The following is a 284,309-nucleotide window of genomic DNA, read 5'->3' as shown; positions in this document are numbered from 1 at the left end:
CAATGTTCAAGATGAAAGAAAGTGATGAACCTACCTGGAAACATACTCTCCTTTCCCATCACAGTTACAGACGAATGCCTCAGGAACTCTAGAAAATTCCTTTCCCCCTCCAGAATACAGACTCCTCTACAATTTCTTGACAGTTCACAGGGTACACTGGGGAGACTGAATTATTTTACTGTAAATGTGTAGAAACATATAGTTCTCAGAAAACTGTCCTGAAATCCATCCATGTGTCAGCTTGTGTGATCACTTAGGGCTGTCCCAGCTGTGCAGCGAATGTTGGTTTATCCTTCTGGACGTCACAGGGTTGTTAAATCCACCCCAAAGTTGTGAGTTTATCTGAACAACATTCTTACAGCTACAGAAAAATGAATGTCCACGGTGGATTGATGTATAGGAAATTGCTAGATGTTAAGGGGAAGGATGGGGGATGATTGAGAGAAAAGTTTTTCTTTTTTTTTTTTTTAAACAAACAGGGAGGTTATCTCAGAGAATTAGGAAATCCAGATCTTTTCTTTTCTAAGCCTCAGATCTTTCAAGGATTCCATCTGGCTTTCATTTCTAACTCCTTGTCTTCTCACAAGGAGAATAAAGATGGTTTTAAAACTAAATGTGAGCCCTTGCAGGAAACAAGAGCTCCTCTCTTCCTCTCTTTAGCCTGGTAGCAGAATTTTCTTTTGCACTATTAAAATGGCGTGGGCCACCTTTTCTGCAAAAACACACGAAGCTGCTACATAACTCTTTTCCAAATAATTAATCTTTCCAGTGGAATCTTTCAAAGCCCCACATTTCCTGTTATTTTATACAGCTGCAATTTGTAACTGGAGCTCCTGCCCAGTGTTCCATGGGCAAAATGCCAAATCCACTACATTTCACCTACCAAGGTGCCCCGCACAAATAATCCTTAACCACAAGTTAAACAGTTAGGTCCTGTTCTAGCCGAAAAGAAAAGCCTAAGGAACAAAAGACTTTTAACATACTTCAGTATTAAAATTTTAGTGGATGCTCACAATATTTTATTTTCCAGGGTAAACCTTTGGAAGTATTGCCATGATGCCACAACAAAAGAAGAGTTTACAGAAATAGATTGGTTCTTGTGGAAAGCTAATATTTTTGAGTCATAAAAATGACACCCTCTTAGTTATCTGGAAGTCAGCAACTGTGAGCTGCTGTCTCAGACATGCCTTATTTGCTTCCTTGTCTATGAGCTGGGAGACCAGAGCTAAGATTGGCTGAAGGGTAGGCAGGGAGGCAGAAGTTGGGGGGTTGTCTGTGACCACCTTTCTTCTTCCTTTTGCATTTCCCTTCTTCCCTTCACCCAGTAACCTTTCCTCCAAACTGCCCCTGAAGGAATTTTTTTGAGATCACTAAGTTGGGAATTTCTTCTGTTTCAAACCCTCTCCACTCTCCTCTTACTCTTTCTAACACATATTCCTGCATATGACCTGCATCCGACTTTTTTTTTTTAATTGAAGCCACTGAACCAGACCCTCAACTTCCTGCTGCAGCCCCACCTTCCCTGGCGCCATCCTCCTTCCTTTCCTCCCATCCCTCAGTGGATGCTTTCTGCCCCGAGGTCAGGCCCTGCATCCGGATCCCCCCCACTCCTGCTCTTTCTGGAGCCTCATGCGAGAACATGCCTCCTCTCCCCTCTGTGCTCAGCCATTCCCCAACACTGAATCCTTCCCATGCTTAAGTCTCTCTCCAGATAGAAAAACAAAACAAAACAAAACCCACCTATCTCAAACCCACACCCCCTTCCCAATATTTTCCTTACTTCTCTACGTTCCAAAGAAACCTCTCGAATGTGTTCACACTCCTCTTCCTATTTCTCAGCTCCCCTCGCTCCTCAGCTCCATCACTTTGGCTACAATGTCGAAGCCATGCTGTGTTGCTAAAGCAGAGGACTCAGTCCTCAGGTCCCCTGGCCTCTCTGGGGCTCTTCCCTCCAGAATCTTTCTTTCTTGAGGTTCCAGGACTTGCAGCTCTTTTGGTTTCCTCCTAACTCTTTGCCTGCTCTCTTTCCAAGCCCATTTTTCTCCACAGAGGCATTAAATGTTTAAGTTTTTAAGCTTCCCTTTCTCATTTTGATTCAATCCCTACCATCCACTTCTAGAGTTCCAATAATCAGACTCATATACTCAGTTGCCTGCTCCGAATCTCCAGTGGGGCTTCTCATAGGCACAAGTCCAAACTCCAAGTCAGGCCCTTTTCTCCCAAATTTGGTTCTCCTCTGCAGATTCCTATCTCAGCAAATGATGCCACCATCCACCAGGTTGCTCTGGTCAGAAACCTGACATCCTCGATGCCTTTCCCTATTTCTCAAATCCAACCATTCCCTTGGCCCTGGAAATTTTACCTTCTAAAATTTCTCATAGCCATTTACTTTTCTCCATTTTCACATTCATCACCCCAACTTTAGACACCATCTGCTCTCTTCTGGATCATTGCAATAGCTTCCCAGGTGGTCTTTGTGTATCCATTCTCAACCCTCTCTAAGCTGTTCTCTACAATGTTGCCAGACCATGTCACACTCTTGCATAGAATCCTTTACTAGCATGTCAGACACAAACTCTAAGTACTTCTCAGATTTCTTGACTATGTCCTTCTTTTCCTCGTGGTTGGTGTACTGCCCACACCTCAGCTTCCAAGGTTGGATAAAATGCCATACCTGGGCATGACCATTGAGGGGCTGCATGAAGCAATCTGGGAAGCACAGGAGAGTGTGCTTTCTGTAGAGTAAAGCACAAACAATGGGCAATAGAAGATGGGAGAACACTATGCAGATAAATTACCCTCTCCTTTCTTCCTGCTAAGAATTGCTCTGAAATACGGTGTTCCTTGTAAGCTCCCTGGAGAAATTCTGTGTATGAAATGAACACACCTGGTAACTGATCACCTGTGTTTCTTTGCAGCTGCAGCTCCTGTGACTCGGTGATCAGGGCGATAAGTACAACATTGCATTGCCTCACCTCTTTGCTTGTCTCACTTCTCTTTTCCCTCAGTTGCACTGTCCTGGGCTTTCACATCCCAGTAAGGGGTCACTACTTAAGTCTTTAACACCAACTTTACTTCCTAGAGGTCCAGGTGAGACAAATGCTTAGGATGAAGACCAAAATATCTATCCAGAACTCATCAGGGATTGATTCCTGTTTTCTTCTTTAGCTTCTCATGTCTTACCACTTTCTCATCATTTTTCTCTCTCCATTTACAGCAGAGGGTTTGTCACTCATGCCAACTCCTCACATGCGAGAAAATTTATCTGGAAAACTCTTCCTCTCCACTATGCCCCGGCTTCACCAGGTTAACCTCTTTCCTACCAGATCTCAGTTTCCAAGTCACTTTTTTCTGCCAAAGGAAGTCTCTATGACATTCTCCCTGTTCCCTCATGTTTCATATCAAGTTCCCTTTGCTAGGCACTATCAATGACCTACGTTGGGGTCTGAAGAGTGTCGCCCCCTCTCCACAGTGACTGTAAATTCCTTGAGAGCAAAGAAGACATCTGTTCTGGCTCTCCTTGGCATCCTCGCCCAGATCTAACACTTAGCCAGCATGCACTTAGCAAGTGAACTTGTCAAACCCAGCTCTCTTGCTTTACAGTGGAGAAACTAAAATTAAAGAGATCAAGGGGTTCATTGAAGCTAGCTAGTCAGTGGTAGAGCTCAGTTGTACTTTCTACCTTCTTCTTAAATTAAGAGTCATCTGCCCTAACTGGTGCGGCTCAGCTGGTTGAGTGTTGTTCCAGAAAGTGAAAGGTCCCCAGTTCAATTCCTGGTCAGGGCATATGCCGGGGTTTCGCATTTGGTTCCCAGTTGAGGCATGTATGAGAAAGGCAATGAATAGATGCTTCTCTCGTGTTGATGTTTCTCTTCCTCTCCTTCTCCCCCACTTGCCCTCTCTCCAAAACTAATAAATAAAACCTTTAAAAATAAATAAGTAAACAAAAAAAATTAGGAGTCATCCTTCTTAATTCTGAAAGACAGATAATAAATCAATGAAACAGAATAGAGAATCCAGAAATAGACCTAAATACTTGCTTCAACATGTGAACAGTACTTGCCCTCATTTATACAAAACTACAAATTTAAAATATGAGGTAACTTTTTAAATCTTCCTAATTGGAAAAATTCACAAAATTTGGTCATATTTTCTGTTCATGAGGGCACTCTACAATGAAGTGCCAAATACACGAGAGCAACTGTATGAATGTTGATAGAGTGTGTAAATTGTCTTCCTTAAAGAAGGGCAACTTGCAATAGTTATTTGATTGCCAATAGATATCGAAGTTATAAGAGCTTTTCTTTGCAATTCAACCCAGTATTTTAGGTCAACTTTTAGATATTTATTCCAGAGATAGATTTGCCCAGGTGGGAAATAGAGAATGCATAGTTACTTATTATAGCATAATTTATAATAGCAAAAGATTTAATGTGTATCATTTAGGAACTGGTGAGGTAAATTATAATATTTTCATATAGTAGAATACCATGTAGCTGTTAAAAAGTAGGTAGAATTGAAAAGTAGTTTTCAGTTCTTTCAAATTCATATTCTAATATGTAAACTATTTCAGATTCCTATTGTAGGAATATTCCAAAAGGTTCCTCACCTGGAACCCTTTCCACAATACATAAGTAAAAAACCAAAGCACATAGTAGTTAATATGGTATACCGCCACCTGGGTTAAAAATGAACAAAAACTACAAATAAAACCAACTTAATTGTAAACTAACATCAGTGGCACAGTGCTTTCATATAACTTATCTTTCTTACATTATGCACAGATACTCAATTAATATTTTTTATTAAGTTCAATAAGAAGAAATGTCCTTAGTGATAAAGAAAAGGGGGACAAAGGAAAAATAGATAAGTAGTCATCATTTACACTGTCTGCCAATTGGGTGAAATTTCATCAAAGGAGAAAATGAAATGATAGTCAATATGATGGTTTTAATTCATCTGTGATTTTTTTGTTATCCTCAATGAATTAGTTAGCTCTGCCCATGAGAATTGAAGAGCTGTGCATTTCTATTATATTAACTCCTTTCTACCTCAAACTAGAAAAAAAAGATACGCAGTAAAGCTTTGTCTGCCCAAAGCCTGTTCAGGGCAGGTCTCTGTTATTTGCACGTCTTCACTGCTGGATTCCCTGATTTCTCACTCACATACCACATCGGGAAAATCACATGAAAAGATGCTTATGAACTGGCCAAGAGTTTTTTTTTTGCTCATGCTAAAGAAACATAGTTTTTTTATACTTTACTGACTAAGTATAGTTTGATTAAATCCAGGGTTCCTTATTTTCTTATTGCTGCCTGCATGTTCTTTTGGAAGATGTTTGCTATATAGCTTAGTCCTGGTAAGTAATAACTGTGAAATATGGCTGTTGCCAAAGTAAATATCTGCATGTTTTCCTGTCAAAATGCTCAGTGTGTATGCTTACTGTGCCTCAGTGGGGACATTATTGCTACAGAGACACTTATGTTATTTTTCCTTTGATTTGAAGGCTTTTTTCCTAAATAGCATTCAAGTCCGTCAATACAAAAGATGTTTTCCAGTGTGACAAAGACCCAATGATATTTATAACATCAGGAAGCTGTTGTTTTCTTATCCCGAAATAACTATATTAGTGGTAAGGAGGGTCTGTTCCACTCACCGGAGAGCAGGCAGTGGGCTCTTGGCAGAACTAGCCTTGACCCTTAGGCTTAATCTCAGGCATGCAGGTAGATAAATAGACAGATACACACACACACACACACACACACACACACACACACACACAGACACACACACATTAGATATAGACATAGATAGATAGAGCATTGCCTTAACTAAAGAGAGGCATGGAATGAAGACAACATTTCCCAGCCTCTCTTGCAGCTAGATGTGACTAAACTATGATTTGCTAATGATATTGTTGTGTGCATCTTTGAAGAACCTAAAGGAAGCTAGAACCTATATGTATGACCCATGGACATGAACTAAAGGGGGGAATGCATGTGGGAGGGGGTGTGCAGGGTGGAGGGGAATAAGTGGGGGGGATGGGACAATTGTAATAGCATAATCGATAAAATATATCTTAAAAAAAGAACTTAAAGGAAGCTGAATTTGCTGGGATGAACTTCTTTCTCATACTTGTGAGTTTGGTGGCCTGTAGTAGAATGCTGATGATACAACATGGAAATGAATGAGATGTGGTCCTTATGTTTGAGGCATTTATAATCAAACATACATTAGAGGTCTAAACTTCCAGAATGCAGAAGAGAATAGAATTAATTCTGAGTGAAGGAAATCTTTAGGAATTCACAAAGCAAAAACAACCCAAGCTGGCCTTTGAAGAATGAATTACAACAATAATAACTCAGATTTATTGAGAACTTATCAGATTCCAGGCAGTTTACAAAATGCTTTTAAAGCATTATCTCATTTATTCTATATGACAATCCTGGCATAGGTTTTATAATTATGCCCATTTCACAGATGAAGTAACTAAAGGGCAAAGAGGGTAAATGACCTGCCAGAGATCAGAGAGCTGGTAAGTGGCTGAGCCAAGGTCTGAACAATAGCCCTTTCAACATTCCAAAAGCTCAGCCCCAGCGCTCGGCTGCCCAGGACTGAAATGGAGAGAAGGGAAGAAAAGCATAAGCCACTCACTTTGATCATGAAGTCCAACAATGGTCAAGGCAGGGAATTCAATCTCAACTGGTTGTTAGATAGAATTTAGGCCAGTATTTCCTAAAGTCTGTTAGCATATTTGGCAGAACATCAGTCTTTTGAGATGCTCTATGAGGAAAAAATGAAATAAAAGACATATATACACTAATATTTAAAGGTCCTGAGAAAGTCTATGGTAAACAATTCCTTAATTTAATTTTGTTAAAGTTAGAATTTCTCAAACTTATTTGACCACAGAATGTTTTTTTTACTTTGAATTATAAAAATTGTTGAATGTAACTAAAAGTAGAGACTATAAGAACATTTATATACTCATCACCCAGCTTCACCAACCATCACTACTCTGTTCTACTTGTTCCCTCTGTGCTCACTTTTCTTTTCTCTCTTTTTTGCTGCAGTATTTTAGAAGAAATTCCAGACAGTATGCTATTCTATTCTTAAATACTTTAGTGTGTACCTCTAAAAAAGGTGGTGGTGGGGGGATTTTCTTACATAAAGTGTCATTATCATGCCTGTCAAGATTAAAATATTTTCTTAATACAATTTAATACTCAGTTCATATTAAATGTCCCTGATTACCTAAAAAAAATCAGAGCCCTCCCCCCTTTTTAGTAAAAAACCATTGGAAGTCTCTGCTTATTATTTTGATTCATTTTTACAATCAAGTACCAAGCAGTCATATGTTAAAAAAATGTACAATAGTTGATAGTTCTTTTTTAGGGCACTGTTAAAGAGTTAAAACTCTCTTAATTCAGCCAAAAAAACACAGGACAGCGTATGTTCAGTCCTCCCCCCTGCCAATATGTTTCTTGGCCAGCGAAGGGCCTAATAAGTAGATTGTACTGCTCCTTTCCCCCCTCACTTGACTTTCCAAATAGAAACAAAGTAGAATCCTTTCAGCATTCCAAGAATATGTATTCTGAGGAACACATGTTGGAAAACCTTGATTTAGACAAAACAACCAGCTGAAAGAGGCTTTATTTTACTTGACTGTTTTGGTATTTAATAGTTATAGTTTTTGACTCTGATTCTGTTGTAAAGTCATTACAATTACAAAGTCATTACAATTCTTTTGTAAAGTCATTACATTTTAAAAGGAAGAGCTTAGTAGTCAGCCTTGATTGTGACTCCTAGAATATCTGTGATATTAACACACACACACACACCTGCAAATCTTAAAACAGATAGAGAAGCATGATTATAAAGTTTAAGTCAAAACTATCTGAAGCAAGTGACTAGGTTATTCAAGACCTATGTGAAGGAGATGAATATAATAATAGATTCTGGCAGTAGAGATATGCCAAGTGACAAAGTAATAAACCATACAGCACAAGGCAATTTAGTTCCCCGATCTGTGATAGCAACTAAAACAAACAACTCACACCAGCACACTGCCAGCGGTATCTTCTAAATTGAAGAACAGAAGAAATGATTTAATTAATTGATGCTTCGATGTCTAGCTAAACATTTACACACCCTACAAGCACTGTACTCAAAATTTACAGTAGCAAAGCAGCCTGCAGCAACCAAAATATTGATTGAGCCGTAAAAACTCAAGGTCATTAACCCAAATATCTTCTTGCTTTGTATAAAACTAATTGCTAAGTCAGGGAATGCAATTTCTGAGACAATTACCAGGAATTGGGGCTTTAATGACTTTGTCTTAATGTTTTACATAAATAAATACTAGCTGCCTAATCCAGGACACTGGACGAGTTTCCTTCTGCACCTCCAAGTTAATCAAATGCATCTCTCACCAGGAGCCCAGGTGATTCTTTACCTAAGGTGAGATCGGTGCACACTACAAATTTGAAATTTGTGCACACCTGAAGCAGTGCACACCCTTAGGCCAACATCCGTATCTGATGATATATGATTAGCTCTGAATTTGTACAAAGGAAAATGAAGATGTATCAGCCAATAAGCAAGGAAATGCATCTTTGTACCAAAGCCCAATGTATGACCTTTGCTGCTTTGACATTACAAGCAGATGTGGCACTTATAAGGTCTGTTTCCTGCTGGGAGCCAGATAACCCTTTCCCCACATACCTCAGGACACAGTCAGATGTGGCCTAGTCCAGGGCAGGATGGACAAAGAAAAGTCAGGACCCAGAAGCACATTTCCCTCCCAGAGTGGACAGACTCCAAGGACACAGCGTCAGCTGAAAGGGCAGTGAACCAAGAGCTGGGAAGGCATGGTGGCAGGCAAACTTTGGTAGTGCCAGCAAGGAGTTCCCATTAGGCAGCGCCAGGCAGTCTGACCCTTTCTGACTTTACCTGCCACTACCTGGACCTCAATCTTTGCTAGCATCTTTCAATATTACCTTTCTGCCATAGATATCCTTGTAAGACATGCATGTAGCTCTTCCATTGGGAACCTCTCAGTGGTTATACCAGATAAGCTTAACTTTTGCGTTACCACCCCTTGGACTTCTCTGAAAACTGAAGTGGTCTCCCTGGTTACTGGCCTGCTGGCTGTCTCATAAAGTTCATGGCTCCAGCTGCCCTGCTTGGCTTATGCTGGGAAGGAGCCTCAATTCCATCCCTGCAGTTGCATCTGGTCCCAACCCCTTGGCTTGCCTCTCTGCCTCCAAATTCATTCTCTTAAGCCATAGTGGGTTTGGCTCAGCAGTCCACCACCTCTGTTCAGATAAATTGGCTTTATGGCCTTGTGTGGCACCTTTTACCTGAAAATCTATAGTCATAAATGGTGGGTTTTGACTCTTCACTGGGGATTTGTCTACATGGGCACTGCTCTCCTGTGCTGCTATAGCACAGAAAATCTTTATAATCATCAGAGCCAGCATCAACCTTTTCTCCTGGGTCTCCCGGTTGGCCTGGAGCAGGCAGTACAGGCCTGGTACCAGTGGGGCCTCTGCTCCCTTTCTGAGCCGTAACCATGGAGACAGATGCCACAGTGGGGCTGAGTTCCTCCCTTCCTGTCTGTTCCCATTTCCCAAGTGCTCACCTTCAGGGGGCTATGTCTCTGTCATTTTCCCTTTGCCCATCTTCCTACTATTAAAACCTTCTCTTGTGCACATGAAGGTTAAAGTGGCTGATATGGTGAGCCCTGAATCCCTTGTCTTCGGTCTTCTTCAAGGAGAACAGGACTCCAACGTGAGAGTGGGTGGCCCCCATTAATCATCCCAGACACAGGTACTGGTTGTTCCTAGTGGGGTAGAGGGACAGTCCCTTCAAAGGATTCAAGGCTGGTGCCTTCAATCCTGGACTTCTGGAAGCTAAAGGGTCTGTGCTGGGCAGAATGAGTCACTCAGAGGTGCAGGATAAAAGGCTCTGTCTGCCTCACCCCTCGCCTGGTGCAGAAATTCGGGTGTGCCCTGCTCGTGGTCACACCCTCGCTGAAGCTGGCCTCCCAGGTATGTCAGGTTGCAGCCTCCATTCCTTGACCTATTTGCCTTAAGTTCCACCAACTGGAAAGCAGATAAAGCAAAAAAAAAAAAAAAAAAAAAAAAAAGCAAGGGCGTTCAGTGAACAGTTTTGTGCCGCCCATGCTGAAGTCAGACTTCCACTAGCCATAATCTTCTAGAACTCAAGACAGAGCTCTAGTGGGAGCCTGGGGCTAGATCATGAAGGGTCTTGAAAACCATTTGCAAAAGTTGGTCTTTATCCTGAAATGATGGAGGGACCATGAAAGGCTCTTGGGTACAGGGTGACAGGCTCAGACTTAAAGGTGGAAGACAGCTTTGGCTTCCGGGCAAAGAATTGACTGGAGTGGGGTCGTAAAGGGTGAATGCTCAGAAACCAGATAGGGACACAGGTGACAGAGAATGGCAGCTTGAATAGGGCATTGGCTGTAGCAATGGAGAGAAGTGGATGTACTCCTGAGATGTTAAATATGGAGGGGAGAAGGACAAAACACACATAGCACTTACTTTGTGTTACGTACTGTCCTATGCACTTGACATTAAAAGCTTACAGTGACAATCTTCTGAGGTCTGTCCTATTATAATCCTCATTTTTTCAGATGAGGAAACAGGCACTGAGAAACTAACAGACCCAAATAGTTTCTGATTGGATGAAGGGGTGGGAAAGAGGGAGGGAGGAAGGAGTAAACGATGGCACTGGTTTCTGACATGAGTACTGGGTGGATATTGGAGCCATTTCTTGAGATGAGGAAAAGCAGGTTTTGGGGGGAGGGAGATAATGAATTCTCCCTTTGACCTGGGTTCAAGAGATGGAGCTCTCCAGCCATATCTCTTTAACATTCCCTTTAAAAAAAGCCACTATGATGCCATTGAAGCATGTCTACCAGCAAGGGTTATGATGAAAAAATATTCAGGTTAAAAAAAAAATTCAAGTGTGAGAAACCATGAGTTTCAGTGATGTAGAATTACTGGTGTGGCCTATTTTTAGGTCTGTTGGGTTCGGCCTATCCTTTAAGATTATTATCCTCAAATCATGAAAGGTAAACCTTTGTCTCTTCACTAGTAGCCACCACCTCAGAGCTTTTAATTCCCTTGCTTTTCATGTAAAGTCACTTCTTTGAAAAGGATTCTTCACTCTAGAGACCAGAATGAATCAAGTAAATATGTCTTTAGACGATTCCTAAAAATCTGTAGTTTAACCCAAGAGACCAGAATGGTTCCTGTCTCCTAGATAAACAGCAATTAAATGGTGTATTAAAACATATATTATGTGCCCGATTGGTCCACGGGGTAATTATGTATTTTAGGAATATTTTTAAACATGTGTTCTGCCTCCCTCAGCACTGTTTCAATCCATCAAGTAACTGTATACTTAGAACATGTGTTCTGCATAGTGAGAGTCGTTTTAGAAAGCTCTCGTTAAAGGGAACCAAACTAACAGGCATCAGCTGCAGCCCATTTTTCAGAAGTGTTTATGCCAACCAAACGTAGACAAAGGAAAACAAAACCGTAGAGGCAAGTTGTCCACCACGGACCCTCCCTAACTGACTGCAGAGCCTCCAGGGTGATTCCGGACCATGAAGAGCAGATGTTGGGGCTCACTCCTACGCCTTCTGGACTTAGGCTAGAAGATGTCGAAAAAGAAAGCAGGAAGAAGGGTTATAACACAGGTTATCACCCCAAGGGAAAAATTCACACTTCCCCTGAAGAGAATGAAAAGCAGGTGTTCTCTTGACTGGTTGGTAATTGAGAAGCAGTAGGCCAAGGTCCAGCTCTGTCGGGTATGTGGTGTTCACTAAGGGTTGGAGCGGATGCCAGGTGAGTTGGGCACTCGGGGGAGGTGGGGGAGGCGGCGGAGGGAGGATACAACAGGAGAAGGAATGGCAGGGCCCCCTATCAAGCCTGTGGCTTGGGGCCACTGGGTTGTCTATACCAGCCAAGGCTTCTGAGCTCTCTTGGCCCCACCACTGTTCTCCAGGAGACAGTGGCAAGCAGTGTACTTTCTTTTTCTGGCTCTCCTTAGTACTTACAATGTGCTGTTTGCATGGTAACTCTTTCAGCCTCAGAGTCTAAACCCATAGCCATTAAATAGAAGGAAACAAGTCTTCTTCACACACATTGGTGGGAAAGGGAATTAGGAACTTTCTGAGCCAAGGTGGCATCAATGGTATCTTAAAGGCCAAACCTATTATGCAGGAGGGGAAAGGAGCTCAGGAACGTTCCCTCTGGTAGGGACTTCGGTTGAGGCAGGTGACAAAGCAACTCCCTGGAGGCTAATACACCAAGCAAGGTAGAGAGAAAAGCAATAGAAAAGAATAGGAGAGAAAAGAAAAGAGAAGAGTAGGCATAATAGAGGGGTGCCAAACAGAAGTAATAATTGGAGGGTAATGTGGAAATGCAAAAGGGAGGAAAGGAGAAGTCAAAACTTTCAGAGGAAAAGCCAGGTAGTGTTGGAACATGGGCTTTCATGGTGTCAATCAACAACTTGGTTCACCAGAGGGAGAGACAAGTTTTTCTCCATGTGAAAGAGAAGAATTCACTCTGCCGGAAAAGACGGCTGGCTGCACCTCCTTGTTTTAACTGCAGTATCATAACAGCTCATAGCAGTGGCTATTATCTGGAAACTGGGGAATTCTTCTGACGTTATTTTTGGACCCGTTCCTAATCAGTTCTAAAGCATGACACAGATTCATTCTTCTAATGTTTAATGTCTAAAGTCATTGATGCTGCTGGATGAGGAAGGAAATGAGCTATGTGAAATGCCTGAGTAGGCCTTCCTTGGCAAAGTCTCGATGCCATAGAAATAACAGTGTCCTCAGAACCTGTGGCCAGGTAAAGTGGCCAAGTGAACTTGGCCTTAAAAATCAGTCACATATGTATTGTCATCAACATTGTTGCTGCACTGGCTGGGGTGGGAGGAGTATTAACCCCACCTTGTCATCTAATAATCCTCATTTATTGGGCATATACTATGCATAGGCATTACTACAAATGGGTCATGTTCATCATGCCTGATTCCTACAACAACTTTGCAAAGTAGACTTCATTTGCTTTGGTTTTACACGAACGGGGGAATCCAGCATGATCCTGGCCCCATAAGTGACTTTACTCTTCAGTCCTGACTGCATAGCTACCTGGGAGTGGTGTCCTTACTGAACTGAGTTATAGGTGCTCCTTCTGTACAGGACACCAACTTGTCATCTACCCAGACTGTATTCCTGTTAAGGTGTAAGCAGGCCAGCAAGTTGTGGGCAAATAAGAGATAAAAGCAGCCCTGTGGCGGACAAGGAGTGTCGGGTTCAGTAAACTGGAAAGATACCCCACTCATGAGAGTCTACTTGGTCATCTGTCAGGTGCTGCATGGGACGTCACGGGATCCTTACGTCCAAAGAATTTATGGCCTATTCAGGAGACAAGTCATAAAATGGTTAGGTTGATCAACCACAGTTTATTGAGCATTTCTTCCACTATGTGCTGGTTAAGGCCTGTTCTAGGCCCTGGGATAGAACAGCAAACAAAACATAAAAGCCTGCCCTCATGGAGCTTATAGTCGATGGAAAGACAGGAAAATAACTAAAATATATACCATGTTAGACAGCACGAGGGAAAAGAGCAGTTTAAAGAGGGGAAGGGGCAGAGGAATTGGCAGACGTTTTTGCACTTTTAAGTAGTGTGGCCTGCAAAGACCTCATGAAAAGGAGACAACTGAGTAAGGACCTGAAGGAAGTGAGAGCACTGGCTAGAGGAAGAGACTCCAGGCTGAGAGAATGGCAAGCGCCAAGGATCTGGGACAGGAGGGGGCCATGTGCAGCTGTGGCAGAGGAAGCCGAGGAGAGCGTGGTAGGAACTGAGTGCAGAGAGGACAGGAGGCAAGGGTTAGGGCCAGAGCGAGGAGGACCTTCCAGATCTTTGTAAGAACTGTGGTTTTACCAGGGCAGAAATGAGAAGTCATTGTCAGGTTTTGAGTGGAAGAGAAAAAGGATTCTATTTTTTTAATTATCTGATTGGCCCGTATGTTGAGAACAGTTTGTATATAGTTGACCCCTGAACAACATAACAGTGAGGAGCACCAACTCTCTGCACAGTCGAAAATCTGCGTATGACTTTTGACTCCTCCAAAACTTAACTACTAATAGCCAACTGTTGACTGAAAGCCTTACCCATAACATAAGCAATCAATTAACATGTATTTTGTATGTCATATGTATTGTATACTATAGTTCTACAGTAAAGTAAGCTAAAGAAAAGAAAATGTTATTGAGAAAATCATAAGGAAGAAAACTGCATTTGTGATACTGCGTGTATTTAATGAAAAATGCATATATGTGTACCTGCACAGTTCAAACCCGTGTTGTTCAAGGGTCAGCTGTAGTTCTTAGACAAGCAAGGACTGAGGCAAAAAAACAGTTAGGAGGCTCTAGAAGTTTCCAGAGTTTCAGTCCTCCTTCCCCACCATCTAATCCATCACCAAAGTTTAATGATTCTAGCTACATTCCCTCCTTGCTGTTCCTTCTGCTACTGACTTCCTGCAGAACCTCATCTTCTTTCAGTGGGAGCATTGCCAAGCTCCTTGGAGGAGTCTCCCTGCCCCTCATCTCTCACTCCCAAGCCTTCCTGCACATCACTACTGATGTAATTGCTTTAAAACACCAGTCAGATATTGTCACTTCTCTAGACAGCATTGATGTACCAGATGCTGGGTAGATCAAAACATGATAAAGTGATGACCCCTGCCCTTGAGAAACTCATAGTCCAGTGAGAGACACACAGGAGCGATGACCCCGTGACACCTGGTGAAGTGTGCCACCCAAGAGTGGGGACCCAACATCTGCTCATTGTGAGGGGAGTGCAGAACGAGCCCTTTAGCAAGGCCAGTGAAGGAGACAGGAGGGTGTTACATTATGCCTGGTCTTAATGGACTATAAACAATTCTTCAGCGGTAAAGAAGAGCTTCTGAAGCAGGGAGAACAACCTGGGTCCACTTATTTCAACTCAGGAAGACGGGCTGACCTCTTGGCCCTCCAGAGAGGGCTCTGTCTCTCCGCAGTAGACCCACATAAGCCCAACTCATAATGTTTATATCAGTTTGAAATTAAAAAAAAATAGACTATTTTTTAGAGAAATTTCAGATTCGCAGTAAAATTGACCAGAAGTTAGAGAGTTCCCGCACACCCTGTCCCCCACCCCACACAACCCCTGACTGTCACAATTCTAAACTAGAGTAGTACATTTGTCACAATCTGTGAACCTGTACTGACCCAGCGTAATCACTCAAAGTCCGTAGTTTACGTTAGCGTTCGCTCTTGGTGTTGTATATTCTGTGGGTTTTTTAAAGTTGATTGTGCTATTACAGTACAGTTATACCAATTTTTCCCCCTTGGCCCCCCTTCACCCAGCAGCCCCACTCCCTCCAGCAAATCCCTGCCTCCTTTGTTCCTATACATGGGTCATACATATAAGTTTTTTGGCAACTCCATTTTCTATTCTTGCTTTTAACACCCCCCTGCCTATTCTGTAACTACAGATTTGTAGTTCTTAATCCCTTCACCTTTCTCCCATTCCCCTAGAAACCCCTCCCCACTGGCCACCATCCCAATGTTTTCCATATCTATGATTTTTAAAAAATAAGATTGGTCATTTTTATTTTTTAAAGATTTTATTTATTCATCTTTAGAGAGAAGGAAAGAGAGGGAGAAAGAGAGAGAAACATCAGTGCATGGTTTCCTCTCATGCATCCCCCACTGCGGATCTGGCCTGCAACCCAGGCATGTGCCCTGACTGGGAATCGAACCAGTGACCCTTTGGTTCACAGGCCTATGCTGAATCCACTGAGCTACACCAGCCAGGGCCATATCTAGGATTCTGTTTGTGTTCTGCTTGTTTGCTTAGTTTGTTTTTTAGATTCAATCATTGATAGATAATGTATTTTTGCCATTTTATTGTTCATAGTTTTGATCTAAAGTCCCTTCAACATTTCATATATTAATAGCTCAGTGATGATGAACTCCTTTAGATTTATCTTGTCTGGGAAGCATTTTATCTGCCCTTTAATTCTAAATGATATCTTTGCTGAATAGAGTAATATAGTAAGTTGTAGGTCCTTGCGTTTCATCATTTTGAATACTTTTTGCCAATCCCTTCTAGCCTGCAAAGTTTCTTTTGAGAAGTCAGCTGATAGTCTTATGGGAACTCCCCCTGTAACTTCTTTTCTTTTGCTGCTTTTAAGATTCTCTTTACCTTTAACCTTTGGCATTTTAATTATGATGTATCTTGGAGTGAGCCTCTTTGCCTCCATCTTTTTTGGGCTCTCTGTGCTTCCTGGACTTCCATGTCTATTTCCTTCATCAAATTAGGCACGTTTTCTTTCATATTTTTTTCAAATAGATTTTCAGTTCCCTGCTCTTTCTCTTCTCCTTCTGGCATCCCTATGATGCGAGTATTGAAATGCTTGAAGTTGTCCCAGTGGCTACTTACACTATCCTTGTGGTTATGGATTCTTTTTTCTTTGTGTTGTTCTGATTGGTTATTTTTTGCTTCCTTACATTCCAAATTATTGATTTGATTCTCGGCTTCATCCACTTGACTGTTGTTTCTCTATAAATTGTCCTTTCATTAGTGAATCCTTTGTTTCTGACTAGGTCTTTGTTATGCTGCTTAGGTCCTCGCTATGTTCCTTGAGCATCCTTATAACCAGTGATTTGAACTCTGTATCTGATAGATTATTTATCTCCATTTAATTTAGTTCTTTTTCTGGAGTTTTGATCTGTTCTTTCATTTGGACCATGTTTTTTTGTCTCCTCATTTAGGCAGTCTCTCTGTGTTTGTTTCTATGTATTAGGTAGAGCTGCTATGAGTCCTTGTCTTGGTAGCATGGCCTAATATAGTAGTGTCCTGTAGGGTCCAGTGGCACAGCCTTCTCTATCACCAAAGCTGAGTACTTGAGGTGTGCCCTCCATGTGAACTGAGTTCACCTTCTTTTTGTAGTTGAGCTTTAATTGTTGCTGGCAGGTCAATGAGAGGGATTTACCTAGGCCAGTCAGCTGCAAGACTGGCAGTGATCACTGACCACCAATGTCTGCCCTCCATTGATGATCAGCTGTGCAGGGGCAGGGTGGTGGTGCTCCCATGTGGGCTACAGCTGTCCACTGGGTGTAGCAGGCCCTGAGGTTTCCTGGGTGGTACAGGCTAAAATCAGCCCCACCTGTATTTTACCCAGGGCCACCCTGCCTGGGCTATAAAGCAACCTGAGATGGTTGCTACTTCTTTTGGGCTTGGAGATTCTCAGGCAAAGCCAAGCTATGAATCTAGGTTGGCTGCTGCTAGTGCCAGGCCTGGGACCACTTAGCAAGAGGTATGGGGGCTGGGCACTCACTGAGGCAGCTGTGGCTTTTTTGAGAGGATTTAGGATGCGGTGAAGTATGAGCCAAGACCAGCCATTCATATGGACAAATCATGGTTAACAGTTTGGGTGGGCCTGTAGGTTGAATGGGGTGGAGTGTCAGGGGGTCTCCAGGGTGGGGCATACAGTGTTAGTTAGCCAGGATGCTGGAGTCTCAGATATGGCACCTGCCTGATGTCTCTGTGGCTCTGTGGCTCTGTGGGAGGAGGCTTCAGCAAAAGGACAATGGCCTCTGCCCACCTTTCTGTCTGGAAAAAAGCTGTCCCCCAGCTCTTGCCTTGATGCCAGACAATTCAGTTCCTCCATGTATGTCACTAGTGCCTTTCAATCTGCTACCCTAGTGCTGGAGCTCAGAGGGAGTGAGTGTGAATAAGTCCATGTGTGGGTTCTTTAAAATGAACTGCTTGGGAGTCCAGAAGTTTCTTCCACTGACTGAATTCCTGCTGGTTTTTGCAGCTGGAAGTTATGGGGACTTACACTCCTGCCACTGGAACCCTGAGTTGGGGGGCCTGCTTTGGGACTGGGACTCCTTACCTGAAATACTCCCCTTCTGACTTTTTATCCATCACATGTGGGTGTAGGACCAGCCCATTTCAATGTCTTCACCCCTTCTACCAGTTTGTATGCATGTGGTTTCCTCAATTCTGTAGTTGTCAGACTTCCATTCAACTCAATTTCTGACATTTCTGAGTGATGGTTGTTTTATATTTTAGTTGTAATTTTGCTGTGGTAGTGCGAGGAGGCAAGCTGTGCTTACCTATGCTGCCATCTTCCTATGGGTTTTGACAAATGTATAATGACATGTATCTATCATTGTGGTATCGAACAAATAGTTTTACTGCCCTAAAAATCCTTTGTGTCTTGCCTATTCCTCCCTCTGTCAATTTTCACAATTTCTGGCAACCACTGGTCCTGTTATTGTCTCCATAGTTTTAGTTTTTCAGAATGCCACATAATTGGAAGCATACAGTCTGCAGCCCTTTCAGTTTGACTTCTTTCATTTAGTAATGTGCATTTCAGGCTCTTTCACGTCTTTTCATGTCTTGAGAGCTCATTTCTTTTTACAACCAGATAATATCCCATTGTTTAGATGCACCACCATTTTATCTATTCACCAACTCAAGGATATCTGGGTTGCTTCCAAGTATGGGCAACTATAAATAAAGCTGCTATAAACATTCATGTGCAGGTTTTTGTGTGGACATAGGTTTTTAACTCGTTCGGATAAATACCGAAGAGCAAGATTGCTGGATCATATGGTAAGAAAATGTTTAATTTTATAAGAAACTGCCAAATGCCTTCCAAAGTGGCCATTCCACTTTGCATTCCCACCAGCAATAAATAAGAGTTCCTATTGCTCCACATCCTCACCAGCATTTGTTGTTGTTCAATTTGAGTTTGAAATAAGAAATCTGAATCCCTCAGAAGGTGACCATAGACTCACATTTACTGATTGGATTTCTCTCACCATAGGCAAACCTGCATTGGGCAGCCATATGAAAACCAGCAGGTTGTTTGGCAAACAGGAAGCTTGAACAAAGGGAATTACCTGTATACTCTTAATAGCTGGCATCAGAGTTGGTGGCCTCTGTCTTCAAGTCAACTCCATGGTTTTGTGAGCTGAAAAAGTGATGTTCTCTCCTTTCTTAACTTCCCATTGCTTCAACTTTCCCACTGATTGCTACTTTCTATACAATATGTGATCAGATCTGAGGCCATTCCTGCTCTTTGAAGTAAACATGTTTAATTTAACCGTTTTTGTGCCATGGGCCTCTTTGGTTATCTACCAGAAGCTATAAACTCCTTTTTTAAAATTTCTTTTTGGAACAGTATTTTTAAAAAATATATTTTATTGATTATGCCATTACAGTTGTTCTATTTCCCCCTTCATTCCCCTCCACCCTGCACACCCCTCCCCCACCATTCCCCCCTTTAGTTTATGACCACATGTCTCAAGTTCTTTACATTCTGTATTTCCCCTACTATTCTTGCCCTCCCCCTATCTATTTTCTACCTACCATCTATGCTACTTATTTTCTGTACCTTCTCCCCTCTTCTCCTTCTCCCACTCCCCTGTCGCTAACCCTCCATGTGATCTTCATTTCTATGGTTCTGCTCCTGATCTAGTCATCCTCTTAGTTTGCTTTTGTTGTAGGTGTGGTTGTTAATAACTGTGAGTTTGCTGTCCTTTCACTGTTCATCTTTTTTATCTTCTTTTTCTTAGGTAAGTCCCTTTAACATTTCCTATAGTAAGGGCTTGGTGATGATGAACTCCTTGAATTTGATCTTATCTGAGAAGCACTTTATCTGCCCTTCCATTCTAAATGAAAGCTTTGCTGGATAGAGCAATCTTGGTTGTAGGTCTTTGGATTTCATGACTTGGAATACTTCTTTCCAGCCCCTTCTTGCCTGTAAGGTCTCTTTTGAGAAATCTGCTGACAGTCTGATGGGAACTCCTCTGTAGGTGACTGTCCCCTTAGCTCTTGCTGCTTCTAGGATTCTCTCCTTCATTTTAATCTTGGCTAATGTAATGATGATGTGCCTTGGTGTGTTCCTTCTTGGGTCCACCTTCTTTGGGACTCTCTGAGCTTCCTGGACTTGCTGGAAGTCTATTGCGTTTGCCAGAATGGGGAAGTTCTCCTTTATTATTTGTTCAAATAAGTTTTCCACTGGTGGCTGTTCCTCTTCCCCTTCTGGTACCCCTATAATTCGGATGTTGGAGTATTTAAAGATGTCCTGGAGGATCCTAAGCCTCTCCTCATTTTTTTGAATTCTTGTTTCTTCATCCTTTTCTGTTTGGTCATTTTTTTCTTCCTTCTGGTCCACTCCTTTGATTTGAGTCCCAGTTTCCTTTCCATTACTATTGGTTTCCTGTGCATTTCCATCCATTTCAGTTAGTTTAGCCTTCATATGTTCCTCTAATTTGTGACTAAAATCAACCAGTTCTTTGAGCATCTTGATCACCAGTGTTTTGAACTGTGCATCTGAAAGTTTGGCTATTTCTTCATCACTTAGAGTTATGGACTCTGGGGCTCTGAGTTGTTCCTGAGCCATGTTTTGATCTGTTTGTGCCTGTTAAGTATGAGGGGCGGAGCCTTAGGTGTGTACCAGGGCTGGGCCACCCAGGTGGCTGGTTTGTGATGCTGTATGTGGGGGTGGGGTCAGAGAGGGACAATGGCGGTTCCCTCTGCTGCTTTCTGCTGCTTCCTGCCGCTGGGGGCCTGCTCAGTCTATCTCACTGCTCGTTCCTTCACCAGTTTATCTGTGTGCGAATGTGTGACTGTGGTCAGCCCTCAGTGGCTCCACTGCCTTGCGCCCTCAGTGGGTCTACCCGCTACTCCACACCTGGGATCCACCCACTGCTGCTGGTGCGCCTGGGTTGCGTGCCTGGGATGATCCGGTGGATCTTTCCTGCCTGACTATGCTCTGCTGCTGGCTCTGCCCCTCTTACCACTTTGGCTGAAGGGTTCGTTGTTGTCAGACTTCCATATAGTTCAATTTTCTGTGGTTTGGCTGCATTTTTGTTGCTAAAACTTTGTTGTTTTTAAGCTTGGTTGTGCAAGAAGGCACAGTGCTTCCACCTACACCTCCATCTTGGTGGAAGTCTCTGGAACAGTATTTTTAAATGCATAAAATAAAATGCATGGAATTACAAAGGAAACCAAATACAGATATCAACAAATAAGCTGTAATATAATAATATATGTACTTCTTTATTAAAACATTCATTAACATGAGCTAAGGGTGAGTCTAATAACCACTGTAATTTTGAAAAGATATGAATATTAAAGGTATTTCCAGACATATGCAACAATTATAATGTGATTTGAAGATATCAGATTTCATTGTTGATGAAGTCACAGGTACTGCTGATGCTATTTGTTGTTCACATTCAAAATGGAATGGAATGCTAAATTTCAATTACAGGTTAAGGAAAAGAAGTATGTCTCTTTTCTCATTTATGTTCATTGAGCCCCTGAATTTCACCCATGGGCCTCCAGAGTAAACACCTCTGCTTTAAGTTGACGGCTGTGCATATCTTCACTTGCATGTATTGTATGTGGTTTTGTCACTTAGCTCTCTCCTACTTTCCTCCAGGAAGCTTTCTCAAGACTTCTCTGAGCAGGTCCCTTCCTGTGATTCATTCCCAAGCACAATGAACCTCTTGTTCATAACTGTCCTCACAGTTGGAGCATTTATTTATGTTTTCCTTTTTTATTTTAAAAAAGTATTAAACATAACTATTTCCCCCTAATTATATAAATAATTCACGTCCATTGCAACAATTTGGAGCATTGTATACAAGGTCAAGGGAAGCAACAACAATCACCTAAACCCCAGCTCCCTGTGATACCAGTGTTCACATCAGGTCAGAAAAAAAAAACGTGCCTTTCTCTCTCTGTGTGAGGTGCTGATACCTGCTGGTCTCCCCTGCTGGACTATAAGCCCCATGAGAACAAGAAACTTGCTAATGTTAAAGGAAAAATGAATGCTAAGAGCACAGAAATTGAGCACAGAATAGATTTTTTTTCTTTTCTAAGAGAACCTAATTCATCACAATATCTGGGCAATGGGAGAGGAGGTTGGGGGAGAAAAAACAAGGTAAATCATGTGAAAGCAAAACCCCTGCTCATTATCTCTGTCCCACATTAATTAGCAAGTGAATTAGTGCTGGGTGTGCCAGTTGGAAAAGCACTGGTCTGTTCGGGTGCCCACCAGGGGCTTTAGGTGTCCAGCTGCCTTCTATGGCACTCAGGTCTGATCCCCGCTAAGCAGGCTGGGGACTAATTCATGCTTCATCATTGGTATCTGATCTCCAGCAGTGCCTGGCACAAAGTAGAGGCGCAGTAAATATGTGCTGGGCTTTATCTCCCTTTATTCCCTACAAGGTGTTCTACTTGGTGATAGTCTTTGAAATACCCCCCTTTCCATCTTTGACACTGCTCACTCTGGGTTCTCTTAATAATAAACTTTCCTTCTTCCATCTCTGAGAGACTTTGAGTTCTGCTCATTAAGCTATTCTGTACTTCAGTGGTGATTCCATACCATGCTTCATTCACTTGAAAACTAGAAAGAGCTTACTTCATATAGAGCAACACATTGAGTTTCTCTCCCTGAAGTCTCCACGTAACTTCAGAGGCTGAGTTTGCTGAGTGCTAAGTGCTGATGAGGGAAATGAAAATTAGAAAGTCTTCCTGTCCTCAGAGAGGCCTTCCCAGTTCACTCTGTAGAGAGACTCCTCCCAAAATCATGCTCTATTTCAGCCCCTTGTTGGCTTTCTTCATAACATATCAGCACTCGTCATCGCTTTCTCTGTTTACTTCATTTTTGTCCTTTCTGACTAAAACAGCAACTCAATGAGGGCACAGACAGTGTATTTGTATCTGTGTCTCCCAGGACACATTACATGGCATTTTCTAGGTGCCCAGTAAATATTTACTGATTGAATTTTTAAAATGAATGCATGAGTAATTTCTCAGACATAGTCTTCACTCTCGTGATAGGTTAGGAAGCCTTCTGTCCTGGGCCTGGGACTTTGTCTGCGTATCTGTTCTCACTGCAGAAAATGGGTCTGCAGTGGTACGCCCCCACCACCTGCCACAGTCTCCACTTCCCCTGCTCGTTTTCATCAACCTCAATGCCACTTCTCTTGGCTGTCCATGTTTTTAGTTCATACCATACAATCAATCACAGTTGTTCTAGTAATTCACTGTCTTTGCACTCATGACACATCCTCAGATTCCTGAAATTTGGTTGTGCCCTTGAAGAGATTAAAAAATTCGAAGAAGTGGACAGTGATTACAAAGCAATGTCTTCCAGTAACTATACTATACAATTACCTCTAGTTTCCATGATGGTACCATCAGTTAATTGATCTGAATATATATATATCCATATTCTACCATTAGATGTAACTTCATTAGTATTTAATATATTCCCAGGAAGTTGTTCAGAGGTCCATACCAAGTTGTAATACTCATTGACTAAGGTTGTAATAACATATTTCACTGTAGAAAAAGACATTTACACACTATTCTAAATTCATACACCTGTGCAGGGTTTGCAGCTCATCAGCACATTACTGTGTTAGTCTTACTGACTGCCAGCCTTCTGATGATTGGTTCGGACCGAATGCAATAGAGCCACTACTGATACAAATTCTTCTGTTAAATATGGGTCTATAAAGTGAAGGTATGTAACTCTGTAGATGTGTACAGTGGTTTTAGATTCTCTACCGAGAATATTTCTGTCAGGTGGAGCTGGATATTTCTCTCCAGCTCTGTGAGGATCAAAGAGTGGATAAAGGGAACTGAGAGTCAGCCAAATTGGCCCTGGCCAAATTAGGAACTGTACCAAGAACAGGTATGACTGATCGGCACCGGTGACCACACACAGTAATCAGAGTGAAAGAAGATTAAAAGCCAAGGTCAGCCACGTGTCCAGAAGAGCTCCCTGCAGGTATTCCACCCACCCTCTGTCTCCTGGGAAACCACCCTCAGTAGCTCTCCAAAACAGAAGAAAAAAAATAGTCAACTGAGGCATGATATTTTGTAGCTAAGACATTGTGGACAGAAGGGCAGAGCAAGGAGGTGCCTGAGCAGGAGTTTAAAGTGGGAAAGGGCAAGGAGCAAAGCAGGGGATGACAGGGCCGTAGTGCACAGGGACTAGACCCCACACTTCATCACTGAATTCAGTGGGCTGACGGTTTGGAGTTCCCTGACAGGAAAAGTTATTAAGTGGGAATAAAGTGAAAGTCATTCCAGATACATGGCTCAGACCTTTCACTAGGGGTGATATTGATGGCCGGGTTCCCGCTGGGCTCCAGGTGATGATCGCAGGTGTCTGGGCCAGTTATTAGGCACCACTAATATTCTGGGTCGATAACCAAAGTTTTGTTATTCAAATATATTATGCTCAGGAGTGGTTTATACAAGCTCCAGCTTCCCCTACTTCTTCTTGCTTACCTATAATTTACATCTTGTAAGGCTTCAATGTAAAAAAAGAAAAAAAGAGCAAAGAGAGTCTGTAAAACACAAATTTGTTTTACTACCATACATGTAAAACTCTGGTTTAAGGTTTGTTTTTTTTTTTTCTGGAGAGGAGATTAAACTGACAATATTAGCAAAAAATGAGATCTCATAATTTTCTACTGATTTCAATTAACACTGAAAGCACCATCTATCATACCACTAATTATCGAGAATTAACTACAGTAGAATGAGAAGACCGAAGCACAGTTACAGATATAAATATAGACACATATGCGTACATTCCAAATTTCATATTGAGAAGTCATTATAAATAGAAAGATTTATTGTTAACAGACATTCTTGAGTTATTTCACCATGGGAAAAATTACAAAGTTTAATATATTAAAATATTACTGCTCAAGAAGCCAAAATAAAAAGTATTTTATTTGTTGAAAACTAAAACATAAGTCACAGTGGTACCTCGGTCCTCGTTGTTAATTTGTTCTGGAACTTCTGAGGAGTGCTGACACTGAGGAGCACCGAGCAAGCAGTGAGCAATGAAGCATTTTCTCTTGCAGGCGGCATTCTGACTCACGAGTTCTAGCAATGCGATGAGTCCTGAGCAAGTGCCGAGTGCTGAAACATCGTTTTCTTGTCAAAAATGTGACAAGTACAGGGTTTGACAAGTTCTGAAGCCAACAAGTATTGAAGTATGACTGTATTTTATTGTATTTTTCATGTACATAGAGCTCTACAAAAAGCATTTTTTACTGTATTTTAAACACAGACAGATGGGTGGGTTACAGTAGAAATCAGGAGTGGGAGAGACTTAGATATCTATTTACATGATCTATTTAAACCAGATGAAAGATTTCACTCACTCAACGCTAACCGGGTAGTATAGACAAACTAAGAAATTAGGCTAAAATAGCCACACTGTGACCAAGTTTTTCTAAATTCTTGGTCTTCAGCAAGCCAAAATTACTAATCTCCCTCCTGTGTTATGCTGGGCACAGGAAAATAATGGATTCAATTTCAAAACCAGGTCACCAAGTCAACAGTTTTAAAATCAGTTTTTATAACTTAATGACTGATTTCTTCCCAGTTCACCAAAACACCAGCTCTTGGCCTATTTATTTCTTTCATTTACATATAATAAAAGGCTATAAAGAGTCTTGAACCTATTCTATACTTTTAAGTGAGTAAAATGAGGGTTTTCTTTTAATTTAAGAGGGGGAAGAAAAAGCTTTGATTATTCCATACAGCTCTTTGAGGTTCAGAGACATAGCATTACCTGAACACCATTCATTTATTTTCTGAATGAAAGCATAGTCATTTAGAGTTGAAGGGGAGAATCTTATAAATAAGCTAATCTGTATCAGTCAGGGATTTGGAGGTTACAAGTGATTCAAGAAAAACTTGAACTAGTGTAGGCAAAAAGGGCAATCAACTGGCATCCATTTGAGGGTCTCATTTAACTGCAGGCAAGGCAGGGGTACCCATGGGTCTCAGAGACACCTGATCCAAATGCCACCAGAATGATTGGTTTCTTACCTCTGCTTTTTACTACATGTGAACTTCTTACACGTCACCTGTTAGAAACAGGATTGCTAAGTGGTCCTGAGCCCTATTCTACTTATCCTACCCAGAGTTGCTGACTATCTTTTCCCAGTTCCAGTTCAACAACAAAAATAGATATCTCAAGGAAGTGCTCTGATTGGCTCAGTTAGGGTCACATGTCAACTCCTGGACCAATCAACTATGGCCAGGCATGTAAGAAAATGGAGGTCCCAATAGTGGGTGTATGGGAGAAAAACAGTTCCCAGAAGAAAGGGGAGATGATGGGAACACCCTCCCTATTATACACACAAAAATCCACTCCTACTCATTATACAGATGTGGAAATTTAGGCTAAGAGAAAGTAAGTAACTTACTCAAGGTTACAACTTAAAGTCAACTCATCTAGCACCTAGTCAAATGCTTGGCTCACTCCCCAACACTGCTGCTCATTCTGTGGAATCATTTCCCGCTCTTTCAGTAGAAAAGGCAGGAGGATAGAGGGGGTATTGAATGGAACTGAGTCTTATGCTATGCTTAAACTTCTTTCTGGTCTTTTGCTGAAGATCTAACTCCACCGGTCTGTTCGTTGTCTGGTTTTGCTTTATTTTCTTGTTGGGGAATGTACATCTGAAGTGGGAATCCCCCTCTTGCCTTCTGCCCCTGTCAGTCCCAGGAGATCACCCTGTGTCAAGATGGATGATAGCATAACAACTCACACTGTGAAAGGCCTTACACCATGCCAGGGATTGTTCTAAGTGCCTTGTATACATTCTTTCATTTAACCCTTGCAACAGCCATATGGGGGAATCATTAGCATTTTTATCTTCAGATAATAGTCTTTAGAAAAGAAAATAGAGGCACAGAAAAATTCATTGACATGCCCAAGGTCATGGTGTTGGGAAGGAATGGGAACAGGCTTTGAACCCAGCAAGTCTGGCTCTGGAGGCTTTGCTCTTCAACACGGCGAAGCACTCCCTCCTAGACAAACACCTCCAGCCTGTGGCTGCTCACAAGAAGCCCTGTTGTTGTCTAGGACTCTTCTGATGCCAGCTGACCTGGAGTTGACTCTTCTCTGTTGCCATCCCGTCTCTGATCAAGGCCCCTCTCACTGCAGCCTTCCTGCCTTAGACCCTTGTCTCTCACTGCTGCGCCTGTGCTGTTTTGCCCTTCCTGCCCCAGGCCTGCCTCATCATGGCTGACAGAGGCTGCTCCTATGGCTGTTGCTGGTAATGCATCTGCCCTCTTGCTGTTGCAGAGCCAATTCTTCTGTCCCCAATGGATGGGGGTTTGTTCCCCAACCTTGGCAGCAAGGTTTAAGGTGGAGTGTTTTTGTCCTCTCAAGGAAGCCTTGCTCTTTCAGGACACTTCTTACTTAGAAGAGCTAGAATCAATTTCTTAAGGGACAAAGGTGACTGTCATAGTGACCTTGTGCAGACACCCATGACAACACACTGTGGCTGGCCCCTATGTGGCACACAAGGAAAGACACTCCAAATCTCCCCTGACCTCAGGATGAGTTCTCAGGTCCTCATAGCTGAGGACAGCCTTTATCTCCTCCCCTTGTTGATAAACGATGCTTTGAAGCTAGACTAGGCCTTGAATCCTGGACTACCACTCACTAGCCTGTGACCTTGAGAAAATAAGCTCTTAGTCATTGCTCTGTGTCTTGGTTTTCTTATGTGTTGAAATGAGGGTAGTAATATCTGCCTCAAAGTCTTGTTGTGAAGATTAAATGAGATACAATGTTAATGCTAATAATGCTAGCATAAGATAAATTGCAGCAAATGATGATATTATTTTTGAGTCTTAACCCCAGTGGCTAGACTTGACTTTTGGGCACCCAAATCCTTAATACTTTTTTGAAGGGTGTAAGGGTGGCTTATGCAAATACGATTGCTCATGACCTACAGCTTGCTCTTGATCCACCTTCAGCCTGGGCCCTGGCTGGAGGAGGGTGGGTTTGGTAACTCAGACAGGCGGGCGGAAGTGGTGGCAGGATGGAGTGAGGCCCCTCAGTCCACAGCTGCTGCTGAAAAAGGCAAACCTGCCGGTTACCCTCTACTTCCCTCTCCTCAGTCATGTGCCTCTTCCTGTCCTCTGGATGTGGGCTGTTTTTTTTCTCTGTCATGGCTGCACCAAGTTTATTTCTGATGTCACCTGCATAGAAATGTGATTCGTGCTATGTTCAGGCCCCACCCAAACTGAGGATTAGCCCTGGCAAAGCAAAGGCCTCCTTGAAATGTGCAATAATTACCACCCCCCGCCCCGCCCACCTCACTTCCAGCCATTCAGTGTCACATCCAAATATTTCAGCCACCAAAGGTGCTTTTTGTTAGGATTTTATCCATTCTTTTGCCTAGTTTTTTCCCCCCCTTTGGCCTGGCTTTTTTTTTAGGTCCCAAGCCTAGGAGTTATTTCTGATTTGTGTGGATGATAAAGGGTTCTACTTTGTACCCCAGAGCAGATTCAGAGGAAAGAGCTGAGTGGTTAGATTCATTCCACAGAGGGGGACAAGTGCCAAACAATGATCAAAGAGAAGACACTTCATGGATAAATGACAGATGCCCATGTCCTGACTTTCAAGTACTGTATGACTAAAATTTGGCTTTAAAATAAGTGTGTATGTGTGTAAAATCCATATTCAGAGAACTAATTGAAATACTCCCCCTCCCCTTCTTTTCCTACATGCCTTTTTATTGTAAGCAAACAGCCCAGAACCCAAGACATTAGAGCTTTGTGATTTCTTCAGCTTCAATGGCCTGACCTACATATAAATATAAAACTTCCCACTAGCCCAGACTCTCTGAATGTGGAACTGTATGACAGTTCTCCGAGATAAAATGCAATGAAGTCCTCTTGGTTTTTTCCAGGAACCCTTGAGTCTTTAATGTGACAATGTGAAGGAAAAAAATCACGCAAAAGTAGTTGCTGAGAAAGAAACACAAAGGAAAGAAGAAATTAGAGGAAGCAATCTGAGAGACTGAAATAAAGTCAACACATAGGAAAGGACAGGGGAACCCAGTGCAGGTGCCAATCCGAAGGGAGAAAGAACTGGAGGATATGCATGTACACACTTGTGGGTGTACACGCACACAAATAGAGAAAGGGTGCAAAGGGAGCAAAATTGTATGTGTGGAAGAGACAACGAAAGGGAAGAAGAGGAGAAGAAGAGGAAGAAACGGAAGAGGAAGAAGAAGAAGAAGAGAGATTTTCGATCCGGACTAGACAGAGTTGAACTGGAAGAACAGGCAGAGTAAGACTGGAGACTGACTGGGTGGGGAATCCCAGAACAATCTGTTTACAAAAAGGCTGGCCTGTGGAAATTCCACAAGTGATTTAGAGATTCAGATCCGAAATAGAGAAGAACCCCAATACACACGCTGTCTGTGTGCATTTTAACCAACCGCTGATGTTCTATACAGACTAGAAAAAAATTCTCCTGGCCTTGAATGGACACCGCAATTTTAGGTTTCGACAGACCTAAATCACTTTCCACGTGGCCTCCTGTTGGGCGCATGGGGCCGGCTGGCGGGAACGCGCTGACTACGGGGGCAGCCCCTTCGGAACTCCCCTCGCATTGTCTGTTGGGCCGGGCTTGCACGGTTTATTGTTCTCTCTTTGCCCGCAGGGAGGCGGGGTGGGATGGAGTCGGGGAAACGGCCTGGAACACGGTAGTGGCACCAGTGGCGCTAGGCCACCACCCGAGCATGGGGGCCTCAGTCCAGGGCGCCCCACCTCTCCGCCGGTGACCAAGTGCCCGGGAAGGGTCTAATCCAACTTGGGGCGGGGCTGATGTGGTGACTGGGGGAAGCCTCCGCCCACCCCATTCTCTGTCCTTCCCGAAAGTCTCCAGCTCTTGGGAGGGAGCAGGGCACGGCCGGGCAGGGTGCGGACACCCGGGTAACTTGCTGTGGCTCCGGCGGCTGCCAGCGATTTCATATTGGGGGAGGGACACTGTGACGCACCCTCCCGGTATTAGAACACTTCACTTTCTATTTATAGACACTGCTCAAACCACAGACCTAGCTTGCCCTCCCTCTCCTAGAGCGAAAAATCCTACCTAGAATAGGAGAGCCTAAACACAAAGATAAGGAAGAATTCTATTTTGTGCCTTCCTTTATAATTCCGATTACTGTATACATTGCAGCTCTGGTGAGCTCTCTCTGGCGCAAGGAGTGCGCCAGTTTTCTAAGGTTTAAAAACCTACACGACTTTATTTTACATCTCCTAAACACAGCCAGCAAATTTGTCTCTTGTGAGTTCGTGAAATATTCGCCAAGAATTTGCTCGAGTTGGGTAAGACGCTGACCCACTGAATTCAGGGAAACGATGTTTCTAGCCGGCTTTCTGTATTTTGCTAAAAACCAGCCATTCTAACTGTACAGTTTATTCGGGAGAGGGAGCATATAAAAGGAAAATATAGCACATTTCAAACAAAAGCAAAGTTTGCCTTGAGGCTTTTTTTAAAATTGTGGCTTTTGGATACTGACTTTGTGTTTTTAGGTGTACAGTAGCCATGTAATTATAGGTAATTAAAAATAATTCTTACCTAGTGACATTAACATTTGCAGTAATTAAAACAGGGAATTTTTTTTAAACTGTAATTTATTTCTCATAATTTGGTCGCTCGCGCTGCAGTCAACGCTAAAGAGGAAGGCTTGATGACTATTTTTCGTCTTGGTTTCCATTCGGTTTCACTTTCTGAACTCCAGAGTCAATCAAAGAAGTTCTGCCCTTTAGATTTATTAAGAAAAGAGGATATGCATTTGTAGCTATGGGCCTTTTAAAAAAGACTTTGTTTGTTAGAGCAATTTTAAGTTTAGAACAAATTTGAGAGGGGGGTACAGAGATTTCCCATATATATTCTGTCCCAACACACACATAGCCTCCCCCATTATCAACACCATTCACCAAAAGGCTTCTTTAAAGAAAAAACAACAACAGAGGATGCGCCTACACTGATACATCATAATCACCTAAAGTCTAGGGTTTACCTGAAGGTTCACTCTCAGTGTTCTATAGATTTGGATAAATGTTTAATAATATATGTTAACCCTTATAATATCATCTAAAGTATTTTCAGTACCCTGAAAATCCTCTGAATTTTGTATAGGCTTGTTTTTGAAAGTCTGGCTAAACTGCAGATGGGTCACCAGGCAGGTAAGTAAGTCTAAGACCACAAGAGGCAGGCAGAGTAATATCCGAGGTGCCGTTCTTGCTAACACCTAGTCTATAAAGTGAGGGGTGTCTTGGAATAGCAGCAGTATAACATGATTTTGTTGTGGAGAGTGCTGTGGCCTAGTACTGCATAAGTACTTAATAAAGTTACAGAACAATCACAATACCAATTATTATAGTGCATTATAAAATACCCATTTGATGCTAGGACCCCCATGAAAGACAATTTGGCAATAGCCATCCCATCTTTAAAGGTATAAGCCCTGGGACTCAGTGTTTTCTCCCTTGGGAGTTTATCAGATGCAACATACACAGTGTTTGTACTAACAAAAGCTTCAAAACAGATAAATGCCCTGCAGTTTGGTACATGTATAGGATAAATGGTTGTATTACATAGCCTTGAAGCAATTAAAGCAGCCCCTCTTTGTACTGATAGCACAGTATCTGGATGATATGGATACTTCTTTTATCAGTGAAAAAAGAAAGGTGCACAAACAATATAAAACATTAATTATCAAAATATAATATAATGGAAATATTTTTGAAACTGGTAACAATGTTTGCCTCCTGGGAGGTATCTAGGAGGCTAGGGTAGGAAAAGAACTTATTTTCTATTATCTATCCTTTTGTATCTTTTTTTTTAATTTAATAATTTTATTTAGTTATTTTTCAAGTACAGTTTTTTTGTCTATTTTTCCCATCTCAGCCTCCCCTGCCCCTTGCTCCCCACCTCCCTCCCATTTCCACCCCCCTTACTTCTCGTCCCTGTGTCCTTCCTATTTGTTCCTCCAAATCCCTCCCCCTTTTTCCCCTTAACTTCCCTTCCTTCTCCCCTCTGGTCACTATCCCTTGTTCTCTATTTCAGTGTCTTTGTTTTTTGGGTTTTTTTTTTCTGCTTGTTTGTTTGTTTTGTTGTTTAGCTTCCTGTTAAAGGTGAGATCATATGGTATTTGTCTTTCAACCCCTGGCTTATTTCACTCAGCATAATGCTTTACAGTTCCATCCATGTTGTTGCAAAGGGTAGTAGCTCCTTCTTTCTCTCTGCAGCATAGAATTCCATTGTGTATATGTACCACAATTTTTGGATCCATTCATTTACTGATGGGCACCTAGGTTGCTTCCAACTCTTGGCTATTGTAAATTGTGCTGCTATGAACATTGTGGTGCATAGGTTCTTTGATATTGATGTTTTAGGATTCTTAGGATATAATCCCAGCAGTGGAATTGCTGGGTCAAAAGGCAGGTCGATTTTTATTTTTCTGAGAAAATTCCATACTGTTTTCCATAATGGTTGTACCAGCCTGCACTCCCACCAACAGTGAACTAAGGACCCCTTTTCCCCACAACCCCTCCAACATTTGTTGTTTGTTGCTTTGTTTATGATAGCCATCCTGACTGGTGTAAAGTGGTATCTCATTGTGGTTTTAATTTGCATCTCTCTGATAGCTAATGATATTGAGCATCTCTTCATGTGTCTCTGAATGTTCTGTATGTCCTCCTTGGAGAAGTGTTTGCTCAAGTCCTTTTCCCATTTTCTAATTGGGTTGGGTGTCTTCTTAGAGTGGAGTCGTGTAAGTTCTTTGTATATTTTAGAGATTAAACCTTTGTCTGAGGTATCATTGGCAAATATGTTTTCCCGTACAGTTGGTTGTCCTTTTGTATCTTTTTAAAAAATATATATTTTATTGATTATGCCATTACAGTTGTTCTATTTCCCCCCTTCATTTCCCTCCATCCTGCACACCCCCTTCCCCACCATTCCCCCCCTTTAGTTTATGACCACGTGTCTCAAGTTCTTTAGATTCTATATTTCCCCCACTATTCTTGCCCTCCCCCCTATCTATTTTCTACCTACTATCTATGCTACTTATTTTCTGTACCTTCTCCTCCCTTCTCCTCCTCCTCCCCTGTTGCTAACCCTCCATGTGATCTTCATTTCTATGGTTCTGCTCCTGATCTAGTTGTCCTCTTAGTTTGCTTTTGTTGTAGGTGTGGTTGTTGATAACTGAGTTTGCTGTCCTTTCACTGTTCATCTTTTTTATCTTCTTTTTCTTAGGCAAGTCCCTTTAACATTTCCTATAATAAGGGCTTGGTGATGATGAACTCCTTGAATTTGATCTTATCTGAGAAGCACTTTATCTGCCCTTCCATTCTAAATGAAAGCTTTGCTGGATAGAGCAATCTTGGATGTAGGTCTTTGGATTTCATGATTTGGAATACTTCTTTCCAGCCCCTTCTTGCCTGTAAGGTCTCTTTTGAGAAATCTGCTGACAGTCTAATGGGAACTCCTCTGTAGGTGACTGTCCCCTTATCTCTTGCTGCTTCTAGGATTCTCTCCTTCATTTTAATCTTGGCTAATGTAATGATGATGTGCCTTGGTGTGTTCCTTCTTGGGTCCACCTTCTTTGGGACTCTCCGAGCTTCCTGGACTTGCTGGAAGTCTATTGCCTTTGCCAGATTGGGGAAGTTCTCCTTTATTATTTGTTCAAATAAGTTTTCCACTGGTGGCTGTTCCTCTTCCCCTTCTGGTACCCCTATAATTCGGATGTTGGAGCATTTAAAGATGTCCTGGAGATTCCTAAGCCTCTCCTCGTTTTTTTGAATTCGTATTTCTTCATCCTTTTCTGTTTGGTCATTGTTTTCCTCCTTCTGGTCCACTCCTTTGATTTGAGTCCCAGTTTCCTTTCCATTACTATTGGTTTCCTGTGCATTTCCCTTCATTTCAATTAGTTTAGCCTTCATATGTTCCTCTAATTTGTGACTAAAATCAACCAGTTCTTTGAGCATCTTGATCACCAGTGTTTTGAACTGTGCATCTGAAAGTTTAGCTATTATTTCATCACTTAGAGTTATGGGCTCTGAGGCTCTGAGTTGTTCTTGAGCCATGTTTTGATCTGTTCGAGCCTGTTACATACGAGGAGGTGTTCACCTGGGCTGGGCCACCCAGGTGGCTGGTTTGTGATGCTGTATGTGGGGGTGGGGTCAGAGAGGGACAATGGCGGTTCCCTCTGCCACTTTCCGCCACTGGGGCCTGCACGGTCTGTCTCACTGCTCGATCCTTCACCAGTTTATCTGTGTGCAAATGTGTGACTGTGGTCAGCCCTCAGTGAGTCCACCACCTTGCACCCTCAGTGGGTCCACCTGCTATTCCACACCTGGGATCCACCCACTGCTGCTGGTGCACCTGGGATGCGTGCCTGGGTTGGTCCAATGGATCTTTCCTACCTGACCCTGCTCCGTTGCTGGTTCGGCCCTCTTACTGGTTTGGCTGAAGGGTTTATTGCTGTCGACTTCCATATAGTTCAATTTTCTGTGGTTTGGCTGCGTTTTTGTTGCTAAAATTTTGTTGTTTTTAAAGTTGGTTGTGCAAGAAGGCACAGTACTTCTACTTACACCTCCATCTTGGCGGAAGTCCCCTTTTGTATCTTTGAATTTTGTTCCATGAGTGGGCATCATCTGTTAACATTTTTTTAAATTAAAAATACCTTTAATTTTTTTCTTAATTTATCCATATACAGTTTCTATCCATATCCATTTTTCTTAGTTTATCCATATATTTATCTCTCTCTATTTTCTGGAAATTCTATATTGGGGATTATTGCCATTTTAGAAAAGTTTACTGCAATGGAACAAAACTGTGCTAAGCTTTTATCCTCAGCCTTCTTTTCATCTCTCTCTACCTGATCTGTGAAACATAGTAGAAATGCTTTGTCCAGGAGTTGCCAGAACTTTATTACCAGGAATATTAAAGAAGGCACTCTGTCGCTGAATTTCTTCCTCTGTGCTTGTGGCGTGTTATGAATGGAAGTAGTAGAAGAGTTAAAGGTCTACTGAGTACCTATTATAAAATAATTATGCAAAGAGACATAATTCATCCACTTTATTTTGCACCATTTTATCACCTAAAACAAAGTCTTAGATTTCAAAATGTTCTAGTGTGCACAGAGTACTTCTATGTCCATGACAAAGTGAAAAAAAACCACCAACAAAACCAGAGGCATTGGGGCAGATGAGGGGTGTGCACTATGGGGGTTATACGAGAAGGGAGCCAATTTTTTTATATTTTTATTTGCAATGTAGGTATTTTTTTCTTTTCAGCTTTATTGAGATGTAATTGACATATACCATTATGTAAGTTTTAGGTGTGCACTTACTGTAAAGTGATGTTGTAGGTATTTCTTTCATAAGTTCATGTAAGTTTATGTTGTTACTCTCCAGTATAACAACAGGAATGGGTGTGGGATTACTGTTGCCAGGGTGGTTTCCTTTGAGGACCCACCAACTAATGCCTCATGATGAAGGAGATAATGAAGACGAGGAGGAGGGGTATCTTTGAACAAACAGAAATGTTGCGTTTGCATCTATATGGGCTCATGTATGGAGAGCACTTCGCCAGAGTCTGGCAGATAAAAAGGGATCAAAATAGAATTATTATTACAATGGGAGGTTTACAGTAGTCTCCTGAGTCACAAGTTGTGTTTGGGGTTGTAGGATAGGACTGCCCACAGCCCATGTTCTAATTTCTTAAGAACCAAAAAGTCTCTGTGCAACCACTTTCATAAACCATTGCCATGAGAAGTGAACCACTTTTCATAATAATATAGCACAGCTGTACTATTATTCATACAGTTTAAAAAAAACATTAAGCTAACTTTGCTCTCTAGCTTAGCTTTGCTCTGAACAATAATCATGGCTTTTAGGTGTTGTGATACGTAATAGTGTGCATACAATATTAAAATAAAAAACATTGTCTGTGAACCTGCCAAAAGTACCTTCGACAGCATGTGGACTAACTGGAATGCAGGAGAGATCACCATGTCATTGTTTGTCCTTGACAATCTTGCCCTAACAGGAAGAGGACCTTGTGAGACATTTGCCAGCTACTTCTCCCCTTCAACATCTTAGATTTGGTTTGGGATGGCTGCCCCGGAAGCTGGAAAAGCATGATATGCTCCTGCTGCAAAGGCAGACAGGCACTTTCAGAGCAGAAAGCTCTTCCAGCTTGTGGCCGTGTATGATGAGATCTGCATATATATATTCACGTGTCTGCGTATTTGTAGTCTCATGTATGCTTGCATTGCTGCTGGTCTCAGCTCAGAACTGACATTTTCAGATAAATATACTCTAGTCACCTATTTAAGAACAACAAGATTAAATTCTGTGAGTAGGGAAGAAGTCGGAAGGTTGGGGATGTTCATGGGGGTGGGGAGGAAGAGCCCCGGTTTGTATAACCTGTCTGGCAAAGCCTCAAGATACAGAACAGTGAGACTGGGGAAAATATTATCTTTTGGAATTGGCCTAAGATATAGCCTATATTATATCATACAAAAGAATAAAAAAAAATCAAAGTCTAACATGTTAAAAAATAATACATTGAACACATGAGTGTCTACAATCCAGCTTAAGAAACAGAACATCACCAGTCCCTTAGAAGCCCCTGTGTGTCCATTTCTCAACACTTTCCCTCCCTGGCCTCTCCTCAGGAACCACCTTCCTGAATTGTATATCACTTTATAGTTGTAATAGTTATGGGTGTGTTCCAGAACAACATAGTGTTTAGTTTTCTGCACCATTTGAACTATAAATAGATGGGATCTTTCATGACTTGCTTTTTCTACTCAACATTCTATTTTGAGCCTCATCCAGTCGCCTCCTCACTTTCCCACTGCAGACCTCCAGCCCAGATCCCCTCTTGAATTCTTGCATTTATTTCCTGCCCAGGCTCCCTGCTGACAGATTCTTCCCTCCAGAATTCGTCATACAAAACACCACCACATATTCACCTTAAAATGTGAAGTTATATTTAAAACTATTTTCTAGAAGAATATTAGGTGGCATGAGAAATGTTTATCACACATTGTTATACATTTATATATTTTGTACACATATAAACCAAAATTTTAATAGTGGCTATAGTGGCTCTCTCTGGATGTCAAGGTTATATAGTTTCATTTTTTTCTTTGTGATTTTCTACATTTTCCAAGGTCTCAACAGATGCCATGAAGCCTTGGAAGTGAAGTTCAGGTCTTTACTGGTTTTATTTGCTCACCTCCCAGTGATTTCTGGGGTGTCACCTGGTGGGGAGATGGAGGAGTGGGCAGAAGAGCAGGACACAGCCCCTTTTCTCGGAGATCCATTCGTATGCAGAGTTCTGGCTCTCTCCCCACCCTCAGTTTGGAGCATCATGAACTCATCTGCAGCAGGGCATCCTGGCCCTTCACCCGTATTTCAAACAGCACCATTGGTGCAGTTGCACAGCCCCCGCAGTTGGAAGGGCGCTCTGCTGCTATGATCCCTGGGATCTTGATTTTATTCTTGAATCTATGTTTTATATGTAAAATCCAATGGGACAATAGAGCATGAGCAGAGGGATAGGCACGCACTGTGTCTCTGCTGGTGTTGCTGCCCCACAAGCACAGAATCCTTGTTGTCTCACAGTCTGGGGAGTTCAGCAAGATGTAAGCGTGTTTCATCTTTGATTGTGTAATTGGCAGTGTTGACAGCCCTGAGGGGTTATGCTTTCCTTCAAACCAAGACTTGTTTGAACGCAGGAAAAGGGCAATAGAATTCCATAGCAAACATGAACAGCCAAGGAGTCTTATCATATTCTTTCTTACTTTTGGTACTTCCCTGTATTAGCTAAACACATGCTGAAAATGAAGACGTAGTCCGGAAGGGAAATACAGGGCACCCGTAGTTCCTTTCTCTTTCAGTCCTTCCTTATTCCTCAGTGAGGCGAAAGTAGAGTGTTGATAGAATGTGTGAGGGGCTACACAAAACAACCCCAGCATTTACTTATCAAAAATGTGTATTGAGTCTTACATGTTTAAACTTCAGTCACCTTCAAAGTACTCTCCATCTGATGCAATACACCTATCGGGACATTTTTTTCCAATGCTCAAAACAGTTTTTGATCTCATTGGTTTTGATGCTTTCGCTGCTTCTGCAGTTTTTTTGTCTCACTTCTTCCACATTGGCAAAACATTTCCATTTGAGGACTTTCTTCATCCTGGGAAACCAACAAAAGTTGCTCTGGGTGAGATGGGGTAAATAGGGAGAGTGGGGCATGGGGGGGGTCATGCTATTTTTGGTCAAAAACTGCTGAACACGCAGCATGACATGGGCAGGTGGGCATTGAAAGAGTCTTCAAAAAAATTCACTGAAGCCAAATGCAGCCTCTCACAACAATGCCAGCTGGTACGCTGATACAGATGGGTTCCTAGAACACTTACCTACCAGGCAAAGTCTGTACTACAAGTGGCCCACTCTCCAGAAAATAATTCTGGAGTTTTGGGGGGTACCCCTTCATACAAATATCAAGAGGTGAAAAAGAAAAACCATTGAGTTAGTTTGTGTAGCATTTCCACTGTTCTGCTGGCGTAAGAATAAAATGCAATGCATGTCCAAGCTACAAAATCTGAATTAAATAATTTCATTAAATAATTCTGCTTAGAAGTCATACGCTCTTATATTTGCACTTAAAAGTGGTATTGCACAATATAAAAATGAACAAAAATATTCAGGCTAATAATTTGAATTTTTGACTACTCAAAATAATACTAACAAATTTAAAAAACCAACACAAGTTCAGAGAAAGACTGTAAAAAACAGAAGGCATCTACATTCTAGTATCTTTAAGAGCACTTTTTTCTGGATCGTACAAATTATGCTGCAAAATCTATGGTTTAATGGTGCCTTGTAGCTTACGAAAACTCGGGTCTTTTCTCTAGAACTAGTGTCTCTACTTTCAGTCCTTTTGAGACCTGTAAGTCAAGAGTTGTCCTTTCTTCCTGAATCTCTGCTGTGCATATACACACCCTGAGGGAATGGACTGGGGCATAAGAAATACAGGGAAACTACATTGGCTAGCATCTGTAAATACTACCCTCTATATTAAAAACAGACACAGAACAATACCTAGCAACTACAAATTCTTTGGAGGCAGAGAATTTCCTTGTGCTTATCATACAGGCTTTGCTATAATAGGACTTAATAGCTTTGTCCTTTCCCCCAATAAGTGTTTGCTCAATTAAATTTAAAACATTTTTTTCATCATGCCATTGCAGTTCTCAAACACCTTCAAAGGCTCCCTATTGCCTTATCCTATAAATTGAAAGTCTTAACTAGGCATTTAAGGTTCTGTAATCTGGGCTCAATCTACTTTTCCAATTACATCTCCCAAGACTGCCTAGAACTCACTAGTAATTGTTCAACAGATGGGATCACACAGCTCCTAGGAGTTACAAAAACTACAGATGGATAAATCATTAGCGCTTTTAGGGTTAGGGTTATGTTATAGATGAAAACTAACATTAATACTCCAGTTTTGGGAGTTAGCAATGAACATTACAGACCCTAAATGGAAATTGTAAGATAAGCTATCCTGAGAACAGTCATTTCTGCAGGCTCACATTCTGGCTTTTGCAGAAATCAAGGGCCCAAAGCTTTTTGGAGAGAAGCCTGCAGCTGTTGCTCAGTCCCCCAGGAAGGGGTCTGTGCAGCTGGGCCTCATTTGCTACCCTGCAGAGCTCCTACCTGGGCTCAGGCAAGCTCCTGCATATGGGAGTTTGAGGGCCATGAAATCATAGCCATTATGAAGGGTCAGAATTTCATATGCTAGTAATGAGCCATTAAGGAAAGTGTTGGATAGAGACAGGCTTTTAAGGCAGTATAACCCAAGCAGGGGCTATTTTCAGTGTCCATTTGTGGGAAACAATTGCGTTTCTAACATGCCTACTCTGGGAGATTCACAGCGTGACAGGGCTGGGAGAAATTTCAAGAGCCATCACGTTCATTCCTGTGTTTAGGTTAGAAAAACTCTAACTCCTCTATCTATCCCAAATCTTCTGGTAACTCCTTTACTTGTTTACCAACCTTGATTTTAGGGATCTATTTCTGATATCTAACCTAAATCTCTACAACTCATTATTTTTTTCATCTCATCCCTCTCAGTCAACTTTAAAAGGCCTCAGTGTCTACTGCTTATTGACACAAAGCTAATATTACAATTACTGTCATCTCATCCTTATGGTTATTATTAGCACTGACAGCACCGTGGGAGGAATATAAAGATATAATACATAAGCAAACACATTTTTAGGTCAGTCCTGAAGTAAAGCTTTCTAAAATCCAGAGTTGTTTGGGTGTTTCTCATTTGAAAATGGGGACATAGGCAGGTGTGAGTAGCAAAATTGTATTTCACATCTCTGACTGTAGCCCACTCCTCAAGAGCCATCGTTCATCTCCCACCCAGGCTGAATAGTAGACTTATAACCAGATAAATGTGTACTAAACATGTATGGGGAGCAGGGAGGTGACGGGGATGCCATGGTGGTGGAAGCTTTGGGCCTGTAGAAGGAATCAGTGTGGGATGTGGGGGGAGGGCCTACATGAAAACCTGCCAAAACTTCATGTGAAAACTGTAGGGCGATATCTGAGAGAGGAGTGAGTGGTAACAGCACCTTCCTTATCTGGCCTTCTACGTGCCATGGCGAAGTGCAGAAATGAAAAACACATTGACGCACCCTATAATGAGAGACATCCCGAGGCCTGGGGCTTATGCGATCTCGTTCTGTTTCTTACCTTTTTCCACTTATAAAACCTTTACAAGATTTATCTGTGTTGCAAGATGCACATTTAGTGCATTACTTCCAACAGCTGCATGTTATTCCAGAGCATTTACTGCTTTACTTACCATTTTAGAGGTGGTGTGTACTAAGTTCTCCTACAATATACTGCTACCTCAAATACTGCTATGATGAATATCCTCATTTGTGTCCTTTTCTGGACTTGTGCAAGATTTTCTTAGTGGTGTACCTTCCCAGTAGTGGAACTGCTGGGCCACCAGGAAAACACATGCTATGTTTCATTAAGTATTACACAGTAACTCCAAAATGACCATAACAGGACTTAAGTTCTAGCAACAATGGCTTCCTCCCAGCCTAGCCAACACTGGGTGTTATCCACCTTTCACAGCTTTGCCTATTTAATGAAGTAAAAAAAGTATCTTGTTGTTTTATTATGTATTTAGCTGATTATAAGTGATGTTGTATATCTCTTTATCTACTTGTTAGTCTCTCAAAGTTCCCTTCCATAAATTTGAACTGTTCATCCTTTGACTATTTTTCTATTGTTTCCTATTTTTTTCTCAGTGATTTGCAGGAATTCTTACAATACTGTAGATATTAATCTCCTGTTGGTTTAAACCTTTAGAAATACCTCCAACCTATCAATTTTCTCTTAACTTGCCTATGATGTTCTCTGTTGAACAGAAAACTTCAGTTTTAATGTAGACAAGTTTATCATTCTTTCAGTTTTATAGTTTATGTTTTCAGCATCTTATTTAAGAAGAATTTCCCTAGCCTAAGGTTCCAAAGCTATTCTACTTTTAATATCTATTGCCTTTGTAGTTTTCCCTTTCACTTTTTAGGTTTTTAAAAATTCATTGAGAGCTCACTTTTGCATATGGTATGAACTATGGATACAACTTTATTTTTCTCCACAGTGAAGCAATTTTTCCAACACTATCTATGAAACAAAACCTCTGCTAGATTGGATTATCATTCCCAATGCTTCATATTCTCCTTGCTATAGGATTATATCCTTGGCCCTTTGCTATGTGATTTTGCAACACCTTCCACTATTGAAGTTGGACTTGGCCATGTAACTTATTTAGCCAATGGAATGTTAGAAGAGCAGTGGACTTACATGTGTTTGAGTAATTTGGCTTTACCTCTTCAGCTTCCTTCATTGCCAGAATGAAACATGTGATGAAGACCTGAAATTAACCTGGGTCTTGAAGACTTCGAACTTGGCTAAACCCAACTAAGTCTTGATGAGCCCAGGTGAGATCAGCAGAATCTCAGTTCACGCACAGAACCACAAAGGAGAAAAAACAATGGTTGCTATAAGGCACTGATATTTGGGGATTTTTTTTATTAGTTAGTTTATTATTGCAGCCAAAGGTGACTATCTCAGCATGAGTTTGTTATAGATTTGTATGTGATGTTACCATTATCACATACCAAGTTCTCATAGGTAAATGGGTTGTATCTGGGTTCCCTATTCTGTTCTATTGTTCCGCATGTCTGTTACTATAATTTATAATATGACTTACTTCTCTGGGAGGGTAAATTTTCCTTCCCTCTGATATTATTTAAAAAAAATGGCCAGATTATAATGCAATTTAGTCTTCTGTATGCATTTCAGAATGTTTAAATTCCTCAAAGCCTGCTACAAGTTTGAAAGGTTTACACTGAGTTTATTAATAAATTTGAGATCACTGAGAGCTTAATAATTTTATATTACCCTATCTACAAGTATTATACATATCCCTACTTAGGTCTTCTTTGGAGTCTTTTAATAGAATTCACATTTTCTTAAAGGTTTTATGCATTCTTTCTTAGGTTAATTCTTAACTTTATAGTTTTGTTGTATTTTCTAATTTGTTAGTACTAGTGTGTAGGAACAGTTTTGGTTTTCATGAGTTGATTTTGTGTTTAGGTTTCTTATAGCAGTCAAGATTAGGTTTGGCTATAAGTAAGAACAAAGGCACACAGAGAGACACAAACTAAAATAACAGCAGTGTAAGTGAGACAGAAGTTTATCCAAGAAGTTTGAGAAGATTGAAGATAGATAGACACTTTAGGGTTGGAGCTGCTACAAAAGGTACCTTCTGTCTTACTACTCTGCCATGTGTGGCTTCCATACCCAAAGTCAGCTCATGGTCTAAGTCTAGATGACTGCTGAAGCTCCAGCCATGTCTTCATGTCAGGTGGCAGGAACGAGGAGGAGGCACACATTCGTTTAAGGATGTATGTATCAATTGTGCTTTTAACCCATTGCCTGCAACATGGCAATACTTGGCTATAAGGGATACTGTCAGATGTTGTCTTTTGATAGGTGGCTAGATTTGGTTGGCTAGGTGTCCTGTTTTTTTTTTAAATCCTGGTACTGTGCTATGAAAGAACAGAAGAACAGTATCTTCAGTTACCTTGCTGAATTCTCTTATTATTGCTCATAGCGTATTATTTTTACTGGGTGTATTATGACCCAGAGTGGATTCATGGACACAGACAATGGGGGCGTTTACTGTGGGAGTGGGGAGGGGCAGGGTGGCAGTGAGCAGTGGGTAAAGAGGTGGGACAACTGTAACTCAACAACAACAAAAACAGAAGAGTAAAAGCATTTGAGAAAGTATATCACTTATTAATAATAAAAACTTTTATAAAATTAGGAATAGGAAGACATTTTCTTAACTTTATATAGGACCAAAATATACAGCAAAAATATTTAATGGATTGACAATGTTCTTTTTTCTTTATTTCTAAGTCTCTGGTTCTATTTTGCTTATTTGTTTTGTTGATTAGGTTCCACTTATAGGTGAAATCATATGTTATTTGTCTTTCATTGCCTGCCTTATTTCAATCAGCGTAATGCTCTCCAGTTCCATCCATGCTGTTGCAAAGGGTAGGAATTTCTTCTTCTTTCTTTGTGCTGCATAGTATTCCATTGTGTAAATGTAGCAGTTTTTTGATCTACTCATTTACTGATGGGCACTTAGGCTATTTCCAGCTCTTGGCTATTGGAAATAATGCTGCTATGAACATTGGGGTTCATAGGTTCTTTTGAATTGGTGACTCAGGATTCTTCAGGTAGTCCTAGCAGTGGGATCGCTAGATTGAAAGGCAGTTCCATCTTTAGTTTTCTGAGGAAATTCCATACTGTTTTCCACAGTGGCTGTACCAGGTGCACTCCCACCAACAGTGCACTGGGGTTTCTTTTCTCCACATCCTCGCCAGCACTTGTTGTTTGTTGATTTATTAATGATGGCCATACTGACTGGTGTGTAGTGGTATCTCACTGTGGTTTGCATCTCTCTAATGGCTAGTGATGTTGAGTATCTCCTAATTTTTGATATGAATTATATTGATAGGCTTTCTGATGTTAAGTTAGACTTGAACTTCTGGAATAAACACTATTTGATTTATCGTGTTTACATGAGAGGTGGCTAGATAGGTAGCTAAATAGATGTATGCTAAAGACAGGGACATGAGTCCTAAAATTTCTCCCAGTTCACCAGATGGAGTAAACATGTTGGATTCAGTTATCTAATATTTTATTTAGAATTTTTATATTTATGTTCATAAGTGAAATGAACCTATTCCTTTTTTTTGAACTGTCCTTTTTTATTTTTTTAAAGATTATATTTATTTATTTTTAGAAAGGGGAAGGGAAGGAGAAAAAGGGAAAGAAATATCAATGTGTGGGTTTCTCTCACATGCCCCCTACTGGGGACTTGGCCTGCAACCCAGGTATGTGCCCTGAGTGGGAATTGAACTGGCAATTTTTTGGTTTGCAGGTCAGCACTCACTCCACTGAGCCACACCAGCCAGGATTGAACTGTCCTTTTTTAGATTTAGAATCTAATTCTGCTGTTTTTCTTTCTTCTGTCTCTGCTTCCTCTTGCATATGATGGCTTTTTCTTCATTTGTTTTATAATTTGAACAGTGAACTCACGTTTGTCCAGTATCTGTGGGAATTCTAATGAGGCTTGGTTTGAATCTTCTATCCTCAACAAAAAATTTGCTGTAGCTCCCTGGTCCATGTGTGCAGTGTATATTCAAGTTCTTTTATAAAAAGCTTATAATTTAATTGAGATTAACTACAACCATGTAAATATCTAAATAACAGTAAAAAGGGAAGTTTTATTATCATCTCTTTAAATTCTTTTAATTTAGATTTTTAAAAAGTTATACACATAACTCATATCACAACAGATTAGAAAGTACAGATAAGCAAAAGGAAAGTTGATAATAAACTAAATCCTTCTTATCTCTAACAAACACACTTAAAGTCTTCCTAGACTTTTCCTCAGGTTCCTATTTACACATTGCATTTGTGTACTTTTGAGCCTCTCAATTAGACTGTAAGTTCTTTGAGACAACAAAAATATCATGCAGTACTTTTTTTTTTAATCATAATAGTTCTTAGGACTTTATCAGTCTCAGTACACTGGAAGAAAAATGACAGTAACAATTTGAATGTATTATTTGTATATGGAAATTTGCATTTTGAAGTGTGGCTCCTATATGAAGAATTCCATTTCCGTGTGCTTTGAAATCATAAACTAGAAAGCTTCCTACATATTGTAGATTCATATACCACATCAACTACAATGACATTATTAAGTTTATAAAATTAATTGATTTTCCTATACTTCTAAGTATTATATGTTATGCTGATGGTATTTATAAAAGACAATTTTCCAGTTTCATTCTCTTTTTTAGGGATCACCCTGCCAGTGTGTAACACAGCTCTGTGTATAAGGAAGGTAGAAAGGGAAGTGATCACAAATAATGAGAAATCAAAAATATTTAGGAGAAAGGAAACACATGAAAAAGGAAAAGAAGGGAAGGAGTAAACAGGGGTTCTCAAATCCAACAATTTACTTTAATATACTTATTTAAGTCACCTAGGGTATTTGTTTAAAAAGCAGATGTCCAGGTCCAGCCTACAGAAATAATGATTCTAAGAGCAGATCCAGAAATCTGAGTAGGCCTTGGACGACCATTAAAAAATACTAGAAGAGGGAGAATTAGAAAGTGACACATAGGTGGGACTGGAGGTGTGCCCAAAACAAATGACAAATGGGCAACATCTACCCCAGGATGCTAACCCTGAGTATCTGGAGAGCCTTTAGAAAGATTTTAGGGTATGTCTAGACTCAAAATATTTTGTTTCAAGCACTCTCTATAGTAAGATAACATTCTCACCAGTTATATTCACCTGAGCCACAAAATGACCTCACAGTGAAAGAAACAAGAGAAAGGCTTTCTCTAAAATGCATCATTAGTACATTCTTAAAAGTAGTACAATAGTTCATATTAGAAAGAAAGGTGATTTTTCCCATATGAGGGATTTAGTTAGTCTGGATTATCATGCGGTGACCTGGCAAAGGGAGCACCATTCACCTTCTGTGGATCACTATATCCTGGGGTGAGGACACTGGCCTCCTTGCACTGCTGAAATCCAAAGGAATTTCAACACTCAGAAGGGCAACACATACACAGACTAGGTACTACAAAAAGTTTCCAGCACAGCTCATTTTCTCAGGTGGACTCAGGATTACAAACTGAAATCATGGAGTAGGACTAAAATCTGAAAGGTAAGAGGCAAAAGGTGTCAGGTGAAGTGTCACAACTACAGCTCAGGGGAAGAACCATACCCTAAAATGACAACAATCAAGAAAAGATTCAATATGACCAGAGTACACCTTCATGTCTCTGAATTCCAGACCAGTGTAGGTTTTGATCTTACAATTTTGAAAAAATATCATTATCTTGTTCAAGACCCTAAACAGAGTCTAGTTCTCTCTAGTTGACTTGTCTGTGGCAAATGGACAATGGGTATTCTAAGGAGTTTTGAAGATCTTTTTGTAGAGATGTGGTGTGAATTGCCTAGCCTTGCTTTCTTGATAGGTAGCAATTGTAAATTTCAAGTACAGAAATGCACTTTGTGGGAAAGAAGGTGGATTTTCTGCCTTGTAACTGCTTTTGTGCGCATTTCTATTCAAGCCTATTGGTAATTACTTCCACGTACACATGCGTACGCGGAAAGGGTTAAGGTCTGTAAAATGATTACTGGACCATAGGCAAGAAATTGAGAAAAGCCATAGTTCTTGGGAATGAACAAAGATCTAAGAGTGAGTGCTCCTCAGCATTGCCACCAGCTGAGGAGGGTGGGCAGAGAATTGGAGAGAGTGGCGCGGAAGGGAGCAAGGTACATACATACATTTAAAAAGCAAAGCCCATACAGCTTCGCTTATGCCTGGTTAAGAAGTGCCTTTTCCAGAAACTCAATCAAGAAATGGTATGTACTAAGGAGCTGTTCCAACCTGTCCGCGCCCTACACTGACTTCCCCAGAAAACAGGCAATCAAAGACACAAATGCCATTGCCAAGCCTCCTGTCTCTGGCTTCCAGCTTCCTCAGATCCCAGGGCACAGCTCCACAGGATGTCACACGGAGCTGTCTCTAAGAGTGGGCACAGTTTGGTGGGCAAAGTTTTGATCTGATTCACTCGAAATTGGTTGCTCCTCGGCTGTGGAGTTTGGGCGCAGGGGCTCTCCGGCAGCTCAAGGCAGAGGCTGAGCAGCCGCAGGAGCAGCAACACAGCAGCCTGCAAGCTAAGGAGCCAGCCTCCGCCGCTGCCGCCACCGCCGCCTCCTCCTGCCAGCATGGTGTCGGCAACACAGCAAGTTCCTATCGCTGTCACACCGCCAGCAGCGCGCCGCCCGCCCCCCCCCCCCCCCCCCAATCCCCCGCCCGCACGGTCCTGGCCCTGGCCCTGGCCCTCGCACTGTTATTTGCGTGACTGACCCGAACCCAGCTGGATGGAGGATCTGGACGCAGAAGGGAGGGGAGGGCATTGGCCCGCCTACTTCTTCCCCTCTGTCTCGCTGGGGGGATCTTCTTTTCCTAATTGGTCACACACTTGCGTCCATCACCCCCATGCGGCCCTAGGATTGGCGGAAGGTGCACTTGTGAAGCAAGGGGAAGAGAGTGACTCCACGGGTCTCCGGCGCCTCATCTTTCCCTCCACCCCTACTTCAACGTCCACCCACCTCTCCCCACCCCACCCCCCACTCCACTGCCCCCGCCTCGTTCGCAGCAGTGTCCTTAGTAGACTCATTGGGATAGGGGCGAAGCCAGCCGCCTATTGAACCGCGCTATTATTGGCCAGTGCTCACGCCCTTCGAAGTGGCGGGCTTCACCATTGGGTAAATCCTCTTCGTTGCCCACCCCCAACGCCTCGCCCTCTCAGTCACCTCCTCCCCTCCCGGCTCTTCCACGGACCTCTTTCCCCGCCCGTCCCTGCTGCATCTCCCCTGTCCAGATGGGCGGGGACTGCTGTACGACTCTGTAAAGTCTGTGAGTCACTGCACAACCCATCAATCCAATTAAATGTCGTGAGCGAGCTGAGCTGGCGGTGCTACCGCCACCACCGCTCACCCCGCCACGGCCGCCCCTGCTCGCAGCGTCCCTCTGATCCATGGCTGTCTGTCTGTACTTGTTACGGTGTAACCTCCTCCGCCTCCTCCTCCTCAAGAGCCGCTGCAACTTCCCCTCAGCCAGCCTCCTCCTCGGGTTGGGGACTGCAAAGGCATGGGATAGACCCAGAGCCACTTCTCTCTATCTCCCCTCCAGCCCTTGCTCAGTTTCCCCCGTTTAAATTAAAGTCTGTTCCTCGCTTCTCATCGTTTTAGAGGTTTATTTACTAGTCTGTTATTTCCCTTGATTTTATTTCCTCTCCCTGGGCCAGAGGGTCTCAGGAGCTGGGGAGTTTATTTTAGGGAGGGGGCTCTCCACCCCCACCCCATTTCTCTTCCTCTTTCGGCCCTGACTTGATTTCCCTGCTCCTCTCGGCTTCCACCCCTTGAACTCACGGTCCTACACTGGAGTGACGCACAGACACCCCCCACCCACAGCCCAGACGTCCCCTCCCTTGCTGCCACCCTGACCCGTCTCGGAGCTGGACCCGCTGGCGACTTCTTGGCGGAAGGGTGAGTACTGTGTGGGATCTTGCAGGGGTATGGAAAGATGTAGTCGTCCACTTTGGGGAGGGCAAGGATCACATTGTGGGAAGAAGGCTCCTGGTCCCGCGTGGATTTGAGGTGGCGACTGCCTCCCTCCGTAGCTCTCTCTTCCTCCGCCCCTCGACTCCTTATTCACCAGCCCTGCTGTATTTCTAGGTATTGCCAGACTTCCACCATCGGAGCATAATAACGCTTATAAAATGAGCGGTAATGGCATGCTTTCTGTCTTTAGGATGCTTGGTGAACTGTAATAATCAGCAATGTGATCTGATAGACTCTATGACCTGCAAAAAGTGTAAAATGGCTAATGGGTACATTTTCCTCCAAATCAAAGTTAAACTTTAATTTAATAAAGGCAAGACAAAAGGTATTTCTAGTTTGAGTGTGTGGTAATAGAGCAAGGGAAGACAGATTGCCTAGTGGTGTGGCTTGCTATTTTTATTTTAAAATAGTTTTATAGATTCCTTTTTGAAAAGAATATGAATTCAGTATTAAAGTAAAGGTTATGAAGTCTTTGAACCTGTTGGAGGAAAGCAAGGTAAATGAAAATCCAGCTTCACACTTCATCTCCAGTTCACTTTTTCCTAGCAAGTGATTACAACACAGAATTTTTTATTTCTCAGTCACTGGGCCCAGTGTAGTGTGTTAGGGATAAAAATAGGTATTTTTTTTCTTTTGATATCCCTCTTTTGTATTCTCGATTGCTCTTAAACAGTGTCAGGCTACAGAATTTGTAAAATTTTAGTTTGGTTTCTTGATTGTTGGTAGCTCAGAAGTATACACGCTTGCCCACAGATGCTTCCTGAGAATCTTGCCTTATGCATCTTTAGTAATTGGAGATAAAAGTAAAAATTATGAGTAGTTACTCTGAATTGGCTTCTGAGGTCACTTTTGAGAATTCAGCCTATTTAAAATGGTATTACTCTTTGAATCAAGTTCTGGTCTAGCTGTCCACAAGATTCAAATTAGGCTAAACCAAACAGGTTTTGAAATATTAAAGTACAGGCAAGGCCTGTTAGTAGTTCATTCTCTCCTTCTCTTTCAGACTAATCAGAATAAGTTGTTACTAAATTTAATTTTAAAGAATAGACTGTTCCTCTACTGAAATCTGCCATTTTTCTACAGAAAGATTTCTTTTTAAAGAGCAGAAATGTGTTTATGATCAGCCCAAGTAGTAAAGTTGACTCAAATGCAAATGCTATCATAAGGAAATGCTTGTCATAAGCCCCCAAACCTTGCAAAGTATTTCAGGAAGAGTTATATAAAGCTTTTTTGAATTGTTCAATAAATTTGATCATGTGGCCTTTTTCAGGAGGTCAAGACTGAATCACTCAGAAGCCTCAGCACTGGAACCAGGCTGCCTGAGTTTGACTTTTTCTGCCATCCTTAGATGGCTGTTTCACCTTGGGCAAGTTTCAAACCTGGCCAGTACTAGTTTTCTCCTGTAAATGGGAAGATGACTTTTCCTCAGGGGGCTGCTGTAAGGATAAATAAGAATGCATGTCACAGAGCACTTGTTATTAGCTGTTCCATCATCATCACCACCCTTAGAGAGGATGTCTAATATAGTGGTTAAGAGAGGGGACTCTAGAACTAGATTCAGTAGGTTCAAGTCCCAGCATTTTGTTTTGCTGTCTGTGAGACCATGGTCAGGTTAACCTCAGACTCCCCATCTGTAAAATGGGGATAATGGAAGCAATTACTTCATAGGGTTATTGTGAGGTTAGAATGAGTTAATATATGCAAAGATCTTGACTAATGTTTGGTACATCTTTACAAAGATCTTGATTAGCATTTGGTACTTTTTAACTTTAATTCTTTGTTATGTTCCTTGTATATCTTGAAATATGAGTGAGGGTTTTTTTTTGTAAAGGTAAAGAATTATTGCTGTCAAGCATGGATGGATCTGGAGAGCACTATGCTAAGTGAAATAAGCAAGTCAAAGGGAGAGAATACCGCATGATTTCACTCATATGTAGACTCTAATGAACAAAATGAAATGTCAAGAAAAATAAGAGACAGACCTATAGACTGAGAGCAGGCTGACAGCTGTTGGGCAGGGGTGGTGTTAGAGGGGCTGGGGGGTAGAGAGATTGAGAAAAAAAAGAAAAAAAGAAAAACTCATGGACATGGACAATAGTGTGGGGATTACCAGAAAGATGGGATATGGGGGAGGTGGAGAAAAGCATAGAGGGGGATAAATGGTGATGGAAGGAGACTTGGGTGGGTGAACACATACTACAGTGTACAGATGTGGAATTGTTCACCTGAAACCTGTATAATTTTGTTAACCAGTGTCACCCTAATAAATTCAATAAAAAGGAAAAAAGAATTATTGCTCTCAAAATAAGTAGAGTTCTTATCAATATGCATGATGTTGTACGGGAGTTATACTTTTAAACTAGTGTTTATATGAGTCTATGAATTTTAGTTATTTGATTAGTTGAGCTGATCACTCTTTCATTTAAACTTGCATAAGAGGATATACCTACCTCTGTTATTATAATAACACACCTATCACTCACTTGCTGTTATCTATGATTTTCTCCTCTACTAAACAGAAAGCTCTTTGAGGGTAAGAATAGTGTTTCATTCATAATTTAATCTCCAGTGTCTAGCAGAATGCCTGGTACATAAAGAAGTTTAATGAATGCTATGGAATGAATTAAATAATGTTATCTTGAAGTTGTTTAATGAGTAGGTGTATGACATTATAAGCAGTATTATGCTATTATTTGTATTGTTGAGTTGAATTTTTTCTCTCTCAATTATTACTTTTGTAAATAGAGGACAAATGAAGGTAATTACAATTAACATTTTATTAAGAAGATATTTTTCATTTTGAAGATTAAACTTAAAATAGTCTGAAAAGTACATTTGATACCTGACGTCTATTTTTTAATGAAGGTTTTCTGACTCCCAAGCTTGTCACTGAGGTTGATGTTATTATTAGTATGAATTATCCAGATTAGATTTTTGAATGTCCCAAATGATACGATACTATGATATTATTTTCAGCTTCAGAATTAATAATAATAAAGAGAATTTGTTAAATTAACACTGTGAAAATAAAATGACATAATTTCCTTAAGGACCAAAGCTTTATTTCTCTTTTCATTCAAGAATGAAACTCTTTCTCTTGAGTAATCTTAATGAATAATCAGCTTTTGAAATGGCTGTAGTAAATAATGTAATAGGAATCATAAAGGAGGAGTATGTAATTAGTAAGTAAAACACTTTAAACTTCACCACACACTTAATAGGCATTACACAATTAGGGAATATATATTTTTTAAATAAACAAAATTGATGAGGCCTACTACCTGCTTCATTTATAGAATCACTCTATTTTACTTGTCAATAAAATCTAGTTTAGCCCTGGCTGGCGTAGCTCAGTGAATTGAGCGTGGGCCTGAGAACCAAAGGATTGCAGTTCAATACCCAGTCAGGGCACATGCCTGGGTTACAGGCCAGTTCCCAGCAGGGGATGCATGAGAGGCAACCATACATTGATATTTCTCTCCCTCTCTCCTTCCCTTCCCCTCTAAAGATAAATAAATAAAATCTTTAAAAAAAAAAGAAAAAATAGAAGAAAAAATCTAGTTTAATTATCATATCCCCTGATATTATAAAATGCAAGAATATCTTTTATGAAAGAGGTATCTTCAGTAACAAAATCTGAATATTAATAGGCTCAGAAGTGTTACATAACAGTGTTAAAACTTTTCAAATACATATACAAGGTACCACATTGTGGATAATTTTATATACATAATGCTTTGTTTAACCTAATTATCAGTTACCCAATTTAGCTATATATAATGAGTTTTCATTGGCTAAAAACAGTTAATTTAGAAAACTTGTCCTTTTTTTGTTCATATACTTTTAAAGTAGCCAATTTAAAATGAAACCTAAAAAAATTAACTTGTAGCCACTCAGAAACTACACTTAAGTGTCTGGTGTTCACATTGGAAGGTCACTTGTGTTTTGCTTCACACGTTTTAGCATGACTTTGTTTCTGTAGCTCACATCTTTTATCTCTTCCTTGAATTTAGCATTTTTGGGCATACTTTTGAGTATTAGTATTTTACAGACATTTATAATGTTTCCAACTTTTTTCTATACTCTATTTTTATTGTTTATTCTAGTATAGTTGTTCTGATTTCTTTTCCCTTTCCCCCCTATACCCAGCCCACTCCCCTCGACCACAGTCAAAGTTCATGAGTCATTCATACATGTTCATTGACTAATCCCTTCCCCTTCCTTCCACCATTCCCCTCTTCTTCTTCCCCTCCTACAGCTCTCAATCTGTTCTATTTCTTCAGGTCCCTGGTTCTGTTTTTCTCATTAGTTTATTTTGTTCATTAGATTCCAGTTATAGGTGAGGTCATATGGTATTTGTCTTTTACTAACTATCTTATTTCACTTAGCACAATAGTCTCCAGTTCCACCCATGCTGCCGCAAAAGGTAGGAATTCCTTCTTCCTTTCTGCTGCATAGTATTCCATCATGTAAATGGACCACAGTTTTTTAATCCACTCATCAACCGATGGGCACTTGGGCTGTTTCCAATAGTTGGCTATTGTAAATAACTGCTGCTATGAACATAGGGATGCACATGTTCTTTTGAATTGGTGTTTCAGGATTCTTAGGGTATATTCCTGGAGTAGGCTCTCTGGGTCATAAGGCAGTTCTATTTTTAATTTTTTGAGGCAATTTCATATTGTTTTTCATAGTGGCTACACCAGTTTGCATTCCTACCAACAGTGTACTTGGGTTCCCTTTTCTCTGTATCATTGCCAGCATTTGTCATTTGTTGATTTATTAATAATTGCCATTCTGACAGGTGTGAGATGGCTTTGATTTACTATTCTCTGATGGCTAGTGATATTGAGGATTTTTTGATAAGTTTATGGGCCATCTGTATGTCCTCCTTGGAGAATTGTTTGTTCAGGTTTCTTGCCCATTTTTTAATTGGGTTGTTTGTCTTCCTGGCAGTGGGTTGTATGAGTTCTTTATATATTTTGAAGAGTAAACCCTTTTCCAATGTATCATTGGCAAATATGTTCTCCCATATAGTTGGTTTCCTTTTCATTTCAATGATGGTTTCTTTAGCCATGTGGAAACTTTTTAATTGGATGTAGTCCCATTTGTTTATTTTTTTCTTTATTTCCCTTAATGTCTCCAACTTTTTAAAAAGCAGTGTTTTTGATGAAGAATTGTTTGGAAAGAAGAGAAGGAGGTAGATAAAACCTTTAAGGCTTGTAATTTCTGTTCTATCTTCTAACATTAGGAAAATGAATAACTATATGCTAAGACTTTACTTAACATCATCTATTGCATCTGTGACTTTAAGTGAAACAATGTAAAACAAAACCAGTTTTACCATAGCCTAATTGGTATAAACAAGAGTTAATTTTCTACATTATAATTAAGCAATGATGAACTAAGCTACATCGTTGGAGGACCTGCTATACTGTTAGTGATCAAAAATAGAGGAAAATAATGTATGCATTATCTATCGACATCAACTTAGAATTAAAGTCCATGGAGTTCTAGACTGAACAGCATTTACTGGCATATGATCTTGAGCTTTAAACTTAACCTCCACAAGGGCTGTTACCCTACCCTCATTCACAGGGGATGTTGTAGGGGAAAGTTGTAAGTGGTTTTTGAAAGCATTGGAGAAAGACAAAATGCAAGCAAATACAAAGTAAACATCAGCATTTAGAAATGGATATGTTTTTATCCTTATTTAAAAATGGTGACCTTTTAGCCCTGGATGGATGGTTCACATGGTTGGAGCATTGTTCTGTACACCAAAATGTGGTGGGTTTGATTCCTGGTCAGGGGACATACCTAGGTTTTAGGTTTAATCCCCCATCTGGGCACATACCGGAGACAACTAATGGATCAATGTTTTTCTTGCACATTGGTGTATCTCTCTCCCCCTCTCACTCCCTCTTTCTCTCTCTCTAAAGTGAATTTAATAAAAATAACCCATATCCTCTGGTGAGGATTATGACATTTTAGATCTTTTGTCTGAAGGGCACTTTTCCTTTTAACTTTGTATTTGAAGAGAATTCTTACTGACGTGTTCACAAGAATATATGTTACCTTTTTAGAGCCAAGGAACTTTGGTTTAATTGAATAGGATTTTAAATATTAACACTGAGTTTTGGTATATCCTGGGTTATATCAGAGGTTGATGTAAGAACAAACTTTAGGTGCTGGTATCTAAGACATAATGCATTTTATTAGTTATAACTTGTAGAACTTGCTTACGCAAGGAAAGCAAGAAAACACGTTCAGATATATCAGACACCATTAGAAGCATATTCAAAGAAAAATTAGTTACTTATTTACTTTTAAATTTCAAAATGATTATTTAGTTTTTGGACCCCCTTATTTATTTTGTACCTTGAATACAGTGAAATGTGCACACTTCAGAATGTAGTGGTTTGGAGGATTTCATTTATTCCAGCTAAACTTTTATGTAGAAGGTGAATGAAGACAGATGTGGAAAGGCTATATATTAAGAAACTAGTCTTTTCCTGTCCCTAAGAGTGAGTTAGGGGATCTTCAGCAGTCAGAAACCCAGAGTTAGCACATTATATAAGTTTGTTTTAATTCAGCTTTACCTCTTGCTGGTTGTTAGTAGAAGAGTTGGCACAGCCTCATGATACTACTTTTTTAAGTGGAAGTTAAATTCTAGTGTACTCAGAGTAAGAGCTATCAAAACAAATGGATGTACAAAGAAATATTATTTATTTAAACTAATATTGAGTACAGTGAATGAATATCCTCTAATATGAAGTTGCTAATCAGAAAGCGACTTTTAAAACTAGGGTGTCCTTTTGTCCTTATTGTTCAGCCTCCAACTGATGAAAACTTAGAATGTTAGGTAGGTTTCTTCTCCACTTTGAATTTAAAGTCCACGTTGATGGTCATTATCTTTTGTGTGGTGGCACATATAACTCTTTACTATATATTGAATGTTTACTTTTACCATAGTAAGTAAAATGACCCAAATGATTCACTTTTAATTTATTTTTTTCACAATCCTCTTTCCTTTGTTCTACCATTGTTTCTCAGTTTTCTTAATATTTCCACATAAGTTTGTCTTTTCTTTTTACACAGCATCTTAATTTGCTCTATCTTTTCACATCGGTAATCTTTTTCCTGATCACAGCATGCTTTTTCTTTAGCTATCTTTTGCCTTTGCCTCTGTATCGGGTATGAAGTTACTAGTTTTCATTTATTTCAGTCGGCTTTTATGGGACTGAGGCAAAGTCCTTCTATATGAAAGTTCGTTTTGCCTTGTCTCAAAAGATGAACTCTCTGATCATCTAATCTACACAGAATTTAAGGGACTGTTTTGTAAACCTAAAACCAAGTTTTAGCTTCAGTGAGGTGGGGAAAGGGAAAACTGTAACATGTTTTATTACTTACCACTTTTCTATTAAACTCTTTTATGCTGGGATACCCACAGAATTTTTTCTGTCCACATTACCTTGAAATATCTCAAACATCCAAGCTTTGTTTTGCTCCATGGGCAGTGCCCTGGTGAGCTCTGGAGGGTGTTTCAGCAACGACCATCTCCACCTGAGTATGTGGGAGGTTGCTGGCCTGAGAACATCACATTAGACATGAAGAGCAGCTCCTTTGTTTTGTTTTGAACTCCTTCAAACCAGACTGAACATCAGACCAAGTCCACTGTGAGGTTTTCCAGAGTTCACCATTGTTAAATGATTAATGGTTCCTGGTGAAGCAACGATCAACTTCATTGTCTTTCAGGGCTTCAGCTGAAATGAAATGTGGCCCTTTGAGTTAACTTTTGTTTTATTTTAAGGGTTCTTTTCACCCAGGAAATCAAAGGGTAGGAAAACGCATATGTATTATTAAACAAAAAAGAGGTTTACATAAAAATCCTTTGGATAAAAAGTTTTCCTAAATACCAAAATCCATTGATTTGGAGAGAATGTTTTATAATTTTAAAAATATCTGACATTATCAGACATCAGTAGTAGAAAACCTTTCAGTTTTATTAAACAAAGTGAATCCTCCTTTTGATTTAGAAAACAAAAAACCCATTGTTATTTTTATTTAAACAATTAAACTATAAGATTAGATAAACTGGGTTTTGGAGTTAATTAAGAGATTTTCTAGAAATTATACTTTATAAAATCTGTGCCTCATGTAAGAAGCTTGGCATTTTTTTTTCTTTGTACCCATGTATCATTCCCAATTCTTTCTTTCTCTCTTTCCCTCCATCTCTTCCTTCCTTCTTTTCATCCTCCCTCTCTCCTTCCCTCCCTCCCTTCCTTTCTTCCAATTCAGTCAGTGGATATTAATTGAGCACTTACTATGTGTCAGCTTCTCTTCCTAGGCACATACATTATAGCAGTGAAGAAAAGACAAATATTCCTTTTCTTGTACAAATTACATTCAAACAATTTGCTGTTACAGAGCTTATTATCTTACTGTTTGGATTAGTCATACTAAACATTGTGTAATAATGGTCTGGAAAAGAGTAAGATTTCTTTATATGGATTTTATGCCCTTTGACTTGGTATAAAAGGAATCCTAATCTTGAGACAAAACTCATTTGTATGGACAATTATCATTTGAGTTTGAGTTGAAATATTAAAAACATAATGTAACTGGGTGTTTCCACCAGAAATTTGAAATCATCCTCATTTGTGAACCCTAGAAACCTGACAGTGGATATAGGCTGAAATTTTTTCTAGGTTTTCTTTATATGTTTTAAGTTTTTTCTCCATTTGCTTTGTTTTCTTTGTAACAGATCCTGAAAAAAAAAAGTGTAACATTGCAAACTGAACAATGGAAATGTACCATCTCAGCTATATTGCACAATTAACAATAAAATCTTAAATTTGCTTTGTCTAGTGTACAGAAAGAACTAATCTTTTATTTCTTGATTGTAAAACTATGTAATTTCCTAAACAAACAAAACTCTTAGTGTAAATTCTACCTGAAATATCAAAGTAAATAAATCTAAGTATTTTTTAGTAAAATAGCATTAATGAGATTTAATTTAATATAAAAATTTTCATCAATTTTATTTTTATTCATAAGCATTTAATAGCTGTGACAGCTGCTCGAGGGAATCACCGACTAATAAGACATGGTGCCTGTTCGTAGTGGTGTTCACGGTCCAGTTGAGACCAGAGGTCTCCATGTGAAAATGAAACCTCTTGTATTAAGGGTTATAGGATTTAGTTTGATGGAGAGTCTGGTGTCGGCCACCATAGTAAACTTAGGTCTGGATCAAATGGGCTTGCCCTCTGGAGATCCTGGGTGGCCTTCATGTGAATCTGTCCTTTCTTTTAAGTCAGGGCAAAGATGGTTAACAGGTATTCCTTATGCCTTAGGCTCCTCGGGATTGAACAGCCCCCCTTTTTAGCTACTGCAATTGTTCAGCAGGGAAGGGAAGGGGAAAGGAATGGAGTATGTGTCCTAGCAGTTTATTACATTCCTTTGCTAGCTACCCCATGGGAAAAAGAAACTCTACACCTGAGAATACAGTATATGGACATACCATGGGTATGGATTAGGTTCTTGAGGACAAAAGTTGCTCCATAGGTTTGGGAAGCCTGGTGCATCCGTGAGGGTCCCATAGGCAAAGGAGTTCACTGAAAAATGGAAGGAACCCTGAAAGGGGGAGGAGAGAAGTGGAGGTGGAGGCTTCGAGTTACTGGAACACACTTTTTTTCCCTTCAGTTTTGCCTGGAGTAGCCTGCCTGTGAAATGGAAGTGCCGTAGGCCTAATAGTCCAAATTTAGGACGTCTGTATACATTGCTATGATATATAGGGATAATCTTTCTAAATTGTTATGCTTTGGAATAATCAAATTCCTGATGTGTGTGTTTAAGTTTTCAAACATAATGCTGTGTGACTATGGCTTTTGTTTTTATTTTCCTGGATGTTTGAAAATATTAAGAATCCCTTTGTTTTTAGAGTGCCTTTGTTTACTTGGACCTAAACCTAAGATAAAATAACACAGTATAAGCTTATCTCTTAAATTTCAATTAGGGGAGAAAAATAATCAAAGCCTGAGTATTTCTTTTATCTGTTGATGAAAGTATTTGGACACTTCTGTGGAGACTTTTTTTTACTTAAAACAAATTACAATTTCTATCACAAATTTTTTTTTCTGGAAAGTGATACCTATGTTATAACACATCTATTTGATTCAAAGGCCACCTAGGATAGTCATGTTTATTATCGTGATTGCTGTAATGGTTTTAAGGTTATGTATGTATGTTAAAACTTACAAATTATACATTTTAAATAAACACACTTATTGCATATCAATAAAACTTTTTTAAAGCCACATAGGATATAACTGAAACTCTATTATAAGAATTATATTTTTTAAATTTGTCATTTATTTTTTATTTCTCTATTTTATTTCCTCTACCACTTATTCACCTCTATCCTATACCCCAGACACACATATATTAAGAAATACAAATAGAACTGAGGAGACCTGTGTGTGAGCTGAAATTTAGATATAGGACCTTAGAGAGCTTTTTTCCATATGTAAGTCTCACTGGAGTGTTTTAGGTGATTTGCACAAATTTGGATTTGGAGAATTGGAGTTGTGTATTTTTCAAGGAATCCTCCTTTCCTTATAGTTTAACAGATTATGAGTCATCTTTGGCATGGAGTAAAGAACAATGATTTAGTAAGCCTTTTTTTTTTTAAAAAAAAGAGGTTAATGGCTTAATACTTCTCCTTAAATATTGTCCCCTTCTTTTGACATTTTTATCATTTAAATTTTGGCATGTTGGACCATAGACTCTATGAATAGATTTATTTAGGAAAAATCTAAGTCTCTCCATCTTTTTGTCCTCATGGTCTTGAGCACAGCACAGGAAAGTTAACACAGATTTGTTAAAGTGATGGTTAATATTAATTGAATATTTCTTACATCACCCAATGTATGTTTCAGGGAAGTTTCTTTATTTGTTGGAATTAATTTTTATGTTAAGTTTAAAGCCCTGGCAATTTATTTGTGGGAAAAAAAAAAGAGCCTACAGAAATTTTCAGGTTTGTCTTTATGGAGCTGGGACTTGAATGAATTGTAACTTTAAAATTCAAGCTCTTCTACCATGCCCATGGGGTAAATTAGAATTGCCCATGCCCAGGCCACAGGTCCGGGTTAAGGCCCTGGCTTCAAGATTTTTCAAAGCCCCCAGGTCATTCTCACGTAGAGCCACACTGTGCGCAGCAGTGCTGTGTCTTACACCATATTCCTCCGCACCCATACTTCCTATTGTAAAACTTTGCAAACATGCAGCAAACTTGAGAGCGTAATTCCATGACCACCTATATTCCTTTGTACTTAGATTCAGTAATTGTTAACCTTTTACTGTATTTGCTTTATGACTCTCTCCCTTTCTCTCATACATACATTTGTATCATGGGAAAGTATGTTTCATATATCATAACTGTTACCATTAAATACTTCACTATGCATCTCCTGAGAGTAAGGGTATTCTCCTACATAACCACAACACCATTATCCTACATAAAAAAATTAATAATAACTTGGACTGCTTTTCAAGAGCTCAGTTCCATTTACTAAAGGCATGTAAATTCATATTCTACAAGAAATTAAATGCATATGAAGTGAGGAGTTCTACAGAATATAAAATTCTAAGAACTTTTGCTAAAGATACGTAGATAAGGCCACTACATTTTTCTGAGGTACAAATGCATTTTGTTTTCATGGTGAGGTAAGATCCTTTCTAGCTCTAACATTGCATGATGGTATCATGAGAAAAACATTCATCAACGTTCATGCCACAGTGTGGTTTAGTAGAAAAATTCAACGGTGTTGGTTCATATACTTGCTCTGCCACTTACTGTAAGTGACCTTGGAGAAATTATTCTTTATCAGTTAGGGTATTTTCAGAAACCACCCTCAAGCTTGCTGGAATCATCAGGAAATTTATTATTTTACGAGATCAGGGGTAGAGCAGGCTTCAGAGTTCGTCACATCTGAACTCAGGGTCTTGGCATCTCTGCTAAGACTCCTCGCTGGCGTCCAATTTCTCTTTAAGCTCCTCCCTCAAGCTGGGTCACGTTCCTATACTACAGCGTTCAGAGAAAGTCAGGTGTCTCTTCACAGGCACGGACTGTCACTCTTTCTGCCTGATTCTGCAGCTCTGCCCCTATCTGAACAATAACCAGGGAATGAGATTCTCTTAGGGAGAAGAAATAGGAGTGGACATTAGTACCATCAGTGTTTATTATTCCTCTCTAAGCCTCAGTTTTCTTTGCTCTAAAATGGGAACAGTGATATCAACCTCTGTGTTTATTAAGTAATACACAATAGGTAAAGCAATAAACACAAAGCTTATATTTAATAAATGTTAATTTCTATTTTTCTCCTTTCCATCTTATAGAAACTTTTGTCTTCCTTTGACACTGCCACACTCCATACTAGTAAGCAGATAGTAAGTGACTCTCCTCAACTGGTCTTTCATCTGTCCTGTCACCTCAGTATCCAGGACATAGGATTTGGTGTATACTTTGCAATTGGTCAGATACCCTCCATTAATCTGTCTTGGGCTAGCTTATTTTTTCCTTATGTATTTCAACTTCACTTATGTTATTCCAAAGCCACTGAAGAAAAATTGTGAATAGCATGTACATACTTATCAAACTCCAGATCAAACGTGAACAAAAATCTCTTTAACTATCTGTAAAAACATGAGTCAAAATAGATTTTCTTCTTTTATTAAAAAAATTGCACCATGACTTTTGAAAAAGTCAGCAAAATAAAATGTTCTGTTTGAAATATAGTATCTTAGTTGTTCAAGATATACCAGATTTTTGATACTTTGGGGAAATCTGAGCTTATCGTGGTAGTTTAGCTGCTTTGGTTTCTCCAGAACTTAACTTTCTAAAAAGAATTGTGTCTAATTTACCAGCAAGTCTTTTTTGGATTGTTTGGTCCTGAACCCTGTCTCACCCACCATGAGATAGTCATCTTCAAAAGACATGTTTTCCAATATATGTGCACACTCCAGGGGCTTTGTTCAGGCATGCCATTTTCAAAATACGTAGAGAAGGATTGTCATTTTTCCCCCCCTGTGGGATTTCTAAAGCCTTCCTGAAACACCTGCAAAATTATCAGTCACATGGGAAGATCTTCACATTAAAAATAAACAATTCTACCTAAACAACAGGGTTACTCTTGAAGGAGAACAATTGATCCTTTCTGACCCTTAAAGTAAAATATTTAATTCCTGCCAACCTCTGTGGCAAGGGAGCAAAAGGGTGAAAATGAAAAGTCTGGTATCTTGGTTGAATTGGAAGATGCTGAACCTTGACTTGTCTCTTTTCAGTTACCGTTTTTTTTGTACTTTGTCTTTAATTTTATTTATTTTTAAAATTTTATTTAGTTACTTTTCAAGTACATTTGTTTTAATCTATTTCTCCCATCCCACCCCCCGCCCCGTCCTCATCTCTGTGTCTTTCATACTTGTTCCTCAAAATCCCTCCCTGCCTTTAATTTTTATATTTAGTGTTGACAAGGTATCTGTTGATTTCAGCACTGAATACTGAAAATACTTAGATTTTGTATGGTTCCATCCATAATTCACGCTTCTGCTGGCATGAATCGTTTTGGCCAGAGGGATACTTTCTAAAGGAACTACTTAAGTGTGTGTTGATGTGTTGTGTACATCTCAAATGAGATTCTGCAAATGTTAAATTATAGAGCAGCACAGTGAAAACAGAACTCTGAAATAAATAGTAATTTTATTAAAGAAGCCAGAGAAGGGGACACTGTGGCTATAATTTCAGTTAAAAATGCTAGGGTTTAAAAAAATGTTTGAAATTTGTGTCGTATTTTCTTGAAGTGCCATTGGTTACTTTAAAAAATAGTGACAGATGATTTGGGCAAATTTTCAATTTGGGCAAATTTTAGAATCGTGTAGAAAAGTTTTGCAGACAAGCTTCCCTTTGCTTTGTAACAAATGCTTTTACTGTTTAGGTAAGGTTTGCTACCAGTGGCTCTGAGGCCGAAATGAAAAGTGAAATGGCTGTTGTTTCCCATCTAATACCAGAATGTATTTTTATTTCTACTATCCAATGTTAAAAAAAGAAATGAAAAGAAAACGAAGATCAGGACCCAAAAGCTCAAACTGAAATTTAATTCCCTAACTAGAATAAGGCTGGCTTTGCCATGATGTGAAAAGTCATGCATCGGAAACATTTGTTCGTGGGTGCACAGTTGGTCTTACTGATTGCTTGGATTAGCACTTGAATCGGAAATGCATTTCTGTCTTCAGACACTCAGGCAGGTAAGAAACCAACCAAAGCTAAGCAGTTGAAACTGACTCAATTTCTTTTTTTACCTTTCTACTGAGAAATGTTTCTTCTGTGCTTCTTGCCCCTACTTTTTAGTCTTCTTTAGAGAGTGGAACAAAAGTCCAAATGAATAAGTTGGAGAGTAGTGTATTATTTGCTTGTCATTGCCTAGGACTTAATACTCTAATGATACAGTAATTGCCAGAGTTTTGTCTTCCTTCTTGATTCTGTCATTTCTGTGTTCTCTTTTGGAGCTTCTCATGGGTGGGATCTGAAGTTGTGTGGAATGGATTCTAAGAGTAAACTGTTTTTGTCCCAGGTCATTCGTTGTTTTCATTTTTCCTAAGGAGATCTTTTTTTGACCGAATATTGTAGTTTGACCAATGAGCAACTATTAGCCACCTAAGAAAATATATTTACGGTAGCTTTTTAAAGTAATCAAAAATGTGTTTATTAATTATAGAGGGAGGAAGAGAGAGAGGCAGGGGTGGAGGTGGGGATTGATTGGTTGTCTCCCTTACATGCCCTGACCAGGGATTGAACCAATAACCTAGGGATATTCCCTGATGGGGAATCAACCCCCCAGCTTCTTGGTGTTTAAGATGACACTCCACCCAACCAAGGTGTACCTGTTAGGGCTATTTATAGTAGCTTTAAAAAAATTATTTGGAGCCCTGGCTGGTGTAGCTCAGTGGATTGAGTGCGGGCCTGTGAACTGAAGGATCATGGTTCGATTCCTAGTCATGGTACATGCCTGGGTTGCAGGCCAGTTCCCAACAGGGGATGCATGAGAGGCAACCATACATTGATATTTCTCTCCCTCTCTCCTTCCCTTCCCCTCTAAAGATAAATAAATAAAATATTTAAAAAAATTTTATTTGGAAAAGTGATTATACTTGGAGAATAATTTTTGTTATTTCTGAAAGACCCAAATACCGTGGAGAAGTTTTAGGGCCATGAGTCCAATTTTGCCATATTAAGCGTTGTGCCATTCACTTTGTGCATCTTTAACTATGCTCCGTGACTGAGTTGAAGCATTTGGGGACACTTCCTGGTCAACTTGAGTTTTGAGAAGTAATTAAAAAAATTGCAATTGGACAAAAACAAAGGGTAGTTTGAGAGTATTATTAGAATTGTACTGTGGTGGAAAAATTTGATTGTCGGAAAAATTTATCTGTAATTAGCCATAAATTTAGTTTTATTGTTGACAAATTCATGAACTCTGCTAGTGATGCAGTTGATTTTCCCAATTTAGCGACAAAATCTTGTGGTACAGATGCTCCTGTCATCTCAGCACTCTTGTCAAGTTCTGCAACTCATTCTGCACGTTACTGCTAATAACATGGTGACTACTGAGTAACGAGGTTGACAGGGGTCATGAATTTTAGGTTTTGTTTATTGCAGTACTTACACATTATAAGAACAATATGGTGAAAATGGACTGGTGTCATCCCAATGAATTTACTTTAAAAAACAAAATGGAGATATTTTCTATTTGGGCTAATTCAGGATCTCTGAATAGAGACATAAAAGCATTTGACCAGTATTTGTTTTCATGCTTTGCTTTCACGCGATGCCTGGGCACAGAGATGGGTAAAGAATCCACATTGTGGTGGTGGGTGACTCAGAACAGGTGCCTGTGGCCACCACTTCATTTGTTTGTGTAATCTACTCAGCATTTCACGTGTTCTCTGGTGAGTGTTCTGGGGACTTGGGTTTCACTTCTTTTGGACTCTTCTGTGACTCTTATTTTTGAATAATTTTATGAATAAGAAAGGGTTTTTTAATGGATTTTTTATTTCTTAAAATAAAATGAAAGCTTTTTTTCTTTGGCTCTTTTGCTTCATCTTATATTAGCCATTTGCACACTTAAAGGCATTGTTGGTACGACAATTACTCTTTTGAAAATTATCAAGTTGTTTTTTTGGTCCAACTTGTTAACATTCCAGCTAATAGTATCCCTACTTCTTAGCCTGGGGATACAAAACAAGATGCACTTTGGAATGTGAGTCCTTTAACTTTGGAATACTGGATGCGGGTGCTGGTGCAAACTCAGCACACCATTATGTGATGAGAAAACAAAGAAATGTTTATGAGGAGGAAAAAGTGCTTGGCAAAAAGTTCTGCCCTGTTCAGTCAGTTACTGAAATGGAACTGAGTTTTCTTTTATTAAGTATGTCTTTGAAGTTGAAATGATTTAGTAGTCACCTGTGAGCATTCGTGTAGTGACGAAGCCCTTTGTGCTCCCGAGGAGTTGGTTTGCGAAGCACAGTGTAGCACACCACAGAGCGGACCACGTGCGGTGTGCTGGGGGGCAGCGGCGGAGCCCCAGTGTGTTCAGTGGAAACGCAGGCACTTGGTCAATCCAGTTACAAACTTCCACTCTTCATTTACCCTCGTTTTCTTGGTATGCATTTATCATCATTTTGTAGTACTCCTGTCGATTTGACAAATAGGAAGAAACAAAAGTAAAGCCCAAATCATTGATTTTAGAATTTTAAGTAAGGTGGGTAGGGGAGCATATTAAGTATAAGGATTATTGTCAATTCGTTTTTTCTTACTATTCCTCTTGCTGATTGCTCTGACTGACAAGTTGACTGCTTTATGTAAATTTTTATTTCTTTTAAGTTAAAATTAAAGTTCATGAACCTGTACTGACTCAAGATATGTGTGATTTTACTCTAATCATTGTTCTTTTCAGTCAGTAAAATTCCTGCACTTTTAAAATATCCCGACTGCCAGATTATTAACGTTCCTACACGCCTCCACTTTGTTATCATTACTTTGCATCATCACTGACCTCTGTATTCAGGTGTCCTTCGCTACATGAAGGAATGAAGTTAGTAACAGCCATTTTCAAATATAATCTAAAATTACTTCCATATTTTCTACAAAGTTTTCTGTTGTTCATTTTTAGTATTCACGTGAAGGAGGAGCCCAGGTATGGCCCTTCAGGTTTCTTGATGTGTTTAAGAAGATGTGGCCAATGTTACATGCTGGAACTGGCCCTGGAAAAGTTGAACCGGTGCCATATTTTTCATGCTACTGTTATGTCTCACTATAAAACGAAGGAAGTGTTAATAACACTTCCTACTTGTTTAGCTCGTTTTCCTCCCCAGCTCTCAGAGGAGTTGGCCAATATCGGGCTGGATTCCCAGCCCATGTTTCTGTTATTTTCTAATTCCTGTAATATAATGTTACATAAACATTTTCTACTTATTATATTTTATCTTATGCTGTCCTAAACATTGAAAAATAATATTTGCTACTAACACCCTCATTTTTCAGATGCTAAGAAATTGACCTAGGATTATACTGTAGTCAACCACAAAGCCAAAAAAAGAACTCAGGATTTGTCCTCAACTTCGTTTTATTACTGAGCCATAGTGTCTCCCTTTTCAGATATACTTAACAACAGGACCAAAGAAAATACATTTCCAGGTACCAAAAATATTTTCCATGTCTCTTCTTCAGTGTTCCAGTGCTGGATTTACACTGGATTTATTGTCTGAAGTAAAGTTTCAGTGCCAGTTATAAACATGATCTGTTCCCATATTATTCCTGATTTGACTGTGATCCCAGAAGGTGATGGATAGTTGAAGAAAGAGTATAATGAATGCAGCCCCTATTTTCTTTTTTCCCTTCTAAATTTGATTTAATATAAGGTTGCTTTCTGCCAGGAAATTTCATGAATGGGCATATGTTAATAAGCCAGATTTTTTTTCCTTTATAGTCATAAACTTAACAAAACATCTCCCCAAAGTGGATTCAGTTCGAGTATGTTAATACTTGAGTGAGTACTTCCTGAACTTATAGGAGGAAGCAACTCCAACCACTCTGAAAATGAAGTCGTTCCTGTAAAACTTGGCTCCTGCAGTCTGAATATATTTTGTGCTTTGAAACACATCTTCCATAATTCTTTTTGTTAGTAGATTTCTGTAAAACTAAAGGAGTCTGTAAAAACTAGAATTGACTGCTCTGCTTTAAAAATGTTTTCAAAAACTTACACTGAGGAGGAAGTTTCTAAGTGACAGTTTTTTACTTTTTCCTTCAGAGTAACAAAGTGAAAGTCACATTTTGATCGATTTTCATTAGTCTTCTTAGTGAAAACATAAGCCCCAAAGCGTGGGCTGGTGCGTGCACACAAAGCAGTTTTCTTGTTTTGGTGCCCTCGCACGTGAACCATTGCATGTACACACATGCCACACATAAAGAGCCCATTCTTGCTCACACTCCGCCAAAGGAGGCTGGCCACTGCGGTCTTCTGCTCAGTGGAAATTGGCAGCCTTTTTTCTTCTGTAAACAGCAGCCCGACGTCACTTCATGCAGCAGTGATAGCAGACCCACTTTAGAGATTCTCGCAGAACTGCTGAAGTCCTTTCATTGGTTTTAATCATGTCCAGTCACACTTGAATAATGCAACGCAGAGAAATTCATTCCTGTCAGGCATACTGACATGAATGGGGTAGCTCTTTTAAAACTGGTTATAAAGTGCCTAGCCTTGAATTTCCACTTATAATCCTAGCAAGACACCTGTGTAATGAGCAGGAGAACCATAGTTATTCCTATTAGAAATGAGCTAACTCAAGTCCAGAGAATTAAAAAGTTAGCAAGTGGTAGAATGACTGAAATTTAAGCTTTCAAAACACTGTTTTGTCTCTCTTTGCATTATCTTAAGTAACTTCTCCAGTAATTGTTAATTGTTCTATTCTGTTACTTCCTCTCCCACCTAAAATGTGTGGGATGATGATTTATGAATTTTTTCCCCGTCAAGACATCTGTGAATTAAAATCACTTACAATCTTGTGCATTTGGGAACTCCTAGACAATAAGGTCACTCACTCCCTTGCCTCAGAGAGAGCCTTTTGGAAAATCTAGCATAAGTCTACACTCACAAGCTTAATGGGAAAGATCTATTAACAAGATAATCCTGTTCTTCATTTAGCCTCTGAAAGCTACATAAAATTGAGTGGATGAATGATAGTAATTCTTTTGTCTTGTCAGCTGGAAGAGACAAAACCAACATGAAAGAACTGTTCTGTTAGTAAGAAATCAGACTTTTATTGGGAATTGAGAGGGAGAGTTGAGCCACTGGTTAAAATATAACTTGTTATATAAAATAGTTGTCTTTCTCACTTGCCCACCCCTAGCTTATTTTCAGGTAGTTATACAAAGTGGAAAATAACGATTATCTTCTGTGATTTATAGTTGCTTATATGGTTTGGGAATACTTCGGATTGTAGATAATGTGGTTTTCTGTTTGTGACTCTGAGCCTGTTTTTCAGTGTGACATTACAAATAAGTGGGAAGCGTGTTTAGATATGTGTGGCCTGTCCACAGAAAATTTCTCACACCTTAACTTTCTACTCAATGCCCCACTTGAGCTAGCCCCCTGATTTTGAGGGATGTGTATGTTTAAGGAATGCAAATTAATGTTGATTTTAGCTTACCTCAGCAGAAAATGTGTTAAAACTGTAAACATTAGAAAGGGCAAATATAATTTTAAAAAATTAACTGCTTTTTTAAACTGGACTTTGGTATATAATGGGCATTCAAAAATAAACGAAGCTGTGATAATCAGAAGTTAACTGTATTAGCAACCTCAGCAAGCAAGCGCCATACTTACTGTAAGTTGGCTAAATTATACCCAAGGCAAAAAGTGCATTTGGGGTAAAAGAAACATATTCTATTGCATAACTTCAAACGAACCAAAAGAGCGGTTTCTTCTGTATTTTATTAATTGGAAAAAAAATGTTTTGCCTTTAAAAGATGATACTGCTGGTTTTAAAAATTACAATGGGAATAGAGGTGAAGTACATAAAATCTGCTTTGACAAAGAAAACGAGTCAACGTCCGTCTCACCATCTTTACTTCTTTCTGTGAGTGACAAAGAAAAAGGAGCAAGTAACAGCTGCCAGTCCGAGCCTCTCACTTCTGTTCTGCAGGGAAGTTTCAAAGTCAAGGTCTGCTGCAGGAGCCGAGCAGCCTTTGCAGTGAGTGGCCCATGCAGTGTGCACACCAGTGGTGGGCTTCCCCAGCACTGCCCTTGGGGGAAGCCCACACCCACATCTTACAGGAATGGCTGCCGGGGTCTGCCCCGCCCCACTGTAAGTTTAAAAAACTAAAGCCCAAAGTGTCCCAGTTTATAATTTAACAGCAGTTTCTGATCACTGCAGAGGCTGTTTGTAACTGTAAACAAATAGTAGTGAGGGCAGAGGACAGATGTGAGAGAACCGAAGTCATTGGTAGAGCAGTGAGAGAGCCAAGTTGGACTTAGATTTTGACTCAGGTAATTATTATGTTGCCTCTTTCATGGTGGACATAATATGAGCAGAAAAGAAAGTAGAATTTTAATTTTTACCCTTCATTCTAGCATTAGCTTTTTATTTTAGCTCTTCAGAGTTTGTCGAATACTATTTTGGCAGATGTGTGACAAGTAGCCATGCCTTCTGGATTTGTATGGTTGGTGCCTTGCAGTGCACAGCATTCTCAGGAGCATTATTTTCTTTAGCACCTGCAGCTGCAGCCACCTTATGTGAGGTATTGCCCTTCCCTTTTGTAAAAGAGGAAACAGAATTCTGAGAGTTTATGAGTTATCGAAGGGCACATAGCTAGTAAGCAGTAGAGCTACAGCTGGAATCCTTGTCGTTTGACTTTTGTTCAACCATTCCCCTCACCAAGCTAGAAACAAGCACATTGATAACATCCAACTTTATGATCTTCCATACCTCTCACTTTCCCATCTGCACACAAAACCATAGTCAGCAAATCCGGTTTAGTGACCAGTCATGTTGCTCACAGTAAGAATATATATATCATCAAAGCCCAACTTCTTGATTGACTTTGACATTAATAATCCAATAAAAAATAGGAGCCTTGTTATTTCTTGCTTAGGATCAGAATGGCAGCACTGAATAAACCTTAGGAATCATTCAGCTTTGATATATAGTTTTTAAAAAAAAATTAGAGTAAAGCTCTTCATAAGGAAAGTGAAACTGCAGCCAATGCGGAGACTAGGGACCATTTCCCCAGACTTAGACCCAGTGTTCTCTTTCTTTTAAAGAGGACACCTCCTTAGCCCTGGCTGGTGTGACTCAGTTGGTTGGAGCGTCGTCCCGAACACTGAAGGTTGCAGGTTCCATTCCCGGTTAGGGCACATGCCAGGGTTGCAGGTTCTGTCCTTTCCCATCAGTGTTTCTCTCTCTGGAATCAATGGATATATCCTTGAGTAAGGATTAAAAAGAAAGAAAGAGCCCTGGCTGGTGTAGCTCAGTGGATTGAGCGTGGGCCTGCGAACCAAAGGATCGCGGTTCGATTCCCAGTCATGGCACATGCCTGGGTTGCAGGCCAGTTCCCAGCAGGGGATGCACGAAAGGCAACCATACATTGATGTTTCTCTCCCTCCCTTCTCCTCTAAAGATAAATAAATAAAATCTTAGGGAAAAAAAAGAAAGGAAGGACACTTCTTTAAACAGAATTTATAGTTCTCATCCCAGGAGCTTCCTGAGCATCTATGCCTTGCAAAGCCCTGTGCTGGACCCAGCCCGGAAGGAGTTGGGGATCTGGTACTGGAGGCCTGATCCAGGGTGAAAAGTGCCCAGTGCCAAGTGTTCAGCCACATGAAAGACTAAGAACGTCACAAATAGATTCATGGGTAACCGAGATTTGGGCTCAGTCTTCTGGAAACATTTATGATGAATCCCTTTTTATATGAGCGTGTCTTTGTATGAAAAATGACAACTGTAGCCACTTTGGGACCTTTCAGAATAACGCCTGTCCCTGAGAAGCTAAAGTATTAAGATCAAAAGCACGTCAAACTGATTGTTAGCACCAGATTTCTCTTTAGGCATTGTCCCTAGAAGTTTTGAGTGCGAAAATCATATATTACTTATGCCTTGTTATAAAGTTCTGCTAATAACTTTTAACCCCTCAGCATATATTTTCAGAGAGTTGATGGTGAGCAAGTCACATGCTTGCGAGCCTTCTGTAGGAGCTGTTCAGCTGAGAGCCTGGAGAGCCTTTTTGAAACTGCTAAGTTGGGCAGTTTCCAAGTCAAGCCGAATTGATAGGGAATGCAGAATTGATCAGAATAATTAAAAGTTTCATTGTATAAAAGAGATCACTATGCCAGGGGGAAAAAACCTCACAGAATGCCTTCATAGACCTAACCTGCACCAGAATTAAGTGTGTCTTTCTCAGTAGTTACTTCTATAGCTGAACAAACTATATTGTGTAAATGGGTCAGTTTCCGCAGTGTTCTGCATGAAATATTCAGATATACACAAAGGCAGTTGCATTATAAATTTCAAGGGCAAACTGGCCTCCAGTAAAGCACATATAGGATGAAGCTGTATTTATATTCTTAGAAGAAAAGCTTCTCTTAAACTTAAAAGCTGCATTCAGTTTTCCTAGTCTCTTGGATTGGATTATACTCACCTCAGTCAGCTACAAGGTTTGCTATTCAGCCAACCCCTCTTAATTCTCTCATGTTTCTGCATTTAAGTCCTTGAATCATACTCAGCATATACTTGGCTGTAATCAGGTGAACTTCCCCTCACTGCATTCTCCAGACCGTAACACTTGATGAAATGATTCTGGGTTAGCTTTAAAAAAAATAAACAGACACCCTATCGACTTAAAGTCTGTGTAGTATCTTCTCCCATAATGTGTCTCACTGGTTGCATTTCAGGTCAAAGACAGAGGCCACATTTTATAAATGGTACATATGTGACCTTTGATGAAGAGGCTTTGAGGGTCCTGCTTCTACTTACTGTGTTTACCCCAAAGTGTCCTTCATTTCATTTTGGTAGTGAAGACCAAAGTTGAATTTCAATAACAATCTTTTTTCGATTCGGAGCTTTTTATGAGTTGTACCAAATTTCCCTCTTAGGTGATGAATGGTGGAGGGGGAGTTTAGGGCAAGAACCTAATTCATTATTCATTGCAATTTAAAATTTCAACGTATCACTACAGCCCCCAAGACTTCAGGAGAAATGCAAGCATTGTGTGTATATCTATTTGACTGAAAGTGTCAGAAACCTACGAATCTAAGAAAGGCCTGGGCCACCAATCTGTGGGAAGAGCAGTATTGCAGTTGGCCCCGATGTGGCCCGAACTCTCTCCATCTTTCACCTCTGCCTCTTTCTGAATGTTTGCTTTATTTCTTCTGGGGTAGACCATATTCCCACATGGCTGGAAACATGACCGCCACCATTGTATGTTATAACTTGTCACTGAAAAGTCCTCTGGGTGTCAGATTTTAAGAAGTCATAGGCAGTGAACTCATCAGAACAATATTGGTCATGTGTCGCTGGGTAGGGGTCTGGAAGGTGGGGTCACGTAGAAACATGGCAACACGTGCGTTTACCCAGATGACTGGGAGTGGGTAGGTGTTTTCTAGGATAAGAGACAGTTGTTGGGAAGAAAATTCCCCGGCATGTATTGCTCACTACAGCACATCAGACTAGTACCTTTTAAATGCTTTGGCAGAAGCCCATAGTAAAAAATACGCTTTACATTAACACACATACTTAATTGAAAAAAAATTCATGGAACAATACCCTCATTATGTAAGGACATTCTGACCTTTTCTATTCTATTCTATTGTAGTTCATTTAAAAAAAAATACTGATTATTGCCCTGGTGTGACTCAGTGGATTGAGTGCCAGCCTGTGGACCAAAAGGTTGCTGGTTCGATTCCTGGTCAGCACACATGCCTGGGTGAGAGGCAACTGATAGCTGTTTCTGTCTCACATCATGTTTCTCTTCCGCTTTTTCTCCCTCCTTTCCCCTCTAAAAATAAATAAAATATTGATTACAATTCACCTTATTGATTTTATTCATTAATGGCTAATGATCTATAGTTGGAAAAATACTATGCTAGACATTAAAAGTAGCAGGTAGGTAAGTTCATGTTTAAACAGATATCGAAGCACGGATATTTATTTATTTAGTCCTGTTGAAGAAATAACTTACATTGCAGAAAGATGCTGGTGTCTCAGAGGGCAACAAGTATGTGACAGGAATGCCCTTTCTAGTTCCCGTGGTGAATATGACAGTGCTTTTCCTACTGAGGAATGTTCTGGAGCTACTCCCCAGTTCTCTTTAAAGTAAGGAAAACAAATGCATTCAGCCGCACTCCACTGTTTTGGACTTACCTTTTGCTGAGAAGAACTGAAGTCCTGTAGACCTCGAAAATTTCCCAGAGTGCTTTCAGTTCTGTGTTAAAACAAAACATCAGCACAGCCTTCTTGAAAACTTTGTTGTGGCCACATGAAGGGAAGCTTTCTTGTTCATCGTCACATTATAAAGGGGTGGGTGATGGCTTTACTTAACCAAGTGTCAGTTGAAAAACTAAGGTCTCTTATTTGTGATCTTCTATTAAAGCATTTGAATCCCCAGCCTTCTATCTCTTAAGCTAAATTGAGAGATAACTGGCGGAAATTTGACAGCGATACAGAACGACTTCTGAATGAGGCATGAAGACACAGAGAAGAGTAGTTGAGTTTCTTACTACAAACAGAAGCCCACAGAGATGCTAAATAACGGATAAGCCTGTAGTACCATGGATGTCACTGTGAAAAGCAAAACAATAGAATGCGTAGAAGAACTGGAGAATATGGAGTTAAGAGAGATTTCATAAACAAGACGTGAAGTACTGACCATAAAGGAAATGATTGATAAATTTGAGTAGTCTTGATGAATTTCTGTTCACTAAAAATATTGGGAAAATAGATTGGGCAAAGTATTTAGAACACATATAACAGACAAAGGACTTATATTCAGAATATGTAAAGAACTATTGGTAGGAGTATAAATCGGTACAGCCATGGTAGGAAAAAGTTTGACAGTATCTAGTGAAGCCGAAGACCAGATATTCTGTGACCCAGTAGTTTCACTCCCAGATTTGTACCGTGGAGCAGCAGTTCCTCAGATCTTTTGATCTCACTGTACCTTTTTAGAAATTGTTGAGAAACTCAAAGAGCTTTTGTTTATGTGGGTCATATCTATTGATATTTACCATATTAAAAATAAATTTAAAAATATTTGTTCATTAAAAACCCCTTGCATGTTAATGTAACTTAGCTTTTATGAAAAATTACTTAAAAGTTAGTGGGAAGAGTGACATTGTTTTACAGTTTTGCAAGTCTATTTTCGGCCTATCTTTAGAGAAGACAGTGGAGTCTCCTGTCTACTCTGGCACCCGTCTGTTGCGGTATGTTGTTTTGGTTAAAGTTTACAAAGAAAAGGTGACCTCATACAGATATATAGTTGGAAAAAGAAGGAGTATTTTAATAACCTTTCAAACAATTGTAAATATTCTTCTTTGATATTCAACTAAAATTACAAAAGGTAGTTTCTTAAAGGTTGGTGGCAATGTGAAATCTGAAACCATACCAATAAACGTGTAATTATTTTGCTACATGAAAATCTTTTAGTTTACCTTGCACGTTTAATAGATTTTTACTCGTGCAGGATTTTGTAACATCATACAGTGATAATTTGGAATATACTGGTTTACTTGGTTATGTAGATCTTTTCCTTGTTGACACATTTCATTATATAATGTTAAAATGTCACATTCTTTAACTTCACTACTGATTCCATCAGAAAAGTGTTTCTGATGTGAGTATTGGGAAGTTGTCAAGCATGTTGTGGCAGATACAAGTTTTCTGAAATTGTAATTTTCACTCGAAAGCCCAAATTTTATCATTGGCACCCACATTGTCAGTTGTTTTCTCAGAGATAGGCTGACTTGTCTGCCAGATACTCAAGTCTGAATAACCACAGTTTGCCCGACTGTCAGTCCTTTAGTAAAAACGGTGTCCCGTAAAAAAGCAGCTGTGCTCACCCAGCTCCAAGGCAAACAATTGCCCAAGTGCCTTTCTCCAGGCAACCTTTGTACCTTGGTATGTGGCCAAAGTGCTTGATGTGGACTCTCCCACTTTGTCACACAGAATATTAAAAAGACATGTGCCGAAGGGTAGAGATTTAAATTTTTTTAACTTTTCTATTACAGTTGACATACCATATTATGTTTCTTAGGTGCTCAACATAGTGATTAGACATATATGTAACTTACAAAGTGATCACCGCAGTAAGTCTAGTACCCACCTGACACCATACCTAGTTATTGCGATAGTGTTGACTATATCCCCTTTGCTGTATTTTACATCCCCGTGACTGTTTTTACAACTGGCAGTGTGTACATCCTAAAGAAGAAATTTGATAAAATTTATTTTTACTGTTCATGAGGAACATTTTAATGTGAACCTGGCACATTTAGAGTGTGGAGGTGAGGAATATGACTGCTGTTCGATGTGATGCCACTGTCCTCGTCATGTCATCTTGAACCCACCCACATTTTTCACTTTTTTCCAAAAGTGTAAAAGGCAAATAATGTCTTAGAACTATTATGAAAATGGTTTTGACTTTTTGGACTCTCTGAAGGGATCTAGAGATCCCCAGGGCTCCTCCAAGAGTTAGACCGCACTTGAGAACTGCTGTCCTAGAGAACACATAGCTCTTGTGCACCAGGACACATCAAGGACACATGTATGTGAGCGGGGGTGGGAAGAGGGCCTGTGATCAAGGAGGACAGCGTGGTGGAGAGGGTGCCTCTGGGATGCTGACAGTGTTCAGTTTCTTAATCTGGGTGGGGACGTCTGTTCTATAGTATGTGAATCTGTTCATTTATATTTATGCCCTTTTCTATACCTGACTTATTTAAAAGTGCAATTAATTCTCTTCTATTAGCATTTTTAGTTTCTGGTTTAGAGATATAAGGGGTGTTCAGAAGTGAGGACCTCCCCCTCCAGTGCATCCCTCTTTGTATTTTCTGTGGGATATAATTTGTCCAACCTTCTCTTCTTTTTGCTCCATTGGTTATGTTATAATGGAGGTGGGAATTCAAGTGCCTCTTACTGTGTTTTCCCCCTCATGGTTAGTGACATGGCTAAGGCATTGAAAATTATGAGGAGAAAACTTTTTAAAATTTAAAACCTTATGTAGTACTTAGTTATTTGAGACTTAGGAACCTTACCATAGAAGCTGTTTCCCATATCTTTATTTTCTGGTAGGAGAACAACATGAGAAGTGACTTAAGTAAGAACACAAGTGAAAAATAAAACCATTTGTAACTTCTTTTGCTGTTATTAAATCATAAGAGTATGGTGATTGCAAATGAAATAAGAAGTAGTAAGATTTTAGCATTACTGGGTTATCTTCTGGTCATGCTCTTAGAACACTTTTCACTTTAGTTGTCTAATTTTTATCTCCGTAACACTGAATTAGGCACAACAGCTACTAATAACTTCCATTTCATAGATTTAAAAAAATCCTGAGGCACAGAAAAGATAAGTAATTAATTCAGCAGCAAAGCCAGGACTCCTAGAATTTCCTTTTCCTACCAAACTAGTTTAATTGTAAGGGATTCAAGATAGTTATCACAACCCAGACACTTTTGCCTTCGTCTCGTGGGTTCTCTTGCTGTAAGCTGAGCTCTTTTCTAGTTTGGGTCAGGAACCCCTGTCACCATTCTGTGTGAACATCAGCACCATCTACTGTGCTTCCTGATGTTCTGAGACTTGGAATGAGAACATTTAGAAAACCACAAAGACTCAGTTCCATTTCAATTTTGTCTGTTACAAACCAAGTCCATTGAGGTATACATCTGATGCTGCAAATCATAGCCTTCAGCTTGAACTCAGATGCCATAAACTAGAGGAATGTTCATTCTCCACTTATGAGCTGTTAGGATGACTGGAAAGTGGTGGAGATGGACTGCAGGTAAAGCTGATTAACTTTCAGATGTACCTGATCTTCCATCAGGACTATCTTGTTCCTTGGCAGAGGTTCAGACACTTGGGATTTGTGTGTGCGTAAGAGTGCACGCATTCAGAGAAAAGAATTATTCCAGCTTGGTTGCAACAAATCAGGGAAAGATCGCCCGGACTCTGGAGGATGTGTGGAATGGCATGCCCATAGAATGAGCTCTGATTTAAATGGACATGTGAAGGGTTTACGAAAGTAGTTAACAATCTCTGGCAACAGAGTGACATATTTAGCATAGGTACTTTTTTTTTTTAAAGCCTCACCCAAGGATATGCTTGTTGACTTTAGACAGAGAGGAAGGGGGAGAGAGAGATTGAGAGAGAGAAGAAACATCGATATCTGTTGCCTCCCATATATGCCCTGACTGAGGAGTGAACCCACAACCTTGGTATGTGTCCTGACCGGGGATCAAGCCTGCACCTTTTGGTGTACGGGACAATGTACCAACCAACTAAGCCACCCAGCCGGGGCCTTTTTTCTTTCTTTCTTTCTTTTTTTTTTTGTAATGTAATAGTTACCTTTGTTAAATGTTAGTGTCCCTGAATAAATACAAATATTTTTAGATATTATAATCCCTGTATTTCACAACCAGGATCCAATTCTGTAAATATTTTTCTCAGTAGTTCCTACCAGGAACTACTGAGATTTATTGTTTCTAAGATTTAGTTCCTAATCTAAGTCTTTTCACAAGTAAAATATAACAGAAATCTAAGAAATGAGTCTACTAATTATACTTTTCCTGATGCATTTCAAGTAGGGCAGTCTAATTATAAGCAGCTCCTAAGAACAAATGGCTGCTGCTCTTGCCCCAGTTTTCCCCTTTAACCAGGCCCAGATGCTGCCGCCGTGGAAGGCTTTGTCAGTGCTCACAGAAAACCTGAGGGTCGGAGTCAAGGAAGGACCAGGCAAGTGGACCCCAGGAATAGAGTCCATCTGGTCACACCAGCGGTGTCCTGTCTTCTTGCCCACTACCAGAGTTATTTATCCTTGTCAGGTGCCATTGAACAGGTTGACATATGTGGGAGAGCAAGGAGTCTTCTTTAACGTACGGCAGGGAGAATAAGAGCACGAGCTTGGAGTCAGGCACTTCAGTCTTGGTATTGGGTGTTGCCACCTTCTAGCTGTATGATCTTTGGGCCGGTTGCTTTACCTTACCTGTTAAATCCATTTCACCTTCTGTGAATGAGGATGATTGTACCTACCTTCCAGGGTTACTCTAGGATTAAACTAAGACCTGTATACATACAGTGTACATGACCCTATGCCTGAGATGGAGTAAGTTCTCAGTAGACAGTCGTTCTTACTGCATATACAGACACCTAAAAGGTTCATTCATGATTCCTACAGCATAAATTATTTTTTAGGACAGTGCTTGGTATCCCAAATATCTATAGTAACTATAGAACTCGAGAGGGTTAGGACTCTAGGGAACTTTTATCAGGGAGATACTAGGGAAATGGGCAGGTCAGGGTGAGAAACTCAGGAGATTTAGAACATCATTAAGATCCCGAGGAAATGAGGAGAAAAAGACTAGAAAGTAGGACTGGGCATATTCTTTCCCCAGAAAAGGGAGAGAATTCTTCTTCCTCTTCCTTTTTCCTGTTGAACTTTATAGATGTTGTTGCTAGAACCCCAAACTCAGGCCAGCATTGTTAATACTATATCTGCACATTCAGTCAGCTGCAGAACTTAAAAAAAAAGTACCCATGCCTTGGGTGGGAGACCCAATTATTTAGGGTGTTGTCCTGTACTCCTAAAGGTTGTGGGTTTGATTCCTGGCTGGGGTACCTACCTAACATTGGAGGTTTGATCTCAGCTGGGGTGTGTGTGGGAGGCAACGAATCCATGTTTTTCTCTCACATCAGTGTTTCTCTCTTTCGCTTCCCCTCTCTCTCTAAATCAATAATAAAAACTATCCTTGAATGAAGATTAAAAAAAATTAAAGGTACCCATGCTTGGGCTCTGCCCCAGCCTCTCAAATATGAATTTCTTAGGGGGCGAGTCCCATCTACTTGCAGGTTGAGTGTACTTGGGAAGGCTAGCCTGGAAATCTGCCCATTCAGAGTTCTAAACAAGTGGGCACTTTTTATAGGCACGTGCCCACACACAGCATGTGCATATGCAGTCTTAAGTTTGCCAAAACTTGATCCTTCATTGATTCAGTAGTCATGAGGATACAGAAGAGATGTTTTTGTCAGTTCTTTTAAGGTGGGGAAGTCAACTTATTCACAAATAATTACAGAATTTCCAAGACATCAGGAATGCTATCACAGAGGCATAAATTCAGATGACAGTTCAGAGGAAGGACAAAGTACCTCATTCATGCCAGCAGACAAGGCTATTGGGAGGAAGTGCATTTGGACTGAATCATAAAGGACGGGTAGAGCTTTGGACAGTGAGGATGAAAGGCATTTCAGAAAGACGGAATTTGTGAGCAAAGACCTGGAGATGGAAAGCCCAAGGCATGAAACAATAGGTCAACCAACTGGAGAGAGAGCTGGAGTTTATCCTAGGGACTTTGGCAAGCCAATACAGGTTTTGAGAGGATGACGTGGATAGAGCTGTCTGTTAGGAAACTGAATCTGATAGTACACTGACAAAAATGTACACATACGTTCTTATAGACGTACGTCTTCTGAAAAAAAGAGGCCAAGTGAAGGAATGAGGGAGTAGTACATGTTGAACAGTGAACGATGGTGGTAGGGCGGCCTGGAGAGAATGCGAAATGGGAGGGGAAGCAGCTCGGGGAGAGGAAACCCATTCTTTCACTTGACCCATGCCTACATGTTATTTCCCAGTGTCTGCATATTATTCTGCAAGATCTGTGTTGGCCCATTTCAACACCATTTGGATTATTCCTAGAGGAAAAAAGCTGAAAATTTTTTTTGAAAATTACCTTTTTTTCCCTGGATTTTCTTTTCCAAAAATTGAGTATAGAATACTGGAAAAATTAAGATAAGGTATTTGTGTTACGACCTACTCATAGCTACTGATTCCTCTAAAATGATTTCTAGAAACCTGGCAGTAGAAAGACTGCTCTGGTGGAAAATCATCCGCAGCTCTCACTTCCATGAATCTTTGTCTTCCTCCGTCAGTCATTCTTTCTCTAATGGCCCAGATAAAATGAAGTCTTTGGGAGAATCCGAGGGTACTTTCACACATGAGCACAGAGAAATCTTTCTTTAGATGTAAGGAGGGTTTTGTCATAAGTCAATCCATGTGGCCACAGAACCCTCCTCTCCAAAAGCCGAGAAAGGGGTGTGAGTGTGAGAAACACACTTCTCTTGGATTTGCCTGAGTTCGCCCTGGACTCAGAATGTTTTTAGAAGGGATAGTGATTTATGTTATTTTTAGTGGATGTAAGTATTAACGGTGAGAAGAAATAGTATGAATTATGCCTAGAAATGAGACTAATTGAGCAAAATCATATACAGGAGAAACTATATGTAATCTGTGGGATTAGAAATGAAAGGTGGTTTCCCTTAGGAAGTTTCCTTTAGTATATATATTTTTAAAGATTTTATTTATTTATCTTTAGAGGGTAAGGGAAGGAGAGAGGGAGAGAAATATCAATGTATGGTTGCATCTCATGTGTCCCCTGCTGGGAACTGGCCAGCAATCCAGGCATGTGCCCTGACTGGGGATCGAACCTCGATCCTTTGATTCACATGCTCGCGTTCAATCCACTGAGGTACACCAGCCAAGGCTAGAAAGTTTCCTTTACTTTAAAGACATTAAAAAAATAAATATGGATAGGAAAATGACAAAAAGACAGTAGAACAATATTTACAGTTTTTATTTTAACTACAACCCTCAAACTACTGTTTTTACTTTTGATATTTACTTAATCCATTAATGTTTTTATATCCATACAATAACGTATTCTGGAATATGAACTTAAAATATAACAATCATCTTCTTGTATTTCTATATTATTTTTATAATTGAAATTTATCTAGTAGTATAAATATTCTATTTATAAATCATAATTATCAAGCAATTCTGTAATTCTCAGGTACTAGAGAAACTACATTGTGTATCTTCTACAGATGCCTTTTCACTTTCATTCACTTATTTCCCTAGAATAGATTCCTAGGAATAGGGCTCTGTAGTCAAAGGGTATAATATCTTATGGTTCTTATCTCAGTTCCTTTCAGGAAATGACTGCTTTCTGTGTCTGCGCAACACTCTAATGATAAAAAACCTAGAAACTGTAAAATTTCCTTATTTTACCACAATTTTTATTTTAGTTTTTTAAATCTAAAATTGACAAAAACTGTTATATCCTTAAGTTCAGCATGTCATAAGTACATTTACCTCTGTCATAAATTAAAAATAAATTTGGTTCCTGAATTTATAATGATTTCAATAAAGTATATCCTTTATTGTATAAAATAAACCCCACATATTATCTTTTCTTTTCTTTACTGTTTCTAGAAAGTTTATATCACTAGTTTTTAAATCCCTGTAAAATCCTAATATTTTTCTTCATGTGTGCTAGGTTAATTTAATCATATTTACATTTCTTGTATGTCTCATAGTTTACTTTAAAAATTGATGTTTGTGCATGTTATATGTATATCTGTTGTTAATTTTAAAAAGGAAAAACCCAATTTTTATTTGAGTTATTATAGTATATAGATCTGGAATATTAAAATGAAATTTTCTGCAAGCTACACTTTGTGTTCAGGTGGGTGTTTTTCCAAGCAGCTTACTTTCTGTGTCTGACATACAGCTGCGTCGAGACTAAAATAAGCTTTGTGGCTTAGAGCAGTCTCCTTGCCAGTCAGCCTCTGCCACACTTTCCTTTCCCCTCCAGCCCATCCTATTCATTACTCCCAGATTAATTTTCCTAAAATACTACTTAGTGAAAAACCTCACTAAGCTGACTGAAAAACCTTAGCTGACTCCCCATTTCTAGATGAACCGAATATAAACTTTTCACCTTAGCCTTAAAGATCTACACCAAAACCTCTCTGCATGCTCCTGAGAACCACTGGTGGCGAGGAAGTTAGCATGCTACCATGGTTCCCTACCTCAGATTTAGTCAGGAACCTCTTGGTGGGGGAGAACCCTGTGAAATCTCTTGCTCTCTTTCTAAAGCTCTCCAGTTGAAGCACCCACTCGGCAGGGGGATGAGTTTTGGTCCTAGAGAGGGCAGACACAGGTTGACATCCTGGTTTTGCCATTTACCAGCTCAGTAATTTCCAGTCAGATAGTATCTTGTGAGAATAATTGCAACTATGCATGCAATAATTGGTATAGGCTAAGTACTAAACAAATATTGGCTGCTGCTATTGGTAGTCATAAATGTCACAAGCTTTGCATTCAGGCAGATATGGGCTCAAATCATAACTGTGTTTCTCCTCTGCCTAGATCTTTTCCAGATTACCTAATTCTCTGACCCTCAGATTCCTCATCTACAAGCAGGGCTAATTATGCCTCCCCTATTTAATATAAGATATAAGATATTAGCACATTTCTACATAGTCATCACAAAATTATAACAAATGTTTTGTCATGTGCCAGGTACCGTTCTAAACTCTTTGTGTTATAACAACTCTTCCCATGAACTCTATGAGATGATACCACTACTATCACTATTTTACAGATAAAGAAACTAGGACATAAAGAAGTTAAGTGACTTGCTCAAGGTCACACAGCTAGAAAGCCAGGAATTTGCACTCCTCTGACTTCAGAACCCACCCTCACACACTATGCAGTTTTCATTCTCATTATTGTATTGCATTGTTCTTCACTTACTTTATTTGCATATAACCACTTGTATCAACATTAGCTCCTTTATTAGAAGGCAATTTTTCTTTATATCCCCTACAACACCTAGCAGGTACCTCACCTGTAGAAGATACTTAACAAATGTGTGTTCGATTGAGCATAATAAACATAGCCGTTTCTCACATTTGGTCACAAGGAAGCTACTCTTGGCTGTAGGCAGCTATCTTCTGGCATCTAGACCCTCAAATCAGAGGACTTTAAATTGTTCATTTAGCTGCTTTCCCAGCCTGTTCCCTCTGAGCTTTAAAAGCCTGTGTATTGAGGATGGAAGCATGGGTCATAAGCCTTGGTAGGGGCTCTCCGGAAGGATCAGGCACCTGGAAGGCAGCCTGGTCAGGGGTGCTGGAAGGTAAGAGGCCAGATCAGGAAACAGCTGTCTCAGAGAAGGCAGATTTAGCTGCCACCATGTTGCCCTTCCCCCATGACTGCACTGGTAAGAAGCTTCCGCCTATAGTTAACCCTGTACACCCCATGGGTTTCAGAGATGTTGAATTCATTTCCCAAATGAATTCCCAAAGTATGATTCTGTTTGACTCGCTGTTTTAAAGGGGTCATTTCTGAGGCGACTGCCTTGTCTTCTCTAACCTTTCTCTCATGCTACAAGCACATTGTGAAGATCCTTCCCTTTCATGCTGCTACACTTTCCTGGATTTCACACTTATTCCTTAAAAGATCCCTTTTTCTTAACTTTCTCCAAAGGAGAAATTTAGGTGTATATCTTCCTTGTTTTTGGTCACTTAATATTCTAAAATTTGGAGATTCAGTCAAAATTCCTATTTTTCTGAGTGATCTGAAATTTTGTATTACAGTTGTGATTATTTTTCTTTGATATTAAAAGTTTATCAGTATCTTTAATTTCTTCTTTTATAATGTCTGTTGTATTTCTTCTTATTATAAAATCAGTTCATTGTAGCCCTGGGTGGTGTGGTTCAGTGGATGGAGCACCAACCTATGAACCAAAACATCACAGGTTGAATTTCTAGTCAGGGCACATGCCTGGGTTGCGGACCAGATCCCCAGTTGGGGGATTGCGAGAGGCAACACAATGATGTATCTCTTACATACATTGATACATTAGCGTTTCTCTCCCTCTCTTTCTCCCTACCTTCCCTGCTCTCTAAAAATAAATAAGTAAAATCTTTTAAAAAAATCAGTTCATTGTATAAAACTGTAAAAATGCAGAAGAGAATAAGTGAAATAAAAACTAAGCTACATTTTTATGTTTAGTGATAGTTGCTTTTAACAATTTGACAATAATAGACATACACAATATGAACATACATATATCATGTATATACACAAATACCTTTTATAAAATTAGGATTTGGATGTATGCATTATATCTTGATTTTATTTTGTTGTATGATTTACAAGTATCATTCTTTGTCTTGTTTAAAAAATAATGGAAATGAATGAAAAGGGGACTTTGTGTATATTCCAGATAATCAACATTAAACATTAATTACTGACACATGTCTTACGACCTAGGCAGCCTCTTGCCCGAGCTCCATTTAGAAGTCTGTCTTAGTAGTAAAAGTTGCTAAAAGAAAACGAACTTGACAGGGACTTCTGAGGCGGTTCCCTCTGTGGATCACAGACACTGGCTTTCACCCTGCCATTTGAGTCCCATTACTGAAAACAAAGCTGGCTTTGGACTGCACACTAGTGTATGTGGTACTTGATTCTATATACCTTGGTTTTCCACATGCCTTGCCAAATTGGTTTCCTGACCGTGACCTTGTAGTTCAGCATTTCCCCTCCCCTCCACCCGTTTCCTGCCTTTACTTTTGATCATCAGGATTTCTTTTCACATGAATCCCATGGTAGTGATGTAGCAGTCAGACCTAAAGTCAGGAGACCCACCCTTGCTTGGTTTCCCAAAATTCTTTTGGAAAAGTACATTGTACAGGAGTAAAAATTTACTCAATAATTGTAATATGAAACCACAACACATTTTTAAAAATGTATTTTAAATAGCAAATTTTGGAATAAGCAAACATTTTTTTCATTATTGCTGACACTGACATTACCATCAGGGCGTGTTTTCAAATCTTACCTGTATGTATGTGACTCCTACATTTTATTCAGCCCTCACCTCTCCCCTCTGCTCCAGTTCTGTATTTCTGTATACTTTTAGGACATCTCCAGCTCGGTATAGCATTGTCACTGTCAACTTAACCTGCCTTCTTCGGACCTCATTATCTTGCATACAACCTGCTTCAACTACCTGTCTTTTTTCCTTCCTGTGGAACCTAATACTCTCATTCTTCCACAGAACTATTAGAACTAGCAAGAGAAAACAGTGAGGTGGCTGTATGCAAAGTAGTTATGCAGAATTTAGCAGCTTTCCTACACATCTTCAGTGATCACTTTGAAAATATAATGAAATAAAGGCCCAATCACCATAGTAATTAAAACTATAAGGTAAGTAGGAAAAATTTAATAGTAATTCTATAAGATGTATAATATATATATATATATATATATTTTTTTTTTTTGCTGAAGGGCTAAAAATGTAGAGAAACATATTCCTAGATGAAAAAATACCACTTCTTTCCAAAGTGATCTATAGATTCAATGCAATTACAACCAAAAGTCCTAATGGAGGTTTTAATAGAATTTGATAAGCTGGTTCCAGTGTTTCTTAATATTTGAATTAAGAAAAATGAAAAGAGTCATCCTAGCAGGTATAAACATCTACCTAAAATCTAAGATAATTGGCACAGGAGAAGACTAACAAATCAATGGAACAGAATAGAATCCAGGAAAAAAGACATAGAGCCAAATTTAATATATAATAAATACAGCCTTTAAAGTCAGAGGGAAGCGGATGAATTGTTCAGTAAATTAGGGAAAGAAGACAAAAAGAACATTGTAAAGGCCCTCAGGTGAGGGAGTGTACACGGAGCATGTCTTGGAGCAAGACCTTCCCATGACTGGAGGAAAGGCGTAGGGACAATAGGGAGAGATGATGTTAAGGAGGTAACCAGGGGTCTTTCTTTTTATGTCCTTCTGAGGAGTTTGGACCTTTTATTCATCCTTACATTGGTAACAAAATTATCATGTATTTTCTTCTGTATTTTTCTATGGTTTCTTTTATTACATTTAGATCTTTAATTTATCCAGAATTTATACCCATTCATTCATTATATGCAGTAAGAATACATCTTTCATTTTTCCTAACTGAATAGCCAATTATCTCAACTTTATTAGTTGAATCATCTTCCACTGATTTTAAATGTTGCTTTAAATGTTCATATGTAAAATTACTTTTCTGGGTTTGTTTCTGAACTCTGTTCCATCCCATAAATCTGTCTGACTATTCCTGTGCCTATATAAAATGCACCACCTTGAATAATCTTAAGCAGCAGAGCGACATGATCATATTCGCACTTGTAGAAAGATCACACTGACCGCCTAGGATTCTGCTGCAGTAAAATTCAAGCAAGAGATAGACTCAGCCTCAGCCTGAATTGAAATGAAGCAGTTGGGACAGAATGGGCAGAACTTGGTGCTTGCTGAAGTGTGGTGGGCTTAGAAACAAGAGATGAAGATGACGCCCAAGTTTCTGGCTTGAGAAACTGGGTGGATGATGGTGATGCCTTCAGCTGAGAAAAAAGGGAGAGCAGCAGGTTTGAGGAGGGGCATGAAAAGAGGATAGTTCAGTTTTGGACATGTTGAGTTTAAAATACCTATAGATGAGAGTTTTCAGGGAAAGATATAAGGGAGCAGATGAGGACTGCATCCTCAGGAATACCTTGAAGGAGAAGATCCTCCAAAAGAGACTGAGGCTGAGTGGCCAGAGAAGTAGGGGGAACTTGACTGTAAAGTATTTTGGAAGCCAGGGGGAGAAGAGAGCATTTTAAATGGATGGAATGATTAGTAGTATACAGTACTGCAAAGAATTTAGGAAAAGCTAAGTTCTGAAAGGTTTCCAAGGACTTAGTAACAAAGAGGCCCTTGCTGACTATGACAAGAACCAGCTGGATGGAGTGGTGGCATAGAAACTTGTAGTGAGTTAAGCAGTGAATGGGAAGACAATTTGTTAAGAACTTTGACTGCAAAGGAAGAAAGATGGTGGTACCCAAGAAACTGTGTAGAGTTGAACAATTTTCTGAGTTTCTTTATTGAAAATGGGAAAGGCCTCAATATACTAAGATGTTGATGGGAAGGATCCAGAAGAGGGAAAGGAGATCATTAATAGGTCTTAGTCTGCAGGGTGCAAGAGCCTCAGCAGGGTTGGGGTGCACAGAAAGAGTGCATGTGTAGGTGATTTTGTCAAGTTGGGGTCAAGTGAAGGTTGAGTGTAAAGGCTTGTATTTTCTCTGTGAAATAAGAGCAAGATGTTCTATGAACGTGAAGAGATATGGTAGAACAAAGAATTTGAGAAAAATGCAGAAAGTTTGAAATAGCTACTATGTAGAAAGGATTGAGAGGCAGCTAGCACAGTATGATGATTTTGGGCATGTGGAGTTTGAATTCAGAGGGAGGTGAGAGTCTGTGAGGTGAGAGTCTAGAGCTGAGGCTTGAGTTCAGGATTAGATATGGAGGTTTGGGATTGTTAGAAACCTTAAATTAAGGGTTGAGAGGAAAATGAGCAATTGGCAGAGCAAATGGAATCAGGAGGAGATACCAGACAAGGATATCGAAGAGGAACAGAAAGAGAAACAGAAATAGTAAGCATGACATCATGGTGACCAAGAATTTCAAGTAGAAAAGTTGAACTAGGGAGTGAAGTCCTTGTTGTAGAGCTGTGGTTCTTGACCCTGGCTACACATTCAGGAGCACCTGGGGAGCTTTATGCGAGTACCCAGCCCTCTGCCAACTCAAGACCAATTAAAGTGGCCCCAGGGTGGGCCCCTGGCATCAGTGTTTTCCTTGTACTTGTAGTTTGTAGCCAGGGTGGAGAATCACTGCTAGAGGAAGGTTATGAAGACTGAGACATAATTGGACTTGGCAACCCAAGTCATGAATGGCTCTTGAGAGAGCAGTTTCAGTAAAGCGGTGAGACTAGATTTCAATTTGTAGTAGGAGGGGCTGGATAAAGATATAGTTTTGTGGTGAAAGTAGGATAAGGGGAGAGAATTGATATGGCAGGGTCCCCATCCTCTTACAAAGTTAGTGTTGATAGCTACTAACTAAATGGGTGTGGATTCCTCTGAGACTTTGCGGAGAGTGGGGAAAAAAACTGAACAGACACTATGAGGAATGTAGGAGACTGCAAAGCCACGGTAATGGCCTAGATGAGCATGCGTTGCATTCTCTAATTATCTGGCCTCTATTACTGTTGTGAAGTAATGCATACACAGCTGTGATATATGTAGTGGAGCTGCATCTAAGGCAGGAGATAAGTTTTGAAGTTGCGAAGATTGCATTTGGTCAGAATTGCTCTTGTTAATCCCTTAGGAAGGTGCAGAGTGGAGACTGACATTCCATCTCCCTAGAAAGCCAGTTTTCCCCAGCAGCAATTTCTTCAATCGAGCACCAGATGAAATAGTTGACTTGCATATAACTAATGTTACATAAAAAATGTCTCTTTACATTAAAGCCACATTCAACTTAATTAAATACTCTCATTAAGGAGAAGTACTTGGGTCATTAAGGATGGGTACTTAAATACCGAAATGGAGTAAGGGTACAAAAGAATTAGTTTCCTGTCTCTGTCCTTCTGAGCATACAATGAGTAAAACAGGCAATTATCTATACTACTGAAATTGTTATTTTCTAGTGTTTTTTTTCAATTGAGTAGATATAGTTAAATTTGAGTAAATTAAATGCATGATGATGCAGTCATGCCACTGTATTTTTATTTCTTTCTTGCCCAAAATTATCTTTGAGAATGTGGTTAAGAGCCTGAGTCCTGACCCAGACCACCTGGGTTCAAATTATGTCAGTGTCACTCACAATAGTGTGACTTTGGTCATGTTACTTAATCTCTCTTTCTCATGTTTTTTATCTATAAAGCCAGCATGAAAATAATATCTAACTCATGGGTTTATTGTGAGGACTAAGTAAGTTGATACACAGAAAACACTCAATACTGTTAGACATTATTACTGTTAGTTGTTGTAACAATGGCATATACTGATTCATAAGTGTGGTCTCATTATAACTTACTTGACAAGGTCAGACATTTACGAGAGCTTAAGCTGTGGCCCAGTAGACCATCTTCTTTTCAAATCAAGGACCAGGGGTAAGAGCTGCTGGCAAGGTTCAGATGCTTACGACCAGAAAGGGGCTGTATTTGTGACTTTTAAATAATTGAAACTGCCACAAAGGGGTCTCTCTCAAGTCTCAGAACAAAACAGATGCATCAGTCAGACACAGAATCATGGTCTTTCCACTAAGATCAATGGTAAATACATCAGGGTGTTTCTGGTAATACAAGTTTTATAGATTGTCTATCAAAAGCAGGGGTGCTATGTGTTAAAGGTTAGAGTCTTTTGAGGTGAAATGATGTGATGAGTTGCCAGTATTTAGGCCTTGTGATTTTTTACAGAAATGGAGGGACATTTATTTTAACAGACCATTTCTATTGAAAAGGGACAATGAGATGAAGTCTAATGATATGTTAATGAAATTAAGGGATGGTTGCAAAATGGAATGATAAAGAAGTAAAAAGATAGAAGCTTTATTTTCTAGAATGGGGAAGGGAAAGTACATCTAGGATTAGAGTATTTTCTAGTGCTAGGCTTTTCGTGTAGTTGGATTTTGCAATGGTCCCTTTCAGATTTATGGTAATTACTGCCATAAACTCCTCATTACCACTTCTTTGAAGTATATGTGTCATGTTTGGAAATTTTTTTTTTCAGAATAAAACCTGCATGCAACCAATAAGCATATTCACTTTTAGAAATGATCTATTTGGAACAAAAATTATCACATTTTGGCTCAGAAAATAAATAATTAGATTAAGCCTTTGAGCTCTTTGAAACAATTGTACTATATAATCTTGTGAATAACATTTAGTTAAGGAAGAGCTTTAAAGCACCTCAAAGAATTAAAATTAATTATTTACTACTTTTTAAAAAGCCAGAACCATAATGAGTTGAATTATATAATTCCTTAAAACTTACATTTAGCTTGGTTAGTTCCAGGGCTACCCCACAGCATAGAGTACTAGAATCATCTTTGTGTCCTGTAATCCTATAATAGCTAATGTTTGGGGAACATTCTCTGTGTCAGGAACTATTCTAAGTGCTTTGTATGTATTAACTCAATTAGTCATTACAGACCTGAAGCAGGTCTTAGTTTGCCCAGGACTTGCTGGCTAGTATGTGGCAGAGTCAAGACTTGTACGCAGATCATTCACCTCCAAGGCCTTAACCAGTATACTAGACTGCCCATATTTGAATATGTAAATTCTGGGGTGGAGTTTAACATGCTTGAATTTCTAATATCTTAATTTTTAAAGAAGTGGAGAGCATTCACAATATTAATGTAGGTTTATTGCACACATTATGGTACCCTGCTGAGAGGCTTCTGTTTCAAAGGTAGAATTCTTGAGAATTCGAGTGCTTTAGAATATTACAGGCCATTGAAAAAGACTTTCAGATGCACTGGTTGTGCTATTTACTGTACAGGCTTGACAGCTTCTGTTTTGGTACCTTTTCCTGGTATCAGTCTTGCCTTCCATACTACATGCCAAGCGTTTTACCTACTACTTTTAAAACTGATTATATGTCTCAGGATTTGGGGATAAGTAGTAGGTGAGTCTGTATGAGTTTACAGCAAAGTAAGAGACATTCTGGCAGTGTTGGACAAAAGAATTCCATTGCATTTTGGATGTTTTCAAATGTAGTTTTCTGACTGGTCAGAACTGATTCAATGCGTATCTGAATAAGTGATGGCCTTGGTTTGTTTCCTCATAGTTCCTCAGATTCCTTGCTTTTTTGTGTTAATTCAGAAGAGCATCATTTATAAGATTTAATTAAATTTCTTTTCTTAGGATGCTTTACCTGGTCTTTCCTCCATCTTTCCTTTGTCTTTCCCTTAGGACTTACACTTCTAGAATGAAAAGGGGGAATTTTATTCCCTATTAGGCCACTTTGGTAAATTTTTAGGCTTACATTGCCATAATGAAAAGATTAAGACTCTCTCATGTCTCATCTGACTACACATTGTATGTAATTCCTTTGGAAATTGCACTAATTCTGTGCATGTGAGTGTATGTGTCATTTTTATTAATATTTGGTACATTTATAAAGATAAAATGTTTGTTCAACAGATTCAAACCATAAAAGTATAATGTCCCCTAAGCCCTGCACTCAGAATCCACTGGCATCATTGCAGTGAATAAGCTTTTAAACCATCCCCCAGGGGATATATAAGAAATAAGTAACTTTATTAAATAAAGTAATACTATAGATGCTGTTTTGCTTTCTGTTATTTTCAGCCATGGAACTCTTTCCATGTCAATATAGATTATCTTTTTAGATAGCAGCATATTATTCCAATGTGAATGAATGTAAAATAATTTATTCAATAAACTAGTATTGCCAGACAATTGTGTTGTTTTTCATTTGTCCTCCTAGAAGCAATCTACTGTGGAGAACATCACTTATACTTAGATCTTGCACACTTTTTCATTTTTCTCAGTAAGATGAGTTTGTACGGATGGGCCTGCTGAGTCTAGCAGAATGTACATTAAAACGTTTTCTAATATTGCTGACTTGCTCTCCAGTGCCCGTGCTGGCATGTGCTCCTACTAACAGCACATGAGAAGGTCTGTTTAATATACCAAATTGCTTCTTTCCTAAACTGCTTCATTCATTTATTTAATATCTGAGTGTGTATTATATGCCAGGGTATTTTGGGGTTTCAATAATAAACAACACAGAAGAAGTTTCTGCTTTCCCAAGACTTGTTGTTTTGGGATTTCAGTATTTTTTTAATCTTTATTTTTTCTTCTCATTAATTTGAATATTTTAAATGTATGTATTGACTAATATGCTTTTTCGAATTGCATATTCACATACTTATTTTTCTTTACTTTATTTTTCCTTATTACAATTATTAGATCGTTATGTACTCAGATCTGTCTTTCCAGGCAGGATCTGTCTTTCCAGGCAGGCTGTTTCCCCCCGAAGGTCATAAAATTGATTGCCCATTGGGCTAGCAGCATTCTTGGTTGCAAAAAAAGAGATTGACTCTGTTCTAATTAAGCCAAAAATGGTATCAGGTGCTCACAGAATTGCCAGGAAGGATGGAAACAAGGAACCAAGAGGAGCTGGGTGGCCTGCAGCAGAGTGAGACACGTGACAGGGATTGGCTGGTAAGATCAACTGTTACATCCTGAACCTGCTACTGTCCAGATAATAGCATCAGGAATCTGTAATCTTACTTTTCACTATTGTTCTCCCCTGTGATATCTTCATTCTTAGCTGTATTGTCCCCACGTGGTAGTAAAGACAGCCAGAAGCAATAGTCTCTTTAGTATCCTTAGCAGAAAGAGAGCACTTCTTTCTCAATAGTTTGTGAAGAGCCTTGGCACTGAATCTCATTGGCCTGTCTTGGGGCATGTGTGTATCTGTGAACAAATCACTGTGGCAAAAGGGGATGAAATGCTTTGATTGGCCAGGTGTAGGTCATGTGTCCATATCTGGTAAAGAGAGTAGAATGAGCTGGATGATTGAGAAAATGGGGGGGTTATCAAAAGTGGGGTGCTATTATGGGAGAAGAGAAATGGTCGCAACAGAAGTGGCAGCTGTCCCCTGTAATCATGGTATTTGCCATTTTTAATAATACCAGATTCTGCATTCTTTCAACAGAGCAAAATGCTACTTTGCAATTCATTGTTTCAGAAAATTAAACTGTCTTTTTACTAAATCAGTTCTTTCTCACTATACATCAGTCACTAGGTAGAGGAAATATTAAAATCCTAATGAGGAAAGTAAGTTTCATCCTTCATTTTTGAATTAATTATATTGAATGCAAGATAGCTGTATAGAGGAGTAAAGAATTGCTTCTTTTCCAGTGTATACGCAGAACATGGGTTCTTAAAGATGCAAGATTTATACATGGTAGAGATGTACTTTTTACTAAAAATCCGTATACTGCTGACACCTGATAGAGTGTTATAAACATGTTTAGAGGTCCAGATAGTAGCATATACTAAGAAGGCCCAAAATAAAACCTGAAAAGAAAAAATACATATATGCTCAATCTTGTGGCATGAAAACTCACTGCAGTGTGTCACAACACACGTCTGCAGTCACTCAAAACTGTTTCCTCATTTGAGTCAGTACTTGCTCAATGTATTTTCTCCCATAAGTATGGGTGGCAAGCAGAAAAATATCAAGAAACAGTGAAGTGTAGTGAAACAAACACAGGTTTTAGACTCAGCCAAATTTGGGTTTCAATCTGACCTTAATGATGTGACCTTGAGCCTGCGTCCTTATCTGAAAAATGACATAATGCTTATCTCATGAGTTAAAGCATTAAGTGATGTTGTTTATATAATAATGGTAACCATTGTTATTACAATTTGGAATTATTTGGGGGAAATGTAACATTCTTTTGGAAAGGCAGTTGTATCTATTCAGAGACAATTGTGTATATGAAAGAAATAGAATGCATTTCTAAGTGTGTACTGGGATCTTCTTTTGATTTCTGCAGTTTGGTTACAGGTGTGGTAAGCCTCTGGGGTGAAAAGGTTGATTTACCAAAGGTAGGCTATGATGTGCTGACTTGAATTATTCTAGGGTTTGAGGATCTGTGAGAAACTTTCCATACATTTTTAGGTGCAGGAAAGAACGGCAGTGGCGCCGAGTGCCTGGTAACTGTGCTGTAGTCCGGCACTCTAGAATTGAATGAATTGTCTATGGAGTTAGCCTCGTCTGGCTCAGCTGATTTGGAATCTGGGCCACACTTTAATTTGATTAACACTTTCACTTATTGATGGTCTTACTGTTTTGGCACTTTGTCCTTTGGGCAGAGCATGTATTTGTTGTCTAACTACAGAGTTTAGCATCAAATACTTTTTATGACAGACCACATTTGGCATGCCTAGTTATTCAGGGAATTTTCAAAGAACTGTAGTGGGACTTTTTAGTCACACATCCTCTCTGTTCTTAGTCATCTGTTCCTTTTATGGTAGTCATTAGCAAATATCTTTCAATCTCTTCTATAATGGTTAACAGTGTAAGCTCTCTGTAGTGTTGGCTGTTTTGAGCTCTGTGTACTTAATTATGATAGTCAGCATATACTTGTGAAAACATAAGCTAAACGTTGCTATATTCTCCACATGGTTTCTTTTTACAGAACTACAGTTGTTAGTGCACACATTAAACTCTTTCAAAATCACTAATTAAAAGATTTTTCTCTTATATACTTTTTTGGGGTATTTTCTCTCTTCTGCTTGTACCACTTATCTAAGTGTGATTGATTCTTTACAGAATTAAGCGGGGCGGTGGGGGGGGAGGAACTGAAAGTCAGGGTGATTAGAAGTTTTGTTTTAATGCCTAGGAAAATAGACATTTTTATATTCTAGGTAATCAGAAGCACCTTTTACATTTAATTACTTGACCCTGATGTTCTGGTTGAATTCCATTGTTGTACGATTACATTCTATCTTCTCTAATGCCTAGTAAATCCAACTGTTTGGCTACCACCTATTCCCTTAAGTTTAAAATATGTTTGTGGGGTACTCCAGAAGCTGTACTTGTCATCTTTTCTAAAAATTCGATAATTTTTACTCCAACTCCTTCTAACTCTTCTACTGTCTTCCCAAACTCATAGACATATTTCTTCAAACGAATTCAATGTCCTTTTCATACATCCTTAGTGTCCTTTTTCATACATCCAAAAGATATTGAACATATGGTTAAAAAACAACACTAAGCGTAATAATTAATTAAGGTAAGAAAAGGAGATAATGGGTAGGAACTTCCTCCTGATCTCCAGGAAGATGTTACAAAGGGCTCTTCTAAGTGTCTTGCAGGTCCCTGACTTGTTATATTCTGAGTTAACGTGTTTGTCTCCCCAGCCTCTAGCTTACCTTTCGGAATGCTCTATCTCCTGGTGTGGCGTTGATCTCCATCTTTTTATCATCTTAGCTGGAACCTCAGCTCTGTTCCTCACAATCCATATTTAATCCTCTCCACCCTTGGTAGGGGGCGGGGGATAGGGGTGGCCCTGGGCAGCCTCAGTTCCCAGTAGGCCCATCTACCAACTGGCAGGTCTGGCCCTTCACTGCCGCATGCTGTACGAATGTCATTTTCTTTGTGTGTCATGGTGTGAAAATGGTTAGGAAGTCTTGCTCTACAGGACAAAATGCGTATTCCCATAAAGACTGTGCCAAAAATGACCCCAACAAGCTTCAGCTTCTCCCATCCCCCAGCCCCAGCCAAGTGCATTTGATGTTACAATCTCATCAGATGAGTCTCTGCCTAAACACACTTTGCCATTTCATTCCCCTGTCTAGTTAGCTAATTTTGTGGTTGCCTCTCCCTGTTTCTGTCAGGTGAAATTTTATTTATCTTTTAAGCACAACCCAAATGTTGCCTCCTCTTGGGAACCACGAGGCAGAATTAGTGGTGTTTTTGTTGCGACTCCAGACCTTATTATGCTTTTAACCACTATGGTATGGTGAGCCAATGAATCTCTATTGTTCTGGAGTTAGACTACAGCTGGGTTCAAATCCCAGCTGTATAGTAGCTTTATAATCTTGGGCAATGATATAAACCTTCAAGGACTTAGTTTCCTTTTTTGTAAAATGGACATAATAATTTAGTCCCTAACTCATGGGGTTGCTGTGAGGATTAAGTGACAGATAAAGCTGTTTAGTACGCAGTAAATATTATCTTATAGCTCCTTAACTATTACTGCATTGCTTCTTGTTGTGTGTGCCCTTTGCTGAGTTGTAAACTCTTTGGAGGAAAGGCACTGTGTCAGTTACTTTTGTTCAACATCCACAATAATACTTCACACTATTATTGTTATTATTGGTAGTAGAAATAAATACTCTATAGCTCTTCCTGTGTGCAGGTACTGCTCTAAAAGCTTTATGAACAGTTTCTCCCTCACAGGGTTGTTGAGAAAGTCAGATACCCTCATAACAACTCTATGAAGGAGATACTATTGTATCTGTTTAACTTATGGGGAAACTGAGATACATAAGGTTCATCGCATGTTCAAAGCTACACAGCTAGTAAGAGGAAGAAACAGAATTTGAACCCAGGCTGCCTGGTTACAAATTCTGTGCTCTTAACCACTATGCTAGGCTCCTTTATGGTAGGCGCTTAATAAATATCTACTGAGACAAAAAGATTCAGATAAATAGGAATGTGGGACACAGTGCTAGGAGATGGTCTTAGTCAATGAGATGTAGGTAAGAAGCAAAAAATATCTTAAAGTGATAGACTGAATAACTGAAGGAAATATTGATAAATAGTGGTAATGTAGGAGATTAGTCAGCATTAGTAACCATGGTGGCTAGTCCTTTGCAGATGCATAATTGTTCAGCAGGCAGTATAGGACTGTGATCTCTGAGAAAGGGAAGTGGGGTAAACCCTGAGATCATCACAGGTATTGGCCTATAGGTACTGTTTGTTCGCATTGTAGCTGAGCTGAAGAGAGAGAAATTAGAGTTTAGTGAGGCTGAAGAGACTGGAATTTGTGAGTCTGGGTACCAGAGAGGGGGGAGCTATGCAGACATCTATACAGGGATTGCTTGAGTCTGTTGCTCAATGCTGAGCTATGCATGTCTGTGGTTAAAATCCACGAGGCTGGGTGTGTTGGTGGTGCCCAGATCATCATCAGTTTGATGATTCTCCAGGAGGACTCACAGGAATTGGCATATAGTCACATTCCTGTGAAAGGATACAAAGCAAAAGTCAGCAAAGGGAGAAGGTGCATGGGGGGTGGTCTGGAAGAAACCAGGTGTGAGCTTCCAAGAGTCATCTCCCAGTGGAGTCCCACAGGACACAATTTCTGCTGTAGTGGGTTGTGGCATCACATGTAGAATGTGGTCTACCAGGGATGCTCATCAGAGACTTAGTACCAGGGTTTTAATTAGGGGCTAGTCATATAGGCACATTCTGCCCAACAAATACCAAAATTCCAGACTTTCACAAAGAAAACTGTTTGTACTAACAGTTTAGGTACAGAGAGTCAGTCATTCTTACTAGTTAGGGTGTTCAGAGAACTGTTAATTGGAAATCCAAGTTCCTAGATGCCAGCCCAGGACTAACCTTTAAGTAGGCCTTTCAAAAGATAGCAATCAAGCCTGCTATGTTAACTCTTTTCTGTATACCAGGCAAAGAACTGGGAGAACATATAAGCTAATGATTCCCAGGCCTCCTCATTGAGTTCTCAGTAACCAGTGGGTCCATTCAGAAGAGGTAGCAGAAAGATATCTCTATTTAGAAATAGGATTAAACCAGCCCTAGAGTAAAAGCTACCCTAGACCAGCAGCTCTCCACCAAGGATAATGTCTCCCAGAACACATTTGCCAATAACTGGAGATGGTCTTTGTTGTCACAACTGTGAAGTGCTGCTGGTGTCGTATGCATAGAGGCCAGGAATTCTGCTAAATAGCCTGCAATCCACAAAACAGCCCCCCTACAGCTAAAAATTATATGGCCCCAAATGTCAGTAGTGCTGTGGTTGAGAAACCTTGCTCTAAACCCATCCTGACAGAATTTTAAAGAAGCCTAGAAAGGATTGAGTTGGTCTGCAAGTAACTTAAATGCTAGTCAAAACAAAATCACCACTTCTTAATGAAGACAATGAAATCCAGACATTTAACAATACAACATTTGTAGTGACCAGAAACTAATAAAAGATTACTAGACATGTGAAGAAGTAGAGAATATGACTTATCATCATGAGAAAAAATCAGCTACTGTAAGGAGAACTCAAAATGACTAAGATGATGAATTAGCAGACAGTTATTATAAATAAAACTAAGGATTTAAAATGAAACATAAGTTGCCTTGTTAGTGCAGTAGGTAGTGTGTCAGTCTCATAAAATAAAACATAAACATAATTAAGGACAGAAAGGGAAGATATTTAAAAATAGGACTTCTAGAGTTGAAACATACAGTGTCTAAAATCAAGAATTCACTGGATGAGATTTATGACAGATTAGAAATTGAGGAATAGAAAGGTTGGTGAACCAAAATATGGCTTATTGGGGGTTCACTACTATCCACACTTTCGGGCAACCACTGGGGGTCTTGGAACATATCTCTCATGGATAAGGGGGAACTACTGTAATGTTATTCGAAGGTATATGTGTTAAGTTTAAAATCACATTAGTAACTATTCAATATGAATAGGGGAAAATGACTGCAAAAAAAAATGAACAGAGTCTCATTGACTTACGGAACATTATAAGTGGTCTAATGTGCGTGTAATTAAAGTTCTACGGGTGGAGGTAGAAGAAAATTAACCAAAATAAAGGACAAAAATACCCAAGTTTAATGAAGACTAAACCTACAGAATCAAGAAGCTAAAGGATTCTGAAGCAGAATAAATACAGAGAAAACCACACCAAGGTACATCCTAATCAAATTATTGAAAACCAATGACAATGATAAAAATTTTAAAGAAGATGGTAGAAAGCATCTTTAAGATACTGAAGAAAACACAGTAGTCCCTCTTTATCCATGGTTTGGTTTTCTGTGGTTTTAGTTACCTACTCAACTACAGTCTGAAAATATTAAATAAAAAATTCCAAAAAGAAACAATATAAGTTTTAAATTGTGTACCATTCCGAGTAGCTTAATGAAATCTCCTGCTCTCCTGCTCTGTCCTGCCCATCACATAAATCATGCCCGTTTTCAGTGTATTTTTGCTATGTATGCTATCTGCCCACTGGTCACTTAGTAGCCATCTTGGTTGTCGGAGCAACTGTCATGGTATCACTGTGCTGTTCAAGTAACCCTTATTTTATTCTACAGTGGCTCCAAAACACAAGACTAGTGATGCTGGCAATCTGGATATGCCAAAAAGAAGCTGAAATGTACTGTCTTTAAGTGAAAAGGTATAAATGTATAGGAAAAATATGGCGTATTGGGGGTTCACTACTATCCACACTTTCGGGCAACCACTGGGGGTCTTGGAACATATCTCTCATGGATAAGGGGGAACTACTGTAATGTTATTCGAAGGTATATGTGTTAAGTTTAAAATCACATTGCAGTTACTCATAAAGAAATTAAGTGAAGAGGAATAGCTAATACACTAATGGAAGAGATCAGATGAAACAGTAAAACATACCGAGTCCAAAAGAGGGAGGAAAAGAGAAAAATAGGACAAAACCAACATATGAGGTAACTAGGAAATAAATGAGGTGGTGGACATAGAACCAACCTATTTCAATAATTGCATTAGGTTTATATTACTTCAACAATTAAAAAGAGGCCGGCTGGGTTAAAAAAAAGTACAACCCAAGAATATATGCTGTCTACAAGCATAGGCCAGCTATGTCCCATCTACAATATATACTTAAAATGTAAAGACACAGATAAGTTAAAAGTAAAATAATAGAAAAAAGTAAACTACACAAATCAAAAGAAACTGGTAGTGGCTGTGTCATTGTCAGACAAAGTAGACTTTAGAGTAAGAAATACTACCAGGAATAAAGAAAGACATTTAATAATGACCGTGATAGTTGTAAAATATGTCCTCACACTGTTTAATGTGCCATTCTTTAAGAAGTAAAGCATAATTCTTCTGCCTTTGAGTGGAAGTTTGACTTTGTAACTCATGAACAGAATATAGTGGAAGAGATAAAAGATATTGATAAAAGATCAAGTAGAGGAACCAAGTTGCTCTCCATTGGATTATTTGCTGTGGAGGAAGCCAGCTGCCACTTCATGAAGATAGGTTCCTATGATGAGGAACTGAGGCCTCCAACCAAGAGCTAAGTGAGAACCCATCTTGGGAGCAGATCCTACAGATGGCTGATCCTAGCCAACATTCTAACTGCCACCTCATGAGACTCCATGAGTTAGAACCACCAGGCTAAGCTGCCCCTGAATTTCTGAGCTTCAGAGCCTGTATGAGATAACGTTTATTGTAAGCTGCTAAATTTTGTGGTAATTTATCACATGTAGTAGATCTAAGACAATGACTTAAAAAAAGGTTGACTTATCAAGAAGTCATCCAAATATGTATGCTGTTATATTTGTATGCCCTCAATAACAGAGCTTCAAAATATGTAATGTAAAACCTGACAGAATTAAAAGCAGAAATCCATAAATCCATAATTACATTGGAGATTTCAATACTCCCCACTGAGTGACTGATAGAATAAATAGACAAAAAATTAGAAAGGAATTAGAATACTTGAAAAATACTATTGATCTAAATTGATTTTTATAGAATACTCCATCTAGTAGAAGAATGCACATTCTTTTCAAGTGCATACAGAACATTCACCAAGATAGACCATACTCTTCATTATAGAAAAAGTCTCAATACATTTTAATGGATCGAAATTATGGAGAATATGATTGTTGACCACAATGGAATCAAACTAGAAATCAATAATAGAAATATATCTGGAAAATTTCCAAATATTTCGAAGTTAAACTTCTACATATTTTTAAAGTAATAAAGTTTAAAGAAGAAATCACAAGGGAAAATGGAAAATATTTTGAACTGAATGGAAGTGAAATCTCAACATATCAAAACTTGTGAAATGCAGTTAAAGCAGTACTTAAGGGAAATGTATTATACTAGAAAGAAAAAGATGTAGAATCAATGACATAAAGTTTTAACCCGGATATACCAGAAAAAGAAGAGCAAATGAAACCCAACGTGAAGAAAAGGAAGGAAATAATAAAGAGTAATCAATAAAAGAGAAAAAGGGCAAAAAATGTTTTTGAAAAACCTATGACACAAAAATTGGTTCTTTGCAAAGAACAGTAAAATTGATTACTTGTATTGTGAGTCTGACTAATTTTTGCATGCTTAAAACAATATAATGCACAGTTAAAAGGAATTTTTGGAAACTGAAAAGCAAACTCCTTAATTGTCCTTTCTTTGAGGTAATTGGCCTTGTTTTGAGATCTAGGTATTGAATTAAAATAAATTTTATTTAAACATGTGTCAGTTGCAAGTTTAGTCATGATCAATTGTATTTATTTCAAAGGATTTCTTTGAAAGATAATTAGTTATACTTACAAGCAATAGGATTTGGGGAAAAAAACATCCACAGTTTCTCTGTTAATTTCTGTATTTTGTTTTCAGCTTTGGACAAAACAGATATGGTGGTGATGGAAATTTTTAGATCAAGAGAAATAGTATAAAGTTCCAGGAAAATTCAGTTAGAGAAAAATACACACTGGACATTTTTAGACATCATTTGCAAGAAACATGTTTTCATAGAACTTATTTACTGCAGGTTGTCTTATTCAGTGCCATAGATATTAAACAAATACCTGCCACAACAAGCAAAACTGTACAGAGACCAAACCACCAACCTACAAAATGTTGATGTACAATCTTAATAATCTGTGCCACTATTTATAGTGTTATTCAATGACAGAACTTTGATGGAAATGATAAAGCAAGGTAAAATGTATAAGGAATAATTTTGTCCTTAGAGAAAGCGATCTTAAATATTTGATTTTATCCAAATTCTAAGAGAATAAATTACTTAATTATACTTTTCACCAATACTGAATACAAGCTAAAGGAAAAGCTAAAATCAAGTAAAATTTTCTTAGTCACTAGGATATTTGGTACATTTATATCCTTTCTTGATTATTCTTTATCAGATTATTTTGTTCATGGATTATATAGGTTTTCTCTTTTGCTTATAAAATCGTAGAATCAAATGACACAATCCAGCCCCCTCATTCAGTTTTCTTTTGCTCTTCATCTTTTGAAACACCTCACTATGAGCCTTTTAGATAGAGGAAGAAATACTTAAAACCAAACCAGTCAATTCTACTATAGTCTAATAATGTTTTTAAAAGGTTTCTTAATGTAGGAGGTGACAGTGAAGGAAAGATATACAGGGGTTGGCAATAGTAGGTTTATGGTTGTTTGCATGGACAAATAATGTAATAATTAATAAAAATGCAAGAATAAACTATGTTTTGTATACTCACAACTATAAACCTACTTTTTAGTTTTTTTCCTTTTTGTTGATTCTAAAGAGAGGGGAAGGTGGGTAGAAACAGAGGGAAAAAACACTAATGCAAGAGAGAAACATCTATCAGTTGCCTCTTGCACACACCCTGACTGGGGGACCGATCCTCAACCCAGGAATGTGCCCTGACCAGGAATCGAACTGGTCACCTTTCTGGTTTATAGGGTAACACACAACGAACTGAACCACACTGGCCAGGGCACTGTAAACCAACTTTTGCTCACTCTTGTGCAATGATATAACAACCAAAATTAGGATTTCAGGATTGTAGGTGGAATTCAATTTCAAGTTCTAATTTCTAGCTGCATTTAGTCATCTCATAGTTTGTAATATGCTCATCCACTTGGTTCTCAAGAGAAGTTTCTTTTTATTTTTGGTAATCTGCCTTCTAAAGTATGAATTTTTATCCAGGCCAAAAACAAACAAACAAACAAACAAACAAACATTAACCTGGGAGTTAATGAACTAATAAAGCAGACACAAGGACAATTTTATAAGGATTTCTTTTCTGAGGGAATTTTGATGATTTAATTAGATAGAGTAGCGTGCTCAGAATTAGTAGGAGACTTTGGACTGGCCCAGAGAAGAGCCAGTTAGTTCTAAAGACAGGAGTATCATTCTTCCTGCCTGTTATACAGTTTAAGCTTCCAGGAATTCCTTCAGTGCTGTGAATCCCAGAGATTAAGTGTGACAGGGCAATAGTTATGCTCATTATGGTTGAGAATTGTTTGCACTCTTGTTTCCTGTATGCATATCCTTCTACATTTTTTGAGTTTGCTCTGTGTATTTGTCAGCTGTGCATCAGTGGTATTTTTATAGTTCAAAATACTGTAAATAGAATATGCTACCACTGTAACTTTGTAATTTTCTGAGTCTCTAGTAGGAGGGTTTGTTTTTGTTTGTGGCTGTATTTATAAAATAGTGGCAAAAAACACCGAACAAATTTGAATTCTAAGATTTATTGTTGCAGAGGATGAAACTGGAAGCCATTATGTATTACCAGAGAGATGTAAAATGAATAAATGTTACATGTAAACAGTAGAGTACACTCAGCCATAAGAGAAGAAGAAATACTGCCATTTGCAACAACATAGATGGATCTTGAGAAGATCATGCTAAGTGAAATAAGTCAATCAGAAAAAGCTAAGAACCATATGATTTCACTCATATGTAAACTCATAGAGTTTAAAACTGGGATATAAAACTGAAACTCATAGACACAGACAGACAACAGCACAGTGGTTACCAGAGGGTAGGGGATGAGAGAGGGTAGTGAAGGGTAAAGGGGGCCAAATATATGGTGATGGAAGATTTGACTTTGGGCGGTGGGCACACAGTGCAATATACAGATCATGTATCATAGAAATGTATACCTGAAACGTATATGACCATATGAACCAATTTCACCCCAATACATTTAATTTAAAAAATGAATGAATGTGACCATCCACACTCAGTTTGCTTTTTTAAAATAGACTTGTTATGATGAATATTTCCCTGTTCTGAGTTCAAGTTCTCTACTTATGCTTTCCTTTTTTTCTTATTCCTAGATGTCTCCTCCTAGGCAAGGCAGTTCTTGATTATTTCTCTTCAAGACTTCTCTCTCTCTATATATATTTTAAAAAGTCATGACTTTTGTAGAATCAAGCTTTCTTAAAAGGTTTATTTGGCAGATCATGTTTTTAAATAAAATGATAATTGTTAAATCTATAAATTTTCAAGTAAAATGGTTTTCTATAATAGTGGACAATCATTAATGGTTTAATTAGACAAATTCTTATGCTTACATTAAATACAGTGTTGAGAAATATTAGATCATAGGAGTCCCCAGAAAAGGATCAGTTCCTCCCAGAGACTAAAGAACAATCACTTGTTCCAATGGTTTTGTAATTCTGCAGAGTCTGACAAAAGTGAACCTTTCATTATTCAGTCAGATTGCATAAGAAGAGGAGAGTGAACTCCATTCGGCCAAGTTGTTTACTACCTGGAATAAGCCAGGCACTTTGCTGGTGTCGGGATATCACTGATAAAGAAGATAAAGAAGGTGGTACTTCCTTTCCAATTCCGCTGAAAAGCATTTCCTTAGATAGAGGCAGTGTTTCTCATCTGCCTTCCCTTTTCTCCTCTTTTGGTTCTCAAACTCCATCTAGGAGCTTTCTCTTATAATTTGTTACGTAGTTACCTTCGAGCTCATATCACAGTATATTGTAATTACAGGTACACCTGGGAGATACTGTAGGTTCAGTTCCAGACCATAGCACTAAAGCAATTACCACGATAAAGCAAGTCATACAAACATTTTGGTTTCCCAGCGCATGTAAAACTTATGTTTACACTATACTGTAGTCTGTTAAGTATGTGATAGCATTATGTTTTAAAAAACAATGTATATATTTTAATTTAAACATATTTTATTGCTAAAAAATGCTAACCATGATCTGAGCTTAGAGTGAGTCATAATCTTTTTGCTGACAGAGAGTTTTTCCTCATTGTTAATGGCTACTGGCTGATCAGGATGGTGATTGCTGAAGGCTGGGGGTGGTGGTGGCAAATTCTTAAAATAAGACAACAATGAAGTTTGTCATATTAATTTACTTCATCCAGAAAGATTTCTCTGTAGCATGCAATGCTGTTTGATAGCATTTTACCCACAGTAGAAACTTTTTCAAAACTGAAGTCAGCCCTCTCAATTCTACTGCTGTTTTATCAACTAAATTGATGTAATATTCTAAGTTGTTTGTTGTCATTTCAATCATCTTCACATCACCTTCACCAAGTGTACTTTTGATCTCAAGAAACAACTATTTTCTCACTCCATCTAGGAGCTTTCATAAGAAGCAACTTCTCATCTGTTCAAATTTTATCATGAGATACAGTGATTCATTCATACCTTCAGATTCCACTTCTAATCTAGTTTTTTTGCTATTTCTACCACATCTGCAGTTACTCCTCCCCCTGAAATCTTGAACCCCTCAAAGTCATCCATAAGGGCTAAAATCAACTTATTCTAAGCTTTTATTAATACTGGTATTTTGACTTCTTCCCTTGAATGACAAATGTTCTTAATGGCATCTAGAATGGTTAATCCTTCCTAGAAGGATTTTAATTTACCTTGCCCAGATCTATCAGAGGAATTAGTATTATGACAGCTATAGTCTTTTGAAATGTATTTCTTAAATAATAAGACCTGAAAGTCAAAATTACTCCATGATCCATGGCTGAAGAATGAATGTTGTGTTATCAGACATAAAAACAACAGTCATCTCATTGTACATCTTCATCAGAGCTCTTGGGTGACCAGGTGCAGTAATATATTAAAAGAAATCTGTGTTTTTCTTTTCTGAGCAATAGGACTCAACTATGGGCTTAAAATATTCAGTAAACCATGTAAATGAATGTGCTGTCACCCAGGCTTTGTTACTCCGTTTATGGAGCACAGACAGGGTAGATTTAGCATAATTCTTAAAAGCACTAAGATTTTTAGAATGGTAGATGAACATTGGCTTCAACTTAAAGTTACCAGCTACATGAGCCCCTAACAAGAGAGTCAAGTGAAGTTTGTGAAGTTCGAAGCCAAGCATTGAGATCTCCTCTGTAGCTATGGAAGTCCTAGATGGCATCTTCTAATAAAGGCTGTTTCATCTGCACTGAAAACCTGTTGTTTAGTGTGGCCACTTTCACACGTGTCGTAGCTTGATCTTCTGGATAATGTTCAGTTTACACAACCGCACTTACTGCTTCACCTTGTACTTTTATGTTAAAAAGACAGCTTATTTCCCTAAACCTCATGAACCCACCTCTGCTAGTTTCCAGCTTTCTTCTGATCCTTTCTCGCCTCTCTCAACCTTTATAGAAATGAAGATCATTAGGGCCTTGCTCTGGATTAGGTTTTGGCTTAAGAGAATATTGTGGCTGGTTTGATCTTCTATCCAGGCTACTAAAACTTTCTCTGTATCAGCAATAAAGTTGTTTCATTTTCTTATTATTTTTGTGTTTACTGGAGTAGCACTTTTCAACTTCCTTCAAGAACTTTTTGCATTCACATCTTGTCTAACTGTTTGGTGCAAGAGGCCCAGCTTTCAGCCTATTCAGCTTTCAACATGCCTTCCTCACTAAGCTTAATTATTTCTAATTTTTGATTTAAAGAGAGAGACTTGTAACTCTTCCTTTAATTTGAATGCTTAGATGCCATTATAGAACTATTAATTGGCTTGATTTCAGTGTTGTGTCTCAGGCAATAGGAAGACCCATGGCGAGGAAGAGAGAATGGAGAAGAGCCAGTTGGTGGAGCAATCAGAACGCACACAATATTTGTCAATTAATTTCACTTTTTTTATATGGGAGTGGCTTAGGGTGCCCTAAAACAATGACAAAAGGAGCATCAAAAATCACTGATCACAAATCACCATAACAAATATAATAGTGAAATGTTGCGAGAATTACTAAAATATGATACAGACATGAAGTGAACAAATGCTATTGGAAAAGTGTCACTGATAGACTTGCTTGACACAAGGTTGCCACAAACCTTCAATTTGTGAAAACAAAACCAAACAAATAAACCCTGCAATATCTGTAAAGCACAATAAAGCATATGCGTGTGCTTATATGCATCTTTTTCTATACTATAAGATGCTGTCTTTTTTTAAATTAATGTTTGAATACAGTTGTCTCTATTTTTCCACCACCACTTTCCCCAGCCCTGCCCACCCCCACCTCCCACCCTCAGTCCTACTCACCTTTGTCCATGGGTCCTTTATACGTGTTCCTTTACAACCCTTTCCTTTCTTTCCCACATTATTCCCCTCACCCCTCCTCTGTCAGTTCTTAATTTCAATGTCTCTGGTTATATTTTATTTGCCTGTTTGTTTTGATAGTTAGGTTCCACTTATAGGTGAGATCATAGGGTATTTGTCTTTCATTGCCTGGATTACTTCACTTAGCATAGTGCTTTCTTGTTCCATCCATGCTGTTGTGAAGGGTAGGAGCTCCTTCTTTCTCTCTGCTGCATAGTATTCCATTGTGTAAATGTACCATAGTTTTTGATCCACTCCTTTACTGATGGGCACCTAGGCTGCTTCTAGCACTTGGCTTTTGTAAATTGTTCTGCTGTGAACATGGGGGTGCATAGGTTCTTTTGAATTAGTGTTTCAGGATTCTTAGGGTATAATCTCAGCAGCAGAATTGCCAGGTCAAAAGGTAATTCCATTTTTAGTTTTTTGAGGAAATTCCACACTGGCCGTACCAGTTTGCATTCCCACCAACAGTGCACTAGGATTCCCTTTTCTCCACATCCTCTCCAACACTTGTTGTTTGTTGATTTATTTATGATGGACATTTTGACCAGTGTGAAGTGGTATCTCATTGTGGTTTTAATTTACGTTTCTCTGATGGCTAGTGATGCTGAGCATCCTTTCATATGTCTCTGGGTCCTCTGTTTGTCCTTCTTGGAGAAGTGCCTGTTCAGGTCCTTTGCCCATTTTTTAATTGGATTGTGTGTCTTCCTGGTGTGGAGTTGTGTGAATTCTTTATATATTTTGGAGATCAAACCCTTGTCTCAGATATCATTGGCAAATATATTTTCCCACATGGTTCATTCCCTTTTGTTAATGTTTTCTTTAGCAGTGCAGAAGCTTTTAATTTTGATGAAGTTCCATTTGTTTATTCTTTCCTTTATGTCCCTTGTTCTAGGGGACATATCAGTGAAAATAATTGCTGCATGAAATATCTGAGATTTTCCTGCCTGTGTTCTCCTCTAGGATTTTTATGGTATCATAACTTATATTTATAAGCCTTTTATACATCTTGAGTTTATTTTTGTGTATGGTGTAAGTTGGTGGTCCGGTTTCATTTTTTTGCATGTAGCTGTCCAGATGTCCCAACAACATTTGTTGAAGAGGCTATTTTTACTTCATTATATCCTCATGTTCCCTTTGTCAAATATTAATTGACCATAGAGATGTGGGTTTATTTTGGGGCTCTCTACTCTGTTCTATTGATCTATGTGTCTGTTCATATGCCAGTACCAGACTATTTTTATTACCCTGGCCTTGTAATATAGTTTAATGTCAGGTATGGTGATCCCACCTACTTTGTTCTTCTTTCTCAAAATTGCCGTGGATATTCAGGGTCATTTATGGGTCCACATAAATATTTGAAGTGTTTGTTCTCTATCTGTGAAATATGTTATTGATACTTTAATAGGGATTGCATTGAATCTATAAATTGCTTTGGGTATTATGGACATTTTGATGATGTTAATTCTTCCAATCCATGAACATGGTATTTGCTCCTATTTATTTGTGTCTTCCCTAATTTTCTTTCTTCACTGTTGTGTAGTTTTCTGAGTACATGTCTTTTACATCCTTGCTTAGGTTTCTTCCTAGGTACTTTATTTTTATTGTTGCTATAGCAAATGGGGCTTTTTTTCCTGATTTCTGTTTCTGATATTTCATTGTTGGTACAGAAAAATACCTTTGATTTCTGAATATTGACTTTGTATTCTGCTGTTTTGCCAAATTCACTTACTAGGTCGAGTAGTTTTTTGGTGGAGTCTATAGGATTTTCAATGTACACTATCATGTAATCTGCAAACGTCAGTTTTACTTTTTCCTTTCCAATTTGAAGGCCTTTTATTTCTTCTTGTGTAATTGCTGTGGCTAGAACTTCCGATACTAAGTTGAAGAGAAGTGGTGAAAATGGATGTCCTTGTCTTGATCCTAACGTTAGTGGGAAAACTTTTAGTTTTTGTCTGTTCGGTATGATGTTGGCTGTAGGTTTTTCATATATGGCCTTTATTATGTTGATGAATGCTCCCTTTACTCCCACTTTGCGGAGTGTTTTTATCATAAATGGGTGCTATGTCTTATCAAATGCTTTTCCTGCACTTATTGATATGATCATGTGATATTTATCTTTTGTTTATGTGATATATTTCATTTATTGATTTGTGAATATTGTATCATCCTTGCATCCCTGTGATGAATCCCTCTTCATCATGGTGTATGATTTTTTTAAATGTATTTCTGAATGCAGTTTTCCAGTACTTTGTTGAGGATTTTAGCATCTATGTTCATCAGTGATACTGGCCTGTATTTTTCTTTCTTTCTAGTATCTTTGTTTGGTTTGAGGATTAGGATGATGATGGCTTCATAAATGGAGTTTGGGAGTCTTCCATCTTCTTGGATTTTTTGGAATAGTCTGAGGAGTATAGGGGTTAACTGTTCCTTAAGTGTTTTGTAAAATTCTCCTGTGAAACTGTCTGGTTCAGGGCTTTTGTGTGACAAGAATTTTTTGATAACTGCTTCAATTTCGTCAGCTGTTATAAGTGTGTTCAGGCTTTCTGCCGCTTGTTCATTCAGTTTTGGAAGATCATATTTTTCTAGAAATTTGGCCATTTCACCTAGGTTTTCAAATTTCTTGGCATATAGTTCTTCAAACTAATTTCTTACAATCCTTTGTATTTCTGTGGTATCAGTTGTAATCCTTCCCCTTTCATTTCTGATTTTATTTATTTGGGTCCTCTCTCTTTTTTTCTTGATGGGTCTGCTTAAATGCTTGTCAATTTTGGTTATCTTTTCAAAAAACCAGCTCCTGGATTTATTGATCCTTAGAATTGTTATTTTAGTTTCTCTGTGTTGTTTGATTCTGCTCTGATCTTGGCTATTTCATTCCTTCTACTTGCTCTGGGTTTTGTTGTTGTTCCTCCAGTTCTTGTAGCTGTAGTGTTAGTTTGTTTATTTGAAATGTTTCTATCTTTTTTAGGTAGGCCTGTATCACTATGAACTTCCTTCTCAGAACTGCTTTCACTGTGTCCCATAAGTTTTGGGTTGTTGTGAGTTCATTTTCATTTGTCTCCAGAAGCATTCTGATTTCCTCCTTGATCTCATTCTTGACCTATTCAATGTTTGAGTGTTTTTGAGTTTTTTCCTTGAGGTTGGTTTCCAGTTTCAGGCCCCTGTGGTCTGAGAAGATGCTTGATATGATTTCAATTTTCTTAAATTTGTTGAGGCTTGTTTTGTGTCCTATTCATGTGGTCTATCTTTGAAACTGTTCCATGTGCATTTGAAAAGAATGTGTATTTTGTTTCTTTGGGATTAAAGGTTCTATCTATATCAGTTAAGTCCATTTGATATAGGACATTGTTCAATGCCATAATATCCTTGTTGATATTTTGTTTGGAAAATTGATCCATTTTTGACAGCAGGGTGTTAAAATCCCCTAGTATGTGTTGCTGTCTATATCTTTCTTGAAGTCCTCCAAAATTTTTCTTATATATTTGGGTGCTCCTATGTTGGGTGCATATATGTTTATAATGTTTATGTCTTCTTGATGGATTCTTCTCTTGAGTATTATGAAGTATCCTTCTGGGTCTCTTTTTATGGCCTTTGTTTTGATGTCTATTTTGTCAGATATAAATATTGCTACTCCAGCTTTTTTTCCTGTCCATTTGCTTGGAATATTGTTTTCTAGCCCTTCACTTTTAGTCTGTGATGGTCTTTTGTCCTGAGGTGGGTCTCTTGTAGGCAGCATATGTGTTGGTAATGTTTTCTTATCCATTCAGCTACCCTATGATAATAATGGGGTACTAGTGGATATTATTCCATTTCATGTTGTTCTGCTTTTCCCTTAACCCCATTTTGGTTTTATTTTTCAGTCTTTTTTCCTTTTCTTGCTCTTTTTGGGATTTTTTTCCTACTTCATCCTCCAGGTCGCTGATTCAATTCTCTGCTTCATCAAGCCTGCTTTTGATTCCTTCTTTTGTGTTCTTTAATTCGGAAATTGTACTCTTCATTTCCTTTTGTCCCTTGTTGATTGCTTCTATGTCCTTTTGTATGCTGATATAGTTTGCAGTAAGTTCCTCGTAGTTGCCCTGTAGTTTTTGGTAATTCACACTGAGCTCATTGAGCTTCCTTATAACCATTGTTTTGAACTCGGTATCTGATAGTTGACTTGCCTCCATTTCATTTAGCATTCTTTCTGAGGATTCCTTCTTTCCTTTTATTTAATATTTTATTTATTTATTTTTAGAGAGAGGAGAAGGGAAGGAGAAAGAGAGGGAGAGAAACATCAATGTGTGGTTGCAGTTCATTTTGGGGACCTTGGCTGTAACCCAGGCATGTGCCCTGACTTGGAATCGAACTGGCAATGCTTTGGTTGGCAGGCCCGGGTTCAATCCACTGAGCTACACCAGCCAGGGCTCCTTCTTTCCTTTTGACTGGGGGTTGTTTCTTTGTCTGTCCTTTATTTGTGTAACTCTTCTTGTTTGCTTCTTCTTAAATGGATGTGTTTTGACTTTCTGACTTTGTGGTGTGAACTTCTATGATAGGAGGCCTGTGATATTCAGTGGTGCAGTCTCCTTGATCACCTAAACTTGATGCTCTTGGAATGTCCTTTATGCCTATTATTCTGGTTCTTTGGATGTAATTGAGTTTTGATTGTTGTTGAGTCTTTTTTTGGTGGGTCCTTCTCTCCAGCTGGTTGACTGAGGGTCACTCTGCCCACCATGTCTTGTACGTTGTTGTGAGGTGCTCCCAGAACAAAACCACAAAGCCCAGGAAACAAACCCACACCCACAAATATACTCCACCCAATCCTACTATCAAGAGCAAATGAGCCGGTATTAATAAGGGTGTAACAAGATTAAGACTGTTATAAGAAGGGAGAGTGGATATGAGATGACTTACTGAAAGAAAAGTGATTTTCAGAGGGTAGAGGGAGGAACACTAATCAGAGTTGGGAGTTGGAGCAATGGAAAGACAGAAGGTAAAATTTACCTCATGAATAAAAAAGGCAACGAAGAAGGCAGAATGTAGTATGAGAAGTGAAGCATATAATATTAGGTTTAAACAGAAATTAAAATAATATAAGATTTAGAAAATGAGAGAGAGAAGAAAAAGGGAAAATAGTAAATAATAAAAATATAGGAGCAAAATTGAAGAGAAAGATCCACCACAGTACTATCAACCACAAATGAGCTAAAATTAATACAGGTGGTCTAGGAATAAGAGGGGAAAATGAAACAAAGTCTAGGAGATGTTTAGAGGAATGGGAAGTGGTTTTGAAATGATAGAGGGAGAGGGAATACTAAGAGTGAGGAACAAAAGCAAGGCTAAAGGAGGGAAAAATAAAATTTGTGATATAAGGGAAAAGGGAAAAAAGGAGCACAAAGAAAAATAAAAGGGCAGAATGAAAGATAAATAGAAGACAAAAAGGAGAAAGAAAAAAACAGGCTAAGATGGTAAGATTAAAATTTGAGACAAAAAAAAGAGTAGGAGAGGGGACCAGTAAAATCTGATATTTGAAATATAGAATTAGTGAAGCTGTAGAGATAAAATTGGAAAAACAATGTAATAACAACTACCCTACCCACAACCAGCTAGGAAAGATTGTTAAATGTGGAAAGAGAATGCAGGTATTTTAAGAGCAGGGCAAAAGGATGTGAAATGACCCTTCAAAAGAAAATCTGTTTTGTGTGTCTGGATGAGGGAGGAACAGTAAGATTGTGGAATGGAAACAAGTTGTAGCTAGAGAGAAAATAAAATTTGAAATGAAAATAATGCAAGGCAAGAGGAAGGTAAAATGGGCTAAGAGGAGGGAGGGGCAAAATGTGTGAATTGAAATACACTATAGTATAAAATCAAGTGACTTAATATCTACAAACTGACTGGACAAGAAATGAATGTTAAAAAGCTATGCAGGAAGGAAAACATCAGAAATCATGAAGAAGACCACAGTGGCTTTTGTCTCAGTAGCTTCTTGTATTTACCACTGTTTTTCTTTCTGGATCTGCCTCTGGTGATGTCAGATGTTGACCCTGTCTGACCTTAGGCAACCTGTTCTTCCAGTGATATTTCTCTGGCTATCTCCTTCAATTGTTAATCTGGTCACTCTGCACTCAGCAGTCAGGTTGAAGCACGGTAGGGCGGGGCTGAATCCCTCCTGGGGTAGAGGTTATTGTTTCCTCTTAGGCTGCTGCTGCTTAGAGGGGAGTGGTCTGAGCAGGATGGTGGTTGTGTCCGGGGGATGACTCAGCGCTGGAATCCTGAGGCTACTCTCTCAGTTCTCTCCCCAAGGCCTCTGTCCCCACTCTGTCCTCAAGTCTCTCTAGTCTACTCTGCCCTGCCCCTTTGCCAGAGATCTACTGTCTCTGGCTGTCTCCAAAGAACTTATATGCATACCCATGGACATGAACAATGGTGGGGGGATTGCCTGAGGGTGTGGAGAGTGCTTGATGGAGGGGAGCAAAGGGTGAAAAATCAGGACAACTGTAATAGCTTAATCAATAAGATATAATTAAAAAATAATAGAAAAATTAAAGTAAAAAAAAAAAGAAAAGGAATCTGGAATTTTAGCCAGTTGTCTGAAGGAGAATAAGCTTTGAAAAAAATTCCTGCAGGTTAGCTTTAGAAGTTGGGACTTCAGCCTTTGAAAAGGGTGGTAGTTTTTGTAAAAGTCCCTTTCTTTCTACTTTCTTTCCATTCTGGCCTCTTAAAACACCATGTGCAAAAAGCGGTTGTGTAACTGTGAATATACTAAATGCCACTGAATTAAATACTTTGTATAGATGAGTTGTATAGTATGTGAATTCTATCTCAATAAAGCTGTTAAATTTTTTTCTCTGCCTATTTGACTTTTTAAAAAATGAATCTGGATATTAAAGTACCAATTGCATATTTCACAGATCTAGGACAAACATTTCAAAAATTTATATGGAACCAAAAAGAACCCTGAATATCCACAGCAATCTTGAGAGAGAACAGAGTTGAAAGAATCACAATACCTGATATTAAACTATACTCCAAGGCCAGGGTAATCAAAACAGTCTGGTACTAGCATAGGAACAGACACATAGATGAATGAAACAGAGTGGAAAGCCCAGAAATAAACCCACATCTCTATGGTCAATTAATATTTGACAAAGGGAACATGAGCATATTATGGAGTAGAAATGGCCTCTTCAATAAATGGTATTAGGAGAACTGGACTGGTGCATGCAAAAAAAAAAAAAAATTAAGCTGGACCACCAGCTTACACAATAAACCAGAATAAACTCAAAATGGATAAAAGACTGAAATATAAGTTGTGATTCCATAAAAATCCTAGAGGAAGATAGGCAGTAAAATTCCAGATATCCCATGTAGCAATTTTTTTTACCATTATATCTCCTATGGCAGGGGAAATAAAAGAAAAAATAAACAAATGGGACTATATCAAACTAAAAAGCTCCTGCACAGCTAAAGAAACCATCATCAAAATGAAAAGGGAAACTGATTGTATGGGAAAACATATTTGCCAACAATACAGCAGACAAGGGTTTACTTTCCAAAATATATAAAGAACTTGTATGACTCAGTGCCCAGAAGACGGACAATCCAGTTAAAAAAAGGGAGGACCCGAATATACACTTCTCCAAGGAGGACACACAGATGGCCCAGAGACATATGAAAGGATGCTCAGCATCACTAGCCTTCAGAGAGATACAAACTAAAATTATAATGAGATATTGCCTCACAACTGTCAGAATGGCAATTATTGAGTCAACAAACGACAAGTGCTGGCGAGAATGTAGAGATAGAGAACCCTACTGCACTATTGGTGGGAGTGCAGAATGGTGCAGTCATTGTGGAAAACAGTATGGAATTTCTCAAAAATTTAAAAACAGAACTGCCTTTTGACCCAGTGATTCCACTGCTGGGAATATACCCTAAGAATCCTGAAACATCAATTCAAAAGAACTTATACACCCCTATGTCAATAGCAGCAGTATTTACAATAGCCAACTGTTGGAAACAGCTTCAGTGCCTGTCAGTAGATGTGTGGATGAAAAAACTGTGATCCATTTACACAATGGAATACTACCCAGCAGGAAGAAAGAAGGAAACTACCTTTTGCTGCGACAGCATGGGTGGAACTGGAAACTTGTGCTAAGTGAAATAAGCCAGTCAGTGAAAGACAAATACCATATGATCTCACTTACATCTGGAATCTAATGAACGAAACAGAAACAGAGACATGGAAACATGGAACAGACTGACAGCAGCCAGAGAGGATGGGGGAGAGAGATAATGGTGGAAAGAAGGAAAGGGACTAGTCGAAGAGCATGTATGAATGACTCATGGGCATGGACAATGGTGTGGGGATGGACTGGGAGTGGGTGTGGGCTGGGCAGAGGTGGGCTAAAAGGGAAAAATGGAGATAACTGTAATCAAATAACAATTAAAAAAAGGAATCTGGAGAATAAAAAAGTTTGGTTACTCTGTGTGCAAGAGAATGTCTCGTTAGGTTGGAATATTGATACCAACCTAACTAGGTATGTATCTAAATATTCACACCAAGGTATGAATATTTAGGTTATCAGTATTTAAATATTTTCTAATCTAAACACCTAGAAATATTGATATCTCTTGTGATTTTATAACATTTTATAAATGCCAGTTAGTATACAATTCTAAACTATAATCAAGATACTATTTAATGAAGATATTATTTTGGTGGGTAAGAGTAAGAAATTTCTATGGTTATGTAATGTAGAGCATCGCTTTGATATGAAAGTATTAATCCTAAAAGATTTAATAAAAGTATTTGGTCACTTTTAAAGACTGATTTGCTGTTGTAGTGTAGATATAGCAAAGTTACTTTTATATTCTGGGCAATACCTTCCTTTTATTTTCACTTAAATACTACTTACAAATTCCTAGTGTGTATAAAAGCAGCAAAACAATGAAATGAAATTTATGTATGATTTTTTGACATCATGATGTCTTACATTGATATCTATATTGTGGAACAGCTGTATTAGTTATTTGTTGCTGCAAAACAAATTACCCTAAAACCAAACAACTCAAACCAACAAACACACCTCAGTTTCTGTGAGTGAAGCATCGAGGTGCAGCCAGTCTGCCTTAGGGGCTCAGGATCAGCCAAGTCTGCCATCTCATCCGAAAGCTTGACTGAGGAAAGTGCTATACACAAGCTCACTCACACAGTTGCGGGCAGCGTTCAGTTTCATACAGACTATTGGAATGAAGGCTTCAGTCCCTCAGGGCTGCTGGAGGGACTCTCTTGATTTATGGGCCTCTGACTTATGGGCCTCTTGACTTATGTTGTCGAGAGTACTCACAACATGGCATCTGACTGCCATCAGCGCAATCGAGCAAGAGAGGGTGAGCCCGATGTAAGCCACAGACTTTTTGAAACCTAATTCTGAAAGCAACACCGCATGTTTGCCGCATCTATATGTTGGAAGTGAGTCGCTAGGTCAGCCTATGCTGAAGGGAAGGGAATTCCACAAGGACATGAATACAGGGAGGCAGGAATAAATGTGACCATGTTGGAGGCTATTTAACACAACATTCCTCTCAGAAAGTTCATATATGTATTTTAATTTAGAATTTGTTTTTAATTAAGAGTATTGTGCGCCAGCCTCACTCTGTCTGCCATTTTCAATTTTTAGAGTCTGCTGACTAATCTTGTTGCATATATGTACCTGTGCTTATATCCGATCTTTACCTCTGTCCGGTCTCCTGGACAGAGAGAAAATGATTGCTGGGTGTGTTTTGGAAGTGCGCCTGCACTGGCGACTGGAAGAGTCCTTATGTTGTACTGTGTGGAATGGTGATGGCCTACAGCATCCTCTTCATATAGTAGCTTGGAGAAATACCTGAATTTAATTGCCATTAGATTTCAATATAAAAAGGGGACTTATCTGCAGAAAATAATGGAAAGAATGGTTAATTTTATCTCTGAACATTAAATGAGATACATTTCCAGGTGCTGTTCTCTATTTTGTTATTGGACCAGTGTTCTATATAATAACGATATAACCGTGTATTACTCAAAGAGTTTGTAACAGTCAATCTCAGTACTGTCACCACAGCATTACATTATACAAATGTCATTTTGTTGTGTCCAGTACCAGTTTTTAGTGAGGTATCTCTAAGGCATATATATTTGGAAGAAAAGGTAAATTATTCAAGTTCCTTTCACTGTGATTTGAAGTTATATATCTTTATAAAGTGAGACAGTATATTGGACTAGCTATGTTATTGAAAAAAAGGTTGAATTTGTGTTGATAAAGATTGCTTTTATATTTAATAATACTTGTTTTACCTCTGGCCCACTATTTTGAGCATTAACTAGAGTACTCTTAACAAACTTTGTAGTTTACTGTAGGTTTTGAAACTATTTAAAACAAGCCTATGTAGTTCTAAGGAGGAAGATAAATGAGATGTGACTTAAGAGTAGTTTGGGGAAAATGTTCATCTTAACATAAAAAAGTTTAGAACAGCCAACTGGTGTAGTAGCCTCTGTGACCTTTCTGGTTAAGCCTAAATTTGACCAGTGAACTATCATTCTCTAAGTAAAACTACATTCTTGGAATGAAAAGAGCAAAATAGAACAATTTCAAAATGATAATCTTAAAAAAAGAATATTGTTGTATCTCTTGAAAATAACAGTGGTCCTTAAAGATATAGTAGATGAAGTCTGGGGAACAATGTGCTAGAACTCTTATTATGTCCCTTTCTATCTATCTTACTGCTCCACTATCCCGGGAGCATTACTTTTGTCCAGGATGGCTCAACACCCACTAAAGCAGCCATTGGAAAGGCGAAACAGTGGGGGTGGGGAGTGGCAGGGTGGATGGGCACAACCCAGAAGTTATAACCGCCATTTCAGCTCATATCCCATTTGCTGGAACATAGTCACATGGCTATGTTCAAAATTCATACACTCAGCTACAAAAGAGGCTAGGAAATTTAGCTTTTGGTTGGGTACTCATGGGCTTAGCTAAAAATTATTTCTGAAGAAAGGGGGAAAATATATTTGGGGAAAGCCAGAAACCTCTTCCCAAAGTTTTCAACAGCATTAAAATAAACTATCACATGGCCATACACTAACGTATTTTACTCAGAGGTGAGTAGATAGAATCATGTCTTCCTTTAGAGTCTATTACTCTTAATGTAGACAGAATTCTTATTGATTTAGTTACAAGGCTTCTCAAACCACTACAGATTAGAAGGTAGTGAGAAGCAGGCATCTTGACAGTTGCAAAAATTGAGAGCAGAATGTCCAGTAACAAATACGGACACACAAAAGCCGAGGCAAAAACTAAGCAGGCAGTTCAGAGGAATTTGATATAGTGGCAGCCAGTCCTGTGAACTTTAGTAGCTCTGAGGCATTGTTCATTTAACAACATTACCACAAAGTAAAATACTTAGATTTAGTAACAATAATCCACAGACTTCCATAGTGATTAAAACTCTGAAAGAGGTAAGCTTCATCAGTTATCTGGAAAATTCATTTCACTAGAACAGCCTATAAAGTGATCATGTCAAATAAAGGAGAGGCCCCTGTCCTCACAATACTCTTCACCTTAGATAATTACCACCACAGTATTTGTATAGGAAAATTCTTCCCGAGTTCCATTTCTGGTGTCTAGAATTATATGTTGTCTCAGAGTGGATGGCGTTAGTAGTTTCTCTGTTTTTTAAAAAAGTGTCTGTATTAACCAATCCCCAAATATTTCAAATGGTAAACATAGGGCAACTACCCTTCATCCCCTCCATCCTGTAAAAGGTACAGGAGTATTGTTGTAAGTATGGAATTGCCACAATTGCTCTCATATTTTTAAGCCAACTGATGTCATAGCTAGTGTTGCCATTATGATTCTTTAGCCTTGAATGTTCTTTCCCATTTCTCAACCTGGGCAAACTCTTACTCATTTAAGACTCAGTTCTCTTACAAAATAAGTTGTATTACATATGAAAAGCATGATCCATAAAAGGAAGAATTGAACAATTAGATCGTCAAAGTTAAGTTTGTTCTTTGAAAGATTATATTGAGAGGATGAAAAGACAAGCTCCAGACTTGGAGAAAATATCTGCAAATCATATACTGACAAAGAGCTAGCATCTAGAACAGTGATTTTCACCTGGTGTGCTGCAAAAATTTTTTTTAAATATGCAATACCTATATAGTGAGGGGTGCTTACCTCTTTTCCTTTATTGTCAAATTTTTAAAAAATGACAACAACCAACCATCAACAGCCATTTGGTGTGAATGAATCAAAATTGTGCCTATTTTTTTTTCAGATCAGCAAAAAGTATTTTCTGGTGTGCTGAAGAATTTTAGTAATTAGTTTATGTGATATGAGACGGAAAAGGTTAAAAGCTGATGATCTAAAATATATAAAGAACTCTCAAAACTAAACAATAAAAAATCCAATTAAAAATGGGCAAAAGACATGAAAAAGACATTTCACCAAAGAGGATATACAGATGGCAAAAACCTGTTTGACATCATTAGATTAGGGAAATGCAAATTAAAGGCACAATGAGATACACACGTACCTCTCAGAATGGCTAAATAAGAAAATAATGATGATACCAAATGCTGATGAGGATGCTGAGAAACTGGGTCATAGATACATTGCTGGTATGAATGTAAAATGTTGCAGACACTTTGCAAAACAACTTGGCAGATTCTTTAAAAACTAAACATGGCCTGCCTGGTGTAGCTCAGTGGATTGAGCGTGGGCCTGTGAACCAAAGGATCACAGTTCAATTCCCAATCAGGGCACATGCCTGGGTTGCAGGCCAGTTCCCTGCAGGGGATGCCCGAGAGGCAACCATACATTGATATTTCTCTTCCTCTCTCCCTCCCTTCCCCTCTAAAGATAAATAATTAAAAAAAACACAAAAACTAAACATGGCACTACCACACAACTCAGCAATTGCATGTCTGAACGTTTACCCCAGAAAAACAAAAGCTTAAGTTCACACAAAAACCTATATACAAGTGTTTATAGCAGCTTTATTCATAGTATCCCCAAACTGGAAACAACTCAGATCCTTCAATGAGTGAATGATAAAACTATGGAATGTTCAGCACTAGTAAGCATCAAAAAGGAACTGAATAGCGATACATGCCATAACCTGGATGAATTATGCTGAGTGAAAAAAACCAGTCCCCAAAGGTTGCATACTATATTATTCCAAGTACATAACATTCTTGAAGTGACAAAATTATAGAAATTGAGAAGAGAATAATGGCTTCTAGGGGTTAATGGAAGGGGAGGGCACTAGGAGGGAAGTGGGTATGGCTGTAAAAAGGCAACACAAGGGATCTGTGTGGTGACAGGAAAGTTTTGTATCTCAACTATATCGATGTCAATAACTTGTGCTATACCGTAGTTTTGTAAAATGTTACCCTTGGAGGGAACTGAGAAAGGGTGCATAATATCTCTCAGTATTGTTTTTGACAACTGCATGTAAAAAACAATTATCTGAAAATGAAAAGTTTTAAAAATTGTGAACTCCTTAGAACTCTGTTGAACTGTGAACTTTGTGAGGGAAGGGGTATCTGTGTTTCCCCTGCAGCTAGTACAGTGCCTGACTCGTAGAAGATGCTTTAAAAATGTTTAAAAATTTTGTGAGTTGCCATAATAGAGATGTTGCACATATGAATGTAACCCCATTAGGCACTTGTAACTGAAAATATACCCCAAAATGAAGGGTATTTTTCTGCTGACCAATTCATTTAAAAACTATCTATTGAGCATCTACCTTATTATACACATTCTTCTAAGTGCTGGAAATAAAACAGCAAACAAAATCAGAGGGGAAAATCCCCTGCTTTTCATGGCACTTACAGTTTAACTGATGCAGAAGACAATAAATGTAATGCATAAATTATACAATTAATGTTAGGAGGTAAGTTCTGTGGAAAAAATTTTTAAGCAGTGTTTAGGGGCTGAGGATATGGAAAAGGCTGCAGGAGCGAGTGGGTTGTAATTTGCAATTTTAAACAGGGTTTAAAAACTGTTTTTAAAGTCTTGAAGGAAGTAGGAGAAAACCCATGTAGGTATATGGAAGAAGAGAGCTCCAGGCAGAAGGAGTACCCAGTGGGCTTTGAAGTATTCCTCAAAGCTTTGAGGTAGAAAAGTCTCTAGCATGTTCAAGGACTAGCAAGGATGTGAAGACAGTATTGGGGAAGAGTAGTTTGGTGAAGAAGTTAGAAAGTCAACAAGAGTCCAGCACTTGTAGAGCCTTCTAGAGTGTTATGAAGTCTTTGGGTCCTGCTTTGACTGAAATGGAGAGGCGTTAGAGGGTTGTGAGTGGAGGGGAGACATGACCTGACTTATTTTCAAAAGGGTTACTCTGGCTGCTGTATTAAGAACAGACAGTAGAAGAATGGGGTAAAAGCAAGGAAGCTTTTACTTCAGAAGCTATTTCAGTACTCCAGGCAAGCAGTGATGGTGATTCAGACTGGTGTGGTAGCAGGAGAGTCATGAGAAGTGATTGTTTGTATTTAATTTTTAAAGACAGAAACAACAGGATTGTCTGCCAGATTGGATGTTGGGTATGAAGGAAAGAGGAATATTGATGACTCTAAGGCTTCAGAGCAAGGACTCGAACAAACAAATGGTGTTGCCATCAACTGAGATGGAAAAAGAAACTGCAGGGGCAAGTTGAGAAGCGTATGTTGACTTGGAAACATCTGAGTGGAGATGTTGAGTAGGCAGTTGGATGTCCCAGTGTGGAGTTCAAAGGAGAGGCATACAGATTGGAGATATAAATTTGCAAGTTGTCGACATTTATATTATATTTAAAGCCAGGAAACTAAGATGATATCTCCAAGGGAGGAGCACATATGGTGAAGAAGTCCAAAGATTGAGCCCCAGAGACCCTTTAGAAATCAGGAAGAGGGTGAGGAGCCAGTGAGAGAGGCTGAGAAGGTATGGCCAGTGAGAGGAGAAGAAAACCAAGAGTGTAGCATCATGGAAGCAAAGTGAACAGTGTGTGTTGGAGGAAGAGGGAGGATCAGCTGATCAACTTTGTAGATCAGGTAAGATAAGGACTGAGATTGACCATTGAATTTAGCAATGTGGCGGGAACTGATGACTTCCATACAGCACAGAGGAAGAATTTTAATTATTGAACTATTGTATTTTTAGGACTATAAGACACATCGGACCATAAGACACACCTAGGTTTTAGAGGAGGAAAATAGGAAAAAAATTTTTGAAGCAAAAAATGTGGTAAAATATTTAATAACCTGTGACCCCGCTCCACTCCCACTCCCTCCCCCCCACAGTCAGCCAGGTAAGCTACATTCGGACTATAAGACACACTGCTTTTCTCCCAAATTTGGGGGGAGTGCATCTTATAGTCTGAAAAATACGGTAATCTATGACTCATTACAAGGACAAAATTAAGCTTTAGAAGATTTATTTTAAAAAGCTACTCTTCAGTTCCTCAAAAAGTTCTAGATATGATCTAGCAATTCCACTTCTAGGTCTGTACCCAAAATAATTGAAAGCAGGAACTCAGACAGATGCTTGTTTGCCAGTGTTTGCAGCAGCATTACTCACAGTAGCTAAAAGGCAGAAGCAATCTGAACGTCCATCAACAGATGAATGGATAAAGAAGGTGTAGTGTGTGTGTGTGTGTGTGTGTGTGTGTATAAAATAGGGTATTACTTATTTTTAGAGATGTAATTTTACTACGTGCTACAACATGGGTGAACCTGGAAAACATACTGAATGAAATCAGACACAAAAGATAAACATTGTATTATGACTCTACCTGTATAAAGCACCTAAAAATCGAATTTGTACACACAGAATGTACAATAGAGATTATCAGAGGCTAGGAGCAGGACAGAATGGAGATTTATTGTTTAATGGACACAGAGTTTCTGTTTGGGATGATGAAAAAGTTCTGGGAATGCATAGTGGTGATGGTTGTACAACAATATAAAGGTACTTAATGCCATGAATTGTGTACTCTAAAAAGGTTGGAATAGTGAATGTAAATTCCACAATAAAAAACATATAGGATGCAGGTAAAACACTGCCTAAAGTGAAATTGATGATATATGTATGTGAATATATAGATTATATATATATATATATATATATATATGCAACAAATGAGCAAAAAAACCCTTTTTTTCACTTATTTCTGATCTAACAACTAAGTTTGCTTTAGGCATCATCTATGGCTTGGCTTTATTTTGTAGATTCTTTAGAACAAATTTGTTACACTCCTTTCTTAATGGTTCAAACCTTAGTCATTACAGTGAAAAATCCTCTTATGAAGGTCATTATCATCAGAAGGGCAGGAGAAGAGTCAGTTGTTAGAGTCATCCAACTAATTATGAGTTTTGGTAAAAGAGCTCATCTTTAAAAAAATCTATCATCTATCCTCTCTCTTTCGTCCTCCTTCCCTTCTGTCCCTCTCTCCCCTCCCCCCACATCCAGAAAAACCTTTCTCATATAATGGTCCTTTAAAGTAATGTTTCTTCCCAGTGGCCATCTGACTCAAAAAAAAAAAATAATGTTTCTTGAATGCACATGTAAATAATTTTCCTGCTAAAGCCAGCATTTTTGATAATTTAGCAGAGCTGATATGGAGAAAACCTTGACTACTGGAAGGTTTTGTGGCACAACATATTTAATAACCGTGACAACTCAAGAATTTTAAGCAGACTCGCCTCCTTGTCTGGGATCTGTCGGCACCAGTGTGTCTCTACTGGCAAGCCTTTAAATGTACTGTTTCAGCCAAAACTGTGCTAATGACGGTCTACCAAATTTTAGCAGGATATTTTTAAAACTTAATATTCTCACGATTAAAAAAAAAGCAAAACTTTCCCCCATTGCTTTCAAAAGCTGCCACTCTAAAATATGCAGGAAAAAAAAGGTCTAAAATTGCTTTACAGCCTTGATGAAACAAAGACTGGTGTGTTGGTGTGGCTGCAGGGTGCTCTGCGCCCTTTTGTATGATTTCTGAGGTGAATTTAGATGGCTGGAAGATAGATGGCTGCCAGATGCAGTTTGACATAGATTCGGGCAGCTGCTCCTGGGCTAGGTTTCATTAGCGGTAAGTGCGCCAGCAGAAGCAGCAGAGCGAGGCCCCAAATGCCAAAATGACAGTGAGAACAGTGGAACAATACAATATTCACTAAGTGATTTTAATCTCAGAGATTAAATGTCACCCAATCAGTTTGCAGGTTTTAAAAATCAACTGGTAGGAAGCCATTAGAGGGCCCAGGTCTTTGTCTATTGCTGGGGGGAAAGTTTTACTCTAAAAAATTTTTTTAAAGATTTTATTTATTTATTTTTTGAGAGAGGGGAAGGGAGGGAGAAAGACAGGGAGAGAAACATTGATGTGAGAGAGAAACATCGGATTGATCGATTGCCTTTCATATGTGTCCCAACAGGGGACCAAACCCACAACCCAGGCCTGCGCTCTGACTGGGACTCAAACCAGTGACCTTTCACTTTGCCGGGTGATGCCCAATCAACTGAGCCACACCAGTCAGAGCTAAATAATTTTTTAAATTACTTTTAAAGCAAACAGAAAGTATTATAAACCCATTTTGGTGATCTACAACTAAAAAATCATGTCAACCTCCCAACATACATACCACAGTAAGAGAAATGTATTTCTTATTACAACCAGGCAAATATTCCTCAGTAATATTGTTTGTGTGTTTACTTATCAGTCTTAAAATGAAAGTCTTGAATGACCTTCTGGGCCTCTTTCACCTTCAGGGGCCCCTCCCCCACCACTACCATACCCATTATTCTTTGTAGAAGGACCAAGGTCTCAAAACAAAAATTTGCTTTTGAGACTTTATGATCTGCAAAGCTAGCAGTGAATATGTACCCAACCACATAGTTGTGAATTGTAAAATATTTTAGTGAAGAGTTTTTACTCTACTTGTGGTGTCATAAGTAATTATGAAACTGACTCCAGAACTCCCCATAGTTGACTCCACCTCACGTGTTTTCTTGGCTGAGAAAGGGAACCTTTATTTAGTATATTATTTAAACTTACTAAACTTATCTTTGCTTTTCTGAAAGAGTGTTATGATCTAATCCATCAGTGATGTAACCATTTTCTATGGGGTAATTTTTTAAATTAAAATGAACACAAAATAAATAATTGGACATGTATGTATTTGAAAACTGTGAATCTAACAACCTCTACTTTTCTTATTTCGTCTTAGCAAGATAATGCACCACTTACAATATTTCTGAGGCATTACTGTGTATTTCTCTTTTTTCTCTGAATGCGTGTGTGGTAAGCTCTCTAAGCAATGGGAGTTGTATATGTGCTCAGAGAAAAATAACTGTTATTGTGTCCTATTATTTTTAGTATTTTGTTTAGTAATAATATTGTAATACTGCCTTTTTTTAGTCTTCAGAATGGTTAAAGATTTGGGGAAAGTCGCTAGTTAGGTTACAGACTCTCTATGTTCAGGAACATATTAGAATGTTAATTAATGGCTATATGATATCCTACCGAGTTTATATGTATTCTGCATGCATGTTCTCTGAAAGTTTGATATTCTTGGGACAAAGCTACCCATCTGTGAACTTATATTTGAATTAAAGGGAATTAATACCTTAGGTGACATGGTTTTACTTCATCTAAATGTTCGGTAGTTGTTTCATAGTGATCAAAGCTTTGCCTCTCACCCCCTGCCTTCTATTTTTTCCTCACTTCTTTTGGTCTAGCACTAATAATTTGGTCTAAATATTGAGACTTTTTTTGTTTCGCTGTACATACTACTTACCAGGGCTACACTTACAAACCTCTTTGATAAGGGGTGAGTGTTGGATTAATGGAGAGTCTGTTTGGTTCAGCACACCCAGTTTTGGTGAACCTGACTAGATTCAGATTGCATTTCTCATGAATGACTTTAAAACCTCCCTAACCTTTCTGAGTCTTTCACTCTGGGAGGGGAAAATGAGGCAGCATACAACACATTTAGCATAGGACTTGGCACAAGGGATTGTTCTGCAGTTTTATATTCTATATTTCTTTCCCTTACCTTATGCAAATATTCTCTGGAAAATTTTTCATTTAACTTTGTGAGAAAAGTTAAAAGGTGTAGAAAACATGGGGATTTGTAGAAAAAAAGTGCTCTAGACTAAGTCCAAGATGTCATTATGGTTATTATTATTATTAATTACCAATCCATATAAATACTTCAATTGTTAATAATCATTTGACATTTTAATTATTTTTCTCCACAATGAATCATAAATCTTAGCTGCAGTTTCTTACCACATATGGCAAATTCTATTAATACAGATCTATATTTATGCTATATCTTTTCCCCCGTTCCCTCATTCTGGTTTTTTGGTTTGTTTTTGTATTATTCCAGTGGTAAAATACATATGCCATTTAACATCTCAACCATTTTTAAGTGTATAGTTCATTGATGTTAAATACATTCATGTTGTCGTGCAGTTCTCACTACCACCCATCATCATAATTCTTTTTGTCTTGTAAAACTGAAACTCTGCTGTTGAACAATAACTCCCCATCCTGGTGGGACCAACCCCTGGTGGTCACCAGTCTACTTTCTTTCCTTAGGGTTTTGACTACTCTAAGTACTTTATATAATTGGAATCATACAGTATTTGTCTTTTTGTGATTGCCTTATTTCACTTAGCATAATGTTTTCATCCATGGATGAGGTTCATCCATGTTGTAGCATATTGCATAATTTCCTTCATTTTTAAGGAGGAGTAATATTCTGTTGTTTGCATATGTATGTGCTTATTCATTCAGCTGTTGATAGACACTTGGGTTACTTTCATATTTTAGCTACTGTGAATAATGCCACTATGAACGTGAGTGTGCAGATATCTTTTTGAGGCCCTGCTTTCAATTTAGGGTAGGGAGATATATACCCAGATAAGGAACTGCCAAACTGTTTTCCACAGTGGCTATACCATTTTGTGTTCCCACCAACAGAGCACAAGGGTTCTAATATATCCACATCCTTGCCAGCACTTGCTTTCCGTTGTTTTGTTATTAGCTATCCTAGCAAGTATGAGAAGGTATCTCATTATAGTTTTGATTTGGATTACCCTAATGATAAGAGATGTTGAGCATCTTTTTATATACTTATTGATTTTACTTATATCTTCTTTGAAGTAGTGCCTGTTCAAGTCCTTTGCCTATTTTTTTGATTCAGATTTTACATTTCTATTGTTGAGTTATAGGAGTTCTCTATATATTGTGCATATTAATCCTTTATCACATATATGATTTGCAAATATTTTCTTTGTTGAAGGTATCTTTAGATGCATAAAATCTTAAACTGTTCAGAAAGTTCAGTTTGCCTATTTTTTTGTTACCTGTACAATTGGTGTTATATACAAGGAATCAGTGCCAAAACCAACGTTGTGAAGCTTTTGTCTCATATTTTTATCTAAGAATTTTATTGTTTTAGGTCTTACATTTAGATCCTTAGTCTATGTTGAATTCTTTTTTTTTTTTTTTTTTTGTATGTGGTGTTAGGTAAGGGTCCTGCTTCATTCTTTTGCATGTGGATATCCAGTTTTCCTGGCACCATTTGTTGAATAGGCTGTTCTTTCCCCATTGAAAGGTTTTGGCACTCTTGTCAAAAATCATTTGAGCATATATGCAAAGATTTATTTCTGTGCTCTCTAGTTCATAGGTGTATATGTCTTTATGCCAGTACCACACTATTTTGATTACTGTAGCTCTGTAGTATATTTTCAAATCAGGAAGTATATAAGTCCTTCAGTTTTGTTCTTCTTTTTCAAGATTACATGGGCTATTCAGAATCCCTTCAGATTCCATATGAATTTTAGGATGGCTTTTCTTTTTCTGCAAAAAAAAAAAGTTATTGTGATTTTGATAGGGATTGCATTGATTCTGTAGTTCACTTTGAGTAATATTGACACTAACAATATTAAGTCTTGGGAGGTAATTTCATTTATTTACACCACCTTTAATTTTTGTCAGCAATGCTTTATAGTTTCCATTGTGCAAGTATTTCATCTCCTTGATTAAGTTATTTCCTCAGTTTTTTATTCTTTTTGGTGCTATTATAAATGAAATTGATTTTGAAAATTTTTTTCAGATTATGCATTGTTCATGTATAGAAATGAAACTGATTTGAAGTAAATAATGACAAGAAGGTACTTACTTCTGCCATTGTAATATTTGTTGTCTGTATGACTTAGAGCATTTTTGTCCCTCATATCCTGTATTAACTGTCTTTTTTTTTTGTATTGCATTGATTTTTTTCATAGGGAAATGTTTAAATTCCCTTCTCATTTCTTTTTGTGTATATTGTATAGCTATTTTCTTTGTGGTTACCATAGTGATTACATTTAACCTCCTTAAGTTATAACACTCTAATTTGAATGTATACCACCCTAACTTCAATAACATACAAAAATTCTGCTCCTTTAGAGCTTCATCTCAACCCCTTTTGTTGTTGATGTCACAAAATTACATTTTTATACATTGTGTGCCCGAAAACATATATTAGTTATGTTTTTAAATACATTAGTCTCTTAAGTTGTAGAGAAAACAAGATTTGAAGTTACAAACCAAAATTACAATCATACCAGCTTTTGCACCAATAATTGTTTTTTCTTTAAATCTATGTCTCTTAAATTATGTTGAAAACAAAAAATGCAGTTAAAAATATATTTATAATAATATTAGCTTAAAAATATTTTTATATATTTATTTTTAGAGAGAGGGGAAGGGTAGGAAGAAGAGAGGGAAAGAAACATCTTTGTGAGAGAGAAACATCCATCAGTTGCCTCTTGTATACACTCTGACTGGGGACCGAACCCACAACCCAGGCATGTGCCCTGACCAGGAATCAAACCAGTGTCCTTTCAACTTGCAGGCCAGTACTCAGTCCACTGAGCCACACCAGCCAGGGCCAAAGTTTGTTTTTTTTAATAATATGTCTCATTGCAGGGCTCCCTTTGAGTTCATATTACGTGGAATTTGTTGAGCTTCATGGATGTTCATATCTTTCACAAAATTTGGAGAATTTTCAGCCACTATTATTATTTTTTTAAGATTTATATTTATTTATCTTTAGAGGGGAAGGGAGGGAGAGAGGGAGAGAAATATCAGTGTGTGGTTGCCTCTCATGTGTCCCCTGCTGGGAACTGGCCTGCAACCCAGGCATGTGCCCTGACTGGGAATTAAACTGCGATCCTTTGGTTCGCAGGCCCGTGCTCAATCCACTGAGCTACGCCAGCCAGGGCCAGCCATTATTTCTTAAAATATTCTCATTGCTCCTTTCCCTCTCTCTTCTTCTTGGACTCCCATAATGGGTATATTGGTTCATTCATCCCACAGGTCCCGTAGGCTCTGTTTGTTCTTCTTCAGTTGTATTCCTTTCTATGTTTAAATGTAAGCTTATTCCATAAGAATCTTTATGTCACGATAGTCATTATTGATATTACATTTTCCCCACAGAGAGCATGGAGCATAATGCTCTCTTCCTTTGTGATTTGGGGTCCTTTGGATTGCTCAGGTATTTTGTTGGCAGGCAGACTCTCTGGGCAAGGCTAGTGGCTAGTGAGGGGCGTGGTGCTGTTTGCCCCTGCTTTCAGTGATCTCAGATCACAACATTCCAACATGTTTTAATCCTTCCCCTTTTCTAGTTGTTAGGGCTTTTTTTCCCTAGTATCATGTGCTTGCCTCTTTTTATCCATTCTCCCTTCTAATTTCCACTTACAGTTTTTGGTTTGGGGCAAAAAAATAAAATCATCTTTAAGATAAACACTCAGGGAATATATGGTATAATGTGTGAGGTTTGGTGCATGGGCTTCGTGATTTCTTCTTTTTTCTCCAGGCTTTATTTTTGTTTGCTTTTTTAGTTCCAAGTAACTGGATGAATTGTTTTGCTTAACACCGGCATTTACTGTCTGCATCAATTGCCTCTAATAATAACCAGTGATAATTAAATATCTCATTGCCAACTGTAAAACACTTCCACATACACTGTCTCCCTTGATCCTCATGTGATCAAAAGAGATAGGCAGGACACACATTATTTTTATATTTTTCAGACAAGAAAACGGATGCATAGTTGGAGGTTAGTCAGTGGATTTTAGCCCAGGGTTGCAGCTGAATCACCTGGGGAGGCTTGCTCATCTGTACGTGCCTGTTGTCTCTACCTGGATATCCCAGTCCCATAGGTCTGAGCAGGACCCAGGTATATATATTTTGGAAAAAGATCCCAAACAATACTAAGGTGCAGAGCTTTTCCCTGATCCTTTCGGTAATTTCCATTGTCCAGTCTTCAAGTTTGCCAATTCTTTCTTCTGCTCAAATATGCTATTGAATCTAGTGAATTTTTCATTTTAGTTATTATACTTTTCAGCTCCAGAACTTCTTTTTGCTTTCTTTTAAGGTTTTTTTTCTTCGTTGATATTTTCATTTTGTTCAAACCTCAAGTCTCCGTCTGTTGTATCTTTGTTAGGTCTTTTTCAAGGACTATTTCTATAGATTTTTTTTTCTTTGAATGGGTCATGCTTAACTTTTATATGCCCCGTGAATTTTTGTTGTTGTTGTTGAACATTGGACATTTGAATCTAATAATGTGGTAGCTTTAGAAATCAAATTCTCTCCCTTTTTTCAGGGTTGTTGATTTTTGTATTGCTTTTGGTTTTTTGATTGTTGTAGTCTGTCTCTATGTCTCAGCCTGGGGTGTAAGCTTAAGGCCTTCTCAGGTCTTTTCTGAACCTTTATCTGAGTGTGCATGTTCACTTTCTTATTTTCTCTGTCTATTGCAATTAGTTTTTAATGTCCTAGTTTTTGATGTCTGGTTCCCAGAAGGGGGGAAAGTGAAAAATAAATGTGGGGGGATAGTGCTGGCCCTTTAAACACCTGGAAGACACTTCAGGTGGTAGGGAAGGGTCTTGCTCCAGGAACTTGGGCACAGTTAGGGGTAGACAAGCAGCTGCTATTGTATTAAGAGCTGAAATTGACTGAAATTTACCATAGAATTCTCCCCATGCCAATTTGCAAGCCTTTGAAAGACTCTACAGTAACAAAACAGTTATATCAGGCAAATTTTGCCAGTGTAATTGTTCTCTAGGTGGAGAGACAGATTCCTGGTGCTTTCTACTCTGCTATCTACCCAGAATCTTCTCTCACTCATTCTGTTTTAAGGGAACCCTGATTGGTAGCTCTGTGCTAAGCTAAAATATTTGGTGTTCTGACACCCTTATAGATGAGGTGGCTATATTCCAGCTTAGTTCTAGCCTGTGAAATGTCCCTGGGGAAGATATTCTTTCTTGAATGGAAAGGGAAAGCCTCATGAAAACAAGGTTTTTTACTTTACTCTTACATGGAATGTGGATGAAACAGCTGGTGGACAGCAGCCTTCTTATGACCCTGAGCACCATGAAGATGGTGGAACAGGTACCTTTCAACCAACTATCTTTGCAGTTCTGAATGACCTAATTTCAGACTTCTCATTTGTGAGAAAAAAAATACATAGTCATTCAGCCACTGTTAGTATGTCTTTACTCGCAGCCAAATATAAATCCTGATACACAATTCAAGCCCATAATCCATCAACCTGGGCAGAAGCATAGGTAAATGGAGATATTTGTGTCTGTGATGAGCACCAATGTTTTTCAGGGCCTTCTATTGTACATTTTTATGCACATTCTCCATTTCTTTGGGTTCATTTGCCAAGCATTACTAACATTTTTTAGGTGGAAAAATAAAGAGTTATAGCCCATTTATATTGGTGAAAGTAGGAAGAGGCATTCAGATTACTCCTGTTACTTATATTTTAAAACCATTTAAGAAAGTAGTTGATTCTTCCTAGTCTTTGTTGTAACTTGTTATATACACATTTTCCCATCAGAATATAGTTAAAGCAAAGAGGCAAGAAAGAAGGGATCACAAATAATTAAGAATCCAAATGTTAGACACTCTCAGTTATTTGTGAGAAAATCTTTTCTTAAGCCTAGACTAGAGTATGCAGAACAGTTAGTAAATCTTTGTTGGTCGAAGAAAAAAAACTGGGGTTGGCTTTATATTGAATTGCAAGGACAGAAATGCATTTGGAATTCTAGTCAGATGGTGAAATGTAGTCACTAAAAACATCTTTTTCCTTTTCCCTGTACTTCAGTCTGACCTAGCACCTTAAGTGAATGGAGCACCAGCTAATCTCTAGTGTGCTGTAATTGTACCCCAAACCCTTATGTAAGATTCCGTACAGTTGGCAGCAATGGCGAGGCCTGCCAGGGACGAGCAAGGGACCTCTCCTTCCAACACCAGTGACCGCCAGCACCATATTGAATGTAATGAACATTATATAATTAAGTAATTATTAATAACAAAAATAGTTACCTTTGGCTGTCATTTTCAGAGACTGTGCTAACTCTTTCACACACATCATCTCACTTAAGCCTCACAATAACACTAAGCCTCGGGTCCTGGTTCCATCCACCTTTTGCAGGTGAGGGAATGGAAGCTTAAGCAAGTTGCCTAAGGGCAGGTAGCCAGCACATGGTCAGGCTGGAACTTGAAACCCTGTTTGCCCTAGGAATGCTTGACGCCAAAGTTAGTGTTCGTAAGCATGTCAGAAAATGTTGACTGTAGTTTGCTTAATTACATGTTAAATAATTTCAAAATCCTGTATTTTGTACTTTGATTCCCATGCAAAGAGCTAAAAGGTAATGACAAAAAAAATGGCCTAACTCATAATGAAGACTTTTTCACTGTTAATGTAGAAAAGATTATTTCTGACTAAGGCTGCCTTTATATAATCCTTTTTTATTTACTTCATTTTCACAGCATGTGCCCTTCCTCAGGTGGGAGGGTGGGTCGGAGGTGGATGAACATGCTTTGCCATTCGCCATGCGTGGTGGGTCAGAGGGGTTAGAACATGCATGACGCAGAGTGCAGCTTCACATCTCATGGGTCCCTCACTGGGCTGCCTTGGTGATGGGTCCCGATTGGCAGCCTTGGTGAATCATTGCATTTTCAGCTCTGGATGTGTCAGCAGTGCATGTGGGTTGAAATTGCCCAGAAACAGAGTAGAGTCCACTAGAAGTATAAATAAAAGAAAAATACACCAGTGGGATAACTGTACCATTTTATATAGCAACCAAGTACTTGTGAAATCAGTACATTTTGAGCTTTCCATTTTTAGAGTTAATGATTTTGTTTACTCACTTTTATCTTAGTAACTTTTATTTACTCAAGTAAGATTCAGTCATAAAATTTCACTCTGAGCTAAAGGTCTTTATATTAATAGAAACTTAGCCCGTGTTTGGGCATATTAAAAACAAAAACTATGATATATTTGAGAAGATATATTAAAATTTTTCTGATTCATGTTGTCAGATAGGCCAGTAGATAGATGGGTGAATAATAGATGGATCACCATACGGAAGGATCGCATCTGAGTTTGTTTTCAGAAATGTATTTTGACAAACAGTCTTCATTAGTTGGTGAAGTGAAGTCTGATATTTATAATAATGTAAATTTGAAGATGAAAACTGGACATTGAATCTGGGCTTTAGTGCTTGGTTATTGTGACATGCTGCAAAAGTTTTCTATGAGCCTCAGTTCCTCAAGCATGAAACAGAATAGTAGTAGCTGATTCTTGGGGATTTAGGGAGTGTGGAACAAATAAAATTATATTATTGTGCTTTACAATGTGAAACTAAGTAATTATATAGACTTAAAGATGTGGTGTTATCATTGTTATACTCCACAGACAGCAGATGGACTGATTTAACACCACCCTTCACCCATGAAGGTGACAATGTCAGTTCCAATTGCTCAAACAACACAGATTTATCGAGCTCTTGTGGTGTGTGAGGACTTCCTTCATACCAACAGATCATATGTACACATTTACAACAGCTATAGTTCACGCAGTGAGTTGCTACTTATATAGCATAACAGGCATTCTGTACATGTACGTGTTAAAGGTATTTGCAGTTTTTTTAAGCACCTAAACTTTTTAAATGTAAGCTTATTCCATAAGAATCTTTCGTCGTTGTTGGTATTACATTTTTCCCACAGAGAGCACTGAGCATAACTCTCTCTTCCTTTGTGATTCAGGGTCCTTTGGATTGCTCAGGTATTCTGTTGGCAGGCAGACTCTCTGGGCAGGGCTAGTGGCTAGTGGGGGCGTGGTGCTGTTTCCCCTGCTTTCAGTGATCTCAGATCACTGAAAGCAGGATTCTTATTCCAACATTTTTAATCCTTCCCCTTTTCTAGTTGTTAGAGCTTTTCTTTTTTTCCTAGTATCATGTGCTTGCCTCTTCTTATTCTCCCTTCTAATTTCCATTTACAGTTTTGGGTTTGGGGCAAAAAAAAATCATCTTTAAGATAAACACTCAGGGAATATATGATGTAATGTGTGAGGATTGGTTCATGGGCTTTGTGATTTCTTCTTTTTTCTCCAGGCTTTATTTTTGTTTGCTTTTTTAGTTCCAAGTAACTGGATGAATTGTTTTGCTTAACACCGGCATTTACTGTCTGCATCAATTGCCTCTAATAATAACCAGTGATAATTAAATATCTCATTGCCAACTGTAAAACACTTCCACATGCACTGTCTCCCTTGATCCTCACGTGATCAAAAGAGATAGGCAGGACACACATTATTTTTATATTTTTCAGACAAGAAAACGGATGCATAGTTGGAGGTTAGTCAGTGGATTTTAGCCCAGGGTTGCAGCTGAATCACCTGGGGAGGCTTGCTCATCTGTACGTGCCTGTTGTCTCTACCTGGATATCCCAGTCCCATAGGTCTGAGCAGGACCCAGGTATATATATTTTGGAAAAAGATCCCAAACAATACTAAGGTGCAGAGCTTTTCCCTGGTCCTATTGCCGACCCTCCAACCTTCTATCTCTGTTCCCACTGAAAACCACTGGGTTAAATGTTTACTACCAGTAAGTGATTTATTAAGATGCCTTCATTTGCAGTTCACAGAAAAACCTACAGTAGTTTAAATCCTTGATGATTACTGGTCCTGTAATCAACTGTTGTGGTGGTCAGAATAGTGCCCTCCTCCCATGTTACTTTATGTGGTAAAAGAGACTTTGCAAGTGTCATTAAATTAAGGGTTTTGAGATGGGGAGTTTATCCTGAATTGTTATCATGGGGTCCATGTAATTACAGGGGTCCTTATAAGAAGGAGGCAAGAAGGTCAAGAGCAGAAGGAAATGGAATGACAGAAGCAGGGGTTTGATGATATATTTTAAAGATAAAAGAAGGGGCTACAAGCCAAAGAGTGCAGGCATCCTGTAGAAGCTGGAAAAGACAAGAAAACACAGTCTCCCTTGAAGCCTCCAGAAGGAATGCAGCCCTTGTCAACACAGTAATTTCAGACTTCTGACCTCTAAAGCTGTAAGAGAATTAATTAGTGTCATTCTAAATCACTGAATTTTTGGTAATGATTTACAGCAGCAAATAGAAAAGCAGTACATCTGGGAAATGTAAAATGCAGATTCTTAAGCCCCTCCCATGGGGATGGTTTAGCAGACCTGGTAAAGTCCTGGGATGTGGGGTTAAACTAGTCCCTAGATGATTCATTCGTCTGTGGTTCTTGGAGATCATCACATATAGGTACAAATATACTCATAAGACCATTTATTTTTTCCACCCTTGGAAGTCTAGAGGAGGGTAGTCCTAGCATCAGCTGTTCTCATCAGCTCATCAGCTAAGTGATGTCATGAAGCCCATGCTCAGCCTCAGCCTGTGCCCCACCACCCTCAGCACATTGGACTTCTGCCCTCAGCCTTTCTAGGTCATGCACAGGAGATGGCGAGCACAGCTCCTGCCACCACGTCCTCTTCCTCACACAGCCAGGAAGGAGAAAGCTCCGCCTGCGTGTCTGTGTCCCTCATTTTTGTCTCAAAACATTATCCTGTTCTTCTCCTCCCAGGAAACCTTTGCATCCCCTCAAATCACATTTAGCTCCAAGACAATCCTTCAATGCCAGGTCCTTGTACCTTTTAAAATCACTTCATGTACCAACAATGGCACCCTTCACTTTGGAAAAAAAAATTCATTATCTTATTTAATCTTTGTAACACTGTGAGGTAGGTAATATTTCCTCTTTTTTTACAGTTAAGATTCAGAGATTGAGAAGCATGCCCGACATTTATAAGTGGAAAGCTCGTAAGTGGCAGATCTGCCTTAACTGTGAAGTTCAAGCTCTTAACTATTACACCAACCCAGGGCTTCTCAGTTGTTTAGTGTTAGTAGCACATTTCCAAAGAGTATTAGAATTTTTGACACACTTGAAGAGATTAAAAACTCAAAGCAACACTAAACAAATCAATCATTACAACCCAATTGCCATCACTGGAGGGTTTCGAGGGAGGAGTGACATTATCTTACTTTTCTTTAAAAAGAATCACTGGCCACTGTCTTGAGAATACACACGGAGGGGTCAAGAATATTGCAATAACCACTTGCCATCTGACTCGAGGTAAAAGCCAACGTCATCACATCAGCTTATACGGCTCTTCACAACCTGCCCTGCCCCTCACATTCTCCCTCTTCTACTCTACCCTCACCCACCCCTCCCCTCTGTAGGCATCTCGAGCCCTCAGGCGTGTTCTGTACCCAGGGTCTGCTTACATTTTCTGTGTCTTCTACCTTGAAAACTCGTCTGCTTGGCTTTGGTCCCGATGACCTCAGGTCTTTGCTCAAATGTCATCTTCTCCATGAGGCTTTGCCTAACCACCCCTTCAGGTTGCATCACACCCCACACAACACACGAAAGCACACATTCCTCATCTTTCTTCTCTCTTTTATTTTCCCAAAAGGACTGAATTACTAATAAATTATATAATTTACTAATTCTATTTTCTCTCTTTCCCCTCACCAGAACATGAGTCAAGACAGTAGGGATTTTTGTGTATTTTGTTTGGTGCCACATTCCTAACTTCTAGAACCTAGGAAGTAGTAGGCATTCAATAAATATTTGTGAAATGAATTTTTCTATAGTTCTGATTAGTTCTACAGGGAAAATTCCTAGAAATGAAATGACCACACTACAGGATACAGACATTTTGAAAGGTTTTTAATACACATGACCAAACACTGCCTTCCCAATGCTGAATCCATTTACAGTTGACTCTTGAACAATGTAGGGGTTAAGCATGTCAACCCCTGTCCCACACACAGTCAGAAATCTACATATGACCACCTTTGAGTCCCCCCAAACTTAACTGTGTACCAGAAGCCTTACAGATTACAAAAACTGTTGATTAACATATAATTTGTAAGTTCTATGTATTATGTACTATGTCTCACAGTAAGGTAGAGAAAAATGTTACCAGGAAAATCATAAGAGAAAGTTCATTTCAGTAGTGTACACACTTATTGAAAAAATCTGCATGTAAGTGGAACCTCACAGTTCAAACCCATGTCTTTCAAGGGTCAACTGTACACTCTCATCAGTCCCCTGTGCCCTCACACTGTTAGCAGGTTTAACACGTCTGTAAGTAGCTTTGTCTGTGGCAGTTATATTTCTTTTTCACTTATATTGCTTTGATTAGGTGAATTTGTGTTTGCGTTTCCAGACATTTCTTTCTTTGATGATCATTAGCTGCATCCTTTGCCCATTTTTCTAATTGAGTTTCAGTGTTCTCTAATTTGGTGTTGGTGTTTTTCTAATTGATTCGTAAGATGTCTTTAGGTTGTAAGGTTGCTAAGTCTTTGTTATCTGTACTGCGAATATTTTTCCTAGTTTGTCATTTTTCTTTTAATTTTGTTATGTTGTTTCTGAATATATACTCTTTTAATTTTAGTTTCTTAATATATACTCATTTTAACTTTGTGGGTCTTCTTTTTCTTTATGTTTGGAAAGGTCTTACCTGCCCCTAAGATCAATTATTCATCTGTAATTTCTTTTAGTTATCTTACATTTAAAAAAAATATATTTCATTCTTAAGTTAGTCTCCAGTGTTTTATCATATTGTGTGAAGCAAGAATCTAAAGTCCATTTTTCCCTTGAAAGAGTAAACTATTGTACACGTCTTTCTTTTGGGCTAACAAGAATGTCATCTTAAGAATATACTAAATCTTTATAATGTGTACGTCAAGTTTTTCAGGGCAGATACATTTATATTTTTCTTTTGTCAGAACCCAACTCTTCATTACTACAGCTTATTATGTCTGCTTTTAAAATTCATTTTTTTCTTCCTATGTTGATCATTCTAAATAAATTTTAGAATCACTCTGTCAAGTTCAGGAATAGGTGTGGTTGCTTACATCACTAAAATAAAAATCACATCTTGTCACTCCCCCGTGGAAAATTGTTTAATGCTTCCTTATCACCTTCAGAACATAAAGTCCAGACCTGTTAATGTAGGATCCAAGACCTTCCTTGATGTACCCAGCCAGATTCTCTAGTCTTATATATTGCTACTCCTTGCCTGAATTTATACTTCAGATCTACACCTATATCCTGTTCTATTTCTCACCTCCCTATCTCTGCTGTTCCTTCTGCTTTTGATGCCTGGGCTAACTCCCATTTGCCCTAAGAACAATTTCCACCTCCCAGACACTTTTGCACTGGGCAGGCTATGTGTGTGTCCATTGTCAACCTGTGTCTGCCTCTGTCACTGGTAACCTGTTGCATCAGTGATGCCACGATTGAGTTAGTCTGTCCCGTGTATGTCTAGTAGTTAGAGTGCTACTTGTCACACAGTAGGTGGTATAGATGGATTAGTAAATATCCACAACTGGAAGAAGGGAGATGGATTGTAATAATCAAAGTGAAAGAGATGTTTAGGGTCTGTGATGGGAAAAGTGGAGAGGAAGAGATATATTTAAAAACATTTAAGGAAGACAATTGACAGGACTTGATGTCTGGTTAAATGTGAGAGAAAGGGGGAGAGAAGACACTTTGAATCTCAGATTTCCAGCTCAGACACCAAGGGTACCTTATGGTACCTTAACCGTATTTAGGCATTCAGGAGGGGGGACAGATTTAAGGAGAAATGAGTAGGACGGTTTTAGATGTGCTGTGAATTGGAGGTGCCTTTATGATGCCCAGTGCAGATGTCTAATATGTATGAGATAGATATAGGCTAATTATATACTGTTATTGTTCAAACTAGGACCCTTCTGAGATTGAAACGGGATGCTATTATTAATTATGCCCAGACGAGCATAAAGTAGAAATGGCTCTGACAAACTGAAATACATGGTCTCACTCTATATAAAGGTCAGATATGAAGCTTAAAGAGAAAGGTTTGGAATGTGGTTAATTATTTATGAATCATTAGCATATAGATGCCCTGAGAGTGGTTGAGTTGCCTAGGGAGAATTTATAGGATAAAAAGAAAAGAAGGAGGAAAAACAAAACCATAAGTAATACAGACATTTAGGTAGTAATTATCGGTTGGCAAAATTTTTTTCAGAACAGTTGTGTCTCCAGAATTCATGAAGATTGTGGTACCAACCCCCTATGCCCCTACACACTTCTGTAACCCTCTCTTGGTCCCAAATAGCAACCTAAGGTGATTTTTTTTTTTTAAGTTGAGGACTATAGGTTTGTAGGATGGGCAGAGGAAGAGGAGCCAGCAAAGAAACAAACAAACCAAAACTAGAACAAACAAACAAAAAACTATAAGTGGCCAAAGCAATAAGAACCAGAAGGCTATATAGTTCAGCCAAAGTTACTGGGAAAAAAATGGTTGGAGATGGTCAGTAATGTCAATGTCAGATGGTACAGAGAGGCTCAGTAACATAAGGAACAGAGAAGTGTCCATTGGCCTTGACATTTAGTGGACATGGATGCTCTTTTTTGGGGGTGGTCAATATAGTTGTCCTGAAGAAGCCAGAGGTAGAAGGAGGAACTCACACTGTTGAGGGTAAAGACAGGAGTAGCCTCCAGCATTCCTGCAAATTTGAGGTAGGAGAAGATTGTTTTATGTCTTAAACAGAAGTAGGAAACATTGAGTCTGTAATTTATTTATTGCAGGAAGGAGCCAGTAGAGAAGGTAAGGCTAAGTGTTTAGGAGAGGGAAGAAATACCAGGCTGTAGTCACGTTCAGACTATTTTTGTCAGGCCCATTTTCTTGTCACGAGTACCTAGTCTGTACTCTAGTTGAATGCCACCAATTCATTTCAGTTGGAATCACTTTGACTTTGAAAACCATCATTCAGATGTCTTTCTATGTGGTTAGCTTGGAGTCTATCTAGATTTTTCTTCCTCTTTTTCACTACAGACTCAAGATGGGAGCCTTTGAGTGAATATAAATGTACCTTCTGGTTGCATTGATTTGTTCAAATGTCACTGGTAAAGTGATTGAAGGGTGTTAATAACCCTTCAGTCTAGATTTATGGGTTGATATGATATATCCTTGTTGATAAATTTAGAAATACATACTGCAGATGAACATATTCCTTTGGAATATATGTGTGTGTTTACGTGGTATTATATATATTAGAAGGAAAAGTGAGTTTTAAACTGTGAATTGACTTTTTTTCCCCTGAGACATTTCATTAAGAAAAAAAAATTAAGTTTTGGAATAGAAACTGTTCCCTTTTCTGATCTGCTACTTCATAGTAAAAAACTAGTAGTAAGATTAACGTCCTTGGAAAGAAGAAGGCAAGGATGTGCTCAAAAGGAAAAGAGAGGTTTAATTGCTCTGGAAAGGCCCAAACATGCTCTGAAAAGTAAAGATTTCTGGCTTAATGTGCAGGGAACAAAAGGCCGTTGTGAACTGTGTACAAGAGTTGGTGAGAGTTTGTATTCTGCCCCTTTTTTCTGTGGGAGTTATTTCCTGTTGTTGACTAGCGTTCTTTATTTAGAACCACCTAGCTTCAGAATGCCTGCTAGCGCAGAAAAGTGTGTATTTAAAACATAGGCTTATTTCAAGACGATCTCTGAAAAAAGACACACTACCCATGCACTGAGACAACATCATGTTCTTAAAGGTGGAAAGAGTAAAGATAGTTGTGGACTTTATTTCTATGATCTCCATATCAAAAGACATAAAATAAGAAAGAACCAAAATGCATTTGGTATAGCAGTCACTGGTCACCTGAACACCAAGTGAAACATATTTTGAAGGAAAAGTGTGTTTCTGTTGTTGTTTTTTTTTAAATCAAAAAGATTTCACTTTTTTGCATTATTTGGCATATTAAGAAGTAACAAGAAGCCTTACACATTTTGCAAAGATGGCTTTATCTCTTCTAGCAAGATAGAAGTTAGCCTGGCAGGTGAGAAATACACTCTAGGCACAGGCTTTAAACCAGTTATTCTCTTACACTTGCCCTATCAGCTGAGCTTCCTATTAAGAACTTTTGGTTAATCCGCATTATTATTGAATTTTACAGTCTATTATTAGGAGAGAGAGAACAATACATTAAAATGAGTGAAAGGAATAAATTATTACTGAAGTAATGGGAAATAAATAAGTGCATGAAATACAAGTATTACTCATTGCTTTATTAATAAATATTAGAAATTGTAGGAACAATCATGAAGTTCAACTCACAGAAACTATAAGGAAAAAAAGAGAAAAAAATTATTTTTTAACCTGTTGATATCTAAAACAATAAATTTAAATTGTTTATTGCAACATTTGTTTTTCATGTTATTTTAAAATTGATATGTATTATTTTATTAAATACCTACTTCATTATCTTCTGTGCTGGGCATAGACATGCAGACTGTATCAACTTTTTATGCAGCGTGAACACATCTGGGTCAAACCTCGGCTTCTTTTTTTCTTAATCAGAAAATGATTTTATTTCAGTTTTATACTTGAATGATAGTTTGGCTGAGTGTAGAATTTGAAGTTACAAGTTATTTTCCCACAGCCTTTTACATATGTGGTGTTGTCGTCTTCCTGAACCCGGTATTGCTGATAAGAAGTCTGGTATTGATTTTGTTTTCATTGTTTTGTAGATAATACAGCCATCCTCGACTCTTGCATCTTTTCTTTTTGATCCTAGGTGTACTGAAATTTCACTGCAGTGTGTCCTCAACAAGGAGTCGAGGCATCGTATAGTTCATTATCACTACTGGCCCATGAGAGGCTCCTCTCTAGTTTTCCTTTTCTTTTTAATATATTTTATTAATTATGCTATTACAATTCTCCCATTTCCCCCACCCCTTAATTTCCTCCTGCACTGCACACCCACTCCTACCTGCATTCCTCCCATCTTGGTTCATGTCCATGGGCTGTACATATAAATTCTTTGGCTTCTACATTTCCTATACTATTCTTAAACTTCCCCTATCTATTTTGTACCTACCATTGGTGCTGCTTATTCCCTGTATCTTTTCCCCAGTTCCCCTCCTCCCTTTCCCCACTGTTAACCCTCCATGTGATCTCCATTTCTGTGGTTCTGCTCCTGTTCCAGTCATTTGCTTAGTTAATTTTTGTTTTTGTTTTTTTCTTTATGTTCAATTGTTGCTAGTTGTGAGTTTGTTGTGGTTTTACTGTTCATATTTTTTATCTTCTTCTTTTTCTTAGATAAGTCCCTTTAACATTTCATATAATAAGGGCTTGGTGATGATGAACTCCTTTAACTTGACCTTTTCTGGGAAGCACTTTATCTGCCCTTCCATTCTAAATGAAAGCTTTGCTGGATAGAGTAATCTTGGATGTAGGTCCTTGCCTTTCATGACTTTGAATACTTCTTTCCAGCCCCTTCTTGCCTATAATGTTTCTTTTGAGAAATCAGCTGGAAGTCTAATGGGAACTCCTTTGTAGGTAACTGTCTCCTTTTCTTTTGCTGCTTTTAAGATTTTCTCCTCTTTAATCTTGGGTACTGTAATTATGGTGTGCCTTGGTGTATGCTTCCTTGGGTCCAACATTTTTGGGATTCTCTGAGCTTCCTGGACTTTCCCGGAAGTCTATTTCCTTTGTCAGATTGGGGAAGTTCTCCATTATTTTTTCAAATAAGTTTTCCATTTCTTGCTCTTCTTCTTCTCCTTCTGGCATCCCTATGATTCACATGTTGGAACATTTAAAGTTGTCCTGGAGGTTCCTAAGCCTCTCCTCATTATTTTTGAATTCTTCTTTCTTCATTCTGTTCTAGTTGAATGTTTATTTCTTCCTTCTGCCCCAAACCATTGATTTGAGTCCCGGTTTCCTTCCCATCACTGTTGGTTCCCTGTGCATTTTCCTTTATTTCATTTTTCATAGCCTTCACATTTTCCTCTGTTTTGCAACCATACTCAACCAATTCTGTGAGAATCCTGATTACCAGTGATTTTGAACTGTGTATCTGATAGGTTGGTTATCTCTTTCTCGCTTAGTTGTTTTTTTTTCTGGAGCTTTGATCTGTTCTTTCATTTAGACTATTTTCTTTTTGTCTCCATGCACCTGTTACATCATAAGGGGTGGAGCCTTAGGTATTTTATGGTCTTGGCAACCTGTGTTGCTGCACTGAGGTACTGTATGTGGGGTAGGGGTCCAACAGGGAACAGTGCTGCTTACTTAGCTCTCTGTGGCTTTTAGTCACTTCCCCAGCTACCCACAATCAAATTGGACCTTTCTGTTGCTGATTTCTGGGTGGGTGCATTTGCGTATGTTCTAGGACCCTGTTGGTCTCTCCAACTAACTCTCCTTTGAGGTGGGAGTTTCTCCTGCTGCTGCCTCAACCCCCACAGATGTTTTCAGTCAGAAGTTTTGAGGTTTTATTTCCCCACACTGGAACCCTGGATTGTGAGGTCTGTCTTGCTTCCCAGTCATTCCTCCCTGTTTATCCGCACAGGCATGTGGGACCACCCACTTTGCCAGCCACCCCCATGCTGAGTCTGTCTTGCCGAGAGTCCTCTCCACCCAGCTGCCCGTCTCAGCCCCTCCTGCTGGTCTGGATGAATGTTTTTTTAACTTCTTGGTTGTTGGACTTCCATGTAGTTTGATTTTCTGTCAGTTCTGGTTGTTTTTTGTTTTTAAATTTGTTGTTGTCCTTCTTTTGGTTGTGTGAGGAGGCACAGTGTATCTACCTATGCTTCCATCTTGGCTGGAAGTATCTTTTCAAACCTCAGCTTCTTTAGATTTTATAGATTTGATCTTGGGCAGACTAGCAGCTTTTTTTTCTTTTTTATTGAATATATTGAGGTGATGTTGGGTAATAAAATTATATAGGTTTCAGGTATATGATTGATTCTATAATACATCTTCTGTATATTGTATCATGTATTTACCACCCCAAGTCAAGTCTCCTTCCATCACCATTTATCCCCCCCATACCCTCTTCTTCCTCCCCCCACCCCCTTTTCCCTCTGGTAATCATCATACTGTTGTCTGTGTCTATGAGGTTTGTTTGGGGTTTTTTTGCTTAATCCCTTCACCTTTTTCACCCAGCTCCCCAATCCCCTTCCCCTTTGACACCTGTCAATCTGTTCTCTGTTTATGAGTCTGTTTCTATTTTGTTTAATTTATTTTATTTTTTGTTCATTCTATTTCACATGTGAGTGAAATCACATGGTTCTTGTCTTTGTCTGACTGGCTTATTTCACTTAGCACAATGTTCTTCAGGTCCATCTACGCTGTCACAATGGGTAAGATTTCCTTCTTTTTAACAGCCAAGTAGTATTCCATTGTGTAAATATTCCACAGCTTTTTATCCACTCATCTACTAATGGGCACTTGGGCTGCTTCCAGATCTTGGCTACCATAAATAAAACCGCAGTGAACATAGGGGTGCACGTATTTTTTTGAACTAGTGTTTTGGGTTACTTTGGATATATTCCCAGAAGTGGAATTGCTGGATCCTAAGACAGTGCCATTTTTAATCTTTTGAGGTAACTCCATACTGCTTTCTACAATGGCTACACCAATTTGCATTTCCACCAACAGTGCATGAGGGTTTTCTTTGCTTTGCCTTCTTGCCACTACTTTGTTGATTTATTGATGATGGCCATTCTGACAGGTATGAGGTGTAACTCAATGTGGTTTTAATTTGCATTTCTCTGATGATTAGTGACGTTGAGCATCTTTTCATATGTCTATTGGACATCTGTATATCCTCTTTGGAGAATTATCTATTCAGGTTCTTTGCCCATTTTTGAATTGGATTTTTCTTTTTGGTGTTGAGTTTTATAAGTTTTTAAAAATAAATTTTAGATATTAACCCCTTATTGGATGTGTCATTGGTGAATATGTTCTCCCATTCAGTGGATTGTCTTTCATTTTATTGGTGGTGTCCTTTGCTGTGCAAAACTTTTTTAGTTCGATGTTGTCTCATTTGTTTATTTTTTTTCTTTTGCTTCTCCTGCCAGAACAGGCATGTCGGAAAAAAACATTGCTGCGAGCCATGTCTCAGATCTTACTGACTATGTTTTCTTCTAGGATTTTTATGGTTTTGAGTCCAATGTTCAAGTCTTTAATCCAGTTTAAGATTATTCTTATGTATGGTATAGGAAGATGGTTTATTTTCATATTTTTGCATGTATCTGTCCAATTTTTTTGATACCATTTATTAAGTAGACTGTCTTTACCCCATTGTGTATTTTTGTCTCCTTTGTCAAATACTGACTATAAGGGTGTGGGTTTATTTCTGGGCTCTCTAGTCTGTTCCATTGATCTATGTGTCTGTCTGTTTGTTGTTTGTTTTTTTGTTAGTACTATGCTGTTTTGATTACTGTGGCTTTGTAGTATAATTTGGTAACAGATAGTGTGATTCCTCCAACTTTGTTCTTCTTTCTCAAGCTTGCTAAGGCTATTACAGGTCTTTTGTGGTTCCATACACATTTTTGGAATATTTGTTCTAGTTCTGTGAAATACATGCCATTGGTATCTTGATAGGAATTACGTTGAATCTGTGGATTGCTTTCAATAGTATGGACATTTTAATGATGTTAATTTTCTTATCCATGAACACAATATGTGGTCCCACTTATTTTTATCATACTCAGTTTCTTTCTTCAGTGTCTTATAATTTTCCATGTACAGGTCTTTTATATCCTTGTTTAAATTTATTCCTAGTTTTGTTTTTTGTTTTTTTTTTTGAGGGTAGCACTTGTGAATGAGATTATTTTCCCAATTTTCCTTTCTGATAGTTCATTATTGTTGTATAAAAACATAACTGATTCCTTGATATTTATTTTGTACCCTGCTACTTGGAATCTTTAGGGTTCTCTATATGCAGTATTATGTCATCTGCAAATAATGACAGCTTTACTTCTTCCTTTCCAATTTGGAAGCCTTTTATTTCTTCTTTTTGTCCAATTGCTGTGGCTAGGACTTCCAGTACTATGTTGAATAAGAGAGGTGAAAGCAGATGTCCCTGTCCTCTTCCCAATCTTAAGGAAAATGCTTGTAGTTTTTTTCCCATTGAGTATGTTGCTGGCAGTGGGTTTGTCAGATATGGCCTTTATTATGTTGAGATATGTTCCCTCTAATCTCACTTTGGTGAGAGTGTTAATCATAAATGGGTGCTGGACTTCATCTAATGCTTTTTTTTTGCATCTATCAATATGATTATGTGGTTGTTATCCTTCATTTTATTTAAGGGGTATATCACATTGATTGATTTGTGGATGTTGTGCCAACTTTACATCCCTGGAAAAAAAATCCCACTTGATCATGGTGTAGGATCTTTTTACTGTGTTCCTGGATCCAGTTTGCTAATATTTTGTTGAGAATTTTAGCATCTATGTTCATCAGGGATATTGGCCTATAATTTTCTTTCTTTGCAGTGTCTTTATCTGGTTTTGGAATAAAGTAATGCTGGCCTCATAAAATGAAGTCTTTCCTTCTCTTGAATTTTTTGGAATGGTTTAGAAGGATTGGTGTTAGTTTTTGTTTGAATGTTTGGTAAAATTCACTTGTGAAGCCAACCAGTTCAGGACCCTTGTGTGTTGGGAGTTTGTTGATCACTGCTTCAGTTTCACTAGGTGTTATCTGTGTATTCGGATTCTTAGATTCTTCCTGATTTGGTTTTGGAAGGTTAAATAGTTCTAGGAATTTATACATTTTATCCATATTGTCCAATTTGTTGGCATATAGTTGTTCATAATATTTTCTTACAATCCCTTGTATTTCTGTGTAGTTATTTGTAACTTCTCCTCTTTTATTCTTGCTTTTCATGTTTTCTAAAAACAAACATTGTAGATAAAATAGAAGCTACCTATGTGTCTCTGATTCCATTATCCTACTGTGTTTACCAGAGGTAACCACTTCCCTGAATTTTTTATCTCTAATGTTTTATTCTATACCTGTATACATGTGTATTTGTAAACAATATGTACCAATGTTTTGCATAAAATACTTTATATAATGATATTATACAGTACCTATTTTGTAGCTTGATTTATTTTACTCACCATTATGTTTTTGAGATTTAACCATGTTGATACTATATGGTACCTTTAGTATCTCAACCACAATGGTTTTCAAATGTATCAATTTATTCTCATCTTGATAACTATTAAGGTTGTTTCTAATTTTTAACTATTACGAGCAAAGCTGCCAGAACATTCTTCTAGGTCTCTATAGTGAATAAAAAGAAGAGTTTCCAATAATTATCTAACCACTATGCTGTGAAACTAATACAAAATAATATTGAATGTCAACTGTAGTTGAAAAATAAAATTAAAAAAATAAGGGTTTCTCTAGATTCTAAACTTAACCCTTCTCGTCCAGAGTTCCTCTAGAGAATTAAATCACCAAACCCTTAAAGTTTCCATTGTATGTAATGAATTAACCTCTGTCCTGTAAGTCTAGAATGGTTCAAGTGTTGGGCTAGAAGCTAGCTGACTGATACTTGCTCCAATTGTGCAAGTCTCTTTCTAACTCTTGAGTTCAGTTGGGAGGCTTAATATCAGCTTTGGTGGGGTGGACACCGCAGGAATCAGCGAATGGCTGCAGATAAGGGCTTCCTTCCCCATCCTCCTGGGCGGTTATTAAACATTTACCAGAGCACTGCTGGTTTTTAACTTTATACCATCCTTGGGAGGATTGAGGAAGCGGTCACTTGAATCATTTTCTGCAGTGTTTATTTTCTCAGGGAACCCCAGTTGAAAACAACTGCATGTATGTGGGCAGGGTATATGCATTTCCAACTTTACTGGGTAATACCAAATTATTTCCAAAGCGGTCACTCTGATAGCTGTGAACTCTCTCTTTATAATTTGCATTTTTCTTATTATTGATGAAGTTGAGTATCTTTTCACATGTTTGTTGGACATTTGAGTTTCCTCTTTTACCCATTTTTCTATTGGGTATATATGGCTTTTTAAAAATTAATTTAGAGAAGTTCTTTACTAATTTTAAAAATGACTAATATTTTGTTGATTATATGAATCACATATATCATTTGATAGTCTTTATGTTTTTATCTCAGGTATTATGTTTAATTTTAATGAATCAAAGTTATTGATCTTTTTTTTAATAGTTTATGAATTGGGTTTTTTGTTTCTATAGTCAAAGTCTGGGCAGAAAATAGAATTCTACTAAATGATTCAACTAAAGAGACTTTTACGAAAGGACTTTATACAGAGATGTGACAGAAGTTGAGGCATGGAAACCAACAACAGTAGGAAGCTGTAACTGTCCTTAGGATAAAGGGGGAAGTGGAGAAATGGTGTTTTAGGATCCATGAGACTTGGCGTCCTGGAGAAGGGACCAGTGCAAACCCTGGGGCTATGGAGGGATGGTTACTGCCATAACAGGCCCAAAGCAGGAAGGAGCAGAGAAAAAAATGCCCCAGCCTCTCTCCCTTCCGAGCCACTCTGATCTCTTCCTGGTGCTTTTGTTAGGGTGAATCCAGTTGGAAGCTAGTACGCAAAGGGAGAGGTCAACATTTCAAGGTGCAGGGCAAAGGAGAGGCAAGCAGAGAATGAATCTTGGGAGAAAAACAGTAATCACACATCCCTTATCCTGAGGCCACAGAGGTATTTTCTTATATTCTCTCCTAAGAGTTTTAAAGTTTTGTTTTACATGTTTAGGTTTCAGTCCACCTGAAATGTGCTGTTTGGAAAAATATTAGATACCTAATTTTATTTTATTTTTCATGCAGGTAACCAGGTGACTCTTAGATATTTATTTAATACTGTCTATTCTTTCCCACCGATCTGTAATCTCACCTCTGTCATAGTTTATGGTTACATATATATGTGGGTCTATTTCTACACTGTCTGTTCTGGTCTGTGGATTTATTTATTTACCCCTATGCCAACACCACTCTGTTTTAATTATAAGAGGTTCATAATAAGGCTTCATAACTGATAGGGCATAATCCCCCAATCCTGTTCTTATACTTATTACAGCTTTCTTTAGCACTTTGCTATTTCTGATTAATTTCTGAATTTGCTTTACTAGGTTTCATGGAAAAAATTAGATTTATATTGGAATTGCTGTTAATTTATTGATGAATTTGAGGGAGAATTGGTATTTATATAGTATTAAGTGTTCTTGTCCATAATTGATATGGACCCCCATTATTTTGAACTTTTTCATCTCATGGACTTTTAAAAAAGGGTTTCTATCTTCTCACTTTTCATTTTTGCCTGTAACATGGAAATAGTAATTCTGGAGTCTTTATTTTTATAGCTGTTAATTTTTATCTCTAAAACTAAAAGCCCGATGTCTAACAGTTCTAAAGTGACAATATGTCAAAATGGGTTGAAAATAATATCTCATTCATTAAGCTTTGTCTATCTTTTTGTAATTTGGGCTTTAGTTTATTAAAGAAAGTTACAAGGAAATATAAATGCTGTTGAAATTATCAATATTATTACCACAAAAGCTATTTATCTGCAGCCCCAGTGAATAAATCACAATAGCCAAAGAAGGGAATCTGGCACTTTTAAAAATTTGATTTGACTCTTTCACATGTATGTTTTAAAAGACTCATCTTTAGGGATGGTTAAATACATGTATTGTTTGAGCAAACACAAGATCGTGGAGTGTATATTTATTTATAACAGAAACAGAATGGCAGTGGGTGTCTATGCTATATAGATGATATTCTCATGGTATTTGCTGCCATCCACTCTCCTTTCTAAATTTAGTGTTACAGAGTCAACTTCTGTTTCTAAAAAGGGAAGTTACATATAGCTCATTCACACTATTATTTTCCCCTTAAAAGCCAGTTTCTCTGATAATTGCCCATTTAAGGAGTTTCATATAACTCAAACAAGCCTGAGCTCTAAGACAACAGTTTTGAAACAAATATTACTTAGCAAGATAAAATCTTTTGTTCGCTATTTAAAGCATGTTTAGAGAAAACAAATCAACTGGTTACAACAAGTGTATCTGATTGGTGTTGGAGTTTATCTCAGATTCTTGCTTTGGTTTCTTCTTACATGATGTCACCCTACATTTCTGATTTGAAATATGAACATTTTTAAATTAAAAGTATTCTAATTTAAAGCATGGGCCTCAAATTATTGGACACTTGGATAGTTTGGAAAAGTCTTATTTATTTCTGCAACAGGTCTTTTAAAAAACAGTTCTACACTGGTGACTAAAATAAAAGACAAAGTCCATACCATCTTACCTAAGTGTTACCTTTCCTTCAGAAAACCAATAAAAACTCAGAGCGGCAAAGAGCTGACTCATTTTTAATTGTATACTGGGACTGCATTTGAACTGTGCTCTTGGTCCACATGTCTGTTTTCTAACCATACCTCACAGCCTGAACTTAGAAGCATTTTCTGGGCATCTAACACATTAAAGGTCTGAATTTTTTAAATTTTCAAAGTAGAATTTTTATAGCTACGATTAAAAAATGCTTTAAATATGTAATTGCCTTTTCCAAATCACTATACTTCTCTTAAATGACCTCGTTACTCATATTGGTGATTTAAAGGTATGCAATTCTAGATAGTATAAACACGAGAATATGTACTGCAGAAAATAGGATTTAGCCTTGCCAGTCATTATAAATTTGCTTGATTTTGAAACAAAAACAGCGGGCATTAAATAATACTTTTGAAAATAATTATTTTCCTGTCATTTTTCCAAGTTTTCCTGGAAATTGATATTGATTAATATTCAGAACATGTCTGATTATTGGCATATTCTTGTACTCCATGGTCAAGAGGGCATGAAAGTGATAAATGTAATAAATGGTCATTTGAACCATTCAAGTCATCACTTAAAAACTTGGATAGGAAAATCTTTTTTTAACCTGTAGTTATCAAATGCTGCTGTGTATTTAAATATGATTTAACTGAGACTTTTATTTCCTAAAGTAAATAGGAAGAGAATGCCTTCGTAAAGAAGTAGGGGATGGTGGAATTATGGCAATAGTTTGTTTATCTGAAAAATTGTTCCACAATGGTGAGACTGTATAGATTAACTCTTTAACAATAAATACTTTGTGAATGCCCATCAGTCCTTTTAACTCTGTTAAACCTAAATGGCATGTTTTAGAAGTGCCATAAAGCAGTTACAGGTGCAATATTATATCACTCACAGTGACACCTCTAATTATGAAGGTTCCCAAATACTGTGTAGACAGTGTGTGTAAATAGTTATTTATATGTATATATACACATGTGGAGGTTAGTGAAAAGGTGATGAGATGACACTTTTGGCCAAGGGTTGGAGATACAAGGGTTACTTACAAGGGATGTGTAAGAAATAGAATTGCTATTTCATGACTCTAGCCTAGGGTTGAAGCAAAGCGGTATTCAGATCCTGGTGCAGCGGTGCCCTCCCGGTGGCCTCTGCATGTTCACTCTTTACTTCCTGTCTATAACCCATCCTCCCCTGCTTGAGGAGTTCATACTCTTCTCAAGACACTGGCTTAGGTCTTTCTTGGCTATTACAAAAAAAATGTTAATGAACATCAGAAATCTCGCAGCCTCCAGGTCTTATTTTTCTTTGAGCGTCATCTTGCTAAAGAAAGAGTTCAATGGGCAGGTCCTTCACTAAGCCTGTTTACTCATCTGTAAGATGTGGAAGTAGTACCTGTCCTGCCCGTGGCACAGGGAAGATGTTAACAAGAACAAACAGGTGAATTCGTATGAAAATGCCTTGTAAGCCGTCCTGCTTCTATACAAATATTGGGGCAGGGGTATTATAGATTTCACAGCTAAGTGACTTTAACCATAATGGGTAACAAAGCCAGGAGAATGTGTGTAGGACCGCTCAAACCTGTCTTCTGGATACAACAGATAATTCAAAGAACATGTCCTATTGAAGAGAGCACATTATGATTTGTGCTTCTTTTAGAAATACGTGCAGGTGAAGTTGTTTTTATATTCTTTCAATGAGCAGATTATCTCATTTGAGCCTTAAAACTCCTCCATGAAGGTAGTCTCCACTGTAGTCACTTTTCATAGACTCCTACCTGAGAAGGGGCAACTGAAATGTTTGAGCCCCAACTCCTCCTCTTATGGGATGTGGAAGCATCCCCCAGGATGTCCAGGGTCTCGTTCAGCCTCACTGCTGGCTGTAGCTGAAGAACTGTACCCAAAACCTCCTGGCCAAAAACCTGTGCTTTTTTCACTGGATCCCATGGTGATTCTAAATCTGTGTGACATAGCAGATTGAAAAACTAAATATATTAACAATTAATCATAGTTGAGTGATTTATTTGTACAGGATCTTCAAACTCCTACTCCTGGCCTCTTCATTGCTAAGCTGGTTCCCAGGGACAAGGAAGGTCTGGAGGCTGAGTGATTTCTAACATCCATTGAAGTTTTCTGTGGAAGCCAGGAGTTCTGAGCATCTTGAGAAGAGTACAAACTCCTCAAGAGGGAAGGATGTTTTATAGACAGGAAATGCAGAGTCAACATGCAGAGGCCACCAGGAAGGGAGTGCTGTGTGGGGAACTGGGTACAAGAAGAGATGTTTCTGAGAAGTGACCACCAGTCTTGGGGGAGCAACATCTGGCAGGGAAGGAACACAGGAGTTGTCACCTCACTTTTCCGCTGAGGAGAGAGTGAGAGCAAAATCTCAGATCTTTTAAGGAGGTCTGCTGCAAATTGGGCCTCACAATTCATCTGAAGACTTTAAAAGAAAATAGTGGCAAATGGTAGAAGCCATCTTCTCTAATAAAGGTTAGAAGGGACTAATAAAAAATACTAGGAAAAATGGTTTTAAAAGCATTTTTTTTTCAAATATCATCATTAAGATTTGGTTCCAAATTAGAATTTAAATGTTATCAGGTTTTAAAAGAGAAAAAGGCCTATCTCTAACAGAAGAACAACACTACCTCTCGAAACTTATAGGGCATCATTGCAAAGCAGTTCGGTAACAAATAAGGGTAACTTTGCAAAAGTAACCCTTAACTGAAGTTGAACTTCTGTATGAAGCATGACTTCAAGGACAAGTGGGGAAAGAACCTGACAACAGCAAGAGGAAGGAGAGATAAAGAAGAGTTTGCAGAAGAGGATGAGTTAACTTGCTTCTTTCGTACAATGAAGTCTTAACTTGCTAGTGAATGAAAAGTACTGAACCTATTTTTGCTGTCTTTGTGAAAGCATTTAGTTTTCCAAATCATCATATCCTGAATCAGCTCCTTGATAATCAGTTAGGTGATGTGACTTCCAGAAATTGATTTTAAAGATTTGTTGACAGTTTTCAGTTATCAGTGAAGAGAAATCCACATTCACTTAGGATCTCTGTATTTTGAAAAGGCTATGAAAAGGTTTTGTAGCACAGCTGGCTATATACAATGTCTTTAATAACTGAAATTTTACCTTTTTTTTCTGTAAGACCAATGTTTCCAAGGTATGTAGGTAGATGATTATTACCAATACTTCATGTGGAATGGGAAAGATAAAATATAATAAAGGTGAAAGAAAAAGTTTGAAAACTACTTTAAAGTCTTTGCTTCTCAGTTTATATAACCAGCTTGTCCTTCTGTCATTTCTTTCATGCATACTAATTAAGTGCTAAAAGTGGCCTTCAGTTAGTGCAGTAGTCTAGTAGTTTGCAAAATGTGAAGGCACAGAAACTTTCAAGAGAAGCAGTGAAGTGCAAACCAGTACCCAGAACTACAAAGCAATGTTGAGAAGTGCCTCTCTGAAATTAAACTCATGAGTATTTTTAAAAATTACCATCACAATTCTATACTTAGAAAAGCAATGTTTCTTTTCTCCCTAAACAGGTATGTTCCTGGTAGTTAAATGTGGATGACTGGCCTAATTTTTTATAGGTGCAAGTGAGAGAAAGAAACTGGAAACTCTGAATCCTGAAGGCAGGATTATTTTAAATGGTCTGTTAAATGTCCCAAAGAGTGAATATGACACTTACATGTTCACTGGACATTTCTTGCTCATTTGCTAGGAATAAATAATTTTTAAAAATCATGCCACTGCATACTGAAGGAAGTTGACTTCAAAAGTTCTGGGAGGGCCTTTTCTCACCCTCAGGGTCTTGGATTCCCAGAGCCACCCCGCAGGGACTCCACCTTGGGGTGGGGGTTGGTTAACCACCTGGTGTTGGACCACATCAGCAGCTATTGAAGCTCTATTTCGTACTTTAACTTCTTGGTGAAAGATGCCAGAATCTAAAAGTGGGGGAAGTGGGACTCTTTATAATATGTGCACGGATAGAATATTACAACCTTGAAATGTGTGGAAAAGTGAAAACCATTTCATCTCAAAACTCAGGTTGCTTTCTAAGCACTCAATTGCTGCACACATACCAAACACTATCAGAACCATGAGTCCACTCAGGAGACCCCAAAATTGTCACTTTGATCTTAGTTCATGTGTACAGGAATACTGCATTTGGGAATCCATTTGCTAGAAAATATCCAAGTGCCACAAAAATTCTGCAACTCTAACTTGTTGCTAACCTCAGTTCATCAATAACAGTTTAAATTCATTTAAAATTCAACAGAGCCTCTGACCTCCACTACAAACTTATCACAGGAAGAGACCGAAGGTTCTATTTCAATGGCTTTTCCTTAAAGTGAGTGCTGAAAGTATAAGTGAGTGGATGGTTAGGAAACTGTTAGTAGTTAGTGTCCTCTCTAAAAGGCAGAACTCAGGAAATGAAAAATATCTTGGCTTCCCAGCAAAAACGTTTGAATGTGCCATGCCACCCAGGCACAAACTGAGCAGGACCTGCAGAGGGCCCTGAGCATTACTTCCATGATGGATAATTTGGAACACCATTACAACAAGACTTTCCAAAGACAGCCATAAATAATTAGCTTTTGGCATTGGTTACACTTAAAGAAAATCTGTATAAGGTTTTAATTATACCGTGAGTCTAGTAACAATCATTTTCATTCCCCTTAAAGATAAAACAAGAAACATTGTCTCCTCTACAAATATTTTAGCCCAGTTTTAATTAATTTCGATAATATCATCAATTTGATTGATAACAAATCATTACAGAACAGTTCGAATAGGTCTAAACTTGTCTTGATGTTAACGACTTATAATCACCTTTATGTTGGGTCTTAAAGCTTTATTATCCTTAAATATAACTGGTATAGTGGACTATTAAATGGGGAAGTGATTTGAGATGATATTGATTGGGGTGGCAGCCAAATTTTTAAGGTGCCTGAATTACTTTTTGTAACACTTTTTACACTGAATGCTCATGTGATTTTTTTAAAAAAGTAATTTTAATTTTCCAGGGGAGCTGTCTTTAATTTTCCAATACTTTTAAATTCACATGATTAGGGCACCAACAACCTTTCCCAACTAGTATGTTTCCTACTAAATATAAGTAGTTCCAAGTAGAAGCTTTCTTAAGGAGAGGAAAAAGGCTATCAACATGAAAATTCTGGGCAGAGGACAGAGCGTCTGGCCTCCTAGGGCCATCTCAAAGCCTGGCTTCCTAACTGGTGTGAACTTTTTCAAGATAGGTGGGCAGTCAGGCAGCGGGCTCCTGGATCTGCACCTCGGTGCAGCCTGGTGTGAAGGATGCAACTCAGTTCCTTATGTCCTGCTCGGAAAGTACTGTTGACTTGGCGAATCATTTAGAATATTGGGCCAGGGCCACCACACGCAAGGAGCATTCTCTATCCCCGGTTCCAGCTGGAGCCGCCATCCTGCCATTGGGATATCTTTGCTGGTCACTTGTGAATCCTCAGACCCGAGCGTCGGGGAGTGTCCCAGTTGATGACGTTGCCGCCTGTGCCCTCCCGTGACTCGGTCTCGAAAGCCCAGTGGGCAGCGGGGATGTTGCACCTCAGGGTCTGATTTTTGCCCCAACCACCACCCCTGGGGACCCTGCCCGCCCAGCTGACCCGCCCCAAGTTGCCGAATAGCTCGGATGCTTGTCATATTTGCGGTCGCACCACTCTGCAGGCTGTTCGCGCGCTTCACTCGCTGTTGCCTTTGTCACTAGCCGTTCCGTCATTTGCATTGAATATTTTGTAGAGTGTGAGGGGATTATTGGTGGTTAGCAGTGATCCCCTAGTCAAAATTTCTTTTTTCCGCTCGCCTTCTCTTTAATCCTTAAGAGAAAATAAAGGGGGCGCTGGCCGGAGAGGGAGCGATGGGCCGTGCTGCCACCCGGCGTCTCCTGTGCTCCGCCTGCTCCTTCCTGCTCCTCTGGCTGCCGGGGCTGCTCGGCATTTATCGAGCCTCCCGGGACCGCCAGGGGAGAAGGCGGGGCGGGGCGGCGAAGGGGCGGGGCGGGGCGGTGGAGGGGCGGGGACTATTGAGCCCCGGGCCCGGAGCTCCGGGGAGGCTCGCTGGCCGCACGTCACTCCTGCACAGCTAGTGCTGGAGCACTAGCTGCTGCTCGCTGGGTCAGGGCGCCCCCTTCGCCCGCCTCCCGCTTCCTCCTCCGCTGCCTGCCGCCGCCGCCGCCACCTCTGCCTCCTCCTCCACCATTGTATAATGTTCCAAGCGCGCAGGCAGAGGACGGCGGAGTCTTAGCTTCAGTCTCGCCTCTTGCCCGCTCCCTGGCGCTACCCTCAGGACCCGGGAGCTGGGTACTCCGCATGGACCTGGACTAGCTTGAGGAGTGGGCAGAGAAACCCCTCCCGATGCGTTAGTTCCCAGGTGGAACTGCATGTGGTAAGTTCTCCCGGCGCTGGGCTGGAGGGGCTTCCGATGCGCTGCGCTACCATGGGTGGGGGCGGCGTTGGGACCCGGCCAAGGGTCGGAAAGCCTAGAGGGTGGAGGAGGGCCCCAGGCAGTCGCGAGGGTCGCTGGAGCCTCCCCAGAGGGACCTGAGCTGGAGCAGGTACCTGGAGGAGAGCTCCCTCCGTCTGCCTTCCGGCCCGGCGCCCTTGGACGCCCGGAGCGAGGGCCAGGGACCCCCAGCGTCCGAGGGCAGATCTGCTGGGGGAAGGGCAGGGGACGGGCAGTCACGGACGGGGGTCAGGATGGGGTCGGGAGCTAACCAGAGCTCTCAGAGAGACTGAGGGAGCTTGGAGCTGTCGGTTTTACAGCTGGGACGTGTGTGCGTGTTGTGGCGGTTGTGTTGTTGTGAACGTGCGAGACTTTTCTCTCTCTCTCTCTCTCTCTTTTTTTTTTTTTTTTTTAAGGCTCGGATTGCTGCCGCAAAGGCTGGTTCACTTTTGAGTTCTGTGCCCGGGTTTGCATCCAACTTGCTATGGTGCGTTTCTGTGTTTCCGTGTGTTTTTAGCTTAAAAATCCTTCTCCACCCTCTTTTTGCCCATATGCAAGTGAATTGATTTTTGAATATACATGTATATTAAACTTAAGGTTTCATTGGTTTTTTAGTTAGAAATCTACAAGTCATCTTGGTGGTGACCGCCTATGACTGAAAGGGAGTGGGTGGAGGGAAGCCAGCTGTCCCAAGCCCTGGACTTTGTACCATTAAGACAGAGGGTGCTTGGTCTAAGAGGGCCATTGCATGGAGAGAAAAATCATAAATGGTTCTTATGTTTTTCCTTGGTCATTAGTTATACCTTTAGCAGAAATAATAGTAATAGACAGGAGTAGAGTTTGGGGTTTAGTCTTAAGTTGCCAAAAAGATTAAATATAGTTTGTCTAAGAGTAACTTTGCTCTAACACTGGGTAGTTTCTGGATGTTTTAGGAGGTGGAAAGTAAGTTTTTACAGGCACTGAATGGGGAAGGGCAATTGGCAGGGTAAGATATCTAGACTCAGACTACAGCAGTTTTTATCTGAATTGGATTCAGCAGCCCCAGATGGTCTTAAGGAAGATAGTATGTGAATGCTGTCAAGCTTTGTTCATGAAATACGCTTTTTGATTTCCCAATACATGTTAAGAAATGTTCATAATGTGTGTAAAGAGCCTAGGAATTATAGTAGCCAATAGGATCCCTGAGGCCTTAAGTGTTCAAAGTAGCCTTTTATAATTAGGGACTAGTCTCTGACAAGAGTGAAGTGGGCTCTTGGCTCCACTCAACCCCTGGAGGACAGTCCACCTGAGAGCCTGTAGGTTGTTTTGTGGGTGGGGGGCGGGGGCGGGGGTTCCTCAGCTAACCAGAAGGCAGGTCTCACCCCAAGAGCTCCTCCCATCCCCCATTTTTATAGCAGTCCGTTCTGATTTGAGTGTGCTAGGGTATGCTGTGAAGACGAAAATACCCATCCTGAGATCCCAGCTTCTGGCATGAGCAGTTGTAGCTTGTTCATGGATCTCTGCTTTTCCTGTTCATTTTATCAATGTCTTTGTTGAAAAAAGAAAACTGCGAGAAATGTTAGCAAGTTGTTCTTTCACTTCATTGATTTACTTAGAAGTATATATATGTTAACATAAAGTTTGTTAATGTTGTTCATCAAGTTTGGCACCCTTAAATAATTTTTACTTCTTTCCCTTACTCCTAATTAAAACGTGTATAACCATGTTTCTCATGGATGAGAAATCCTAAGAAATGGATTTGACAGCCTTTTTGTTTGTGTTAAACACTCAGTTGTGTTTCTTGCTTTACTACAACAGGTAGGAGAGAGGACTCATATTTTAATACCAATCAAGTATAGACAAGAGATGTCCGAGGGAACAGTTTTATTGTCAGGCAAGTGTCACAGCTTCTTAGGTAACAGCTGCTCGAGTTTGTTTTCCTTTAAGAACTAAGAGAAGGATATTAACTCAGATTTAGAAAATCTCTAGGCTCCTCTTTGCCAAATTGCCTCCATTGGAAACTTTTTACATTTAATTCAGAAGCTAAAATACAAATTTTACCCAGTTATCATGCACTGATTATTAATGAGTATAGTAAAACAGTATATATTGTGAGATTTTAAAACTCACTCAAATTTGTGTAGCAACTGACAGCTTTTGGCATCCACGATTTTATTTATTTATTTATTTATTTATTTATTTATCCTCACCTGAAGATATATTTATTGATTAATGAGAGAGAGAAACATTGATCTGTTGCCTCCTGCAACCAGTATGGGGATCAAACCTGCACCACAGGTAAGTGCCCTGACTGGGAATTGAACCCACAACCTTTTTAGTGTACGGGACTATGCTCTAACCAACTGAGCCACCCAGCCAGGGCATCTACTATTTTAAACAGCGATTCAACGGCAGAATGAAAGTTACAACACTATCTTAGAAACAAGCACACACATCCAAAAGAGATCAAAAAGGTCTAAGGGAGATTACAGATAGATAGATAGATAGTAGATAGACATTTATACAAATACGTAACGTTTTTTCTGTCAATAAGTAAAATAACAGATTACAAATTATCAGTATCAAATTATACTAAAAGTTACCCTGAGCCAGAGCACTTTATATAGCTAAGAAGGGTAAAAGCTCCAATAGAAACTTTAAAAGGTATTTTGTTGTTTCTTGTTCAAGAACACTAGTGAAACTGTGAAGGGTTATCTTATGTTTCATTTGTATCAGAAAAATCAAGACAACTTTGTCAGTATTACATATAGATTAAAATATGTATAGATAATTTTGGAATTTAAGATTGTGAACTGTAATTCACTCACAGAATGTTTTTAAAACTTTGCTGCTACAGAAATTTTATGTTAAATTATTACGGCCTATCCTGTAGCACGGGTGGCAAACACAAGGCCAAGGGCCGAATCTGGCCTCCACCTCGTTTTATCTGGCCCGGCACCTTGTCTCTACCCAGCAGCATCGCTGAGCTCTCTTGTAATTGTTAAGGAGTAGTTACATTTCTACAGTCCTAAAATTACATTCGACCTTTGAAGGCAACCACGAGGCTTATGTGGCCCCCGTTGAAAATGAGTTTGACACCTCTGTCCTATAGGAAATAGCTGTAGTTGCATTAGTTTCTGGGCAAAGGAGAGAGAGAGAAAGAGAAAGACTGAGAGACTGACTTTCTCTCTGATTACTGAGTCCAAAGGTCAGGTATATACAAAAGGCACCTTAGGGCAAGCTCCAGTTTTATGTAAAAATGGCCTCACAATATGGGGAACAGCCACCATCATAGGTCTTTCCATGAATTAATACCGACCAACAGAACATGAAAATATAAAAATGCAGTGGCCACTGCACATATACAAATCATGTATTTTCTACCCACTGTTAATAAACATTCCTTAAACAATTGACAGAAACCCACAAGGTAGTGCTTCTGCTTAAGTGTGTGCATGTTTAATTTTGTTTTAATGTTCTTGAAGGAAACATCTCCTGACCAAAGTTGGCACATCTTTTTCAAAGGAAGTGTTGTCTCCAGTGGCCAGTGCAATTGGTATTAAAGGCAAACTTCTGCCCTCTGTGCAGATGCTGGGAAGCCCTGTGAACAGAGCTGTGCCCTGGAGCACCCATCACTCATTATGTGGAGCAGTGTCTTTCTCCAAGGGCACTGTGTGGCAGTTCATTCTTTGTATGAATCTGTGAATGGCATATGTCAGGCCAATAAGACAATATTCCTGTTCTGGGTAATAAATAGATGCCTTGTTTTGTTTGTTTGTTTGTTTTTCCTTGAAGATCATGAGACAAACAAAGCATGCTTGGCTGTCTAAAAAAATTTTTTTAATACAGATAGAAATTGAAAAATAAAAACACAATGTCTTTAAAAACATATGATTTCTCAAAGGACAAAACAGATGCTTATTTTTTTTAAACAAGCACCCTCCGCAGGCAGTGCAAACTCCCCTTTGAAAATTCTGCTCTCTTTGTGGTCTGAGGGCCCCCGAGAGCTGGAAGGGCTCCTTTGTCTCCTCTCACGATCTTCTGTCCCTTATCTGAACTTAATTGGAAATGCCTGCTGGGTGTCACTGAAGCAAGCACCACAATTTATCTGTTTTAGAAATTTGGGATCACATAAGCTGTATTCTGCTTCCGGTTCCGAATGGAGTTGGCATCTGCTGCCTCTTGTCTGGCCTCCTCTCTCACTTGCACGCCGTGTGTCCGGAGCCGGCCCTGCCTCTGAGCAGGGACAGCAGAACGTGGGGTGAGTGTGCCCGGCTAGGCGCCGCCCTGAGTGGAGTGAGCTATGCGGATGCGTGGGGTGGGGGCCGGAGGGAGGAGAGTGGAGGACAGATCTGGAGCTGACTGTGCAACTGCTACAGCAGGTCTGACTAGTTTTAGGTGCCCAAAGGCAGCTTTGTTTCTCTAGTAACTCCAGGTAGCAGCAAACCTAAGTTCTTAAAACGAGTTCATGTCTGTATTACTATCTTTTTGCCTCGGTGCAAAAACTTGTAGCTTTGCAGTTATTATTTAATTCTAAGCTTTGTTTCCTTTAAGAAACCTTCATAGTTTTTTGTTTGTTTGTTTCTAAGGAGTTTCACATAGAATAGTGAAGGGAAATGGATTCTGGCTCTTAAGGACATTTTATACACATACACACACATCTGTAGAGGGGCTGTGTGAACAAAAGTAAAAAGTTCTATTTGAATATATTATAAAAAAGTTGAATACTGAAATGTCACTCTCTGCAAATCAACCTTTAGCCCCTTGCTCCCTTCTCCCCTGGCAGGCTGCTTATCATTCTACACCACGCTCCTGGGGCTTCAGGCAGGCCCGCTGGAGTACCCCACCCTGGTGTTTAGAAGGGCTGCCCGAGTTAAACTTAGGGAATCTGAAAGTTCCAAGGTCATCTCTACTCCAGAACAGGTTGGCATAAAATTGTAGCCACACTAATGAGATAACGAGGTGGCAACAGTTTTAAACTGATCTACCTTCCCTGAGTGGTTATCCCATTTTCTAATAATACATGATTCAGATTTGCTTTTCCGACTTCTTTCCTTTTTTGAGGAGGGAACCTCCATGTGTTGTGTGTACGCCCATGTCTTCCCTGCTGCCCTAGAGAACCGCGCTGGCACGGGAGTTGGAGCCCTGTGGCCTGCCTCTGAAGAGGGAAGTTTTGCGCTGCCGCCATGCTTGCCCTGAGCCTGGTGATGGTCTTTTCTGAACAGTTTTTAAGACAGATTAATTTTTTAAAGTCTTTTTACCATCTCCAGAAATATAAAATAGATTTCATCTGGCAATGATTTTTTTTTTTTTTTTTTGCTTTCTAACAGTAATTGGTTTACTAATTCAAGACCCAGATTCCTCAGGAAGACAGGTGGGATGAATTGGAGTGTTGGGGACAGGGGGGCTGGTTTGGAGGCAGCCTCTCCTTCAAGATCACTGAGGATCCTTGAAGTTAAAGTATGAAGAGGTTGCTTCCTAAGAAAATAAATATGTATTACATTCAGTATGGTACTCTGATTATTTTTATTGTATTTGACTAAATGTGTGGGAAGTTCTGTGGGTCATTAATTATCAATATACAGAAGTCCTCCGGAAAAATACATTTGATGTCAAAATAGCCCCAAAGTAAATAAAAATGAATGGCTGCAACATTTACAAAGTATCCTTCACTGCCCTCAGGTTTAGTTTGTAGTCTCATCTCCCTTTTCTACTTTGTGAATTATTCAAGTATATGATGTAAAGTTTAAATTGTCTTTGTTCTGCCTGATTCATCGAAGTAACTAAAGTAAACATTTGGAATATATATACATATTGCTTACTTGGGGCAGATATTTACGTAGTAGAATAGTTACTTCCTCCCCTTTACATGTCTATTTTTATACTCATCTGTCATATTGTAGAAATTTGATAGTTTTCTTTTAAGGCATCCAGGTTTAGACCATATAATACAAGGTTTAGATTCACTCAGTAAGTAAACAAAGAAATAACATCGCTCTGATTGTCTTCTTTTAGCATGTGGAAGTTAAGAGATAAAATATGTTCTGTGTTTGTGAGAAGTATTTTATAGCATGTCTTCTTTTAAGTGATTTTTTTCACAGTAATAAAGCATTCCAACTTTGAAAGAAAAGAAGTTAAAAGCTAATCATAACCTGAAAGAAACATCCATAAAAACCCTTCCTGATGTAGCATACGTAGTTTTTAATTTGTTTTATTCTTGGCCAGTAGTTGGCTAACAAAACTCAAAAGAAAACCTTTTGTTTTAACTAATATGCAATTTTATTTTTCACAGATTTGTTCTAACAAACTACATTTATCTTTTTCCGTGTGACTGTTGCATATATCTCATAGCCCTCTTTAAAAAAAAAAACCGTCACATATTTTTAGCAAAGCATTTGGTTTCTACCTTAACCCTTTTCCCCCTTGACGTTCATTAAAGGTCTCTGGTGTGAGGGGAAAAACAAGGTGTCTTCAGGGGGCGGAGGGAGTTGACACCAGAATCCCATTCAAGCAATTATAAATACAGGAGCAAAAAATATTTTCATTATGCACAGGAATGGGGGTGGGGTGAGGCTGGCTGATCTTTACAAGCACATAATCTTAATGGAAAGAAATTAAAATATAAGCTTCCTTTCCTTTATGTTAATGAGGCCTTAGATTCAGCTAAAGATGTGTTTCTGGCACCAAATTAGTATGAAGTATCACAATAATTTAAATGATTATATTATTTATAAAAATATGTTTTTACCAAGTTTCAAATGGAAATATTGGTGATAATAGTTCACCTCTTATGAACATTATTACTGAACACACATCATAGAACCTGACTTTGTAATTTGAGTAGACAGAATTCCAGCAAGTAGTTATACAGTAATTTGCTCTATTATCTAAGGTTAACTGTGTTGCATTTTATGACTCCTCCCTGATAATTTTCATGAAGTTTTCCCAAATAACTGCTGATCTGTTCAGTGTGTAAGTAATTTCCTGATATTAAGAAGCAGTAGGATTATTGAAGGCTTTTCTATACTAGTAAAATTCTTAATGTTTACCTTGAGACCACCCATCGTGTGGTTGGGACTCCGCTTTGGTACCCCCAGTGGAAATTCTGAACTGCTGACTTCTCTAAGTCCACATCTTACAGTATGGGCTTTGCGTGTATTTTATCATGCGTGTGTTCTTACTTCAGAAATCCTCCAGGAATTTTAACCATAGTTTTTGAAACATCAGTGTTTCTTATATACAGGCAACAGCCTTTTTCTACATACAGTATTTCAAGAATTTGAACCCATAGCATAATGTAATTTAGTTTGGCATTGGCAAGGTTCTTGGCTTGCTTACCAGTGTCCTGCAGAGACCGGAATTTGGGAACAATCTTGGAAACGTGTATACTTTGAGAGATCTGTAGGTAGAAATTGCTGTGAATAACCAGACTTCAGGAGTGCCTTGTTGCTCTGCTGTGCCCCCTTGCGGCTGACTGTGGAGTGCTGTCTTTCAGCTTGAAAGGAGTTCTGACTCCTACTGGGCATGCTTGTTTACATAGAGCTTTAATAGTTTTCTTCTGTATAAAATAATCTATCAAGTTAATAAAATAGTTCTCGGTGAGAGTGTAAATAATTTATTGTGCTTACTTGATTTTGTAAATTTGTGGGATGTTAAAAATAAGTATAGGTATGTTGTATGTTTTTAACTTTATTGTGGAAAATTCCAAAATACTCAAAAGTAAAGGGAAGGGCACAACTCGCCCCCTTGTTCTCATCACCCAGCGCCAACAGTTATCAACATTTTGTCAATCTTGGGTCATCTACACAGCCAGGTATTTTTCCTAAAGTATTTTAAAGGAAATTCCAAGCATCATATCATATTGAGTATGTTTTTGTTAAACTTAAGTTTAAAAACTGTAATTCTGCCCAGTCTTTCACTTTTAAGTGTGCAGTGCTTTAAGCCACAATCCTTAGGTAAAATAAAAGAATCGTTTGCACTCCCACTGCCTTCCAAAGAAGGTGGCTGGTGTCCCTAGCTTCAAAAGAGTTAGGTTTAAAACCTAAAATTCCCAGCTATTAGAGGAACCAGCAAGACAGGATATGAAACATTCTATACTACTTAACAGTTACACTCTAAAAAAGCCAATTTTTCTTTCCATATATTTATTAACTAGGCCATAATTTATTCCAAAGAAATATTTACTTGAAACATTCTCTCTCAGAATTTGACTCCATTTTGCCTACTACATGCAGTTTGTTGTCAAGCTTTAATTTTTTTCCCCAAGAGAACAGGTTCGTTATATTTAACAAACCAATAGTATCGGAAACCGTCTTCAACTTAATACAAGTGTGTTAAAATCTTGAGCGCGAGAGCTAGAGTTTCTTAAAAAAAACTTCCCCAAATAGTAAAAGTTTTTCTTTTTTTTTTTTTAATTCACTTAGAAGTTGACTTCCTGGCCGAATTTTCGTTTATCTCCAGGCTTTGAGATGCTGTCAAGAAAGTAAAGGCGATTGTTCCCGTTGGTTTCCTTCGAAAGTCAGTGTCTGGTGATTAATAAGCTGCGGGGCACCGCACCCGCGGCCGGCCGAGCCCCTGCGCAGGGGGAGAGGCGGGAGGGGGCACGCAGCAAACAGTGGTGTCGGGTTACAGCTGCAGAATAGCGCCCCAGCGTGCCTGACTGGCTTCATCTAGTGACTGGCTTCATAATGACATTGCTGATTTGTTAGGGAAGGCTTTGTCTTACTTACCAATTAGCATGGATGTTACTGCAGGGACCTCATTCTAGATGAGCTTTGGGGAGTGGGGGGGTGGGTTTTTTTTTTAAGGGCTTCCCCATCTAGGCAGCTTCAGGGGTTCTGTTACTAACATCCCTTGTCTTCTGGGAGTCTTATCCTTGTCTGTAAATAATAGGAGAGGCTCTCCCCCCAGTGAAATTTCCCCCAGTATCTGCCATTCCCCTAGGCCAGAGGCAGTCATCTTGGAGTCTGAAGGCAGCCTTTGGGAGTGCTGGTTGTCCCCTGCTTCTCCTGGAGGCTCACCAAATTGCCACCCAGATGCATGGGGGGGACTCTCACTACTCCTGCACCTGCCGCGGCATCACACACCCTTGGACTGCAAACCCTTGGAGGATTCACCTGTTTCTCTTAGCTTTCTCTCTGATCCTGCCAGCACCACCCCTGCCGTGTCCTTTTTGGGTGGCCTTCTTGTTCTTTCCGCGTGTTTTGTTGTTACTTGAGGGAGGGAGGGAGGGTGTTAAAACTATAGACATTATCAGATTTCCGAGTCCTGTGTATTTTTTAAGAAGTAATATTTTAACAGTGTGTCTAAGCAAATGTGTCTTCTCCCTTTGTATTGAAGTAGGACAGCTTCTCCTTCCTGCCTGGGAGTTGCTGTGTGACAATCGGAGGGCGGGAGGTGTCTTTCTCACAGTTCCGGCTGTGGCCAGTGGGAGGCATCTCGTTACTCTCCATTTGGAGCACCTCAAAATCCGGATCCAACACACATCTTGGGGCAGCTGGGCGGGGTGAGGAAAGGAGAAATGAGAATATTCTTTTTCAGAAGTTGTCTCAAAAATATTTCTGGCCAAGGTCTCTCCTTTGGTCCTAGAAGTCCGCCACTGACAAAATTTTGCCAGGGGCACTTTCTTCCGTCACTGCATCTCAAAGAAACGGAAAGAATGTGTTTTCCACTTAAAGGTCTTTGGGTTCTGGTGTCACAGGACGTCAGAGTGAGGAAATAGCTTCTGCTGGCCTCTCTGTAGACACTTGTCGGACTTCCTAGCTTCTTTCTTCAAATGAGGTAGATCCATGGGAACAGATCATTGCTCCGAATTGTTGGCATCGCTGCAAATGTCTCATTTTTGTGATTAGCAGCGCCAGCCTTGGCACTTCCGGACTCCTCAGCTACCAGGAGTCATGCCTGCAGTCACATTGGATGGTGGAGTTGAAGAGACTAGCAGTGTGGCTTCTGAAAGCCCCCTTTTGAATTAGGAGCTTTTTTCTTGAGAGCTATTAACTAGTGTTTAAAATGTTTTTTGTTTTTTTTTTTAAAGTATAGCCTACAGATCCTAAGTGTACAGGCCAGTGACTTATCCCAAAGCAAATACCAGTCTCTTTGCCACTCAGGTGAGAAAGCAGTGTGCCCAGCTCCCGAGAAGCCACGTGCCCCACGGTAACTTCCCTTCCCCGACCGTAGATGCCGTGGCTTCATTCTGCCTTGATTGCTGACTTAAAACAACATGACACTTAGTTATGGAGTCTGCTACACTCCTGAGAAGGGAAACACTGGATTTCTAGTTGTTATTTACTAGTGTAGAAGGAAGTTAGAACAAGCTCCTGAAAATGTGTACAAGTTAGGAACCAGCTGGGCCTTGAGGTGCTCAAAGTAACGATTGCCGGGATCCCCTGTCGCCCAGCCTGTGTGACAAGCATCCCTCCATCTGGGTGCTGCTGAGCTGGGAGCCTTTTCCCCAGGCACAGGCCCAGGTGCCTCCCCTCTCTGCTGCCTTTTTGACTGTGTGGTCAGTCCTACCCTCCCCAATCATTTCTGCCTTCAGAAATTGGGACCCAGCTCTCAGCTTTTATCCCTTTTAAAGACTCTTTGCAGCATTAATTCCCTGGACACTGAATAGGAGGAGATGGAAGGTTTTCCTTCTCTTTGAGGTCATGGCTGTTGCTTGGGATGAGTTACGTTAAAGCAAAATGCAATATTTGCTTCTTTTTTTGGATCTGCACAGTTGGAAAGCCAGAAAGGCGTCCCTGGCAGTGGGCGGAGGAGGCTCCTCATTCAGGCCTCTCACAGGCCCCAGCAGTGATGCTGCTCACAGAGGTGCCACAGCCCCGCCTGGGGCCTGTCAGTCAGTGGCCACCAGGCTCTGGGCGTCCAGGAAGCACTAGTGGCTACTGACGGCTGCGGGGAGCCTGCAGGTCAGAGCTCGGGGCTTTGTTGTTAGTGGGGCCAGCAGAAGTGGTAGTTTGCACAAGAAGATTTAGTATTCTTAATTTTTTAAAGTCATAACATTTATTTCAATAGTCCAAATAACATTAAAGGGGAGAGTTTTTAAAAATTTTTTTAAGGCATAGCTTAAGTATGTAGTTGAAAAACATTGAATTAAAGAGAATGTTTTTGATTGCTTATTTTTCTAACATTTGCATTTTTTTTTCTCTTAATGCCTCAAAAATATAAAAGCTGTGAGATGTTAACTTTTGAACATATAGGTATTATTTCAGTTACTTTTCGGACCCAGGGCCTTGCTGCCGCTCATTCACTCTGAGATCACAACGAGGAGAATCTGGGCCCCACTGAGCCAGTGGGATCTGATAGGTCAGTCTGAGAAGCTGAGCTTTATCAATAAAATTGAGCTGAAGACATCTTAATTCTGCAGAGTCTTTTTTTTTTTTAATGTCAGTTGCCAGTCGCCATCACAGAAACGCTGTTTGTTCTTTCTTTCCTTACTCACCTAGACACAGTAGGGAAGGCGTTCAGACTCTAGTTTCATGGAGTAAAGATATTCTCAGGCTTAAACATGAAATGGCCAGATGGGGAAAAAAGGAAGTTACGGTTTCGAAGTGAGGTCCCCAGGCCAGCATCACCTGGAAACTTTTTGGGAGTGCAGATTCTTGGGCCCCCCACCAGACCTGCTGAATGAGAATCTTGGGGTGCAGGGCAGCATTGTGTGTTGACATGCCTTCCGGTGGGTCTGCTGCCTGCCCACGCTCACCCGAATTCCAGACCTGAAGAGGACAGCTTTCAGAGTAGAGCTCCCCTGCCCACCCTCTGTGCCCCAGGTCCCGGCCAGTTTCCTTGGCCAGGTCCAGCCTGTGGGCAGTCACCTCATGTCTTCTCATAGCCTCCCTCCTCCGCCCAGTCCTCACTCAGGGCCAAAGACATGCGTCTCTGTCTCTGTTTACAGTTCTTCTCTGGCTGCTCCTCCGTGTCGTCTCTCATTCTTTCCACTTACCATTGACTTACTCTGCGACTGTTTAGGGAGCATCTTCTGTGTGTCAGGGTCTGCCCAGTCCCGAAGACACAGAGGTAGATGGAACAGGCTGCGCCCTTGTGGGCGGGAAACAGACATAAGAGACAGTCCCACCTTCAGTCTCAGGTCCTGTCTCCGGCAGTCTCTCCTGATCACCCCAGTTCATGAAAATCTCTCAGATCCCTTAGTGTGGGAGTCTCTCAGAATCTTGAAATGCAACCCCCCACATAGTCAGGTAATAGCATCTCCTGTTTCTCAGTCCTTTTTCTTCTGAGGAACCTTCTAGTGACATTTGTCACTTCTGATGATCAGCCCAAGGGGATTGTAGTTTTTGAGGGCAGCTGGGTCCTTCTTAATGAAAGCTGCACAGTTGAAAGCCGGGTTTGGTATATAGAAATTTATTCAGTATTAAACTTCATGGAAAACTCTGGGAGAGAAGTTTTCATTTACATTGCTTCCTGTGAGTTTTGTTCTTTATTTTCAAAACATTGTTTGCTGTAGTTCGTAGTTCCTAAAAATTGTTCAGAAAATTGGAAGGCTGGGAGTTCATTTCTAAGAAAGGGATTAGAGAAGGGAGGGTGTTTTATCTCAAACCTTTTATTAGGAGCCACTGAATAGTCTATAGGAGAGAGCCTGTGGGGAGTATTAGCCCCTTTACGTAGGCAGAAAAGAGAGGGAGCACCCACCCTTCTCCTCCACTTGGGCGTCTCTAACCAGCCCTGAAACTCTGGGTCCCTTTTGGGTCTTGAAAGATTGGGTAGAAAACACAGGTTTTGGGCTCGGGTCCTCACAAGTTGAGGAGGAGACAGTGGGGTGTCACACCTCAGGGCGGCCTAGAAACATCGCTTGTCACAAGCTCCTCCTCTTGGTGAACTCCAGGTCATGGGGCCTTTTAAACCGGAACAGCCGAGCACCCCCCTCCTCCTGTTACCTGGAAGCCCTTAATGAGCTCCAGCTACTGCTTCATCTTCTGGCTGCCCCGAGTGAGGTCGTTTGATAGGTCACGTGCCTCTCCGACAGCCTGCTTAGAGACCTATTGTTATTTCGTTCAAGTGCCTGAGGAAAGAGGCTTCTGAGGAGCTGGCCACTCTGGCCTTGGCCTGCCCAGCTGCAGGCCCGGGGCACCACACCGTTTGGCTTCTTGCCCTCAGGTTCTTGAGAGGCTTGTATTTTCTTGTTTGAATTGTGCCCTGCTCCAAGAAGGTGGAGAGTGAGTTCTTCTCACTCCCCTTCCACTTCTAGGAGTTGGAGGCCTCTTCTGAAAATAGTCAGTGGGAAGACTTGGTTCTAAAGTCTTAAGCAAACTTTGGGCAAACTTTAAGTTAATTTTAATTTTTAAGTAAAAATGTGAACTAGATTGTATTATGTTTCATTTTATTCCTTTCTATAAAAACTTAGATAGAAATAGGGTTACAAATCATGATTGCGTGTATTTTGCAATCTTACTGGGTGTGCGGAGCTAGTTTTGCCTCATAAAAAGAAATAGAGAAATGAAGGCAAGCCTGACTGGAGGCGTGCTCCGCCCCGGGTCCTCATTCACACATTTGAAAAGCATCCGAGACTCGATCTGTCTGTCTGTTCCTGCTCACACATTCTGCTTACACAGGCCCCCTCCTTCCCTGTGCAGACTGCATTGCCAGTGTCTGATCAGGCTTTTCCCAAATCATCAGGGTTATCATGCAGCTGTGACCAGCTGGGTCATTCTGACTAGAGGTGCTTCTCACGTTGAAACCTCATTAAAAGTACCTCCGCAGATCTTCAGGTATGGGAATTCTTCTAAATGCATACAGCCCTGCATGCTTTGTCAGTATTTCAGTGCCATAGATTCAGTGATTATTTCTAGAGAAATGTGAGTTATTGAGAAAATCCTGTTATTTATTCTGGCAACAAGTCTTTAAAAGACAGTTTTATATCAGTGACCAAAAGAAAAAGAAAAGCTCATACTGTCTTACCTTAGTGTTACCTTTCCTCAAGAAAGCCAATAAATAAAATTCAAAGTGGCAGTAAGTATACTAATTTGTTTTTTGTTGTGTGTTTGGCTTACATTTTAGGACAGTGTTTCTAGAACTTACTGTGATGAAGGAACCACCTTGTTCGATTTATTCCTCTTTCATGGACTAATACTTTAGTAAAACACAATGAAAATAATCACTAGAGGAATGAAATAAATAGTACAAAGATGTAAAAATAGAATCCCTGTTTTCTGTTGGATTTACAGACATACAGTCACTCAGTACTTCTCCCTACCCCATCACGGACCGGTAGCACTTCCCAGACGGGCACCATCTAGAGACCACACTCTGAGAAATGCTGTTTTGGAGCTTGTGTGTATGTTACGTGTCTAAAGTCCTTGTGCCCGGTGCTTCCAAAGGTCAAAACTCAAACCTCAGAGTTTGGAATATGGAAAGTTTACTGATTGAGGAGGAGCCAATCAAGAAAGATGGGAGACCTAGCAGTGCCTCAAATCCATCATAAGAAAGTACAGAGTTCAGACATTTTTTATGTCAGGGGAAGGGGAAATAGGAAGGGCAAGAGGTGCCTGAGCACCATGGACACCTGAGTGCCAGCAGGGGCGCAAGGAAGGTCGTGCTTAGTTCGCTGACCCCAGTTAATGTGAGTCCAGGCAGGAGGTTCCTGCAAATCTTTGCTAAACGGTACATACTTCCCTTATCTCCTTGGGAGGAGAAGCACAGTCTAGCAAGGGGCTGTTTTTTGTAAAACCCAAGCCTCAAACAGAATTCCTCCACAATGAGCTTGTCTACGTGCATGCGAGACTAAGCAGAACTATTAGCCTGAAGGCCAGGGGAACAAAGCCGGCTTGGACAAGATGGAGTCAGAGGCCGAGCATCTCACTGTTCCGTGTATATATTTGTGTGCCCTGTCATACATGTTTAAATGTCTTGGGTCCGTTCACATTATAATATATAACATAGATCATCTAACAGCTGTACTTGAGAATTAAATGCACTTAGAAAGCTTTTAGCAAAAGCACAGTTTTTCTGGAAGTGAGTATTTAGATGCTTAAACTGTAATCAAATACAAATAATATAGTTGTGAATACAGTTATCTGTTTCAAAACACAGTTGTCCAGTAACACTTCTGAATGCATAAAGTAGAGAATGTTTTTGTAATGTGAAATGAAATCACTTCCTCTCTAATTCACACCCAGGTTTAAATGGGCACAGATACTTTAGATAGGAAATGTTCTATGCAAAGTGTATATACAAATTAGACTTTTAGCACTAAGCAGTAGGAAATGTTTCTGTCATGTGAAGTATTAGATAAGGAAGTTGTTACTATCATACCTTCCTTACCTTAGGGAACAGTTAATTATGGGACTGGCCTTTGGTTCTAGTGATTGACAGCCATTTTCTTAACGTTTATAAAATGAGAGTGTTTCATACAAGTAGTTCCACATTTTTATGAGCATTAACAAGTTCTTGAGCTGATTCTGACACTGGTGTGTCGTAGCCACCTTCAGATCTCTCTCCTGAAGACAGGCACATGAACGCAGTCGTCCCCCGCGAGACTCGAATGCCAGGCCCTGCGACCACCTGCATACCTGCCTGCCCTGAGGGGCAGCATGGCCTTCTTTAACAGTGTTGGAAGGGATCTCTGTGAAGTTTTACTATGGCTAGCCTTATTCCTTTAGGATGAGACTCATAATTCAAAATGATAATGAGGTGTAGGAGAAATTATTGAGTCCCCTGAAGACCAGGCTTCATTCCTCCGAGGGCCTTCCCACTGCCTGGCAGAGTGCCCGAGACAGCATAGGTGTGGAATGAGTTAATAAAAGATTGAGTGAGGTGCCGTCAAAATCAGCTGAGACAATTCAGTAAAAGGCAAGCCACTTCTAGAAGAACTATCAGAAAGAGTGGCATTGAGGAGGGGTTACCACGAACCCCTGGGTGAGTGTTGTAGAGAGGGTGAGAGCAAGTACGGGCTTGGCCTCATTAGGGCCACGTCTCCTCGTCTAGATGATGTAAGGACAACTTTCTTGATTAAGTAGTTAGAAATTAAGGTCTTTGAGGCAACAGCTAGTGGACTGGCAATGGACTTGGAATTGTTCTGTTTAAATGCTGGAAGTTCTGAGAGGAAGGACTGCACTCCAGAAGGTGCAGCCAGCCAAGGTGTCTTCACTAGGGGCAGGGCTGGGGAGGAGGCACCTCAGCTTAGGCCGTGAGCGTCAGACAATTGTAGGGCAGGAGCGAAAATCCAACCCATTCCCAAATGCTCAAGGGCTGAGATAGGAGATTGGCATTTTTTAAAAATGCATATATATCTCTGAAGGTACGGTAAGTATTTAGTTATAAAATGCCTCAAGTACCCAAATGCCAATGTTTATAATCAGAGCAAATTATTTTCCAATTAGTCCAGTTGCATTCAGACATATCTGTGTGCAGTGCAATTGAGGAAAAACATGGGCTGGGAAACCCACGTTCCTCCACTGGATTCAAGACTGAAAAGCGGTGGCAGCTCAGTCGGAGGTCATTTAACACAGGCCAAGTGCTTCACTGCATGTCCCCAAACAGACAGAAAGGCTCTCTGCATAATGAGGAAGGAAAAGGCATTTTGAAAGCACACACTGTTCTACCAAATTGTACATGTTCCCTTTTCTCCAAGTTGGTCCTTTTAATCATTCAAGATGTGTTCAGGCTGTAACCTATGACACCTTTATCTGTCTAGGTCATAGCATTGTAAGTGTTTTCTTGGGTTGTAAAAATAAATCTGTTTGGAGGAGGGAAATTGAACCTGTACGGTAGTGTTAGGCAAGTGCAGAAGCTGAGAAAGTCAAAATTACGGTTGCCATGGTAACGTTTAACTGGTCTGGGTGGTACATATTTCCCAAGAAATACATTCACCAGACTACGTAGTGATAAAAATTGTTCCACGGGCATAGAAAAGTAGATTTCCCAATTCTCATTCTAAAAAGTCTTCACCCAATTAATTCAACTGTCCTAACAAAGGCTGGGCAAGGCACTATCAGAAATGCACGTCGTGACCTCTGACTCCGCGTCTTTTTTATGGTAGCAATGAGTTTTTCTGTGATTAATTCCATTTCCTTCCTTTCTCCTTTGCAGATATATGTTGGGTAAAGGAGGAAAACGGAAGTTTGATGAGCATGAAGATGGGCTGGAAGGCAAAATCCTGTCTCCCTCTGACGGTCCATCCAAGGTGTCTTACACCTTACAGCGCCAGACTATCTTCAACATTTCCCTTATGAAACTCTACAACCACAGGCCCCTCACAGAGCCCAGCTTGCAAAAGACCGTCTTAATCAACAACATGTTGCGACGGATCCAGGAGGAGCTCAAACAGGAAGGCAGCCTGAGGCCTGCGTTCGCCCCCTCCTCCCAGCCCAGCGACTCGCTGAGTGACAGCTGCAGAGAGGCTCCACCCTCGCTCAGCCACCCTGTGGCCCCGCCCACTCACCCCGGCGACCTCGGAAGCACTACACCCCTGGAGGCCTGCCTCACCCCGGCCTCACTGCTCGAGGACGACGACGACACTTTTTGCACTTCTCCGGCTGTGCCACTCTTGTCTCCTACCAGACTCTCACCTCCAGCTCTCCCGCCGGCAAAGGACAGCTTCTCCTCGGCTTTGGACGAGATCGAGGAGCTCTGTCCCACATCTACCTCCACAGAGGTCGCCATGGCAGCGACTGATGGCTCGAAAGGGGGCGCTGGCGAGTCTGGCACCCTGAAACCCGAGGGGCTTCAAGAGGGCCGCTCCGACGACCCGAAACTGATGGACTCTCTGCCTGGGAATTTTGAAATCACCACGTCCACGGGATTTCTGACGGACCTGACCCTGGACGACATCCTGTTTGCTGACATTGACACATCGATGTATGATTTTGACCCCTGCACCTCCGCGTCTGGGACAGCCTCGAAAATGGCCCCTGTGTCAGCGGACGACCTCCTCAAGACTCTCGCCCCTTACAGCAGCCAGCCCGTAGCCCCGAGCCAGCCTTTCAAAATGGACCTCACAGAGCTGGACCACATCATGGAGGTGCTTGTCGGGTCCTAAGTCCCAGGGACCCCGTGACTGTACCCAGCCAGGCCCTGCGAGTGTCCCTGCGCCCTGACAGCTCTCTCTCCGCACTGTGCATGCACCCTTGCTTGCCTTTTTCAGAGAAGAAGAACATTTTACAAAAGGATCACACTAGTTTTTGCTTTTAGCAGAGTTGGAGTGCCTTCATCCAAGGATGACCACTTTCAGTATGCTTTTGTGAGTGGCTCCTCAGAGACCTGCTACCCTGGAAGAGGAAAGAATACGTTTGCAGACAATGTTGCGATATCGAGTGGCAAAAACAGTTCAAGTGAAGCACAAGGAATAAGTTGGGAAAGCTGTAAATTGCATGTGCATATTTGTCTATTTTTTCTATAAGTTTTATTGCAAGAGGTAAAAAAAGGAAAAAGTATATATATATTATTTAGATAATCTCAGTACCTTTTCTGGCATTTTCGCCCTGTATAGGTTGACTTGGCAATTCAGCCTTTTTAGAGGCATTAACTCCTCGTAAGTGTTGCATTTACATGGCTGTTTAGAAACTGCTGCCCAAATTTATTTTATATTTTTGTACAGATTCTGCAGTTTATGATATTGTTTTTCTAAAAAACAAATGCTGTTTATACATATGAGATAGCTATTTTGATAGGATTTGCTCACATAGTTCCTGCAAACTTCAGATGTACAAGTTGCACTTGTACTTTTATAGCGTTGTAATGTTTTATATGTGTTTGGTGCAAAGAGAAAATTGTATCAAATCAATCCGCAGTTGATGTCCCCAAATGCAGACACCCACCCACACCCCCACATACACAGCGCTTTAAGAAAGGGCCAGGCAATATCACACCCAAATTTCACAGGCACCGACCTCCTGGCACGAACACCCGCCAGCACTGTGACCTCCAAAGCCAGAGCCACGTCTGCTCATCAAACTTGCATTAAGCAGTTGGCGGGAGGTGGCCTTGGAGCTCGGGGTCTAAGTGATGGTTCTCTTTTAGCTCCCTCTCTTGAGGGGAAGACTACCCAATAGTCACTGTATTTATGCCAAGTTTGTGCTTTTAATTGTTTTTATTTTTTTTTAAATGAAAACCCAAATCTTTCCTTTTTGGCATAATTTTTATGATGACCTCAAATTTTACATGTGAACAAAATTTTATGAAAAGTAACCAACCTCTTCATGGAACTAAACCCTATTGCAAAGCTTAGGGCTTCTAAGGGAAAAAAAAAAAAAAAAGAAATCTCCCCCAGAAGGCATCCATCATGTTGCCCGTTGTCTTTTCCAGCTTCCCTTCCCCAGAGCTTCCGTTCCCTCTGTTGCTAAGTGCTGAAATTGTTACCTTCGAGATCACCACAGTGAGCTCGGCTCACCTCAGCTGAGCCTGGGATGTGCTCTTGAAACCGCTATGGCTCTTGAACCTAGAGTTGGTCCCATTATGTCACAGCTTCCAGTCTGGTTGCTTTCTTGATCAGCTGCTTTACCTACACTTTACAAGGCTGTTTTACCCAAATATGCAGACAGGACTTTCTATGCATGTTTCTCCTCCTTCCCCCTTGCCGTCCCCCCCAGGACTCCCCCCCCCACGCGCACCGGCGCGCACACACTTGAGAAGTAGCTTTTTCTTCCTAGCAGTGTACATTTAATTTTAAAACATTTGCAATGTATCATGCTTGTTGCCGAAATTGTTTATGGCCTTTTCCTTTCAGTTTTTTCTTTCTTCCAATGGTACTTTCGCTGGTTACATCCTATATTGTTGAAATGCAGATGGCTTCTTTAGGAATAACTTTTATATTTATTTAAGAATTTTTAAATTATGGGATTTGTGTTGTTGTTGTCTTTGTTGTTAGTCATTTGTCAATATTCAGTCACCAATTCTGCTCACTTCTTGCCATGGATAAAATTGAGTCTTTCTGGCCAATTAAAAAAGACAGCTTTATAAAATGGCACTTTAAACAAGCCATAGATAGTTTTATTTTTATAATGCACATGGCAAAACAAATACATTTGTGATGAAGGAACTGCTCATCTAATCAAAAGATTTGTCATGTATGGTATGATTAAATCTTTCCACATTCTAATTTATCCCCCCGCCCAAGGCTAATTATCAACTCTGTAGCACAGTAAGAAACAGATCAAACTGCTCTTGTCCTCTTACAAGCCACGTCCACCAGTACACCTCTTAAGTGCTACAGATGTGTCATCTCCTGTGGTAGGACCAGGGACCACATGCATGGTTAGCATGGTTAAGGTGAAGGTCGTAGATGCTTCCAGCGTCGCTGTGCCTGCCTGTGATAAGGGCTTCCTTTTTCTGGGGAGAACAAGTCAGCCCAGATGCCACGCTTCTGATAACTGGAGGACCTGGCACACTCAGCACATGCTGCACACTTACACACATGCATACGTACACAATAGTGTTGATTATTCTGGACAATAATGGCGGAACGGTTGATTTGCCATTGTTAAAAACTGATTTACAGGAACTTAGAACAACTGTACTCTAGTTGGATTAGCAAATCGTGTGTTTAAACAAATCCCATATGTTGGGCAACTGTTCAAATGAGCGCAGTGAAGTGCTGCCCAGACGTGGTTCTCTGACCCGCTCACATGTGTGAGGCTGGGCTTCAAAATCAAAACAACAGCAACAACCAAAAAACCAACAGCAGGCAAATGCTTGTTAACTGTGGGCACCCTTGCTGTAAATTGTTGATATTCAAGGTCTTCTGAGGAAGACATGGGAAATTAGTGGCCCATTTTGAAAAGAACAAAACCATCAAGTGTTCAAGTTATTTTTGTGTTTTATTTTTGCAAATGATGTCCCCACAGGGAGGAATGTGAGCCTGTGTGTGAGCTCCCCGCCCCGGTCTGAGTGTGGGACGTGCTTCCAGATGCCACCTGGCAGCAGTGTCTTCCCCTTTGCAAAGAACATCGTGTGGCATTCAGAGTCCGGCAGGCAGTTTGAGGTGCCTTTATGAGAAGGACGAGCTGGGTGGGGAAGGGAGAGGACAGTCATCGACAGTGATGTGCAATGAAGTGACAAGATGAGAGCAGAATAATAAGAGCTTTGAATTTGAAGTGATTTTTTTCATAAGTTATTTATTCCTTTTTTCTGTGTAAATATATTTATTTTACTGTGGAGCTCTAACAACATCTGGATCGTAACATGTGCAGAATGTACGGTAGGAATGTATTCTCTTGTAAGAATGTCAATCTGTATTAAAAGGGGGTCTGAGCCAGACCCCTGGGTCTTCTCATCGTATGCACAGTCCACGTTCATTTTCACTCTCTTCTCGAACATGGGTCTATTTGAAATATGCAAAAGGTATGGATGAGGGATGTTTTAATACCTCCAAATTTTTAAGAGAATCAAGCATCAAAGAGTTGATATTTTTAAATGTTTTTTTTTTTTTAGTAGCACTTTCTCTCTACAACAGAAGGGGCCACCACACTGATACCCTGTTCACACCAAAAGGTGGGACCAGCCCAGAGCCTCCGCTCCACCTCCAGTGTCTTTATCAGTCGAGCTTTCTATTGCCATAGCCCCGTGGAGTGTCCCAGCTGCCCTGAGGTCAGTGAAGGAAAATGTCTGACATAAATAAGCTCCTAAGAGCCAAAGTATCAACTTATGGGTCATTTTTAAAGCTTAAATTTATTAACTACCTTTGTGGTAAACAATGAATTATGAATACTGCAGGGCAGCCTTCTTAAATGACAGATGTTAAAAAAAAAACTCTTCTTTATGCAACAATTGCTATCCTCTATGAATTGTCTTAATTTTAAAACCTTGCTGTTACAAATTGGGCCTTTATATGTTTTATGAAAAAACCGAAAAGAGCCTACTTAACCTGTTCTGGCTGCAAATGGTTAACCCCCCCTAACTGCTGACAACAGCGAGGGGCACGGGTCCTGCTTGTGTACTTTGTTTTTGGGGCTTCTAAGCATGAGTCTGAGGGTCCCCGACAGTTAGCCAGGACCGAGTACTGTTGCAGACAAAGCCAGTACAAATTTTGGACATCCTTCGGGGATGACAAGTTTGGAAGAGAAGTGCAGTCCATACAAGCAAACAACTAAGATTTCGGGAAAGCTGTACATAGACTTGTTTGGTGCATGGTTTTTGAGGAGGGATTTTGTCTAAAAAGGAGGTGTAACCTTTCCCCCACAGACCTGAGAGCTGTGCCTTTTCTATGCAATACTACAGACGTTACACCGGAACCCAGGTGGCTGTGTTCACATGTAGGTTTGGGCTGTAATCTAAACAATTGGACAGATTAAATGTACATGGAAATGAGCAGTCTTACTTTTGTAGTTTTATATTATACAATAAACAGTTAAAAGATGAGAGAAGTGTGTTTGCCGTTTCCTTCTGACCGGAGCGCAGCCGGTTCGCGTCACAGTTTGCTCGTGTTAAGGAGCAGTTGCCCCACAGCCTCCGCTGGAGATGACCTTCTCTCACCACCTCGGTCCCAGGAGCCCCTTTCTCTCCTGGTTCTCCGCCTGCCTTGTGGGCCCTTCTCAAACTCATCATGCTCACTCGACCTCCTTATTCTCACTTTTCTCCCTCAACTCTCTGAACAGTTTTTTTTTTTTTTCCGGGAGTTGGTCAGTGACCGGTTTTTTGCTGAGCGTCTGCTTTTACTGCTTGCTTTCTTAAGGGAATCTAAACTACTCAGGTCTCTGAAAACTTGCTTATAGTCCTCGCCTCTCTCCTGAGCTCTGGACTTCGGTATCTACCGAGCTTTGTGCTTCTGTCTAACGCAGCCTCATTTCCCCAGGGAGCCGATCCTTGCCCTCTGGGCCTCTCTCTGACCTCATCACCCCTCACCCAGGTCCAATCCCTCTCCACCCTGCCCCACATGACCTGTACTCTTGTCCACGCCACTGTGTTCCCAAATGTTTGCCATCCCCACTGCCTCCCTTCCATCCCTACCACAGCTTCCTGACTCGGGCCCTTTTCCCTCTGTGCTGCTGCTTCCTGCCTAACTACTAACGCCACTAACTGCTGCAGATGTTTCTCTAATGTCCTTGTTGCTCGAGTTGACATCCCAAGCGCCAGTGGTTGTGGCATTTGTCACACATCCTCCGGCAGCCCCCTGGCTCATACAGCCTGGCCCTCCCCCACCACTTGCAGAGGTTAATGCAGTAGATCCTGTGCAACTCCCTTAGCAGCCAGCGATCTCTGATGCACTTGGGGCATCCAGCTTCACGTGGTCCAGACATTTCTGGGCCAGGAGTGGCCTGGAGATGAGGGGCCTGGGAAATGAAGGCTCCATTCAATCAGCGATGGAGTACGGGGAGGAGGGGAAGGGGGGATTGGAGAGGTGTTACGGGTTGAATTGTGTCCTCAGAAAAATGTTGAAGTTCTAACCCCTGGTACTTCAAACTGGGACCTTACTTTGGAAATACAGATATAATCATATTAAAATGAGGTCATTAGGGTGAGCCCTAATCCAACATGACTAGTGCCCTTGAAAGGAAGGGGAGCAGATTTCTTTTTTTTTTTTTTTTGCAGAAACAGTTTCTTTTTTTTTTTTTTTAATTTTTTAAAATTAATTTATTTTTTAAAATTGATTATGCTGTTACAGTTGTTCTATTCCCCCATTCATTCCCCTCCACCCTGCCCCCCCAACCCCACCATTACCCCCCTTTAGTTTATGTCCATGTGTCTCAAGTCCTTTAGGTTCTATATTTCCCATGCTATTCTTGCCCCCCATCTATTTTCTATCTACTGTCTATGCTACTTATTTTGTGTACCTTCTCCCCCCATCTCCTCCTCCCACTCCCCTGTTGCTAACCCTCCTTGAGATCTTCATTTCTATATTTCCACTCCTGATCTAGCTGTTCTTTTAGTTTGCTTTCGTTTTAGGTGTGGTTGTTAATAACTGTGAGCTTGTTGTTCTTTCACTGTTCATGTTTCTTTAACTTCTTTTTCTTAGATAAGTCCCTTTAACATTTCATATAATAAGGGCTTGGTGATGATGAACTCCTTGAATTTGGTCTTATCTGAGAAGCACCTTATCTGTCCTTCCATTCTAAATGAAAGTTTTGCTGGATAGAGCAATCTTGGTTGTAGGTCTTTAGATTTCATGACTTGGAATATTTCTTTCCAGCCCCTTCTTGCCTGTAAGGTGTCTTTTGAGAAATCCGCTGACAGTCTGATGGGGACTCCTTTGTAGGTGATTGTCCCCTTAGCTCTTGCTGCTTCTAGGATTCTCTCCTTCATTTTAATTTTGGCTAATGTAATTATGATATGCCTTGGTGTGTTTCTTCTTGAGTCCAACTTTTTTGGGTACTCTCTGGGCTTCTTGGATTTCTTGGAAGTCTATTTCCTTTGCCAGATTGGGAAATTTTCTTTTATTATTTGTTCAAATAGTTTTTCCACTGGTGGTTGTGTCTTTCCCCCCTTCTGGTACCCCTATAATTCGGATATTGGAGCGTTTAAAGATGTCCTGGAGGTTCCTAAGACTCTCCTCATTTCTTTGAATTCTTGCTCCTTGACTCTTTTCTGTTTGGCCATTATTTGGTTTCTTCTGGTCCACTCCATTGATTTGAGTCCCAGTTTCCTTTTCATCTCTATGGGTTTCCTGTGGAATTCCATTCATTTCCCTTAATTTAGCCTTCATATGTTTCTCTAATTTGTGGCTATAATCAACCAGATCTGTGAGGAAGCTGATGACCAGTGTTTTAAACTGTGCGTCTGAGAGTTTTGCTATTTCTTCGTCGCTTAGATTTATCTCTGGGGCTTTGAGGTCTCCCTGCGACATTTTTGGTCTGTTCTGGCCCTTTAAATGTGAGAAACTGCGTCTTGGACTCCCAGGTCGCTGGGTTGTGACGCTGTATGTGGGGGCGTGGTCAGAGCGGGGAAATGGCGGCGCCCTCTATCGCCGCAGCGGCCGGTCCAACCGCCCACTCCCTCGCTCGCGCGCAATTAGGCAACCGCAGTCAACTCGCTTCACCGCCTCCCCACTGTCTCCTCTGCAGTCGCTCACCCGGTGGGTTGCTCGGTCGCTCACTAGGTCCAATCCTGGGTTTGGAACCCGTGCGTCTGGATTCGCGCGTCTGGATTCCGCGCCCGGGTCCGACCGAGCCCTCCTTTGTAACTCCTCACCAGACGCCGGTTTCGCCCCTTACCGGTCGGGCTGAAGAATTTGTTGTTGGCGGACTTCCGAAAAGTTCAGTTTTCCGTGTTCTGGTTGTGTTTTCTGATGCTAATATTTAGTTGTCCCTAAACTTGGTTGTGTGAGGAGGCACGGCCCATCCACCTAAACCTCCATCTTGGCAGAAGTCCGGGAGCAGATTTCAACACAGACACACACGCCAGGAGAACACCGTGTGAAGATGAACGCAGGCGCGAGGGGAAGGGAGCAGGTCTCTTCTCTCCAGCCCTCCGACACCTCCGTCTTGGACTTCTAGCCCCTGGAGCAATACATTTCTGTTGTTTGATCCACTGTGTTATAGCAGCCCTAGAAAACCAGTACAGGGGGAAGAACAGGGTGAGTCTTCCAGACATCTCAGTGGAGATACTCATGAAGCAGCTAGAAATAAGAGTCTGTTGCTCAGTACAGTGGTTTGTCTCTGGAATATGAGCAGCTGCTGTTAATTAGAGATATAACTTTGGCAACTCGTTCAGTCTCTGTGTTTATGAGGACAAGATAAAGTCGTAGCTCCTAGATCTCTTTGCATGTGTTGACATGCAACAAAAAAGAGAGTTATGGATGTTGTCTATCCTCTTGTGCCTACAACTATGCCTAGCACATAGTAGGCACTCAAAACATTTGTTAAATTACAAGAAGAAAAGACCCTGTAGTTCACCCTTCTCTAGAGCATGAGAAAAGCGCAGAACTCAGTCTTCATTGTCTGAGGCCCTGGCCTGCCCCCATCCTGACCCTCGAGTGGCCCATTCCCAGAACACTGCGTGCCCTGGCTTTGTGCCCCCACTTCTGCTGGAGGAAATTCTACTCATCACTCCAAGACCAAGCTCCAGTGCCCGTCCATGAAGCCCTCTCCACATCCCCTGAGTCAGAATCCACCTCCTCTCTTCTGAAGGGGTCTGCGTCTCTGCAAACAGACTTAGCAAATCCTGCCATGTCTTAGGTTAGCTGCACACATTTGTCTCCTCTGCTGCCCTCTGTGGCTCTGAGGAGCAGAGACCCAGTGATGTCCATTTTGGGCCAAACTCTGTCCACTGCCTCTTTTTTGTAAGAAAAGTTTTGAGAACACGGCCAAGCTCATGGAGTTGTGTATTGTTTGTCGGTGTTGTCCTGTTACAATGGCACAGAGAACATAAGGCTTGATCTCAAAATCTGAAGTATTTGCTCTTCAGCCCTTAACAGAAAATGTTTGCCAAACTGTGATCTTTGCACACCACACAATGCTGAGCACAGTGTCCTACCACGGCCGGGCCAGGCCTCAGTCCCCGTGCTCAGGGGCTCATGTAGACCGGGAAGTACAACCCCGGAAAGTGAATAGGGCGCAGGTGCTGGAGGTGGGGCAAAGGCCAGGGAGGGCAGAGCAGTCGGAAAAGTCACACCGGAGTCGACATCTTCAGAGGCTTAGGACCCGGAAGGAGGCTTAGACATGGAACTTCTGGTCAAAGGGCCCCATTTGACAGATATGAAAGCTGAGACACAGAAAGGGGATGCAGTTATTGTCTAAGGCAACACGCAGTTTATAGCACTGAGTTTCAGAGTTTGGCTCTGCTCCCGGGCTACCTGAGTCTGAATTCTTGCTTCACCACCTACGTGTAGCCTGTAGCCTTGGGTGAGTTCCTGGCCCAGTCGGTGTCTCAGCTTTCTCATCAGTACAATGGGGTTGTATTAAGCTGATCTTACGCCATGGTGGGGATTAAATGAGTCCATACATGTATTGTACTTAGACTAGTTCTAAAACATTTTTAAAAGGAAGCTGTAGCCCTGGCTGGTGTAGCTCAGTGGATTGAGCGCGGGCCTACGAACCAGACAATCGCGGTTCGATTCCCAGTCAGGGCACATGCCAGGGTTGCAGGCAGGTTCCCTGCAGGCCAGTTCCCAGCAGGGGACGCACGAAAGGCAACCATACATTGATGTTTCTCTCCCTCTCTCCTTCCCTTCCCCTCTAAAGATAAATAAAATCTTAAAAAAAAAAAAAAAAGGAAGCTGTAGCCCTGGCCAGGTGGCTCAGTTGGTTGGAACGTCATCTTGTGCACCACCAACCAAGGTCTCAGCTTCAAGTCCTGCTCAGGGTACATTGGGAGGCAACCAACTGATGTTTCTCACATTTTGCTCTCTCTCTCTCCTCTCTCTCTCCCTTCCTCATTTTCTAGAACTCAGTAAACATATCCTCAGGTGGGGATCATAAAAAGAAGAAGCTATAGCTAACATGACGATGCACAAGGTGAAAATCCAGGTCTCCACTCTGTGTGCTGTTCCAGGTTGGCCCTTAAAGCCAGGCTGAAGCATCTTAGCGCTGAAGGCACGCTTTGTGGGCACGCCATTCCCCAACACCGTGCTTGTCATCGTCTGATCAGCTATTTACTTATTGAGGAAACTGCTCCAACTTGTGTGGCAGTCTGGGGTCCCGGAGCCCCTTTTGCCTCGCTCACCTTTGCTTTTAATGTGCTTCTCCTCCTCTTGGAAGGGAATCTTTGAATCTACAGTAACAGTCCCCAGAACAGGTAGCAGAACAGACGCCTCCAAGTGCTAGTGTGTGTGATCTCGTGGACTCTTTGCCCCAGCCTTCGACATTTGTCCTACCACCTCTGCTTTATAGAGGAGGGAGTCCTGGCTCAGAGACCTCAAGCAACTTCCCAGAAGTCAAACAGCTGGCGAGTGGCAGAGCTGGGACTGTAGGCCGGGCCTCCCTGGCTTTTTCAGTCATGTCAGCACACTCTCCCATCGCCCCTGGTGTCTCCGGGGGCCCACAGGCAGGCTGGCACCCAGAGGCTGAGCGAGATGAGCGAGTGGAGACTGTGGCTTCACCCAAGCTTTACTTCTTTCATCTGCCTGACCTTGAACAAGTTGCTTCGTACCTTTCTTCCTCTCTCTGGGGGTGTGAAGAAGAACACTGAGGCATTGCCCTGAGGGACAAGAGGAGGACGATGTCCTAGTGGGACCACAGTGAGCCAGGAATTGGGAGAGTCCTCTATAGAGCTCACTGCGCCCTCGGCTCTCTGATCCTGGCTCTGTGTGACCTTGGGCCAGTCGGTATCCCTCTTGCGGACTCAATGGCTCAGTGGTGAAAGAAGGTGGCAGAACTACATAGGAGCCCTGTGCTTCAGAGGGTGGCTCTCGGCAAGTTAGAGTCCTGGGGGCTTCTGCCCGAATCTGGGAATGGGGTCTGGGCCTGGGGGGTTCACAGAAGCTCGGGACAGAGGAGCACCACTACACTCGGGTCTCCCCTGCCAGCCATCGGGGCTCCCGGGATGATGCAGCCGTGTGCACCCCGGCAGCGGGGGGAGGGGCGCACGCTGACATTGTCGCTGGGGCTGGGAGCCCCTGGCAGCAGGCGGCTGCCCCAGCCCGCGGCCCGCCTGGAGGCCCCCTCTCTTCCTGCCCCCGCCCCTTCCTGGGGCAGGGCGGCCGAGCTGCCAGCTGCTAGCCAGGCCTATTGTTCAGCAGTGACAAGAAATGGCTGCAGGAGCCAGGAAGGGGGAGGGGTGGGGCGAGCTCGGAGAAGTCTCCCGACGCAGACACCTCTTCGCAGGGCTTGGCCTGCCTGTCTCCAGAAGGCAGAGCACAAACACACCTACCAGGCTTTTTTTCCGCTTGTCTTCCCAGGACGCGATTATCGGAGGAAGTGCGCGCCACTGTTCGGTGTGTGAGCGCGCGGAGCCAGGCTGCCTCCAGAAGAGGATTTATGGTCACTTATCTCCCAGCTGAGTGCGTGAAAGCAGTGCCAGGTGGCCGAGTGCTTTTGAAACGGGGTTGTGTAAAGTCAATCCAAGCCACACGCTCGCGGGGCATGCAGCTTCCTCGGGCCTCGAGAGGTTCCAGTGGCGGCGATAATCGCCCTGGACCTGCGCGTACGGCTCGGTGGTGTAGGAAGCAGTTTGGGGGACACTCGCTTTACTGGATTCTCGGGATGACAGTGGCGGGGGCAGGCCGAGCAGGCAGGGGGAAACTGAGGTGCAGGGAGGGGCCGAGTCTGCTGAAGGAAGGAGTGGGGGCGCGGTGCAGTTCCAAGCTCTGACTCGTACCGTTAATACCTTCTGCTTCGGAGTGTAAAGAAATTGAGCAGAAGCTTTACTTTTGCGCCGCGAACCGCGCAGCTCTGTGTTCTCCGGGAGCTTTGTGACAGGCTCCGCGGGGCCTGAAGCTGTCCGGAGCGTCCCTTCTGTCCTCCCCGCACCTGCCAGCCTCCCTCCCGGCGCCCCGCACCCACACCGTCCCGGAGCTGAAGGGAGCAGAAGGGGCTCAGCTAAGCGGACAGTGGACGCCCCGTGACAGTCCAGGTTGTTAGGTCCAGGCCCCATGGGACCCACGGAGTCTGGGGACCTCTGAGTCACTATGTGAGGAAGCCCCAGAGCCCCCTGGCAGGGCTCACCGGCTAGCCTAGGGCCTCGGCGCTGCCCCTGAGCGTCCAGCTTCCCCATCTGGGGCAGCCCAGCCTCCCGGCTATGGGGTCTGTTGGGGAAAGAGGCTTCCTAGCTCCGTCTTTCAGGCCTGAGCGGCTGTGGTGAGATGAAGTGCCGCCGGCCTGCAGGCAGGGAGGGCAGTTCTGGGCTGGCGGAGCTGGTGGGTTGCCAGGTGCTGGGGGAGGTGGGTTCTGAGAAGTGTCCACCTGGGAGGGGGACCGGCACCAGTGGTGCAGGTGGAAGAGTCCTAGGTCATTCTGTTCTGAGTGGCCTGCAAATAGACCACACAGTGTGGGCAGGGGCTGGCTGGGCCCCTAAGTGAGGGCTGTGACCTCAGGGAGGTGAGGGAGAGGGTGGGACGGAGACTACCTCCTGAAAAGCCCCTTCTCTCTGCTGGCCACTGCGCTGGGCCCTCTCCGGGTACCCTGTCCTGGACCCAGACATCTGGTGGTTAGGGGTCTGCGTGCGTCTGTAGCATGCTGTTCTGCACGACAGTCTGGGGTGCCCACGACACACTGTGGCTCACTGTAAGGACAGTGCCACCCGGAAAGCTTGGATGAGATCCGTAGCTGTCTCAGGGCAGGCTCAGAGGGAGATGAGGGGCTAAGAATAAGTTCCGGTCCCCAAATCCTAGCAGTTAGCACCCCTGACCTACAGACCCCTCAGGTGGGCGACAGGGAAGAACAGAGTGGGCAAGAGAGGATCTGAGGAGACCAGAAGGTCTCCCCCACCAAGATAACCCGTGTGGGTCACAGCAAATCAAAGGACAGGACCCTTCCCAGCTGGAAACAGTGTGGGTAAGAGTTGGGCGGGCCAAGGAGGAAAGTGGGGTCGGTCTGGACCACGCCCGAAGGGAGAAGGCCTGTGGGCATCACCCAGGCCAGGCCACTGACTGAGAGAAGGAAGTGTGTGCCAGTCTTCTGCCGCGTGAGACATATTTCCGTCTCCCAATGGAGGTAGTTCTGGACCCTGCCCCCTTGCCTGAAGGGGTCCCTGGGCTCCCTGATGCCCCCTCCAGAGCCGTGAGTGGGGTGGGGAAAGCACTGCTGTCAGCTGTTGCTGAGGGAGAAAAGAGCAGGAGAAGTCTTTTTACAATTGCTTTTTAGAACGTTTTTAGATTTATAGAAAAAATGGGGGGAAAGCCCGGCATTCCCCTACATCTACTCTCCTTGCCTCCCCCCCAGGTTTCCCCTGTGGTTAGCCGTTTGCATTATTGTGTCGCATTTGTTACGGGAGCCAGTGTTGGTGCATTGTTACCACCTGAAGTCTACAGTTTACACGTGAACTCACTTTTTGTGTTGTGTATTCTACTGGTTTTAGTGCATGCGTAATGCCACGCGTCCACCGTTGTTGGGCCGTGCAGAAGAGTGGCGGCACCCGAAAGTCCCTTGTGCTCCGTCTGTTCCCCCCTTACCCTTAGCCCTTGGCCCCTGGAAACCCCTAATCTTTTCACTGTCTCTATAGTTTTGCCGTTCGCGGAATGCCATATAATTGAAATTATACACTATATAGCCTTTTCAAATTGGCTTCTTTCACTTAGTGATATGCACCTTAATATTTCTCCATGTTTTCTCATGCCTTGAAAAAGGCATTTCTTTTTATTGTTGATAATATTTCATTGTTTGGATGTGCCACCATTTGTCTGTCTGTTCACCTACTGAAGAACTTCTTGGTTACTTCCAATTTTCGGAATTTTAAAAAATGAATAAAACTGAGATAAACATTTGTGTATAGGTTTTTGTGTGGACCTAAGATTTCAGTTCCTTTAGATAAACACCTACGAGCATGATTGTTGGATTAGAGGGCAAGAGTATTCCCTCTCTCTTTTTTTTAATCTTCACCTGAGGATATGTTTTTATTGATTTTAAAGAGAAAGGGAGAGAGAGAAGCATTGATGTGAGAGAGGAACTTCAACTGGTTGCCTCCCATCCTCGCCTGGGGATCAAACCTGCAACCCAGATATGTGCCCGGCCCGGGAACCACACAGCCTTTGGTGTATGGAATGAAGGTGAGCATATTTGTTTTTAAGAAACCGGCAAACTGCTTTTCAAAGTGGCTGCACCAGTTTTGTATTTCCATCAGCAATGAATGACAGTCCCCATTTCTCCTCATCCTTGCCAGCATTTGGTATTATCAGTATTTTGAACTTTAGCCATTTTAATAGGTATCTGATTGCTGTTTTGTGGCTGACATCACATGTCAGGTCCCTAATGACATGTGATGTTGACCATCTTTTCATATGCTGATCTGTCACCAGTGTATCTGCTTTGGTGAGATATCTGTTCAGGTCTTTTGTCCCCTTTTAATTGGGTTGTTTGTTTCCTTATTGTTGAAAAGTTCTTTGTGTATTTTGGATACTAGTTCTTTTATCAGATATGTATTTTGCTAAGATTTTCTTCCACTCTGTGGCTTCTTTTAACTCTCTTAATACTATCTTTCACAGAGTAGACATGTTAAATTTTAATAAGCACAACTTATTCATTTTTCTTTCACGGATCATACTTTTGGTGTTTTGTCTAACAAGTCATCACCAAACTCAAAGTGATCGAAATATCCTCTGATGGCGCTTTGTGTAAGTTTGAAGCAGTTTTGTACTTTCAGTTAAAGGCTATGATCTGTTTCGAGTTAGTCACTGTGAAGAACATGAAGTCCGGTTTCGATTCCTCTGTGTGTCTGTGTGTGAGGGGCGAATGTGCAGACGTCCCAGCACCGTTTGCTGGAAGGGCTGACGCTTCTCCACGGAGCTGCCTTTGGTCTTCTGCTGGAGATCAGCCGAGTGTGTCTGAGGTCCTTGCTGGGCGCTCTTCACTCCCGCCGACCTGTGCGTCTATTCTCGTGCCTGTACTCTGCTGCCCGGACCGCCGTGGGTTCAGAGCAGATCTTGGAGTCGGGTAATCAATCCTCCAGTTTCATTTTTCTCCTTTGGTATTGTGTTGGCCAGTCAGGGTTTCTTGCCTTTCCATTATACACTTTAGAATCAGATTGTCAAAATCCGCAACCTCACTCACTGGGATTTTCACTGCGATGGTGTTAAAGCTGCAGCTCAGTTTGGGAAGACTAACATCTGAGCAACTTCCTCTCCATGAACATGGAGTCTCTGTTCATTTATTTAGCTCTTCTTTGATATGTTTCATTAGAAATTTGCAGTTTCCCTCATATAGGTTGTGTACACACTTTGTTAGATTTGTACCTAAGGATAAAAGGCTAATGTAAATGGTTCTGTTTTCAATTCCAAAATCCAAAATATTCAACATCTCAACATTCTAAACATGAACCAGGCTGTATCCTGGCCCTCCAACAACTTTCCATTGAGCTGAAACTCCTCACTCCTTCCTTCCCCAACCAGTCCCTGCCCTGCCCCTCGGCCACCCACACCCTCATTTTTCCTGAGAACTCCCTTGCTTGGACCCCACCACGGCACTGGCCTTTGACCTCAGACCACCACCCCGAGCACGGTCCTGCCTCAGGACCTTGGCATCTGCTATTCCCTTCCCCTCTATACTTGTATTTCTTTGAACCCTGTGAAATCACTATTTTTGTGAATCAAAACAGGTTAAATTATAGAGGGTTCAACTTAATAGTTCCCATTCATTCTCATCCTCCAAGTCTCCACTCTAATGCCACCTCCACGGAGTGGCCTCCCCTGAGCCCCCACCCCAGGCCAGGCACCCCAGCCTTTTGTTCCTCACCAGGCACAGTCGTCTCACTTACCTGTGTCCTTGTTGCTCACCTGCCTCCCGCCTCTGGCGTGTGAACCTCCTGGCTGGGAGGGGCCTTGTCAGGGTCAACCAGCTCCTCAGACACCAGATGGGCTGGAGACCCCAGACACCTGAGCCGCCTGAGGCAGGGAGAGGCCACCCCCCAACCCCAATCACTAAAACCCGACAGATGTCATATTCTCACCACTCTCTGGCTGGGAAAGGAGTCTGATTGACCTGACATGGAGTAAAGGGGAAACATGGTCTTTTCCCCGAACTCAATGCCTCCATGACCACGTGGTTGAACAGTAGCCTGAATTGCTCAGAAAAGGAATTCTACGGGAGACAGGGTGACGGGGTGAGAATCTCTGCCCCAGCAACACTCGTTCGTTTTCTGGGCACCCACCTCCTCCAGCCTGTTCCCCATTCGACCACAGAAGAGTTCTCCTTACACCCCACCGTGCTCCCCCAGTTCCCACTCCGATCCACAGCCGTTAGTGGCTCCCTGTTGCCCTGCACAACGATTCAAAGCCTTTTCCAGGCCTCCGAGGCCTTGCGCTCACCTGCCCCACCACCTCTTCTGGGAGGGCCCTGCCTAGGGTGCCCTCTGCCCCACCCTACTTTGCAGCCCCTGCCCATCCTTTGGAGCTGGGCCCAACCTCCTCTAGGGCCCCCCCCTGTCTGCCTGAGCTTACAAGCTCCTGGGGGCCTCCTGTCGGTGCCCTTATTATTTTGCCCAGCTCACTGGGTTTCTTGAAGGATTGCTGGGCCCTGTTTCAGAGTTCAGGCTCCTGAAGAACAGGGACCGAGTCCAGGGACCAAATCCAGGGACTGTGAGTGCCAGCCAGCAGCTGAGTGTGACTTGTTGGAAGGGGAAGGAGGGGACAGTGAGAGGCCTCTCAGTGGGAAAGGACCTTTGTCTCCCCCTTGATGGGGCCAGGTCCCCAAGCGCACACCAGCTCAGTTGTTAGGAGGAAGGCGGGTCTCAGCCTGAAGAGCTCCCCAGGAGGAGGCATGTGGCCATCCCCCCTCCCCAAATGTGGAGCCAGCCAGGTTGACTCTAGTGGCAGGAAAAATGTCCCGCCCCCCCCCCCTCCCAAGCTGCTGCACATCTGTGCCCAGACAAAGCCAGCTATTAATCCTGGCTTTTGTGTGTTTGGGTGTTGAATTCCACTTGGATCTGCCGGCTTTTGGAAGGGGAGATCGGAGGGGATTTAGTGACAACAAAAGGAACCCACTGAGGGGAATGGGAGGGGCCAGAGGAGCTAAGAAACCCAAGTGCATTCACTCTGAGTCTGGTGAGGGCCCCTGGGAGCCCAGCTTCAGCCACAGACAAGCAGGGCTCCCAAATTCCCAGGGTCTGAGTCAGAAGCAGGGGCCACTCCCCAGGAGGAAAACACCAGCTTCGGAGGCCTGCCTCCGGCTCCAGATCCCTCCGGGGTTGAGCCCCTAACCTGTTCAGACTGGGGCCGCACATTGCCCAGGGAAGTCCAATAGTGGGACACAGGAGATGGGGACAAGTGGAAGGCTGGAGTCCCAGGGAGTGTGTCCAGACCTGGGAGAGCCTCAAAGTCACCAGGAGTTCCCAGCTGAGTCAACAACACAGGAGAGGCGGAGGGCCCGAGGCGGCGGGCTGCCTGGGGGCTGGGCGGGCTTCTCCGGAGGGTCTCTGGGGCTCCACATCCTAACCTGGAGCTCAACCTTCAGGGAATCTAGTCCACACAAGCCCCAGCTCTGGCTCAAGCATCAAACACTCAGAATACGGAGGACAGGGTCACAGAGTGTGTGGGGTGTGTGTGCACGCGTGCGTGTGTGGAGGTCATGTCTTAGAGTGTCAGGCAGTTTGTAGGAGGAAGACCTGCAGGAGTACGTGGAGAATAGGGAGGGCCAGCTGCTGCCTCCAGGGACTGTGGCCTCCTCTATGTTAGGGGATGGGAAGAGTTCCCCTGACTCCCAGATGGAAACTTCTAGAAGACCAGAAAACCGATCTGTTCTGGGTTTTGTCGGAGGGTCTGCACCGTTGCTGGGGAGCCTCCCCACACCTGGGTCACAGGCCGCAGCCGCTTCACTGACTGGGAGGCTCCGTGCCCCACAGACACCCGCTCTGCACTGCAGAGCTCAGTGAGTTTGGCGGGAACTTGCCCTCTGCGCTGACAGCTGGGGGCGTGGAAGCGCGGAGATGGAGGAAGGGTGAGTGAAGGTGGTTTTTAATCCCTAAGTCCCACATTGTAAAGAGCAGGGGGTGAGGAACAGTAGCAAGGCGAGTTCAGAGGCCTTGGGCAGCTCTGGCGCATCACCAGGTCGCCCCAGACAAACAGAGTTACTGAGGGAGGAGAGGTCAAGTCAGGGTACCAGTCTCCGAGGGCATTTATAGGAGGGGGTGACAGGGCACGTGGGCAAGGGGCCGAGGCAGGGAGCTCTCCCCCAGTGTGGCCCCCAGGTAACAGGCCCGGGCACAGGGTCTAGGAAAGTCCTGGGGTCCCTGGCTCTGGGACTTGGCTTCTCTCCCCACCTTCCCTGTTGATATAGCTACAAGGGCCTCAGTGAGGGTCAGCCCGTCAGAGGCTCCCTGTGTGCATCTGCCCACCCCTTGGGCAGGAAAGGACCTGGCTCCCCAAATCAGAAAGAATCAGAAGTGCCATAGATTGAGTGCTACGTGCCAGGCAATGTGCTAAGTTGTTCACATTCCGTTATCTCAGTAAAACTTCATAACCACCCATGAGGTGGGCACTATTATTGTTCCCAGTTTATAGCTGTGGACGCCAAGGTTCAGACAGGTTAACGAGGCTCAGAAAGCCAATCAGAGGCAGAGCCAGGACTTGGAAGCCTGGTTCTCCTCCACTGCAGTGGGCATCCCTCAGCCCTCTGGATCCTCTTCTTCCCCAGCTCCACTTCCCTCAGCCGTTTCACAGCTGAGAAGGACGGCAAAGGCCTGGAAGAGCAGGAAAAAAGTCCAGTTGAGCCTCTATTTTGGCTTCTTGATCTAAGACAGGCTGTCAGGGGCTTAACCTGGAGATGTCTGTCATCACTGCAAAATGCTGGCTCCTTCCCTCCCAGGAGAGAACAAAATAGCAAACTGTGCTCTGGAGAGTAAAATATAAATTAAAACTATCTTTTCCCTTTTGACAAAAATAAGTATGTCTTTCGCAGGGCAAAGCTAGGAAATACAGAGAAGCAAAAATAAGAATATAGAATATACACTAATCATTGTTGTACTATTCAGAGGTGGGGATCACTTAATCCTCCTACGTATTTTTGTAAGTTCCTTTCTAAGTTCAGACACAGACACACGTATATTTTTCACACTGGATCTTCTTAAGGAGGCAAAATGTTATCACCGTAATTTGGAACTTGCTTTTTTCACTCAATACTTTATCCGAATATCTCCCCAAGCGGGGACATACTTACTCATTCACTCTATCGTATTCAATAACTGTGCGGCATTCTATTCTACCAGAATTCCAGTCACACCAGAATTCGGTGAACTAATTTCCTATTGTTAAATATTTAGAAATTTCCCATTTTTGTGCTCCTGCTCTTAGTAACGACTGGTTGAAATCTCAGCATATCTTATCTAGAATCTTAAAGTGGAATCCCTGGGCTGAAAGGCGTGCGCGTGTCACCAAGGTTGTGGCCATTTGTTCTCACACCGTGTTTGAGACCCTCCCTCCCGCCCCAACACACACACAAGCACATCATTGCTCTTCCTGGGAATATTCTTGCCTTACAAGAGAAAAAAAAGGTTGACAATTTGATACATGCAATGCTATCTCATTATTGTTTTATTTAGCATTTCTTTAATTATTAATTGGGGTCAACAGTTTTTCATGTGCCTATCAGCTATTTTTGTTTCTTCTCTGAGAACTGCCCATTCATATCCTTTATCCATTCTTCTATTAGATAGTTTTCTTTTTAACACAATTGTCTTATTTAGGTAAGTCGTTCTCAACTGTGGCATCACCTGGAAGAATCACCTGGAAGACTTTTTAAACAATGGAAGAAGGGAAGAAGGGAGGAGGGGAGGGAGAGAGGGAGATAGTGGGGGGGGGCTGACAGAGAGGAAGGAAGGAAGGAAGGAAGGGAGGGAGGGAGGAAGGAAGGAAGGAAGGAAGGAAGGAAGGAAGGAAGGAAGGGAAGGAACCTCATCATCTCACAGTAAATACTTAGTGGAGCTTGGGTATCAGTATTTTTAAAGTGTTCTTGTGCTTCTAATTTGTAGCCATGGCTGAGAACCCTTGTTATAAATTAGATTTCTCCCACTGTCTGGCTCCAAATGCTTTCATTGCAGAATCTATTCTCATTCCTGTGACGCCCGGTTTTCTCTTGTGAAAAATGGGCAGCAGAACTGTGAAGCAACACAGCACCTCCCTCCCAAATTCTATAAACCCCACGGAGGAGGCCAGGGTTTCAGGAAACAGTGTATGGTAGATGCTGTGGTTGGGCTTTCTGCCAGGTGGATTGGAAAATTAAAAGAGTTCACTCAGGCAATCAGACTGCCTGAAGACAGCCTGAGCTCTAAATGGAGCGGGACAAAGGCAGGGTTCTTAGGAGAACTTTTCTTTCTCTCATACCCACCTTCAGCTGCTCAGCAATCTTGCCCATTCTGGGGCTTCCAGGTTTAAAGTTAAAGTCCTATCTGAGACAGTTCACCTTTCAGATGTCAGCGTGAGAGAGAGGAGGAACGAGGGCCCGAGGCGCTGGGTCCTTGGGGGGCGGAACCAGTGTGGGCTCCCAGGCCTGCCAGGTACGGCAGACACCTGTCATGGGGCAGGGGCTGCCTCTGCCACCTCTAGTTCTCATGAGGGCTATATGACCTCAAAAAAGAAAAAAAAAAGGACTTTATTTTAATTGATTTACGGTAAAACCTAAAGGATCCGCCCACCGGCTCCCCACCTCTGGTCCACCTAGTGTGTGGGGGGGGGCGTGGTCCCACGGTGGAGAACTGGAAGGGATGAAAGGGTCTTTCTACTGATTCAGTCAGGAAGGTCCCTGAAAATTCCCAGGCTGGCCCAGCGCCAAGGGAGGTCACGGGCCGCCGAGGTCTTCCGGGGGACCACAAACCTGGTCTTCCAGGTGCTCTTCCAGGTGCATCTTCCAGGTGCAGCAAGTTGGAAGCACATGCTTTGGGGCTTGAATCTTAGTCTACTTAGTGCTAGTGTATGACCTTCAGCCTCCATTTCTCATCTGTAAAATGGACACAGTGATGTTCAGGGTTGCTGAGGGGACAAAGCAGTATGTGGTGTGTTGCAGATCCGCAGGAAATGCTGGGCCCTCTGTGTGCACCCCCAACGCCCTTTCCCCGAATTCCACGGAGCTACGGGCTCTGAGTCCAGCTCCGGAAACTCCGCCCTCGATTTTTCCTCCACTTTCCCCGCTTACTCCTTTGATCAGGGGAGGACGGACAGAACCCCCACCCCCGCCTCTACCTGGCGGCCTCCCTCTCTGAGCAGAACTTACACCAGAAGTTGCACCCATCTGCCTGTGCCCACTCCCCTCACCTTCGCTCCCTGCCCTTCTGGTGAACCTCATACCCCACAACCCCTTTGCTTTCCCACCTAGACTTGACCTTAAAACTTTTACTATAAAATTGTTATTGAGTCCTTACTTTGTGCAGGGACTATGCTTCATTTTCATTATCTTATTAATTGTTCCTCTTGTACAGATGAGGAAAGGCAGACTAGTTTGACGTAATTTGCCTACAGTCACAGGGCATTAGGGAGCCAAGCTGGACTCTGGTGCCACCCCCTCTGTGTTTTGTGTCAGGTGCACTGGTCTTTCCCATATGCCTGGCCCCAAGGAGCTTAAACGCCAGCACACGTTCTCTCTGACTCCCCTGAGCCCCCACTGCACCGGGCTGGCCACCTCGACATTGATCCACTGCTCCCGTCGGCATTTTCTGGGTCCCTCTGATGTCCTCTAACCATGGGCCCAGGGCAGAACATGGGCCTTGTGTCTTACTCATCTTTGAGTCTGGCACTGTAGGGTCTTAAATAGTGTTTCTAATTCTAAATACTTAGTCCAGAAAAAGCTGGAAAACAGAAAAAGTAAAGCAGAAAACAAATTCAACCTATGAGCCTTCTATCCAGAGAAAACCTTTGTTAATTTTTTGGTGAATTCCTTTCCAGTCCACATGTATATTTTGTATATACATAATTTTTACTTAGATAAATAGTATGTATTTTACATGAAGTAGACATCATACAGTACTATTTCCTATGTGGCTTTTTTACATTATATTATATGTCAGAAACTCACTGATGGATAAAACAGCTATGGTACATTCACACAATAGAATACTACTCAGTTGTAAAAAAAGAAGAGACTTTTTCCCCTTGCAACAGCATGGATATAGATCTAGACAACATTATGCTAAGTGAAGTCGGCCAGTCAGAGAAAGACAAATACCATATGATCTCACTCATACATGGAATCTAATGGACAACCAAACTAACAGCAGCACAGAGACACAGACTCATAGACGGAGAGCAGGTTGATGGTTGTGGGGGGAGGTTAGAGGGTGAAGAGATGGAATGAAAAAGAGTGAAGAACACACGGATAACGGTGTGGTGATTGGGTGGGCAGACGGGGGAGATGGAAAAGGGTGTAAGGGGGACAAATGGTAATGAGAAAACTACAATAAAGGCTATCAAAAAGATTTAAAAAGAAAAAAACTCCTTTGAAACCGGGGTTATTTTTGGTGGCTGTAGGTTGCTCCTACAGCCCCCCCCCCCAAACCACCCCCATGTTGTGGTTCTCTTACAGCCTCTCTGGTTACTCCCACAGGGGGACAGCCTGGAGTGGCGTTGTTGGGACAGCGAGAAGGGGTGGTCCTAAGGCTCTTGCATTTGGCTCTGCTCTAGCAATCCCTCTCCCAGACTCATCCACCCCGGTGCTCCCAGGGACCAGCTAGAGGCCCTATCCTTCCAAATCCCTCAGCCCTTTCAAACTGCTCAGAATCATGTGGGAATGTCACCTGAGAGATGTGACTTGAGGCACCTGGCCAGCCTCTGCCCAAATCTCCCCCCTCTGATCTGGACTCCACATCAGAATTCCTCCTTTAGGTGAAGGCCAGCACGGCACCAAGGCTGCTGGTTGGAAAATGGATTTCTGGTCGGAGACACTGCCCACTGAGACACAGCCACTAGGTACACTTCTCTGTCACACAGCCACTAGGTACACTTCTCTGTCACTCGGTTAGCAACAGAGACTTGGCTTAGGGATCGGGGCACATGACAGAGTTTTGCAGGTTAAATTTTGTTGAAAGCCTTATGTAAACATATTAAATACTGTTCTGGGGGGAAAAAGAAAAACACCCCAGCTACCTCTTTCATTTGTCCATATTTTTCTAGGTCAGGGCAGTAGACTCATACCTGAGAAATGGGAATGAGCTATATTTTTTTAAGTATATTTTATTGATTATGCTATTACAGTTTTCCCAATTTTTTCCCCTTTATATCCCTGCACCCCCCAGCCCTTCATCCCCGACCCCCCTTAGTTCATGTTCATGGGCTGTACATATAGGTTCTTTGGCTTCTCTATTCCCTATACTATTCTTAACCTCTCCCTGTCTATTCTATGCCTACCATTTATGCTTCTTATTTCCGGTACCTTTTCCTCTATTTCTCCCTCCCACTGAAAACCCTCCATGTGATCTCCATTTCTCTGATTCTGTTCCTGCTCTAGTTGTTTGCTTAGTTTTTGTTTTAGGTTTTGTTCGGTTTTGTTTTTAGGTTCAGTTGTTGATAGTTGCGAGGGAATGACCTTCATCTTCATGTTTCCGAAATCTTCTTGGCTGAATCTTCACTGACCCTAGAAATGGCACCCATAACGCAAGGGCGACGCTCTCCAGCAGAAGGCTTGGCCACGTGCACCACGCTCCGAGCCGTGAGTCCCCCCGGGCTGCAGGCAGGAATCAGGGTGCTTTTCCAGCTCCACTGTAAACAATTTAGGGTTTAATCCAGAGAGACACTAAGTGGATCAATTCTTTGAAGAAATTTGTGTCAATTCCCAAGTCACTCCTGGTCGTTATGTCAGTTTTCTTAAAGAAACCCAGGGCTGCCTGCAGAAACCAGTCTCATCGGTCAGTAATCAGCAGAGGTGCGGGGCTGAGCCCAACAGCCAGCTGGCGGAGGAGCAGACAGGACCTGACTGTCTCCTGCAGGCCGGTGGCACACCTCTTGCCGAGGCTAGAGATTCGGATTCAGTAGGTTTGGGCCGGCCTCAGAGTTTGTATTTCTAACGCATTCTCTGGGTTCGCTGCTCCCTGGGCCCACTTAGAGGACGCTGGCCCAGGGGGTCGGAGGGAGACACCCAGGGATCGTGGCCCAGGGCGACCGCGGAGCAGCACGCAGGACGCGGGCGCGGGGCCCGGAGGGGGTGGGGTGGGCGGGGCGGAGAGGGGACTCCGGGCTCCCGGGCGCGTGGCGGCGCTGCGAGTCCGTGCAGCGCGGGGCGGGAGGTCCAGGCCGCCCGCGAGGCTCGACGCTCGCCCCAGTGCCAGGCCGGGTTGGGTGGCCCCGGGACGGCGCCAACGGCGGGAGCAGCGAAGGGGATCTGCCCTGGGAGTGGCGGCAGGAACCTCCTCCGGCGCAGGCGACCACACTCTCGACACAGCCCCGCGCCAGACCCGCCGCGCGCGGAGTCCGACCCGGGACAAAGGCGTGAGATGGGGACTGAACTGATGTTTCCCCCCTGCAAAGCCCACACTGACTGGGTCCCTGGCTCTTAAACCCTCCTCTTCCCCAGTCGCTAGTCACTGGCGCACAGGGCTCCCTTCCTAGTCCACAGGAGGAGAGAGAAGTCTTCAAATGCACACACCCTACCCACCACCCACCGCCCCCCTCCCCTGTCCCCCTCCCCGGCCACTGGCCACTAGTTTAGACCTGGGTTCTCAATCCAGAGCTGCTCTTCACAGCTCACTTCACCGCGCTGGCCTCGGTTTCTCCTTGTGTAAAGCAACTGGGTTGCAGGGGTTGCTTCCGGCTCTTGAGAGTTGTGGTTCTCCACGGTGACCATGTAAGTGGCAGATGGTGGGACGGGGTCTGCCGCAGGGAGCAGAGCAGGGGTGAAGACGGGCAGGGGCTGGGATGTGGCGGGGGGAAGGAAGGGTGGAGGCCGGGGCGGGACATCCAAGGTACCTTTGCCAGACTAGCCCCACAGTCCTGGCCTCCAAGACCAGGCTGGAAGAGCCCCTGAGGGCCTCCACACGCTAGGAAGGCCCCCATGGGAACCCCCTCCCTATCTGGAGACTGATTTGCTGTCACATGTTTGCCAGAGGATGAGGGAAGGAACAGGAAGGAATGCGCAGGCTGGACTGGAAAATCCAGCTGGGCAGGAGACAGCCCTTGGCTGTAGCTCGCTCTGGAGGCTGAAGCGCTGCATGGCCCTGCCCCCGCAGCACATGCCCTGATGGACCCTGGAAAGCCGGTCTGGGGACTTGGCTGCCACTGGGCTGAGAGCATTGAACAGAAAGTCGAGTAGTTTTGAGCTTTGAGGCCTAACACATGTGCTTCCAAGATTGTGGAAATGACATTATGGTTAACTTAAATCCATTTTCTTATTGATTTACTCAGTTAATTCAAAGATGCTAGTTAATCCATAAACTTGGTGGCAGTTTCCAACACATTAATCCAAGGGCCTTCATGCCCTCCCCAGCCCACCCCTGCCAGCTCTGCTGGGGCAGCGCCCACAAAATGTGGAATGGTTCAGAGAAGTAAATGAAACAGTGTAGTTGCAAGCAGCAGAAACACCCCTCCGAGTAGTTCAGAGGTATGGGTGCACATATAGTATGTAACTATATATATATATGTATATATTTGGTGCACAGAATCTAGGTAAAGGTTAAAAGCACTAGTAGGAAGCAGGGCAGGGATGTGATTGGGCCCTGAATGTGACAGAACCGTCCAATGGTAGGCTTAACAACTTGAAGTCTCACTGACACTCTTCTCCAAAACTCTGGAGCAGGGGAATCCTTAGCAAACCACACAGAACATGTGAGGAAGCTCTGCGAGAAGCTCAGACTGCTTCACCTGGCCCTGGGTCTGGGGCGGGCGTCCTCTGGACCTGAGTCTGTGTGGGGCGTGTGGCTTATTTTCTGGGAATGGCTCCAGAGCACAAAGACCCCCCACTCCTCAGGACTGATGAAGCCCACACAATTCCCAGGCTGGGGCCCACCGGCCAGTTCTGGCAGAGAGGCCCTGCGGGAGTCTGTCCTAGGTGCTTCCCCCAGCTTCTGGGGGTCACAGGCCACCCCTGAGTTTCTTGACTTGCAGACACATCACTCAAGTCCTGCCCCCCCACCCCGATCACCACATCAGTTTGCCCTTTGTATGTCTGTCTCTTCTTCCTTCCTCTTCTCTCTTTTTTTAAAAAGTTGAATTAAATTAAATTTTTATGGTAGTAAAATATGCATAGCATAGAATTTAACATTTTGACTGTTTTTAAATGTACATTTCAATGGCATTAAGGACGTTCATATCCCTGCCTCCTTACAGAAAAGGTGTCATGGAGGTAGAGGCCACCCCAGTCCGGGATGGTCTCATTCTGAGGTCCTTATCTTAATTATATTTGCAATTTTTCCCAGATAAGGTCATATTTACAGGTTTGGGGGAGACTTATGTTTTGAGGGCTTACCAGTCAACCTAGTAGAGCCCCCAATCCTCGGTTTCCTCATCTGTGAAGTGGGAATCATCATACTTCCATCTCTGTTTTCTTTTTTTTTAAATTATTTATTTATTTTTATTGATTATGCCATTACAGTTGTTCTGTTCCCCCCTTCATTCCCCTCCACCCTACCCCCCCCCGTCCCCACCATTACCCCCCTTTAGTTTATGACCATGTGTCTCAACTTCTTTAGATTCTGTATTTCCCATACTATTCTTGCCCCCCCATCTATTTTCTATCTACTGTCTATGCTACTTATTTTCTGTACCTTCTCCCCCCTTCTCCTCCCACTCCCCTGTTGCTAACCCTCCTTGAGATCTTCCTTTCTATGTTTCCACTCCTGATCTAGCTGTCCTTTTAGTTTGCTTTTGTTTTAGGTGTGGTTGTTAATAACTGTGAGTTTGCTGTCCTTTCACTGTTCATGTTGCTTTAACTTCTTTTTCTTAGATAAGTCCCTTTAGCATTTCATATAATAAGGGCTTGGTGATGATGAACTCCTTGAATTTGATCTTATCTGAGAAGCACCTTATCTGTCCTTCCATTCTAAATGAAAGTTTTGCTGGATAGAGCAATCTTGGTTGTAGGTCTTTGGATTTCATGACTTGGAATACCTCTTTCCAGCCCCTTCTTGCCTGTAAGGTCTCTTTTGAGAAATCAGCTGACAGTCTGATGGGGACTCCTTTGTAGGTGACTGTCCCCTTAGCTCTTGCTGCTTCTAGGAGTCTCTCCTTCATTTTAATCTTGGCTAATGTAATGATGATGTGCCTTGGTATGTTTCTTCTTGGGTCCCACTTCTTTGGGACTCTCTGAGCTTCCTGGATTTCCTGGAAGTCTATTTCCTTTGCCAGATTGGGGAAGTTCTCCTTTATTATTTGTTCAAATAAGTTTTCCACTGGTGGCTGTTCCTTTCCCCCTTCTGGTACCCCTATAATTTGGATGTTGGAACATTTAAAGATGTCCTGGAGGTTCCTAAGACTCTCCTCATTTTTTTGAATTCTTGCTTCTTTACTCTTTTCTGTTTGGCCATTATTTGCTTTCTTCTGGTCCACTCCATTCATTTGAGTCCCATTTTCCTTTTCATCGCTATTGATTTCCTGTGTAATTCCATTCATTTCAATTAGTTTCACCTTCATATGTTTGTCTAATTTGTGGCTATAATCAACCAGTTCTGTGAGGATCCTGATGACCAGTGTTTTAAACTGTGCGTCTGAGAGTTTTGCTATTTCTTCATTGCTTAGGTTTATAGGCTCTGGGGCTTTGAGATCTTCTTGAGCCGTTTTTGTTTTGTTCACGCCCGTTAAGTATGAGGAGCAGAGCCTTGGACTCCCAGGTCTCTGGGTTGTGACGCTGCATGTGGGGGCGTGGTCAGAGCAGGGAAATGGCGGCCCCCTTTGCTGTTTCTCACAGCTGGGTGAAGAGCAGAGTCTCAGGTGGTTCAGCAGGGCAGGGCCACTTAGGTCGCTGGGTTATGACGCTGTATGTGGAGGCGGGGTCAGAGGGGAAATGGCGGCTCCCTCTACCGCGGCTCGCCACTGGGGCCTGCTGGGTCCCGTCCAGTCGCCCACTGCCTCGCTTGTCTATCCACGCATGGATGGGAGACCACAGTGAACCCGCAGCCCTGCTCCCTCGCTGTTTCCCCGAGGTCGCTCGCTGAGTTGCCCACCAGGTCCAACCCTGCGCCTGGATTCCGCGTGCCTGAGTCCGTCTGACCGAGTTTTAACGTGCAACCCTGCTCCTCCAGCTGCTGGTTTCGCCCCTCTTACAGGTCAGGCTGAAGAATTTGTTGTTATCAGATTTCCGAAAAGTTCAATTTTCTGTGTTCTGGCTGTGTTTTCTGTTGCTATATTTAGTTGTCTCTAAACTTGGTTGTGTGAGGAAGCACGTTGTCTCTACCTATGCCTCCATCTTGGCGAAGTCCTGCCTCTCCATCTCTGTTTTCTTTATGGATGGCTGTGGGCCATCTGTGCTGAGGGGTCAGTGGCAGGCGCCTTACCCGTCTGGTAATTGTGTGGCCCCTAATGACCCAGGTGTCCACGTGGCCCGAGTTCTGGAACCCTGGGGATTCCCTCTCCCCATGAGAGAGAGGGGGGTCTCTCCTGCAGAGCTGTGAATAGGCATCTGGTGGGTGAATGTGGGACACCAGGCTGGAGGAGGAGGGTGGGGAGGAACTGGGGAGGCTGCCTTGTTAATCTCTCTCCCAGTGACTCGGGTGCAGAAAGGGGATGAAAAGCGTCCACCTTGACACAGGGCTCCATTCCTTTCTCCACAAGCCACCTTTCCCAATGGGCTGGGGCCTCTGGGAGGAGGCAATGAGGTGGGGCAGAGACTAGGAACTGGGCTTGCTTGCCTCCAGGAGCTGCACTCCAGGTACACGCATCTTGGTGACCTTCCAGATTTCCACTGTCCCCTGCTGGCTTCCTCCCCTGGTTACCCCTGGACAGAGTGACCTTTGCTCCTCCTAATTCCTTTGCCTCTTCTTTGGCCCTCAGTCCTCACTGCAGGAGGTGTGCAATGCACAAGTGACCTTGGGCAAGTGACCCAACCTAGCATTATCACCTGCAGAAGTAGATGTTATCACTGTAGATAGGTGGGGGGGGGGGGGGGTGGAGGTAGAGCTCAAATGAGATAATGAGCTCGAGGGGTCAGTAGACCTGGAGCCAGTCCTTCCAGTTTAAATCTAATCTGCGGTGGCATTTCAGGCAACTTTTTAACCTCCATAGGCCTCAGCTTTATCAACTGTAAGGTGAGATGAAGGTAGTGGCACCTGTTTCCTAGGGCTCAGGGAGGAGGAAATGAGCTGAGACAAGGGAGGCACTGCGAAGAGTGATAGATAGGAGCCAATGACTATTGTCGATGTTGTTGTCATGCACTTTAAGACTGCACTGTGCACATAAGAAGCCCTGAAGCAATAACTTATGAAAAACAAGTCAAAACCCAAACACCCCAACCAGCCTCCTTCCATTGGGCCTCTTTGCTCAATTAACTTGAGCTTCTGGGTGGCATGGGGGCATGGCGGGAGTTTGACATAACTTTATTCACACATCTGAAGAGCCACCAGGTGCTGTCTCTGTTTTCCTTGCCTTTTTTTTGGTGGTGGGGGGGGGGGAGGGGAAAGGCAGTGTCGCAAACCTCACCAGGGAGCTGATACTGGGGCCTTCTCCCCAGAAAGGCACTCGGGAGCAAATATTCACAATCTGCTGCGCAGAGATTCAGGGGATCCCTGGACCCCCTGAGGGCCCAGCGAGAAGCCCCTTTTCAGAGGACACACTCTGCAGTCCGTGGGTTTTACTCCAACAAAACAAAAGCTAGCCCTGCTCCTTCACTCCTCAGTGGGCAGCACCCAGCTTCCACCCTGGCTCCCGGGCCCCCACTACCTCTCCCAGGCCCCCTGGCTGGGCGCCCACTGTAAGCCACAGCCCTTGGCTAGGAGTTGAATACAGCACCTGTTTGGCATTTGAGGGCTTAAAAAAACAAAGCAAAACAGATCCACGTTAAAAAAATCAGATAGAGGGATCCTCCTCCCAGCGGAACCTCGTCTCTCCTGGGACTCTTATCTGCTGAGTGGGAGGGAACGGTATTTATGGCCGAGAGGCCCGGGGCTCACCCTGAGGTAAGGATCTAGGAGCAGCCGAACCCTGGCAGCAGGGGTGACTCGAGGGCAGGGCTGCAGGACAACTTGCTGGGGGAGACTTTACCGTCATTATTTGCGGATGATATGATTCCCCACCCCCACCCCTTTAATGTTGTTTGATTTCAGAATTTTAGTATGTTTCTGGGGAGATGATAACCCAGACAATATGTTTAGGTGAAGTCAGTTATGTGCTTAGAATTGGCCTATTTGCTGTGGGGCCCATTCATTCATTCATTCTTCCTTGTTTATTAGGTGCCTTCTTTATATGAGAGGCTATTCTGAGTGTGCAGCAATGAACAAGGCAACAAAGGTCTTTGTCCTAATGAAGTCCTGGTAGGAGAGACAAATAACACAAAATAAATAAGAAACAGATGTCGGTTGGTAATGTGTGCTGAGAAGAAAAACATGGCCAGCGGGGGGCGGGAGAGGGCTGGGGACACCGTGTTAGCCAGTGTACGGCAAAGGCTTCCTTGAGTGAGGGCCTGGGGGAGGGAGGGCGGGAGCCATGCAGAGGTCTGGGGAAGGTCGCAGGGAGGAAGGCGGGCCATCCAGCAGGTGGCCAATCCTGGTTGGGTTGGGACAGCCGAGCAGGGTTGATAACCCACAGGACTAGTTCCCACAGCCAGGGTTTCTGGATGATAAGGTTGCTGGATGACCCCAGCCCTGGGCCGGAAGCATTTCTAGGGCACAGAGCCCCTTCCTGGCTGTGGCTTGGGTCTTCCTTCCATCCTCAGAGCACCGAGGACTGGTTCTTCCTCATCCTTCCTCCTCCCTGTTGTATCTGAGCCTAGTAGCTTCTGTTGAAGCCTGAATGAAGTTGGTGATATTTCAAGACATTGAACTTTGGGAAGGTTATATTTGCTAGAGATAATGTGTGTGTTCCCCAAATTCATCTGTTGAAATCCTACCCCCCAGGGTGGTGATAGTAGGAGGTGGGGCCTTTGGGAGGTAAGTGGGTCCTGGTGGTGGGGCCCTTGTGAATGGGATTAGTGCCCTGATAAGAGACCCCAGAGAGCCCCTTCTGCCATGTGAAGACACAGTGAGAAGACAGCCACCTATGAACCAGGAGCAGGCCATCACCAGGACCTAGCCAAAGCTAGTGCCTTGACCTTGACCTTTCCAGCCCACAGCTGTGAGGAATAGATTTCTGTTGTTATAAGCCACCCAGTCTGTGGTGTGTTTGTTAAAGCAGCCAGAAGGGATTAAGACCCTGTTAGAAGAAATCTAGGGGACAGAAAGACAAGCCAAATGACACCGGGAGAAAACAAGAAAATGATAAGATAAATCCAGAACCTGGGACCTGCTACAAGACAGCTGGCCTGGTCTCCTCACAACAGCAACAACAACGAGATGGAGAATGAAAGGGTTGGAGAACTCTTCCAGATTAAAAGGAACACACAACACATTAGGATGCACATTCCATGAGCAGACCCCTATTTGAACAGACAAGCTGTAAAGGACATGGTAGGGACATTTGGGGGATTTTAATAGATTGGGTTTCAAATGCTAGTAAGAAATAATTGTTATTTTGTAGGTGTGATAACAGGATTAGTAAAAGAATATCCCTTAATTTTGGATCTGATGTTGATATGCATATGTGGGTGGGGGCAGCATAATTTATCTGAGATTGTTCGGCAAAGTGAATCTGTAAGTGCCTAAAAGGCTTGGGGTGGTTCTGGGGAGGAGGATGGTGCCCAAAGGGACACAGCTCACTCCTACACGCCCCGGATGCTTGATGAACTTGAGTGTGCACCTGCTGTGTGACCAGGAATGGAATGTGCACCAGCACCTGGCACACAGTAGGTGCTTAATCGAAGTTGAGGGGATGAATAGACAGTCTCCGCGGGGTCCCTCTCTTAGGCGGGCCTCTGTGAGAATCCCCTCCCAACACATTTAATCCCACCCCCTTCAAGTCTACCACAGGACAATGAAAACATGGGCCCCTCACTGGATGTGGGCAGAGTGACAACAGCAGTCAGCTTTTATAAAAGTTTCTGGGAGGGCCCCCTGAGGTCACTGGGGTGATCACAGGCACTGCTGCCCTCCCCCCGCCCGAGCCCCCTCCGCACTTCCTGGAGGCCCCAGTGGTGGAGCTCAGTTACTTCTGCTGCCTCTCGGTTTGGGTCAAGAATAGGCTGTTTGTAATCACTCGATCATGAGCAGCTGGCCTGCTGGTCCCTAATTATTTCCCTGAATTGGATGACGCATCTTTAGTAGCCTGTTAAAGTCTTCCAAGTCAGGTGCGGCCCATTGTAGGCACCCAATAAGAACTTGGTGAAGATAATAACAACGACAACAACAATACATAATAATAATAAAGGCAGCTAACATTTATTGAGTAATTAGTATTTCTAACCGCCATCTAAGTGTTTAACACAAGTTTTCTCTTTAATTCTCCTAAGAAGCCTGTTTTTTTGTACTTTAATTCCGGTCCCCATTTTATAGACAGATTCACCATTGGGGAGAAGCAGTACCAGGACTCAAACTCAGTTGCCTCTTTCCTGCTTCTTTCCCTGGGGCACTGGTCAGGCCAGGTCTGTGGCCCCGAACTCAGGAGCCCTTTGTGCTGGTGAGTGCTTTGTGCCTGCTGAGGACAGCTACCTGGGGGAGCTGTGAGCCACCAGGGCGCTAAAGCTGGGTAAGCTACCAAGCTCTGTGATGGAACAATTATCTGAAACAAGGGCTCATGCCTCGTTCTCTCACCATCCTTCAGAAGCACCCCACAAGACAATGACGACTCGGGCAGATTGACAAGTGTCGTCTTGAATGGAAGTGCCAGGGCGGGCCCTTCCCCCAGAGGTCAGCCCTGAGGAGGTACAGACCACAGTGCAGACACGACCCTTCAGCTGGGAAACTGGCTTTCTTGTCAGTCTTCAGGGAAAGGGCTTCCGGGAGGGCCCCACTAGCCTCTGAGCTGAGAAAGACTGCCCTTTCTTGGCTTTGCTCCTTTCTCTACCAGGTTTCAGGCTGGTGGAGGCTGACACTAGACAAATACCAGTTGTCACCGGTGGGCTCTGCCCAGAGGTCCTGTTCCTGAGCGCACCCTTTCAACAGGTACCTGGTGACCGGGGCCCACGGGCTGCAGCCTGCCTCACAGATGTTAGGTTCCAGACACAAAATGAAGAAAAAAAAAAATCCAAAAAACCATAGGGTTGGAAAGAAGAGTCCAGATTTCACTGAAAATAAAACTTTCCAGAGCTGCTGAGTAAGGATTTTGCTTTCCAAACATCTGAAACAGCAAACGGATTGTAAATTAAGCGGGAGTTACAAGATAGTAGCTGGAGGGAAATAGGCCTCCCTCCCTGGTTCTGGGTTCTAGCTGTTGCTGCACTGACAGGACCTAGGCAGCCAGGAAAGGTGGTTAGTCCAGCGGTGGGGGGGTGGGAAGAGGGGGCCGGAGTGCAGTGGGGTGCTGCCAGGGCAAGTATTAGGTCACTGGGGAAAGAGTTCAGGCCTCTTCTTTGAGCCAAGGGAAAGCGGTTCGTTCTGACAGGAGGTAGAACTCTGGTCTGTGTCACGCTCTTGAGCTGACAAATTAATGCTTCCCACCCAGGTCAAAGTTCTTGCTCCCAAGACAACTCAGCAAAAATGAAGTGAAATAGAGGGCAACCCCACTCCCCCTGACTGGAGCATTAGGTGAGGAGGCCCAGCATCCTGGGGCCATACCTCTCTCCTTCCACTGAGTCAAAGTAGTGATTTCGGTGAAGTGTCTCCAGCCAGCTGAGACTGGAATTTATAATGAAAGAAGGGTCCCTACTGTGGCAGTAACCCCGCTAGGTTCCTGAGGCCACAGTGGGGAGCCGGGGCCCAGAACCAGAGCTAGCAGCAGACCCTGCCCCGCCCCCAGCACCTGCGGCCCCGGTGCGCCAGTCCTGCTCTGGCTAACAGAAAAGGGGGGAAGGGGCGGAGGAAATGGGGCGTTGGAAGCTAACGGATGGCCGGGCAGGTTCCAACAAGGAGCGTGCCTTCAGGCATCCTTCCCATGTCACTGAGTTTAATGACTGTCGATCCGTGTGACGTCTTCTTTCCGGAATATCAAGCTTTGTCTGAGGGCCTAAGAGTGTGGTTATCTGAGTCCCTCTGGGCCACACTCAGGCCTTGCTCAGGGACCGGGAGGCACTGCTGCTGATTTCCCACAGCCACGCGGGCGGGCACCCTGGGGAATGGCGGGGCGAGTCCAGGTTTGGGAGCCTCCCTCGGGGCTGCGTGCAGCCCAGGGGCTTCCCGGTGGTGTGGGCTGCGGAGCGGAGCCCCGGGGGTGCTGACATCGCCCCACACTTAGCTCCTACTTGTTGGGGTTACACAGCAGGGATTTAGACAAAAACAAGCAAACCAAAACAAATAACTTTTGGCAAAATGGAAACCCCATGGGGTTGGTATTGGTGTTTGGGTTTGCTTCAGAGCTTGGAGAATTGAATTGCTGATTAATAGAATAGGGTATTTTTTGGGAAAAACTGAGATGGAGTGAGAGGTGGGGCTCACGCTATTTTCTGGCAAAGACAAAACACAGATTCCGGAAGGATTGCTGTCCATTTCACAGAAGGTGTAATGAATGAGGAAGCAAAGGCAGCGAAAGCCTTCCGGGGCCGGGCTGTTCCAGGGGCCGGGGGCACACACCTGACCCAGACACTGTCCCTGCCATAGCTGGGGGAGAAAAACTAGCAAATCAGGCACATAGAGCAAGGTGACAGGCGCTGTAGCAGCGCTCACCACTCGAAGAGGCTGATACTCTGGCCACGTGTTCAGGCCCTGAGATCAGACAGACCTGAGTTTCAGACTCTTCGACTTCCTGGCTGAGTGACCCCGGGCGAGTCACATAACGCTGCCTGTCTGGGCTTCCTCACCAGTACACTGCAGATAAGTTCGTTTCGGTGCCCCTATGGGTGAGTGGCAGGATTGAGAAGCTCAGGAGCACTCTTAGTAACTGTAAACTAGGCTTATCCAGAGAGGGCTGCCCAGCACTGTGAGGCTGGAGAGCTGGATGTGTCTGGGGGGGCGGTTCTGGCGGGGCCACAGAAAGTGACATCTGCTGGATGGTGAGAGAAGGAGGTTTTCTGGGAGGGAGGGTAGTTTGGGCCACCCCCCAGGGCCATTTGGTAATGGCAAGGAGCTGGCCATCCAGGGAGGAGCTCATGGTCCAGAGAGCACAAAGATCCCAGAGGCACTGTGACAAGCTAAGGTGTTAGAACTTTACCCGGAAGGCAAAGTGGTTACTGTGAAGGATGTTTAACAGAAAAAGAGGACTCTGTCATCATAGTGGACGATGAGATGGGCAGGGAAGCAAGCTGGGGGAAGGTGAGCGTGGAGGCTGTTTCAGTAATCAATTAAGAGACTATGGGGCCTGAAGAGGGAGGAGATGGGTATTTAGGAGGATAATGGATAGGACCCCAGACCATAGGATGAGGGGTGAGGAAGGGGAGCAGGCCAAGAGCAAGTCTGGAGCTCGGGTAGTTTGTGGAGATGAGGGCCCATCGAGGCCAGGGGGCACAGCAGGGATGCGGGCAGAGGCAGGGGGCAGGGCACAGCAGGCCCTGTAGTGCCCTTCAGTTCGGAGCCTGTGGGACGTCTGGGTGGGGATGGCCAGGGCACTGTCAGAACTGTGCTGCGGAGCTCAGGGGGGGGGGGGGGGGTGGGGTGCTTGACCGAGAACAGTTATTATCTGTTTTGATTGAGGATGCCTTACAGGGAATATCATGTAGCAGATCAGAACAGCTCTTTTCTGGGGTAGACACAGCACTGATGTCACAAGATCTCATTCTTGCTCCTTGACCCTTGTGATCTTTTGTAACCCCAGTCGCTGACCCTCAGACAGTGACCCAGGAGAGGAGCGTGAATGCGCTTAGGTTGACGTGGGAGCTGAAGGGGCTGCAGCCATGGCTCACAGTGCTTTTCAGGGCACAGATGAGGTGACTGTTGTTTTAGTCCCCACACCCTGGTTTTGGCAAACTAGAGGAAGGGAGTTTTTGAACGAAGTCAATTAAAAGTAAAATAAAGTACATGACGTGAAACACCATGCTGTCTTCAGAGTTAGTCCAGGCTGAAGAAAATAAGCTAACGTGATAGATAACTTAAGCATCAGAGCTGTGTAACGGGCAACTCGAGTGTTCTGGAGACCGGCCGGGCTTCTTGATGATTGTTGGGAGGACGGCCATACTCTCCTGCCTTCGGCCTTTGTGTGCATCAGCAAATGCTGCAATACTGACCCAGATGAACAGCGGCCCAAAGCTATTTTTTTTAATTTACTTTTTATTGATTATGCTGTTACAGTTGTTCTATTCCCCCCCTTCATTCCCCTCCACCCTACCCCCCCATCCCCACCATTACCCCCCTTTAGTTTATGACCATGTGTCTCGAGTTCTTTAGATTCTATATTTCCCATACTATTCTTGCCCCCCCCCATCAATTTTCTATCTACTGTCTATGCTACTTATTTTCTGTACCTTCTCTCCCCTTCTCCTCCTCCCACTCCCCTGTTGCTAACCCTCCTTGAGATCTTCATTTCTATGTTTCTGCTCCTGATCTAGCTGTCCTTTTAGTTTGCTTTTGTTTTAGGTGTGGTTGTTAATAACTGTGAGTTTGCTGTCCTTTCACTGTTCATGTTTTTTTAACTTCTTTTTCTTAGATAAGTCCCTTTAGCATTTCATATAATAAGGGCTTGGTGATGATGAACTCCTTGAATTTGATCTTATCTGAGAAGCGCTTTATCTGTCCTTCCATTCTAAATGAAAGTTTTGCTGGATAGAGCAATGTTGGTTGGAGGTCTTTGGATTTCATGACTTGGAATACCTCTTTCCAGCCCCTTCTTGCCTGTAAGGTCTCTTTTGAGAAATCAGCTGACAGTCTGATGGGGACTCCTTTGTAGGTGACTGTCCCCTTATCTCTTGCTGCTTCTAGGATTCTCTCCTTCATTTTAATCTTGGCTAATGTAATGATGATGTGCCTTGGTGTGTTCCTTCTTGGGCCCAACTTCTTTGGGACTCTGAGCTTCCTGAATTTCCTGGAAGTCTATTTCCTTTGCCAGATTGGGGAAGTTCTCCTTTATTATTTGTTCAAATAAGTTTTCCACTGGTGGCTGTTCCTTTCCCCCTTCTGGTACCCCTATAATTTGGATGTTGGAGCGTTTAAAGATGTCCTGGAGGTTCCTAAGACTCTCCTCATTTTTTTGAATTCTTGCTTCTTGACTCTTTTCTGTTTGGCCATTATTTGCTTTCTTCTGGTCCACTCCATTCATTTGAGTCCCAGTTTCCTTTTCATCGCTATTGGTTTCCTGTGTAATTCCATTCATTTCAATTAGTTTCACCTTCATATGTTTGTCTAATTTGTGGCTATAATCAACCAGTTCTGTGAGGATCCTGATGACCAGTGTTTTAAACTGTGCGTCTGAGAGTTTTGCTATTTCTTCATTGCTTAGGTTTATAGGCTCTGGGGCTTTGAGATCATCTTGGTCTGTTTGCGCCCGTTAAGTATGAGGAGTAGAGCCTTGGACTCCCAAGTTGCTGGGTTGTGACGCTGTATGTGGAGGTGTGGTCAGAGTGGGGAAATGGCGGCCCCCTTTGCTGTTTCTCACAGCTGGGTGAGGAGCAGAGCCTTAGGTTGTTCACCTGGGCCGGGCCACTTAGGTCGCTGGGTTATGACGCTGTATGTGGAGGCGGGGTCAGAGAGGAAATGGCGGCTCCCTCTGCCGCCGCTCGCCACTGGGGCCTGCTGGGTCCCGTCCAATCGCCCACTGCCTCGCTTGTCTATCCACGCACGGATGCGAGACCACAGTGAACCCGCAGCCCTGCTCCCTCGCTGTTTCCCAGCGATTGCTTGCTGAGTTGCCCACCAGGTCCAACCCTGCGCCTGGATTCCGCGTGCCTGATTCCGGAATCGAGTTTTCCTGTGCAACCCTGCTCCTCCAGCTTCTGGTTTCGTCCCTCTTACAGGTCAGGCTGAAGAATTTGTTGTTATCAGATTTCCGAAAAGTTCAATTTTCTGTGTTCTGGCTGTGTTTTCTATTGCTAATATTTAGTTGTCTCTAAACTTGGTTGTGTGAGAAAGCACGGCGTCTCCACCTATGCCTCCATCTTGGTGGAAGAGCCGGCCCAAAGCTATTGACTGAGTGCTCACCCTCTGTCTGTGATGATGTGGGGTACCCTCATTTGACCCACCTTCAGTAGATGTTATTTTTAAATTCTTATTTATTTAGTTAGTTATATTTATTTATCTATTTATTTTTAGAGGGGAAGGGAAGGAGAGAGGGAGAGAAACATCAATATATGGTTGCCTCTCGTGCGTCCCTTGCTGGGACCTGGTCTGCAACCCAGGCATGTGCCCTGACTGGGAATCGAACCGTGATTCTTTGGTTCATAGGCCCGCACTCAATCCGCTGAGCTACACCAGCCAGGGTTAAATTCTACTTATTTTATCCTTTTTATGCTTCACTTGGCACACGGGCTCACAGAGATTTTCTAGCCAAGTGAGGTGTTGGAAATCCTCTGTAGGAACACTCAGATGGCCCATGAAAATGTCACGAGCACAGTGTGACTGAATCCGGCAAGGCTGCGCCTGTTTTGAGGAGTTGCGTGCAGGATGGAGAACTGTGGTGGTCTCCGCGTTGAGAAGCCACACTCCAAGTCTTCCCCAGGAGGGGAGTTGTGGAGTTTGTGCTGGTCAGCATCTGCATGGATTGGATGATGGAGGTTATTTATGAATCTGTAGATGACGAAGTTGAGGGAAGAGGGAGACTATATACTAGATGATACAATTAAGATTTGATGAGCCCTGACTGGTGTGGCTCAGTGTGTTGGGATTTGTCCCGTGAAGTGGAGGGTCTCTGGACAGAGCACATGCCAGGGCTGTGGGTTCGGTCCCCGGTCAGGGCACATACAAGAGGCAACTGATCGATGTTTCTCTCCCCCTCTTTCTTTCTCTCTTCTCTCTAAAAGTAAGTAAATAAAATGTTAGCAAAAAAGGTTTGATGAGATAGGCTGAAACAATCATCTAAAGCTAACCAAATAAAGTAGTAAAAGGATAAATGTAGAGCTCTTTTATATTTTTAAAATATTTTTTCAATTACAGTTTAAATTCAATTTTTTTGTGTTAGTTTCAGGTGTATAACACAGTGGTTAGACAGCATGTACAAAGTGTTCTCCCTGATCTTTCCAGCATCCACCTGGCACCATACATTATTATAATATTACTGACTGTATTCCCTCTGCTGTGCGTCACATTGCCATGGCTATTTTGCAACTGCCAATCTGTACTTTTCAATCCATTCACTTTTTTCACCCAGCCCCGCTCCCATCTGGCAACCATCAGTCTTAGAATTGTTTTTAGATCTAAAAATTCAGTGACAAAATTAGGTAACAAAGAAAATCTGGCTTGATGGCAGTTACAGGGAAAATGCTATTTAGACAATGGATTAAAGAAAGAACATTGTTGCCATATATAGTAATGCAACTTTAGGCTACATGTAGAAGAAGAGTCTTAAATAAAATGAGCCCCATGTCTGTGATAGGGTGACATCTGGTCCAGTCTGGAGAGCACACTAAGAGGGGCTTTGGCAAACGGGAGCAGCGTCCAGAGAAGTATGATGCATGCGGGAAAGACCTGATGATCATATCATCATGGGAGACCGGGTGGAAGTAGGAGACTGGGAACATGATAATGGCCTTCAGGTATTTATGGAGAAGGATTTAATTTATCTCATGGAACTTGAAGGGGAAAACTTGAACCAATAGCAAGTTATGAGGAAGCAGTTTTCTATTAAACAGAAGCCCTAAAATAGTGCTGGGTTGGGGGCAGCCTTGAGAGATTCCGAGCCCATGTGAGGTCCCTAAAAATGTTCAGGCAAAGGCTGAACTGGCCACCCATTCTGTGGGGAGACGCAGGAAGATGTAAATGAAAAGGCGGAGAATCAGGAAAACTGGATTCCGGTCCTGCCTCTGGTTATAGATGTGTAATGTTTTGCAAGTCAATTTCCTTGCTAGTCTTCTCTTTTTCCAGCTCTAAAAATCTTATCATTGGCTTTGAACTTTTGGTACAATGGAACCAACCATTTTATCGCATGAAATCTTCTGCAGTCCAGTCTCCCTGCAATATGTAAGCCCAGTGTTCCTGCTGGACCCCCGTCACTGCATGGCTGAGCCTTTCTGGATGCAGAAGTGGGGCTCGTGGGAGTGTTTTGCAAGGCACTGGACCAGCCAATCTTCCAGCCTGACCTCAGTGCTCAATTCTGTACACTCAATGCCCTCATTTACGGGAGGTACAGGAGACTTTAAAAAGGGATTTATCCAAGGTGTTGTAGCTGATTAGTGGCAGTTACATTTGGGTTAGACAACTCCAAGTCTAACCCAGTGCCCCTCCCTCCCCATCAGGCTGCTCCCTGCTTCCCACCCATGATTTGTGTTAGCATTTGTACCCCCTAAGGTCCCAGTTCTGCCCCCTATAAAAACCCCCACTTCCCTTGGAAAAGCCCCAGCAACACAAGAGGTCTGGCCTGCAGCATTGTTGTAATTTGAGACAGTGCTCCAGAATTCATTTCCCTACATGTTCCTTCAGCTCAGTAAGATGCTGCTGCTTGTATGGGCTGAGAAGTCAAAAACAGGTGTGGCCCGGACTTCGGTTGTCCTGTCTCTGTTCTCTCCTTGCCTTTACTACCAGACTCCTTTTGAAGTGCCACCCAGAATAAATGTATGTCCCAGGCTCTTTTGCAGCTGCAACTAAATTCTGGCCAATAGAATGTCATTGGACACAATGTGTATACTTCATGAAAGTGTTCTTAATGGGAGGGAGAATCCTCTTCTTCTACCACTAAGAATGTAGGCATGGTGGTTGTACCCTCAACAGCCACCTGGGACCCTAGGTGCAAACCATGTGTGAGGACCGCAGAACAATACGCAGTAACGGCTTCAGTCTCTGATGGCCTCGTGAAGACTTTATCAGCCCCAGGCAGGTTCCTCCTGCTTTACAGGCAACAGAAATACGTTTCTATTCTTTGAACCACCATTACCACTTTTATCAACTCTGTCATTGATTGTAGGGTGGCATTTTATACATCACTAAAAAACCCCACGAAAAAAAAACAAACAAAAAAATCACTGCCGAATAAATGAGTTCCCTATCCCATCGTAGGATCCATTCCAATTTCAGAGTTCAACTGTGACAGAAGTATGAGTCGTATTACATGAAATGCAGTATTTGGGGTTTTTGTTACAGCTAAGTCTAATCCTGATTCAAGAAACATGAGGAAATGATGACAAGTTCTAAATAAAGAACAGGATAATCATGTAGAGGGAGGAACAAGTTTCTATATAAAAGAATGACTCATGAAAACAGTAGTGACACATGACTCAACCTAGGAAGGTCTCTCCTATACCTCCCAGGCTGGCTGGGGTTAACTGCGGACTCACGTATGGCTATTTGGATGTGGCCATCCAGTGAGACAGGATGCCAGGTGATGAGTGAGCTGGTTTTAAGATGTCAGGGACACAAAGCTGATTGCTAAACCAGTCTCCACTGTATAACTTGGCAGTTAGGGTTGCTGACTCCTTGGTTTCTCCTCCCCAGTTCTGCAGGGTTCTCGTGGTCGACTTTATGAAAAACAAATGGGCAGCTGATGACCAAGGCAATCCTGCTTCTGACAGTCTCTCCCTGGGCTGAGATCACAGGATGCTAAAGGCTCTTCCTGTACCAGCTATTACTACTGCTTTCTGGGGAGATTTGAGCCCTGGTCTGGTGCAAAAAAAAAAAAAAGCTGAGCACTTTTGGTCAAGATGAGAGCCCTTTCAGCTATGGTAATCCAATATTAATGCACCTGTTGTGACTGAAACATCCAAGAATAATATGAAAGGAAATCTGGCTTATGGAAATGCCGCAAAATGAAACATCCATTCTGTGAATTGTAAAGCAGGGTTACTTTCATGAGGAAGGCCCACTTGACTGTTTTAACATAATAGTACATTAACTTATTTTCAGTGCTCCTTTCTATGAATGTTTCTTTTTTTTATTTTTTTTAAAAATTAATTTATTTTTTTAAATTGATTATGCTGTTACAGTTGTTCTATTCCCCCCTTCATTCCCCTCCACCCTGCCCCCCCAACCCCACCATTACCCCCCTTTAGTTTATGTCCATGTGTCTCAAGTCCTTTAGGTTCTATATTTCCCATGCTATTCTTGCCCCCCCCATCTATTTTCTATCTACTGTCTATGCTACTTATTTTCTGTACCTTCTCCCCCCATCTCCTCCTCCCACTCCCCTGTTGCTAACCCTCCTTGAGATCTTCATTTCTATATTTCTACTCCCGATCTAGCTGTTCTTTTAGTTTGCTTTCGTTTTAGATGTGGTTGTTAATAACTGTGAGCTTGTTGTTCTTTCACTGTTCATGTTTCTTTAACTTCTTTTTCTTAGATAAGTCCCTTTAACATTTCATATAATAAGGGCTTGGTGATGATGAACTCCTTGAATTTGGTCTTATCTGAGAAGCACCTTATCTGTCCTTCCATTCTAAATGAAAGTTTTGCTGGATAGAGCAATGTTGGTTGTAGGTCTTTAGATTTCATGATTTGGAATATTTCTTTCCAGCCCCTTCTTGCCTGTAAGGTCTCTTTTGAGAAATCTGCTGACAGTCTGATGGGGACTCCTTTGTAGGTGATTGTCCCCTTAGCTCTTGCTGCTTCTAGGAGTCTCTCCTTCATTTTAATTTTGGCTAATGTAATTATGATATGCCTTGGTGTGTTTCTTCTTGAGTCCAACTTTTTTGGTACTCTCTGGGCTTCTTGGATTTCTTGGAAGTCTATTTCCTTTGCCAGATTGGGGAAATTTTCTTTTATTATTTGTTCAAATAGTTTTTCCACTGGTGGTTGTGTCTTTCCCCCTTCTGGTACCCCTATAATTCGGATATTGGAGCGTTTAAAGATGTCCTGGAGGTTCCTAAGACTCTCCTCATTTCTTTGAATTCTTGCTCCTTGACTCTTTTCTGTTTGGCCATTATTTGGTTTCTTCTGGTCCACTCCATTGATTTGAGTCCCAGTTTCCTTTTCATCTCTATGGGTTTCCTGTGGAATTCCATTCATTTCCCTTAATTTAGCCTTCATATGTTTCTCTAATTTGTGGCTATAATCAACCAGATCTGTGAGGAAGCTGATGACCAGTGTTTTAAACTGTGCGTCTGAGAGTTTTGCTATTTCTTCGTCGTTTAGATTTATCTCTGGGGCTTTGAGGTCTCCCTGCGACATTTTTGGTCTGTTCTGGCCCTTTAAATGTGAGAAACTGCGCCTTGGACTCCCAGGTCGCTGGGTTGTGACGCTGTATGTGGGGGCGTGGTCAGAGCAGGGAAATGGCGGTGCCCTCTATCGCTGCTGCGGCCGGTCCAACCGCCCACTCCCTCGCTCGGCGCAATTAGGCAACTGCAGTCAACTCGCTTCACCGCCTCCCCACTGTCTCCTCTGCAGTCGCTCACCCGGTGGGTTGCTCGGTCGCTCACTAGGTCCAATCCTGGGTTTGGAACCCGTGCGTCTGGATTCGCGTGTCTGGATTCCGCGCCCGGGTCCCACCGAGCCCTCCCTTGCAGCTCCTCACCAGACGCCGGTTTCGCCCCTTACTGGTGGGGCTGAAGAATTTGTTGTTAGCAGACTTCCGAAAAGTTCAGTTTTCCGTGTTCTGATTGTGTTTTCTGATGCTAATATTTAGTTGTCCCTAAACTTGGTTGTATGAGGAGGCACGGCACATCCACCTAAACCTCCATCTTGGCGGAAGTCCTGAATGTTTCTTAAATTTAGCAGGATTTCTGAGGCCTTCATAGATTTTTGCTATCATGTATTGACTATCTACTCATGTGACAAGTGTTTTACCTTTACTATTTAATACATCAACTCCACAGGTCAGTAGTATCATTCCCATTTTAAAAGCAAATATAATTAAGGCTCAGAGAAGCTGATTAACTTCCTCATGGTCACACAGCTAATAAAGGAGATCTAAACTTAAGTAATGAAGGCTGCCATTACAATTTAGTGGTAAGGTACTGTTAGAAGCCACCATTTAAGCTTCCACCGCTGACACATATAAAGTTCTGCTGAGAATAATTTGATCCTTCCATTCAGGTGACTGGGCACTAAAGCCTTGTGGACTATTGGGAAGCCTTTTCAAAACACAAAAAACAAGTTGGGGAGATGACAGAGATGGACCGGAAAGCATGGTCACTCCAGGCCACAGGCAAGTCACACTGAGGCGACTGTCCTAACAGCCCGTGTGATGATCTGGCGACACAGGAGTCTCAGTCAGTGAAGAAGGTGTGGCAGCCCCCACCAGTGCATGCCCACAGCCGATACCAGGTGTTGGGTTTTTGGGCTGACAGCCCATTTCCAATAAAATACATCATGTGATTTTGGGGCAAAGCAATATTTAATGTTTTAAAATTATTTTTTAGAAATTTTCTTGTCACCTTAATTTCATGTATATATTTTCTTGGAAATACAAATACTCCTTACATATCCCTACTTAACCTTGCCAATTCTGATGAAGATACATTATAATGAATCATAGGAATTTCTTTTATGATCTCATGTTCTACATAAAAGCAGCTCAGCTACTAAAAGGACTGATCCGATTCTTATGGACCAGATTTGAATTCTTCCTGGTTTTAACAAAGTGGAAGCCCAATCAAATAATTTCTTCTGGGTTGGAATACGTTAAAATGGAATAAAAATTGACACCCAAACTTACTACATTTTCCCAGATACCAAAGTACAAAGACACCGGGCTAAATTTCTTTTAAATTATTTTATTTTTGTGTAAGCTAAAAGGAAATTTACACACTGAAATCTCAAAAGACCTTGGGCATGCACATTACCCTTGTTCTTCTACATCTCTTTTTCCATAGGAATTTCCCCAAACATTTAAAACCCATAGTTTTTACTGTATATACAGCCTGAACCATAGCAATCTATGATTATGTCATTTTACACTGTGCAAAATCCTCAAAAAATAGTGGTATGACAGAACAAAAAAATCAGTAACAAGTAAATTTCATGGTAAGACATTCATATAATTTGGTCCTTCTCCAAACCAAACTGATTTAAAACAGACAAAATCCCTTTAAACCCCTCCAATCAAGTTCTGACAATGATCCACACCCTATAACAAAGCAACAATTGATGAAATGCCTTGCAAAAGGTCAAACAGCAATACGCCAGATTGAAAAGATTAAAAAAGAGCACAAAAATGCTAACAAAAGCCAGGTCTGAAACAAACCCACCACACACAAAATTTAAAAAAGTATTTAACGATGACTTTGGAGCTTATTTATGATAGCAAAGGTAATTCGACATATGATATGAAAAATCAATAGGACATTCAATGCAATCTGAAAAGACTGAAGGGGATTTCACAGACAGTGGAGATTTGAGTTTTTAATTTTCTTTTTTTTATTTCAAAAGTTTTGTAAGAAGGACACCACCAGTGTATTTCACAAAGACATAAATGTATACACCCCAGCAACACAAAAAGAATAAATCTTCAAAAATGTTCACCCCCGATTATTTACATTTTTTTCTAATATAAATTTAGGACTTCAGTATGTAAATAAATATACATTACTATGTATACCTTTCTAGTGTGGCTTACCAACAAATCAGCTGAACTTGAAATTTATTTTTTAATTACAGCAGGTATGCTTTTGATGGTAGGGAAGGGATGGAGGGAAGGAAAAGCGATGGAAACTGTCTACTTCCTCTCAGTTATCAGTCTGCTTTCTCTTGGGAGCTTGCGGAAGGCGTTAACGTGGCTGGGAACATCAACACCTTGGCATGCATGAATGTTAGGTCAGGAAGGCTAGCGATCACCTTGATGGCTTCTTCACTGAGGTGCTCTTCTCTTTTCGGTTTCCTATTGACAAATGAAAAATTAAGAGTGTGTTAATGCAACTTTGCTGTAGATCAAATGGGAGAAAGTCCACTCTCAGGGTAGCCAGTTAGCAATCTGTGGAGACTTGAGTATCTTTTTCTCTGCCAGTTCCTGAACCTCCTAATACTTTCGTGCCGTGTGCTTCCTAAGCCAGATGCCACATCTCTCATGAGCACGCGTGCCTGACGTACGATGCCCGCTACAGCTAGTATGTACAGACAGATACTCACATGCAGCTGTGTGCAGCTCGCAGCTTCACTTCTAAGGCTAGGGGCATCTACCCAGGTATACTTTTAAAATGTCCCTAAGCAGAAATATAATTCAAAAGCCCTAGTAACACTCCACCCAACTGGACTTCCCCTTGCTCCCAGTGAAACTACCAAAATTACCTCAACATAAAATGAAGTATGTCTGGCACAAGACCCTGTAAGTCATTTTAACCTCAGGCCCTCCCCACCCTCCAGTGGGGAATTCCAGGAGAGAAAGCCCTCAGCTCAAAAACACCCATCTCGGCCCCACCGGGATGCAGACAGCTGGTTCCAAAGTGGCATCACTGGGGCCGCCGCTGACGCTGAGGAGGCACACGGGCAGGAGGGCCTTAGGAAGAGGGGAGATTTTAAAATCCCGAGAGTTCTCTAGACGAAGTTTGTTTTACTACGATGGCCCCAGGTATTCAAAGTGAGCGGTTTGGTGCCTAGCACAGGTTCAAAGAACTCCTGGTGGCTCATGTGTTCCCAGCAGGCGAGCCCCAGGAAATGCCAACAGGGCGTCAAAGGTGGCTCAAATTGAGCATATGATTGTAATCAGACATTTATTTTTTCCAGGAGGTTAAAGACACTGAAAGAACTACTTGTAGTGATAAAAATACTAACTTTAGACCAAAGTTCAGTTAAAATAATTGCCTATAGAGAACCTGATCTCTTTTATGATAAAGGACAGTTGGTACTCTGTTAGGTGTGACACAGGTTATTCCCACCACCTAAATACTTTCTTTGTTCTGGGGATGACTAGCAGAAAGTTGGGAGATTATGCAAGAAAGACAGATGCAGGCATTTCTTTTATACCTAGGCTCTTCTGTTACTACTTTTAAGTTCAGGCTGAAATCAAAAGATTTTATAGACTGACTGAAAAACCAAACATCAGCCTTCTAGGGCCAACATTCTTCAGTGGGGCATGGGTCCGCTCTCGGCACAGTGAAACCATCGGCACGCCAACCAATAATGAACTCACTTCTAGAGTTTTTCCACAGAATGGAATAGCATTCATTTTTTTTTTCTGACTGAATCTACATTTGATTGTACTTAAATGGTGGCTGTTTGATGGGAAACTGGATGTCTGCATCATCCTAAAGTAAAACCAGATGGTATACTTTTCAGTCTCAAAGTGAGAAACACATAAAATGGAAAATGTGAGCCTCTCACAAATGGTTAATCTTAGCATCAGTAACGATGAGGTCAACCATACGTGATGTGTCTTCCGATGTGATACAACACCTACGATGGATTCCATTCTAGCCAAAATGGTTTACCTGACTTCATCAAGCCTTTAGATATACTATCCAGTTTAAAGGAAATAAGGGAGAATAGAGAAATATATTAAGTACTACTTGAAAGAAGCAAACTGGAAAAATACAGAGGTTGGGACATTCTTCAGCATAACTGGAATGATCTTTTTTAATAAGTTAGTGTTATAAAACTGAAAACCAAAAGGCTTCAAGGGTAAATATGCTGAGTTAAAAGGGGCTTACGAGCCATAATGGCCAGGTACAGGAGTGTCAGACTGAACACTGGTTTGGACAGAGCAGAGAGAAAGGACATTGTCAGAGAAATCTGAATATAGCCTGTGAATTAGGTGAGATGCAAATTTGCCAAAACTGACAGAGGGAGATCACTGATTGCAAGGATGGTTTCAGTGTGGACTATGAAATCTCATTTTTGGTTAAAGTAATACACAGACATGTATATTTGCGTAGAAAAAGGCTGAAAGACTATGTAGTAGGAAGTTATAAGAAAAAATTTTTTGTGCATTTATCTGTAGTCTCTATGTACTGATGTGATCTAGTTTTCTTAAAATATAAGAAAATGCTTGTGAAGAATCTGAAAATAAAAAGTTATATCATGACCTTTTCTCAAAGTCAAAGACAGTGACCTAATTTTGATGTATATTCTCTCAAGATTTATCCTTTTTGTCAAAGGAATACAATTAAGGGTCTATAAATAAACCATACATTTAATGGTAAAATGATTTTCAACAAGGGTGCCAAGACCTTCCCGGGGGGAAGAACAGTCTTTTAACAAATGGTGCTGGTACAGCCGGATAGCCACACGCAAAAGAACAAAGTTGGATCCCTATCTCATGCCACACTAAAAAAATGAACTCAAAATGGATCAAAAACCTAAATCTGAGAGTTGAAACTATAAAACTCTTCAAAGAAAACCTAGGTGTAAATGTTTGTGACCTTGAAGTAGGCATTAAGTTCTTAGATATGACATCTAATGCACAAGCAACAAAAGAAAAATAAGAAACTTTTGCTCTTTCTCTTCGATGACGCAGCAAGCAGCCTCCCCAGCAGATGCAGAGACCCTCGTCTCTGTGAAGGCCCTGACCATCAAGACCATCACCCTCATGGAAGAGGCTGGTGACACCACTGAGAATGTTAAAATCGAAATGCAAGAAAGGAGGGCATCCCACCCGACCAGCAGTGTCTGGTTTTTGCAGGCAAACAGCTGGAGGATGGCCGCCCCCTCTTGGACTACAGCACTCGAAGAGTCCACCCTGCACTTGGTGCTTCGTCTGCGGGGTGGCATCATCAAGCCCTCCCCCTGCTAGTTCACTCACAAGTACAAATGCAACCAGACAATCTGTCACAAGTGCTCTGCCCACATGCCTTCCCTGTGCTGACAACTGCTGCAAGAAGTGTGGCCACACCAACAACAGAACAGAAAGCACATTACTGGTTGCCAGGGGCTGGGAGAGTGGCAGGTAGGGAGTGACTGCTAGTGAGTATGAGTTTCCTTTTAGGAGTGAAAAGATGTTCTGGAATTAGATAGTCATGATGGCTGTGCAACCTCATGAACTTACTAAAAACCACTGAATTGTGCACTGGAGGAGGGTGGATTTTATCTCAGTTAAAAGGTAAAGAGATGTATCCCTTTTGACAACTACTCCTTTGGCTTGTATAAACTTACTTACAGGTCTGTGGCTATTAACTATCTGGCCACCCACTGATTAAAATGAGGAAGTATTTTTTTTCTCTGTATTAGAAGAGGTAAGCAAGAATATGAAACTATTTTAAAACTAAAAACTTCCATTTCTTTAAAAAGTAAGAAGTCACTCTCACAGCCTATGTATGGAAAGAGAAGAGCACATGTACTTTCTCTTACATGTGCAAAAGCACTTAGAAGAGTACTGGATCTTGTTTGATACAGGTCAAATTTCCTCCACCTAGACCACTGTTTCTTAACCTTTTCTTACTTTACAGTCCCTCAGTGCTCTTCCACTCTGTCTTCTATGCACTGTCAAGAGGCAAGGTTTTGCTGAGCTTTACACTGCATAGTTTCCTTAAAAGCTAAAAAACTAAAAATAAAACAGAAGGAAAACAACAGAGACATTTAAAACGCCTTCTAAAGCTGTATCTTCCACCCCTTTTCTCTTCCCTGCACAACGGAGAAGCACCTATGGGGACATTTTATAGTATTACCTTCTAATTGTAAGACTTGTAAATATTTCCACTTCTTGCCATTTTCAAACAATTAGAAAATTCCCCCAAATAGAAAATATAAAGTTGGCAACTTATTTTATTTTCAATTCATTGTATTTTAGATATAGAGCTGAAGCCCTGGCTGGGTAGCTCAGTTGGTTAGAGCATCATCCTGGTACACCAAGGTTGTGGGTTTGATCCCTAGTCGGGGCACATACAAGAATCAATCAATGAATGCATATACAAGTAGAATAACAAATCGATGTCTCTTTCTCTGTCTCTAAAATTAATCAGTCAAAAAAAGTTCCTTCTATAAATGTAGAGTTAAACAGGTAGTAGAGAGTAATTCAATGAGCTCCGACAAGGGTGGTCCCTAGGATACATGCTATACTTTAGTTCATTCCATAATAGCACAGAGTAAGGGAAAAAATGAAAATATTTTCTTGAACTTCTTAAACTAACAGAGGAGTTGGAAAAGTTCCCCAGTGTACATACATTACAGCATGTTTCAAGGATGAATTAGGAAAAAATTAGGAGAGCAAGTTAACAATGTGGTGTAGAGCTCCTCCTAATGGTGCAAAGAATGAATTCTCATCACTGGGACTTCCAAAACTAACTTGTTCCTTTTCAGTGAGACTGCAAAGGAAAAAAGGTAAGGAAAACAGTACGATTGTTCCCACAAAAGACTGCACTAAAAATAGCAGGGTAAAGCCCCCAAAACAGAAATTCCAGTGTTTTTTAAAGTTAAACATTCATTAGCTTCTGGTTAACACACATAGGAAAAAATGGGTAAGAAAACTGTATGAGAAGAATTTCAATTTGAAAATATAATTTATTGGGAATAAAAAAATTAGGAAGCAAACAAAACTCCCACAATGGCTTCACTTACAAGTGGGTTCACTTAATAATAGGCGTTAGCAGTGCCAAGTTAGCGTTACATCAAAGGAATAGGGGTAATGAGAACAATGTAGAGAATCTGGAAAATAAGCACATGTGTGCTACAAATCCATCTCAGGGAAAGTTAAGAGTATCTATAATTACAATTATAAACCAAATAATAATGCCTTTTTATAATTATAAATACTAATAGCATTAAGAATAATAAATATTTGTTGAATGGATATTCAAACATTTTAAAATGCAGATGTATCGTGGTCTTGGGACAGCCGAGATGGGATGCCAATCAATACCTGCTCTTGTAGTAATCTGGCTCATAATGGTTAGCTTCTTACTAGGAACTGGCTTATTCTTACCACTAATTTGCCAAAGCAATGGCTTATTCTAGTGCTTGACTATGTTAAGTTAAAGGTCCTGAATCCTAAACACAAGGCCCAAGTAACATTCCTCGCATCTGGTTCCGACACTGAGATAACTGCTTTTCTAAAGGCGTGCCCTGAAGGGGCTCCCAGAAACCTTGATGAAGCAATGAGAGGTGCTGCACATCAGCAAAAATTTAGAAAATAAAATAGTGGCCATCACCCTATCTTGACCTGGAAGTAAAAAAGATTAACCTTGTTGACTCTGGGAATGTGAGGCTGGGTTCCTTCCCAAAGGTCTCAGTAAGTTATGAAGGGAACGAGGGGATGTTTCCACAGTGGCTTTATGATCTCAGTACTTAGAATTAATAACCAGAATTCTTCTCTACAAAGTTGGAGGTGGGGGAGAAAAAAAAAAAACACATGTGTTAGCCCTTGCTAGTCAGTCTCTTATGAAATAGTCTGCTCTAATAATATCTCATAATTAAACATTTGATACTATTTTCTGAAATGAGGCATTAAATGAGTTTTAATACAATACAACGAAATACTGCAAACTTATTTGCTTTCCCATTTGGTCTGTTTCAACACAGAAGCCAAAGTCAGGGTGTAATAATCACTGTTTACCTGGTAGATGTGCTTGTCTTCTCTACTGTGGACATGAGTCTCGCAAATGCATCAGTCACTTTGAGGCTTGAGGTGGAGAGTTCCAGCTTAGAAGTTGTTAACTCATACAACTCTGGATCCACACCTTATAGTATAAAATGATAGTCAGTGGTGGCGAGCTGCAATGGGTCACTCAATTAGCCACAATCCAAGATGCAAAAGGCAATTATTCTGTAAACATCTGAGTCTTTTACAAGCACAACACATCTTTAATACACCATACCATTATATTTTTTAAATTACAAATTCCATTTTTGAGTCTTTATAAAATAGAAAAATACTTTCAAAATTCCTCTTTGGTATAAATATAATCTTTAGCAATACCACCCAACACTTCTGAAAATTCTATCTGCTATAGAAAACTCAATTTTGGATTAGGTTGAAATATGAAAATTAACATCTTATCAATAGAATGCACATGATCTGTTACACAATAGGACACCTCAATTTTTAAATTGATTGGTTAACCTCATTTTTTGAACCTCCCTTTCCTCCTACCTTCTTGACCATTTTCCTGCATTATTTTCTTCCACACCAAAAGATTTGGAAACTAATACAAAGTTCCAAATATGGTAAATGATTTGGTTAGTTTAAATATTCTGATAATCTGAGGGCATAAAATATTACTCAAAACATCAAATTATTACTAAAGATAAGTTATGTACCATGTTCTTTCTAAGATGTGGGAGGGTATAATATTTTCAGAAAGAGTAAAAAATAACTACTTCTGGATAAAATAAAAATTGTCTCGAGTTAATTATATTTCTATAGTCTTATATCTAACTCTAGTAGCTAATAGTTCAAATATCTTGTTAAATTCAAAATAAAATTATGTTAGGATAAGATTTATTGTAAAAGTCTACAAAAATCCTCTCCTTATGTGACTTTAGTAAACTATACATATGTATTTTTATATCTCTTGAATATCAATTTATATTAAATATGACTATGAGGACAATGAAAACAATGAAATATTTCAACTCAAAGTAAACTTTAAATAAAGATAATCAGATTTAAAAAAATTTAATTGTACAGTCTTCTTGGTCCCAGCAAATTACTTGAAAGAAAAAATTCCATAGTTTCAGGGTATAATTAAAAAAATTTCTTATAGCTTCATCAATCTTATTGTTTCTAAAAAAGCCCTGATGATCAGCCAATAAAATATAAATGTACATATTACTATTAACAAGTTCTTTCCTTTTAGTATATTTCAAGATTAAGGAAAAAACCCTAGAAACTGCCTTTTATTAACCACCTTTGCAGATGACTAGCAGATGTAAATAGAGATCTCAGATGTTTAGAGAAATTAAACAAGCAGAAGCAGCTTCCACAATTACCATGTCCAACAAGGGAGGAAGGCTATAGAAAATGTTTGTTGACTCTCCCAAGTTCTTAATATTTCATTAAGGAGCAGTTTCAAAATATATTAGAAGGCCCTTTCTTTATATTTTTATAATACTAAGAATATAGGCAGAAATAACAAGGCAAAAAATTATAGATGCCTGTAAAGGGACCAAACGAACCCAGAGTACCTTTTTTCTCCACTGTGAAAGGTTAGCTTCTAAGTAACTACAAAATTTCAGTATATGTCTAATGAATAATGCAGAATAAACTGCATTCTGACTGGCAACAGGAAAAGTGCTGGTAAAAATTTACTTGGATTTGGAAAATAGTGGCCACTTGGCTGTCAAATAGTAAAGTAGCAGTTAAAAAAAGCAACAACAAAAAAACCAACCTCCCCAAGCTCAAAACAAACACACAAAAAATAGTATTATGGCTATATTTTTCAAAAACAAAATAATTACCTACTCTATACTAATAATTACAGTGTAATTCTTTTTAATGGAAATTTTTTTAAAAACAAAACCTTAATGAGGCATAGTGTAGTTACATAACTAAAGCTAGCCAACCAAGTTCTATGCCAACCTCCTAAGTCTCACACACAAATAATTAAGTAACCGCAAGCTAAGACAAAATGACTTTCCCAGAAACAAGTCAGAAAAGGTGCAAGCAAGTGGTGAAATGGAATACTAAAGGAAGGTGTCCAGAACTGCAGCTTGATGGCAAGTTTTAACAAAACTCAATAGCAGTAAAAAGAAGCCAAAGCAACTTTGTAGTAATCAAGTTTATACAGCAGCTAGAGCATATTAATGAAAATATGGAACAAAAATATTTAAAAGTTTCCAAAGTAATGAGGACTGTATTTGACCATGCTAATTTCACTTCCATCACAGCTCTAGGCTTCTGAAACGCTTGCTCTCCTCTAGCTGTGTATACCGAGCCTGGTTATCAGGTCATTTCTGTGGTTCTTCATGTGGTTAGATCATCTGCACTCCTATGGATGGTTTTTAATGGAGTTTGAAATGTAACCAAAGTTAAATTTAAACCAGGTTTTTAGGCATCCAAAAATAGTGGACTTGTTTAAATTATAATACAGTCATGACAAAAAAAAGCTGAGAGCAGATTAAAAATGGGAGCTTGGTAATTCATTCCTGGGACTATAGCAATAAGCAAATCAATACACACTTTTTTCCCCATTAAGTATTTAGCTCACCCATGTCATTCCACACATCAAGTGTATTTAGGATTTAAGTAAATAGGGAAATATCATTTTGGACTCAATACCAGACAAATTGTTTTTTTCCCATGCTTGCAAATCTTGGAAACAATGAACATGATAACCAGGGCTTAAATTTGAGGAACCGAGTCATTCTACCAAATGGCCTTGGACCTTCCTTAGAGCAGGATCAGATTTCCAAAACCAGACCTTGGAGAAGGGCATCCTCATTTCAGGCTGACCCTTAGCTGACTGATTTATGCTCCCCCATTTCCCATCATGGCACCTAAAACTGCTGGAAGTAGGTGGCAGGGTTATCTAGTTGAATAGAACAAACCCAGCAAATTCTCAGGAACCAGACTGGCTGTAAGTGGACACCAGTGGGGACACAGAGGGATCCTCGCTATGCATCAATATCTATCTATATAGCACCCCAGTGGCATCTGATGATCAATGGGCATGATGACCAGATCACAAGTTGGGCTGACAGTCATTAAAATAATAGTAAATAAAATATAAACATAAACATAAAAATGCCATTATATTTTAATCTTTTATTCAGTTAGAAAATGACAAAGTACATTAGTTCTTTGGTCAATGAACTGAACTTTTCCAGGGCTGAACATTAATTTAACAGGCACTCCAAGTAAGGTTTAATTTCTAACTTTTAGTATCTCATAGCAACTATGTTCTACTATTAACTTTTGTAAACTTTTTTGTCCTCCACATGGAAAACTAACAGTATACTTTCTATTTAAGAGCTACACAAAAACAATAATAGTTCTATGTGGGACTAGATAATTAAGTGCTAGACTCCAACATTTTAGAACCTAACTATATATTCACTAGCACTAATAAACAACTAATTGAATGCTAGCATTTGTACAGGTTCTACTATCACAAGCACTACAATGTAAAGTCATCTTTGTGTACTAAAATATTCTAATATCTCTAAACTTTTATTTTTTCAAATGGCTTTATAGAATATGCTTTAAAAAATAAGCATGTAAAATATCGCATTTTTCATTTACAGGAAAAAAAAAACCCCTGCCTTTAACTAAGGACATGAGGGCAATTTTATTCCTAGAAACTACTTTGAGCTCTGAATAGTACATTCTGAGAAAGCTTTCCTTAAAATACATTTCGTGTAAGTCATTTGCTATGGTCAGCGACTAGAAAATACAATAGATAGGTGAAAGAAAAGTACTAGAAAGACATCACAGAGAAAACAATCTACTTGTTTCCTTGTTTATAGGAAAGTCAAGTGATGTGGTCATGCTTTTAGTAAATAAACTGTAATTGTGGTTTTAACACTCTGCTGACCTGGGATTGTGGTGCTGCTGCTAGAGCTACTGTCATCCACGGGCCCAAAGAAATCAAGGTTCAGGAGAGTGGAACCTCCACTAGCTTGAAATTCAGTGACCGTGTTGGTAGGCAGCCACACAGAAGGTAAGCCAAGGGAGGAGGGGTTATGTGTAAAAAGGGGTAAGACACACACTTGAACATGCAGGTTATAATTAGTAGTCATTACACATTTTTAAATCAACATTAAAACAATGTGTACAGTATTAGTTTTTCATTACTAAGGACATTTCAGAAATAACAATTTAATTCGATGTACGTTTTCTCATGTACAATGTAAATAATTTAACACTTAGTAAGGTTTTAGTTAGAAGTTCAGTTCTTTCAATCAAACTTGAAGCCATACCAGAAAGACCAAGGGGGAAATATACCCGTTAAAGGGAAACAATACTTGTATTTCAACCCAATATTAAATCACTGCACATGCCCAAATCAATCTTTTATGTTAGTAATATTGGTTTCCAATTAATACGTTTTTAAAAGTGACGAAGTTTTCAGTTTTAGGACACACGCCAATACATTAACTTAGTTTAAAGTGAAACAACACAATAAGGAATGTCATAACTGCCCTACCCTGATGTGCAACCTCAAGCTGTACTGTTCCCCTTTAACTCTGAAACAGTAATCAGAAATAGTGTACATTTTTAAAGAAGTTGTTTGTTAATAAAAAAGCACGAGGATTTGACTAAATTAAGACACCAGACAAAGCAGAAGGTTCATCCAGGCTTTCCTTCAGCACTGTTACTCAATCGGATGCTTTCCCAATATCCCAGGACCCCCACTCCATGGCAAAACTGACAGAATGACAGGTGTTTCAGGCAATGGCTCAAACAACTGATGAAGTACAGGAGTAAGAGTAATTGTTATCTTAGGGTACAATTAAAACTTGTGGTGTTGGCACACTTGAAAGCAAGCATTTTTTGTGTTAAAGACCCCACATAAACTATAAGAAGTTATTTCTTTTTCAAGAATTTCTCTTAAAGCCATGAGTGAAACCAATTATTTCTGGAACTACCTACCAGTATTTTGAGATACATTTTAGAAAAGGATCATGAAAATCATTCACCTTCATTTGCATATAAGTGCTCTATAAAATATTATTAAATCTGAAAACTGCTTTGAGTCAGTAAGTATGGGTCTATTTGCACAATGTATTTGGTTAATTGTGCTTTGTGCTTTAAAGCAGCCTCTAGTCACAAGAATTTACATCCAAGAAAATTCTATAAATTAAAACTACAGAAACTAATCTCAAGGAAATTGATCTTACCTAAAATATCATTTAAACTACCTAGATAGTTTTAAAAAATAAAGAAGCTTTTTGACCTAAGATAAAGAAACTAAAATTTTACCTAGCTACTTACTACCTATTTTGGGACATTAATAATGTTAATGATAGTAATGGCTAATTACTTGAGCAATTACTATTCAGAAAGAAAGCCTGAATTTCCAAAGATAAGAATGAGAAGTTATGTTCAAACAAAAAAGGAAATCAGCAGAGAGAAGTTTGTCTGAACTTTGTAGCTTTCTTAACTCTAGCTCTGGTGCTAGAGGCTCTACGGAGAGACGTACCATCTAAAGGGTTAGTAAGGCCACTGCTACTCCAGTCAAACTGGACAGGTGGTAGAGACTCCTAGAGTTGAAAACCAAAAAATCAAAATTAATCAGTACAAATTGTAGCAACATGAAGAATCCTTAAAAAAAAAAAAAACCCACACAACTATTATAGCTAGATAATCAGGCAATTAATTACCTAAAGACAAAATTGGGATAATTTACAATTTCAGAAGGTTATCTACAAATATTAACCCAAATTAAAATTGCAAAATTTATAAACAGTATAGTTTATTAACATTAAAATAGTTGTTTCTGAGAAATGGAGTTATCTTTACATTTCAAACAGGTATTTATGGACCATTCCTATGTCAAGATTTCAATCTATTCTTAAATCATAAACTATTGGCTTGATTATAATAAAAACATTAAAATATTTAAAAAAGTCATTGACTTTTTTCACTAGTGTGATTAACGTTAAATGACTAGCCACTTAAAATTTCTTAATAGAGAGTATAATACAATAGAGAAGGCACCCCACTAAAAATGAGGAAATATGGGTTGAGACTGAGCAACTACGAAGTAACTAGTTGTATGACTACGTATGGTTAGTTTAGTTGGTCTCATTATACACATAAAATGGGAAGGTTTAAAGTCCAAGGTCTCTGGTTCTTTACAATTTTCCAAATTGTACACATAACACAAAAAGTAGTACAAAACATTTTAAAAATGAGTATCACTTTATTTTAGGACTATTCTTGATGAGAAAAAATTGTGGGTTTTGGTTTTCTTTCTTCCTTTATTTTGAGGTGGTGTTATCAACACTTACTGAAATAACCCTGTGTTTTATTAGATTCTTAATATCAACATGTTATCTTTTTATACACCCCTTTGCTGTGTCATAAGCACATGCTTTATTTTAAGGTAGGTACTATTAAAACTTCGTACTCATTTTTTCTCCTGTGTAGACGGACACTGTTCCCTCTAGGAAAGGAGCACAAATCCATGATTTTTGAAAGTCTAAAACCATGAGATTATAATAACAATTGTCTTGATAACTAGAATACCAATGATACACTACGTTACTGTAAGTATCTCGTTGCCCCCAGAAGAGGTCAGCACTGGAGGGGCTGGGGTGTGGGGGGGGTGGAACAAACAAGGCAAAATGCTAACATTAGTGGACACCAGGGGCTAGGGATGGTTGTGGGAGTGGGGTGAGGTGGTGACAGTGGGGGTGCATACTGAGGGAGTTCTTTGTGGCGATGGAATTTTACTGCAGTTATGGTTCTATGAATCTTTCTGAAGGATAAAAATGCCACAGAACTATACACACACATTTTACAAATGTCATATTCCTGGTTTTGATATTGTACTGTAATCATGTAAGATATAATCAGGAGGGAAACTGGTGAAGGTGCAAGGCACCTTTTCTGTATTATCTTTGCAGCTTCTGTGAATGTATAATTATTTTAACAAAAAATGTTGGTGAAAATCTAGTTTATAACCTGCTTACAAGACTGATAAACACCATTTAGAAAAGTTTTTCGTTAGTTGACCTCAAAAAAACAAACAAAAAAACCTCTAGGCATTCTAACAGATACAACTTACAATATTCGCCTCCTGTATCAGTGACACCTTTGTTATATTCATCCTTGACTAAATGGACAAAACCCAGTTTATGTAATAACAAAATTTTTTGATAAATGGAGCAAAGCTCTTTCATTAACATGTTTTGTCTAAATGATATCAAGCAGCTGGACACTTAGAAATATTTCAGTGATTTGCTACAATTTTAGCTTCTCATACAGGTGTAGAGCATTTCAAAGACATATCCAATAATACAGGGTGGGGTAAAAGCAGGTTTACAGTTGTTCATATAGAAAATAATACAAGTAATAAATAATACGAGACTAAACTCTGTGTTTTGTGTACTCACTACCATAAACCTACGTTTGCCCCACCCTGTATAATAATGAGGTGTTAAACACAAATCAACACTTTTGTGGAAATGAGACTGATAAAAAATGGGACTTCAAAGCAATTTTGGCTAATGACATTGACAAGAAAAAACATTTTAAAACAACTTGAAGCGATGTGGTATGAATGATAACTGCAGAGACAAAACAAGGTCATAACAAGAGCAAAAAAAGAAAGGAGACTAGACAGGAGACTTGGGTTCTCTGGTCTTAGCTGTACCCGATTTTGGGTATATCACTTAGCCTTTCTAAATATGTTCTCTTATTGTAAAATGAGAGCACAATGATAGATGATAATTTTTTCTTTATTCTAACTCTAAAATCCTGATTCACAACTGAAATAGCCACATCAAGTAGCCTAAAAGAGGAATTTTGTTAGTGGTGAGTAGTGAATTAAATGCTAGTCAGAGAGTTGAGTGTACTCAGCGGTGAATAAAGGGTGGTTAAAAGTACTGATCCTACTAAGAGGGAAATCAGTAATGACACTATGGATGCTGTGAGCTTGAAATCCAGTGGATAAGGATTTAAAAAAGGGGAAAAAAACCTCCAAATGAATCACTATTGCTTTGTACACATAAGCTGTCTTTTCAGTTAAAAGTATCTTCGGAAAAAAAAAACCCACCATTAACAGTTGTTGCTAAGTTATTAAAATTCCTAAAGAAGAGATGCAGTGGCAACAAGATTAATGAATACAAGGTCATTTGGAAGAAAAAACAAAAAAGTCAGTGGGTACCAGAACTGAGCTAGAATAGGCAGATCAAAAAGCATGTAGTCATAATATGAATTATGCAACTATGCCAAGTTTGAAAGTCAATGTTTAGTGCTGCCAAAAACAAAAAGTTCATGAAAGGAAGGTTTGGTGTATGTTTTGTTAAATGAGATATTAAACGCTTTTTCCAACACACAGTTTGTTAAGCTTCTAGCATTAAAGACTACAGCTTTTTCACTGAACACTATGACTAGCGGGAAGACGTAACAGCATTACTGCATGGCCAAAAAGTAAAATAAAAGTAATATACATGCTGCATGCCAAAGAATAGTGGTAAAAAAGAGCATTTTGTATAAAGAAAATCTTCACAATGCATATTGAATGTTCGTAAAATTTTTAACCTGTATCACAAGCACGGAGTCAAGCAAAGATCATAGGATTTAGTGATGGAGGTCTGACACCTCAGCAAAAAAGTCTGACGTGCACATTGAAATCTGCCTGAGTGTGTGTGTGTTAGAATGAAGACTTACACGGCTTCAAGTCAATTCAGAACTAAGTTTGAACAGCTTCCATGGGGAAATAATATTTCCACTGATTCTCAGAAAAGCCTAAACACTAAAGGTAATGAGGATCACAAACTATAACAAAAAAAGGATAAACTTTTTAATTCACTATTTATGTATGTATTTTTTTAAAAAAAGAAATGTGTACACTAACAATAAAAAGATTAAAAAGATCTGTTTTACGTAAGTAGCAAGAGACCAAGTTCCATCTTCTAACAAAAAAGTTAGATATACTTATATGTTGTTAGAGATTTCTATGCTTGCCTATAAACAGAGAGACACCAATCCTTTGATTACGAGTACATAAGGGTATATGTTCATGAATAGAAATGGCAACATACTATGGAGCTGCAACTAACCTCCATTACATTAACACACATTAATTTAAGTCTTTCATGAAATGAACATGTTTGTATTAGGGCATCTAGACTTTTAGCCACGTCTATTATTGTATTACATAATAAAGATATAGATGACTAGAATTAAATACGTAAGATCAATCAAATCAGCAAGGGGCAACAATGACGAGTGGTAGCTAACCCTGATAAAATAAACAATAGTTTATGGGGCTGTAACACATGGAAGTGGATAGATGGAGGGAAAGGGGGGGAAGGAGAAAAGCAAAACTAGCAACAAGTGGTCTCAAGTGAGAAGAGCACCATTTTCAGTAAATGAACCAGCGCTGTGAGAATAAGAATGTTGATTAAGGCAGCAATGGAAATGTGCGGTGGGAGAAGTGATTTTTGGAATCTGCATAGAGAAGGCAGGCCTAGGAGAGCAGTTGACATCCAGAAGGCAACAAAAGGAACATGACTAAGGACAGATCTTCCTACTGAGACATTTTACCCACACAATCTTGCCTGTTGTCCAGACATCGAGGCCAGGAATTTTTTGCATCAGGCCTCCTTGCCCACTAATTCAGTGCCAGTTGTAAACTGGTTTCAAAGGGATTAAAAAAAAAATGTTTTACACTTACCCAAGGACATTTTTTCATTCTTTTAGAAAGAAAGACAGGAAGGAAGAAAGAGAAGCACTGACAGGCTGTCTCCCATATGCACCTGGTCTGGGGAATCATACCTGCCTCACCCAGGGATCAAACTTGCAACGCGGGCATGTGCTCTGACGGAGAATTGAACCCATAACCCTTTGGTTACTGGATGACACTCCAACCGAGCCTCAAGGGGATTTTAAGCTATGCCCAGGTATAAACCACAGTGGTACACAGCAGTAATAGTAGATACTTCTTGAAACACACTTGAAAAGGTAGAAACTTGCTTTACATCATTATTTTCTAAAGTTAAGTTTTTCAAAACATTAATGCTATAATGTTAGGACTCTTCCCCTAGTCACAGCAGCAAAGGTCCTGTGTCTAAATTAATTTGAGACATGCATTAAAATTAAATAGGGTTATTTACTACAGGATTTTTCAGAGTCCTTAATGTGTGTGTTGTGACTCTCCAAGTGGGGTATGGTACAAAGTTATTTCCCAAACTTATTTTGCCCTGAAACCCCTTTTCGGTGGCACTTCTCTGAGGCTAGTATTTAATGGAGCGCATATTTTGGGAAAGGCTGTCCAAATGTACACTTGTGTTAGATACAACTGAAGATGATATTAAGGTTAAAAATGATCAACACAGCAAGGACACAGTTTCAATATGGTAATATTGACTTAAAAATATCAATCTTCTAAAAAACAGTATTTTACCTGCATTGAATCTGTTTCTGATTTGATATGGGAAAAATAAGCAAACTAAAATGGCTATTTTCCCCAGATAAAAAGAGGGGAGGCTTTGATATTATACATATTAGACTAAAATAAAATTTGTCCTTAAATGTGCTTAGGAGGTAAAGAATGAAGAAAGGTAAAAGAGCTTTCTTCATTTTCAACCAGAGTAACAATTTCATCCAAATTCCCCAAACAACAGTTTTTGATGTAATCAACACACCCAAATTTTGTTACTTTATGAAATTTTGCAAGCTTCAAAAAATACATAATAGCAAACTTGATCCCATTTATTTTCTTTTGGAAATCCAACACTTATCAGATTTGTGTGTCAGTAATTATGACCATACAATGTTCAAGCTGCGAGGGATTTTTAGGGATGGGTGTTTCACAGTCTTCCTGTTATAGGGAAAGAGACTAAGGCTTGGATAGGTTTAAAGGACTTACCCATAACCAGCCAGTCCCCAATTTGTGCCTTTCTATTCTTAGAAATTAAAGATAATTTGTTCATTGTATTCCAAGAATGTTACTTAACAAGTAATCAAAAATCACACCTATCAGGAAGTCAAATTTTAAAAATACCTTAAAAACTAAGTTATATATCAAGGGAAACAACAGTGTGTGTGGACATGAGTATAGATACGAATGAATCTATCCATACACACAGATATTTTTACCTGAAATTGGTCAGATGTACATGTGTTCATTTCTGGTGACATGGTGGTTGTCTGACCAATGGAAGCAATTTTTTCTGCAGCAGATAGTGGTTTCAATGGTTCCTTGGTGGGCTCTAGCATACCCTGAAACAGGTGTATTAGCCATTAGTTTGGGGGGATATCAACTTATAAACTTTAGAAGAAATTTAATCTGTTAGAAAGCAGAAAGGAAAAAATAGGTCATTTGGAAAGTCACTAAAAACAAAAGGAGCCATCCATAAATTTTGTTTAGAGAAAATCTTGCAGCACGATGATGGGGAATGTTTCACAATAATACCTTGGGAACACAAAATTTTGAGGTAAGAACTTGTATTTTAAATCAAATTTGTTTCAAAGTGCCTGGTTATCACTGCCACATAAAAGCAAAAACCCAAGTTGTGATGGTGGGGATGGGGAGCGTCTAAGAGGCAAGCAGAGCAGTGTAGCAGATCCTGGCCCTAATAATGCAAGAATTTTATAATGTTTCCAACACTGAATCTGCAGGAGAGGGCACCCTTCATACATATTACACTATGGTGGTGCCTGGAGAAGTGAGAGCTGATTTTAAAACATACCATCAAATGGGATGACATCTACATGCTTCAATGTAGATGGGTTTAGTGTTTGATTCTAGCTCAACTAAACAATGGGAGCCTTACTACTTAGTTCTTTGGACAGGCAAAACAGAGACATATCCTTTCCTGCGGGGAAAATGTCTTACATGTTCTACTAGGTGTGTAAAAATCTAATATACTTTTTGAGTAAGAAAAACATTCAGAATGAATGTAGAAACAAAGAAAAAAATCACCATTTTGCATCAACACTTACCAAACACTAATAATAATGGGTAATAATCCAGGTTACTAGCCTGAAAAAAGCCAAGCTTTTACACAATTTAAAATAATACTTGATAACCTATTGAATATTTATCAATCAGATCCAAATAAAAATTTCCCTTTATTGTGAGCTAGGGGGTGGGAGTAGGCAGAATTAAAGCCACCAAGTAAATACTGTTAGAATCTGTAAATTTCTAAAGACAAGTTTTCAGGAGAACTCCCTCCCCCCCAAAATAGGGCATAAGCTACCTAAAGCAATTTACAGACTGAATTCATGAATGCATGGTCTAACACTACCACAAACATCATCCAGGCTTTCTAGTGTGTCCTTACACAAGGAAACTATGCCTTTGGCAGAAACTATGCAATTTGGCATTAGTCTTAATCAACTTTTTAAATGTGAACTATCACTAAACCAGTGGTTCTCAAAGTTGCCCCCAACCAGTAGTTTCTACATCTTTTCATCACCTGGGAACTTATCAGAGGTGCAAATTCTTGAGCCCTGCTCCAGACCTACTGAATAAGAAACTGAGGGTGGTATCCAGCAATGTGTTTTTAACAAGTCTTCCAAGCAGTTCACATTAAAGTCCAAGACCCAATGATTTAAATAATCATTTCAGATACTATGCCTCCAGATGAGATCAAATGATACTGAACATTGCATGCTTCATGGGAAAAACTGGGGTATAATGAAAATTTGAAGCTAGAGATGAAAAGAATAAATTTCTAAATGTAAGGCATCACAAAAATGGATGAGATGCCACATTCACTAAGTCAACTTTGGTATATTAAAAGCTTATAAAAATAAAAAATTATTACTAATAAATATTGTAATTAAGATAGCAAAATAAGACATAAATATTTGTCTCTAACTTCTAACTAAATTTCAAGAACTGGCTAATGTGATGAGCCTGCACAGAAGCATTAAGTAGGTTACTACTGAATGAATGCGACAATAACAACAACTTCTAGAATGCTTCTCTTTGAGAAAAAAAGAAATATAAATAACTAAAATGCTAGAAAAATGTTCTGGATTATATTTACCCACAACAGAAAAGAGTATAGGGATAATCAGGGTGTTTTAAAAATACAAGATAACTACATATTAAGGAGCAGAAACTGGTAAGAATGCACACAAAAAAGGTTTTTGTCCAATTCCACAAAACAAACAAAATTATAAAAACAGAACAAAGCAAACCAGTCCAATTCATCTCAATAATTAGAGCTTATTCATAGAATGTTTTTAGATTAAAGAAAGGTCAGGTTCCACAGCAAATTCATTTTTACATGCACACAAAGGGCTACAATTTAAATTCCACACCAAGAATTTTGTAGTTTTTTATTTGTTTCTTAAACATAGTATTTTCCCTTATTTTCAAGTTATTGGCAAAAGAATTTAAAAATATTTTCAGTTGAACAGATTGGACATTTTTATTTACCAATAACTCAAAGACACACAAAAAAACCACAAACATATTCAACTTAAAATGTGACTGAATCTTGATAAGGTACAGAATGAAAATTCCTCAGTTATCCTGGACTACCTGGCATATCTAAAAAAAAAAATTCAACACATTTAAAACATTAATGGAAAAAGTAAGGATCAATTTTTATGTGCCCTGGTCATTTTCAGTTACTATAATTTGGTATTTCCAAGGTTTTATATACATCCTTCATCTCAATATTTCATCATTTAAATTGATCACAACTGGATTAGAACAAATGGTATCTAAACCTTTAGATACTTTAGCTTCTATTTAAAAGCAAATTTAGGAAAAAAGAAAGACCTTTTGTGGTGCATTTTACAAAGACTTATTATGAGCACTAATAGTAGTAAAATAAAAGTCATTTTCAATCTAAGACAAAAGTCTGTAACTAATAGAATATAGAAAAATATCCTCAGATCAAGATTTAAAGAGATTTATGAGATCAAAAAGGATATTTTATTTATTCCCTTAATGTTCCCATACTAAATGCCCTTAAAATACTTTCCATGTCATCCTATGTAAAATGATTTTACAGAATAAATGCAGTAATGATAAGTACACACAGAAAAACTTTTGTACTTACCAATCCTGCTGCATACATGGGCACTATAACAGGTTGCTTCTTATTGCCTGTGAAGAGCTACACACATATGTTAGAGAGAAAGAACATATATTTAGAGAATGATCTGTCATACAATGGAATGCTTTCCAAAATGTACTTGCAATACTTTACTATATACATTATAAATGATAAACTGAAGAAAATGTCAAATTGCCCATATGGGGTTGTATTTTTGATCTCCTAGGCCAATTACTTCATTTTATAGTTAAGAAAAACACACTAAACAACTTTCTAAAAATAAGAAATGTTGACTGGAGAAAAATTTAGATTTATGTTTAAAAGTTAGCATATTCAAAACACATGAACATTTAAAGCAACAAATATTTATTTTTCTGATGAGTGAGTTTATCACTGCTTGAATAGAAGTGTAACCACCTAAAACATCCATAGGTCGATTAAAGGATTTTCCAAGGTACTAACAAACTCACAATGTTTCGGGTGTCTATTCCCAAGGAGCACAAAAGCTTCTTGTTGCTATGGGAGCCGCCCCACTGATATCTCAAGCCATGTGCATCATGGATATCCTGTAGCTCAGCCCATACATCCAGCAGTTCCCTGTAAAAGGTCACAATGAAGCCACCAATAGTGGTTTACTCAACACCTTTCACCATGAATTCTACTTGTAATGTGACTGTGAAATACTATACATGCCAATTAGTCTTGAGGCTATCATGAATATACTACAATTAATCTGAATAAAATTAACAGCCAACACTTATATACATTAGAAAAGTAACTAAATTAAACTCATTTGAAACAATATGCTAGTAACCAAGCAAAAATTTACCATATGTTTTTTACAAACTAAAGCAAACATACTCATATTTTGCATCGTATAATGTGCTTCCATGTATCATGTGTGCGCATAATACACAGGATTATTATACCCATTATTACACACATGGAGTGTAATCATTATACCCATACATAATATGCATCCTTATTTTGCCTTCAAAAATTTGGGCAAAAAAGTGTACATTTTACATGGCAAAATACAATATTTAAAGGGAGGAAAGAAACCAACTCAGCATTCTACCTTCTTATTACGGCCATTTAATATTTGTGTTTTTTCCTTGAGTCCTGATTCCCAAACACAGTTGTAATTATAGCATATATATAATTTTGTATTACTTTTTCAGATTTTAAGAATTTCCTGTTACATATGTATGTTTTTCAATGGCTGTGTAATGTTCTATTAAGACATAAGCACCATCATTTATTTAGCTATAATCCTAAAGCTTTAAGTAAGATTTACTGTTCAGCTCTTATTGTAAGGCAAAAGTATCTCCTTGTATTTTATGATGTGTGTTGTTATTTATTGAGTTAGTTCCTTAGAATGAATCTCCTGGAGAGAGATTCTTGGGTCTAAGAATATGAACTATCTGTACAACTAGCAATTAAAAAAATACATCTAAACAATTTCAAGCTGGCAAAATATCAACTTTGTGTCCCTTTCTCTCCTCAAATATTATTCCAAAACAAAAATCAAGAAGCAAAAATAATCTTCATCTCCAATGAAATTAAGAGATTTAAGACCCAGAGCCAGAAATACTGAGGTCACAAAGAGGGACGAAGGAGAGATCTGTGGAGGGAGACAATGCCTCCAGAGGTGAAAGTAGTAAAATGTAAGAATCTAGAAATGAGAGTAACATTAAAATTAAAATTGGAGAATCAATCTAGAGCCTCTAATAGCTTATAACTAACAAGAATTCCAGAAAGAAAATGGAGGGAAGGTAACTGTCACTACAAGAAAACTGCCCCATACTGAAGAAGTCTCCAGATTAAAAGGTCCTACCCAGGGCTCAGTCCAATGAATGAATAAAGACTCATATTTCATTGTGAAATTTCAGAATACCAGCAACAAAAGATACTAAATTATAAATTTAATGTGAGAGTATAAGAAAGTAAAACTTGGAGACTTCCGCCAAGATGGAGGCATAGGTGGATGTGCCGTGCTTTCTCACACAACCAAGTTTAGAGACAACTAAATATTAGCAACAGAAATCACAGCCAGAACACGGAAAATTGAACTTTTCGGAAGTCTGTTAACAACAAATTCTTCAGCCTGACCAGTAAGGGGCGAAACCAGCGGCTGGTGAAGTGGGATTGCACAGGAGGTCTCGGTCAGCCGGACTCAGGTGCGGAATCCAGGCGCAGGGTTGGACCTAGTGAGCGACCTCCGGGGAGACAGCGGGGAGCGGTGCTGCGTGTTGACTGTGGTCGCGCATTTGTGCGCGGGTGGACAGGCGAGGGAGTGGGCGGTTGGACTGGGCCGTCCCCACGGCAAGCGGCAGTGGAGGGCCCCGCCATTTCCCCGCTCTGACCCCACCTCCACATACAGCGTCATAACCCAGCAACTTGGGAGTCCAAGGCACCACTTCTCACACTTAAAGGGCCAGAACAGACCAAAAATGTCGCAAGATCTCAAAGCCCCAGAGCCTATAAATCTAAGCGATGAAGAAATAGCAAAACTCTCAGATGCACAGTTTAAAACACTGGTCATCAGGATCCTCACAGAACTGGTTGATTATAGCCACAAATTAGACAAATATATGAAGGCGAAACTAATTGAAATGAATGGAATTGCACAGGAAACCAATAGCAATGAAAAGGAAACTGGGACTCAAATGAATGGAGTGGACCAGAAGAAAGCAAATAATGGCCAAACAGAAAAGAGTCAAGAAGCAAGAATTCAAAGAAATGAGGAGAGTCTTAGGAACCTCCAGGACATCTTTAAACGCTCCAACATCCGAATTATAGGGGTACCAGAAGGGGGAAAGGCACAGCCACCAGTGGAAAACTTATTTGAACAAATAATAAAGGAGAATTTCCCCAATCTGGCAAAGGAAATAGACTTCCAAGAAATCCAGGAAGCTCAGAGAGTCCCAAAGAAGTTGGACTCAAGAAGGAACACACCAAGGCACATCATAATTACATTAGCCAAGATTAAAATGAAGGAGAGACTCCTAGAAGCAGCAAGAGCTAAGGGGACAGTCACCTACAAAGAAGTCCCCATCAGACTGTCAGCGGATTTCTCAAAAGACACCTTACAGGCAAGAAGGGGCTGGAAAGAGGTATTCCAAGTCATGAAATCCAAAGACCTACAACCAAGATTGCTCTATCCAGCAAAACTTTCATTTAGAATGGAAGGACAGATAAGGTGCTTCTCAGGTAAGATCAAATTCAAGGAGTTCATCATCACCAAGCCCTTATTATATGAAATGTTAAAGGGACTTATCTAAGAAAAATAAGTTAAAAAAAACATGAACAGTGAAAGGACAGCAAACTCACAGTTATTAACAACCACACCTAAAACAAAAGCCAACTAAAAGGACAGCTAGATCAGGAGTGGAAACATAGAAATGAAGATCTCAAGGAGGGTTAGCAACAGGGGAGTGGGAGGAGGAGAAGGGGGGAGAAGGTACAGAAAATAAGTAGCATAGACAGTAGATAGAAAATAGGTGGGGGGGCAAGAATAGCATGGGAAATATAGAATCTAAAGGACTTGAGACACATGGTCATAAACTAAAGGGGGGGTAATGGTGGGGATGGGGGGTAGGGTGGAGGGGAATGAAGGGGGGAATAGAACAACTGTAACAGCATAATCAATAAAAAAATTTAAAAAAAAAGAAAGTAAAACTTTATTATTTATCTCTTATGTACCTTTTTTTACTCAGGAGGTTATTAGAGGAAGTTGCCAAGATGATGCATGTCTAAGAGGCCTGGAAAGGAAGATACGGGACTCCAGAAAAAAAATGGAATGGTCAGCCTGGCAGGGTGGATTACAAGTAAGACTGTATTAACAGCCTGTTGACTACTAGGGATTTAGAAATGGAAAAAAAAAAAAAAAGCCAATGATTAAGTCCATGAAAAAGTTGTACTATAAAGAAAATAGGGGCTACGCAAGGAACCTTATTTAAATGATTACAATAATGAAAATACCAAATCAAATTTAACTGAAACCTATAAATGTATTGGGATGATAAAGGGAGGAGAAGAGCAGATATAAGATCTAAATTCTCATCTATCACACTACGAAGTCAAAAGATAGTATGTAAGACTGAGTGATTAGAATACTGATTTTATATATCTATATCTATATACAGAGTAAATGTGAGCGTGCATGAGAGCACAAGTGAGCTTAAACATGGAGAAGCAGAGAGGTTTTTAAAAAAATCATGTCTTTTGCCCTGGCTGGATGGCTCAGTTGGCTGGAACGTCATCTGTACACCAAAAGGTTGTGGATTTGATCCCTGATCAGGGTGCATACTTATTTGGATGCAGGTTTGACCCCTGGTTGGGGCACAAACAAGAGGCAATGGATCAATGTTTCTCTTACATCTCTCTCTCAAATCAATAAAAACATCCTTGGGTGAGGATTAAATATATAAATATCATGTCTTTGAGCACAATATAATTTTTTAAAACTTTAACACAATGTTTTAGAACCTTAATGTTTTAAGATAACCTTATAAATTACCACATATAAAGTTGAAATTACCACATATAAATGTTATCTAACAACTGTCTACTACTTACTTACCCACTTTCAGCTAAGGCCTCTCTTGTTTTTATTGGCAAGGTGCTTGTTTCCAGTAAGTGCTTCAGGGAAGTAACTTCTTCTTCAGCATCAGGTACAAGTATGGAAGGAAAACATGCTTCGAAAATTCGCTCCAGGCGGTTTAGTAAAGCTGTCTGTACCAAAACACGCCCCAGAAGTTTATTTTCATTTCTCCAATTCTAATAATGTCATGATTTTGTCATTACACACACACATGATCAGGGAAACTACCAGTCAGGTAGCTCAACTACTCACAGAACAGCTGTTTTAAATGATTACTTTAAATAATCATGGCGATACGGTGGTGAAAAATAAAAGTAGTTACACACCAAGCACCATACCTTGTAGTTAAGAAACATCATGTTATTTAATCCATTAGAAAAATCTACAAAGAAGAAATTATTACCCAATTGTAAAGTGGGAGAGCAATCTCAAATTTTGAATAATCAAAAACAAAAACGAATACCAGACAGCATCCATATTCTTTACAGCACATTGGGATGCTTCTTATTACCACTCACATACTCTAGATTTAGGAACAATAAGAGTGGATGCTTGTAAAGTATCTTATTATAGTTGAACAAACTTCTTTTTATGGACATAAAGTTGAATTTTGAAACTCTGCTGCTAACAACAAGCCAGAGTAGGAAAGAATGTCTCAATTTTTACTTAAAAATTCAATAGCTCATTTATTATTCTGATGATCAGTGTCATCTTTCAGAAATTTCATTTCTGTACTCTTTTTTGGTGTGTATATGAGTATATATGTATTTTTTTTAATAAAACACTGCCTTTCCTACAAGCAAAACCTGCATATTCCCATGTATTTTCTCCAAGAACATTGGCATTTGGAGTATTTGCATTAATTAAAGCTTATTAGATTTAGATTAACTTTTTGGGGTTACTATTAAGTTTATTCTACATGTGCAAACCAAAAATAACATTTATTCCCACTTTCCTATTTTAGATACATGTAAAATTGAACAGTAGCTCAACTTACTGCTTAAACATCAAATAGGAGTACAAATTAATAAATTAAAGCTTGTTGGAAGATTAAGTGTACTTCTGAAAATGATACCCAGTGTACAAGAAAATGTCACATCACTGTGGTGCTTCCTACCAAGCAATGCAAACAGGTTAACGCTTGATTTCTGTTGTTTAGTATAGTCAGCAAATGGGAAATATAGTCAGCAAATGGGAAAATCAAAACCAAAAGGAAAAAAATTTCACAAATACATTTTCCCAACAAACTCTTTTGAAAGCAGTATCAGAGCAAAAAACCTAACAATGCATAGTCTCAGGGTGCTCTTCTGCCATCTCTGCCAGTTACTCTAAAATCTTTATTATAGTCATGTCTGTGATATGAGAAAAGTTCTCGGTATCAATTATGAAACCACCAGTAACAAGTAGGCTCAAGATCCCAAGGCTTGTGAAACCTGAGTGTGTCAAGGGGACTGTGCTTAAAGCTTCAACAGAGGGAATGGGCAGACATTACTTTTAAAGGGATCAGATAACCATCTAATTGGAAACATGAGGAGCGCGGGCCTCTCCTGGGCAGGGAAGGTAAACAAAAACTCACATAAGACCAAATTTTATGTCTGTAAATTAAAACAGAATTATTCTGGTATCTTCTTTGTTAGCCTTTTAATGAGATAGAAAAAAAAATTATTGAAGGAAGAAATGACCCCCAACACATTCAATCATTTGGGCAATATTACATATATCAAGTTTTAGGTATATCAGTGAGCAAGTTCTTAATTTAGTGGAATGTACTTGAGGAAACAGAACATTAATCTAATCACCTCATTTTTTTACTTCTTCCTCAACCTTTTCTCATTAAGAATATAAATTACATGGAAATTTTAAAAGAAAGTTCTGTATGTCTTCAGGATTAGATATTATATTAAATAGCTTAAAATCTATTGTTGAATGAAGCAGGCTATTTTTTCTGAATAGGGTCAGAAAGTTTTTTCGGCTTTGCAGACCATCCGTAAACAAGTAAGTGTGGGTGTGTTTCAGTGAAACTTGATGTCCTAACATGGGCGGCAGGACAGGTTTGTCTCTCAGGCCACAGGCTCGCCCAACTGAGGTAGAGCAATGAACAAGTAACAAAGATTCAACCAGGGCCCACTAACAGAACAGCCCTGTCCAACACAGGAGAGACTCCTTAAAAATTCAACAAGAAATTAATAAAGATTTTGATTAAAATTATATTTCCTCTAACATGTTACTTTTTAAAGTATATCAGTTTACAACTATCCACAAGACCAGTTTGGTGGTAAAAGGCATCCTCTGAAAGGAGTTTCTTACTACTCTACTGTCTTGTTCATGGCAATAAGTAATCCCACATTTTATTTACTCCAGTTAGTAAATGGCTGATGTAACTGTAACACTTTTAATAGAGATCTGTGGATTAAAGAGGCTGAGACTCAGATTCTGGATTTATAAATTTGTAGACTGAAAGGTTTACCTCACAGGGTATATGATAAACTAGAGGATAAGTACTTGGCACCTAGTGTGTGCTCAAGAAGTGGTAGTTTTATCACTACTATGTTATTACCCAGATAATACACATATACACAGTGGCCTGCCAGGGAATAAAAATGTCAAAACTAGGTTCAAGTCTCATTAAGAATGTTTCTCTATCATTATTTAGCATTCTAAATCACTATGAAAAAAACTTGTCTCAACCTATCAATTTCTACCATATTACAACAGGAAATTAAATAATCCCAATATTTTGTGTCCTCCCCAAGATCTTCCTATTGAGTTGGAAAAAATTACCTAATTTAAAAAGATCTATTTAAAAAGCAAAATAGACCTGTTTCTGCTACGATCTGGGAATATTCAACTTTGGAAATTGGTGAACATTTTGGCTGACTTCTTGGCATTTATGATTTAAATCTTGATCACATTATGAAATATGAAACGTACAAACCACACATTAGGTGTGTTTAAGAGTGCTTTACTTTCCAAGAAGCACAATCAAGTTAAAAGTTCAAAAATGTGACAGAACAATGTCCAAGTTACTTGGTATGATAGGTAAAAGATTTTAACTAACAATGCTCAGAAGACAAGTTAAACAACATACCACAAGAACAGTTTCTCTTGAGACCAAATAGGTTTCTTTTAAGAAGCAGATATTCCAAAGTAAATTATAATCATATACTAAATTTTAAAAAATCATTGTGTTTTGGACATAACATTTGAACATGAGAAAAAAGAGATCCAAAGCTGTTATACAGGGGTGAGCAGGAGTAGGTTTATAGATGTAATACAAATAATACAATAATAAATAAATAACAATATAAGAATAAACTGTGTTTTACATACTTACAACTGTAAAGCTACTTTTGTCCACCCCTGTATTGGTAAATGTGTTGGTTTACTTTTTCTAATTAAGCCGTTTTAAGTGTTTTAAAATATATACCATTTTCCCCAAACACTATCACCCAAGGATAGTTAAATATATATACAACAACCTTAACCCAAATCAGTAATGCAATTAATATCACATCAAAACCAGAGTCAATAAAGTAAAATGTTACTTAAACTTGGGTTTATTCTGTTGGGCATACATAAAAAGGAACCTTAGCTATATTATACTCATGATATGAACTCTTGTTCCTATGAACTCTTGTTCCTAAACAGAGTATATCTAGCCATAACAGGAAGTCTACTGCTGGTCTTGATTAAATTAGGGCACTGCTCAAATTTTAAACTCCAAGTAGCTTATTAACTAAAAAAAAAAATAGATGTGAATTGAACAGTAATATTTATTAACATGTTACAGTAAATGTGGACTTATACGTAAAATTCCAAAAAATTGTATTATTTGGAATTAGTGGTGAAATCAGACTGGTTTAGCTCCACTTTCTCTAGGCAGGCAAGGCAGCACATGTAAAGCAGACAGTATCATAACCCAGTCCAGGAAAAAGTGAGGGCCTAAAGTCAGCAAAAGATCAAAAGATGCTCTCTGAAGTACAGCCAGAAACTACACAAGCCTCTTAAGGTACACTGCAGCTTTTACTTAACACTTACATAGTGCTTACCATGTACCAGGATTATTGTAAATGCTTTACAAATATTAGCTCACTTAAGTATCAAAAGAACCATATGAGGGCCCCCTGGCCAGTGTGGCTCAGTTGGGCATTGTTCTGCAAACCTTTGGTTGTGGGTTCGGTTCCTGATTGGAGTGTGTACAAAAAGCAACCAATTAATGTTCCTCTTTCACATCAGTGTTTCTGTCCTTTTTGCTCTCTCTCCCTTCTCCATCTCTAAAAATCAATAAGCATGTCTTCAGTGAGGATAAAAAAAAAAAGAACCGTACTAGGGAGGCAACAATACTACTATCACCCTCTTTTTCTAGATGAGAAAAATGGAGCACTAAGAGGTTAAGTTAATTTGCCCATGGTCACGAATAGTATGTACATGAGGAAGCTGATTCCTAACCCAGGAAATACAGCTTCTGAGTCTGCACTTTTAACCATTATATTACGTTATCATCAAAGCAGTTCTACATTCAATTTCTAAAAATTACAGGAGCTTTGGGGGCATGAACTATGCCTTATCTTGAATGTCTAGTACCTAGGTTCCTAAATACAGTTGGTACAGAAACATTGACTATATTAATGTACAATAGATTTTTTTAAAAAGCCCTTCACTTAAGACTGCAGGGGGCATATGCGTTCTACTTACAAAAGTATGTATTATTATAAGCCATCTAAATCATTTTTGTACACAGGTTAGATATATTTATATAATTGTAACATGTAAATAATAACAGCTGAATGAATGTCTTTTAAGGTACTATGTCTGATGCTCTACATATATTATTACTTGATAAATCTTTTAAAAGAAACCCTGAAAGACAGGTATTATAGTTTCCATGTTACAGATGAAGAAACTAAAGTTAAGGGAGATTAAGATAACTAACCGGCCTCATGCTAGTATGTTGCACAGCAAGAATTTGATCCAAAGCCCAATGCTAAATAAAGCCTACTTTCTTTTCATTAAATTTTGCTTTTACCCATTTTTTTGGTATTTCAAACATTTCTAGTCATTAGATAAGATATTCAACTATTAACTGCTAAGGTGATGAATACACTTTAAAAAGTGTGAATACACAAACAGGTTACAAGTTTTCCAAAAATCTTGAAGGCTATGTATATATAGACATGTAGTGTTCCCATATGGTTACTTTAGGTGTCAACCCAACAGGGCCATGAGATGCCTAGACAATGGATTAAACATTATTCTGGGTATGTCTGTCAAGGTGTTTGTAGATGAGATTAATGCTTCAACTGAGTAAACTGAGTAAAGTGGATTGTCTTTCCTAATATGACTGGTCATCATCCAATCACTGAAGACAGCCTGCAGACCACAGAGCTTGGGACCTCTCAGTCTCCTAATTCTGATTCCTTATAACCCCCCCACCCCATCCCTGCCTCCCTCATCCATCCATCCATCCTCCTAATTGTTTCTCTGGAGAACACTAACTAATGCATTTCTATTTTATAAGCAACTACACTAGAGTATGAGCAGATTAAGTGTATTATAAGTCTCATTCAGTTTTTCGAAGTGGTGTGTAAGACTGGCACACCTAGGCTCCTAGACTATGGATTTTATGCCACTCAAACGTGTATCTCCTTTAAAATATCTGGAATTTAAGGTAATTCCTAAAATTCCTTAAACATATTTCTAGTTAGCTTTTCTTTCTTTCTTAGGAACAATAGTTGATTACTGTTAACAGTTTTAATATTGATAGCATTAGGTCTTGCTCTTAAGTGGAAGTTTAGAAGAAACATAAAATCTACTGGGTAATGTAATCTTCCATTTAAAAGGATACTTTATGCCTCAACACCATTAAATATTAAGTAAGTTATCAAGTATTGTACAACCTACAATTGTATACTTATCAATTCCTAATTTCAAGCTATATAAGAGTGACGAGTATAATATTTACCATGCTCCAAAAAGATGCTTTGCACCTTCCGTATAATTTCTGGATAAATCTAATAAAGTATTTCTATCTACAGGGCCCGGCAGAGTAAGGCCTGCTTCAGTGTGGTTGGTGGAGTAACAATATGGGTGTAATAATTTATAGTTTTAATTTGAACACTTTACTTAAAATGTTACATGGTGTGCTTGAGTATGATTATTGTTATGTTACAGAATTACATGCTTATGACTTGTAATAAAAAAGGGGTGTTATTTACGCCAGACACTGTATTATGGAGTCATCGCCCAGAGTTTCACATTTTCTGGGCAATGGCAAAATAACAAAAGGAATTTCCATCCAAATATTTCAGATTAGCAAAGAGCTATAAGGCCAAAACCTGAGTTTGTTGATATAATTGACATATAACATTATATTAGTTTCAGGTGTGCAACATAATGACTGGCTATGTATATATATATACTGGGAACTGACCAGCACAGTAAGTCTATTTAACATCTGTCAACACATAGTTACAAATTTTTCTTGTGATTAGAATTTTTAAGATCTACTTTCTTAGCAACTTTCAAATATAAAATATAGTATTATTAACTATAATCACCACACTGTGCATTGTATCCCCAGGACTTACTTATTTTATAACTAGAAGTTTTTATCTTTTGTTGCTTACAACTGTTTTCAGTAATAAGGTCAAGTGTCCTCCAAAAAAAGGAAAACTTGCATGTATCTTAGGCAGATAATTAACAAACACAGGTGAAAATATAGGATTAGTTACACTCAGTTGAGAATGCTAACTTTCTGGTGAGCAAACCAATAACTTAATCTCAAAATAACATAAGCCATTAGTGATTCTCTTACTTTTCTTTTTTGTGATACTCTTAATATTTAAAGCTCTCAAAACAAATCTTCATCTAAGATATTTCCCAGTAGAAATATCAGTTAGATAGCTAATAAGAAAGAATGACTCATAGCTTTCTTTTCTACAGCCAATTAATATAAAAAATTACTAATTACCTAAATTCTCCAATAACATCACAGTGATACAAAAGCTCAAAGTTAAACATAGTGCTTATGAAATTATCTTCTTTACTACACATCTAAGAAAAAGGCATCTTGGCCCTCAGTCAAGGTTCTTTTCTGGCAACATTAACAGGTGACAAAATAAAACATGAGAGGAGAGGAGGGAGGCAAGGAGAGAGGGAGGGAACTGTAAAACAGTACATACAATGGTCTTTTGGAAAAAAAGGACAGCTTTACGAGTAAGGAGGATTTTGGTTTTTGTTGTCATCTTGTTTTGTTTTAAATCTTAGCCCCAAAAGTAAGAACAAATACCACTGTTTGCTTTTGTTTACAATTTATAAGAATGTTAACAAGAGAATGAAATAATACTGAACTCTGGGTTCTCAAAAAAATTCACTATAGAGGAAGAATAGTTCTCAAGAAGTGATCACATATGGCTTTTATATCAAGGTTTAAACCCATCTTTGAGGCTTGCTGGATCCACACCCAAGAATTAGTTTGTCTAACAACACTTTATAACTTTAGAAGATTTCTTCTTGGATGGTTTTTCCCCTAAGTAACAAATTACTGCAATAAAGCTTCAATAACTGATTGATTGTCCCTTGACCCAAGGAAGATACATTTTATTGAAAAGGTGAAGATATCCTTTGGTAGGCTGAAAAAAGGAAAGTACTACAAAACAGGGACCTGGACAATGCCGCATACCCAATGTAGCGGAAAGTCAAAGAAATCTGAAATGACAACTACACTCTTTGTCTGATTTCACAAAACAAAGAATCATTCCTCATGTTTGTTTAATTGAATTAACTGAGCTATGAATTCTAAGACTTATGCAACATTTTGTTAAAGCAGAATTTGCACAAAACCACTTGAGAGCACTCTATCCAGAAGAGAGTTGTTGCATCCAGGTTAGGATTGAAAAAGAATGAGTCATTTTAAAATTTATCATGAAAAAACCTAATGTTTACTGTCACTAATTATTTGAGGGTTTCTGTGCTGTCTGCAACACTGTAGTAACTATGAGAAACGTTTTAAAAAGTATTAATAATTCAACCCTCTCCTAGAAAATTAATGGACTTTTCCAGCCAATTCTGGAAAGGAAGAAACTGCAGGCCACAAGCCTCCTTCACGACAGCAGAAAAAGACTGACAGTCACTTCCAACTCCTCACTTAGCGAGCAGGGCTTACCCACTCTCCACCTCCACTTTCTTCCAAAAGTCTCTTCCGGCCCTTTCCAGCAGTTTCTCCATTCTACCACCCATCTCCAACCTCTGCTCATTTTGCATAACCCATTCAGCAAAAAAAAAAAAAACAACTGAGGACTGAATTAAACAAATTTCAGAAATCTTAATGCATCTTGCCACATCTATACAGTTTATTTTTACAAAATAGAATCATACACAAAATTCTAATTTTTCAGTAGATTTTTTCACTCATTTAAAAATTTACTGTCATTTTATCTTCACTAAAGTCCTTTGAAGTAGACATTACAGATGACTGAGTTCATAGGTAACTTGGCCTAAATCATAAACCTTATAAGAGGCTGAGTCAAAATTCAAACTCAGATCTGTAAGATTCCTTAAGGCCCACAAACTTTATTACCTCCTATATTGTTATTCAATTATAAATAACTTCAATTAACTGGTATGATGCAAAAATTTTCCTTTGTAAAGTGGTCCTTTAAAAATTCATTATCTGATGATGTTAAAAGTTCTAAGGCTATAAATGAATGATAATCCAATACCAGTGTTACTCTATACTTGAGTAAGATGAAACTAAACAGGAAAAGAATTAGGTCAAAACCAACAGTCTTTGCTTTGTATCATATAATTAATTCACTCCTTGTTTTACAATGGCAAGCTTCTGCCTCAATATTGAATTCCTCATCAGAAATAACACATATTAGCCAAACCATGTAATAACTAAATTAGCAAATCAAGCTATTCAGACACTCAAAGTCAAATGAAAAGTGATTAGCTGTGTACGGCAACTGGTAATACCATAATTTTGACAATATCGTAAAGTATTAAAGGTGTTAAAGCAATGATGTATAACCATTTCAATTAATATTCAGACTCTCGAAATATTTCCAATTAAAAATGGTTTGCTTAGCAAACAATAATTAGAGAAGCAGAATTTACAGATTCTGATTTTGTTCTCAGTATCTTTACAATAAGCCCGTGGGCCAAGTGCTACATACGTCAATTGTCTGCATAAAGCAGTTATTTCCAAGTGTTCTCTTTCACACCCCCGAGGTTGAAGAAAGGTAAAGCAACTCAGCTATCAAGCTGCACTCTAGGGATTATTTTACATTAAAATACATGTTAATGAATCTTCTCTGAAAGAGACTAGGCCAGAAGAGGATAAAGTACATGGGGTAAAAAATATTCTTCCTGACATTCCCACTTAATAAGAAGAGTAACTGCAAATGTACCTTTTTGCAAGAAACTATAAGCAAATAAATATAGCCACAGTAAGTCAGTTATGGTTGTTTCTTACTAAGTCTAAATTTTAATCTCTCTCTCACACCCTTACCCCAGGTCTCTTGATAGCTCTTAAAGTACGAGGTCTGAATTGGCTTTTTTCAAATTCTTTTTCTATCCTTCAAGTTCCTACAGCCTTTTTAGCACAGGCTGAAGTATCAAATTCTGATTACTTTCTTCTGCTATCAAAAGTATACTCCAATCTCCCAGGTCTCTGATAGACAAAATTAAGAGTTTTCTGAAGATTTAAAAAAAAAGCCTTCTAAATCTCAGCTTAACCTTCTTTTAAAATCACTGTTAAGCTGAAAAATTGACTGGAATAATTAGCTAATTAGTGAATTTTTACATAAGTTATATTTATATTAATCAAAAAACCAAATTGATGAATGTCTTTAAATATTAAAAAACTCCTTGAGATAAAGAAAAATTTTACCAATCATTATTGTAGGACTGTCTATTTCAAGTTTACCAAAGGCTTGTAAAACTGTAACAGATCTACATATCAGGCAAGTATTACGTATCACAAAGAAACTCCTTAACAGGTCCCCAATTTAAAAATATTTTTTAAAAGCTAAATTAGAAGCCTCCACAGCATATGTCATATAAAATAGAGAAAATGAGTAAATACCTGAACTGAAGTAGCTGTTTCCTGTAAATGGCCACCAGGAACTGCTCCTTGGGAAGTTGCTAAAGGGACGCTGTGCGTTTTGGGGGTTTCCGGAGTGTAAGTCTTTTCATCTGTCCTATGTGACTGCCAGGCTTCCTTTCGATGATGTGATTCAGCAACATGCTGGTCTCCAAAAGCAGCCCAAGAGCAACTATCTTTCTGTCCATCCTCAAAAGCATTCCAATCTACAACTTGGCTGGGACCAGCTGAACTGAAGTCTGCAAAATCATCAGAGTCTTGAAAAGCACTGCAGTCATCTTGACTATTTGGCACAGAATCAAAATCTCCAAAATCACCTTCTTGTCCAATTTTTAGTTTTGAAACAGGTTCCATTCCTGCAGACTTTCTTGCCAACTTACGTTCCTCTGAAAAAGTATCAGAATTCTGTCTTCCATCTGATTCGGTAAATATAATTTCCTCTTGGCAAGAAACAGCATTTGTGTCCCCAAATTCTCCAAAGTCATCACTTGGTTCACTAAAATGTGGAAACTGCTCTGAGGACTTTTCAAAAGTGACATCACTCATTGACTCTTGAGTATCAGTAACATAAGGTGGAGTTGTGCCACTGGCTGTGCCAAAGTCACCAAAATCATCCTCGTTGGTATCTTCGCAAGTCACAAAGTCACCACTGCTACTGTCACCATTTTTTATACTGGTAGAATCATCCAAAGCATTTTCTTCTGTAGGATCAATGCTGGGGCTTTGGGAATCAGTAAACTTCCTACTTTCTTCTTTGGAAGAACTAACTTTATCTTCAGCATCCAAAGTTTTAATAGAATTCATGCATACATCAGTACATGTAGAAGTAAAATCAAGATTTTCCTCAGTTTTACATTGTTCTATCCTACTGGCTTCTGAATTACCAGCTGAGTCTACCAAACTCCAAGCATTTGATTGAATATTTGAATTTAAAAATTCATCCTGTGGCGATGTTGGAAGGTTTTGTTTTTTAGTACTGAAACCTCCATTACTCTTCATGCTGGTTTCCGAAATGCAAACCTGATCCTCTCCCTCAATGTCTCCTTTATCATCAAAGCTTCTACCCAAAGACACTTCTTTTACAGAATTCAGTTCATTGACTCTGTTAATTTTATTGTTTTCCTGAATGGTTAGTGCTTCTGTATCATTTAAAACTGCACATCCTATTTGTTCTACTTGTATCCTTTCAGTTTTGGAAAATGTGGCAAAATCTGCAAATTCCTCAGCAGGACTATGTGCACCGTCTAAATTATGCTCATTACTACAAGTGCTAAGAGGCTTTCTTCCTTTTGAATCCGCTACATTGTCCAGGTCATCTGTTCCCTGAGGATTTACAGTTTCCAATACTGCAAACCCATTTGTTAGAATCTCCAGACAAGGAGGCTTTTCGCCATTGCAGCTCTCTAACTGTTCCTTTTGGTGAAGATTCGTATCAGTTCTAAAATCTCCTGGAGAGAAACGTTCAGGTGTTCCAACATTCTGTCTCTGCTCTGTTATTTTATTTAAATTTCCTGGACTGTCTATGCCATCACTGGAAGTATTTAAAGTTTTAGATGGAATTACTTCTTTGCTGGTAGTAGAGAGTAAAACATTAGACTGTCCTTTCACAGGAGAAGAAAGTTCAGCAGTGATTTCCTTATCATTACCATTTTTAATGGACTTAAAGCTTGTAAGGCTATCTACATTTTCTGAGAAATCATGAATTGGCATAAAATGGTTTGAAGGTATAAACTCTTCCTTGGAACGAGTATAATCTGGTGTATCAAAATCAACAAATCCTACACCAGAAGGGGTAACTTCTGAAAACCCACCAAATTCCCCAAATTCATCATCATCCTCATCCTCGGCTCCATTGTCTAGTGGTGGTGGGGATGAAGAGTACATTCGAATGATGTCTGGCTCCATTGTTCAGCTGCTTTCAAACAATTAATTTATACCTGAAAAAAAGAGATATTTTTAAAGGATAGATTGCATACAACAAGATCTTTCAAAATTCTCTAAGCTACTTCAAAACAATGCAAATTTACAATGCTGTTTTGTATCTCTTAAACTACTTTCTTCTTTGGTAAGATTACTTTTCACAGCTATAATAATATGCCAAATTGTTTTCCCTCTCCTAGTATATGTTTCCAAGGGCATTCATAGTGCATTACTAAATTTGAGGATTCCAGAAAATTTCAAATAACACTTACAAAAATATATCTACAAAATTCTCTTTTGGGGCACTTGCTTTCTCTCTTCAGTCCTCTTTCTAGTTCACTCAGGGCGTACCTTAAGAGTTTGTATGAGTTCTTTATAAATAAAAGACATGAAGCCCTTGCTGGTGTGGCTCAGTGCAGTGAATGCTTGCCTGTGAAATGAAAGGTTGCCAATTTGATTCCCAGTCAGGGCACATGCCTGAGTTGCAGGCCATGTCTCCACTTGGGGGCATGTGAGAGGCAACCCACTGAAGTCCCAATTGCACACTGATGTTTCTCTCCCTCTCTTTCCCTCTAAAAGTAAATAAATAAAACCATTAAAAAAAAGGACAAAATTTTTATCGCTAATAATTGCTACAAATATTTTCCTCACCTTGCTTTTCAATGTTCATTTCTGACTCAGGTTGATTCTGGTCTTTTGTTTGTTTGAATAGACTTTCTGTTTTAGGTTCACAGCAAAAGAGCAGAAGGTACAGAGATTTCCTATATGCCTCCTCTATTATGAGTATCTCCACCGGAGTGGTATATTTGTTACAACTGATGAACCTACATCAACACATGATTATTACCCAAAGTTCATAGTTTATATTAGGGTTCACTCTTGGTGTGCATTCCTTGGATTTGGATGAATGCATAAAAACATGTGTCCACCATTTTAGTTTCATACAGAGTAATTTCACTGCCCTAAAGGTCCTGAGTGTTGTACCTATTCATCCCTCCTCTCCCCTGCCCCTGGCAACCATTGATCTTTTTACTGTCTGTACAGTTTTGCCTTTTCCAGAATGTTATATGGTTGGAAACATACAGTACATATGTAGCCTGCACATACTGTATGATTAGCTTCTTTCACTAACAGGCATCTAAGGTTCCTCCATGTTTTTTCATGGCTTGACAGCTCATTTCTTCTCAGCACTGAGTAATATTTGTCTGCATGTACCACAATCTACTTTTTTATAATTTTCAATTTTAAAACCATTTAAGATGCATAAGAAGTTGAAAGATATTGTATTATTCCACTTAGTTTCCCCCCAATAATTTGGCAAATAATGATAGTACATGATTAAACCAGGAAACTAACATCAGTACAACCCTATTAACTTTGTTTGAGACCCTGTTTACCTTTTACCAGTTTTTTTCCTTTATGTGTAGTTCTGGGATATTTATCACATGCATACATTAGATTTGAGTAACCATCACTATGACTGGGATATGAACTGTTGCAAAAATACTTTAATAATATTCATCAATATAAAGTCCTTCATATTTCCCCTTAGTAGTCACATCCTTCCCTAAATCCTAACTCTTGGCAACCACTGATCTGTTCTCTATTACTGTAATTTTGCTATTTTAAGAGTGTTATATAAATGGAATCGTACAACATGTAACCCTTTGAAACTGTCTTTGTCCACTCAGCCTAACACCCTTGCCATGTTTTTGCATGTATCAATAGTTCATTCTTGAACTTCTGGCCAAGATGGAGTTGTAGGTAGATATGCTTTGCCCCCTTGCACAATCAAAATGGTAATGACAAAATTTAAAAACAAAAAATAACTAGAACTGCCAGAAAATTGAACTGTATGGAAGTCTGATAACCAAGAAGTTAAAGAAGAAGCATTCATCCAGACCAGTAGCGGGGCAGAGATGGGCAGCCAGGGCAGAGAGGACTTGTGGCAAGGAGGTAGTAGGAGCAGCAGGTGGTCCCACATTTATGTGCAGATAAACCGGGAGGAACAACTGTGGAGTGAGACAGACTGCAACTCAGGATTCCAGCATAGAGTAATAAAGCCTCAAAGCCTCTGACTGAAAACACCTGTGGAGGTTGTGGTGGTGGGAGAAACTCCCAGCCTCACAGGAGAGTTCATTGGAGAGACACACAGGGTCCTAGAATGTACACAAACCCACCTACCTGGGAATCAGTACCAGAAGGGCCCAATTTGCTTGTGGGTGGCAGGGGAGATGACTGCAAGCCTGCCAAAAACCATGTGAGTGGCACTGTTCCCCACATACACTGCCACAAGGCAGTGACCTGGGCTACCCAGCCTGGCAAATACTTAAGGCTCTGTCCCTACTAAGTAATAGTCTTGCTGAGACAAAAAATAATACATATATGGCTCAAATGAAAGAACAGATCAAAGCTCCAGAAAAAAATTCAACTAAGTGACGAAGAGATAGCCAACCTATCAGATGCACAGTTCAACACACTGGTAATCAGGATGCTTACAGAAACGGTTGAGTATGGTCACAAAATACAGGAAGAAGTAAAGGCCATACAAAGCAAAATAAAGGAAAATGTACAGGGAACCAACAGTGATGAGAGGGAAACCGGGACTCAAATCAACAATTTGGAGCAGAAGGAAGACATAAACATTCAATCAGAACAGAATGAAGAAACAAGAATCCAAAAAATGAGGAAAGGCTTAGGAACCTCAGGGACTACTTTAAGCGTTTCAACATCAGAATCACTGAGGTGTCAGAAGAAGAGGAAGAGCAAGAAATCAAAAACTTATTTGAACACATAATGAAGGAGAACGTTCCCAATCAGGCAAAGGAAATAGACTTCTAGGAAGTCCAGGAAGTTCAGAGAGTCATAAAGAAGTTGGACTCAAGGAAGCACACACCAAGGCACATCATAATTACATTAGCCAAGATTAAAGAGAAGGAGAGAATCTTAAAAGCAGCAAGAGAAAAGGAGACAGTTACCTACAAAGGAGTTCCCATAAGACTAGCAGCTGATTTCTCAAAAGAAACCTTGCAGGCAAGTAGGAGCTGGAAAGAAATATTCCATGAAAGGTAAGACCTACACCCAAGATTACTCTACCCAGTAAAGCTATTATTTAGAATGGAAGGGCATATAAAGTGCTTCCCAGATAAGATCAAGTTAAAGTTGTTCATCAACTGTAACAGCATAATCAATAAAATACATTAAAAAATAGTTAATTCCTTTTTATTGCCAAGCAGTATTCTATTGTATAGATGTACCACAGTTTTGTTTCTCCATTCACTCTGTGAAGGATATTTGGATTGTTCCTCATATTTTACAATTACGAATAAAACTGCTATGAACATTTATCTACAGACTGTTATGAGAATATGAGTTTTCATTTCTCTAACATAAGTGCCCAGCAGTGTGAATGCTAGGATATAGTGTGTATGTTTAATTCTATAAGAAACTGCCCAAAACTGTTTTTCTCAAAATAATTTTTAAGGGTCAAACCAAACTGATCTTCTCATTAATAATTTTCTTCATATTTTGCTATCATATAAGCTTAAAATTCAATAAATAATATCATTTTTCTACTTTTGGAGTGTATTTTTTAACATTTAAATTTACACCATCTATAACTTATTTTAGTATATGATCTAAAGCATAGGTCTAAGTAAATTTTTTCCCAGTCAAGCAATTCTTATAATCTCACTTATTTAATCCTTCCCATATCTTTTATTTCACTATGTCTTTTTTAAAATACATTTAATTCTTAAGTGGAATATATGTTTGGGTTATTTTGTTCCTTTGTACTAAACTTTCAAAAGTACCACAGGCAGACTAACATTAAAAGCAAAGGGAGGATTAACAACCAAAGACTTAGAGTAAAATTACCCCATAAACAATGAATGGCTACTTCCTGCAATTCACAGTTGCCAGTCAGCTACATGAGGGAAATGTTTACTATAAAATTTGACCAGTTTTGCAAGCTAAAAAATATCACTTTCTCCAAGCTCTCAGGATAAAATTTCATATGATCTTATGATTTTAGAGAGAAGGTGCCTCAGAAGCCACATTAATTTAATTTGGAGATAAGAAAAATGGGGCCGACTGATGATCAACTTTCCCTAAGGTCATACAGCTAGTTAGTAGAGAATGGCTTCAAAATTCTGAAAAGGATCTTTGAGGTCAACGACTGGTCAGTCACTGAGTGTTACTTGAAAGAAATGAGCAACTGATGAGACATCATCCCCACCCCAGCTCCTGCAACCACCATTCTACTTCATCTCTATGAATCTGACTGCTGTAGGTACTTCATATAAGTGGAATCATGTATCAGTTCCCTTGGGACTGGCTTTATTTCACTTACTATAATGTCCTCAAAATTCATGCATGTTGCAGCAAATGTCAAAATTTCACTCTTCATAAGGCTGAATATTTTTGCTGTATGTATATAAACTATCGTCTGTTGATGGATGGTTGGGTTGCTTCCATCTCTGGCTATTGTGAATAATGCTGCTATGAACATTGGTGTATAACATACCTTATTTTTTTAACTTTTTATTTTGAAATAATAATAAATTAACAAAGTTGCAAAAAATAGTATAGTACTGGGCACCCTGCACCCAGCTTCCCCTGATGGTGGTACTTATATAGTTCTAATAAAATAGCAAAACAGGAAACTGACCTTGTTGGTACATTACTGTTGACTAGACTACCGAGCTTACTCAGGTTTACTCAGGTTTTTCATTCGAAACAAAACAAAACCTTGCATTGCAACCCTTTGTGTTGGTGTGTAGTTCTGGTCAATTTATCCGGTGCACAGATATGTGTAACTACCACCACTATTAGGATATAAAACTACCCCTACACCGCCACCCCATCCCTTTCCTTGTCCCACCACTAATTTATTCTCTATCTCCATAGTTTTGTCACTTCAAGAGTGTTATATAAATAGAATCTTATAGTATGTAATCTTTTGAGGTTAACCTTTTCCACTAAGTGTAATTCCCTTAAGGTCCATCCTGGTTGCTGCATGTATCAATAGATCAATCATTTTTACTGTTGAACAGTATTCTACTATACAAATATACCAGTTTGTTCAACCATTCACCAACTGAAAGACATATGGGTTATTTCCAGTGTTTTATCATTATAAATAGTATATATACCACATTAATAATATATGCACTAATGTATGTTTAACTAGTATTACATGATAAAGATGCTAAGAGCATTTATGTACAGGTTTTTGTGTGAACATAAATTCTCATTTTTCTGGGATAAATTGCCCAAGAATGTGATTATTGGACCCTGTGGTAGGTGCACATTTAGTTTTGTAAAGAACAAACAAACACTTTATTTATGGTTATAAACCTATTGCTTTTTCTAAAACTTTTGCTTAAAAAATAAAATTTTATTGGTTTAAGGCCTATTTCAAACTCAGATATTAAGGCAAGTACCAAGATCTGTATAAGGGACTTTGGAACCAAACCAATGACTCAGAGAGTAGTTTTTCTTCCTGTCACACCTTGGCAAAGTATGCTTTCTATTTTTCCTTTTAGATGCAACAGGCTCTATCAGCTTCCCAGACTACTATTATTGTCGTATTTCTCAAATCTGTGTCACTTATTGATGGAAGAAGTTGGGTACACATTCCCCTTCAGCAGGTCTTGGTTCTGGCCCCATTTACCCTTCAGAGACCTGTGAGAGTGTCACTCCCAAGTTTCAGCCAAGAATGCCAGCCAATCAGTGTAAAGAAGGCTCAGAACATTCCAGAAAATTCTTCTGTATCCAGGCCAATTCAGTAATATTTGTTAATTGAAGTATTAGTTATTAATTGTTAAATGAAGTATTATTTGTATAGTGAATTCACCTATTAAGCTTGACTTAGACAAATCCACTTTTTACATAGAAAATAGGGACTTTATATAGTTAGTCCTACTTAACAGGAAAAAGCAAAAGGGATAGATGAGCTACTTACTGGGCCTGGCATATAACAAACTCAATAAATGTTTCTTCATCCTTCTTAATGGACTATTTACTCCATACTACAAGGAGTCCTCATCAGTGGTACAGTTTCTTTATACCCTGAACAAGTACACATATGTGCATGCACAGGGAGGGATGTGTGTTAATCTTGCTATTTTTATTTCTGCTTATTCCAAGACCTACTAGAGGGGAGTAAACAAGTAATGGGGGTATCCAGAAAGATTCAAGTCATAGTACACACAAATAGTAGACATGAGGCTCTCATGATTGAGGAGTAAATGGGGTTATCTTGGAGTTAAAGCATGAAGATAAGAGAATTTGGGGAGACCGCCTATACTCCGAAGATTTGTCCACGGGAAATCACATCTTCATAGAGACTAGGGGACAACACAACCTTTTCAACAAATGGTGCTAGATAAATTAGATATCTTCACAAGTAAAAAAGAAATACTTGATTCTACCTAACATCTTACACAAAAACAGCTCCAGATGGACTGTAGGCCTAAATGTGAAGGGTAAAATAACCTTTTAGGAGATTATTTCAGAGATTATTTTTCATGACCTTAGGGAAGGCAAGATGTTTTAAATAAGACACAGAAAGCAGTAATCATACAAGAAATAACTGATAAATCGAACTTCATTAAAATTAAAAACTTATGTTCAACAAAAGAACAACACTAAGAGAGTGAAAAGCCAAGTGCTGCCTGGGAGAAGACATTTGTAATACATGTAACTATCAAAGAACTCATATCCAGAATATGTAAAGAATTCCTACAAATTAATATGAGACAACCCAATTTAAAAAATGGCCAAAATACTTGAACAGGAATTTCATGAGAGTATATCCGAAGGCCAATAAGCATATGAAAAGTTATCAAGGAAATACACATTAAAACCACAATAAGACACCACCACACATCCATCAAAATGGCTAAAATTAAAACAATTTTAACCATAGCTACCGATGGCAAAGAGCAACTGGGATTCTCATGTTTTAATGATAGGAGTATAACTGGTATACTCATTTGGAGAACTGTTTGGAAGTATCTACTGAAACTGTAACAGGTATATACTCCACAGAAGTGAGAACATATATGCACTGAGAGACATATAAGTCTGTTCCTGACAACTTCATTCTTACCTGAAAATAATCCAAATACCCATCAACAGGAGAATGGTTAAAGTAAACCATGGTATATATATTCAATGAGATACATGGCAATGAAATGAATTATTACTACAGGCAATGATATGGATGACTATCACAGACAATGTGTGAAAAAAGCCATTCACAAAAAAAATACTGTATAATTCCACTTCTGTGAAATTCAAAATAGACAAAACTAATCTGTGGTGGTAATTCGGAACAGTAGTTACCTAAGGGGGTTGAATACTGACTGGAAGGGGACAAAAAAGAGCCCGCTGGATGCAAATATTATATCTATTTTTTGCTAATATTATATCTTGATCTCAATAGTAGTTACACACAGGCACAAATATTTGTAAAAATTCATCCCACTGTACACCTAAAAGATTTGTGTGTTTTTGCTATATATATGGTTACACCTCAGTAAAAAACAAAAACTATTTCTTAGAAAACAACATATTTAGATTAACAGCAACTACATTACAAATAAATGTGGATATACAACCATAGTTACAGGCACAATATTCTATTTTTTAAAGACTTTACTTATTTATATCTTGCCTTATTCTGAGCTATAGAGCAAATACAAGGTCTGTCCAGAAGGTATCCAGCTATGTAATATAAAAAGTCAAGACATTTATTGAAGAGGATACAAGATATAAGAAACAATGTACATAAGACAATGCTGCCTCAGTCCCCTTCAAAGTAGGCACCTTGGCACCTCACTCAGATCTCCCAATTGCCATCAGCTGCACCACTGTATTTTCCTGAATCTCATGGATGGTATGAAATCTCATCCCTTTCAAGGTGATTTTAGTTTTGGGAAAAGCCAGAAGTTGTAGGGTGCCAAATCTGGGCTGTAGGGGGACTGAGTCACCTGGGTGATTTGATGTTTTGACAAAAAACTCTGCACATGATGCATGAGAGGCACGTTGTTGGGATGAAGCTGCCAATCACCAGTAGCCCATAGCTGCAGCCTTCCAAATCATGTGAATAATTTCCATGGAGGAATGTTCAAACTTAATGGAAAATCTGACGCTCTATTGACGCAGATTGTTGCTCTATTAACTGAGTCATTTTTATTGTGATGGCCATATGGTACACATGCTCATTCAACAGCCTCTACAGCCCCCACTGACTAGTACAGTAAAGTCGTCACTGTTTACACATGCGCATTCCAGTCCACTCTCCTTGGCTGCCAGGTTACATCAATGTTGTACAAACCATTCTCATTACATTAACAATGGCTGGTCTTTTTCCAGACAGACTGTGTATATGTATGTCTCAAATAGTAGGCAGTATGTTACGGGGGAAAGATCTTGGACTTGGAGTAAAATGGATCCTAGGTTCAGATTTGTTTCCTGATTTACTAAGAGTCTGCCTTCTCTGAGCTTCAGTTTCTTATCTATAAAAAGGGGCTAGCAGTTCCTACCTTTCAATGCTGTTGTGAGAGTTATAGAAAACAGACTTTCAATACATAGTATATTCTGAGTTCTTAGTAAGTTATCAACTTATCACATTTTAACTTTCACCAAGTCTGTGGCTCAAATCGTAATCTATTCCTTAACAAAATCTGAGCCAATGTTTGCTTAGTTGGCACAAACATTCACATGACTCTGCAAATACTTTAAAAGGTCACTGAAAGAATAATTCATTTAAGAAAAATACTACTGACCATACTAAAGATACATGAAGTTGACATCATTGCTAATTTCTGTAACCAAACCATAGAAAATAGGAAACAACACCTAAGGTTAAAAGACCGAGACCACCACATCTGAACCAACTCCAGGGACCAGTCAGTTAAAAGATGGAAGTTTTGAAGTGGAACAGGATAATGCAACACAGAAGTTGTTACCAGAACCTCGAAGTAAACTGACTGTAGATACTATCCAGATAAAGGAAAGACCACAAGAATAAAGACTTCTAAAAAGTTGCCTTTTGGGGATGGAAAGGATTCTACGCATTTCTCTAAGACACAGAATAAGGCCCTCTAGGAATTCCCCAGAATGAAATATGGAATAAAAAGTTACTTCTAGACAACCTAAAAACTCACCACAAAAACATCCCACCTTTTTTTATACAAGGCACCAGCAGCATCCATATATACACCAACTTTCAAGGCTAGATAAGCACACCTACATTACACAATCCAGCTTTACTGAGGACCCTTCACTTCAAATTTATTTTTATGGAGACTGGGATGGGCAATGCATGGGTGTGGAGAACCCAAGCAGGAAGGGTGATGGTAAAAAAAGGAAAAGACAAATAATTGTATCTGAAGTTATGCTACTGATGTAAATAGTACAGACTATAATAGCAAGGTTTACTTAAAGAATTACACACAAAAAAATCACTAACTTTCTACCACAGTATGTCTGAGGTTTATAATTAGTCATTTGTTACATCATTTGGCAAGTGAAGAAAAAATCTGTATTTTATTTAGAAAAATTAAGTGAAAATGTTACATAAGCAATTAGCAGTATCAATTTGCATTATAAATGTTCCCTGTTATTATATAAGTTCATATTACTAAAATCTTTACTGTAATATCCTCATGGGAGTTTTAAGAAACTATCAAAATGTACTGTCAGTCAATGAATCTGCCCAGCCTACATTCCTGCTTAAGAGTCATCTTGTATTATAGAAATGTATACCTGAAACCTATGTAATTTTATTAACCAACATCACCCCAATAAGGTCAGTAAGAACAAATTTTTAAAAAGGTCATTTTGTCATAAAAAAAATAGAAGAGTTCTTCTGAGTCCTGTAAAGTTTTGGATTTTAGCTAACTTTATGGTTTTCAATACATCTAGGGATAATTAAACCATAATGTCGAAAAAGTTTTCATGCCTTTAAAATTTGTATCTACAAAAATTTATCTTTTTTATTTTCTCTTTTTAAGTGCTTTGTCCTCAGCATATGAGCTCAATTGGTGGCTGACAAAACAGGGAGAAGCCCTAAAAAACAGATGCCTTTTAGTAAAGAATTGAGAAAGGTTTTGTTGTTTGTTATCAGGACTACCATCCTCCCTATACTTCAACAGAGGCTGCAAACTTTAAGTCTACTTAATAAAACTCCCACAATCCCAAAGCTAAATATTTTTAAGAGATTTCATAATTCCTTTGAATTTGTCAATTCAAAAACAAAAACCAAAGCCATTAGAGATATCAATTGTATCAATATATCACTATGTCCTCAAATGCATAATAATATGCAGTACTATTTAAAACATCTGTTAAAAATAGCATATAACATGTGTTTTTGTTCTCTGCTTACACCAATATCAAGTCAATATGAAAAGCACTCATTAATTACCTTAGTCCTCACGCTACACTATGAGGAAGGACTTACTATCATTATAGTACAGATGAAGAAATAAAAGCTTAAAAAGGTTAAATAATACCTCACAGTAATATAACTAGTAAGTGGTGAATCAGTCACAACTAATGAAGTATCTGAAAAATGTCTTACTGCATTACCTCCTGATACAATTGACAGCAAATGTTAGAATTGGTCTTCTTTAAAAGATTACTGACTTGTTCAGAAAAAGGTTAACACTTCCAAAAAACTTAAGGGAAAAAAGGTGCTTACCAGCTAATATGAAAAAAAGTATAAACAACAAAAATGCTAAAAAGCAAATCTCATTTCAATATTAATGTACAGAGTAGTAAAAATGCAGTAAACAATGAAGATTAGCAGTACAGTATCTTTGTACCTATACTAATCAGTCTCAAAGGCCAGAATGCCAAAAGTGACAACCAAAGTTTCTGTCTTCCTGGTTTTGAGGTCAATAAGGACGATTCACAAAAGTATAAATATCACATACATGTAAATGACAACATGATCAGTAACACACATTCACTCTTCAATGAATGTTGCTAAACAGCAATGAATTATCACTTTATAGAAGCTAGTTTTAAAAAATTCCTAAGAGCTTTTATTTTATTGTATATTTCAGCTTTTTATGCAACTCCATAAACCATTTTACTTATGTTTCAATAGTTTCACAGTAAAAACTAAACAAGATAAAAACATTAGAAATTGTTTTACTTTAAGTTGTCATATTAACTGACCATGTTTGAGAGTTTAGTAGCTATTTTTTCCTCAAAGGCACTTCTAACTGAAACTGAATAAATCACACTGGGTAACTGCTGATAACAAAGGCAACAGAACAGAAGCAGCATGAGGATAGATGCATTAGCTCTCGAAAAACAGGTTCTCCCCTGACCCCCGTGCCCAGTACTCTCTGCTCTTATTGTATTATTGCAGAATGAACTGCCAACTCTAATTTCCACCCTAATATTTCCAAAACTTTACCACCTAAAACCAGGAACTACTTCAATTTCATGTCCCTTCACTAAAATCTACTTCCACAATATTGGCTGGAGTTATCCCCTGGACATTCAGTTTATTTTCTCAATTGCTGATTCAGGGGGCTCTTTGAATTTCTTCATTACTACTGATGCTTTCTCATCAGACTATAAATGTTCAAGACTCAACCATCCTCAGACAAATCAGATCAAAACAAAACAAACCTCTTCCTTCCATGCCCTTCTAGCTCTCTTCCTCCTCACCGCCAACCTTGTTGAAGGGCTCTGTCTGTTCACTATCTTTATTCCTAACCTCCCACTTACTCCTCAACCCAGCACAATCTGGCTTCCACTGTACCACTCCACTGAAACTGCTCTTACAAGAGTTACTTTAGTTGAGCTCAAAAGACTGGAAATGTTGTGCAGACATAGGCCTCTGTTGTTGAGCTCACATCCTCAGGGCCTGGCTCATAGTAGGAACTGAATACATTACTGTATTATTGTTCTTGCTGGGGCATTATTCCACTGGTTACTCTTGATTAGTCTCCTCCTCCTCCATCCGCTCCCACCCTCATCCCCTCACTATATTTCTACAACCCTAGCTCTGGTCTCCTAATGCTCCACCAAAAAAAGATAGGAAATATTTAAATTTAGTCTGAGAGAGGCTGGCTTGAAATGTGACACATATGAAAGCACATCCAATCATTTGTTGCAATGTGTCTGAAGAAAGAATATATTGAGAGGGATAGTACTCACATGTAAGCGGGGGGGGGGGAACAGTTAAAGGACAAAAATTTGTTCATGTATTTTTAATAGACCAGGCAACATGAGTATCTTGCTTTGGTGTGAGGCAGTTGCTCAGCATAAGTGGAGGTGTCAGCTGGTGTCACCAGAGTGTGATGCTACTCTGGATAGTCCATCTAATTTCCCTCACTCTTATTCTATGCCTCCAGCAACTTTCTTTAGTACTTCATGTAAATTCTCCCACAGACTTTGCAATCAGCCAACACGATTAGCTGACATGCTCTGAAAGAAATTTCTTGCTAAAAAGTTTTAAATTAGTGTTCTGATTAAGACTGATGAGTTAAACCTGAAGATCCCAAGGAATTTTAGAAAACAAACAAAACAGGACAACCTACTTTATGGACATTCTTAACTAAAAACAGCACTGTCACCTGTAACTACAATATGTACAACTCGGCAGGCCTTTGGCAGCTGCTCTTCCTCTGATGGTGCTACTCTCCATACTGTAAACGCTTAACTGTGAGAGCAACTCACCTTTTAGAAAAGAAAACATCTACTGAAAGTTATAAAACTACAACCAAGTGCAGTTAGAATTCAATTATCTGGGCTAATGAGGAAGGAAGCAGACAATGTCTCAGATAATCTAAAATGTATCAATTTGGCCTTAAAATATGACCTATGTAACAGAAGATTTATCTCATATAGTATGTCTTTGCCAATTAGTTTTACTTTGTTTCTCGACCACCCACCAACTAAGGAAAAAAATGGCCTAGAGACATGTGAGGCAACAGAAGGAAAGCAGAATTGAATCAAGCTTAAAAACAGGCAATAAATTATCCACACTGGCATTCTTTGGGTGAATTATCATAAAACAAAAGCTTTGTATAGTTGAAAAATCAAATATAAACACATTCCAAAGTAGTGCTCACAATTAGTATATACAGATAAAACCAAAAGTGGGTTTACCTGTACCAATAAGTTCATGAAACTATGAAAGGAATTCCCATGACAAACAGATTTCTAGCTGGCTGACTTTAATGGTGTTATTGCTTGGTTTAAAGTTTTACTTTCTCCTGAAAATAGAAAGGCTAACAGGTAAAAAGAAAACAGGTAATATTTATTACTTGCAATGCACCATTATTTCTTTGGTTAGAAATTATTTGAGAATTAGCCTTGTCCTATAAATGGAATGTTTTAAAACTGTACCCCCATGATTATCCAACATATACATATGTGCATTTAAAAGAGAAAGTTTCACCAAACTTTACACTCTTACTCTCTATGTACTCTTGATATCTGTAGTTCTATTTCATTTTGTCTTAAAAGCTAGTCGTGACCCCCTAAACTGATTTTACAAAGCAGAAACAGGTCACAACCCAAAGTAAAAAGAAAAAAAGGGGGGGAAGCTGACAAAAGGAACACTGATAAATTTAGAGAGAATGACAAAAAAACTAACAGTCAATTTACCCACAAATACTCTTAGTATCACTGAGGTTGGAGAAAGGCGGTGGTTCCTTCCAGACAGGTGTTGCAAACAATGCCAGGCAAGTAATTAAAACTAAACAAAACAGCTGGGACATTTGTCCATATATTTTACCTTTCAATTATGTAAGCAGTGTAATTTTGGCAACTTAATTTTCTGCAGTATTTCCACTTTGGGTATTTTTTAAGCCACCAACTGTCCAATGATCAGTTTTACAAGAATAGCCATTGCTTAACGTTTGCTACAAGAAGAAAAAAAACTCAAAATATTTATGTAAAAACTTTTCACACAGAAATTGTATTGGTCATATCAGTATGTCTATAATAACAACAAGAACAGTTTGGATACATCAGTTTTGTTCTAGGTTTGATCCATTTCACAGTAATGCTATCATTCTCTTTCCTCTCACCACTTCCTCTAAATCCAATTGCTGCTTCCAGCACCAAAGAGGAGGAAACAGGGCTTCTTTTAGAACAAAGAACTCCATCTTGATGTGATGCTTACAAAGAAAAAGTGCATTCTTAAGTTACATTATTTGAATGAAACAAGTAATTTGATAAAAGTGTTCCTTTACTCCTTAAAGAATTTTGCATAAAAGTAATAAATAAAAAATGATATTTATTATTCAAATTCTACTACCCTCAATCTAGGAAGCAAGCCGCTTCAAAGATAAAAATAAAGATACTATGGTGAAGTACATAGTTAATTCCAGGCAATTTAGTAATATATCAAAATTTTAATGCACATTCCTTTAACTAGGCAACTTCATCTCCAAGACATATCCCACAGATGCATTCACAGAAGCATGAAAAGCTATTTCCACAAAATTATTAACTCCTGCATTGTTTGTTTTCTTAAAAAGCAATGGAAAACAACTTCAATATCTATCAACAAGGGACAGGGTAAGTAAAAAGTGCAGTCATTAAAAAAAGATAAAGCTATATAACTAATAGGTAAAGGTGTCTAAAATACATTTTTAAGTGAAAAAAGCATCTCTAAGAGGCATTCTCTATTTATTCTCCTCCTACTTGTCAAATCCTTTCTCCTCTTCAGTGGATCTGCTTCTTCTGCTTGCTCATAAATGCCAGTGTTCCCCAGATCTTGGCCTTGGCCCCCCAATGTTCTTATTACTGAGAGATGTCACCCGGCTTTTGTTTTTATATCCATATAATGCCCAAACTTCTATCTATGGGCTGCCCAAACTCCAGATCTGCCCACCCAGATGCCTTTTTGAATATCTTTACCTGAATGTCCCAAAGACATCTCCCAAACTAAAGCTAACCTCCACTCAAAAAACAAACTGAAACCATTTGTTTCTATACAATATTCTGAATTTTAAATCTAGAAATCTATTACCCCTGACTGCTCCCTCTATCCTGTCCCCTTCCCAAATTAAATCAACTCTAAATTAAATCTTTAACATCTCTTGACTGTATTTAACATCCCACTACTACTACCTTATTTCAGGGACTCATTATTTTTGGCCAGGATTACTGCAATCCATTTGAAACTCCTTCTTATCTTAGTCAAAATAACTAAGATACTCCCTCTTTGCTCCAGCTGGATGAAAGTACCCATTAGTTCCTCCTTTGGCACCATGTTACTTCCAAATTGTCACGTATGCCATTTTTTCTAATTTTTTATTCTCATCTGTCCAGAGAACCCATATAGTAAGTCTTCAAAACCCTATTTAGGCATGAAGTTTTTTTGTGAAGTGAGAACACCGATACTGATCAGGCCATGATGTGACAGGTACTGTGCAAAGTGCTTATTCAAACATTATCTAATTTAATCCCAACCATCCATTTTACAGATGCAGGAACAGGTTCAGTGAGGTCAAATATTCATTTAAGGTCCTACAAAGAGTAAGTATGGAAATTAAGGCTTTAACATTAAAGCCTGGGCTCCTTTCATTATGTTGGGCTGCCTGTCTGAATTAAGCATTCTTCTTTATATCTACCTCTTTCATTATACTTAACAAAGTAAATCAAATTTGTTTCCCTGTTTGTCTCTCCAGGAGACTGTAATAAACCAACACTTCTCAATCTTAGCTTTGTATTGTTTTTTAAAAATAGGATAGATGCATTTTAAATGTGGACCTTAATATATGCATTTTTTTAAAAAGTTCCAAAGGTGATTCTGATGTGAAATGAAAGCTGAGAACCACTGTATTAAGCTTCCAGAAGATAAGAATATCACTGGGCTTTATAAATCTGGGGATGACATAATGTCTCTAACTTCACTGCTGAACTCACTGAGAAAGGTAAATCAATGAAATAGTATTTTTTCTTTTAAAAAGTTTTCCCTTACATTTATACTTAACTGTCACTAAGAATTAACACTCTTAAAATTTTAAAATAAAAAGTTCAGTAAATCTTCAATATGTTTCTTAAAAATGAAACTTGGAAAATTTCCATAAAGTATCAAATTTAAATTACCGCAATAATCCTTGAAATGTATAATTATGTATATGGTTTAAATGGTATACAATTCTTTGGAAAAAACATTTAAAAATTACACAATTTCAGCACAATTTCACTTGTAGTTGAGCATTAAGAAATGAGTGTGAGCAACAAGAGAAACTTGTTTCCACTTCTGGAAACCAAGGTCACCGGTAATCTGATTAAAATCTGCACTTTTTATGTAGGTGTTGACACTTGTACTGTGCTTCAAGTAAACTTCTGAGAGCTACTGAGACAGAAGGCTATCAATTGCTGGTTCATTATGACGTAGGGTAAATAGTCTGAAATATGTAAAGGAGTGAGAAAGAAATGGTGACTTAACTACAGTAAAAAGTAGTGGATATTCAAACATTCTGTTTGGGTAAGAGAAAATCAGATTCTGATGCCTGTAACTCTTGGTACAAATTGTTTTCTTTAGGAATAAGGATGCTAATACACACATTCAGTGTAAAAAGAGTTAAGTAATATCTTACCCATAGGTTCACTACTTTTTTATCTGCAAATATTCCACATCGACACTTCCGAATCCTCCCAATTAACAAGATGGGAGATTGTAAATCACAGCAAAAATGAAAATAAAGAAAGGAAAACAAAAATGACCAAAAACAGAATATCCTAAAACATAAGCAATGACTAAAAATAAAACAACTAAAATACCTACTAGGGAGGGTGGGTGAGGCAGAAACATTCGTTTCATCTATTCAAAAAAAACTTTGGTCTCAGTAAGACGTGCAAATATTAAAGATCCTACTCCTAGAAATCTTGCTTTGAAAAGCCTTTAAAGTTAGGATTTTAAGAGTAAGAATATGTGACTTAGGGATAGTCTCCACTATTATCAGAATTGTTAATTTTATTTAACATAAAAATTTAATCTGTTAGCAATGTAGGGTTCTTACATCTGTTGTAAAGTTATTGTTAGGTATTATACCTTTTTTTTTTGCCCGCTCATGTAAAATGAGGTCTCTCCACTTCTATTTTCTAACTGGTGGGTACTGTTTATAAAGCTGAAAGCTCTTGGTACTTGTACCCCATATCGTCACATTATAAACAACTGGGGTATATGACTTTTTTCTTTCCAATTCTGTGTGTTTTTCCTTATGATTGCTGATGGCTCCAATACCAAATCTAATGTGATCTTAGGAATCTAGTATTCCCCCATAATCAAGACATTGATTTTTGGTTTGAGGTATGTTTTACAAATTTTCTGAGTGTTAAACACACTCAAATTGGCAGAAGGTTTCATCCAGGCTCTTCCTACAACTCTTACCCAAATGATCTTATCCACCTAAGGCTTTAACCACCACATTCTAGGACTCCCACACTGATCCCTACAGCCCCACCCTCACACTTGAGCTCAGTCCAGCCAAGCCAACTCTCTACTAGTTCTCTCCACTTGAATTCCTTAAGATCTGGACCTGAGCTTAACAGTAAGAGCTCAAGCTCTTCTTCCTCAAATCTGGCCCTCTACCAGAGCTCTAACTCAGAGTGGCCCTACCACCCACCCAGTCACAAAGCCAGAAACTTGAGCACTCCCCATCCTCTGCTATCTTTAAAGAATAATTTCTTATGCCATAAATCCCTTAATTCTGAAATATCTCTTTCCACTACCTTTGATGCCACTCTGGTCTAAGCAGCCATTATCACTAGTCTCACTATTATTTTTTCTAATTTTTATTTAATTGTTGTTCAAGTACAGTTTTCTGTCTTTTATTCCCATCCCAGCTCACCCACCCCCTTAGTTGTTGTCCATGTGTCCTTTATTCACTATTATTTTTAAAAGTTAATCTTATGTCTAATGTTTGTGATATCTAAAAAAAAATGTTTAACACAGTCTATTAAACCAAACTCCATCTCTTTAGCTGTATTCCTCCTGCCTTCCCCTATTGTTTTCAAAGCTCTAAGCTAGACCTTCTTTCAGTTTTTCAAAGTCAAAGACAGCAACGTTCTTTTATGCCAGAGGGACCCAGCAACTGCACTCCCATTGCCTAAAACATTCCCCCATATCCTTCAATTCTTAGATGAGGGGTCAATTCCTCAGGTAAGTTTCCTAACATCTTCCCCCAAGTTTTCTTATATATATTTTCTTTAGAGCGTAAGAACTGTAGTAACTTATAGTTTGTAACCAAACACTTAAAATTTGAAAAATTACTATGCAAACTGTAAAGTGTGAAAAACATACTGACAGGCTTAAATGTGTAAGGGATTTTTTAAAAAGCCTGGCTGGTGTGGCTCAGTGGGTTGAGTGCCCACCTGTGAACTAAAGAGTCACCCATTTGATTCCCGGTCAGGGCACATCCTGGGTTGTGGGCTAGGTCCCCAGTCAGGGGGTGTATAAGAGGCAAACACACATTGATGTTTCTCTCCCTCTCATTCTCCCTCCCTTCCCCCTTTTCTGGAAATGAATAAATAAAATCTTAAAAAAAAAAAGAAAATCTCAAAAAAAAGAAGCCACTTCCTACTTTCTAGAATGTGAAGTTAATCTTATATTTCTTCTTCATAGACAGAAATAAGTCAGTGTCATGCCCTAGGAGAGCACTGCCCACTTTACAATACAAGCCTCATGTACAATTTTAAATTTCCCTGTAGTCAATTAAAAAAGAAACAAATTAATTCAACTATAACATATTTTACTTAACCCAAGTATCGAAAATATTATTTTAACATGTAATCAATGTAAAAATATTACACATTTTACATTAGTTTTCAAAAACTGATATGTATTTTATACTTAAAACACATCTTACTTTGGACTAACTTTATTTCAAGAGCCAAATGTGGCTGGTGGCTTTAGTACTGGACAACACAGTTCTAAAAAATAATATTCTATTTCTTGTACTTAAACAGCTTGCTAACAGAGTCAGAGTTATTTTTAAAAGAGCATGGTATTAAGCAATTTTAACCTCACATCAAACAAGGACATGTCTCATATTTAAGCCCTTCAAAAATATTAAATAATGCCAACAGTCTATGGCCAGACCACCTTGAACACGTCCAATCTCACCTAAATGATGAGAATATTCCACACTGCTGAAAAGCCTAAATCCAAAGTAAAATTTCAGGTAAATGATTTAAAAACAGCGTATTTACTTTTTTCCCCACCATCTTGGAACCTGTGGAGGCCTGCTGGGAACAGGACTTCAAATATGATAAATATGTCGGCAAGGATGTGGTCCCAGGATACTTTTGCGGGCTAAAAAAGCACACAGCTCTTCTTAAAAATGAAGGTATTTATGCTCAAGATGAAACTGAACTCTATCTAGGCAAAAGATGTGCTTATGTGTACGAAGCAAAAAACAACAACACGGTGACTCTTGGTAGCAACCAAACAGCAGCAGAGTCACCTGGGGAAAGGTAACTAGTGCTCATGGAAACAGTGGCACAGCTTGTGATAAATTCCTAAGCAACCTTCCTGCTAAGCTGAGGCCATTGGACGCAAGAATCTGTGTAATCTTTACCCCTCAAGGACTTAAACTTAATTGAAAAGTAAATAAATAAAATGGATGTTTGCTTGAAAAAACAAAAAATGCACAATTACTGATCACCTGAGATTACAGAATGATAACTACTCTCAACCACAGCTGATAGCAATGTTATTAGAATCTCTTGGAAGGCAACTGGCTTGCCCTTTTATTTAGTAACTCCACTTCTAAGACTCAGTTCTATGGAAATAACCACGGACAAAGTCAAAGATTTACACCCAGATGGGTTCACAGAGATGTTTTTCTATGAGAGTAAAAACTGGAAAAACCCAAACAATCTGTAGGAAACCACAGAGAAACCTTGAAACTCACTGGATGTCATTCTACACAGTCATTAACGATCATGTTTTAAAGAATATTTAATAACATGAAGATGCTCACAATTTAATAGTAAAAATCTATGCATCGTTCCTATATATATGTTGTATGTGTATATATACATGCATATAAATGGATGACATATATCCATAGGGGAAAAAAAAGTAAAGGAAAACCAAAATGTTAACAGTTATCTTTCTGTAGTGTGATGGCTAGTGATATTTGTCTTCTATTATTCCTCTTAACTGAGTACTTATTTTGGGTCAAACATTAAAATAGATAATAAGCCACTGCCATCAAGGGGCATACTAGTTTTCTTTATGTTCCAAATCTACCATAGTAAGGATATTATCCTTTGATAATCTTAATAACCATAAAAGTATATAATATGGAGTGGATGCTAATTTTGGCAAATCAGCTGTAAAGTAACATTTTTGGATCAGCTGGTAAGAAGAGTCTAGCTGACTATTCTTTTTTGTTTTTTGAAAAACAAAAAGCAAAACTACAAAGCAATCTGTACAATCAGATTTCCTTTTGGTAAAGAGTGCACATATATAAATATATATGTAAACTGTTAACATTGGGGATCTCTAGTAATGGAATTACGATTGTTTTCTATTTAGTACAATGCTTCTGTACTAAAAGACTATTTTTTGAAATTAAAAAAATATGTACATCCACTATTTATTCAGCATCTACTGCATACAAAAATGCTAGGTTCTATAAGTAGGAAAAGTGAGTAAAAGGATTCACAGCCTTTAAAAATCTAACAATTAATTAGTGGGGACAATACAAGAAAATAGTAAAGACAATTAATGTGAGGCAGAATAGAAACATATGAACTAAAATGTGTCTATAAGGATTCTAAGAAAAAAATCTCACTTGATTGGGAGGAGGAAAAATGGTAAAAAGAAAAAAAACCTTCATAAAGGAAAGAATTTGAAATGGAAGGATTTAAATCGAAGAGAGGAAACAGCAGGTGCTAAAGATAATGCATGTGGCAACTTTCAAGGAGCAAGAAGTCACATAATACAGTTTGGTTAGAATATAGGATATATGAAGGGAGTAAGGCAGTTGCTGACAGCCTTGAATTTTCAGGAGGTAGAACCTCTGTGTAAGTTTTCTAAGTTTAGCAATAGGTAAATTATTAAAGGTTCCAGTTCAAGAAACTGTCCTACCACTTCTTTTTTTTTTTTTTCAGTGTTCTTCCAGTACAACTGTCTCCATTCCCCACCCCCCCATCTTGGTTCAAGCCACTATCATCTCTTAGCTGCATCACTATAACCACCTCCTTCCTAATGAAATCTTCCCACTTCCATTCTTGCCAAACAGATTCTTTTAAAAGATAGACTGTCATATATCTACTCAAAAGCCCTGTGATGGCTTCTCATCTCACACGGTGAAAAGCCTAAGTCACTGGAATGTCCACAAAGCCCTCACAACATTGCCCTCTTACCCTCTTTCTGATCACACTTACTACTCTTCTGCTTGCAATATCTTGAATATTACAGGCATACTTCTACCACTTTCCCCTTTATTCTCTTCACTTTCTTCAGGTCTTACGCCTTTTCTGAACTGATCCTACATAAAATGGCAAGTCCCACCAATCTCCCGCCCTGACTCAGTCAAAAAGTTTGTACTTGCCAATCTCCCCAAAATGACTCTTTTTCTCCATAATACTGAACATCATCTGCTATCTATATTTTGTCTATCCACATACACAGACATGCATGTGTGCACACACATGTAAGGAACTGAAGCATATGAAGGTTAATTTTTTCCTTGTTTATTTCAGTGTCCCCAGGTAAAACAAGCCTGACATAGAGCAAGCACTCAGTAAATACTTGCTGTATGAATGCTGAGAAGAGAATACCATAGTGTTAGTAGATACTCAGTTGAAATGGTTTGTGGCATGTCGTAAACATTTATATAAATACAAGCTATGTGAATTTATTCTAATTTACTACTTGATTTTCCTCTGGTAACTATTCACCAAAATAGTGCTTGCAAATTAAGCTTTGAACATACAGACAACCTTTAATTCATTAGCAATTTATCTCTGCAAGGTTTACTTAAGTTATTGAGAATGGGGTGGTGGTGGCTGAAGAATGATAGGAAAGAGTCTTAAATCTCCTATTTTCCTTCTGTTTTCACTCCTCCAAAACTAATGAGCAATGATTCCCATCTCCCCACTACTATATAGTTTCAGACCCTTCCCTTTCCTGGGGAATAGGTCTAATCCAGACCTATATGCCCCTACCCTAGCGTAAGGCCAGAAATAGAAACCAGGAGTGTGATACAGGTGATACAGGGCCACCGAGAGGGCTGCCGGAAATTAGAGGCGATCCCAGGCAAGGAAAATTTCTACAGAGGAACCCGGAGAGGGCTGTGTTTCTTAATTCAAATACTTTTAAGTTAGAGGCTTCTTGTATTTTAAAAGGAAGTCAACACAAAATAACACCAACTCCTTCTCAGTCTTCTTTTAGAATATACTATGCTGAAAAACAGAGTGATACTTTATACAGCTTTTAAAATGAAAAACCTGAACTTTTAATTTTATTATGATTTTAAGCAGACAACAAAGTTTAGGGGGAGAAAATGTAATGAATGACCAAGTATTGATCACCTGTGTTGAATCCTAATCTTTTACCAAATCAACTTCTGATTTAAAGACAGTAGAGTTATGGTTGGAAACTCATGGGCTCTTTCTAGATCCTTTATTCCTCTCTAGTTCTCCAGAGGTAACTTTTATTTTAATTTGCCATTATCATTCCTATGCATGTCTTTATACTTTTGATACATAGTCCTTGATTCCCTGAATATATTGTATATTTTTGCATATATTAAAACCACATAAATGGTATCGTATTATAACCTGGCTGTCACTTACCTGCTGTTTGACTTTAGGCAAGTTACTTAACATTAGTTTTCTCTCTAAAAATGGGGATAATGCCAAAAATGGGGATAATACTAGCTTACAGAGTTATTGTGTGAATTAAATGAATTAATATACCTTATATAAATCACTTAGAAAAGTATCTCTCTCATACCAAGTAGCATATATCAGTGCTAGTAGTTATATAGTTGCAAAAGGACCTGTGACTGTATATGTATGTGTATACATCCAGCATGTGCATATATGTGGATTGAGAAAAGATTAATTACCGAAAGGATATATAATCCATATAATGCCAGATAGTTTCAAAACTGCATGAAAACTGGAAATTCTTACAAAGTTTAAGCAGGAAAGGTTCATTAGTCTACTTAAAGAAGAAGTGAAAGTAAAGTGCTAGGCACAGAAGGGGAAAAGTATTTTTAACTTACAAACTGTAAGTAACATTAACTTAGAATATAAACATTTGATTTAAATAATTTATAACATGAATTTTGGGTATAGGGTTAGGAGAGATGGGGTAATCTATCAATATGATGCTATACAAAGACTTCTCAAACTGTTGAGAAAGGCATTTTAGATTTCATACAAAATAAAACACTTCTGATACTCAAATTTCACTACTTCTCTGAATTAGGTTTAACTATAAATTAATATTTACGGTGACATTTTACAATGGGATTCACCTAGACACATGATTTTCATAAAGGCAATTGGATTCTGCAAAATTTATCAATGCAATTAAGGGCACATCATCTTTGTTTTGATGTGGAATTATTTGTATAACAGCCTCTAGGTCAAAAAAATCAGAAAACCTCAAAACTAATGCTCTACACATTACATGAAATCTCAATTTCTTTCAAGAGACTTAAGATTTAAAAATATACTTTGAAGATAAATTAACTTATCTGATACATAAACAGAGGAATTAGGGAAAAAACGAGGCATTTACTAGGTGCCATTTACCGGGCTATATGTTTTTACAAAGGATCTTTTAATCCATGTGAAATAGCTTCATGGACAAAATTTATAAGAACACCACAGACACTTTGTTTAAACATATATAGTACTTCTACGAAGAGTTAAAAATAATTACAAAAAGGAACATGTAAGCCGGCAAAGGGCATAAAATGAAGGTAAACTGCACACGTTTTTATCAACACAAGAGTGTTGAAACATTGTTTCACCTAGAGTTTAGCAAATATCTGTCTGAAAGTTTAACTGAAAGCAAAAGTTAAATGAAACATCAAGAATTAAATTGTTTCCCCTTCCCAACCTCCAACACCATCCCCCATCGGCACTAGGTGAACGTACCCAGTGAAAGGGAAGATTCAAGTTCAAAAGTAAAGTTCTACTTTTCTTCTCCTAAAACGAGTACTCTGAAACGGAACCATTGCTTTTGCCTCATTTATCCCCAGTAAAAAATATTTATATATATGAGTTAGGAGTTAATCCTTCTCTAGCCCCCATAGAAGATTCGGTTGGAAACCAAGCTACAACTTGAATTAACCAACCAGAGGAAAAAAATCTAGCCATGCTCAGTACTTTGCTAATGGAGAAAGGGTCCTACCACCGTTCACCCTATACTGTCCCCAGCCCAAGCAGATATTAGCACCTGCCAAACTGGGCGCTTAAAGAGTAAGGGTCCAACTTTCTGAACGCAATCTGGAAAGGAGGCAGATTGTTTCTTGAGGAGTGCAAGAGGGAGCAGAAAAAGTCCTCTCAGGAAGGGATGCGTGAGCTTTGGGGTCGTCTCCTTCGCCCGTTGGAGTATTCAAAATCCGCTTGCTTCGGGGAACCCTGGAAGCAGCACACTCCGGTCGCGGCCGGCCTCCGACCTGGGCGAAGCAGGCAGTGTTTACACCTGTCACGAGGGAGGAGGAGGAGGAGGGGGAAAGAGGAAGCACCAGCAAAGCCCCAAAGTTCTCCACAGCTCCCGGGAGGGAACGGCCGGTGCGGAGCTGAGGGCAGGTGAAAGCTGAGGGGCAGGGCAAACCCGCAGCGGCCGGGGTGGTGAGAACGACTCCTACTTTCCCGGCAGGTGCCTGGCGTGGCAAAGAGGAAGCCGTGCGCTTCGGGCGCCGCCGCCGGCTTCCCCGCACCCGCCGCGGAAGAGGGCAGAGCCCAAGCCCGGAGCCCGCAGGCCCGCAGAGCCGGCACCTCCCCACAGCTTCAAGTTCCGCCGTAGACAGGTGCCCCGGGCCACGGCGAGGGTCTGGCAGGTGCGCTGGGTCTCCTCACCCTCATCCCCCAAGCGTGGCTGGGGGAGAGGAGCCGTGGTGCTTACCTGGCTCGTCTGGGGCGGCCGCGATGGGCATGGCTCAGGGGGCCGGGGAGAAACTGGCTCCCCGGGGAAGGACCGGCTATTCCGACGCGGAGCTGGTGAGAGCAGAAGGCAAGGTACACACAGCCCTGTCAGCGAAGCAGCGCCATGGATGCCCACCCGGAGTTTCAGCGCTGCCGCGGAACCCCCTTCCCATTACCCTCCGCCCTCTTCCGCCGTCGCCGCCGCCTCCACCTCCTCCTCCACGGAGACCCCCCGCCCACTCCACACACTCTCCCATCATGCAGCGGGGAAGCCGCGGCCGCCTACACGTCACTTCCGGGCGCTGGCGGCCGGTTCGGGCCGGGCGCTAGTGGGTGCTGGGGTGTGCGAGGGAGGACACGCTGAGGGAATTAGTGTCACGGAACGCTTACCCGGCGCAGGCGTCGTCGCGCAGAGCGCTGGCCGCCATTTTGGGTGAGGGCAAGTTGCCCTTTTCTTTACTTCGCTGAGTGTCACCGAGCTGTGGTGGGGGCAAAGACGTCCTTCTGCACTCCGCCACCCGCTGGGGCTGCGCTCCGGACGAGGGACAGGTGTTTTTTAGCCTGTTGGTCTTAACCTTCAGTTCGGTACCGAGTTAAGTCTTTTGCTCTCCAAATAAAACTGCAAAGGTTTTGATATACAGAACCATATCTTCAAAAACCTGTGGAGCACAGATCGGCTTGTCCTTTTCGCCCCGAAAAACGACTTTTTCATTCACCCTCAAAGTCTCTTCCTCTTTTTAATTTAATATGACAGAAGAGGAAGCTGATATTTAACAAAGAAGAGATTGTTATAAATGAAACCTAAGATGGAAAGCAAGAGGGAATGCAGCCGCCGAACAAATCATCTACGAGACCAACAACAAATATTGGGGATTTTACTAACGGATGCAGACAGCGATCGTTTTTTATAGATGCTGCGGGAGAATAGCCAATGGAACTAAAGAAATCAAATCAACTTCTGCATTTCTCTAGCAGAGGTCATAACAGATTCTTTTTTTAATCTTCAGCCTTGAACAGTTGGTTATTTACATTTTTATAAGCTTCCCCCCGCCTTTATCATGAATTATTAAAACACCTGCCACTATAAAAATCAGACTACAAGGCTACAAGGAACATTGTTACCGTCTGGGACGAGCTGAGGGTCTTATCCTGCAAATCACGAGCCCTGCCTGGGTGCTCTTTCTGCTCACATTTCCCAAACCTGCACCGGTAATCTGGATAATTTAAAATATTTTCAAAGCTCAACAGCTATGCAGAGAAACGAGGATGAAAAACAACCCGTTCAGCCACCAAGAAGTGGCAACCCCTTCGAGTGGAGGAATTACACGAATGGTGAAGATAAGGACAAAAGCAGTTCATCATGGTTTATCCCTCCTCTGCAATGTTCTAGACAAATTAACTTGGAGTGCTAAAATAGGCCCGCATTTGTCTCTACAAGTCAGTCGCTGTCAGACATACGTAGAATACATCATTTTAAATTGGAGTACCAATTGCTCTGTGCCCGTGCTGGATTTTTGGTTATTGTTAAGTCAATAAAGCGAGAAAAATACATAGGACTTGTCAAATTTATTCCTATTGTATTTCGCCCCCTGCTGGTTTAGCTCTCATGCAAGCTTGAATATACACACATAAGTTACTATAAGTATATTAACTAGGAAGGAAACAAAAATATGTGTGTATGCGGAGAAACTGGAAGTTATTTCAGATGACACATGCTTGTTTTAATTTGATATCCCTACTCAATAGAAATATTAGAATAAATACATATGACAAAATCTTGAAGCTGAAACTACACTAAAAAAATGTTTAAACTGAAATAAGGAGTTTAAACATAAAAACATTAAAAAGAAAACCCTGCTTTAAAAAAATACATTTCTGACACATACATAACATATGATCACAAAATGATGATTTGTGTTAGGTAAATGCAGCAGTCAGTTCTGTTAAGGACAATTAAGTAATCAGTGTCCACCTTTGTACATGGAAATAGAATAGTTATCTGGCCAGCTGACTTGTGTATACAATCAACTGACTGATTGTAATTAGTAATCCGACCATAATTCTGAAGACAGCATTTCAATGCTTATGAAATTGTATTACAAAAGGGAAGTCTTTATCTCTGAATGTTTTTTTAAGATGATGAATCTGCAGGAAATACACTTATTAAAATTCATTGCATTTGGGTACTGTTTACTTTTTAAAAAATTATGAGCATAGCTACATTGCCTAAAATTTTATATCAAGAAAAGGAAAACATTAATGACCATTTAATGGTAATTGATATGGTAAATGATAATGACCATTATCATTTGTTGTATTTACTTCTGGTTTTTCTTCTGTACAGACTTTTTACAAAGTTGTAATCATAAGTTGATTTTGTATCCCTTTTTTTCACTTAATATTATGTTGTAAGCATTTTTCTACTACTGCTTAACATTTTATAAAACCTTAATTTTAATTACCTACATAGTATTCAGTGGAGTAGACAAACTGTGATTTATCCATTATCTTCTTAGTAGATATTTTCCACTATTACAAATAATACTTTGATAAACATTTTTTACATGTGGCTTTGTCCAATTTTAGGATTGTTTTTCTGAATATAAAAATGATTAAGCCAAAAGTCTGTATATATTTTATTGGTACTTCATCATCTCAAAGTTTTTCTCTAAAGACTATACCAATTTACAATATCACTAGTGATGCAAGAAGGTACCAATTTTATCATCTCACCAGCAGTGGATAATAATTAAAAGAAATTAAAAAATAGAATTGTACTTTATAGATTAAGAGTTGAAAGAAACTTAAACTCTCATATATTGTATAAGAAATCAACAAACAAGCAAGCACCAAACCCGGCACATATATGTTGCTCTAGAAAAGCAATATATATAGATCTGGTT

The 284,309-nt window shown here is 40.1% G+C and overlaps 3 protein-coding genes and 1 pseudogene across 9 annotated transcripts; 3 read left to right on the top strand and 1 right to left on the bottom strand.

Annotated features, from left to right (window-relative positions):
* The first annotated feature begins 48,022 nt into the window (after positions 1 to 48,022).
* On the top strand, positions 48,023 to 178,925 carry SERTAD2 (SERTA domain containing 2). Of its 6 annotated transcripts, XM_037126271.2 has the most exons (4): positions 156,241 to 156,571; positions 157,045 to 157,115; positions 160,725 to 160,868; positions 173,648 to 178,925. In XM_037126271.2, the coding sequence occupies exon 4, from the start codon at positions 173,652 to 173,654 to the stop codon at positions 174,594 to 174,596; it is 945 nt and encodes a 314-aa protein (XP_036982166.2). In that variant the 5' UTR covers positions 156,241 to 156,571; positions 157,045 to 157,115; positions 160,725 to 160,868; positions 173,648 to 173,651; the 3' UTR covers positions 174,597 to 178,925. The 6 variants fall into 6 exon arrangements, with proteins under 6 accessions (XP_036982171.2, XP_036982170.2, XP_036982166.2 ...); XM_037126275.2 differs by lacking the exon at positions 160,725 to 160,868 and having other exon boundaries at positions 156,240 to 156,571; XM_037126272.2 differs by lacking the exon at positions 157,045 to 157,115.
* Positions 115,977 to 116,497, top strand: LOC119035059 (protein kish-A-like; annotated as a pseudogene).
* A 39,929-nt stretch (positions 178,926 to 218,854) lies between the features above and the next one.
* AFTPH (aftiphilin) lies at positions 218,855 to 281,473 on the bottom strand. 2 transcript variants are annotated; one of them, XM_037126247.2, is made up of 10 exons: positions 281,387 to 281,473; positions 254,350 to 256,304; positions 244,242 to 244,393; positions 240,127 to 240,253; positions 239,660 to 239,716; positions 236,736 to 236,858; positions 231,106 to 231,166; positions 229,498 to 229,581; positions 225,579 to 225,702; positions 218,855 to 219,977 (listed from the first exon to the last, which is right to left on the bottom strand). In XM_037126247.2, the coding sequence occupies exons 2-10, from the start codon at positions 256,270 to 256,272 to the stop codon at positions 219,833 to 219,835; spliced, it is 2,796 nt and encodes a 931-aa protein (XP_036982142.2). In that variant the 5' UTR covers positions 256,273 to 256,304; positions 281,387 to 281,473; the 3' UTR covers positions 218,855 to 219,832. The 2 variants fall into 2 exon arrangements, with proteins under 2 accessions (XP_036982142.2, XP_036982143.2); XM_037126248.2 differs by lacking the exon at positions 229,498 to 229,581.
* On the top strand, positions 280,832 to 283,607 carry LOC119035058 (uncharacterized). Its single transcript, XM_037126290.2, has 2 exons — positions 280,832 to 281,052; positions 281,141 to 283,607. The coding sequence occupies exons 1-2, from the start codon at positions 280,832 to 280,834 to the stop codon at positions 281,841 to 281,843; spliced, it is 924 nt and encodes a 307-aa protein (XP_036982185.2). The 3' UTR covers positions 281,844 to 283,607.
* Positions 283,608 to 284,309: the final 702 nt, after the last annotated feature.

This window comes from Artibeus jamaicensis, unplaced genomic scaffold (genome assembly GCF_021234435.1).
Source record: "Artibeus jamaicensis isolate MK-2021 breed Jamaican fruit bat unplaced genomic scaffold, CSHL_Jam_final contig_3175, whole genome shotgun sequence".
Lineage (NCBI taxonomy): Eukaryota > Metazoa > Chordata > Mammalia > Chiroptera > Phyllostomidae > Artibeus > Artibeus jamaicensis.
This window is presented reverse-complemented; position numbering and strand designations above follow the sequence as displayed.

What these genes read in the sequence shown, in the direction of transcription:
- AFTPH (XM_037126247.2), bottom strand. Translation starts at nt 256,272, where the DNA reads ATGGAGCCAGACATCATTCGAATGTACTCTTCATCCCCACCACCACTA. An exon ending in AAACAGCTACTTCAGTTCAG is followed by an intron (nt 244,394 to 254,349) that starts GTATTTACTCAT and finishes GTTTTGGTACAG; the next exon opens with ACAGCTTTACTAAACCGCCT. An exon ending in GAGGCCTTAGCTGAAAGTGG is followed by an intron (nt 240,254 to 244,241) that starts GTAAGTAAGTAG and finishes GACCTTTTACAG; the next exon opens with GGAACTGCTGGATGTATGGG.
- LOC119035058 (XM_037126290.2), top strand. Translation starts at nt 280,832, where the DNA reads ATGCGTGAGCTTTGGGGTCGTCTCCTTCGCCCGTTGGAGTATTCAAAA. An exon ending in CTCCCGGGAGGGAACGGCCG is followed by an intron (nt 281,053 to 281,140) that starts GTGCGGAGCTGA and finishes CTTTCCCGGCAG; the next exon opens with GTGCCTGGCGTGGCAAAGAG.
- SERTAD2 (XM_037126276.2), top strand. Translation starts at nt 173,652, where the DNA reads ATGTTGGGTAAAGGAGGAAAACGGAAGTTTGATGAGCATGAAGATGGG.